The following is a 288358-nucleotide window of genomic DNA, read 5'->3' on the forward strand; positions in this document are numbered from 1 at the left end:
ACCAGGTCTCCGTTATTCCTGTAAGGTCCAGCTCCCCCTCCGAGATCAACTCATTGATGAGGGGGGCCTTGTTGACAGCCAACCTTGCATTGCAGAGCATCAGCCTCAGGCCCTGGCTCTGTAGGTCCTGGCCACCTAGACTGCGGGGGTTGGTACAGGCGACCGGGTGTGTCCAACATCCACGGTCTCCCAACCGACTATGAGATTTTCTTCTGTCCTCGCACCCACCCCTCCCCACGACCGTTGGAATAAAACAACCCTCTATTGGAATATCCTTCTCCCTTCCCCCCCCACTCCGCTCACTCCCACCTTGACCTCACCTGTTCGCCTGGCATAAGTCCCCCTCCTGGCCTGATTATCCCTCCCACCCACCCTGGAACCCCCTAAAATGGATAAAAAACTTTTGGTTAAAAAACCCCTGAGTTTTCGCTTCCTCCACCTCTCTGGTCCCATTCCCTTCCTTCCTTCCCCTTCGGTGGCAGGGGACAGATACTGAAAAAATCCCCATTCCCTCCCCATTCCTGAGGGAAGAATATTGCAAAATCCCCATTCCCTCCCTACTCCTGGGGGAAGGTTACTTCAAAATCCCCATTCCCTCCCTACTCCTGGGGGAAGGTTACTTCAAAATCCCCATTCCCTCCCTACTCCTGGGGGAAGGTTACTTCAAAATCCCCATTCCCTCCCTACTCCTGGGGGAAGGATATTGCAAAATCTACATTCCCTCCCCCCTAACCTGCTTTCCAGCTCTGTTCTCCTGTGCAGGGCAACAGAAGAAAACCCAGCTGATCGGCTGGGACTTGGGAGGCAGCAAATAGATGAGGGCAGGGCCAGTCAGAGATGATATTTACTGGTTCTCTGAACTACTCAAAATTTCCACTAGAATTGGTGAGAATTGGTGAGAACCGGCTGAATACCACCTCTGATTCTAGCTGGTCTGCCATTTAAAACGTCCCAGATTCGTTGCTACTTTCCTGGTTCTGTGGCTAAGCACCAAGGTGATCTCTGGAAGTTTCAGAAATATTTCCATCTTGGATGACCAGAGAGAATGTAGGAAGGAAATCAAACCTTCCGTGATTCAGCCTTTTCCTATCTGTCTTTCTCTGACTTTTCAGTCACGTTGCAGCAAAATATTAGAGATTATATTTAAACAGATTTGATACCAAGTTTCAAAAGGAGGTTGAAATTAGTAAAACACATTTAACACCGAGGCTGAAATTAGCAAAAGGCACCAGTCTTCTCAAAGTCAGAGACTTCCCCTTTCCACAGATTTCCTCATTAACAAAAGGTTCCTGAGGTCATCACCTTGCTTCCTAACACAAAGACCACAAGCTCAACAGGGTGCCTAACCACCAAGTGCCCCCTTTTGGCTGGCCAAATAATTGTGGTCTTCAAGAATTTGCAGAGAGCAAGCTTTGTTTGCATGCTTTCAAGGAAGGATAGGGGGACTTTTCTATAAAAGAAACCACCCGAGGACATTAACATGTGGCCACTTTTAAACAGCTGATCTTTGTTTGTTTGTACTGTGCTGTCAGAAATAAACTTCCTCTTCTTCAAGCAACTGCCTTGTGTATTTTCAATCCCTGCTTGGAACGAACTGGATTTCCTTCTAATAGGAGAATTCTGATCCTTCCATTTTCCCTGTAGGCTTAAACCAGGGGTGTCCAAACTTGGGCTGGCTGGGGAATTCTGGGAGTTGAAGTCCACAAGTCTTTTTTTTTTTTTTCAAAAAGTTTTATTGGTTTTTTTAAAAACATTTATGTGGAAAAGGGTAGGTGGAATTACAAATTTTGGCAGTTGCAAATGTGGCAGACGCCCCCTCCCTCCAAACTCCTAGGTTACATCAAAATATCAAATCTTAATACATAATCATAAAAAGTCAGCATCTTAATTCTAGAAAGAATAATTTTCAATCAATTTATATAATTATAATATATAGTCTAGTTATAAATTCATTTTTACTTTCGGTCTGTTTATAACATTGTGATTTTCTTATTTATTTTTGTGATCTGAGCTTTCTTGGTGTTGACCCTTCACCCCCCGCTGGCAGAGCTCCGGCCCCTCCCGTGTCCTGTATGACCGTTGTGGTGTCTTCTGTTTTTTCTAGGTTGGCTTTATTTTTTTCCATAAAGGCCTGTGCCTCTATGGGTGTATTAATTCTGATTCTTGTCTCCTCCCAGAATATCAGCATACCTTCAGGCATCAACCATCTAAACCACACCCCCTTCTGGTATAATTTATTCGCCAATTGCGAATAATTTTTCCTTTTTTCCCTAATTTTTTTGGGAATCTGCTTTAGAATGGTTATCTCCCTGTCACAGTATGTCAATGTTTGCCCCCTTTGCACACCCAGAATTTCATCTCTTGTGGTTTTCCTAAGGAATTTAATGTGAACCTCCCTGGGTACATTATGTGTTCTGGCATATGCTGAATTCACTCTATAAGCTAGGTCTATCTCCCATTCCATCTGCTGTTTATCTTTGTGTATGTATTCAGCTAAAATATTAGTCATAATGTCCCTTATGTTTTCCCCATCTGCTTCTATTACATTTTGAAATCTAAGATAAAAGGACATTCTCTCAAACTCTATTTTCATTTGTTGGATGTCAAGTTCTTTGTTCCCCTTCTGTAAAGCCTCTACCCCCCCCTCGCCTCCGCCACCCCACCCTCCACAAGGTCCAGTCTCTGTGAGTTCTTAAAGATTTGAGCTTGGTTCTGTTTAATTTCATCTTTCATTTCCCTTAACTGTTTCTTAATTTCCTCCTGGCCCTGTAGAATTTGTTGAAGCATTTGTTGAAAGTCTATCTCTGTAGTCTTGGGTTGCATCAGTTCTGTTATCTTTGACTGTGTAGCTGGGCTAGACGTTGCAGACGTTGGGGCAGAAGTAGCAAATCCAGGCTTTCCAGGAGGTGGTCTTTTTGGAGACATGGTTTTTAAAGCAAGGAAATCAGTCAAAATAGAGACTGGGCAGCTGGAGAAGTAGAGCAGGCAGGCGAATCCAGAAGGCAGAGGATCCAAACAGATGGGGATTTCTTTAGTCAGTCTAGCAATAGATGAAAATTTTTTCCCCAAAGAGTTCAGAAAAGAACAATCCACAAGAGATTCCTCTGGGTGACTCGGAGACAAAGACCGGAAGCCTGAATTTTAAAGGTGGAGTCAGGTTTCACAGTTCATGAAGACAACGGAAGTGTGCCATCTTGCCCTGCCAGCTTTGGGCTCAGAGGCATAATAAAGTTTTAAAAGTTCAAAAAGTTCTCAGTTCACCCATAGGTTCTGGAACTAAGTCCAATGAAAGTCACTTTTATGAGGGTGAGGCATCATTAGTTGGCTCTCCCCCCTCCTCCTTCCCCTGAGGGCGAAAGCAAAATCTTCTCAAGCCGCTTGTCCAAGAGAGGGGGGGAAATCCCCCTCCCTCTAGCAGCACCTCTAGCAGAAGTCCGAAAGTTTAACTTTTTTTTTAAAAAAAATGCTGAAAGGTCCATAAATTCAAGATAGAGGGAATGGAGAAGGGAAGCCTCTCACCGCATTGCCGCTGCTTCGTTCAATAGCGCGTTCTCCGATCGGCATGGGGCGAGGCGCGCGCACACGGGCGCCCTCCGAGACTGCTCCCCGGTGCCTAGAACGAAGCGGAGAAGCCCCCGCCAGCCGCCGCCGACGCCAGGACCCTCCGCGAGCCGTTCCCTCGGCAGGACACCTCTCCGGGGCGTCCTGTGCCCCCCCAGAAGCGGGGGAAGCCCACCGGGAGAGCGGGAGCAGGCAAAGGCTTGCCTGTCGCCGTAGCCGCCGGAACCGGAAGTCCAAGTCCACAAGTCTTAAAGTTCCCAAGTTTGGACACCCCTGGCTTAAACGTTCCTGATCCATTCCTGGAAGTTCTCTGTTTTCTTTCCTAATTTTATTTTTTGGTGATCAGGATACAAATCTGTTCCTTTCTCCTTTATGGAACATCTTTGGATATTGTAGGCGGGAGCCTACAATTCTGCTGTATCTTGGATATTCAAATGTGCATTCCTGACAATGGGAATCTGCTCTGAGATGGATTAATGCAGTAAAGAAGTTATATAATTATAACAGAAGAAAGATGGATTTACAGGAAACATCTTACAGCCGGGGTGTCAAACTCAATGCCCAGGAGCTGGATTTGGCCCATAGGGTGCTTAGATCTGGCGCACGGGGCCACCCTTGAAACAGCAAAGGACTGCAGTGCCTCTGCCGGTGAAAATGGAGCTTGGGAGGGCTGTGCAGCCCTCTCGAGCTCCATTTTCACTGGCAGAGGGTTGCAAGAGACTGTCACAGCCGAAAACAGAGCTTGGGAGCTCCTTTTTTTGCCAGAGTGCTTGGGCCACCACAGGTGTCCATGACACAAGTGATGTTGAGCTGGCCATGCTCCCCCCCTGTCCCCTCCAAGGTCAAACACAACCCAGATGTGGCCCTCAATGAAATCGAGTTTGACAACCCTGTCTTCTAGCAATAGGCAGAAAGGCCACCACATAATTCTATCCAGAAGGATAGAAAGAGGGTTGGGCTGCTACAGGTTTGCCCGGATTCAGGAGAACCCATAGCTAACATTATGGCCAGTTCAGAGAACCTCCAAATCCCACCCCTCCCACCCTGCCCCTCCCCTCCTAGGAGTCTCCACATGGCCCATTTTGGATGCGAGGTAAGTGCAGGGCCTGCCCAGAAACTCAGGGAGGAGGGGAAAACAGGCCTCCCAGAAAGCCTCCAGAGCCCAAGGGAGACAGTTTTCACTTTCCCAGAGGCTTGAGGAAAGCCTCCAGAGCCTGGGGAAGGTTGCCACCCCGCCGTGGTGCAGGAGGCTGACTAGGCCACACCCACCATGGCCACACTCACCCAGCAACCAGACAGAGAACCTGTTGCTGAAATTTTTGAAGTGCACCTCTGGATAGAAACACGCCCATTGAAAGAATGGTGGAAAGAAGTCACCTATGGTGAGACGGGCAGCAAATAAATTTAAAGAAACAAACAAACAAATAAAAGTCAAGTAGCAGAGTGAGTGATACATTAAGAGGGAACATAAAAGGATACCCTCAGTTCTCCTTTTATAGCATTCTGCTCCATTGGGGTCAGTAGATATGAGGTGTCAAAGAGTCATGCATATTACAAGCTTATTAGAGGAAAGATATACACTATAAATGCTGTATAATTGGAGTTTGAGTCCTAATGACTTCATGGACCTATTACTTTTACTATTTAATGTGGAAGTCATTTGCTCTTACCTACTGGGATTTTTCTTCTTTCATTTCTCAGACTAGCCTACTGTCCTTGGGTTCCCTGGCTGCCTCTCACTAATGGGCCAAACTCATACCTCCTTATCCCCAAATTCTAGTTTTAGAAAAGCAATCTCTTAAAAAAGCAATCTCTTAAAAAAGGGAGAGAAAAAAAAACACCCGTCATACGTTATAGCTTTGTTAACTATTCCTCTCAATTCTTTGGAAAACTTTCATTCCTCACTGGTCTCTAGCATGCTGGCACAAAGGATCTATGACCAATTTTGCACCCATTTCCAAGGTTGGACTGCCACAGGTTTGCCCAGGTTTGCGAGAACTCTTAGCTATCATTATGGCTGGTTCGGGGAACCTCCAAATCCCACCTGTATCTGGCCCCTCCCACCCTTGGACCTTGGATACAAGGTCATTGCAGGGCCCTCACGGAGGCTTGGGGAGGGGGAAAACCAGGCCTCCTGGAAGTTCCAGAAGGCCAGAAACGGGGAAGCAGTTTTTGCCGTCTCAGAGGCTCGAGGAAAGCCTCCAGAGCCTGGGGAAGGCCATGCCAACCATGACCACATCCACCCCTGGGTACCCCTGGGTACCAACCAGGCAGAGAACCTATTACTGAATTTTTTGAAGCCTATTCCTGCCCATTACAGTTTAAAGCTAGAGGGAGGGAGGGAGGGAGGGAGGGAGTGAGGGAGGGAGGGAGGGAGGAAGGAAGGAAGGAAGGAAGGAAAGAAGGAGGGAGGGAGGGAGAGAGGAAGGATTAAAATCCTAAAGTCAAAGTTGTGAAGATCCTGAGAGTTGAGATCACTGAACAGATTAACTTGTCTTTGAGGGAGATGGGCAGTTTAGAAACATGAAATATAACCAAGCAAACAAATACAAATGCTTAAACATTTCCATATGATAGTATTTGATGTGCTTCTCTCTTGAGGTCAAAGTTATTTATTTAATATTTAGACCACCTGGTTGCTAAATAATTCTGGGTGGCTTACAACTAAAACCAACATATAAAAGAATACATCCGATTGGAAAAGCAAAATATGAAGCAAAGCAGGCTAAAAAGAATAAAAAACATGGCTTAGTTCTTTTGGAATGAACAGTTATAAACTGAGGAACAATAGTAAAAAAAGAAAGAATAGGTAGAAGTGCATGTTTCAAGAAGTGTATATTCAAGAAGATTGCTATTGCCTGCTTTCTATAGTTGAGAGAGAGTGACTGGTCTGAGATGACTTTGCACTTAAGGTAAAATTAGAACTCAGTTCTGGGTCCCTAGCCTTGTCCCCTAACTACTACACCAAACTATCTTTATATTTTGTAGGAAGTAAGCACCCACCCCTCCTTCTCCTAGAAAAATGAAATATTTTAGAAATTAAAAAGGCAGAATATTATATTTCCCTGGATGAGAAAAGGAAAAACATGTTTTAAAGGCAAAGCAGCTCCCTGAAACTCCCTGCCCCTCCTTCTCAATGGACCATTAAGGCCTGAGGTATTCTATTCTACATAACAAAGATCTACCTACTAAAGAGCCATAATAGGAATTCCAAAGCCCTTTCATTACATCATCACCCAGCAAGAGCTCAACAAGCTTGGGACTCAAAAGACAGACAGCCTACAAAGTTAGCTAAGACCCTCACCCTTTGGGAGTCTGACAGCCAATGGGATACATTTCTTGTACAGGAACAGGAAACTCTAAGGTGGGGCCCAGCGAGGGCATAAAATTCAGGCTCTCTCAGCATCCCACCCCTTTTTATTCAAGTGCTTCAAGGCATGTGATACTGTCCACCATTAAACCATCTTTCCACACAGCCTCCATGTTTCCAGTGTCTTTTTCCCCACTTGGAACTGAACCCAGATGGACATTTCTTCCAATAATATAGTTATTACTATTTGCCATAAATAGAAAGAGAGTACATAACTTTATAGAGAGACTTGAGCAGATGCTTCAGTTGTTCCTGCTTGAATCTGCTGTGGAAGCATCATTGATGAACAACTTTGTGATTCTTGCTGTTGCTCTTCAAAGATTACTATCTTTAAAATGGGAACTCATATTTTAACACAAGGCATCAACCAATGGTCCTCAGTAGTGTGCTATGCATGGCTATCTTGTTCCTATTTTCTATTCTGACCTCGAGTGATTCTCCAGGGTTTGAGGCAGGCAAACTGGCCTTTCACCTTATTGGCTAACTGAGCTTTTTAACTGGAAATGACAGCAATGGACCATATGTTCTCTCAGTGGAGTAAGGGGTTGCAAGTGGTACGCCCTGGTACAGGCGTACCAGAACCTGCCCGGAGCACCGGATACCATTCCGGTACTGTGCCCTGGAGGGCCCACCTGCCCGCACGAGCTCCTTACCGGTCTTTTAAGTCTTCGGAGCTTCTGCTTCTGCGCATGGTGCGTACAGCACCTGCATGATGCTCCGCTGAGCAGCTGGAGCGTCGTGGAGGCTCGTGGAGGCTCGTGGAGGCACTAAGATGCATGCATGTGGATGCCACCAGGCCCGTTCAAACTGTACCGATTGGAACAGGATCCAGAACCCACCACTGGATTGCTATGATAATTTCCAATTCTCTAATTGGATATCATTGATTATAGGCTTTATTTGGGCAACTATTGATATCAAAGTGAGCTAAAACCTATACTACTATGCCTCCTAGGTATTTCCTAAGAGAGAGTTGTTATGGCTACATGGTTGTGAATTGAATGTATTCATCTTTAAATAAGGTGAGGAAGAACAAAGACGGAAAGGATAGTGGAAATGTATTAAAACTTGCAGACATGTATCTTTCCTCAATTTAAAATAATCAATTTATCTCAACTCCTTTTTTTGCATACTATGAATGGCAGAAGGCCTCTGTCCTCTTCAGAATAATGGACAAGAAGAATCAGAGCCTATTATTTCTATGTTTTCATCAGGCCCATTTTAACAAATCAAGTTCTTTCTCCATTTCCTCCAGGTCAACTGTGCAGTGGAACACTTAATTTTCGCAGCTCATAACCCCGTATTGAAAAATGAGCTTTAAGTGTCTTGCATAATATGGGTCACTCACAATGCAAGCTTATATGTTTTAATTCAATTTTTTTTAAAGCAGTTAGCTGGCTTTTGGAAAGAGGAAGTGTTCTTTCCCCTGTACAAACTATTGCTAAGTTGCAGAAGCATACAATAAAATGTTCTGCCTTAGTTTGAACTTTCTGGCAAGGTCAAGTTTCTCCATCACCATAATGATGCCTAGTTAGGAAATTTAGAGCACCGGAATTGAGCTCTTTTCTCTTGATCGTTCTTTCTTTTAAGACATAGGTAGGCAGAAGGTAGCAGTGCAAGTTAAAAGTTGAGAAGAATAAAGAAAAATCTTGAAGCGAGCGATATTTCCTATCTGCCTTCCGTGCTCAAAATGTTAGATAAAAAGATCAGGAGGAGGAGAAACTCAAGGAACAAAAAAATAAAAGACCTTTTACTGACAAACTTTTATTTTACTTTGTTACAGGCTAACTTGAGGTTCAGGTGCTGTGAAGCAAGAGGTCTGCAGCACAGGGGGGGAGGGGGAAGGCTGCTATCTCCAATTATAACAACAATAAATATTTGTTTAGTGGCATTTGAATTAAAGGAATATGGATCAGCTACAAGCCCTTTTCTGTTTGATATAGGAATATGCGTCCACATTGTTAAGGTGAACTAAAACCAGGTAGCTTGCCAGGAGCTATTTGAAAGGCAACCAAGAGTTTTCTAAAGTCAAAAATATCAATTCCAGCTTAAACCGAAGCATGATAAATAGAGGTGCTATAAAGCTAATACTACAATAACTGCTCTCAAAAACAGGAGCCAGTATAAAAGGTTTGTGGTTTGGCTCCTATTATAGGTCCACATCCAGGCTTTTGACCATGGCTTTTCGCATGTTAGAAGGAAAAAAAAAAGAATGGGAGAAATCTTAAGGCAGGTATTGTCCTAGTTCTGGGAAAGATGGCTCATTAAAACTTATGCTGAGTTTATTGTACTTAGCAGCAACGACTTCTATTATAAGAAATCTGAGCTTCAGAAACAGAGATACTGCAGGTCAGAGTGTGAGTGAAAAATGGAAGATAAAGAAGTCCATTTCTTAGACCATTGCCTCTGTCTTCTAAGGATGCCCCATTCATGGAGGGAAATGACTTCCCTATTTTTGTGTCTATGTTTAATATATTTTTGCTCTACATGTGATGATTTGAGAAAAGCTAGAGTGGAACATAGATGAGTGGAAATCCGCACCTTTCCTTTTTCAGCTGCTAAAAACAAACTTTACAAAGGTGTACAGGCATCCTATTTTCTTGTCTTTGGTCTGCCCCTATGACCTAGTAATAGGGATAGCGGCATACTTTTTTTCTCCAGAGCAAACGGTAAAACAGGAGTGCAGTTACAGAAATACCTTTATAGGAATTCTCAAGCCTTCAAGTATGAGGTCCCAACTGAAATGTGTGAAAAAATAACTGAATCCAGTTATTCCCCAAATGGTAGCAAGTGGAAGCAAAAGTGAATATAAAGGCGTTATTGCTGAAAGAAAATAGAACAGAGCTGGAAGGGACTTTGGAGATCTTCTAGTCCAGCCCCCTGCTCAAGCAGGAGAACCTATAATATTTCAGATAAGTGGTGGTCTATTTGTTTCCTAAAAAACTCCAGTAATGGAGCGTGCACGATTTCTGAAGGCAAGCTATTCCACTGGTTAATTATCCTCTCGGTTAGGAAATTTCTTCTTAATTCCAGATTGCTTCTTTCTTTGCTTAATTTCCAACCATTGTTTCCTGTCCTGCCCTCTGGTTCATTGTAGAATAATTTGACCCCCTCCTATTTGTGGCAGCCCCTCAAATACTGGAATACTGCTATCATGTCACCCCTAGTTCTTCTTTTCTTTAGACTAGCCAAATTCAAATCCTGCAGCCGTTCTTCATATGTTTTAGTCTTTATGAAGAGTAGATCAATTACAATATGAAAGATAATCCATTATTATTATGTCAAGAATAAACATTTTAATTTTCATGTTAGTTCCTTCAGCCCATCTAAGCAGGAGAAAGGAAGGTCTAAGACTTGCCTGGAACCATTTGAAACCCAAGTGTGGAGTCCAGGTCCAGATTTGAAAGACAAAATCACAAGTGAAGAAAGTGGCTCTTATTGACCCCACCACATTTTTGTTGGAAGCAATAGAACCCCCCCCCCCTCTTTTCTGTTTGAATAGGCTTTTTATGTTGTTGCTCGGTTTGTTTTGCTGTGGTGGAGGAATTTAATTGCATATTATTATAATTTCTGCAAACTGCCACTTTAAAAAGAAGGGTGGTACAAATGCATCCAACAAATATTGCTTACAATTTTATGAGGATGTTCCTGTAATGTTGACTAAGGCCTCTCCCAACTGCAATGGAGGATTGCAGCAACTACCAATATGTTCCCAGTGTAAATTCACTAGAGCCATTTCCCTGGCAGGATAGCCTTCCCCTGCAGTTGCCAGGGGTTGAAACTTTTTATATGCAGAGCATGTTCTTGGAATGAAGCAACGGCCTTTCCCCTTTGGGGCATACACATCTGTTGCTGAAAATTAGCAGGTAGAAAAAGACACGCATTAGACTGGAAAGGAGGGGCAAATGAATCTCTTCCATATGCTTCAGCTAATGAGAGGTAGGGACCAATATTAGCCCAGAATATTCCAAACTCCACTGCAAGGCGTGTTAATACTTTTCTAAGCTATACAATAAAGTTACCAGTGCTTGTATATGGTTGCATGGTGATTACAATTTCAGAAGGATTCTAATGATCAACATCCATGATCAACATGGAAAAAAAGGCCCCCTGAATACAACCATATTATATCTCAGTCAAAACATGTCCAGCTGCAGTAATTACTGTGTATTAAACAAAACAGCTATTGGTTATTGGTTAATTTAAATGCTCTAATGAATATCTTGGTGTGAATCTCATGGTATTTAATTAACATGCAGTAGCTGTCCCTGTGTGACACTTTTCTGCATTTATGTGTTAATTTGTGCTTCCTTTTTTCTTTTTCCTTTTGGTGAACTGCCAGCCATATTGGAGAGAACTGTGAATTAAATATAAGTGAGGGAAATAATTCAAAGAGGAACTAATAAAATTAAGGATGGGTAGGTGACTAGAAATAGGCATTGCTTAGGGCAAGATTATAACCAGCATCTCTGAAATAGTGTAATTGCATATACCATGGTCCAATCAGGAACAACCTTACTTAATGATAACATGACAGAGATTGTTCATTGATATGCATGGCCTAGTTATCAGAGAAGGCCTAGCAGAGAGCTGCCGATCATTACAGTAGTTTCCTATGTCTGGTGTAGCTGGTCATTTAATATCCACCTTTTTATATAAACGTGGACTGATGCTTCTGTACAAGGGTTGCAAATTTTATATGCTTATGGTTGTCATAGATACAACAGGATGAGGCTCATTTGGTGCTTATGTGACAAATTGAAGGCCTATTTGTAATTGAGTACTATGGGTGTATGAGTTGGGGCAATAATGCAATTTTGGTGAGAAATTACTGCTGCCATTTGCCCACTGAGTTTAATCTCTGTCTATAATACAGTACATGAACTGTGGCAATATTTGAACTGACCATCTAACCAAAGGAAAACATGCAGAGTATTTTCCTGGAACAAATGGCTGTGCTTTTACAGAGGCAAGCACCATCAACTTTTTATTGTCATAATTACCCAGTCTTGTTCATGGAGTTTAATGAAGTCTAGAAATCATCCTATTCTTAAGCATTTTCCTATCCCTTCATCCAATTGCATTTTGTAAAACTGCCATTAAAGAGGGAAAACAGCGTAATTATTGGGTAGCAATTTTGTGGGAAAACTGTGTTTCTTCTGATGAACTCAGTCGATGGGAGCAATATTTATTTTAAATGAAAAACGGAACTGAGTGTATTGCATCCACTTTACCACTTAAGATATAAAATGCTCCAAGGGCAATGTATTTATCCTGCTGTTAATTATTTTGAATGTCCTAGATGATGACATAGCTTAATAAAATTTGAAGATGCCAAAAACCTAAAGAGGTAAACTGAAATTATGGAAGACAGAATCTGGATTCAAAAGGATTTTGATGGGCTGAAATACTGAACTAAACAAGACAAAATTAATTTCAACAGAGATAAATGTAGACAAGCATTTAGCTAAAGATATCAGAAACATAACCACAAGATAGCAAAGATTGGGATTGAAATCAGAACTTGTGAAAAGGCTCTTAAATAGGTCATAAACTGAAAATGAACCAGTATTAAAGCATCTGAAAAATGTTAATCATGTTTAAGCAGATGTAGTAACTATACATGGGAAAAGTAATTCTGTTTTAGTAGCTAGCTGACTATGACTGATCCGCAAAACCTAAGAAGGGTTAGTTCTACTTAGTACTTGAATGGGAGACAACATAGACTTGGGAATGATAAAAACATCTTGGATGTTTTAAATCTAGCATGTAACTCAGGAGTTATATGAATTGCAAATGAAAAACATTTGGAGAACCCCACATAATATACCCTGTAAAACAAGGCTCCAAGATATGTTCCTATGCTACTTATTTTTTATTAAATTGATTGACTCCCCATCTTACCATATGGCACACTGGACAGCTCACAATTACAGATACAATTAAAACATAAAAAGTTTAAACCACACATTAAAACCAAGGAAAGGCAAGAGTGGGGAGGGCAAGGGTGGAGGGGAGGGGAGGGGAGATTTGTTATTGCTCAAATAACCATCTCCATTGCACTGTTCCTCCACCAAGCTGACTGGCACAGCCATATCTTTATGCTCATGAAAAAATAGGACGGTTGGGACCAACCTCACATCAGAGGGCAAGATATTCCAGAGGGCAGGGGCAACAGCAGAGAAGGCCCTCCTCCTGGATGCCGTCAGCCGGAACAATTGGGCTGACTCCTCTGTCAGCAAGTAACCAGGACCAATTTTAACTTTTAACTTTTATTTGATTTCTAAACCGCGCCCTCTCCCAGAAGGGACTCGGGGCGGTGTACAGTCATAATGTCTTTAATGTCTTTAAAGTGCTTTAAAGTGCTTTAAACCAACACCTTGAATTGTACTCAGAAGCAGATTGGTAACCAATGTACTTGTGGAGCACTGGTGTTACAAGGACCATACTTATAAGCAGTTCAAACAAACATCTCCCTAATTCCAAATTAGTCTTGTGGTCACTGTCAATAAAAGTAGTTGTAGCCTTCCGGTGGAAAAGATTCTGACTATATATTGAAAAATGTTTGAGGAAATCAAGCAAGTATCATTTCTGTAATTGTCATAGATTATGAAGATGATTGCACTAAACTATTTAAAAATCAATTAGAGACATCATTCCATTTTTGCTCAGTTAGCACATGTTATTTTTACATTCAGCTTCTATATTCTGTGACATACAGTTTTAGTGTGGCTCGGAGTTGTGCTGACTATACAGACTTTCCCTTTCTTTTTGTTGTTTTCCATATGCTGGAACTATAAACTTCATAATCTAAGTAGACCAGCTCAATTTAATAATGAATTATAAACTTAAGGATCACATTGTCTGGGAAGATGAAGATCTGGTCATGGATTAAGAAACCTGAACCAAATAGATTTAGAAATAGAACTTGAATGACTGGATTAAATCAATTTGCCTCACCTAAAGGGCAAAACTACCATTCAAATGCATACAGTGGAGAAGAGCAAGAGCTCCCATTACTGTCCACCTAAATGGTAGACGAGACATTCAAAAGTGCAAGCTGACCTTTTCTAGTAAAAGTTCTTAAGTTCTCATTTGACCCTCTGTCTGTTTCCTTTATTGCCTTTCTCTGTACCCACCTCCCATAGTTCCATCAGTATTTTTAGGCTCTTGAATTAATGATGCTACCTAAGAGGCAATCCATTTTTAGACAAAAAAAGGTCAGATCCTGTACATAATTAGCGACTTCTGCTATGAAAGCCAAATACATTCTTGAAAAGCTGATGTGAGAAAACGAAGGGTGGGAGCAAGGGAGCAGCATGATAGTCATACATTAGAGGGCTGTTTTGTGACTTTCAATAATGTTTAAAAAGAAGAGTGGGGTGGGTGGAATTTCTACAATTTCTCTGACAGCTGAGCAAAAGTGGAGCTTCTCAGTTAGAGCTTCCAAGCTGTGTGCAACACATGTGGTTTTCTGCATTATGGATGACGGTGGACTTAAGAACCAGGGAAGTTCAAAGGACACACACTGAATTTGCACCAGGCTAATTGTTAGGCTTTCTCAAAAGCATAGTTTACAAAATAAAATTTCACAGTAGACTGTGAGATTTGTGATTTTTCAATAACAAACTGTCTTCATATTTATCTGCAGTTCCCTCGCTGAATGAAATTTAAGAAGAAGATTGCCATTGGATCAAAATCAGTGGTGGAATTCAAAAAAAATCACTACTAGTTCTGTGGGTGTGGCTTGGTGGGTGTGGTATGGCTTGGTGGGCATGGCAGGGGAAGGATACCATAAAATCTCCATTCCCTCCCCACTCCAGTGGAAGGATACTGCAAAATCTCCATTCCTTCCCTATCAGCTGGGACTCAGGAGGCAAAGAATAGATGGGGGCAGTGCCAATCAGAGGTGGTATTTACCGGTTCTCTGAACTACTCAAAATTTCTGCTACCAGTTCTCCAGAACTGGTGAGAACCTGCTGAATACCACCTCTGATCAAAGTATAAAGTGAAAAAGAGGGAAGGGAACTTCAACATGTGGCTGCTTGTCTGCTTTTATATATATGGAACAGTTTATTTAAAGGATCAGAAATAGGATTATATGCTCCAAGTGGAAGCTATCTGCCTAGGATTTCATCAGCATCCAGGGCTTGAAGTTTCAAAGGAGCACTATCTGGGGACATTGTCATTCCATAGGTGACTTCGCAATTCCTTTGTTCAGAACTGTTCAGAGAGGCAATGGGACAGAAGGTGCTCCAGTTTTATCTTTATAGTTTAATGTGGATACTGGAGGAAGGTAATGGAGCAGAAGATAGAATCTGAATGCTTGGTATTCAGAGAGATCAGGGATAACAGAGTTAGAATGGACCTTGGAGTTTTTCTAGTCCACCTCCCTGCTCAAGCAGCAGACCCTATTCTATTTTAGATAGGAAAATTAGGATGATTTGGAAATAAAACATCCTCTAAAAGTGAATAGTGAGGTATGGGTGGGATGGGCATTGTTCATCCATCTTCTCCCTATATCATATCTTAGCAGCTTTTGATACCATGGTATCCAATGGTGGTATCTTTCTTAGAAGATTAGAAGTAGGTGGCATGGTTATGTACTGGTTTACCTCCTTTCTGCTTCTGGTATTAATTGCACTCTTGATGTGATTTTAAATCCTCCTTGAGGATTTTCCAATAAATTCTAGGACATCAACTATTTATCTTGCTATTTTTATTTTTAGGCAAACACAAAACAGTGAAACAAAAAACATAAAGCCATCTTTTGTTACAAACAGTGTGCTGGTTGGTTACGAGGTTTCTGTGCATCCCTTCCATAATCATCACTAACAATTCATATGAAATCACATATTATCAAATCAAATATATTTATACACATTACTTTTATCATACCTCATATATTTGACTATTAGCATTATTCTTCATTTTCCACAAGGTATATTAAGTATTGGGATTTTTTGCACTATAGCAGTTCAATACATCATCTCAAATATCTCCAAAAATAAAATATGTTTGTATTATATTCTATATCATTCAATATTCTTATACTTACAACATTCTATAGTAGCTTTCATTTCCATATTTTTTTTTATCTAACCATGAATGAAATAAATCCCATATCCTATAAAATTGTTTATCTTCTTGTTCTCTAATTTCAAATGTCAATTTAATCATTTCAGCACATTCCATTATTTTATAAATAACTTCCTCCTGCACTGGGATTTTCTCATTTCTCCAATTTTTAGCAAATACAATTCTAGCTGCTGTTAGCACATTTACAATTAAATATTTAAGTTCTCTGTTGTATGTTTCTGGTTAGAGTCCCAATAAAAAGATCTCTGGTTTAAAGTCTATGTGTTTTTGTATCATTTTCTCCAACCAAGTGTGGATTTTAGTCCAGTATCTTTTAGCTTCTATGCAAGTACAGCACATATGGTAATATGAACCCAGTGTCTGCTGACATTTCCAACACTTTTCCAATTTGTTCTTGAACATTCTTGCTATTCTCATCGGGGGTAGATGCCACCTGTAAAACATCTACAAATTTTCTTTATATGCTGTTGACATTGTCATTTTATAATTTTGAGACCACAATTTCTGCCACTTCTCTAATTCGATCCCATGTCCAAAGTTTTTCCCCCCAAACTATAATAGATCCTTTAACTTGTTCTTCTTCTAGTTTAACCTCTAACAAGTATCCATATACTTTTTAAATTACCTCTTCCTCTGTACCTGTCAGAATTTTATCTAACTCAGCCATTTTATCATGGAAACCTTCTGTTTTAAAATCTTTATCGCATCTAGACTTTATTTGCAAGTATGAAAACCAGTTCATCTTTATTCCTTCCTGTTCCAGTTCTTGCATAGATTTAAGTTCACCCTCTGCATTCAATATTTCACCATATCTAACTGTATGTTCCTTTTTATATATTATTGGATATGAAAAGGCTTCAATAGTTGATAACCAGACTGGAATTTTTAAGTAATGTTGCCTTTTAATCTTCTCCCAACTTAATAACAAAGCCTCCCGTACATAATGTCTTCTGAAATACCTCTGCGTTTTAGTTCCCTTGTACCATGCCATCCCAGCAACAGATGTCCTTCAACAGTCAGTAATCTAGAATTTCGTAATGTTATCCACTCCCTGACCCATATTAGGCTTGCTGCCTGATAATATAATTCACAATTGGGCAGACCAAATCCTCCTCTTATTCTAGCATCTTGTAACAATTTTAATTTTATTCTCGCTTTCTTTCCCTGCCAAATATATTTCAAACTATTTTATTTAAGTCGTCGAAATAATCTTTCCTTAATCTGATTGGGATTGTCTGGAACAAATATAAAATTCTGGGCAATATATTCATTTTGATTGTAGATATTCTCCCTATCATTGATAATTGTAAATTTTCCCACTTTGTCAAGTCTGTTGCGATCTGCTGGTTCAGCTTATAGTAATTGTTCTCTTTTAGTGTACTACATCTTGCTGTGAAGTATATCCCCAAATACATGACCTTATTCATAAATTGGATCTTCAAGGTTTCTGCCAATTCTTCTTTTTGTCTTGATATTATATTCTTTGTCAAAATCTTCGTTTTTTCTTTGTTTATTTTCAAACCTGCTACTTTTCCATATTCCTCTATTTTTTCTATCAATTTAGGTGCAGTTTCTAGTGGATCCTCTAATATGAAGACCAGTTCATCTGCGAATGCTTGCAGTTTGTATTCTTCCTTTCTAATTTTCATTCCTTTCATGTCTTTTCCTTCTCTAATATTTCTGTTTAAGACTTCTAATGTTAAGACGAATAACAAAGGGATAGTGGGCAGCCTTGTCTTGTCCCTTTACTTATTTCAATAGAATCTTCAATTAATACAATACAATACAATAGTAGAGTTGGAAGGGACCTTGGAGGTCTAGTCCAACCCCCTGCCTAGGCAGGAAACCCTATACCGTTTCAGACAAATAGCTATCCAATATTTTCTTAAAGACTTCCAGTGTTGGGGCATTCACAACTTCTGGAGGCAAGCTGTTCCACTGATTAATTGTTCTAACTGTCAGGAAATTTCTCCTCAGTTCTCTGTTAATCATTATCTTTGCTGTTTGTTTATAGTATATAGTTTGTATGACTTGAGTAAATTTCTTACCAAAGCCCATCTGTTCCAGCTGTAATGACATAAATCGCCAATTCACATTATCAAAGGCTTTCTGTTCATCTAAAAACATCAAAGCCATTTGTTTTTCAGGATGTGCCTCATAGTATTCCAAAGTTTCTAGAATTATTCTCATATTATCTTTAATTTGTCTCTTTGGTAGAAACCCATTTTGATCAGGATGAATAAAGTTATTTAGATATTTTTATGCCAATATTGAAGCGAATAGTTTATAGTCTGAATTTAGCAGAGAGATACTGTCTATAGTTCTTAATTTGAAGTGGGCCAGTCTCTTCCTTTGGCACAAGAGTAATATATGCTTCTGACCATGACTTGGGTATATAATGTGCTTCTTGAGCTGAGATCCATAAAGTTGTTTTCAGGCACAGCCTGGGTTTGCATCTATTCTATATTCTTTTTTAAAAAAATATTTTATTAACAAACATATAAAATACACACACACAAAACTTAGACGTAGAACACATTTACACAGTACAATACAAACATGAGCTTCCTGTTCTTTCCAGTAGCAATTGTCAATCGATAGCATTCACCTTATATTATTTCCCATTCAATTGTATTTTATTTGGGTTTCACCATTCTTAACTTTCTTATTTTACTCATAACTATTATTTTGAGTTTTGTTACATTACTTCATTGATTCTTGTTTCTTTCCTCCATCCACCTATACCATTTATCCCATATCTGGTAGAATTCTGATTCTTCTTTTCCCTGAATTTCTTTAGTTAGTTTGTCCATTTCAGCACAGTCCATAACCTTTCTTATTATTTCATCTTCACTTGGAGTTAGTTTGTTTTTCCAATTCTGGGCAATCCTTTTCGTCATAGTTATATGTAGTATTAAATACTGGATTTCTTTTTTGTATTTCACAGACATTATTCCTAATAAAAAGATTTCCAGTTTCCATTCTATTTTAACTCCTGTTATTGCCTCCAGCCAATTTTTGATCTTTTTCCAAAAAAATTTAGCCTCCTCAGATGTCCACCATAAATGGTAATACGTTCCGTGTATCGATTCGCATTTCCAACATTTTGGGGAGGTATTTGTTGATATTTTAGCTAACCTTGTTGGTGCCAGGTGCCATCTATAAAACATTTTGTACTGGTTTTCCTTGTATGCAACTGAGAGTGTCATTTTTAAGTTTGTTTCCTCAAAATTTTCCCATTTGTCTAATTCAATATTATATCCAAAGTTCTGCGCCCATTTTATCATTTGTTCTTTCACAATTTCCTCTTCCATTTTATACTTCAGGAGAAATTTATATATTCTCCCTATCATTTTTCTATATTCTTAGTATGACATAGCCAACAGAATTATTTTTGAAGTCTGCATTAATTTTATCATACCATAAGTACCCATGCCATTCTTACTGCGTGCAGATCATTATCTTCTAACTGTAAAAGTCTCTTAATTCTCGGCAACAATCACTCTTATGTCCAGCTCAAACAATAAGCAGTAAAATGCAATTTTAAATCCAGTAAACCCAATCCTCCTCTTTCCTTTGCATCTTGTAAAACTTGTATTTAATCCTTGTTTTTTCCCTTGCCATATAAATTTAGATATAACCTTTTGCTATTGTTTAAATGGTACATCAGTAGTCAAAACAGTTATTGTCTGAAACAAAAAACATCATTGTTGGTAAAACATTCCATTTTTTTAATTGCAGAAATTCTACCCAACAGTGATAGTTTTAAATTCTCCCATCTTAATTTTTTTTCTCATCATGTCTTTCTTAATTTTGATCTATGACTTAATGTAATTATTTTGAAATAACATGCAATACATATTTGTTGTAGCAATACCCAAATATTTTACTTTTTTCTCTATCTTAAAACTAATTTTCTCCATTATTTCCAGTTATTCTAGTTTCATGCTTCTTGTCTTCCTGAAATCTGCTAATATGAAAAATTCCTTTCATTTTCCTATTGGTATTACTACTCTCTCAAGTGGATCTTCTAAAATTAACATAATTCACCTACAAATGCCCTTAACTTATACATTTTTTAAAAAAATTCACACCCATAATTGTTTGATCTTGTCTTATATACCTTATTAAAATGAACAAAAATTGAGACAGCAGACATCCTTGCCTTACCTCTTTTTAAATCTCATAAGCTTTTTTTAGTTGTTCAGCTTTCTGAGACATATAAACGAACAACTATTTAACAAAATTATTTGCAAAGTTGATGTATTCCAGAATTCTAAACAAAAAAAAAAATCTAATTCAAATTGTCCAAGGCCGTCTCTGCATCTAAGAATATAAATACAGCTTGCTTTCCTTTATGTTGCTCCCAATGTTCCAGAATATGCAAACAATTTCTAATATCATCTCACAGTTGACTTTTAGATAGAAACTGACATTGATCCTAATGAATAAAATCCTGTAAATTTATTTTCAACCTTTCACCAAAATTTTAGTAAACAATTTATAATCATTATTCAATAAAGATTTTAGTCGATAAGGTAAAGGTAAAGGTTCCCCTCGCACAAATGTGCTAGTCTTTTCTGACTCTAGGACAGTGATGGCGAACCTATGGCACGCGTGCCACAGGTGGCACGCGGAGCCATTTGTCAGGGCACACGAGGCGCTGCCCTGTCAGCTGGCCAGTGCGCATGCGCATGCTGGCCAGCTGAGTTCACCGTTTTTAAAAGCCATTTTTCGCCTTCCCCAGGCTCCAGAGGTTTTATAGGAGCCTGGGGAGGGCGAAAAGAGCCTCGCCCCCCCCCCCCCCCCCGAGGCTCTCCGGAGGCTTCAGGGACCGTCCGGAGGCTTCCCTGAAGCCTTCGGAACGCTTAAAACCACCCTCCGAGCAAACCGGAAGTGACTGAAAGCCTCCGGAGGGCCTCCGGGGGGGCAGGGAAGGCTCTTTTCGCCCTCCCCAGGCTCCTATAAAGCCTCTGGAGCATGGGGAGGGCGAAAAAAGCATGTAAAAATGGGGGGGGGGGAGTGCCTGTTGTGCGTGCATGCCCACTTGTGGGTTGTGCATTGCATTATGGGTGCGGCACTCCTGCACATGACCCCCCTGCACTCCCCCCACTTGTGGCACGCCAGCCAAAAAAGGTTCACCATCGCTGCTCTAGGAGGTGGTGCTCATCTCTGTTTCAAAGCTGAAGAGCCAGCACTATCCAAAGACGTCTCCATGGTCATGTGGCCGGCATGAAGGCACACGAAATGCTGTTACCTTCCCACCAAGGTGGTTCCTATCTTTCTGCTTGCATTTTTACATGGTTTTGAACTGCTAGGTTGGCAGAAGCTGGGACAAGAAACAGGAGCTCACTCAGTTTCGTGGTGCAAACTACTGAACTGCCAACCTTTCGAGCAACAAGGTCAATATCTTAGCCATTGAGCCACCACGTCCCATTTTTAGTCAATACTTCCTTGTAAAAGTCAAATCTTGCCCCTGTTTAGGTATTAGTGATATATTAGCTTCCTTCCAGGAATCAGGAGTCTTTCCATTTTGCAAAATAGTATTTGTTAGATCTGGGCAACGAGAGACAGACTGCGGACACGAAGTGACTTAACAGCTCTTTATTAGTAATAGTAGTGATCCAGCTTGCTATGTGGTCGGAGGGTTCCCCTTTTATAGGGATCGGGTACGCCCCTCGACCAATCAGAACGATACCTGTTTCCCGCTGTAGCAGCGGACCAGAGGGGAGACTTACTACGATATATGCTAATATCTAACACCCCTCCCCTCCTAGATGGAACGTTGCGGTAGGTAACATAGTCTTTTAGGTATGTGGGTGTTTGTCTTGCTCGGGAGGAGCGTCGTAGTTTGGGTTGGTTAGAAGTGGTTGCAGGATCGGGTGCTTTTCCTGTTTCGCGTTCGGGAGTTTTTGTGCCTTCGTTGCTAGGGCGTTCTGGAGTCTGCTCGGTTGCGTTGTCTGGGGTTTGCTCTGCTTCGTGCGTGTTTTCTTGTTCCAAGCTTGGTTCGCAGGTGTTGTAGTTTTCTATGATGGGGCTCTCGCGTGGCTGACTTTCTGTAGGCAGGAAAATCTCGTCTTCGTTTCGAAGGTCTGAGTGCGCTAGGCGACCCCGAAGTTGATCGATGTGCCTTTTCCAGTTTCGCCCATCTTCTAGTTCCAGCAGATACGATCGTGGACCCGTGATGCCAATGACCTTTGCCGGCATCCACAATGTTCCCCCCGCATAGTTGTGGGCGTATACTGAATCCCCTATGCTGAAAGACCGAATTTTGCTTGTGGAGTCTGGGGGAGCTGTGGCAGAGTAATTTGGGTGAAGACGGTCCAGGTGAGACCGTAGACGGCGGCCCATGAGTAGTTCAGCGGGACTCCTACCCGTCGTTGCGCTTGGGGTGATGTGCTGAATTAGGAGGTAATGGTCAATGCGTGTTTGCCAATCACCTGGACCCATCCTAGCGAGGGCCTCTTTTGCAAATCGCACCATTCTCTCCGCCTGTCCGTTTGATGCCGGATGGAATGGCGCGACGAGGGCATGCCGAATTCCCTGACCTGCTAAAAACGTTTTGAAATGCATGGCCGTGAATTGGGGCCCGTTATCAGAGACCAGGAGGTCGGGCAGGCCATGAGTGGCGAAAAGTCGCCGTAGAACCTTAATGACTGCCTCTGCCGTGGTTGAAGTCATTAGGACTACATCTAGCCATTTTGAGTATGCATCCACAACTATAAGGAAAGTCTGACCTTGGAATGGCCCTGCGAAGTCGATGTGTATTCGCGACCAGGGTGCTTTAGGTTTCTCCCATTCTGTGGCGGGCGCTTCCGGGGGTGCTGGTCTCGATTCCTGGCATGGGTCGCAAGTGGCCACCCACTCCTCTATTTCTTTGTCCATGTTTGGCCACCAAACGTAACTTCTTGCTAACGCCTTCATTCTAACAATCCCCGGATGACCCACATGTAAAGCATCTAATACATTCCTACATAAAACATACGGAATAACAACTCGATCCCCCCACAATAAACAACCTTGTAACACTGAGAGTTCGTCCCGTTTTGACCAAAACATTTTGAATTCCGGGCCCACGTTGCCCTTCGGCCACCCCCTCCAAACCCAAGTTTGAACTTGCTTTATTACATTGTCTTTAGATGAGAACCTTGCAACGTCGTATGAAGAAACCGGTCCAGAGTCCAAACAGTCAATGAGCAATACCGGTACTTCTGGAGTGGGGTCTGGCAGAATGTCAGGTAATGGGCAATGGCTGAGTGCGTCTGCGTGTCTGAGAGTGGAGCCCGGTCGATGAATCAATTTGTATGAGTACGCAGCCAGGAAAACAGTCCACCTGGTCATGCGTGGAGAAAGGGAGACCAGAGTGGGGCGGTTTCCCGCCAAAAGTCCCAACAACGGTTTGTGATCTGTAATTAGTTCAAAATCGCGGCCGTAGAGGTATTCGTGGAAACGCTTTACTCCAGCTACAGCAGCCAGCGCTTCCCTGTCCATTCGGCTGTAATTCCTTTCGGCCGATGAAAGAGTTCTGGAGTAGAAGGTGATGGGTGCTTCCTTTCCGTCGGGCATCCTGTGGCTGAGGACTGCTCCAACTCCGAAGGGTGATGCGTCGCAGGTCAATACCAGCGGTAGGGTCTGGCTGTATTGAACAAGCAGTGAGTCAGTGGTGAGCAGGCGCTTTACCCCGGCGAAAGCTGCAGCTTCGGATCGTCCCCATTTCCATGGTGCGTTCCTCTGGAGTAGACGGTGTAGTGGCTCAGCAACGGTCGCTTTCTGCCTCAGAAAAACGCTGTAGAAGTTAAGTAGTCCGAGGAAAGCCTGCAACTCGGTCTGATTTTGTGGTGTGGGGGCGTCCTGGATCGCCTTAATTTTCTTTGAAGTGGGGTGTATTCCCTGACCATCAATTCTATATCCCAGGAATTCTACGCTAGGCACGTTAATTTGGCATTTTTCCTTTTTAAGGCGGAGACCCTTTTCTCTGATTCTGGCCAAAACAGTTCTGACTCTTTTATTTAATTGCTCCTCATTTGCAGCGGACACCAAGATGTCGTCAAAATAGGGGACGACTCCCGGTATCCCTTGCAAAAGTTGTTCCATGACGCTCTGGAACAATCCTGGGGCAATACTCACATCGAATTGTAGCCGGTTGCATTTGAATGCTCCTCTATGCGTCACTATAGTTTGGGCCTCCGCTGTGGCGCTATCAACTGGCAGTTGCTGGTAAGCTTGTGCCATGTCTAACTTAGCAAATACCTTTCCTGGCCCCAACGAGTGCAATAAGTGCTGTACTACAGGCACAGGGTATGCGCTCTGTTGTAGAGCGACATTAATTGTGCATTTATAGTCCGCGCAGATGCGGACTGATCCGTCTGGTTTGACTGGGGTCACGATAGGTGTTTCCCAGCGCGCGTGATCTACCGGCTCAAGGATTCCTTGCTCCACTAACTTATCTATTTCCTTATCTATTTTTGGGTGGAGTGCAAAAGGCACTCGTCTCGGTTTAAGTCGGATTGGCGCCACTTTGGGGTCTAAATTGAATGATATTGGTTTACCCACATACTTACCAAGACCGGGGCTGAACACATCCTCGAACTCCTTAAAAATCTGTTCAGTGCTGCTGTTTCTCACGGCGTTGATTCCGGTGACTTCTAACCCCAGGGCTTCAAACCAATCAAGCCCCAGAAGGTTCTGTAATGGCGCGCTGGCGATGGTCACGGGCAGCTGGGCTTCGATGTCCTTGAAACGGATGTGGAATGTGCCTTGGCCCACGATGGGGACTTGGTTCCCCTGGTAGTCTCGTAGCAGGACGTCTGGGGCGCGTAGTTGGCTCTTTCTGAGGCTAGGGATAGCCTGTTTCATGGATGCCCATGAAATAATCGTCAGGGTCGATCCTGTGTCAACTTCTAGCTCGCAGGGTGAGCTCTCCAAGAGGACTGTGACTCTCAGCCTTTTTGGCCGCTTAGGGCGGACCTGATGTATTGTGGTGAGATACGTTCGCAACTCCTCTCTCTGGGTCAACTCTATCTCATCGTCTAAATCCTGAAAATACTCTCGTTGAGCGTCTTGATAGAATGCTCTTTCAGCTCTTTGTGTGTATTCTCTCTGGGGATACGCTCGCTCAGCTCCTTGTGAGTAATCTCTCTGGGGATACGCTCGTTCAGCTCTTTGGAAATTTTCTCTCTGGGTAAACACCTGTGGATTTCTCTCTGGGCGCCCTTTTTGATTTCGCCAAGCCCCTGGGTTGGGCTTCTGTTGGCGGTACATGGATGGCTGCCTTGAGGCAGGGACTCCGCTCCGGCACACTCGTGCGATGTGCCCAAGTTTGTTGCAGTGCGAACAAACAACGTTCCTGAACCTACAAGTAGACCTGGGGTGATTCCCTCCGAAGCTTGCGCAGGGCGGCAAACGGAATCCGGGTCTCCCCCCAGGCCTCAAGTGACTGCTCTGCATCAGGTGACTGTCCTCGAACTCGGGATTCTCGTAGTCGGGGCTTGTGTCCTCGTAGTGTACTCTGGTTTGTCTTGGTGCTGGCTGGTTTACGTTGGCCCCTCGTTGTATGGTCACCGATGATTTCTCCGCTGACTCTGACGCTCTTGCTTCATTTAGCGCTATCTGTAGGGTTAAATTCGGGTTTGCCAGCAGCTTTTTTTGTAGCGAAATGTCTCTTAACCCACAGATGAGCTGCGCTAAGATGTGCTCGTCCAGATCCCTGAACTCGCAGTGAGTTGCTGCTTTTCGTAGGGCTGCAACATATTGATTTATGGATTCTCCCGCCTTCTGGTTCCTCGTGTTGAATTCCTTGCGGCAGACATGGCGGGAAGGTTTTGGCGCGTAATGAGTTTGCTTAGCCTGTTGCAACGCCGTCCACGATACTGCCTGTATTGGAGTAGGCGCGGTGAGGTCTCTGGCCGTATTGAAGACTTCCTTTCCGCAGTAGCCGAGGAAGATGTTTTTCTTCCTCGCGTCGGTGATCCCCGTGTATTCGTTCGCTTCGAGGAAACACTCGAAATGAATCATGAAGGCTTCCCATTCGTCGTTTGCTGGGTCGAAAGGAGCAGGGGGAGCATGCATCGCCATCTTCTCTGTTTGAATTTGCCGCGCTGCGGTGATCTGAGATGGCTGCCGGAATTTCTGCCGAATTCCTGGGCTGGATCAAATCCGGAGATTCTGGAGGTAGCGTTCTTCGTCCTATCTGCCTCTCGATCCCACCTTCGTCGCCAATGTTAGATCTGGGCAACGAGAGACAGACTGCGGACACGAAGTGACTTAACAGCTCTTTATTAGTAATAGTAGTGATCCAGCTTGCTATGTGGTCGGAGGGTTCCCCTTTTATAGGGATCGGGTACGCCCCTCGACCAATCAAAACGATACCTGTTTCCCGCTGTAGCAGCGGATCAGAGGGGAGACTTACTACGATATATGCTAATATCTAACAGTATTCATTATTGTAAAGGTTGTAAAAGCTTATTTTCAAGACATTTGTAATAAGCTGGAAGCCCATCTGGTCCACATACTTTTCCTGAACTGTTATTAGGAAATTGATGTAACATTTGAAATTAAACAGATTCTGCCTCTAAAAAATTAAAGGTATTTAAAAATGAATGCAGAACTGCTGCATGGGTGGACATTTTAAAATCAATCAAACAAACAAACAAACAATAAATAAAGCTAACACTGGAAAGCTTTTTTTCCACTAGTACATTTTTTTTCTCTTGTAGAAATTAAGAATGTCTGTTTTCCATCTGTGCATATCCATGCCAAAAATGCCATTTTTACCGTTGTATTTCCCATAGAAATGTCACATTGTTTTCAGCTGGCATTTTCAAGATATTTTTAGGGAAAAAAAGAAAAAAATATAACATGCAGTTAAAGTAAATGGTAAATCAAAATCAGCACGAACCATAAAGACAACTTCTTAACAGCTAGATAGCAATTACTTCGGGCTGAAATTGAGCCTAAAAGATTAAGGAAACAAACAAAATTAGTATTCATTTATGAAATGATAGCAGAGTAAGTGAAAATGTATTTTACATGCAACTAGAATAGGAACTCTATGTAGAAAAGAAAGAAGTTGAGACTGATTTGATTGATTGATTGATTGATTGATTGATTGATTGATCGACGAATTATATGCCATCAAGTCAAAATTGACTCTTATTGACACATAGATAGATTTTCGCTAGGAAAATTTGTTCCCAAAATAGTCCTTCAGGTCTTCTGAAGGGGCATCTGTTGTCCTATTATGGAGTTCGTCCACCTTTTTGTTGGTCATCCTCTTCTTTTCCTTTCCACTTTTCCCACCATTACAAACTTTTCTAGAGAGCTAGAACTTCACATAATCTGTCTAAAGTATGATAAATTATTCAGTAGTCCATATATTGGTTATCCATGGTATTGTCATGAATCTTCTCCAGCACCAAAATTCTAAAACATTGTTACTCTTTTTGATTTCTTCAAAATTCAACTTTCACGTCCAACTATGGACATAGGGAAAATATGAATGATTTTATCTTTGTAGGTATGGTCATATAATAGCATTGGAATATCATTTCCAAGGCCTTTATTGCTACCTTATAAAATATAAGAGCCGTGGTGGTGCAGTGGTTAAAGTGCAGTACTGCAGGATACTTTTGCTGATCAGCGGCTGCCAGCAGTTTGGCAGATCGAATCTCACCAGGCTCAAGGTTGAGTCAGCCTTCCATCCTTCCGAGTTGTAAAATGAGAACCCAGATTGTTGGGGGCAATATGCTGACTCTGTAAACTGCTTAGAGAGGGCTATAAAAGCACTATGAATCTATATATAAGTCTAAATTCTATTACAATTGCTACCTTACGAGGTTCCAATATGTGGCATCTTTTTTTGTTGCTGGATCCTTTTCCCTTGATGTTCACTATTAAAAACAGAAGCATCACCTCCCGATGGATTTGTAACTGGCTGACCAAACGCACTCAACGTGTAGTCCTCAATGGAACTGCATCTACATGGAGAGAAATATGTAGTGGAGTACCACAAGGCTCTGTTTTAGGCCCAGTACTCTTCAACATCTTCATCAATGATTTGGATGAGGGAATAAATGGGGAACTCATCAAATTTGCAGATGACACCAAGCTGGCAGGAATAGCCAACACTCCAGAAGATAGGCTTAAGACACAGAAGGATCTTGACAAACTTGAACATTGGGCACTATCTAATAAAATGAAATTCAATAGTGAAAAGAGTAAGGTTCTACATTTAGGGCAACAAAAACGAAATGCAGAGGTACAGTATAGATGGTACCTTGCTCAACAGTAGGAACTGTGAAAGGGATCTTGGAGTCCTAGTGGACAACCATTTAAATATGAGCCAGCAGTGTGCAGCAGCTGCCAAAAAGCCAACACAGTTCTTGGCTACATAAACAGAGGGATAGAATCAAGATCACATGAAGTGTTAATACCACTTTATAATGCCTTGGTAAGGCCACACTTGGAATACTGCATTCAGTTTTGGTCGCCACGATGTAGAAAAGATGTTGAGACTCTAGAAAGAGTGCAGAGAAGAGCAACAAAGATGATTAGGGGACTGGAGACTAAAACATATGAAGAACGGTTGCAGAAACTGGGTATGTCTAGTTTAATAGAAAGAAGGACTAGGGGAGACACGATAGCTGCATTCCAATATCTCAGGGGTTGCCACAAAGAAGAGGGAGTCAAACTATTTTCCAAGGCACCTGAGGGTAGAACAAGAAGCAATGGGTGGAAACTAATCAAGGAGAGAAGCAACTTAGAACTGAGGAGAAACTTCCTGACAGTTAGAACAATTAATCAGTGGAACAGCTTCCCTCCAGAAGTTGTGAATGCCCCAACACTGGAAGTCTTTAAGAAGATATTGGATAGCCATTTGTCTAAAACTGTATAAGGTTTTCTGCCTAGGCAGGGGGTTGGACTAGAAGACCTCCAAGATCCCTTCCAACTCTGCTATTGTATTGTATTGTATTGTATTGTATAATAATGCATTTATATACACTAGATTGATAATATGAAATTTTATATAAACTGTAAGGGAGGACTATGGAGATGATGTTGAAAAGTTTTATTATAAGAGATAAACAATTCTATATAGAATAGAATATAAAGATGTATTACCATTTGATGATTTCAGGATGATGTAATGAAATGCCATAATATAAATTTGCTTTAAATTTAGTATACTTCACATAAAAAAGGATGTAATAATAGTTATACTCAATGAATGCTTAATAATCATAATAATTATATACATATATATTAGATTGATGATATGAATAATGGAATGTGCTGAAATGAGTAAGTTGACATATGAAATTAGAGAACAAGAAGATAAACAATTTTACAGGATATGGGATTTATTTTATCAATGGTCAGATAAAAAATAAAATAAAATATGGAATTGAAAATTATTAGAGAATGTTACCAATACTAAAATAATAGAATGATTTAGAATAGGATACAAAAATACTTTATTATTGGATATATCGAAGATGATGTAATGAATTACTATAATATAAATGAACCCATATTTAGAATACCTCATTTAAAATGAAGAAATAATAGTGATAGTCAAAGAAATGAAGCTCTATAATAATAATGTATATAAATATATTTGATTGAAAATATGTGACTTTATGTAAAGTTTAAGTAATGACTATGGAAAGGATGTACAAAAACCTTGTAACCAATCGACACACTGTATGCAATGGAAGATGTCTTGTTTGTCCATGTTTGTTTAAAAATAAAAACAAACTTTAATAAAAAATAATATACTCTCTTCTGCCTCCTGAAGTCAGTATGTTCCACCATGTCCTTTCTATATTGTGATTTCCTACTCTGTGTGTATGTTTCACATGAGGATGAGATGTTCAGGGATTCACATTTTCTAATCACATTCCACAGCTTGACGTGATCAATACAATCAAATGAAGCACACACCGACTTCTTTTTTGGTTTTTTTTATTCTTTTATTTTTTTGACACGTTCACTTTTGAAGCATGCATCAACTTTTTCTAAAGCCAGCTTGAATTTCAGGCATCTCTCTTTCCATAAAGGACTTTAATCTGTGTTGGATAGTTCTAAGCAGTATTTTGCTAGCATGTGAAATTATTGATTAATTTGTTAAATTTATTTGCTGTCTGACTTGCAGTGGAGCAACTCTAGGTGGCGAGAATTAAGGGTAATGCTGGATAGTTTGAACATGATGTTAAGTTTCCTTTCTAAGTTTATAAATGAACCTCTTCCAAACTATTGATCACTGTGTTTTTCTTTGGATTTTAAGGCTTAGCTTGGTTTGAATCTTTACTGATCCTCTTCTGTTGCTTACCATATTTCTGTAGGTATTTAATCAATTCCTGTAGCCTTTTGACTTGATATCAAGGTTGAAATTCAACAGGTTCTGACCAGTTCTGGAGAACCAGTAGTGGAAATTTTGAATAGTTCGGAGAAACAGCAAATACCACCTCTGGTTGGCCCCAGAGTGGGGTGAGAATGGAGATTTTGCAATATCCCCCCCCCCCCGAATGGGAGGGGAATGGAGATTTTGCAGTATCCTTCCCCTGGAGTGTGATGGGAATGGAGATTTTACAGCTAGATGTCCTGAAGGCTCTACTCTAGCTGCATCATAAAGACTATTGGGAGACATGAAAAGAGCCTCCCCAAAGATTGCATCACTTTTGGCAAGTGGGCATCCCCTGGGAAATGGTGCTATCACAGAAACATCCTTTCAATTCAGAAGCAACCTTCTGTTAGCTTTGTAGGTGCTTCTGACATGAATGCAGACAGATAAAGAACATTGGTTCTCTGAGGGATCTCATCTCTTCCTCCATCCAACATAAGGGGCATCATAACATCAAACATTTTTATACTTTATATCCAGTGGTGTGATTCAGATTTTTTTTTACTACCGATTCTATGGGCATGTCTTTGTGGGTGTGGCTTTGTGGGCATGGCTGGAGAAGGATACTGTAAAATCCCCATTCCCTCCCCACTCCTGGGGAAAGGTTACTGCAAAACCCCCATTCCCTCCCTACTTCACTAACCTGCTTTCCAGCTCTGTTCTCCTGTTCAGGGCAACAAAGGAAGATCAGCTGGGAGGCTGGGAGGTAGCCTATTTGCTGGTTCTCTGAACTACTCAAAATTTCCACTACTGGTTCTCTAGAATCTGTCAGAATTGGATGAATACCACCTCTGTTTATATCCATGTGACTTTCTTGGTAAGAAGTGGTTTCTCCTGTGCAGTATGAATTTATGCCTTTACTGTTATCACTAAAGTGACCTTCTACCTTCTTATTATAGCAGGTAAGAGCAGGTGGCAGTCATGGCCAGGAAGGCCTTTGCACAGCTGTGGATTGTGTGCCTGTTATGCCCTTTCCTGGACCAACAATCCCTACTCACCCATGCCCTAGTCACTTCCCATCTTGACTATTGCAGTCTGCTGTACATGGGGTTGCCCTTGAAGTGCATCCGGAAGCTCCAGTTGGTGCAAAATGCAGCGGCCCACATGGTTTTGTGCAGACCTCGGTGTGCAGATGTATCACCTCTCCTGCAGGAGCTGCATTGGTTGCCGATTTGCTTCCGGGTACAATTCAAGATGCTGGTTGTCACCTTTAAAGCCCTTCATGGCTTGGGACCAGGTTATCTGAGGGACCATCTCTTGCCGGCCACATCTACCTGACCCACCAGAGCGGGAAGGCAGGGAATATTGCGGGTCCCATCCCCAAGGGAGATACACCTGGTGGGACCCAGAAGAAGGGCCTTCCCTGTGGTGGCTCCCTCTCTCTGGAACATCATCCCTCCAGAGATTAGAATTGGTCCCACTATAGCACTCTTCCGGAAGCCACTGAAGAACTGGTTCTGCCAGCAGACCTGGGGAACATGGAGTGGGATGGAGCCCATTAAATGGCTCGTATGATGTGTTGTAACTGGAACAAGGGGTGGGGCGTTATTTTATTTTATTATTTTATTATATATGATTCTTTCATTAGTTTTATTGGGTTTTTATATGATGTTTTTATATTTTTTGTAAGCTGCCTTGAGTCGCTATATGCAAAAAGGTGGCAATATAAATCTCCTAAAACAAATCAATTTCCAGAATTAAACCCAAAAGCTGACATTAAATAGGGTAATAGAGGATTAGAAGAAAGGCAGCATCTAAAGAGATGGGTATATAGTTGAAACTGTCCCCTTAAGATTTTAAATCCGAAGCCTGAATTCTATGAATACTTGAGACTAGGTTCTTTGAATTTAGTGGAAGGTACTTCTCAGTCAAGATCAGAAATCAGAATCAGAAACAGTATATTGTGTTCCTTTCTGTTTTACATTGGAACTAGACGCTATTGGTGCTGAATTTATATTTAAAAAGTAGCAACAAATGTTAAAATTGGAGTTGTAGTGAAGAGAGGGGAAAACTAATCTGTCTTTTAGGCAATTTCTTCTGGGCATTTAGTTTAATGTCTATTTCAGGTATTCATAAGCCATTTACTCTGTCAAATGACATTCAAAGCAATGTGCAATAAAGAGCAAACAAAATAGCTTCGAAACATTCATAAAACGTTCAGTCAGACAGGTTTGAAATACCAAGATAAAGAAGTATACCTAGGTGTATTGCGTAGCAGTTGTTTTGTGGATGATTGATATGCTACATTTGTCACATGTAACCTATCTGTAGTTTCTCCTGCTGTGTTAGTTACACATGTGTGTTTGAGCCCATGCTGGGAAACCTAGCAAATTGCAAATAGATTCCAATCAGTGCTGGTCAAAAGTTGGTGCAAATTTAATAATGCAATGCAAGGCTTCTGTTTATTAATGGTAATTAATCAGTAATTTCCATCTGCAGAGAAGATGTATAGCTTCTGGCTTTCAATCTGGGATGAATAGGAGAGCTCAGCTGCAATTTCAGAATGAAAACTAAAAGTAACGGAGACTTTGCCAGAGGATCAAGCTGTTCCTAGATGCCCGGTCTGACTCCAACATTGTTCCACCTATAAACCCTTCATCCTCTCACTCCTCCACCCACCCCACACAGAGCTGGGAATCTGGAGGTTAGTCAAGGTAGGAGTATTCCCCAAGATATCTTGCACAGAGGTAATTAAAACCTTATCTGTCTGTCACTGAACATATGGGACATGTTCACAGAGTAATTAAATTTTGTGAAGTGAGCCTTCCTCTTGAAAAGCTGGAGGGTGAGGTGGTGGAAGGCAGAGGATCAGTGTCACTGCTGCCTGCCCACCTTTCGGAGGGAGCACACAGTATGATTCATCAGCATGGGCCTGAAATTCTAATTACTCTTTGCATGACAAACAGGAAAAAGAATGAAACACGGACTCATCTGCATTATTTATTGCTTTTGTGGATTAAATATACTTGGGAGAGAAGGGGAAGGCATAATGAATGAAGTTGGTCAGAATGCAGAGCAACACAAATAGGAAGCAATGGGCCCTGTCCTTTGATCAGTTGGTTTTGCTATGATTTTTGGTAACTGTGCCCTAGAATGATCATGGGGCTTATTACTGCTGCTGCTGTTTCTCTTCTCCTCTTCAATTACGCATCATCATCATCAATGTAATCTTTTTCATTCTTAGGTTATAGGCAATTTTGAATTTGTGTATACATTAAGGGTGTTTGCCAATGGAAAAATATATTACCTTATGAGGAGCATAATAAATTCATGTACTTAAGAAAGAATAGGTGACCGGAGAATAGACTATTATTTTAGAGATGACAATAGTGGGGCACTGACATATCTAAGTATCCCCTCTGGGTTTTTTGTTACTGTGAAAATACGTAGTGTAAAGCATGATCCTTGAAAAACTTTATGGATACAAGGCCATAAGGAGCAATGGACATAGTAAATCTATATAAATAATAAACATAATAGTCCAAATCCATTATATAAAAAAATTAGGACCCTGTGATACCACCGATTTCACTGAGATTAAACCCACAATTTTACTTTGATTAGTGTCCAATGTAACAAGTTGTGTGAGTGTGTGGGTGGGAATAATAACCACCTGAAATTTTTTTAATTTGCATCCATTAAAGAACTTGGAGACACTTAATTTATCTTTTCTTATCACTGTGACACCAGGAATAGAAACAGGAAAGAATCTTTGGTGCCATGTGATGAGTGTAGGATCTTAGGCTTCGATGTGTCAAAATACAGTAGAGAATACACTTCTTCACAGTAGCAGAAAAACGATGAGTTGTGAAATATAACTCAATAATACTCCCAAAGGCTAAGAACTTAGTATAAGGCTGACTACATATTTTGGAGTTTTGGGCAGGATAATTGTCATTAGTCTTCCTTGCCCAGAGAATATTGATAATTGGACAACAAGGAAGAGCCTTGGAGAGTTGATAATCCAACTTTTGGTTCCAAATTGTAGAAGATGGCCAGCAAGCTTCTGGATCCCTTCATAGTTTGATGTTTGACCGAACACATTGCCAAACATGAGGAGAAATGAAAATGCAGATAAAGAGGACAGAATATATATAACATGGACACATAATAGTTTGTACACATAGGTTTTGTTTAAGATATAATTTCTAATATTTACAGAGAAATACGTGTATTTCCATAGCTGATAAATACTATACCTAGATTCAGTGACGTGCGGTGAGGTTTACGCCTGGTGAGGCTGGTGATGTCATCAGGAAGGCGGGGAATGGGACCATGTGTGCTGGAGGCTGAGGCTGCCTCAGTCTCCAGCACACATGATCCCATTCCCCGCCTTTCTGAGCGCGCTCCGCCGGCTCACGCTCCCCAACAGCAGCTGCTTTTTAGTGCTTTTCTGTGCGTCTGGCGTTTAGGACATCCGGCTATCTACCTAAATGCCAGACGCACAGAAAAGCACTGAAAAGCACTTCGCCTCCAAGCCACTTTGTCTTGATGATGTTGCCAACATCGCTGCTGGGCGCGGCCAGCCGGAGGTAACCAGAGTGGTGCCGAGGGGTCTGGGCAAACGAAAGAGCGAGCGATGGAGGATCAGGTAGCCTGATCCTCGGTCGCTCGTCCACCGGACTGCCTTGGCGCCACTCTGGCTACCTCCGTCCGTCTGTCCGTGCATGGCAGCTGCGGTGATGTCATGAAGCCCCTGCCACTTCTGGACATTGATTGCAGTCATGAGGAGCGCGCAAAGTACAGCAAAGGCAGGAAGGTTATTGGCACTTCCGACAACCTTCCTGCCTCCGCCGGTTGCCCAGCTGGCACCACCCCGCACACGCTCCTCCTCCTCCCTCCTCTTCCTCTTATATATATGAAACTCCCTCGTGGATATTATTATTTTATATATTATTATTTCATGATGAGAGGTGAGGCTCTGCCTCCCCTGCCTCCAATGACCGCACGTCCCTGCCTAGATTCCACTTATGATTGCTTCTTCTACTATATCCTGAAGGAGCAATGAACAGTGATTGTTTTAGTATATTTTATCTAGATTTAATCTAAATAGCTTTTCAAACGAAGGAGTTTCTTTTATAAAATAGGACACAAAGGGGCCCTGCTCTGGGTTTGGCTTCTCAGCAAATACCAAGACTGGAAACATCCTTTATAAAGATGAGACAAAGTTGTTCAGATGCCATATTGTTTGTCTGGTATCAAGAACCCATGAGTATAAAATGGGAGTTGTTGTTATTATTATTATTATTATTATTATTATTATTATTATTATTATTATTATTATTATTAGCGTTTATATACCGCCCCCTCTCCCGAAAGGGACTCGGGGCGGTGTACAGTCCGCATTAAAATGCAACAGATTAAAACATAGAAATAACTACAGAAATACATGTATATGAGGAGGATAAAATATGCCAAACTGTACTGCTAATAAATAAGTCAATACAAAAGTTTAAAATATCAGATTAAATTTAAAACACTATCCCTCTAAAAACCAGTAAGAATGTGTATGCCAGGAGGTAGACGTTATAAATTATGCCAAACCAGCCAGTCGGAACAGGTGTGTCTTCAGTTTCTGTCGGAAGGAGCGGAGGTCAGTAGTGGTTCTAATGTCGGGGGGGAGGTCGTTCCAGAGGGTTGGGCCCATCACAGAGAAGGCCCTACTCCTCGGTGTCGCCCGTTGGCATTGCCTCGTGGACGGCACCAGGAGAAGGCCCTCCCTGTGAGAGCGGATTGGCCGCAGGGATGTATGTGGGAGGATGCGATCCCGCAGGTAACTAGGCCCGATGCCATGGAGCGCTTTAAAAATGGTGATCAGAACCTTGAAACGCACCCGAAAGACCACAGGTAGCCAGTGCAGCTCGCGCAGGAGAGGTGTTACGTGGGAGTACCTAGTACTCCCCATGACTACCCGCGCGGCTGCATTCTGGACTAGCTGCAGTCTTCAGGCGCGTCCCAAGGGAAGCCCCATGTAGAGAGCGTTACAGTAGTCCAGGCGAGACGTCACCAGTGCGTGAGTGACTGTGCGTAGGGCATCACGGTCCAGAAGGGGGCGCAATTGGCGCACCAGGCGAACCTGGTGGAACGCCCCCCTTGCCACGGCTGCCACATGATCATCCATTGACAGCCGGGCGTCTAGGAGGACGCCCAAATTGCGCGCCCGTTCCACAGGGGGCAATTGTTCGCCCCCTATGGCCAGTGATGGAATCAGCTGGCTGAACCGAGGTGCCGGTAGCCACAGCCACTCGGTCTTGGAGGGGTTGAGCTTGAGTCTGTTGTCCCCCATCCAGACCCCGACAGCTTCCAAACACCGGGACATCACTTCGACAGCCTCGTTGGGGTGGCTTGGGGTTGAGATGTACAACTGAGTATCATCAGCGTACAGATGGTACTCAACCCCAAAACCACGGATGATCTCACCCAGCGGCTTCACATATGCGTTGAACAAAAGGGGCGAGAGGACCGACCCCTGCGGCACCCCACAAGAGAGTGGCCTCAGGGTCGACCTCTGCCCCCCAGTCAACACATATTGCATCCGGCCGGAGAGGTAGGAGCCGAACCACCGTAAAACGGTGCCTCCGACTCCCATCCCCTCCAGCCGGCGCAATAGGATACCATGGTCGATGGTATCAAAAGCCGCTGAGAGGTCTAATAGGACCAGGATAGAGGAGCAACCTCTATCTCTGGCCCTCCAGAGATCATCCACCAACGCGACCAAGGCTGTCTCGGTGCTGTACCCGGGTCGGAAGCCGGACTGGCGTGGGTCTAGATATACGGATTCGTCAAGGTGACGTGGAAATTGCTGCGCCACCACATTCTCAACAACCTTCGCTAAAAAGGGGAGGTTGGAGACTGGACGATAACTAGCTAGCTCCGTTGGGTCAAGTGAAGGCCTCTTGAGCAGGGGCCTCACCACCGCCTCTTTCAAGGCAGTCGGTAAGGAACCCTCGCTCAATGAGGCGTTCACCAGGCCCAGAAGCCAGCCTCGCGTCACCTCCCAGGATGCCAGTACCAACCAGGAGGGGCACGGGTCCATTGAACATGTGGTGGGTCACAGCCGTCCACGCAACCCGTCTAAATCCTCGGGGGCAACAGAGTCAAACTCCTCCCAGAGTGGGCTCACAAGACTCACTGATGTCGGCTCGTCCGGTCCACTGGGGGGGGCCCATCCGCTCCGGATCTGAGCGACTTTGTCTTGCAGATATTCCCCAAACTCCTCTGCTCTTCCCTGCAAGGGTGCCTCTCGTGTCTCCTGCAACAGGAGAGAGCGGGTCACCCTAAACAGGGCGGCAGGGCGGTTATCCGCAGACGCAATGAGAGCGGCACAATGTCTACGTTTAGCCGCTCTCAATGCCACAAGGTAGGTCCGTAAATAGGCTCTTACCTGCGTTCGGTCAGATTCGGAGCGTGAGGACCTCCACCTGCTCTCTAGACGTCTCCTATGGTGCTTCATCACCCTAAGCTCCTCGGTGTACCAGGGAGCCCGGGTGGATCGTTGCCGTAGGAGAGGTCGCAGAGGCGCAACCCGGTCCAAGGCCCCCGCCGTCGCCCTATTCCAGGCGTCGACTAGGTCCTCCGACCGAGCGCGGGTCAGGGCTACAGGTAAAGGCCCAAGCTCCGTCTGGAACCTGTCCGGTTCCATCAAGTGCTTGGGGCGGTACCAGTTTGAACAAACTGGCTCCGCCTCCTCACGGTGGAGGGTAGCGCCAGGGAAGTCCAGCCGGAGACATGAGTGATCTGACCATGACAGGGGCGTAATCTCTAAATCCCCTATTCCCAGATCACTCGTCCACTGCTCAGATACAAAGACAAGGTCCAGTGTGTGGCCGCCTTCGTGTGTGGGGCCCTGAATTAGTTGGGTCAGGCCCATGGCTGTCATGGAAGCCATGAACTCCCGAGCCACCTCGGACGCTGCTCCCGTCGACGGCAGGTTGAAATCCCCCATAACCAGAAGTTTGGGAATCTTAACCGCCGTCTCCGAGACCAGCTCGAGGAGCTCGGGCAGGGCCGCTGACGTATAGCGAGGAGCCAAGTATACAATCAGCAGGCCCCACTGCCTCCCTGGGCCCCATTTCATACCCAGCGACTCACACCCGGGTATCTGAGGAACAGTGAACTCCCTCGGCTCTAGACAATCCCGTATAACTACCGCCACCCCACCACCCTTACCCAGGGCCCGAGGCTGATGGAATGCACGGAAACCCGGTGGGCACATTTCCACGAGGGGTAAACCACCCTCGTGACCCAACCAGGTCTCCGTTATCCCTGCAAGGTCCAGCTCCCCCTCCGAGATCAACTCGTTAATGAGGGGGGCCTTGTTGGTCACGGACCTTGCATTGCAGAGCATCAGCCTCAGGCCCTGGCTCTGTAGTTCCCGACCACCTAGGCTGCGGGAGTTGGTACAAACGACCGGGCGTAGCCAGCAGCCACGGTCTCCCAATTGACCTTGCGATCTTTTCTTGTCCTCGCATCCCCCCCTCCCCGCGACCGTTGTAATAAAACAACCCTCTACTGGAATAACTTGTTCCCTCTCCCCCCTCACCCCGCTCACTTCCTTCATAGACTCACCTGTTCGTCTGGCGTTGGCTTCCCTCCTGGCCTGGTTATCCCCCCTCCCCGTCCTAGAACCCCCTAAAAACACAATAAAACATTTTGATAAAAAGCCCCTCAGCTTCCTTTTCTTCCACCTCTCGGGGTTCACAAACCCGTCATCAAGGCTGGCCCTTGACAGGGCCAGGGGCCATACCTGCGAGAGACGGGCTTCTCGCAGGTGGAACAGGTCTAACCTCGAGTAAATTGATTGAATAATAAAAGTCCCAGTAGGGTAAGGTGCTGATAAAACAAAGTTAATAGGTAATAGCCGGCAGGGCTAGGGTCTCCATGAAGGACCAGAGTCTTAAAGTCTAGATGGTAAATAATGGTCTAGATGGTAACTTCAGAGGAAGATGGTAAGTAATAGATGGTAAATAGATGGTAAATAATGTCTAGATGGTGACTTCAGAGGAAGGGGGGGGGAAATGGGAGGCATTCAGGTGTCGCAAATAGTAGAGAGAGGCAAAGATGGTAAATGGGAGAAAGATGGTTCAAATAGTCCCAGGTGAGTATAAATTCCTTAATGGGTGGGGTGGGGTGGGGTGGGGGGCTTCTTGTCCTGATTGTTTTAGGCTGGGCAGCTGCTCAGGCCTGTCCATAGCCCCAAGTGCCTGCTCAGGCTGCTCAAGCCTGTCCACAGCCCCCAAGTCCAGATCTCCAGTGGCCTCAAGGCTCCAAGACATCCCCAGCCATTATTTTCCAGTGCCTCACCGGTCTTTGGTGCCTCTCCGGCGCTCTCCGGCACTCCGTTGTTCCTTCCTTGTGCCTCCCTGTGCCTCCATGCCTCCGATGCTGGTAGTGACCCTCCGGTGCCTCCGGTGACTCTCTGGGGGCTCTCCAGGGGGCTCTCCGGTGGTGCTCGCTCCTTCCCTTTTGTTTTCCGGCTTTTCGGCTTTTTGAATTTGCCGGCGTCAGCGCCGCCTGCGCAGCCGCACTGCGCCGTCGCCATATTCACAAGCTTCTTCCCAGCCGGTTGCCGCAAACGATCTTCCACTCCTTCCTGCCCTCCGATCTTCACCGACCACCCTGGAAGGCCAAAGCTGGCCCAAAGCAAGCCAGGGTGGTCGGGCTATCAACTCTCAGCCCCCTCTAATGTCATAGGGCCGGTTGCAGTCCTTTACCCGCTTGGGCGCTCCATCGTTCACTCGGGAGCTCAGGAGGCGACCGCCATCGTTGGAAGCTCCTCCTCTCCTCCTCATCAATGAATACAAGGATGGAAAACTGGTCGAATAAGTAACCCCACATACAGAAGTTTCTGCATATTTATTCAGAATTTGGGGAGGGGGAGATGATATTCTTATTCATCTTAAAATATTTCTCAAAACTCTGAAATTAGGCCCTTTTAGGCAATCTTAACTCTTAGTAAAAATGTAACAGTGCTATTTCTATGTCATTTTCTTTTCTTCTTTTAGAGGAACAGGCCAGATGTCTCTCCTATTTCATGACTCACCTTACTGAATTCTTCAAGGGATTCTCTGAATGATTAGTTTGGAGGGATCATAATGAAAGCAGAAGAAGGGAAACACAAGTAAAATAGTTTGACTGGCTCCAAAATATATGCAAGCCTAATATTACAAAGCTCTACATCTCCAGAGAGCTCTTCTGAAAATAAAAGTCATACTTTTGCTGTCTTTGTTCTTCTTTACATTACATATTTCTTTGGAAAATCTGCGGCATTACAGAGAAAAAACTTGTTTCTTGATGAAAGCTTGAAATAAATTAATAACCTTTCCGGAACTCTGTAATAACCTTTTCTTTTTTAAAAAAATGATTTTTTGGTGGTTTCAGCAAGATAGCTTTGGCGGTATATTACTAGATACTGCAGTTCCTCACTACAGACTAACATCCATTATGTGTATGTGTGCATGTGCATCAAAATCTGGCAGGTGCCACATCGCAGCAGATACCCATATACCACAGTGGAGCAGTGGTTAGAGTGGTGGGCTGGCTGCTAAAGGTAATGGCACACACTTGAAAGTAATTGTGGTGGTCTGTCTGGCAAGAACAAAGAATGCTCATCAACAGGAAATATGCATGTGTAAAGTTTGTGGCAATTATGGGTAGTTAGACAACTTGCAGACCTCAGCTAGAAGTTAGGGATGGCCTGCAGCAAATGAAATGTGTATTAGATAATTCCAGGGGCATTCATTAGCCAAGGCTTAGGGATAGGGACAGCTAGAGATCAATAGAAAAAAATGTAGAATTATTACTAAAATGTTTATTACATGACATTTCTTGTTATCTCACCTTGTCCTGCCTTCTTCTTTAGTGAAAATGTATAAAGCTTTCTTAATCCTTTGTTCTGGGTTCTTAGTCTTTTCACCAGGAACCCTTTTCAATACAATACAATACAATACAATACAATACAATACAATACAATACAATACAATACAATACAATACAATACAATACAATACTATAGCAGAGTTGGAAGGGACCTTAGAGATCGTCTAGTCCAACACCCTGCCTAGGCAGGAAACCTTATACCGTTTCAGATAAATGGCTATCCAACATCTTCTTAAAGACATCCAGTGTTGGGGCCTTTACAACTTCTGGAGGCAAGCTGTTCCACTGATTAATTGTTCTAACTGTCAGGAAATTTCTCCTCAGTTCTAAGTTGCTTCTCTCCTTGATTAGTTTCCACCCATAGCTTCTTGTCCTACCCTCAGGTGCCTTGGAGAATAGTTTGACTCCTTCTTCTTTGTGGCAATCCCTGAGATATTGGAACACTGCACTTTTTCTAGAGTCTCCACATCTTTTCTACATCGTGGCGACCAAAACTGAGTGCAATATTCCAAGTGTGGCCTTACCAAAGCATTATAAAGTGGTATTAACACTTCATGTGATCTTGATTCTATCCCTCTGTTTATGTAGCCTAGAACTGTGTTGGCTTTTTGGGCAGCTGCTGCACACTGCTGGCTCATATTTAAATGGTTGTCCACTAGGATTCCAAGATCCCTCTCACAATTACCTAAATGTAGAGCCTTACTCTTTTCACCATTGAATTTCATTTTATTTAGTGCCGAATGTTCAAGTTTGTCAAGATCCTTCAGTATCTTAAGCTTATCTTCTGGAGTGTTGGCTATTCCTGCCAGCTTGGTGTCATCTGCAAATTTGATGAGTTCTCCATTTATTACTTCATCTAAATCATTGATGAAGATGTTGAAGAACATTGGGCCTAAAACAGGGCCTTGGGATACTCCACTGCATACTTCCCTCCATGTAGATGCTGTTCCATTGAGGACTACACGTTGAATGTGGTTGCGAATCCATTGGGAGGTGATGCTGTCTACCCACTTTCTTCTACTTTATCTAGTAGTAGGTTATGGTCTACCTTATCAAATGCCTTACCAAGTAAACTATATCGATGGCATTCCTCTGGTCCACTACTTTTGTCACATTGTCAAAGAATGCAATAAGATTAGTCTGGCATGATCTATTTTTGACAAACCCATGTTGGCTTTTGGCTATTACTTTGTTTACTTCTTTTCCTTGGAATACTCCAATAAAAAGCAATCAGAAAACCTGCACCTCATGTCTGCCATCCATCATTGGCTTCGGCACCAGGCTCAGACCTGGATTGGGGACAACAAGAGTGCAGTACTGCAGGTCACTTTTGCTGACTACCAGCTGCCTGCAGTTTGGCAGTTCAAATCTCACCAGGCTCAGGGCTGACTCAGCCTTCCATCCTTCTGAGGTGGGTAAAATGAGAATCCAGATTGTTGGGGGCAATATGCTGACTATGTAAACTGCTTAGAGAGGGCTACAAAACACTGTGAAGCGGTATATAAGTCTAAGTGCTAGTGATAGTGCTATAACAGGGCAGGGCTTGGATTGCCATATCATTGGATTGTTTGTCACTTGCAGATTTTGACCCCACTCTGGAGGCATCATTACCTTAACAAAATAGCTTTTTAAAAATGAAGTGTTAATGATTTTATACAGTGGGTATCAGGATCTTTCTACCTAACAATAGACTTTTTTGGTGGCAGAAAGAATTCTTTTTCATCATAGGCACAAAGTCTTTCTTTTTCTGATATTGAACAAGAATAACAGAAAATTTATAAATGTCACCTTTAGAGCTAGCTAGCTATATAAAAGAAGTGTGTGTGTTTGTGTGTGCGTGCGCGCATTAAGGTGCACATGCACCTTTTTTGCATCCATTTTTGACTCCTGCTGACTGCCTGGACCAGTCCCTACATTTTTATTGGCAAATATTTTTGTGCCTTGCGATTGCTTCCTTCCCAACCATCCATCATGGCTAAGGTGGGATTAGAACTCAGTTTCATGGTTTCTAGCCTGGTGTCTTAACCATTACACCAAGCTGCCCCCCATGTCTCTTGAAATTCATACAGGGTATTACCATCATGAATTTTAAGGGACATGAAATGTTTTAATTTTTCTAATAAAAATTAAAGTCAGTAAAGTCACCTTTGATTTGAGATTGGCTTCTGGTGACTGCCATTCATCCAAATCTCTTGGTATACTATGGAAGTAGTTTGCTGCCTGAAATTTTGATTGATTTCCCAGTCTAGCTCACTGAAGACTCCCCATATAAATACTATCCAGGCCCTGTTGGGATTAGTTCTCTAGATCAGCCAAGGTCAGCTAGGAGCTGGCAATTAATTCAGTATTAACTATAACAGTCCCTAAATACACACTAGTTGTCCACCACAAGGATGAAGTACTTGGGACCCAAAGGGAGAGACCATTGAAATATAAAGATGAAGAAATCACCATTCTTAAGCAGATTCCAAAAAAGATAAGAGAGAAAAGGAGGAAGTATTCCTCCTTATCAAATAAATTATATAATAAAGGAGTCTGGTTTAAATGGTTATGGCCAGAAGGAATGTTGATCTTTTGGGAGGGAAATAGGATTAGAATCAATACAGTGCAGGAGGCGGAAGCCTTCACCAAAAAGAATTCTCTCCTCCTAGAGGACGAACATAGTGAAGGTAGTGGGAGGGGCAGCATGGTGCAGATAAGAAGGGGGGTGGGCTGAAGGCTCCTCTGGGGACAGGGAGGAAGAAGCAATATCGAAAAGGCTCAGATCACAAAAATAAAAAATATTTGAAATAAATAGCAATTGGTGATACTCTAGAAAGTGACAAAGGAAAATGAATGAACACGTGGTTAACATTATAGAATAAGATCTCGTTTTCTGCTTATCTTTTGTATTTGTTTTTAAGATTGTAAAAACTGTGAGTGCTGGATGGGTTACTAACACCAGTGTGGGAGCTGCCCAAAAATTTTTGTATACCCATTTACCTTTCCCCATATATGTATAAAAACCAATAAATTTTTTTGAAAAAAAAAATACACACTAGTTGTAGTTTAGCTCCTTTTACAGTTCTCACGTCATCTTCTTTGCATTCTTTTCCCCTTCTATTTTCTATCTTTACCTTTCTGCTTACCTGATTACAAACAGATGCCCAACATTTTTGCTCAAGCAGCATAATTAAAATATCTGAAACCTCATTTCTTCATGGTAATTATGCATTATCCATGAGAACAGTATATTTGTTTCTCAAAACATTCACGGTTGCTCTAATTTTAGTTATAATACTTCATTTCTGTTATTATTCATTGTTATTGTTACAAGTAATTAAAAAGTTACAATGTATTACTGATTTTCAAAAAGATGTGCTAACAATGATGTGCAGGTGTGCCTCATGTTTTAATTCATGTACATTTTATTTTTAATGTTTATTTTCTCTTATGTCTGATTCCTGGACATTTTGGCTGGGGGGGGGGATTCTTTATGCATAGAATTCAGAAATTCTGATCAAATACCACTTGATTCTTATGTTATTAGAATATATTTAAAATGAATTTGGATAATGGAATGTCCAGGTTTTAAATTCTATGAAAAAAAACCTGAATACAGAATTGCTTCCAATCTTTCCACTGATACAATTACACTCATTACTTCTTCCAACTTTTCTGTTTCTCCCTGAGATCCCCTTCTCAAGCCTGCTTAAAACTCAGGATTCCTGTAAAACAGATCTGGGGGATACAAACCGGTGGTTGAGGGAAGAGATAAAGGGAAATCTTAAGGTGCTGATAAAATCCATTGCAGATAATTTCCACTTCTCTGAATGTTTGTGTTTTAATGAGAGAAGTATAGATAATTTTTTTTATAAGGTGTGAACTTGTTCAGTGCAAGCTTCAAAGTGGAAAATTTATTTCTTGCTTTATTTGTCACCTACTTCAACAACTCTAGGCTGTACAACTTATTCACAGTACAACAATTCAACTTACCACCATAATTGAGTCTGCAGTTTCAGTTATAATTCATGATCATCATAAAACAACTGTCCATATGACCGTGACCAATTTTATGACCTTTTTTTTGCATTGGCCATTAAGTGAACGCTCCAGTTGTTCAGCCAGAAAATATCCGTTTCTGGCAAATCACGTCACAAGACCATGGGAGGCTGCAAACAGCTGTAAATGTGGGCTGGTTGTTGGTTGCCCAAAATGTGGTTATATGACATTGTTGAGGGAGGAGAAGCAGATGTTAGAACTTTGAATCCAGGTCATAAGTCCCATTTTGGAAGTTTATTGTAATGTAGAGTGGTTGCTAAGCATCCACTCGTAAATTGAGGACTACCTATAGATGATTTGATGTTATGTTTATTTAATGTAATCTAAGGATTGAGCACTCTGAGCCTCAGAATCAGTCCGTGTCCTGTGACAGAAATGACATCCAATAGAGAGAATAGTCGAAGTTGCCAGAAGAGCTGATTAGAGAAAGAAACAAAAACAACAACAAGCCTACTATCCAGGGGTGGGATTAAATTTTTTTAGCAACCGGTTCTCTGCTTGGTTGCTGGGTGGGCATGGCCATGGTGAGTGTGACCCACTCAGCCTCTTGCACCACAGCAGAGGGTGGGATATTTTCATCCTCCCTAGGCTCTGGAGGCTTTCCTCCTGATCCTCTGGGAGAGTGAAAATGGCCTTCCCTGGGCTCTGGAGGCCCTCCAGAAGCGGGAAACATGCCCGTTTCTAGACTTCCGGAACTGCCTGGAGGCCCATTTTTCACCCTCTCAGAGCCTCTGTATGGGCCCTGCACTTAGCTGGCATCCAAAACTCCCAGGAGGGGAGGGGAGGGGTGGGCGTGGCCAGCCAGTCCTTGAAACTTCTGGTTCAGTGAACCAGATATAAAATTAGCATAATCTGAACTGGCTGAATCCCACTGAATGCTACTATCTGGGTGTGAAAGTTAAGAAAAAGAGTCTCCCTTCTGTTTGACTAATGCTTTGCAGTCGAACAATCTTCCTTCTAGAGAAAGTCCCACCTTGGCCCTTGCAAGACAAGTAAAAGAGGTGGAGGCACTATAGCACCTTTCTTTTAGTAAAAATGGTTGGAGAGTAAAGTGAAGTGGAAAAATTGCAATTGGCTACCTGTTTTTCTTTTTTGCTTTCTCTCACTTAGGACTCAGTGCCAGATAGGAAGGTTAACTGGTTTGCTTACTTACTGGACTTAAAAAAAGCTTCTCTTCTCATAATAGACTCAGAGCAGCATTCATATCTGGCACTAATTGGTTTAAAAGCAGATATATAAAAAGTCATCTTGGTTGTTTTCTTGCCCATCAATTTTTTTAAAAAAAGAAAAGATGTAAACTCTCTACATTCTGCTTTGTGAAATATAAAGCAATCAGTTGCCTCCAGCGAAAACGTATACATGAAAATTTACAGTTCTATGCAGAAACACATTTTTATATATTCAGATAACTCTCACAGTATTTCCAAGAAGGGTGTGATTCTGTGAGTGTGAGTATGTGTATAAAACTTTAAATGTGTATATAATTTTTTTTAAAAAATCCAAAACTGGAACTAGAAGAAAGGATGTGTCAAAATCTTAAATGTCTGCATTGTCATCCTGCAGTAGAGTAGCCTTGAAACATGATGGACTTTGTTTGTAGGAAGAATAAAATAGAAATTAACAGTATTTATTATGGTTTATGACTGTTGTGTATATAATTTTTCACCATTACAATGCTAAATATCAGAGCTTTATTACAGGTAGTCCTCAACTTACAACCTCCAGATAATTGAGCCTGGAATTACTGTCATATATTGGGTTACCATAGGACTACATTTGATTTTATGATCTTTTTTGCAGTGGTTATTAAGTGAATACTGGAGTTATAAAGCAAATCCATTGTTGGCAATGGGTTTGGGTTTTTTTTGTTTTTTTTTTTTTGCCTGTAAGTAGAAGTGATTTCCAGAAAAATAATAATAATTGTAAAATGTGGTAAGGTGACCTCAGGGTGCTGCAAACAGTCATACAGGTAGACCAACTGCCAAGCGCCCCAAATGCAGTCATGTGACCAAGGGGGTAGCTGCCAGAATTTTGAATGGGGGTCATAAATTGCTCTTGGGAAGTCCATTGTAACTTTGAACAGTCCTAAGCAACCAATTATAAGTCAGGGACTATCTGCACTAGTAGTTTATTTTGCTTTCCCCAAATTCATCTGAAATTAGGCCTTTGATATGAGGCAGACAAGCGCCTTCAGGGGAAGGAATTTCCAAGCTGCCACTGATGTAATCAAGGCTCTGATGATGGCATTCAACCAATTTCATTCTGCAGATCAGGCCATTTCTCACGTTCAGCGGAATTATCTTTAGAACATGCCCAACTCCAAAAGACAAGCTGTAGAAAAAGCAAGAGTGATAGCCTTAGAGGCATGATCTCCTAGGAATTCCAGTGAAAGGGAGCAAAGATGTCCCAGTACTTTTAAAAGAGTTCCACTGATTTATAGCACTGTATATTACAACAAATAGTTTTGAGATACGGAAACAAATGGAATCAGAAAAACCTGCTGTGTGTACTTGATCCTGACACTAAATTTCATGGGACCCATCAGTAAAAAGTTCTGCCTCTTATGAATGTTTATATTGGCAAAGATAGAGCACTTCAATGGCAGGAAATGTATGGTAGGAATATGAACTAGTAGGAAGTGATAGTCCTTACATAAAATAGCATAAAATATACTTTTACTATATCCAGCATTGGCCTATTGCACAGAAACATCACATATGGCCAATATCGCTGATTGCTGTTTATTGCTTTGAACCAAGCTATATACAGCAAATAAGGGGAGGAATATCAACCACCCTGGCAAGCATTGTACTGGCATGCAGAGCAAGGGTGGGTTCTGGAAGTCAGTACTGCCAGGTTGCTTGTGGGCGCGCAGCGCACAGATGCATAGTGCAATAAATTTGCTCTGCACATGCGTAGAAGCAAAAAAACCAAGATGGTGGCACCTATGGTGCCACCCGGTGAACCGGTTTGGAGGTATGGCAGGCCTGGGTCTCTGGCGGTTCCAGCGACCCAGGTTGCCAAACTACTACTGGTTTGGCTGAACCAGGCTCAACTGGTAGGAACCCACCACTGGTGCAGGGCTTCAGATTTTCAGTTTGGGAAAAGGTAAAAAGATTTAACCACCTTAATTCTTTTTGTTCTAATAAGTTAAGCCGTTTTTTTTCTCTAGTGTGGGATGCATCATTTAAGGATTAATTCCTTATAAAGTGTCCCTTTTTTAGTGTGTGATGCATCATCTAAGGGTTAATTGCTTGCATTAATTGCTACCATGGAAGTGATTGGAGTATCTGCTCTACAATTGCTAGGCAACATCTGTATCTTCTTTCTTCTTTGTTTTCTGACCACTCATGGATTTCCTACTGGCATCGCAGTGGTAATGACCAGAGCTTAGCAGAAGTCCAATGTTTTGTTGTTTGAAGATCTCAGCTGATAAATAGGAGAAAGGAGCTATTTACAATGACACAATAGCCATCACTTAAATTTGAATATTTCAGCCATTCCTTAAAAGTGCTTGTTCTTTTATGGGCTATGCTGAGTTTGGGTCTCCAGGAAGATATTTCATCTTCCTTAAAAGCTTATCTTCCAGAGGATTGCAGCTCCCATAAAGGAAACACATTGCTGTTGCCCAAATGAATGTAATGAGGCAAGAAAAGTGGAGGTTAATACTAATTTTAGGTTGGGGGGGGCACCACAGTGAATTTCACAGGGTTTTTCTGCTAGAGGGCTGAGGCAACACTTAGCAGATAACAAATGGATGTTGCCTCTAATGAAGAATTGCTATGTTTGAAATGCATTAGATATAACAAGAGAAAATTGGGGTTTTATTGAAAGTTCGTTTGTATCATTTCTTCAGGGAGCCATAGTATGTAAGAGTTGGAAGGGATGTTGAGATCATTTAACCCAACTTTCTGTTTAATACAAACACCCACCACTAGACCTTCTGCAATAGATGGCTATCCAGCCATTATTTCTCTCAGCCATCCAGCCACTATACTCTCAGCAAAGGACTGAGCACTCTTCCTGGGCTAATCTGTTCCACTTTTGAAGAGTTCTTATGTTAGAGAATTCTTTCCAATGTCCAACTGAGATTTATTTATTTTTTAATTTAAACTCTAATTTCTTGTCTTTTGAAACAACACTACACAAGTCCATCCCGTCTCTTGTAAAAAAGCCCTTTGCATACTTGAAGACACTATCAAGTCATTCCACAATCTTCCTTTCCCCAGCCTAAGTATATCCAATACTTCTAAATGCTTCTCATAAGTATTTCCTTCCAGCTCCTTTATCGTCTTAGTTGCCATTGTCCGAATACACTTCTGTTTGTCAATGTCTTTTCTAAAACTTTTCCTGATCTTGACTTTATAATTTTGTTTGTATAGCTTAGGCCAACTATTTCCTAACTATACTATTTTTTCACTTGCTTTCAGTTGCCACTCCCTGCCTGCAGTAATTGTTCTGTTTATATCCTCACAATGCTTTGTGAAGTTCATTTGTGTGAGTGTTTCCCCTCTACTGAATAAGTTGTCTACTCATCTTTGGGATTGTAGAAAACTATATTGGCATGAAATTTGCTATCCCCACTGCAACCTTGCCTCTACCATTATTGCAATTCACCTGACTACCCTCCAAGGCAATAGACAACAAAGCTTACCAGATTTCATACATCTGTTCTTAGATAGTTTCAAATAAGAATGAAACTAGTGCTGGCTGACAATGGCTGAAGTCTGTCTGTCTCATACACTGGGAAGAAGAGCAAGACAGAATCATGAGGACACAACAGAAAAACAAAATGTTGCAAAGAGTTATTCTGTACCATAGTTTGGTACCAGTGATAAAGAAACCTTCCTCTCCTCCCTGCCCCTCTTCTCCTCTTCTCTCCCCTCCTCCTTTCTTTTTTCTTTTCTTTTTCTTTTGCATTTCAGGAAGCTGCAGTTTTAAGTAAAGGATGACAAACCATGCACTCATAAACTTTCCTCTAAGCATTTTCCAATCAAAATTTTCCCCAGATACTTCTTAGTATTGGCAATTTTTATTTAAAAGTGCAAATGTAATGGGTAGTTTTCCCTTTTACTTGACATCTACAGCAGGAAATCTCTATATAACTGGTTCTCAATGTAGGGTTTGTGGAACAATATTAAGCAGAAAAATAAGATGGTGGCATATGGGCAAAGTATTCCCTCCTAGCTGCAGCTGTTTTGTACAAAATTAGAGCATGCAAAGCTGCTGTTCATTTTTAATAGGTCACTTTTTAATAGATATTTATAATATTGTTGCAATACATTTCCCTGAGCCAGCACTTTGATAAAATTAAAGAAGTGCATTTTCTCCAGAATTACTTTGTTTGTCTTTATCCAAACTGTGCTTGCTTTTCCAGATGTTTTAAATAAGGCCACCCAAATTCTTCTTACCGCTTTGCTGTAGGTGACAATTAGGGGCAGATCTCCTGGAAATGTAGAGCCTGGAGTTCACGTAAGAAGATTGCCTTAATCAGCCTTGAACATGCTGTCAATAAAGTGTCATTAATACAATTGGGATGAAAGCAAAGAAAGATTGCACATATGGTCCATTAGCTAAGCAGCACACTAATTATGGGGAGGTGTCACATTACTCATTAAGGGCTAGTGTTCCTCACATTAAGCAATACCCTCTTCATTCAAAGCTACAGCATCCCTTACAGGCGCTACCTCCCCTCCGGATCAGTGGGTAAAAGGGGGGATGCATCAATTTGCATCAACCCCCTTCCTATATTCCTCTACCCTACCTCAGCTGTCAAGATGTACCGTGATTAAAAGAAACCCATTTTTCCACTCCGAGACATCGCTAGGATGATGAGTTATGAAGAGCAAGATAATTGGGAGGTGGGGGGACAGGTCAGATAGTTATATTCCTATTTCTATTTGATAAACAAAATCAGACAATTATGCCGAACAAAGGGATTTCTTGAGTTGCAGACACACTTATTATTTGCAAGCTGAAGGAGGTGGGAAGAAGAATAGCGAGGGGGTGGGGAAGTAGAGCAGCAACTAAAAAAGAAGAGAAAAGCATTTGCGGGGAATAATCTGAGCTCATCAGCCCAACTCTCCAGCAGTGCTGAAGACAGGAAAATGATGCCTTTTTATTAGCCTTATTGTCTTTAATTAAAGCATTCAGCAGTACCCTACGATAATGGACTGTGAGAGAGGTTGGTAGCATTTGTAATAACACAATGCAAGGTTCAATTAAGTTGTACTTTTGCAATTTTTCATCTCCAATTTAAACAAGCTAGTGATATACACAGAATGATTACCTTCCCGAGCTGAGCAGAAAAGGGGCAAGGAAAGTGAGAGCTGGGGTGGAGAAGCCATTCACGACTGGTATAAGTGATGCTCCAATTTGATCTGCTGATTGTCAGCATTGGAAGGGGCCTTTGGCCGGAATAGTATGCCTGTCACAGCCTGCACGTGGTAGTAAGGCTGGGCTGTAATTTATTGAATTCATTCCATCCTGCTCAGTATCTGATCAAAAAAAAAAAAAAAGCCTTCCCTTAATTCAATATCAGTTCCCCCTTCTGTTTTTTTTTAAATATGCTTAATGTATACCTTATCCTATTTTCCCCTCTGATTTGCTAAAATAATGCTGCTGGCAGCTGCAGAAAATAAAACAGGAAAAGGAGACTTTGGCCAGTGATGCTAAGTAATAAACATTTCGGTGGAAAGGCTTCAGAGGGCTCACAAGTAGATCTTCTTTGTGTTTTCTACTTTTTCTTTCTTTTGTTTGTTTGTTTGTTTTATTGGATTTATATGCCGCCCTTCTCCCAAAGGACTCAGAGCGGTGTACAACATTAAAAAACACATATCACAAAAGTTAAAAGGAAATTAGATACATATCCAAAAAAAAAACCCCAAAACCAATTAATAGGACAATAACATTTTAAAAATTAGATAAAATTAACAGGCCAGGCCGGCTTGCTGAAAAAGCCAACTTTTTAGGGTGCGTCGGAAGGACCGGAGGTCGGGAATTATGTGAAGCTCCGGGGGCAGCTCATTCCAAAGGGAAGGCGCTCCCACAGAGAAGGCTCTCCCCCTGGGGGTCACCAGCTGACACTGTCTGGCCAACGGCACCCTGAGGAGACCAACTCTGCGGGATCGTACTGGACGGTGGGAGGCTACTGGTGGCAGTAGGTGGTCTAGCAGGTACCCTGGGCCTAAGCCATGGAGCGCTTTAAAGGTCATAATTAATACCTTGAATCGCACCTGGAAAACAACCGGCAACCAGTACAGACCGCCTAAAATGGGTGTAACATGGGAGTACCTAGGTACCCCCATGATAACCCACGCGGCTGCATTCTGGACCAGCTGAAGCCACTGGGTGCTCTTCAATGGCAGCCCCATGTAGAGAGCATTGCAGTAGTCCAGGCGAGAAAGGACGAGGACATGAGTGACTGTGCACAGACCATCCCGATCCAGAAAGGGGCGCAACTGACGTACCAGGCGAACCTGGTAAAAGGACCCCTTGGTCACGGCCATCAGGTGTTCTTCTAAACTAAGCCGTGTATCCAGGAGGACTCCCAGATTGCAGGCCCTCTCTGAGGGGGCTAAAACTTCTCCCCCTATCATCAAAGATGGGACAAGATGCACAAATCGGGATGACGGAAACCACAGCCACTCAGTCTTGGAGGGATTGAGCTTGAGCCTGTTCCTCCCCATCCAGATCCGCACAGCCTCCAGGCATCGGGACATCACGTTGAGGGCATCGTTTGGGTGGTTTGGGGTAGAGATGAAAAGTTGGGTATCATCAGCATATTGATGATACCGTACCCCAAAACCACTGATGATCTCACCCAGAGATTTCATATATATGTTGAACAGGTGGGGTGAGAGAACCGACCCCTGGGGCACCCCACAAGTGACGCGCCAGAGGGTTCGATCCCTGCCCTCCAGTCAACACGAACTGCGACCGATTCGACAGGTAGGAGGAGAACCACCGTAAAACGGTGCCCCCCACTCCCAACCCCCTGAGTCATCGCAGTAGGATACCATGGCCAATGGTATTGAAAGCTGCCGAGAGGTCTAATAGGACCAGGACAGAGGAGCAGCCCCTATCCTGGGCCAGCCAGAGATCATCGACCAACGCGACCAATGCCGTCTCTGTGCATACCCGGGCCTGAAACCCGACTGAAACGGAGCCAGGTAGACAGCTTCATCCAGGTACTGGGGAAGCTGACATGCTACCACAATCTCGACAACCTTTGCTACAAAGCAAAGGTTGGAGACCAGACGATAGTTGGCTAAAGAAGCTGGGTCCAGGGAAGGCTTCTTAAGGAGGGGCCTCACCACCGCCTCCTTCAAGGCGGTGGGAAAGAACCCCTCTCTCAATGAAGCATTGGTAATCGCCTGGAGCTAGCCTCGTGTCACCTCCTGGGAAGCCGAAACTAACCAAGAGGGACACAGGTCCAACACACAAGTGGCAGCACTGAGTCTCCCCATAATCCTGTCCATGCTTTCAGGGGTCACAGGGTCAAACTCATCCCAGATTGTCTCCACAAGATTCATCCCCGTCGGATCGCCCGAATCTACCCAGTTAGAGTCCAAGCCTGTCCGGATCTGAGCGATTTTATCCTGCAGATACTGAACAAATTCTTCAGCCCTACCCTGCAAGGGGTCTTTCCCAGTTCCTTGGTTAAGTAAGGAGTGGGTCACCCTAAACAGGGCAGCTGGGCAGTTATCTGCGGACGCGATAAGAGCGGAAAAATGTTGCCATTTTGCCACTTTTATCGCCACTAAGTAGGATTTAATATGAATTCTTACTAGTGTTCGATCAGATTCGGACCGGCTGGCCCTATAGGCACTCTCTAGGCGTCTTTTCTGGCGTTTCATCTCCCAGAGCTCCTCGGTAAACCAGGGAGCCACCCAGGATTGACACCGGGTCAGAGGCCGCAAAGGCACAATGTGATCCATGGCCCCAGTGGCCGCCCTATCCCAGGCTTCCACTAGGGCTTCAGTAGAGTTGTGAGCAAGAGATTCAGGAAAAGTCCCAAGCTCCATCAGGAACCTTTCAGGATCCATCAGGCGCCTGGGGCAGAACCATCTAGTCAGTTCCACCTCCCTGTGGTGAGGGGTAGCAGTATGGAAGTCAAGCCTGATGAGGAAATGATCAGACCATGACAAGGGTTGAATAGAAATATCCGGGTGCCGTCCACTAAGCAGTGTCAATGGGCAGCGCCCAGGAGTAGAGCCTTCTCTGTGATGGGCCCAGCCCTCTGGAATGACCTCCCCCCGATATTAGAACTACTACCGACCTCCGCTCCTTCCGACAGAAACTTAAGACCCACCTGTTCCAATTAGCTGGCCTAGCTGATTTATAGTCCCACTTTCAACCTCCTGGCAAACATCTTATTCTGGGGTAGTTTTTAAGGGTAATTTTAATTTTTATTTGAATTTTAACCATTATTGTACAGTGTATATCCTACCTCCTCCGTATATCTATGTATATCTATATTTTTGTATCCACATGGTTGTTTTAATATGACTGTACACCACCCCAAGTCCTTTCTAGGAGAGGGCGCGGTCTATAAATCAAAGTATTATTATTATTATTATTATTATTATTATTATTATTATTATTATTATTATTATCCCCTAAATCTAGATCATTCATCCACTGCCCAGAGACAAAAATCAGGTCAAGCGTGTGTCCCCCATTATGGGTGGGGTCTTGAATTAACTGAGTTACGTCCATAGCCGTCATGGAAGCCATGAACTCCCGAGCTGACTCGGATGTCTCGCCAATGGAAGGCAGATTGAAATCCCCCAGGACCATGAGCCTGGGGAAATCAATCGCCAATCCAGCTGACATATCCAGCAGCTCTGGCAGGACCGATGAAACGTAGCAGGGAGACAGGTACATAACAAAAAGGCCCACCTGAGCTCCAAGGCTCTTGTGAGTCCCTTGACAAAAAGGGACTCACACCCACCTATCTGAGGCACAGTGACCTCCTGAGGTCTGAGACTTTCCCTAATAACCACCACCACCACCACCACCCCACCCCTGCCCTGGGCTCTTGGTGAAATGCCCGGAAGCCTGGTGGGCATAGTTCGCTAAGGGGAACACCCCCCCTCATGGCCCAACCAGGTCTCCGTAATGCACGCCAGGTCTGCTCTACCCTCTTGTATGAGGTGGTAAATGAGGGGAGCCTTATGTATCACAGACCTGGCGTTAAGCGCCACCAGCCAGAGACCAGGGTCCTGTAATCCTGAGCACCCTGGGGTGCAAGAAGGGCAATGAGGGTCGGAATGCGTGATCGCTCTTAAACAGCAAACCCATGTCCTCCGAACATAATTTGGCCCTCGGCCCCCACCATATCTGCCTCTCCCACAAACAGTAGAGTTGGTGAACCCCCCACCAATGGAATGGCTTAATGTCTCCCCCGGAATCCCAACCCTTCCCAGCACTCCCAACCCGCACCCATTAGTTAGCTCTGGCCTGTACCCTGGCAGACTCCCCACAAGCCTGTCTGAGCCATCTGAATCAACCCACCCCTCCCACCCCTTAAAATATGGTTTAAAAACCCCTATAAAAACCCCTAAGAAATCTCTTCTTTGCATGCTTTACTAGGCTTTTACATTATTTATTTATTTATTCAATTTCCATAGCACACCCCCCCCATCTCAATCAATGACTGTTCACTATAAAACTTTGCAATTCTGCTCTTCAGAAGAGCGTACTGGTCAGGAAAAAGAAAAACCAAACCCCCTGGCTAGTATTTAATTTTTCTCTTGCCTATTAAGGATCGCTAAATTATAACAAGGCCACTCAGAGAAAGGTGACAGTTCTATGAAAGCTAATATATATATTTGATGATTAGTACTACTAGCATCAATATTTCTGCAGAATTGATGACAAAGAAACATATAACCATGCACATTACTCATAACCACAGAGATAAAAGTGGAGCTAAATTTGGTTAGACTCAGAGGTGGGTTGCTTCTGGTTCAGCATGGATTGGGCAAACCAGTAGTGGTGGTGGCGGTAGGAGGCTCTGCCCACCCACCCAGACACTTCTGTACATGCACAGAATCATCGCACACGCACATGAGCAAACCAGTAATAAAGAAAATGGAAACCCACCACTGGTTAGACTTGTATATCTATTGGGATGGTGAGTGAGGAAGTAAAAACACTGAGTTGAAAGAAACAGGCTGAATTCTGTGCTCCATGATATAATAATACAATAATACAATAGCAGAGTTGGAAGGGATCTTGGAGAATGCTAAATATATGTATGATAACTGATTAATACATACAATACAATAGCAGAGTTGGAAGGGACCTTGGAGGTCTTCTGGACAACCTTGTCTTGTCCCTTTCTTTATTTCAATAGAATCAATTCTTATCATTATCTTTGCTGTTTGTTTATGGTATACAGTTTGTATGGCTTGGGTAAATTTCTTACCAAAGCCTATCTGTTCCAGCTGTATCAACATAAATCGCTAGTTCACATTGTCAAAGGTTTTCTGTGCATCTAAAAACATCAAATCCATTTGTTTTTCAGGATGTGCCTCATAATATTCCAGAGTGTGCAGAATTATTCTCATATTATTTTTAATTTGTCTCTGGTAAAAACCCATTTTGATCAGGGTGAATAAAATTATTTAAATATTTTTTTTATAATTCTCCCTTCTGCATTGCCTTCCTATTACTATAACCTTGTCCTATGATGTAACAAGCATAATATAAACACTTATAGTAATATTCATTATTTGTATCTCCATTTATTTGTATTCTCTATTTCCTGTTTTGGCTTCTGATTTCTAGCCACTTGTATATTTTATTCCATACATTATAGAAGTCCGATTCTTCTCTTTCTTTTAATTCTATTGTCATTTTGTCCATTTCTGCACATTCAAGTATTTTCCTGATTGTAGGTAGGAAAGCCGATATTGAAAGCTGTAAAATTACTCTATATTGTTATATAGGTTCCGTGTTTTGTTTAGTTTTATAGTGGATTTTTTCCTTGTTGTGTCTTTTTTACTGTTTTTAAAGATTAAAACATTCAATAAAAATTAATTAAAAATATTTAAATATTTTTAAGTCGTTCTGCCAATATTGAAGCGCATAGTTTATGGTATTCTCTTCTCATCTCTCTCACTCTTCTTGATATTTTTTTTTCAAAACTACAAAACTGCTTTACTTTAGGTACAGTTTTTACAGCCTCCTCTTTTAAGTATTTAGTATTTATTTATGTTTATATTTATTCCCATGTATTTATGTGTTTTAATTTGACTGTACACCGCCCCAAGTCCCTTTTGGGAGAGGGGGCGGTATAAAAGTTTGAAATAAAGTAAAGTAAAGTAAAGTACAATCTCCTTGTCTTTATATTCCAGTTTTTTGTCTCTTGACTTCTGTAATATTTGTGTCTTAATTGCTTTCTTAGTGAATCTTATATGAACTTCTCTTGGGAGATTGTTTCTCACTTCATATCTTGTATAGACTCAAAACACTTCATCTAAACCATCCATTATCTTCTCTTTGGTTATTTCCATGGTGTCTGCCAGAATTTCTATCATTATTTCTGCCAAGTTTTCTCCCTTTTTCTCTTCTATATTATGAAATCTAAGATAAAATTCTGATACATCAATCTCCTATCCCAGTATTCCACTGTTATCTTTTTCCACAATGTTCAACTGACTGTCAATATCTCCAATTTTCTTATCTCTTTGCTCATCTTTTTCTTTAATTTTTTGAAGTCATTCTTCATATTTCATCATCATTTGCTGAATATTCTCAATTTTTTCATCTGTTTTCCCTGTTTTTTGTTCAATGCTCTCTGTTCTTTGTTCTATGTTTTCTATTTTTTTCTCAATATTTTCTGTTCTCAGTTATATTTTTTGTATACCTGGCATAATCGTCTGGAGTGTCACTTCCTTGTCCTTGTCCTTTTCCTGTTGCAACATTGTTTGTATTGGTCTTTGTCCTCCAGATGGTGAAGAGGAAGTTGGTATTGCAGAACCAACAGTCAATATCTTTTTACTCATTTTCAAAAAGTTGATCTAGTTGAGAAGTACGAGGTCTTCCAGTTCTTCTATACCTTGATCCACTTGTATGGAAGGCAGTTGTAATCCCAAGTAACCCTAGAATGAGAAAAAGGGAGGGAGAGAAGAGGAAGAAAAAAGAAAGAAAGAAAGAAAGAAAGAAAGAAAAAGAAGAGAAAGGAAAAGAAGAGAAAGAGGAAAAAAGGAAAGAAGGAAAATAGGAAAAAGTTTTCAAGCTCTTATTTGGTTTTAATTCAATTCAGCAGAGTGGAATAACAAAGTCCAGCAGACAAAAAGAAAAAAGAAAAGAAAATAAGTGTCTATATATGCATCCCAAAAAATAGGAAGGAGAAGGCAAAAAGGAAACACTTCCTCTTTAAAAAGAGAAGAAGAAAAAAGAGCCAAACTTCTTTTGCAGCAAGCCTCAATAAGCTGGCAATAGCTAAATGAGAGGGAAAGTAAGTGAGTGGGAAAAAAGGGGCGTGAGAAAAACACTGCCACAACGTAGAATCCAAGACTCTTATGGTGATTCCAGATAAAATTAACAGTTCTCTTTTCAAGGTCACAACAGACTTCTTTCTTCAGATTCCAGACTTTCTTTCAAGTCCAAACTCCACGAGCTGATAATATCCCATAAGAGCACCTGAATAAACAAATATCCATGCTCATTCCACTATCATTTCATAAACAGACTCAAAGTCCTTGAAGTATAGCATCAGGTCTTAACTTTCCTCTAAACACTCATACATGAAAAAGAAAACAATGATTCCAGACTTCTAGGTGGCAGTGTTCTTTTTCACTTTCCCTTGCTTCTTTTATTCTCAAAATAAAAGAATAAAAAAAAATCCAAAAAGTTCAAAAAGGAAATATAGTTAAAACTTTGTAAACAAAAAATGGTAGGAATAAAGATTTTAGACAGTGGAAATTGTTATGTAAGTTATTTAAAAGGAAAAGACAGAGAAAGAAAGAAAAGAAAAAAACCAGTCCAGTTTAAAAATAAGAAATGTTTGTAGAAATCCAGTCAAATTCCAACAATAAAAAGGAAAAAAACTCAACTTGACTCTGGTTTAATTTCGCCGCTTAACCTCTTCAGTCTTCAATTTTAATTTTATTCTTGTAGGGTGTTCTTTCACATAATAGTGAATAAAAGTTCTCTCACCAAAACGACACACTTTCTCCTATCTTCTCTTCCGTACCAGAGCTGTCTGTGACTTCAGCAGCTTTAATGGCTGCCCTGCAACTGCTGGAAATAAAGGCTTTTCCTGGATCAACCAAGGACTTTGCGGTGTCCCTGGGATCGGCAGTATGTGCCCTTCACTATCACCATCTCTACAGGACGTTTAGGTCCAGAAGGACTGTCCAGCAGGAGAGATATCGATGACAATCTTGGAGCTGCAAGATCACATGTTGTATCGCCACAGCATCACCCCTGACTTAAATCTGTGCAAGAACTGGAACAGCAGGGTATAAAGATGAATTGGTTTTCATATGCGCAAATACATTCTAGATATGTTAAAGATCTTAAAATGGAAGGTTTCCATGATAAAGTTTTAGATAAAGTTTTGATAGATACTGATGAAAAGGTAATTAAAAATTATATTGATGCTTATTAGAAGTTAACTAGAAGAAGAACAAGTTAAAAAAATCTATGATTGCTTGGGGGGAAAACTTTGGACATGGGATTGACTTAGAGAATTGACAGAAATAGTGGTCTCAAAATTATAAAATTACAATGTCAACAGCATATAAAGAAAATTTGTAGATGTTTTACAGGTGGCATCTACCCCTGATGAGAATAGCAAGAATGTTCAAGAATAAATCGGAAAAGTGTTGGAAATGTCATCAGATATCGGGTTCATATCATCATATGTGGTGGACTTGTATAGAAGCAAAAAGATATTGGACTAAAATTCACACCTGGTTGGAAAAAATGATACAAAAACATATAAACTTTAAACCAGAAATCTTTTTATTGGGAATTATACTGGAAACATACAATAGAGAATTGAAATACTTGATTGTAAATGTATTAACGGCAGCTAGAATTGTATTTGCTAAAAATTGAAAAAATGAGAAAATACCAACGCAGGAGGAAGTTATTTACAAACTAATGGAATGTGCTGAAATGAGTAAATTGACATTTGAAATTAAAGAACAAGAAGATAAACAATTTCATAAGATATGAGATTTATTTTATCAATGGTTAGATAAAAAAACATGGAAATGAAAGATACTAGAGTATGTTATCAATACAAAAATAATAGAATGATATTGAATATAAATATAAAGATATATTATTATTGGATAGATTGAAGATGATGTAATGAATTGTTATAATATAAATGATTCCAATATTAAGTATAGCTCATTGAAAATGAAGGAATATTTAGTGATAGTCAAACAAATAACGTACAATGATAATAATGTATACAAACAGTTTGGATTTGATAAGGTGATTTTATATAAATTGCAAGTGATAACTATGGAAAGGATGCACAAAAACCTTGTAACCAATCGACACACTGTATATAATGAAAGATGGTTTTATGTTTTATGTCTTGTTTGTCAGTGTCTGTTTAAAAAAGAAAAAAAATACAAAAAAGAAAAAGTGAATATGAAAAATTAATATTAAAAGTTAACTGCAAAATATTTTGTATGGTTAATGTAATGTGTCTGATAGGAAAAAAAGTTCAGGCAAGATAAGAATCTGAATAAGGAATCAGTTTTTAATCTTTTGGAATAGATGATTTAATCAGAAAGCAACACTGGAAATATTAGCATTTTGATTGGAATAAAGAATCACATTTGAGAGACTGAGATGTATATATTCAATTAAGGTTTAAATGTTACTAATATTGACTTTGATAGGGATTTCTTTTCCTTGGTCCCCCTCCCACTTGTGAAAAAACCAAACAAAATAGATTAATCATTGCTAGAAAAAAACACTTTTTAAACAAAAAGAATGCTAAATGTATGTATGATAACTGATTAATACATACAATATAATAGCAGAGTTGGAAGGGACCTTGGAAGTCTTCTAGTCCAACCCCCTGCCTAGGCAGGAAACCCTATACATTTCAGACAAATGGCTATCCAACATCTTCTTAAAGACTTCCAGTGTTGGGGCATTCACAACTTCTGGAGGCAAGCTGTTCCACTGATTAATTGTTCTAACTGTTAGGAAATTTCTCCTCAGTTCTAAGTTGTTCTCTCCTTGATTAGTTTCCACACGTTGCTTCTTGTTCTGCACTCAGGTGCCTTGGAGAACAGTTTGACTCCCTCTTCTTTGTGGCAACCCCTGAGATATTGGAACACTGCTATCATGTCTCCCCTAGTCCTTCTTTCTCTTAAGCTAAACATACCCAGTTCCTGCAACTGTTTTTCATATGTTTTAGTCTCCAGTCCCCTAATCATCTTTGTTGCTCTTCTCTGCACTCTTTCTAGAGTCTCCACATCTTTTTTACATCGTTGCGACCAGAACTGAATGCAGTATTCCAAGTGTGGCCTTACCAAGGCATTATACAATGGCATTAACACCTCTTCTTATTAGATAGTGCCCAATGTTAAAGTATATCAAGATCCTTCTGTATCTTGAGCCTATCTTCTGGAGTGTTGGCTATATCTGCCAGCTTGGTGTCATCTGCAAATTTGATGAGTTCTCCATTTATTACCTCATCTAAATCATTGATGAAGATGTTGAAGAGTACTGGGCCTAAAACAGGGCCTTGGGATACTCCACTGCATACTTCCCTCCATGCAGATGCAGTTTCATTGAGGACTACACGTTGAGTGCAGTTGGTCAGCCAGTTACAAATCCATCTGGTGGTGATGCTGTCTAACCCACATTCTTCTACTTTATCTAGTAGTAGGTTATGGTCTACCTTATCAAATGCCTTACTGAAGTCCAAGTAAACTATATCAACGGTGTTCCTCTGGTCAACTAATTTTGTCACTTTGTCAAAGAATGCAATAAGATTTAGTCTGGCATGATCTGTTTTTGACAAACCCATGTTGGCTTTTGGCTATTACTTTGTTTATTTCTAGGTGTTCGCTAATTCGTTGCTTGATAATCTTTTCCAGAATCTTTCCTGGTATTGAGGAGGCCAGGCTGATAGGTCTATAGTTTCATGGATCTATTTTTTTTCCTTTTTTGAAGATGGGAACCACATCACCTCTTTTCTTGTACTCTGGTAGTTCCCCGGTGTTCCAGGATCTCTGAAAGATATAGTTCAGTGGTTCTGAGATCTCGTTTGCCAGTTCCTTCAGAACCCTGGGGTGTAATCCATCTGGTCCTGGTGATTTGAACTCGCCTAGGGTAGACAGGTGCTCACTTACCATTTTCTTCCCAATTTCAACTCGTGTTCCTAATCTGATTTTTGGGGTGCTGTTTTTAATAGGTTGGACTGTTTTATCCCTTTGTGTAAGGACAGATGCAAAAAAAATTGAGCTAAATAGTTTTGCTTTCTCCCTGTTGCTTGTCACCTTCTTGTCACTTTCTTCCAGCAATGGACCAATTGTTTCTTTAACTTTTTTCTTGTTTTAACATATTGGAAGAAGCTTTTTTTTGTTATTTTTTACTTTTGTGGCAAGCCTTTCTTCATTGTGAGCCTTAGCTTTCCTCACTTCATCTTTACAGGCTCGGGCTAATTGCTGATATTCTGCCTTAGTTATGTCCCCCTCTTCCCACTTTTTATCCTTATCTTTTTTGTCTTTCACTTTGTCAGAGAGTTCTTTATGCAGCCATGCTGGTTTCTTTTGGGAGCTGTTATTTTTCTTTTTCATTGGTATTGTGCTAGATTGGGCTTTTGGAACCTCATTTTTCAAAATTTCCCAAGCTTCTTGAGTTGTTTTCCCCTTGAGGATTCTCATCCATGAAATTCTTCCCAAACTCTAAATTTATTGAAATTAGCTCTCTTAAAGTCCAAGACTCTAGTTTGACTTTGTTCTACTACTTGTGTTTGCATAATGTTGAATTCCAATATTGCATGGTCACTTGCCCCCAGGGTTAATACTAATTGATGTAATTACTTGTATATAATTAGTATTAAAGTTTATTTGGATGTTATTGTATTTTGGTCATTGCAGAAATCCATAATACTCCTGGCCAAACTCTGGGAAAGCTAAAGTCTAGTGATAGAATTTGCTTTCATTATGCCATTTAAGCAATAATCAACATGTAATCCAGAGAAACAGTTAAACGGGGAACTGCTTAAAATATCACCTCACACATGCACATATTCAAAGTATTGATTATCCTTGTTCATGTTAGTGCAGATGATAGAGTCATTGTCATTCTTATTTTGTATATCAGAAATGCTTTCGAACAAAAATACTTGAAAGAACTAAATATAATAGAAATTATTCATCCCTTGTTACTGTGAATTTGCTTTCTTCCTTCCCGATTGTCTTTCCATATATAAGCATTTAGATCAGAGACAGGCAACTTTCTTTCTTTTCTTTTTCTTAGAAAAAAAAATTCAAATAGAATAAGGACATCATTTCTGGAGTGAAGCCAAGATTCTTAGACTGATTCCCCCCCCACACACACACTTTTGGGTTTGTGTGTGTGTTTTTTGTATGAGGACAATTTTATGACTGTGTTAAGAGTAATTCTTCTATTGTGTATGATTTTCTATCCAGGTTACATAGAATCAGAGAGCTGGAGAGAACCAAGGTGTAATCCAATCTTCTGCTCAGTGAAAAATCAATGAGAGATTCTGATAGATGATCATCAATCTCCGTTTGAAGACTTTTAAAAGAGAACACATCACATTATGTGGCAGCCTCTTCTTCCAGCTGAAAGTCTGTGTAGTTCCTCCTATTGTCTGAACCCCCTTTTGGTAATTTCAACCTATGTATTTTGGCATTGCCCTCTAGGGCAATAAAAATATGTAAATTCCCTTTTCTGTGTAATAGCCCTTCAGTTATTGAACACTGCTGTCATAACCCATCAGTTAGTCTTTTTTAAGCTGGGTTGCTTGAAACTGTTGTTCAGTTTACCATCCATTTTGAACAGCATAAGGAGCTCTGGGATCTCCAAAATAAGTAGAGGTGGAGAGAAGAAAGATATCTGTTTCTAGAAGGAGGAGATCAGTGGTGGGTTACTACCAGTTCGGACCGGTTCGACCAAACCAGTAGTGGTTTGGTGGCCTAGGTCGCTGGAACCGGCAGCGACCCAGGCCTGCCACACCCCTGAGCCAGTTCTCTGGGAGGCGCTGTAGGTGGCACCATCTTGTTTTTTGCTTCTGCGCATGAGCAGAGCAATTTTTATTGCAATGTGCATGCGCGCACAGCACACATCAAGCACACATCAAGCATGCATGCATGGGGTGCAGCCATGAGCGAACTGGCAGTAGCAACTACTGGAACCCACCCCTGGAGGAGACACATTTGTAGAAGTAGACCTGTTTCTGATAATGGCTACAAGTGGAATAAATAATCACAAAATCCTGACTGAAGGAAATATTCCAGTAGTGTATATAACAAGTTCATATTGTTCTGACCCAGCCTTCGCAAGTAATGATAAACCGCTTCCTCCTGAGTAAAACAACACCCTTTTCAAAACAGGGTAGGAATAATCTTTTATTCATGTGGATAAACAAAAACATTATTAGTCCCAACAAACCTGGTTCTGGCCAGGGAATCCAAATGGCTTGCTGTATACTAGAAAACAAACAGTTATCTGACCCAACCAGCCAGTCCCAAACCCCTGCTATTTATTTCCCAGCCAGGGATGGGCTGGCTAGCGTCTATGTCTGGTTTTCCCTGAGAGCTGGGCTTATTGCTTTCCTCTGCTCTCCTCTCCTTTCCTCTCTATGCATACACACATCTGGAATGGGCCCCATCCGTTCCTCCTCTCACTCAACTCAGACTCCAAAGGCAGCTGCCTCTCCACCTTGGAAAGGATGGAAGGCCCTGGCTCTGCCTCTGCCTCTGATGCTGTTTCCTTGTCAGAGCTTTCCAAAGCCTCCAAAGCTGACCCAGGCTTCCGCTCAACCCCCTCCTCATCTGTATCTGCTGCTAGCTCTGCTGGCAGTCGACGGGCCACAACACATATTTTAGTCAGGACTTGGAAGTCAATGGACTACCATAGATGACAACCAAGTACAGAGATAGTTTTGAAGAAAATATGCAGCAACAGTTACAGAAACAGATCACTTAAGCCTGTTAAGGCTAAAGTGATCTGTCTAAAATTAGGATTAGACTGCCTTGATTCTCTTGGGTATAAGAAAATGTCAGGCTTTCAAGAAGCTATGCACTATGCAAGCATATAATTGACTGCAGGGTCAAATCTGGGTTGGTCACCAGGACCAGAGGTTTTGTCTTCTGAGCTTTCAGACTCATGCTGGAGCCCATGTTCAGGGATCATCCCAAAGGTGCTTTTTTCAAGAGGCAACTGGACTTTCTGGTTTTTCTTTGAAGACGCTTCATTTCTCATCCAAGAAGCTTCTTCAGCTCTGACTGGATGGTGGGGAATGGAAGAGCTGAAGAAGCTTCTTGGATGAGAAGCAAAACATTTTCAAAGAAAAAACAGAAAGTCCAGTTGCCTGTTGAAAAAAGTACCTTTGGGACAACCATGACAGTGGTGGGTTGGCAATTTTGTTACTATTGGTTTGGGTGTGCTCACCCGCAATGTTTCGTGCATGTGCAGAAGCATCGGGGTGGGTGGCCGGAGCCTCCCACCTCTGCTACTACTGGTTCGCCTGATCTGGCCCAAACCGGCAGCAGCCCACCTCTGAACCATGATGTGAATGACTGAGAATCTTCATAGACAGGTTCAGGGATCTTTTCTCTAGCAGAGTGTAGTCTGTGTGTAGTATAATTGCCTCCCTGGATTAGTGCAATTCTTGAACTTGTCCTTGCCCACTGGTTTCTAATAAGGCTGAGTGAAGATTTTGATCCCTGCAATGCCTATTGGTGGGTACCTCGGCTAGGTAAACTATTTCCTCTACAAGGATGAATGTCCCCAAGCAAACAGTATCAGACTGTTCAATTTCTAATACCCAGAGAAAGGGCATAGCAGTTAGATAATGAGCCTATTAAGAGCTGCACAGTGCTAATTGCTGTAATATGATGTAATCTGAAGAAGTAGCTTTGTAATATATCTTGTCTTCTTCTTTTGCTTCTAAAGGCCACCTCAGATAATGGCTTTACCTCAGCTTAACCAATCATGATTCAACTGTCCTGCCTTTAGTCAAGAGTGGAAAGGCCCCCCCTTCCAAATTAACCATTATGCCTTGAGAAGGTATGAAAGTGCCTGTTCCAAGTTACACCCCCAGTGAAAGAAGACTCCAAGACTTGAGTTTCCTCAAAGTTCCATTTTATTAGAGATGCCATATTGGCACATCTGGGAAAACCCAAATCTGAAAGTTTCCAGGTTTTCCCCACCCAAAATAAAGTTCAAGTCCCTGCCCAGCACCCACATGTCCATCACATGACCCAATCAGGCCCCATCCAAAACTGGAAATGCCTCCCAGTCACCTCATCGCAGCTGCAGGGCAAGGTGACTCTCTGAATCTCTGAGAAAAGAATGTTATTTTGACTATATATCACCCATACTTCATATAATCCCCCCTCCCATTTTCCCACAGTAGAAAATGTGGCAGGCCTGTAGACCCAAATATAAAAAATGGTGTCCAGGTCTGACAGTGGCAACATAATCAGACACTGTCCAAGCCTCCTTTTGTAGCCCTCTTCCAATGCTCCAATTCCCCCCCCCCATTTTTTAAAGGAGCTATTATTTTGATTCATTGTCTCACATTTGAATACACAAGAGCTGTGTTCTCATACCGAATTCCTTTCATACTTGGTGTTATGCTGTGCACAGTTGTACAGGCAGTCCCTCTTTAGTGATGAAAAAAAATAACTTTATGTTCAAACATAACATTTATGATTTGCACAGTTCTCTAAAGCAAAAGAAAGCTGAAGTATGATTATCAGCACAAGGATTTTTCTCGGGGACTGCTTCACATAACAACCAAGTTGCCAGTTCCAACTGAGGTCACTAAATGAGGAGCTACTGTACAATTAATCCAATTTCTGGGGAAGTACATGATGAATCAAGAGATGACTATGGCTGTGCCTCTAACATTATACCCAATCAATTCAGTTACTGCTATGGGTGAGAAAAAGAGGTAAGGATGGGAGGAATCAATTCAGTAATAAACCCTTGGGCCTCTTCCAGAGAGCTGAGTCTTTGCATAATGCAGGGGTGTCAAATTTGGGTCATCACGTCATTGTCTCGTGATGTAGTATGACCTTTTCCCCCTTTGCTAAACCGCGCATGGGCGTAGCCAATTTGACAACCCTGGCATAATGTGTCTAAGTAGGGTAACTTGAAACCTGGTCATTTGTGCCTTGTTTGACAATGAAACAAGTTTGACAAATGTGTTATCTTGGCTGTACACAGTATTCTCAGGGGAGTCTTCTCCAAAAATAAACTTCAAAGATGTCAATAACTTTCCTATTCTGCTTCTTCAAAGTCCCTGTAATATCATATTTTCTGTCAAAATTCCATTCTACAATCTCACTTTCTCACAAAACCCGTGTCAGCTGTCCCCCCCACTTCAGTGAGATTTCTAACTAGCTTCTGCTGATTTCCTTGCATTGGTGCAAGGCCAAATCTTATTTCCTGTGGGGAGATGGAGGTTTATGCTGCTCAGTAGGTGTACATCAGGGGTGAAGTTCAGCAGGTGGATCTGACAGGTTCTGGAGAAGCGATAGCAGAAATCTTGAACAGTTCAGAGAACCAGCAAATACCACCTCTGGCTGGCCCCAGAATGGGGTGGGAATGGGGATTTTGCAGTATCCTTCCCCTGCCACACCCACCAAGCCACGCCCACCGAACCGGTAGTAAAAAAAAATGAATTTCACCAGTGGTGTACAAATAAAATATAGGCTTGCACTCTTAAAGATTGAATAAGTAATCAGGACCTTGCTAATTTAGCCCTTTCCTTTATCTCAGCTTTCTTCCTTGCAATATAAATATAATTACATCTACCTGAGTAGGTTGTTGTGAAGGCTGACATGCAGGAAGTTTCTGTATAGCTGTATAAATGCAGAATTGTCTCTATTTATGAAATAAACATTCTCTTCCTATTCCCCCACTCCTCCAATCTTATTACATTCTAATCATTTGGCTGCATTGGAATGTGAGAATGCTAATCACACCTATTTTACATCACATGTCATGGCTAATTAGAAATTTTTAAGACACGCAATTTGAATGTTTCCAATTAGTTCAATTGTGGACCAAGACCAAAGCTTTTATTTGCTTTGTCCACAGAAAGTCAAATAAACAAATACTTGTATCTTCCCACTGTCTTCTCTGTCCCTTTAGCACAGCTGTGTGACAAAATAATAATAATTTCATTGTCTGCTTTCCAAAAATCCCTCTACAGTTAGAAAGGATCGTTTAAAAAAAATGAAATGTAGTTTATTTGGTCTAATTATTTGAAAATCAGTCTGCATGTCCCAGAAGAAATAACATGCAGCTTACTTAAAGAAAAATGATACCAAATGAGGCATACACAATGGCATGGTGCGCGTGTCCTGTTTTCTGATTAAGTGTTTATTGTTTGGGTTGGGAATTTTTGAATCAGGAATTAGGCATTCAGATCCAATGGGATGTGGTCATGGGATGTAGAGATTCAGATCTTTTTTTTTGATGGATCTAAATATTTGATAGTCTTCATAGAAAAGCCAACTGCTTAACTGGTTAAAATGGGGTTTTAGATTGTTGAATTGATCCTTGGTGTAGAGCAGTGGTGGGATTCATTTTTTTTTTACTACCGGTTCTGTGGGTGTGGCTTTGTGGGCGTGGCATGATTTTGTGGGCATGACATGGCTTTCTGGGTGTGGCTTTGTGGGTGTGGCAGGGGAAGGATACTGAAAAATCCCCACTCTCTCCCCACTCCTGGGGGAAGGTTACTGCAAAATCCCCATTTCCTCCCTAACACAGTAACCTGTTTTTCCAGCTCCATTCTCCTGTTCAGGGCAACAAAAGAAGAACAGCTGGAAAGCAGCAAGGGCGGGGCCAGCCTATTTGTTGGTTCTCCGAACTACTCAAAATTTCCACTACCGATTCTCCACAACCTGTCAGAACTGGCTGAATACCACCTCTGGTGTAGAGTTAGGAGCAAGAGTGGAGTAGGGATTTTCCTATGCTATAGGTATGTAATGATGCTCTAATATAGAAGGGCACAACCAGGGACCTCAGGTCTACCTTATTTTCAATAATGTTGAATGTACTAGCATCCATAAATGTCCATCATGCTATTCCTTTCAGTATAAACAAGTGCAGAAAAAGGAGTAATAATTACTAAGCCAAAGATGTAGAACAATAAAAATAAAAGGAAAGCTTGCTAATCTGTTGAATGCTCAAACCACTCATTATAATTCTCCATTTCTTTTTGATTCCTGCAAACCACTCTTGATTTTATTATATCATTTTAAAGTCCTGTGTTGCTTTCTGTTCTTCTCACCTATGTATTGCCCAACAGCTTTTAAATATTTTCACATTTTAAAACCTCTCCGTCTATTTTCCTATTTTTAGAAAATATTCCTGCAAAGTGCACACGTTAATCAGGTTGCTTAATTTTTTTTATGCTATAGCAGTGATGGCGAAACTTTTTTGGCCCGCATGCCAAAAGCAAGAGGAGTGAAGGGGGTCATGCGTGGCATGCCACACCCATAATGCTATGCACATGACTCCAGCATGCATGTGCAAATGACCAGCACTCCCCCCATTTTTGGCATGCTTTTTTCGCCCTCCCCAGGCTCCAGAGGCTTTATGAAAACAGCCTCCCCCATCCCCCTGGAGACCCTCTGGAGGCTTCAGGATCTTTCCTGAAGCCCCCGGAGTGCAAAAAACCCAGCCCTACAGGCAAACCAGACGTTCGGGAACCGACTTCCGGTTTGTTCGTAGGGCTGGTTTTAGCCCTACAGAGCCTTCAGGAAGCTGCCCTGAAAGCTCCAGAGGGCAAAAAATGACCTTACGAGCAAACCGGAAGTGACTTCCAGTTTTCTCGTAGGGTCATTTTTTTGCCCTCTGGAGCCCTCAGGGAGCCTCCGGAAGGCCCCCAAAGGCTCCGGAGGGGTAAAACCGGCCCTACGAGCAAACCGGAAGCACATTCCTGAACTTCCGGTTTGCCCATAGGGCTGTTTTTTTGCACTCCAGAGGCTTCAAGGAAGCCTCCGGAGGGCAAAAAATGGCCTCAAAAGAAGGCTGAAGTCAGCTGGCCAGTGCACACATGCGTGCTGGCCAGCTGACAGGGCAACACCTCGCATGCCCTGACAAATGGCTCCACATGCCATCTGTGGCACGCGTGCTATAGGTTCACCATCATGGTGCCATTTTTCCATGTTAAGTGTAACTGTCTTAGTCTTTTGATACATTACTTTTCTGCAGTTTTTGTACAACCATGCAAACCACCTAGCATTTGTTGCAAATCATTTAGTCTCTACGCTGGTGAATAGCATCGTCTGCTTATTGCACTAAAGAACATTTGTCTCCACAACCAAAACACCTCTAATATCTCTGCAAGCATCCCTGATACATTGATTCATAAATACCTTAAACAACTAAAGGGACATCACATATCTTACCTGACTCCCTACTGAGGGCTGAACCATTAGAATTCCATTCATTTTTGGCATATTTCCATCATATCCCACTGTTGCTTTACTCAGCAATCAACTTTCAACTCCATATTTGTACAAAACATTGCATAATTGATGTCTATTCACTTTATCACACACTTTTTCTAAATCAACAAGCATACATTAAGTTTTTTTTTTCATATTCATACATTTCTCAGCTACTTGCTGAAGAACAAAGAGCTGTTCTGCACACTGTCAGGGACATCACAATGCTACCCAACATCTTCCCAGCTACCTTTAACAAGCAAATCCACATGTAGTTTTTGCATTCACTCTTGCTGCCTTTTCCTTTTATAGGAAAGGAAAATGGCAGCAATCTTCCAATTCTCAGCAAAGATGCAAACTGAATGTTTGCACAATTTGAAATTGTTGCACACTTCTCTGGCATTCCATAACACAATTGTTTTTACTTTGTTGCAAGCATCTTCCACAAGTACTCAATGTATTTATTTAATTTATTTTTTAAACAATTTTTATTTATTTTTGAACAAGGACAAACAAACACAAAAATAAAAATAAAAAAACCATCTTCCATTACAAATTGTAGAAAGTGTGTCAGTTGGTTCGAGTATTTCCATGCATCTCTTCCATAGTCATCACCTGCTTTTCATATCAAATCGCATATTTTAAATTCACCTATATTCATGTATATCACGATTATATCTCAAACTTAATTTGACTATAATTGTTTTTACATCCTTTTTATATATAATATTCAAAATCTAGAATAGGATTATATGATAACATTCTATTAAATCATCCTAAAATCATCCAATCACAATACATCTGTATAACATATTCTTGATAAAGCTTTTAAACCTCCTCTCATAATCTGCATGTGTTGTTTATATAAAATTTCATATTATCAAACTAATATATCTATATGTATTGTTATCATTATTATTCATTATTTAACTATAGCTATTGTCACTTCATTTTATACATACTACTACTAAACTAAATTTAGCTTAGTTTCTATTATACATTTTCATTGCATCATATTTCCAATAATAGTACGGTCTTATATCTCTTGCCATTTGTAGCATTAATGTTCTAGTTATTTTCTTAATAAATCTTTTATAAACTTCTCTTCGCAACATGTTGTTCCTTTCGTATCTCATAAAAGCTTGAAACCCAGAATCTGTTCTTTCCATCAGCTTATCTTTGGTTATAACTAGTGCTTCTGTCAAGATTTCTCTCCTTATCTCTGTCAATTTTTCTCTCTTTTCTTCTTCTGTGCTTTGAAGTCTGGGGTAGAGTTCCAATGCATCTATCTCCCTTTCCATATTCAGCTCTTGCCATTACCAACCACACTCACTTTGTTGTCAGTATCCACAGTTTTCTTATCTCTTTGCTCATTTTTTTCTTCCATCTTTTGAACTCTGTCCTCCACTTTCTTCATTTGGTAAACATCCGTAGTTTCTCCATCAAATTTTTCTGTTTTGTTTTCCATATTCTCCAATCTCTTTTCAATTCTCTCTGTCACAACTAATAGATTTTGAATTTCAATCATAATCATTTGCAATGTTACAGTTTCTTTTTCCTGCTAAGCCATTCTTTCAATTTTGCAGACACTGCCACTATAGGGTTCAAGGCTATTTTAATAAACTTCAAACAGGTTCATTTATTATCTTTCAAGTCAAAATGTTATCTTCCCTCCAATAGCTAGTGATAGAACTCCCAAAAGGCACCTGTATAAACAACTTGTGCTCTTCTTACTATCACTCTCAATAAACAAACTGAAAGAACTTTGAATCTCAAGTGATCAAAGAGAAAGAAGAAAAAACAATGTATCCAGCCTCCAGCCTCTAAGTGGCAGTGTAACTGCTTTTCCTCCTGTTGTTACAACACTCTTTATAATTCTTCTTATTATCTTCTTTATATTCCAAGCTTAAGAAAGAAAGAAAAACCATTAAATGGAGATCAAAAACAATCCAATCAATCCAATCAAGCATTATACATACATACATACATACATACATACATACATACATACATACATACATACATGTATACATACATATATATATATGTATGTATGTATGTATGTATGTGTGTGTGTGTGTGTGTTGTATTTTTGCTGATAAATAAATAATACCAGGGGTTGTAACACAAATGCACACACACACACACACACACACACACACACACACACACATATGGATAATTGTAATCCATAGGTGCAGGAACGTGCGGTCAGGGGAGGCAAGGGAGGCAGAGCCTCACCTCTCTTCATAATAGTATATAATATTATATATATATAATACGTCTTTGGTTCGGGTTTTCTCCCGCGTAGAATTGGAAGTATCTTCACGACGTTTCGATGAAGTCTCATTCATCATCTTCAGGCTGGTGCTTCTGGCTTGGTGCTTCCTGGAATCACGTGTGCTGGAGGCTGAAGCAGCCTGAGCCTCCAGCACACGTGGTCCCCTTCCCCGCCTTCCTGATGACGTCACCAGCCTCACCAGCCATAAACCTCACTGCAAGTCACTGCATAGGTGTAAGCAAAGGTGAAAAAAGAAGAAAAATCAATCCATTCAGTTTAAAGAATAGAGAGCCTTTGCAAAAGTTCCATCCGTGAAAAAATATTAGAAACAGGATAACACACTAAGTTTAATGTAGATTAAATTTGCTGATTAGATTAATTTTTTCAGTCTTCTGTCTTCAATTTTAATTTAACTTAATTTTTTTTGGGGGGGTAGTCTCTTTTTCTAATAATAAAATTTCCTCACCAATTCGACACACATTCTCTTTCCTGTTTCTTCCCATTCCGGAGCTATGCAAACTTCAGCAGCTTCATTAGCTGCATTTCTGTCACTGAAAAAAAAAAGGATATTCCTGGATCTTTCAGGGACTTTGCAGTGGTTGACACTGGGTAGCCTACAGAGATTAAAAACCCAACAATTGGCCACCATCCTTCTGCACACTCCACCCAAACCACAGCACCTTTCACACATCCCCAGGCACCCTTGCCAACCCATGCAGCATTTCTCATGCATCCTTGTATATTAATTGTGACTTGCACTCCCCACAACTCCTTTGCTCCCACCTCCACCCAGCATCAGCCACTAACCTGCTTGCTGGCCTTGGACTTGCAACTTCCTGCTGGCTTCCCCATTGATTTTTTCTCTGCAATCTCCATACGAATGAAATAAATGGGGACAGCCATCAGGAATTGAAGGGAGGGAGGGAGGGAGGAAGGATTTCTGATGTTCCTTGCCAGCTCCCCACAAGGAAACTCAATGGGGAAATTGAAAATTGCTTCAGCTTGCATTTCTTGTTTACTAATCCGTGGTCATTCTATTTCTCTGTTTAGGGTAGGAAACACCTCTGAAACAATGACCCAATGAGGCATTGTTTGTCTAGTATTAATTAAATACATAGAAGACAATAAAAAGAATGCACACAATTATAAAAAGGAAAACTAAAAAAGAAACAAAACATATAGGGCATATATTCAAGGGGTGGGGGAGAGGGAGGGAGGGAGGGAGGGAGAGGGAGAGAGAGAGAGAGAGAGAGAGAGAGAGAGAGAGAGAGAGAGAGAAAGAGAGAGAGAGAGTTATGCAGTAAACATTTCAATGAATGGAAGTCATAATTAGTTACAACTATCCAAAGCTAATGTTTATTGATATGTTATTGATTTGTAAATTGTTGGTAACATCAATTCTGCTGACGGCTGAATTGCTGGAGCTATATGTTTGTCTTTTCAATGCTGAACAATAAATCTTTTAGCTGTAAGTAAGATGCAGAAAATTCATTTTCTTTGTCCAGAAGTCAACTTCCATGTAATAGGAATTAACTTCAAAAGGATAGATCTGTTTGAAAATACTGCATCTCAAAGCTCAGTTAATGAATGCAATAACCTCTTTCCCAAATGGGACAATTACTGGACACTGTAGAAACATATAGGCATTTAAATAAAGCATTTATTTTACTTCATCTTCAACAACATAGCCATTTACTTCATCCTCTTCTACCTTTTCTCTTTTTATTTAAGTAAAATATACAAAACAAAAAAAAAGAAAAAAAGAAAAAGGATGCATATATAAATGATAGTTGTAAAAAATATGTTTTTAAAAGTTTTTAAAAAAAGCAAAACAAGCAAACAAAATATCTGATAGCCTCTTTTTATTTCTCTGTCTCTAATCTCCCCCCTCCCCCAGGCACGAACTGCTGTTTGTATCCTTTTTACTTTAATTTGGACAATATTACTAATTCCTGTTTGTATCATTTTGATTGTTATTCCTTTAAAACAGTTTAAGTTCTTATTCAAAAATTATATTCCAAATGGAAGCAAGACAGCCTCCCTTAATGACCTCCCCATCCCCTGCTCTCACCACAGGACAACTCTGGGTGGCTTACGTTAAAAGTAATAAAACTATACAAATATATGTCCCAATGCTCTTGGGTGAGAAGTGAAACATCTTCAAAGAAAAACCAGAAAGCCCAGTGGCCTCTTGAAAAAGCATCTTTGGAACAACCATAACCTGGATGACTGAGAATCTCCATAGACTTATACAGATGTATGGGTGTGCAGATGGTGAGGTGGGATCTTCTATTGGTTCCATCAACTACCTCCAACATGACAATGTCCCCATTGGGGCCCCAACCCAACTGGCAGGGCCATCTTCAGGCTCTTACGGAAGGTCAGGAAGGTGGGAGCAGATCTCACCCCCAAAAGTCATGAGCATAATGATAATGTTCCAAAAGACATGAGCATAATGATAATACTGCATTCCACACTGATGTATGACTTTGGCCAGTGGATTTGTCTTGATGTTGCTTATCATTTGTTTCTCATTCATACGGGTGAACACTGATCTGACTTTTAATATTGGTTTTTTTTCATGCAGGGCTTTTAATTTATCTTCCTACAGTCATTCTGCTTTCTAACTTTTCCCTTTTTTTTCTATATTCACTTTTTCCCAAGATCCACCTTGACTATATCTAATGTTGTCCCCCCCTCCCCATATTTAACTTTGTATTACCTTTTTATCCTTCACTGATTTCATCACTGTTTCCCTTATAAACTTTCAGATCAATCAGGCTTTTAGGTTTCTATTCATTCCTTCACCATATTAAAGTATGTATTTCAAAGAAACTTGGCCCAATTACATTTTTTTTACATTCCCTTGCTTTGTTTTTACCCATCAATTCACAACACTTACTTTGCATTCAGAATGTTGTACAATATTTCCTCAAACCCATCTCTGTTCCTTCCATTATTAGAAGTCAAGGTGGTGCTGTGGTCAGAATGCAGCATTGCAAACTGACTCTGCCCATTGCCAGGAGTTCAATCCTGACTGGCTCAAGGTTGACTCAGTCTCCATCCTTTCCAGCTCAGTAAAATGAGGACCCAGATATTTGGGGGCAATATGCTGACTCTGTAAACCACTTAGAGAGGTGTTCTGACCCCCCCTTCCTCCTTCGCCCACACAGAACACGCTCCGGAACAATACAAATGAACAGGGTTTATTGTACAAACAGACAGAAAGTTCCGTGGCAGTAAACCACCATGACAAAGCTCACAAATACAAGACACGAAAGCAGCTATCCAGCCTGCTACGTTTCAAGACCAAAACTTCTTGCAGGAGCCCTTTGTTGACTGCTGCAAAGGGCATATCCACAGTCAACCCTTTTATAGCCTGAAGAGGAGTCTCCTGATCAACAGCTGAGAGCCCTTACCGCCGATAATTACGCCCACGCTCCTTGTGTCTATGGGCGCGGTGATAACGGGCATCCAGGAACTCCCTGTTAATCTCTGACTCACTGTCTCGTGACTCCTCCCCACTGCTCCAAGGCTTGACATCAGGAGCCCCCCTCCTCTGGCTCTCACCGCTGCTCCATGCCTCAGGCTCCTCCTGGTGGCCAACCAGACTCTCTGATCCCTGCTCAGAGTCAGAACCCTGTCCAGGGTCCTCCACATCCTCCTGAGCCGACTCATAGGGACCCTCACTCTCAGAGTCTGGTGGCAGCTGCAACGGCTCCTGCTGGGCCACAACAGAGAGGGCTGTAAGTTGGTATATAAATCCAAGTGCCATTGCTATTGCTGTTATCTCTTTGAAAGGCTGGGTTGAAAAGGTGCTCAAGAGCCCAACTTTCACAAACATCATTCACTAAAGCGTAATATTATTAATTCATATTTTCTGACATAATTTTTATCCCTATAACTAAACCTACTCTTTCACATGCATGCATGCATTTATTAAAGTCATTCCACATACAGGATCAACTCATCTTCATTCAGATCTGTTATTTCCTTCCCATTCCTCTTAGTTTCAAAGCCACACATTTTTATTTTGTTTTAGTTCATTTGTTAATTCATGCTCTTCTCATGTGTTTTCTCTTGCATTCCAAGTCACAGTCTTCTGTATGCTCTGTTGTCACCAGATGGACTTCTACTGCCCATAATGGCTTTAATCAATCAAGGTTTTTACAGAATGCTTTTTAATAACCCAGTGAAAATGTAACCTCATTTAATAGCCTTAACTGTACTAGTGCCACATAAAGCAGTTCCTGCTAAAAATAAGAATAGTACTAATCAATTTGGGCACAGTTTGGCTAGCATGCCAGAAGCGCAATCAAAGCTCAATATTTCTCCAGGAATACTCAGGTAATTCTATGCAAAGGAAAATCTCTGGTTTAGAAACCACTTTGCAAGCCAACTAATTGTCTGCATCCTGTTACCAACTATATGGTAATATAGTATACTCTTTATTACATGTATGTTTTAGAAAGGAAAAAAAATCATGGGACTTAATCTATATTCAGTCTGAATTAAAGTTCAATGTCATTTTAAATGAAATTGAGGGATGCAGTGGCTCAGTGGCTAAGATGCTGAGCTTGTTGACCAGAAAGGTCGGCAATTCGGTGGTTCGAATCCCTAGCAACGCGTAATGGAGTGAGTTCCCATTACTTGTCCCAGCTTCTGCCAGCCTAGCACTTCGAAAACATGTAAAAATGCAAGTAGAAAAATAGGAACCACCTTTGGTGGGAAGGTAACAGCATTCTGTGCGCCTTCGGAATTGAGTCATGCTGGCCATATGACCACGGAGACGTCTGCGGACAGCGCTAGCTCTTTGGCTTTGAAAAGGAGATGAGCACCACCCCCTTGAGTTGGGAACAACTAGCACATATGTGTGAGGAGAACCTTTACCTTTTTAAATAAAATTGAGTCTCATTTGGATTTTACATTGGCCCTATCAAAATACTTTTTGTGGAGCAGCCACCACCATACAATTCAATGGCTAAACATGACCATGCTCTCCAATTGTTATATATCCCACCTTGTATTTGTGGTGGCATCTGCGTGGAGGTGTATATATATATAATGCTTGATTGGATTGATTGGATTGTTTTTGATCTCCATTTAATGGTTTTTCTTTCTTTCTTAAGCTTGGAATATAAAGAAGATAATAAGAAAGATTATAAAGAGTGTTGTAACAATAGGAGGAAAAGCAGTTACACTGCCACTTAGAGGCTGGAGCTGGATACATTGCTTTTCTTCTTTCTCTTTGATCACTTGAGATTCAAAGTTCTTTCAGTTTGTTTATTGAGAGTGATAGAAGGAAGAGCACAAGTTGTTTATACAGGTGCCTTTTGGGAGTTCTATCACTAGCTATTGGAGGGAAGATAACATTTTGACTTGAAAGATAATAAATGAACCTGTTTGAAGTTTATTAAAATAGCCTTGAACCCTATAGTGGCAGTGTCTGCAAAATTGAAAGAATGGCTTAGCAGGAAAAAGAAACTGTAACATTGCAAATGATTATGATTGAAATTCAAAATCTATTAGTTGTGACAGAGAGAATTGAAAAGAGACTGGAGAATATGGAATACAAAACAGAAAAATTTGATGGAGAAACTAAGGATGTTTACCAAATGGAGAAAGTGGAGGACAGAGTTCAAAAGATGGAAGAAAAAAATGAGCAAAGAAATAAGAAAACTGTGGATACTGACAACAAAGTGAGTGTGGTTGGTAATGGCAAGAGCTGAATATGGAAAAGGGAGATAGATGCATTGGAACTCTACCCCAGACTTCAAAGCACAGAAGAAGAAAAGAGAGAATCTAAATCTATGGAAAGTGATACACAGATAGTCCAGAACAAAAGCATAGAACAGGAACTCTCCTAGTGTATACTCTACTTCAAATTTGAAGTAGATAAAGTTGGAGTACTGTCCATAAAATCACAATTATTATAAGTAGTGATAAAGGAAACTTACTCTATTTATGGAAAGCCTCATTTAGGAGATGTCTTATTATTGCACAAAATATATCTTGGGAAAATGTGCCTCCTGTGGCATATAATCTACCTCCTTCCTGTTTAGATATTTTCTGAACACCAGTTCAGAGGCAACAGCATCATTTCGACACATATTTTCTCTGTGGCAGCTTTTTTTCCCTCTAATGATTGAGTTTTCCTCTTCTCCATTTCACTTTCTTTCTTTGTTGCATTTTTCATTTTTATTGCATTGCCTTGAGGCCAATCTCTGCCGCCTTGGGATATATAGCTTCAAAAGTTTTTTTTTCTTAGCCAAGTGTTTTAACCTACAGCAGTAAAACTACCCAAAGTGATGGATGTTTTCAGTTTTGTGGAAGATGACATGTCTTGCAGTCTTGCAACACTGCCAGACAATCACCAACCCAAACCAGCAGCATTTATATTTGAAAGGAGATATTCATACTGACCCTCAAGGAGTGACATGTATGTCTCATTTTCACTTGTTTGCCCCAGGCTGGTTCTACTTAGGACTTTTCTGACCTTGGCCTAAATCCTAAAATGCCACAAGATTACCATAGTGTGAGGCCAATCTGAAAGTCCACCCTTGAGGGTCTTCTGGATCCTACTCTAAGAGCCTCGGTGGCACAGTGGTTAGAGCACAGTACTGCAGGCTACTTCTGCTGACTGCCAGCTACCTGCAATTTGGCAGTTCAAAGCCCACCAGACTCAAGGTTGACTCAGCCTTCCATCCTTCCAAGGTGGGTAAAATGAGGACCCAGATTGTTGGGAGCAATATGCTGACTCTATAAAACACTTAGAGAGAGCTGTAAAGCACTGTAAAGCGGTATATAAGTCCAAGTGCTATTGCTACTCATCATAGCTTCTCATACTGAACTGAGCTTTCAATAAAATCTTGATTTTTGCAAATCATTTCGGAGTGGGATGTCTGTTCATTTGAAATGTCCATTGTAACCAAAACATATGTTTGCATATTTGTAATAAGGCCTATGTTTGAGAACTAGTTTAGTATAAGGTATCAGGCTAGAAACTGGGAGAATATTAGTTCTAGCCCTACCTTGAGCATAACACGAACTGGGTGGCATACAATATTTCTCTATATTATCCCTTTTCCATTGTCAGGTTACACTTGCTTTTAGGACACGAGATACAATCACCTAATTACAATACTAGGTATATTTTGGTGTAGCACAATAATGCCTTCAAAATAAGTTGATAAATTATGCTGAAATTCTTGAATAGATGAAATTCAGATTTTATTTCCCTGAAGAACCTCTTATTTAAATAAGGACAGAACTGGTTAAAAACTAGACTGAGTATTTATAATTCCATCATGGTTGATTAAGAAAGTGGGTTTAACACATAGATAATTTCTTATTTTCAGGTTAGACTCAGGACTTCAAAGACGGAGCCTTTTTCTTGACTGGGTAATACAACTATCAATCTTCAGAAAGAAGCTGAGTTTCACTTACCAACTATTACATTGATAAGAATGAAAAGAAAAGTACAAGGGAACAGAAAAGAAAACAAAACTGTCTGACTTTCAGGAGACCAAGATGATCTCTCTCCAACTATCTACTCTGCAATGAACATGTGCTGAAGCTTGAGAGTTTATTTAAGAAGATAATATGCAAGCAAGTTGTTAAATTGATTTTATTTGGAATTCTGTCAGTGTGATTTTTATCTCTGCTTGTTCTTTAATTTCCCTTTTGTCAATAAACTTGGCTTTATGTTTGGCTGAGCTTGTTTTGTATGAGACTTATTAAAACCTGGCCCACATGCATGACTGTACAACTGTATAACTGTCCTAGTGTTTCAAACTAGCCCAATATCAATAAAGTTCAGTATTTTTAAAAAAATTTGGGGCAGTAAGAGCCCAAAGCACTTTGTTTCTATTTTTGGGAGAAGCCTTGGGTAGAAGGACTTAGAAATTTGTTTGTGTGTGAAAAGGTTCAGCCTGTCTGGTGGCACCAGGGGTGGGTTCCTGCCAGTTCTAACCTCTTCTATAGAAAAGGTTCCACAAATCTACAGTGCTGTTTAGAACCGGTTCCAGCTCCCTCCCCCCACCCATCCACACATCATCAAGATGAAGAGCGAGAGGAGGAATTCTGGGAGTTGAAGTCCACAAGTCTTAAAGCTGTCAAGTTTGAATACCTCTGGGGGCTTTTTTTCTAAAGGGTTAGGGGTGCAAGGGTCTTGTAACTTGACAGCTTTAAGACTTGCATGCTTCAAATGCCAGTTTGTGAGCCAACATTTTGGTTGCTAAGCAAGACTATTGTTAGGTGAGTTTCACCACATTTTACAAGTTGGCCACGCCCACCCAGTCACATGACTGCCAAGCCACTCCCACTCGGTCACATGGCTGGAAAGCCACTCCCACAAAGCAGGCCACACCTACAGAAGAGGTTGTAAAATAATTTGAAACCCACCACTGGGTGGCACCTACAGTATAATACAATGACTATGTTTTATTGATACATCTTTAAAAGACAGAATCTGCCAGAGAAATTGCTAAAGTATCCCATATCTCCCAGATTTTAAGACCATGATAATGATACCATCAGAGCCTTGAAATGTCTACACCTACTTAACCATGACTGTGGTTCTTCCAGAATTGGTTGTCTTAAGAACTCCTCTTATGGGCCACTACATAGCTATAGACCTGCAAAGTTATATACTTGCAAAGCTCTGCAGGTAATTCAGTCAATGTCATTCCTTGATACTAATTGTGTCAGTGAATGTATAGCTACTAGCCAATGACTCCTATTCGGGAGCCCAATAATGTTGCCTAGGAATTTGGGGAGCTCTTGATCCCATCCCTCTGTGAGGGATCAAGAAGGAGAACGTTTAGCTAACTAAGTACTGTCTATCATCATTGTCAGCAGCTCTTTAAGGATTCAGACAGCAATTTTCTCCCAGCCTGCATGACCCTCTCATAATATAAAGTATACTAAAAGTATTTGATGTAAATGAGCAGAGCTGTAGATAATACACCACACTTTCTTACTTATGTTTGTATTCTACTTTATGGAATATAAGTTTCATTCTTAATTGCCTGATGTAAGGGATATGTTCTATTACTTTACAACAACAACTTCTTTCCCATACCAGTTGTAAACATTCATCATAAAACCTGCAGCCAATGAAGAAGTAGACTTCTCTCAGTTTAAGAGGCCCTTGCTTTCAGAGACTTTTAACATTTAATTAGCTGAAAATTGTCCCTATTCATGATGGATATTACAAGCAAATTGCTGTTTTTCAAGGTGGCACAAAAGGCCAGGTGGAGGAGAAAAATTAAATATGTATTTCCTATAAAATTGTAATTGCTACCAAATTTTATCACCAGAACGATATGCGTATTCTCTCCATTGCTGTCATATTACCATATTTTTGCTTATTGCCCTGTAGGATAAACACTCCCCAGTGTTGTTAGAGATATCTGTGCTTGAGTGTATGTGCATACAGAAGTGTATGTGCCTCCAGATGTTTGAAATCTTAGGTGTTTCTATGTCTTGCTTCTCTTTTCCCCTCAGAAAAGAATATTCAATATTCTTTGTTTCCCTTGCATTTGTCCCTGCAACAAGACTGTCTGTTGCAGTGGTGGGTTTCAATATTTTTAGAACCTATTCTGTAGGTGTGGACTGTTTGTGGGAGTGGTTCAGCAGTCATGTGACCGGGTGGGTGTGGCCAACTTGGAAAATATGGTGTAACTCACTTAATGATGCTCTTGCTTAGCAACTAAATTTTTGGGCTCAATTGTGGTAAGTTCTCTCTCTCTCTCTCTCTCTCTCTCTCTCTCTCTCTCTCTCTCTCTCTCTCTCTCTCTCTTTCTTTCTTTCTGGCCTCCTGCTCGTCCCCTCGCATTCCTCGTCTTCTGAAGAGGACCTGTCCCTGAAGAGGGCAGATGTGATGGCATTGGTCTTGGGATGTTCTGTGGAGCCCCCCATGGAAAAACGCCACAGAGGATGGCTTTTTAACCAGGTGGCTGTCAGAGAAAAGTGGGCAGTGTGCGTCCGTGGACTTGTGCAACAGCCGAATCCTCACCTCCAGTTCCTTCTTTGCACAAGCCCACATGTCATGTGCTGCCCTCTTCTCTTTGACAGCTGCCTCGTTTCCAATGGAGGGGGTGGGGAATGCATGCATTTTCCTCCCTCTGCATGGATTTTCCACCCCTATTGGTAATGAGTCAGCTGTTGGTGGGGCAAGCCTGATGTGGACAGCCGAGGCAAGCGAGCGGCGACTGGGCAGGTGGGGGAGCAACCAAGGGGGCAGGCAATGGGAGGGAGCATTCCAGTACGTGGCCTCCGGAAGAACGGGTACTGGAAGACACGCTGATGAATAGGTACATGCGTACCGGGTTGTACCCCCTGAAACTCACCCCTGGTCTATTGGACATAAAGGGTCTGAGTTCCACCAGTGGTGAAATTCAATTAATTTTACTATAGTTTCTGTGGGCGTGACTTGGTGGGCTTGGCAGGGGAAGAATACTGAAAAATCTCCATTCCCACCCCACTCCAGGGGAAGGATATTGCAAATCTCCATTCCCACTCAACTCCAGGGGAAGGATAGTGTGAAATCTCCATTCCCAGCCCAATCTGAGGCCAGCCAGAAGGTGGTATTTGCCAGTTCTCTGAACTACTCAAAATTTTCACTAGCGGTTCTCTAGAACCTGTCAGAGCCTGCTGAATTTCACCCCTGCTTCTATCTTTTTCTTATTCAGGAGTCAAAACAACAATGAGTCTTGAAGCGTAATAGATTCCCATTTGTGACGGGAAGTTCTAGGAAAGAGAGGATACTAGAGATTCAGAGCAGCGTAAAAATGGAGCAGGTGTTATGTTTTGCCTGTTTGTATGCATGTGTGCACAGGAACAAATCCAAAGTAAACAGAAGCAGATTCAAAGCAATGTCGTTCTGGCCAGGAACAGCAGCATTTGGTGCAGATGCTCAGCTCTAATACTAAAGCTGTTTCCTGAGGCAAACCAATCTCTCACTCCTTTTTTCGAAACTTCAGATAAGCATACACTGATTGTTCAATTGCAGAGTGACTTTGCTTGTCTGTTAATTGGATTTAATTGTTAAACAACTGCTTTGAACAACAGAGCAGCTCGCTAACTACACAGGCTACACAGTGCGGTCCAAAGTGGGGCAATGGCAGTTATCCAATAGCCCTGCTGATTTGGTCTGAGTAGGGCCCATATGATGTTCATCTCTTAAGTGGCCTTTACAGAAGGTGTTTCTCTTTCTAAGGCAGGTCTGGCTGGGGAATTCTGGGAGTTGAAGTCCACAAGTCTTAAAGTTCCCAGGTTTGGACACCCCTGCTCTAAGGAGTCGTAAATCTGCCAGAGAAGAAAACAGGATGGGTTAGTTGCCCCTCAAGCAGAAAATGAAGGGCAGACTAAGGAGGGATACAAACTGCTTGGGCTTTGTCTTGGTTTTCTGCCCCGAGTTGCTTTGTATTTCTATTTACAAATTTCTATTTTCTGCAGTGAGTTGCTTTGTATTTCTATTTAAATCAATTTACTTTCAAAATTTGCATTCTTTCTTTAAGTTAACATATGCCCTCAGTGGGCAAATAAGCATCTTTTTTAATCGGACTTTATGGAAAATTTCCTTCCTTCCTTCCTTCCTTCCTTTTTTTCTTCTTTCTTTCTTTCCTTACTTCCCTCCCCTCCCTCCCCTCCCCTCCCCTCCCCTCCTCTCCCCTCCCCTACCTCCCCTACCTTCCTTCCTTCCCTTCCCTTCTCTTTCCTTCCTTCCTCTTAATAAGCCTCTGAATAATTACTTTTTTGCAAGTTAGTGGGGCTGCTAAGATTGGCTGCTTGGTTGCTACCATAGAGTCTTCAGGATTTAGCACAAAGTATTTTTAAATGAAGAGGAATTATGGAGGAGGGAACAAGAGGAAAGGGGAAGAAAAAGTGAGCTGCGTGTTACAATTCCTAAGAGCATCTGTTCCCGAGTTTCCAGAAGAAATCTTGCTCAGGATCCCTTCATACCTCGCAACACTGCTACTGAAAAATAATATTTTAACAAAGTTGTAAAGATATGTGCTATAACAAATAAATCATAAAGATCTGGTTTCTTTTATTTGCAAGCCAAATCTGTCACATAGGGCAGATATATCTACCTGATCCAGAGATTCTATGCTGCTTCTTTGTGTCTTTCCATGCCATCTCATGATTGCTTGAGATTGCTCTTTTGTCCTGTCATTGCTCCAGATGTGTTGGGCTTCAAGGTCCATATTGCTAGAGTATAGGGAAAATAAACTCAACACATCTGGAAGGTACCACATTGTGCAAGGCTGCTGAAATCTCTAAAGTACGTACAATTATTTCAAAATTACCGCTGGACGTAATCCAAAGAACTTGATTAACATGGTTTTCTTTTTTCCAGCCGCTGCCTGCATTTGGAGAAACAGTTTGCTCCCATATGTTGCTGACATCCAGCTGAATGTGGTATGGTGGAAGAGCTCTTCATGGGAATTTACATTTCAAGTTGCTTCCTCCCTCGTTGTTTCTTTTGTCACAGGAACTAGCCAAACAGCAGGCTCTTCATCACCGTCATTTGCTCTCTCTCCTTGCATCTGCAAAATGACTGTCAGTGTCTCTTCAGACAGCTCATTAGGCCTCCAAAATGCTGGCCTTGGGCCACTGCATAGCTATAGACTGGCAGTGCTGACATAGTGTCATGTGGCTTATTTCTAGCCAAGCCTTCTCCCTCTAGGTTATGAGGAAGCTGTAGAGGAAAGTATTTGGCAGGTGACAGATTCATTTCTTATTGCCTTAGGTACATTGTAGGATTCTTGATGATGATCTTGTGGCCTTGTTCTAAGTTTTACTTATCAATTTCAGGAAAGATATGGGATAGGAACCCATTAATGTATATACAATATATAGTAATCCTTAAACTTCATTTCCGTTTCACCTATTAAAGTCAATTCAAGGTCAGACGCCTTATAAGAGAAATACTACTGTAGATACGTAGCATTTCTAGCTACAGTAACTAAAGCAGAAGCAGTATGCTCCATCCCATATTTGGGTGGAACAGGTTTCCCAGATAGACCGGTCTCACCGGAAAAAAACACGTAATCTTTCCCTTGGTAGAGACGACAAAGCAAAAAGAGCCTGTGGCTTAGAGGTTAATACATCTGCCTAATATGTAAGTAGCCCGGGTTCAAATCCCAGAAGGGTATGGCTAGCTGACGAGAACTAAATAGCTTGAAATAGATTTATACTAGTCTCCCTTTATTTCTTTGTTGGTAAATATAAATTCAACACAAGAATAGTTTGTCACGAAAGCAACTGCCTGTGAAGATTCCTGGATTTGGGCTGAAAGGTGAAAGCAGAAGCAGTATACTCTATCCCATATATGGTTGGAGCAGGTTGCCCTGATAGACCAGTGTCACTGGAAAGAACACTTACTACTGTAGCTATTCATGCTGTTGCTTGGGTGGCTGTCTCCTAGTGGTGGATCCCCAAAATGCAGTGATAATTTAGGGTGTAGCATTTTTGGGATATGCGCATGTGGGGATTGAGTTTCATCTTTTCATCTGGAAAGTTATAATTTCTCAGATGCAGAATTTTTCAACTGTAAGTTTCGATAAAAATAACAATATTTTTTCATTATACCAAGAGCCAAAAGTGGGACAGTGGTTAGAATGCACTGTTGCAGACTAATTCTGGCGACTACCAGCAGTTTGATTCTGACCGGCTCAAGATTGACTCAGCCTTCCATCCTTCCAAGGTCGGTAAAATAAGGAACTAGATTGTTGGGGGCAATATGCTGAGTCTCTAAACTACTTAGAGAGTGCTTTATACCATTGCGAGAAGTATATAAGTCTAAGTGCTATTGCCAAGATAATAACAACAAATTTAGTATTGTGTGGTGCAGTAGGTGCTAGCAACATCAGAAGGTTGAAAGTATCTTATTCCGATGGAACAGATGCTTCCTGCCTTGACATATTGCACTAGCAGCATCAATCTAAGCAGTAAAACATTTTATCCAGTCCACTTATACTTGTACATTATGCATGAATAGATGACATGCTATATCTGTGGGCACCCCATCACATATATAATGAAAAGAAACAATATTGGCATTCAAATGCACAGCTGCATTAGCATAGTTGTTAATAGGGCTACATAGCTAGGCTTAATTAAGATAGAAAATGCATGCTAACAAGATTTATTGAATTAGTGTAAGCTTTTCTTTTATGAAGGATAATATACTTCCCTCAGCTCCATGAGGCCTTCCAGGATCTTCCTTCTGATTTCCCAGATAGATGCCCATGAACTAAGGGGTGGGGGGGGGGGAATTGATATATCCTTTGGTTATGGAAAGCATCAGGATAAGTCTAGATATTTTTCCTGGTCTCATACTCCCCCCCCCAATGGGCAGCTCTCCAAAAATCAACACATAAAAAGTTAGATCGCCCTGCAATTGAACCCAGAGTCAAAGACTTCATGAATTTTCTTGGCAATGCTATGGAACAGTATTGCTTATTTATTTATTTAGAACATTTGTATAGTTGCTCCTCTTAAATACATAATTCTGGGCTGCTAACAACCAATTTACATAATAATTAAATAGATGAATAGAACCCCCGTGACCATAGAAATTTAAAATAGCCTAATACAACAAAGGAAAATACTTCCAGATACCATAGAATAAATTCACAAAACAAATACAGCAGAGGTGATATTCAACAGGTTCTGACCAGTTCTGGAGAACTGGTAGCGGAAATTTTGAGTAGTTCAGAGAACCAGTAAATACCACCTCTGACTGGCCCCGCCCCCATCTATTCTCTGCCTCTCGAGTCCCAGCTGATCGGGAGGAAATGGGGGGGGTGTTGCAGTATCCTTCCCCTGAAGTGGGGAGGGAATGGAGATTTTACAGTATCCTTCCCCTGCCATGCCCACCAAGCCACTCCCGCCAAGCCAAGCCCACCAAGCCATGCCCACAGAACTGGTAGTAAAAAAATTTGAATCCTACCACTGAAACACAGGTATATTGGACTCCTCTAATGCTCTTAATGCTTGGAACAAAGGCTAGATCTTAATTACTATTTGGAAGGCCAAGAGAATCAGGCCCTTTGAATTTCAGGGTGCTCTATAGGGCAAATGCCACCACAAAGAAGCCATGCTTCCTCAGTCTTTCAATATAACAATGTTTAATAGAGAGGACCTGGAACCCACCCACATTTTCAGACCTGCTGGAAAGGTAAACTCCTCAGATCTTGACAATCCCACAAGCAAACTGGGTCAATGCCAGTTATCAAGGATGATAACCACTATCACTATATTTCATTCAGAAGCATACTAGGTGTCAAGTATTGCTTGGATGAATACACCATCCTTCCAAAGGTCATCCATATATGTAACCAATACTATCTTTACCAATTTATCAGTACCAATACTGTCAATACTATAACCTAGACTGAAACCTAATTGGAAAGGATCCAGCTATTTGCTTCTTCCAGGGCCCCTGAAACTGTGAACTATCTATATAATATTTCTTAAAAAGTGAAGGTTAGAGATTGGATGCACATTATTTTGCCATTGTTTTCTTCCAAGAATATGCCTACATAGACTTACACAGTCAAGTTTTCTTCCAAGAATATTCTTATGTTTCCAAATGGGCTTTAAGAATATACTCTGACAATCTCTTGATTTGGTCAATAAATTCCTTTTCTGTCATTGAACATCCCACACTACATCATATGAACAAATTGGGGAATAAATACCCAAAATCATTTATTTTCTTTAGTCATCCACTTATAAACATATGGATAGTGCGTTTCAAGGTATTGATCACCATCTTTAAAGCGCTCCATGGCAGAGGACCTAGTTATCTGCAGGATCGCATCCTACCACACACGTCCCTGCGACCTATCCGCTCACACAGGGAGGGGCTCCTCCTGGTGCCGTCTGCTAGGCAATGCCAGCGGGCGACACCTAGGAGTAGATCCTTCTCTGTGATGGGCCCAACCCTCTGGAATGACCTCCCCCCAGACATTCGAACTACCACCGACCTCCGTTCCTTCCGGCAAAAGTTAAAGACTCACCTATTTCAATCAGCTGGCCTGGCACTTTCTTAGTTTTACCTCCCGGGGATTTATTCATTTTAATTGGGTTTGGGGTTTTAATAAGCTTTTAATGTACTATATTTATTATTCTATTACAGTCTTACAACCTCCTTCACCTACGTATTTAATTATTTAACTGTTTTATGTATGTATTTTATAACGCATTTTAATGACTGTACACCGCCCCGAGTCCTTTCCGGGAGAGGGGGCGGTCTATAAATGTGAATAATAAATAAATAAATAAAAATAAATGATTGATCATTTCTCATTAGAGGCAATGACCAGAAGTTTAATTCCCTAGATATGTCTCTTGTGTGTGTTCTTTGAATATATAATAAGCAATGCATAATAATCTGAAAGGGTATCTTCTGTTATTATAAAACCACCTACCCAACTCTGATGTCCTTAGGTATGTGGGCATCTTGGTTCTAGAAGCTACTTTTGTAACAATATCCACTGTGTTTTAATTAAAGATATTGTTTTTGGAACACTAGTTTTAAAGGTGGTTGTACAGGAGAAATCTTCCTTTGCTCAATACATGTGATAAGACAATAGTGTGGTTGTTGGTGGACGGACAACAGAAAGGAGCATGAAAAAGCATTTTTAGTTAGCCATATCTCTTGTATTAGGGTGGCTCAGTGCTAAGATGCTGAGCTTGTCGATCAGAAAGTTCGGTGGTTCAAATCCTAGCACCATGTAATGAAATGAGCTCCTGTTACTTGTCCCAGCTTCTGCCAACCTAGCAGTTCAAAAGCGTGTAAAAATACAAGTAGAAAAATAGGGACCACCTTGGTGGGAAGGTAACAGCGTTCCATGCGCCTTCAGATTTAGTCATGCCGGCCACATGACCACGGAAAACGTCTTCAGACAGCGCTGGCTCTTTGACTTTGAAACGGAGATCAGCACTGCCCCCTAGACATGAAACGACTAGCACATATGTGTGAGGGGAACCTTTACCTTTACTTTACCTTTTGTATTAAAGTAGTTACTGTACTAAGAGGAGCTATCATTTGGTTAAGTGATATACAGTATTTCCATTCAGTAGTTTTGATGATATATTTAATTTCATTTCTGTTTTCTTATGATTATTCACCATGAATATTACTTTTGGGAAGAACAATGGGATATGTAAAAGCTCCTTCAGCTCTGAAGAAGATCCTTGGATGAGAAGCAAAATGTCTTCAATGAAAAACCAAACTCCAGTTGCCTTTTGAAAAAGCACTTTTGGGACAACCATGACCTGGATGACTGAGAATCTCCATAGACAGCCAAATGAGAAATTGCAGAACTCTTGTATCCTGTGCTTAACATATCTCTGGTAGGTAGGTAAAGTAAACATAAATGTAAGAGTAAGTAGTAGGCGACATGACATAAAGATGTCCATCAGGAACCAGTGCTAATCGCTTCAGGCCAGCCTTCCCCAAATTTAGTGTCCCGCAGTTGGGTGGATTTCCATTCTTAGAATTTTTACAGGGAAATGCTAAGTGGGGGATTTAGGGAAATCCCTGGCACTCAGACTGATCTCAGATTGGGCAGCTGTCTATGTTCCAATTTATAGGTTGATGCAAGATTGCATGTCCTTGCTAGTGATACAAATAATAATAATAATAATAATAATAATAATAATAATAATAATAATAATAATAATAATAATAATAATAATATATTTATTTATTTCTTAGCCGCACCCTCTCCCGAAGGACTCGGGGCGGCGTACAATGAAACATATGAAATAAATATGTGGACAAAACAAACATATAACAGAGACATATATTGAGACACACACAAGGAGGAGGTCGGCTGATAAATAAAAACAATTAAAATACAGTATTTAAAAACCCCTAGAAATTAAATATAATTAAAATACCCAATTAAAAACCCGTCAGGAGCGATATGGTTAGATCAAAGTTGAGCCAGGCCAGCTGCTTGGAATAGGTGGGTCTTAAGCTTAATACGAAAGGAGCGGAGGTCAGAGGTATTCCTAATATCCGGAGGGAGGTCATTCCACAGGGCTGGGCCCGCCACAGAGAAGGCTCTACTCCTAGGCGCCGCCCCACGACACTGTCTAGTGGACGGCACCTGGAGGAGGCCCTCTCTGTGCGAGCGAATTGGTCGCAGGGATGTATGGGGCAGAATACGATCCCGCAAGTAACTAGGTCCTAAGCCATGGAGCGCTTTAAAGATAGTTATCAAAACCTTGAAACGCACCCGATAGACCACAGGAAGCCAGTGCAGCTCGCGCAGGAACGGTGTCACATGGGAGTACCTAGTACTCCCCATAATTACCCGCGCGGCTGCGTTCTGGACCAACTGTAGCCTCCGGGTGCATTTCAAGGGAAGCCCCATGTAGAGAGCGTTACAGTAGTCCAAGCGAGACGTCACCAGCGCATGAGTGACTGTGCGTAAGGCGTCCCGGTCCAGTAGGGGGCGCAATTGGCGCACCAGGCGAACCTGGTGGAACACCCCCCTTGCCACGGCTGTCACATGATCATCCATGGACAGCCGGGCATCCAGGAGGACGCCCAAATTGCGCGCCCGCTCCACGGAGGCAAGATGAATGCCCCCAATGGCCAATGAAGGAATTAATTGGCTGAACCGGGGAGCTGGTACCCACAGCCACTCCGTCTTGGAGGGGTTGAGCTTGAGTCGGTTGTCATAACGATCAGTGTTCCAATATTAAAATATCACAGCTTGGGACAGAATATTAAAACCGCCACATAAAACCTAATAAAGCAATCAATACTATGTCAATAAGCAAAATGAATACATATTGCCATGGTATAAATCCAGAGCCTAATACACAACCGACTAATTTAGTATTAGTCCTTAGAGCTAACAAATCTTAAGTATTGGGGGGAGGGAGAGAAAGAGACATTGAATGCTCTGCCCAACCTCTTTTCTTTGATGTGGAAAGTCTGATGTGTAAACTTAAAATGAGTTACCTCTCAATTGGACTACTATAATGCACTGTACATGTGACTGCTGCTGAAAAGCATTTAGAAGCTGCAAGTGGGCAGTGCATAATATGCCTACATGAAACTTTTGGTCCACAAGCTCACAGGCTCCCATTGGCTTACTGGGTACAATTCAAGATACTGGTTATCACCAATAAAACCCTACATGTCATAGAAACGAGGAATGTGCAGGACAACCCATCTCCAATTGTTTCGTTTGTCCCATCAGAACCAGCAGACTCTGGATCAGAGGTGGGATTTACTCACCTTCCCAACCGGTTTGCAAATGTGAGAGTGTGCTTGCTTCGCTCATGTGTGCCTCATCTGTGCATGCACACCACCTTCTGTGCATGTGCAGTGCTCACGCATTACATTGGGGTGGGTGGGTGAAGCCTCCCACAGCTGCCGCTAGTGGTTTCCCCAAACCAGAGATCACCGGCTGAATCCCACCTCTGCTCTGGATCCCTTCTACATGGAAATGTTACCTTGTGGGACTAAAAGTTGTGGCTTCTCTAGATCAGCAGTCTATAATCTTTGTGGCTTGGCAGCCCGGCTGGTGGGGGGAGAGGGAACTGTGCCATATGAATGGCAGGCCATCATGCTTGAACATGCAGCAGTTGTGCAATGGTGGATCGGTGCATGAGCACATAGTTTGACTTGCACATTCCCCTGCCAGCCCACTGCTCACTCAAGTTGAGCTGTGCACATGCTCACTGTGGCCAGCCACTCCCGTGGCCCAATTCTGAATGGGCCGTGGCTTGGTAGTGGGCTGTAGTGCAGAGATTGGCCTAGATGGCCCTGTCAGGGGAAATTTCACCCTGAGCTAATGAGGTGTAGACTGTCAGCTTTTCCAAACAGCATATCTTCAAGGAAGCGAAAAGTAAGATCCAGTAACAAGTTCTAATTAAAACAAACTTTAATATGAAAATAAGAAAATAAACAAATCTATCTAATTGTTACATTTTGGCAAGAGCACTTTGTCGCCCACCTTCTTGGCAGACGAACAGAAGATCAAAAGTAAAGAAGTCTCTGGAATGTGTGTGAGCAGGCGCAGTACATCACTTGCTGATAAGGCCTATGACCTGCCTATGACCTGCACAGTAACTTTTCAGTTCAGCTAGCAAACAATTAACACAGTGACAGGCCCTGACCCTATTGATCTTTAAGAAGGTATTAAAGACCAAGGACCTGGATGTTCCCTCAGCTTTTGGAACAGAACATTTTGGGACAGTTCTGTTAGTAAATTTGTCTGTTCTGGTCTTTATCAATTGAATGCTATGGAATCCACCAGAGTCACTGCTGTGAGATGGGCAGATATATAATTCATTTAACTAAAGCTAAAGTAAACCAAAAGCGTTTGTTTGAATGTAGCTGCAATGTCCTGGTTTCATGGCCTATTAGATTAGGACACTTATTTGCCATTTTATTTCAGATACTTTTCTTCAATTGGGCACACTCATGAGGAGAAGTGGCAGCAATTGAAGTGCAATAGCATGTACACAAGAAGCCTCCTTGGAATTTGGCTTCTTCAGAATTCCCAGAATTGAGAATATAGTTTCTACTTACCTTAAAGGCACAGGAGTCTTGTGAAGCACGCACATTTTCCCAAACAACTTCGCTATTTTATAGGCCTTTTGCATAAGTGAATGCATGTTATATGTATATGTTTTGCTAAAGGTGTAGAAGTATTTTAAAAGGTATATGGTGATTGCACAACCCAAGGGGAGCAATTTAATGCATGAACATCTGCATTCCAGTTTCTAGCTCACTTAAGTGCAGGTGTATGTGAGAAGCACAGGTGTGTGTTAAGAGTGTAGGGGCATGGAGCAAAATTGCATCATGCTCTTCCACATATCCATTGTCTTGTCAAGCACAAAGGACTTTTTAACACAGTGAATTTTAAATCCCCCCTAATGTAATTATAATTTGACAGCCCAGCCACCCAACGTGCTTGCACAAAAGAAAATAGAAAGTAAGAAATTCTAAAAATAAAATAATTTTAAGGAATAAGACAGGAGCTGTTTTATGAGCAGTTGAACCAGTCTCTCTTAGGTGGCACTTCCTCTGATATTTAGGGAACATTATTTAACTTTCCCCATCAACTTCCTAACTTTTCTAAGTTAGCCATTACTGTTTCTTAAATATATTTATACTCCCCCACTGCATCTTTTTTAGTCTTTCAAAAATTGCCTTTCGCAGTATTCTCCCAACTATTTCAGTTTCACAGCTAGTTGCATCTAAAACTTCCCTTCCTAATTAACTCAGAATAGGGTTTGAAGAAGCTCTAGCCCCTGAGAATATCAAATTTAGCTCCTAGCCTGAAGCCAAGCTCTGGGCAAAAGAACACATGTCACATTAGGAAATCATGAGATATATGCCTTGACATCTTGGGTTTATTATGTCCCTTGCACAGCTCGCATACACTCTTTTCTCTCTTCCTGGTGAATGCTAGTTGGTACTGTGGATGAAATAGATGAAATCAATATGGTTCCCATTATGAGTAATTTCTTATCGGCTTGTTGGCCTTAGTGTAAAGGTTAATTGTAAACACTATTTTAAAATTACAAGTAATTTTCCAGCAATATTCCAGAAAGAATTTTAATCCTCGTTTGTTGATATATAAATGTTATGTAACTCCTCTTTTTCTCCTTCAGCACTTTCTATTTTCAGATTCTAACTTCCTTAAGAATTAACATTTCTTGATTTGGATATGTGGCTTCTGCCAAGTTATGTTATGCTGGTGGTAATGAGAATAACAACTTGACCACCCAAATTGGAATTTGAGGTATACTGTTTTTAACATATCAAGGTTAAAGATGGAATATCCTTCAAACCAGGTGGCTCTAATATCCACAGCTATTCAGTCTATGGAGAAGTAAGTTGGAAAGAGTTCCTCCCCTTTCAGGCTTATAGTTTTTACGCAGTGGCATAAGACATTGGCAGCCTTGCTTCACTTGCCTGAAGTTGAAAGATATAATTGGATATTATGAGCATTCTTTGATGATATTGAACCCCAAGCCAGTGGATGACCTCACCTAGCAATTTCATGTTGACCCCCCCCCCCTTGTCCTCAGACAAAGACCTCTGCAATCCCATCAAAGCAAAGAATAGAAACCTCCTGACCAGTTAATGGTAAAGCCCAAGGGCAACTCTTACAAAAAAACTTGCAACACAGAGAAACTGCAACTCTTCTGTCCTTCATCAACTGATGACTTCAAGATTCCATCGAATACTGAAATTTACATTTCACTATCTGGAACAAGAATAACAATAAATAATGGAAGCTAAGCAAGACTGTCGAAGTCCTATGCCACTCCTTAACTATTATAGACCTGGAAGGGCAGGAACTGTACAAAAATAAAAGCAGTAGAGATACCCGATAGGTAATCCAACCAAAATTAATATGCCTGTGATAGGATTCAGAAGATGAATAGCAGAAATGGAGTTACAAGAGTTAGAAGAAGGAAGTTCTACACCAAGCAGGCCACTTGTGCAGATTAGAGAATTTACACAGCAGACTCATCTCCCTGTTGAATGACATTATCCAGTTCAATATATCATGCAAACAGTGCTTATAAGTTGATTTGCAAGTCAGTCACATGCTGAACTCAATGACTGCAGCTTCCGAGACGGCACGTTCAAACATGATGTTTCTAAAGACATTGTGGGAAGAATTTCTAACTAATAAAGTTTCCAAACAATTGCTTTGCTACACAGCCAGCCTTAATAGAATGGATGTGACCTTCTAGTCAGTAGAAGACAAAGCACTGGCCCTAAAGAAAAGATAACTATATCTTGTGCATCTTAAAACTTCTCTTTTCTGAAAGCAGAATATTAGATCAGATACCTCTTGCCTACTTTGTGAGCATATTCCAAACACTTACAAGAAACTATGTGAATAGCAATCTATAGATCCAAGATTTTCTTTCCATAGAAAATGTTTGGCAGATTATTCAAGATCTCAGTAGCTTTGAGAAAATTATGAACAGGTGGCAGATAACTTGTGAACAGAAAAATTTGGACCATGAAATAATTTGTTCCAACTATTTGCTCAGCTATAATAATTATGCTACTCTGCCTTTTTTCTTCCTCTCCAAGGAAGTCAATATGCCAAAAGAAAAAATAATTTCCCTATGGGATAAATACAGGAATTTGTAAAGTTTCACAGTTTTTTTAAAGTGAAATATGTTCTTTCCTTAAGAACATATTTGTAAAGTAGGATAGCTATATTTTAGCAAGGGCAGGATGGTCAATAAAGTCAAGATAATTAATAATAATTTAATAATAATTTATTAAACTTCTAGATCGCCCCCTCTCCCCGAAGGGACTCGGGGCGGTGTACAGGTACAAATTTAAAAAACCATACACTCGAAATATACATAACTAGAATTGAATTAAATATCCCGTGTACAAATTTATAAAAATTAAAAACTTAAACCTTAAAACCAAATCATAAAATTTAAAAATACAAACTGAGGTGGGAAAGCTGGAATTAGGCCAGGCCAGCTATGTGAAACAGGTGGGTTTTGAGTTTCCGGTGGAAGGAGCGGAGGTCCGTAGTCGTTCTAATGTCAGGGGGAAGGTCATTCCAGAGGGTCGGGCCCATCACAGAGAAGGCCCTTCCCCTGGGCATCGCCCGCTGGCACAGCCTAGTGTACGGCACCCGGAGGAGTCCCTCTCTGTGTGAGCAAATCGGCCGAAGGGATGTATGGGGCAGGATACGATCCCGCAAATAGCTAGGTCCCGTGCCATGGAGCGCTTTGAAGATGATAATCAACACCTTGAAACGCACCCAAAAAGCCACAGGCAACCAGTGTAGCCCACGCAGGAGAGGTGTTACGTGGGAGTAGCCAAAGACTCCTGAGACTGCCCGCGCGGCCGCATTCTGAACCAGCTGCAGCCTTCGGGTGCATCTCAAGGGGAGCCCCATGTAGAGAGCGTTGCAGTAGTCTAGCCGGGACGTCACAAGTGCATGAGTGACTGTGCGAAGGTCGCTCCGGTTCAATAGGGGACGCAATTGGCGCACCAGGTGAACCTGGTGAAACGCCCCCCTGGCCACGGCTGTCACATGGTCATCCATTGACAGCTGGGTATCCAGAAGGACGCCCAAATTGCGTACCCGATCCACGGGGGCCAGATGTTCGCCCCAATGGCCAGTACTGGAATAAGCTGGTTGAACCAGGGCGCCGGTAGCCACAGCCACTCAGTCTTGGACGGGTTGAGCTTGAGTCTGTTACTTCCCATCCAGATCCGTACGGCTTCCAGACACCGGGACATCACTTCGATGGCATCATTGGGGTGGTTTGGGGTAGAGATGTACAGCTGGGTGTCATCCACGTACAGATGGTAATCTACCCCAAACCCACGAATGATCTCGCCCAGCGGCTTCATATATGCATTGAACAGGAGAAGTGAGAGGACAGACCCTTGTGGCACCCCACAAGTGAGCGGCCTCGAGGTCGACCTCTGCCCCCCTGCAAATACAAATTGCGCTTGGCCAGAGAGGTAGGAGGAGAACCACCGCAAAACGGTGCCCCTCACCCCCAAACCCTCCAGTCGATGCAATAGGATGAAGACTCTACGTATTGTAGTTGTGTTGAACTTTAAAAAAAAGATGTAGGCTACAGGCATATGGCTGCAGCTGCCATTTTATCTTATTTCATTCTTTATTTTATTCATTACATTTATATGCTGCCCATCTCATTATCAAATGACTCTGGGTAGCTTAAATCTTGAAATTGTATCCACAAATGGAAGCTTTCCAGTTTTTATGAAGATTAGAAAGAAGAGTATATTTCATGAGTGTTGAGATTTGATTTTCAATATGTGATATGTAAGTGAAAAACTTTATACTTTGGCTTTTAAATGAAAAAAAATGATTAAAAAAAAAGAATTAGAGTGTGAAATCAGTTTTCCAAGCCTATAACTTTTCAGGAGTTCTTAATGTGACTATCCTGAAGATGTTTTCTCTGTAAATAGTGGATTTTGATAATACACTGAATAAATACTCTTAATTTTTTACATATATCATGTATTCATCTACATTTAAAAAAACTTTTTAAAATATCACATATTTATCGCTACAACCTCCAACTTATCTGTTTTTCAAAGTCTGAACACTCCCTAGCTGCTTTGTGGATCTTGGATATTTTCCTTCTGCACAAACAGGCATTGTATTAGTTGGAAGATAGAACCTATATTGCCGGTTAGCATATAACAACAATTCTTTAAAATAAAAACCACAGTTTCTTTGAAGTATAGAATATGATAATGTGATTCCTCTATACAATACAATACAATACAATACAATACAATACAATACAATACAATACAATGGTAGAGTTGGAAGGGACCTTGGAGGTCTTCTAGTCCAACCCCCTGCCTAGGCAGGAAACTCTATACCGTTTCAGTCAAATAGCTATCCACCATCTTCTTAAAGACTTCCAGTGTTGGGGCATTCACAACTTCTGGAGGCAAGCTGTTCCTCTGATTAATTGTTCTAACTGTCAGGAAGTTTCTCCTCAGTTCTAAGTTGCTTCTCTCCTTGATTAGTTTCCACCCGTTGTTTCTTGTTCTACCCTCAGATGCCTTGGAGAATAGTTTAACTCCCTCTTCTTTGTGGCAACCCCTGAGATATTGGAACACTGCTATCATGTCTCCCCTAGTCCTTCTTTCTCTTAAGCTAAACATACCCAGTTCCTGCAACCGGTCTTCATATGTTTTAGTCTCCAGTCCCCTAATCATCTTTGTTGCTCTTCTCTGCACTCTTTCTAGAGTCTCCACATCTTTTCTACATCGTGGCGACCAGAACTGAATGCAGTATTCCAAGTGTGGCCTTACCAAGGCATTATAAAGTGGTATTAACACTTCACGTGATCTTGATTCTATCCCTCTGTTGATGCAGCCTAGGACTGTGTGGGCTTTTTTGGCAGCTGCTGCACACTGCTGGCTCATATTTAAATGGTTGTCCACTAGGACTCCAAGATCCCTTTCACAGTTACTACTGTTGAGCAAGGTATCACCTATACTGTACCTGTGCATTCCGTTTTTCTTGCCTAAATGTAGAACCTTACTCTTTGCATCTATTTTATATCATTGCATCTATTTTATAGAAGAAGAATCAAAGTAATATGGGACTTTTTTCACTAATAAATATCATAATTGTGGCTGTCCCGAATGTATGGATATTATCTAGCAGAGAACACTCGATATACTTCAGAATTGTGGAACTCAAATCTGACAGACAGTGGTTAATACTGGGTTCAGCTATCAGATGCAGTGGCTTGGCGGAATGCTAGCCCAATTGTGTTTCTTACAATTTAAATACTATGGAAAACAACATACTCTTTTACTGTTACACTGTTTGGTTGAAGATGGATATAGAGGATGTATAGAGTTTGGGGAGATGCATAAAGATTCATTTTTCTTCACTCTGTGTTATTCCAAATTATTATTCTTTGTGCACCTTTACTGAAATTACAGTAATATATAGCTACACATACAATGCTGAGAAAACATTTTTAATGGCATATTATTTTCTCACTTTATTTTCACTTGCTTCATTTTGACACGGCTTCTGGGTGACTATTTTTTAGAAAAATTGTACCATGTAAGTCCCTCATGATTTGCAGTCCTATATAGATATTTTTGCACATACATAAGGCAATAACACTGATTTTATAATTTTTATTAATGTGATGTGCGAGTTTTCATGTCTTGAAGAACTGTTTCTTGGAATGGAAATGAAAAGAAAAATCAGAGCTAAGTTGATCCTATTCAAACAGTTTTCATGGCAAACTTCTAAAACAGAGTGGGTTTATAACTCTTTGATGTGGTTTGAAGAACTGCTGCTAAAATGCTATATTTTGCTTTTTTAATTTGTTTGGGCCTTCAGCCAATGCAAAAAGAATAGCTTGAAAAGGTAAAAAGACTACAAAAACAGTATGTGTCAGAAAGATGAAAGGAAAATAGTGTATTACCGTATTGCAAGAATTTATCAGAATTGCCCAATCATAAAATGTAAAGTTTTTTTTTAATTGCAACAACAAATTGCATTGACTAATACTTAAAAAGCATGGTACCAAAATTATGTAGCAAGCCCATCCAATTAGTAATTGTTCACATCATTTCAAAATTTTCTACTTGTATAGCCGAAAAGTCAGTATTTCCCTTTTAAATGGCACATGGACCCGAGTCCACTTACAAAATAAGAAGTACTGCTTCGAAGTCCACATGGTTTCCTGTATGATTAAACAGTCCCAAACATATTTGTTTGGAAAGACAAGGGAATCAAATGAAGGGATGATGTGATACCCAGAAGAACTTTCACAATTTGCCTCTTAGGGGGGAGGAGAATTGAATCTAATTGAGGTTTTGGTGTCTGATTTGGCATAATTGAGAGTCAATCTGCATATGACGATATCATGTGGCCGTGGTTCAGCAAGAAAGTACACTTCAGGAATGGAAGAACTGCCTCAGAGTAAGGCAATTTGTCCAACTTTAGTCTAAGAACTTATTCCGTTGATTGAGCAGAGCTGCAATTGAAGCAAACCTAGGAGTTAATTAGGAGCGTTTGCTATGTTTTTAATGCAGTTTGGTGCTCAAACTTGTGAGGGTCACCAGCACTTTCTTCCTCCCTATTCTGATTGGTAAGCACACACCATAAAAGCCTTATTTTAATCAGAGCAATTATTAATCTGTGTTTTTTAGAGAATGACAAACATATTATATCCACCCACCTGCACACACATTCTCTCTGTCTGATGTGTGAACCCTGTCTAAACGCTGAACACATGGGGCCAGCTCAGTGAATGAAAAGGATTGCTTTGCAAGCTCATTACTGCTTTGAAGTCTCTCATTAGGAATGAATTCCATTGGTGCTATCTTACTGCAACACCCTTCATTATAATGACTTTTCTGGGTATTAGTGCGGGTGCTGCAACTAGCAGCTCCCCCACTGGGCACTAACTAGGGGCTCCCATGGGGCACAGCTACTCTGCCTTTGGAAATGCACAAAGCGGATAGCATGCTGGAATTAATTGGGGTGTAACTTAGGAAAGAGAAAAGTGTGCAGGGAAGTGGTCCTTCCAGGCTAGGGGCAGGAGGCTTCTTCTGAATTTGATTTTAGGGACCTTTAGCAACCAAACAGGATGGTTTGTTGTCTTTACAAGAGCCACCATTAATAGAGGAATGGAATGGAACATCAACAGGAAATCAAAGATCTTTCCTGATGCTAGGAAGTTGTATTATTATTATTTTTTTTTGCTGTAAAGCAGTGTGGGGTGTTATATAAATCTTAGTGCTATTGCTATTTTTCTTTCTTTGAGGGGTAATTCAATTGATTCAGTTTGTTACTTCTGTTGTCTCCCAAAAAAAGAATTATTGGAGCTAGGTTGTTTCAATATAACCAACTATTTCCTAACACATTCAAAGGGTTTTTCTTTTTTTAGAGGGATCCTTCAGAAAATGATTAATTATCAGAAGAAGTAATGAGGCTGTTTCACTATTATTATGACTCCTTTGCTCATAACAAACTTAGCCAAATCTGCAAAGTTTTCTGTCCTCCTTTTTTTTAAAAATGGCCACTGACAGCTATTGTTAAATTAAAAGTTTCTTTCCCCTCCTGTGTTTAAATTTCCCTCAGGCACTTAAAGAGTCAGAAGAGCAGGTTGCTTCAGCCAAAGGCCTGTCATGAGTATTCTGTGTCATACAATGGCCAGAAAGCTGTGGTCTGACATTCAGGAGATACTGTAATGTATAACCATTAAAACTAGTAGCTGTTCTTAGCCTTGTCCCCTATGAATCAGTTTTGTTCTCTCACAATTTACCTTACTTGGGGGGCCATTTGCTTTGTGTAAAGAAATACGTCTGATTCTGAATATTCCTCATATTTAGTTTTAAAAGTTGTAGTACACAAAATAGGTAGATAACAAAGGCGAGTTTTAATTTTAATTTCATTCCTAATGATTCCTGTTTTTATGTAACAGCAAATATTGATTATATATTGACAGGCAGTAGGGTGTGATGGTTAAGGCACCAGGCTAGAAATGGGAGACTATGAGTTCTAACTCCACCTTAGGCAAAAAGTCACTTTTTCTTAGTCCTGGGAAGGATGCAATGGCAGAGAGGGGGGAGAGAGGGAGAGAGAGAGGGAAACACACATAGAGAGAAAGAGTTCTTCATCATGATTTCTTGTTGGTTACTTCCCGTTTCGGCTATATTGATTGATAGATAAAGTTCATATTATTGTAACATGCATCACTTTGCAGTTTCTTACATTGAACTGCATTTCAATGAACTTTAAAGTCCATTTGTGAGATATGAAGATAAGGTGTTTGTTTCAGTGCCTGGATGTGTTTTTCTTTAACTGATGCTTGTTTTATATTCTATTTTTTCCCCGCTGTCCAGAGTTCTAGCAGAGAACTAGGTAGTCATATAACTGCTAAACCACCAAATAAATAAATAAATACATTTATATAAGGAGTGGAATGATGCTTTTGGAGTTTTTCTCAATTGTTTTTTTCAATATTCATGTTCTGGACATCTTGATCAGAAAGATGAATATGCCTTTGTGTTAAAGATTCTGTTGGAGCCCTGATATTCACATCTGCAGGAACATAATGAAGATACCTTTCCCATTGGTGAGAACAATCAACCAATGGAATAGTTTGCCTTCAGAAGTTGTGGGTGCCCTATCACTGGAGGCTTTCAAAGGAGACAGGACAACCATTTGTCTGAAATGGCATGTGGTCTCCTGCTCGAACTGGGGGATGGACTGGAAGACCTCCAAGGTCCCTTTCAACGCTGTTATTCTGTGTTCTAGGTAAGACTGGTTGGATTATATATCCATGGATGGGGATGGCAACAGTACTTCAGGAGCAGAGAATATGCCTGTAAATACAACCATAGCTTCTTGGTCATTCTCTTCTTGATCTTCTCCAGCCTTAAACATTTCAACTGCCTCATTTTTGCTTGAATATTGGATGTGCAGTGGTTAAAGTGCAGTATTGAAGGCAAACTCTGCCCACAGTCTGGAGTTCAACCCTGACTGGCTCAAGATTGATTCAGCCATCCATCCTTCTGAGGTCAGTAAAATGAGGACCCAGATTGCTGAGAGCAATATGCTGACACTGTAAACCGCTTAGAGAGGGCTGCAAAGCATAATGAAATGGTATATAAGTCTAAGCGCTATTGCTATATTTATGGTTTCATTTGCATAAAACCATCCATATTTAGTACACCACACCAAATGCCTCTATCCTGTACCTTTTTCCTTTGTATCCCTGTGTGTTTGATGGCTCTCACCTTATGATTTCTTAGTTCTACACTATTCCCATTTGAACAATCACAATAATTTCTATCCTCATCATTGTGGGATGATTCTCCCCAAACTGGATGCTCCTTAGCCCCTATGAACTTTCCCCAGGATCATGTCAAAAGCTTCTCTGCCACCTGTTTGTTTTTAACACCAGCAAGGTTTCACCCTGGATCTCAGTCTTTCTGATTCTGCATATGCAAAAAGTATCATTTGAGGAAAGCGTACATTGGTGGTCCTGACTTTCAACCTCTTACCCAGAAAGTTTAGGTTGGCTTTGATGTGTCTGCATTGATATCCTTTTGCCTGAATCTTCTCCAATATTGCTTATGCAGCTATCTGGAAAATAGTACCAGAAACCTTCATAATAAAGGAGTTCATAATACCCACAACCTCTCACCATAAAGATAGCTATGCATATGACACTCTATAAATATATATTTATATTTGGTGGACAAAGCATTTTTCCATCATTGGACCACCCAACTGAATGGTCTCCTGCAGAAAGAGTATTTGGACCCAACTATAGTTTCCTTCTAGAAACAGATAAAAACAGAGGGGTTTTTTTTGAAACCATATGCTATCTGCGATATATATTTTGTACTTTTAATTTTAGACTTGCCTATTTTTTAAACTTTTATCTTAATTTCTTCATGTTGCGGACTGTGGATTGTCTGCTTACAATTGCAGTGGGACATAAATGTGATATATTGTTTATTTATTTATTTATTTTTAGATTTGTGTGCTGCCCATTTCATCTAGCGGCCACTATATATATTATAATATATATCATATATGTCCTGGCTAACTATCTGGATAACTATTTCCACCTGTGTATTTATTTGATCTATAAATTATGAGGTTGAGTTACTTAGAGAGCTGTTTGTTTGTTTTTTAATTGTTGAACTTCAGCCAGGCCTGGCAATATATCTTAAATCCATATTCAGGATCTTGGATGCAACAAAAATGTACAGGCATCTAGATGAGTTGCTTTACTCAGTCAGGAAACAAAATATATGAATGCAGGAGATCTACTTATTGCAAAAAACAAAAACAAAAGACAAGTTTTATATATGCATGTCTGTTCCAGTGTTTAAATCCTAGCCCTTTTTCTTCTATCCCTTTGGGGAAGCACCAATTTGGCTATTCTCTCCCATTCCTTGAATAAGGGCATCATCTGCTCAAAGTTTACATAAAATTCTATCTAGCCTTAGATACATTGTTCTCACCTTGCCAGCTTCAGCCCTTACAGGTATTATCAAGAGAATGGAGAACTGCCCTGACCGCTTCACTGGGCTGCCAAAATTGCACAGATGCTTCACTTGTCACATTGCTTAACTCCTATTTATCTTGATGCCAGATACCCTCACAAGGCTGCCAGGTTTATATACCCCTGGCTGGCTTTTTTGATATTCTGCTGCAGAATATAAACAGGAACTGTTGCATGAATGAATGTGATGGATGAGAGACTAAGTAAGGAATGAAGAGAGGAACAAGAATAAAACATGATCCTCTTATTGTCTCAAGAAAATCAACAATCGGAGCCTCTAAGGATTTGTATGCTGGACAATGGTTTAATTTATCCACAAGAACTGATTTTGAGTCAGTGGTGAGTGTCAAGATTGGCCAGTCACCTAAATTTATGCAGGCTGTGAGAAATTGCTAAAGGATCTTTTTTTCAACTTTGGCCAAGAAGGGAAAGGAAGACTGAATTCAGTTTCACTTGTGTACAAAGAAAAGGCAATATGCTGTACATATTTGCAATGGAGGAAACAAATATATAATCTAAGAAAGAGATTATAGAATTGAAATAATCTTGTGCCAGAAGCAAAGGGTGTGTGTTTGTGTTTGTATTTGTTCTTCATTCATTTATAGAAGATTTACAAATTGGAACAAGGAGGGGAGGAATTCACTATCTTCCAGTATTTCCTTCCCTAATCATCCATAGTTGAAACTAAAGTCATTTCCCCTTTACTGACTTAATAGCATCTTCTAGAGTCATCAAACCATCTTTGCTCCACAATAACCATAATGAAGCCAGGCTTTATATCATTTCAACAATGTTTGAGTGACGCTGTAAAGATGCTATAAATCACTATTGGAGAAATGGGCTAAGCTTATTTAAAAACCTGGCCCTATTGGTTTTAAGCTACTTTTTGTCAAGCAACTTGGGGATATCACAGAGTTTATTGCTCTAAATCTAATTTCCTATCTGTTCTTGCCAGAAAGAATCAATGCAAAGAAATTATTTGCAGGAATTGAACCCCACCTCTGTTTTACCACTGTCTTTAAGTAAAAGGGTTCTATAACACATTGTCGATGTTTTTCAGTACTAGTTAGTTACACTGGTGATCAGCCCATGAAAATACTGTAAATCAATACTGTTTTTTGTGATTTACTGCATCAGGGTACATTTCTAGGAATCACTTATTTTACTAGAAAGAACAGAGTTGCATGGCCTACAATAAGAATACAAAGGTTATTATTATTTAATCTTCCCAGGGCATTTCATCAGATACACGGAATATGCTTATTCTCACAGTAATTCCAATCCTGCTCAAATGATCTGTATCCCTTTCACAGCAGAAGATGTATCTCCAAATTGAATTGGCTCAAATAAGCATTGCCCACAGAAGCCCTATTTTGTGCACAGGTCTCTTCTGCTGGGTTAGGAACAATTGAATTCCTGTAGTGTGAACATGAGTTCATTCCTCTTATTGAGAAATAAAACCCTCTGAAGCCCTAGAGATGGAATCAGTTATTAATCTGGCTACTTTGCTTCCAGCCTGAGGCCATTCAGAAATGTCCTGCTGTTGAAACATGATTTGAAGTGATACTGTTAATTACACAAGTACCCTGCGCTTTCTGCCAGTCAGATTAACATTCTCATCTCACAGCAAAGAGTTATTTGCTGGTGTACAGGGTTACATATGAGTTTATAATTATGATGATTTGGGATCGTTAATTTTATCTTTGGGTTGAAGCTGAAGATATGGCTCAATGAAAAGGTGCTATATTCTGATCACTGCCTCATGGTGTGGCACGCAGCGAACTCACAGCAGGTCTTTTAAAAAGAAAATAAAGAATATAAATAATGGAACAAGTGGACAAGTAACAAATAAGCTGAGACACATCAAAAAAGAAGATAGGGGAGGGTTTTTCTCTCTTCCTTTCTTCACCAAGTTAAGTAATGGGTGTGGAGAAGAATGAAGTTTGCTTAAACAGTGAATGTAATACAATTATTACAATCCAATAAGGATTGTAATAATTGCAATACATTTGTTTATGCCTGCTGAGATCTTGAACAGACTTGGCTTGAACGAACTTTGTTGGGTTAAAACACTTTTTTTTTCAGGACTCTGTTTAAATCAGGGACTGCCCAGGTGTGATTTAACGAGTCTGTTGAGTTGTCTTTTAGCAAGGGAATTCAAGCTGCTGTACAGTGTATTTGGCACTGACAGTCACTCTGTGCCTTTTGAAGATGTGTTTGCTAAACTTTATGTAATTGTCCATGTGGGTCTTTCATTATGATGAAAGATCCGCTATAATTTATTTTAATAAAATAAAATACATTTATAAATTAATAAATAAGTTCCATCATTATAGGTTTTGCAGCATGTAAGAAGCCTCCATCTTTGCATTAAAAGAAGCAGGTGGGTTGGAAGTTATGGAATTAGTCAGGAATGGGAGCTATGTAGGAGGACACATGGACTAGAAGAATAGCATTGCAAGTCATAGATGTATTAATAGAATTGCGTAGTTACACTTATCATTATTGTGCATGCCACCTGTTTAGTCTAGATTTCACTGACATTTATTTATTTACTTACTTGCTTATATAATTTGCACCCTTCCCCCTTCTACAGATCTTTGATGTGCTCCTGGATGTATACTTGCTTATGGATGTGTAACAAGCAGTTCATTATGAATCTGTTGGGAATGGCTGTGTCAGAAGAAAATAGTCGTTTAAAAACCAGATAGTCTAATGAATGTTCTCCACTGACGTGGTTTTTTTTTCCTGGTAAAATGGCATGAGATGCAATATATAAATAAAATTTAACAAGCTTTTTTTTCTAACTTAGAAGATATTGACTAAATCTGATTTTCATCTATGTTTGATGGCCATTCTATTCATGAAGGGGAATAAGAATACTGGCAGAGAATGCTCATTTCATTGTAACTAGGTATTTAAATCCCACTTCCTTTGGTACATCAATGAAGAGGAAGAATTATTTCCAAACCCTGTTTGTAGGTTTCCTGGAATCAAGAAACTGGACTTCAGCATTTATTTATTTTTTGCTAGTACATGCATAATAAAATAGACTGCAACAAACTGCTTACTCTTATTTTATGTAGATTCTTCTTCTTTAAAGTCTTGGCTCTATCTGTACTGATGTCAGACTATTCTAAATCAGCTTAGCTAAAGAGAAGACATTCTATTTTATGTTCCTAATTTCATATATTCTGTTGCTTCTAATGTGATATGATAGTATTAGTATTATATTGACTGTAGATATTGCTATCATGGGAGTTGTGCTTATTGAGTATCTAAAAAGAGAAAGCAAAGAAAATTACTAATAGTTGTTTAATACCATGCATGTTTGCTAAGCTTTTGATAATAGGTTAAATGTCATTAGCTTATTAAAATACATTTATTGCCCAAATGTTACCTCCTTGCAAGCACTGATTATGTTACCTAGTTTGGTAATGAAACATCGGCAAGAAAGCAACCACGCTCAGAGACTTCCAAGGACCCTGCAATTACATTCTTATCACCACATTAAAAGTAAATATTTGCAAAAAGAACATTGTTAGATACTAGCACCTGTCATAATGGTTTCCATCAAGGTCCTCTGTTCCGGCAGGAACAGAGATTCAATCTCATTGGTCGAAGGGTCTGACAGTTCCCTATAAAAGGGCTGCTGTCAGACTGAACTTTCGCTGGATTGTACATAGTTGTTCTGTTACAATAAAGAGCTGTGGTTGCCTTTAGCCTGAGTGTGCCTTTCCTTTACCCAATCTAACAAACATAACAATGAATCTGTAGTCTAGTTACCACAGAAGTATCTTTTAATGATCTTGCTGTCAATCAGAAGGCTTTATGTTTAACAAATACCTTACAATTATTAAAAATGTACTTATTCCAGTTTAATAAGTACAAAGAAGCTACTGATCTGAATAACTAAAAATTGATAAACTTACATATTAATAAATTCTAGGTTTAAACAAAATAACTATCTAACTTAATCTAAATGAAATGGATTTGAGAGCGCCTTATAGGTACATAGCCATAATCTACTTGTTTATAAAACATATCTTTCATGGTTTCGCAACCCTCTGTCTAAAATAAATTACATTTTAAAGAGGCACACTCAAATTATGCCTGTTGTAAGGAAAATCTGTTCTGTAAGAATGCTTTGGAGGATGAGGAGCTCTCATCCAATCAGCAGGTCCAAAGTGGTCTTTTATAAATATGAGAGCAGGTTTTGGCTCATTATGAATCAGTGAATATACCTATTCATAGAGAGGAAGTGCTATTGTCTTACTATTAATAATCAGTCAGAAGTGAGTGGAATGGTAGATTTCTAGGGGTCTTCGGAACTGAAAATCTGTAAACTAGGGATATGGAAAATCTGGAAACCATCTTTTTAATAAACTCACAGGATGGAAAAACCTTCCTGGTCCATTATAATTTATAATCTATCCATACACCCTAGTGCATCCTCCCTGAGTCTTACTATGCTTGCATCATGCTCTCTGACCACTTGTGAAACATTGTGCATCATCCCCCATCTGGCAGCAGCCCCCCAAAGCCCTGCTTTATTCTGGCTGCATCTCTCACTCACCTGGACACACACACACACACACCATCCCCGAATCTCACTGTACTTGTGCTGTGTCTTCCCAGCCACTTATTTATGCTTTTCAGCCACTCACTTACTTTCTCTGGCTACTTACACATCCTCTGTTGTGGCCTGCCAGGTGCCATTGGAGTTGGCAGCATAGTCAGACAGTGAGGACGCTGGAGAGGAACATGGGCCAGTCCTGGAGGCTGGGGAAGGCTTGGATTAGGGCTCTGCATCGAAGGCAGAAATGGGGCCAAGGCCATCAGCTGCCTTTGGAGCTCGACAGCAGTGAGGCAGATGAACAGCTGGAGCCTGTTCCAGTGTGTGCATGTGCAGAGCTGCCAGAAGAAAAGAACAGCTAAGAAATCAGGGTCAACTTGGGAGTAAAGCCACAGGTGGATGGTGAATGGCCCCTTCCATAGGAAATGAAAGAGGAGCAAAAGGAAAGTGGGCTTTTGCAGGAAACAATTCATTTGTTTGTTCATTCATTTGTTTCAGGAATGTGAAGATCTGTCCGTGAATCTCAGCGACTCTATGCCAAGTCTTTCATTGCACAGCACTGCATTTGGAAAATATTTACATGGCAGCTTTCCAAGCTAGATAAGGTCTGTAGTCATAAGTTCACATTTGAAAGGCTGTTAAAAATACAATAGCAGAGTTGGAAGGGACCTTGGAGGTCTTCTAGTCCAACCCCCTACTTAGGCAGGAAACACTATACCATTTCAGACAAATGGCTATCCGACATCTTCTTAAAGACTTCCAGTGTTGGGGCATTCACAACTTCTGGAGGCAAGCTGTTCCTCTGATTAATTGTTCTAACTGTCAGGAAGTTTCTCCTCAGTTCTAAGTTGCTTCTCTCCTTAATTAGTTTCCACCCATTGCTTCTTGTTCTCCCCTCAGGTGCCTTGGAAAATTGTTTGACTCCCTCTTCTTTGTGGCAACCCCTGAGATATTGGAACACTGCTATCATGTCTCCCCTAGTCCTTCTTTCTCTTAAACTAGACATACCTAGTTCCTGCAACCGTTCTTCATATGTTTTAGTCTCCAGTCCCCTAATCATCTTTGTTGCTCTTCTCTGCACTCTTTCTAGAGTCTCCACATCTTTTCTACATCGTGGCAACCAAAACTGAATGCAGTATTCCAAGTGTGGCCTTACCAAGGCATTATAAAGTGGTGTTAACACTTCACGTGATCTTGATTCTATCCCTCTGTTTATGCAGCCTAGAACTACGTTGGCTTTTTTGGCAGCTGCTGCACACTGCTGGCTCATATTTAAATGGTTGTCCACTAGGACTCCAAGATCCCTTTCACAGTTACTACTGTTGAGCAAGGTACCACCTATACTGTACCTGTACATTTCGTTTTTGTTGCCTAAATGTAGAACCTTACTCTTTTCACCATTGAATTTCATTATAGTGCCCAATGTTCAATGCTTACCAGGCCTTTGCTGAATGTGAATGAGAGGAATTCACATTTGTTTAATAAAAAGGGTTTTGTTGGGACCAGGAATCTGCCTCATGTTTTTTGGGGAAGCCTAGGTCAGAACATCCCCACACATCCTCTCCGACCTGGCAGCAGTGATCCCAAGCCTTTCTGCACTGATGCCACACCTGCCTCACCACTTGCTCACTCTTGTGCATCCTCTCCCATCCAACAATAGCCACTTACCTGCCTGCCAACTTGTTTGCAAGTCACCTGGTACTTGCAACTTCCTGCTGGCTTCCCCACTGACTATGATTGTTGGAAATCTGTGAGCATGTGTTTGTTTAACAACCCTCAATCCTTGCTTCATGACAGCAATAATGATTGCAAGGATTGCCATTGCAAGGTGATGTAGTCATGTGAATTATGCCTTAGAACCATATTGTTTAGTAACAGAAATCCCCATCCCAGTTGCTGTTGTAACTCAAGGACTGCTGGTGCTTGGTGTTGAAGGGTGCTTTAATATTTTAGCAGTCTTTATTTACAGTGTGCCTAATTTACTTAGACACTTTAATGTATACAGCTTTTTAGTCAACACTCAAAAGTGGTTTTACGTGACCTTCCTTAGCATTCTCCTCTTTTAAATATAACAAAGGAGATTTAAAGAGGAATTCGTAAGATTTCAGAAAACATATTATTTAACTGTCAACAACGTCTGCCTATACAGGGTGATGATACAATGGCATACATATTTTTCATTCTTAGCAGTAATGCTTGGAATACATTTTAATTGATTTTGTGAAGTGATTCAGGGCAATTAATTCAGATAAAGGTCACACATTGCATTCAAGGAAAGTTTTCATAAAAAGCAAGCTAGAAGTTGAAAGAACCTGTTATAGGAAGAGATGCCAAATATAGGACTAAAATGAGAATATAGTGCGATATACTATATTTTTAAAGAATTATTATACTATTTATAGTCAGTCTTCTCTGCAAGTTCAAGGTAAATCTCATAGATTTTTCCTCATATTTTCCTCATAACAGCCTGGTGGTATGCTAAACTGAGAGAAATACTGATTGATCCAACTGAGCTTTGTTCATACATGAGGTTTTGAATCTAGATATTCTCCATAGTCCAATATTATATTCCCAAATATACCACACATTTGTATAATGTTGAGGTTGATATTATTAGGTGCTGTAATAATATAACCTAAATATGTGAATGAAGAGAATTGATATCTAGGTTTGTGACATACATATGTCTAAATCCAGGTTGTTTTGCATGCAATTAGTAAGGAGGCAATTCTCTGCTTACCATTCTGCATATTCCTTTTAAAGAAAATCCTCCTCCTCCTCCTCCTCCTCCTCCTCCTCCTCCTCCTCCTCCTCCTCCTCCTCCTCCTCCTCCTCCTAGATCAAACATCCTGAAATATGAATCTAAAAAAACTACAATCAGATTTGCATAGTAATCTGAGAAGGGTAAATTAATTTAGAGAACTAATTTGATAGAATGATTGAAGTACCAGGTGAGAAAGTAGAGGGCATGAGTTCTAGTCCCACCTTAGGTACAAAGCCAGCTGGTTGACCTTAACCAGCCACCCTTGCTTAGCTTTAGGAAGCAGGAAATACTTCCAAAATCTTGTCAAAAACTGCAGACTTGTCCAGACCAGTCAACTTTGTCTTGAAAGTACCAAAAAACCCAACAATCCAAAACCTCAAAAACCCAAACCCAAACCCCCTTAACTTAGTTTGCTTTAAAACTGTAAACCAAGAGTTCTCCAATATTTCTGATTGATCTTTGTTCTGTTGCATGGAAGCATGAGGTAATGCAGTGGCCAATTAATTTTGAACAGAAATTGCTTCTTGCTTATATGTGCATTGTGCAACTGCATCAAACTGTGCAAAAAGAACTCCTGCTTCATGGACTGTTTTAGGTTGCTTGGGTTGATGATAGACTGATGGCCAGGTGTAACTTCAGAAATTTATATTCTCTATGGATCAGGATGACACAGCTTTTCTAGAGGGAATATCTGGAAAGGCATGATGAAAGTTCTTTCTCCAATGCTTTGTGTGCCTTTATCATATACTGTATATACACAACTATTTGTCTTGTATGTGGAAAGAGGGAGAAAGAGAATAATAGAATAAGAGTGAGGGAGAGAAGGAACTAGGGAATGAGGGAGGGAGGGAGGGAGGGAGGGAGGGAGAGAAAGAGGTATTCAAAATAAAATTCTACAAATTGAATGACATGATTTCTGTCTGCTAAGATTAATTAATTGATTAAAGAATAATTATTTGGTTTGTTAAGGCATCATTGTGCTATTTTTGCTGCAGCAGACTAATATGTCTGTCAACCTCTAAGGAAGGAGAAGAAAACAAGGGTAAAAAAAACAATTGTTGATTCTTGCTATTATGTTGCTTTGGAACACATAGGCAGATGAAAGCAAGCAAATTTTCACCTTTTATACTTTGCAAAGAATAACTTCCATTAAATATCAGCTATTCTCAATGGCCATAATCTTTCATATGGCATGGTTTTCTTTTATTCTTTCAATGTTCAGGTATAGTGAAATGTTGGCCCAACTAAATCCCTACTAATAAGGGGTGTCTGCCATGCTGAAGTTCACTACATTATCCTATCACCAACAGACAATTTTATTTGTATCTCATCAGATTGATGGTGATCAAAATGGCTACTTCAAGCTGGTTTCAATCTCAGGACAGAACTTTAGCTGGAGGATTTCTTAAAGTACCAATACAAGGAGAAGCCATTTCCCCTCCATGTCAAAATGTCCATATTCCTTGAAGGCTGCAGGACTGGAGCCAAAACAGATCTCCCTCCTACACACCATGTGCAGAGCACGTTGTTGAGGGAAGGAGAAGTTCTTGCCAGATATGTAAAGTAATTGGTTGCAGAAGATTTACCATTCCTTTTTTTTCCATCTATTTCAGCTTATCCCATCCCCCCCTCCCCCCTTGGATGCCAGAGATTTGAACCCCTTGGTTCTTCCATTGTTTAATCTGGTTTGGGCTCCTTCTCCATTTCCCCCTCTTCCTTGGTGCTCTCCCCACTTCCATGAAATTAGCCTTGGCCTAGGCAGGACTGTTTTTCCCTTGACAGTGAATACAGTTGCTTGTCCCACATACTTGTGTTCCGAGACACAGTCTTTGCTATAGCAGCTGTTTCTCTCTTGCTCTCATTCTCGCATGCTCTCTCTCTCTTTCCTCACCCTCCCTCTCTCTATTTTTGACTCAAAGCCTTGCCTCTCTGCATTACCTTCCGTTCTCCCTCCCTCCCACTTTTTCTCCTGTGCCGAATTTGAGTCTCTGTTTGTTGCGTAGCATAATCCATCCTGATGAAAAGCCAATTGCCAGCCTGCATCTGGGGAGCTTTTCCAGTTTAGCAGAGGGGTGCAATTATAGAGGTGACCAGAGACAAAGGAAAGCCGGCACGCGCGGCTGCCTTTAATGGAATGCAATGATTCTGCTAGGCTCCGGAGTAATACAAGAGATCTGGTTTTAATAAATTAACAGCCTACGAGTAACAATCTCAAGCAATTAAACTTTGGGACGAAGGCGAACACCATGAAATGTATTCAGCACTTGGTGGGTAGTAGCGAAGGCAAAAGAAAATACAGTAAGCTGTTTAGATGGCTGTGGTATAGATGATCCAAAAGCTCACCACTCCTTTCTCCTTCGCATTTGGTATTACAGTAAATCCTTGACCACATTCCAGCCATTTCTTCTACCCACAGTGCTACTTGTTGACATTCATGAGTTGGTTGATTGGAATTGTTCGTTGTTTCTTTTTTTTCCCTTCCCTCTTTTCCCTTATCGTCTAATTCTCATGAAATTCAGTCTACAAGCAAGGAAACGGCAATCAGGGAAGAAAACAATAAACCAAATTGCAACCCCTCCTGTCTTTCCAGATCTTGTTTCTGAATTTTTGTTTAGTTGGGGACTAATAACGTGATGCAGTTGTGTGAAACTGGGAAGCAAAACATCAGGGACTGTCAAACATTGCAAAAGGAAAAGAACACACACACACACACACACACACACACACACTCACTCACCCTCAGCGGAGCTAAGCCTCTCTGACTTGCATTAACAGCCTGTGTGGAATCTCTTTGCCATAGAATTCAATTTATTTTCATTTAAAGTCTGTTCTTCTCAATCAATGCAGCTAATAAATAGCTGCTGATGGCTGTGACCCCTAGTCTGAGGAAGGAATTTATCTTCTCAGCTAATTAAATGGCTTGAACAATTTCTTTTAATAATGTTGTGGGATTTTAATACTAAAAAACATTAAAAATGAAAAGGAAGTCTTCTTTGTGCCTGGCAGAAAGGGTCAAGCAGGCTCTGAAGGGATTAGGATGAGGTGTTTCTAACATCCTTTTGTGTTTCTCAGAATATTGTGGGGGAGAAGGAAAAAAAACCCTTCTTATGTAAAGGCTGGTTCACATCTGTCCTCAGCAACCCTTGAAGAAGAAGAAAATGACAGGGCAATGATTTATGCCTCATTGTTTCACACAGAATCGCCTGGAGAGGCTTGCAAAGGTTTTATAGCGATTAACACACCTTTTTAAAAGGCAGGGCAGTGGCAAGCAAGCCAGAGTTACATTCATATCTCGGCTGGTCTGCCTGCTCTTGTGGAAATGAAAAATATTTAGCTAAATTAATGCAGGTGAAAAAGGGGGCAAGGGGAAGTGGAAAATCAGTAGGGAATATTAAAGTGGAGAGTATTCCAGACACAGAATTAATTGGGGGCAGTATGGATTTCTAAAGGGATGGTGCAAATGTGCATGTTTGACTAGACATGAAACTAAAAGATGCTTTCATCATAAAGGTAGACACATCCAAAACATCTGGGGGAACTTCGATTGGAGCCTGACAGGAAACCTCTGCCTTTGTTCTTGTATTTTTGTGCCTTGTAGTTGCAGGCCAGCAATATTGAAAAAAGCCAAGTCCCCTTATATTATTTCGTTTCACAAGTCTGTTGAGAAGCAACAGTGGTGGTTTTGTACTTACCGGATCACTTGTGCGCAGGCCCCTGACCTCTTAAACTTTGCTTTCTTTTGCATTATGGGACCGAGGAATATGCCATTTTTACCCTTCATAATTTAAAGGTGATATCTTGCAGTCAGATATATTAATTTTTTAAAAAATCTAAATCCAAACAAAAGAATTCTTTTGAATTCTTTCTCATTCTCTAGAAAAGGAGGAGGAGCTTCCGGCGATGGCGGTCGCCTCCTGAGCTCCTAAGAACGCCATGGAGCTCCCGACCGGGTAAGGGATTGCTGCCGGCCCTCATGTCATCGGAGGGCCGAGAGTTGGACAGCTCGACCACCCTGGCTTGTTTTGGGCTCGTTTTGGCCCGCCAGGGTGGTCGGGGGAGATTGGAGGAAAAGGAGGAACGGAAGGCTGTAAACGGCCGGGGAAACAGCTGGGAAGCAATGGCGGCGGCGCGCGCAGCGCAGCGCGGCGTGAGGATTGCGCTGGCGGCGAAAAAAGGCACCGGGGAGAAGAACGAGGCACCGGGGAGGAGAACAAGGCTGGGAGGCAATTGGGAGAGGCAGTTGGAGACGGCTGCGGCAGCGGGACGAGTGGAAAGAGTGGCGCCGCTGCCAGGGACTCCTCTGTGGTATTCTGCCGTATCCTGGCTGCTCCCATGCCCCCCCCCCAGGTCTTGCCGGCGCCAGCAGAGGACGCCGAATGGTTATTACGATCTTGGAGAATTTTGGAGAACTTTATCCTAAACCGTGGAGAACTTTGGAGCGCCGGGTGGGGGGCCAAGGTGGAGTGTGCCCACCTGGGCGTTCTGGATGGAAACCAGGAGTGAGGGCGAAGGTATAAAACAACGGTTGGGGGTGGCCTGGAACACCGGAGGCCACTGGAGGCCCTGTTTCAGGGCCATGGATAGGCCTGAACAACTGGGCCAAGAACGCCCCCCCCCATCTGGAACCACCTTGGACTGTCTCCCACCTTTCTGTCATCTCTGCCATCTTTCACCACTTGGGGATATTCGATCATTTCCCGCCCCCCCCCCCCCTCATCCAAGTACTAACTGGACATTGAAGCCTCCTACTTCCTATTGAGACTCTAACCCCCCTTTACCAACTTTTCAGTACCAGCACCCTTACCCCACTGGGTTTTTAACAATCTACTCGAGGTCAGACCTGCTCCGCCTGCGGGAGGCCCCTCTCTCGCAGGCATGGCCCTTGGCTCTCTCAAGGGCCTGCCTTGATGACGGGTTCGTGGACCCCGAGAGGTGCAGGAACCGGAAGCTAAGGGGATTTTTAGTAAAATGTTTTTTATCTTTTTTAGGGGGTCCCAGGGTGGGGGGGAGGGTTAATCAGACCGGGAGGAGGGCCAGAGCCGGACAGACAGGTGAGTCCAGGAAGGACGGGGATGCGGTGGAGGGGGGGAATATAAAGGTCACTAAAGCAGAGGGTTGTCCTATTACAACGGTCGCGGGGAGGAGGGGATGCGAGGACAGGATAAGATCCCAAGGTCGGTTGGGAGACCGCGGCTGTTGGTTACGCCCGGTCGCTTGTACCAACCCCTGCAGTCTAGGTGGACAGGTCCTACAGAGCCAGGGCCTGCGGCTGATGCTTTGCAACGCAAGGTCTGTCACCAACAAGGCCCCCCTCATTAATGAGTTGATCTCAGAGGGGGAGCTAGACCTTGCAGGGATAACGGAGACCTGGTTGGGCCACGAGGGTGGTTTACCCCTCGTGGAAATGTGCCCACCGGGTTTCCGTGCATTCCATCAGCCTCGGGCCCTGGGTAAGGGTGGAGGGGTGGCGGTGGTTATGCGGGAATGTTTAGAGCCGAGGGAGTTCACTGTCCCTCAGATACCCGGGTGTGAGTCCCTTGGTGTGAACTGGGGCCCAGGGAGGCAGTGGGGCTTGCTGATTGTATACTTGGCTCCTCGCTATGCATCAGCAGCCCTGCCCGAGCTCCTCGAGCTAATCTCAGCGACGGCAGTTGAGACTCCCAGACTTTTGGTCATGGGGGACTTCAACTTGCCGTCAACGGGAGCGGCTTCTGAGGTGGCTCGGGAGTTCATGGCTTCCATGACGGCCATGGACCTGACCCAATTAGTGCAGGGCCCCACTCACGAAGGGGGCCACACACTGGACCTCATTTTTGTATCTGAACAGTGGACGAGTGATCTGGGAATAGGGGATTTAGTCATCACGCCCCTGTCATGGTCAGACCACTCATCCCTCCGGCTGGACTTCCCTGGCGCTATCCCCCACCGCGAGGAGGCGGAACCAGACTCTATAAACTGGTACCGCCCCAAGCACCTGATGGAATCTGATAGATTCCAGACGGAGCTTGGGCCAATTCCTGTAGCCTTGTCCCGCTCCCGCTCCGAGGACCTAGTGACTGCCTGGAATAGGGCGACGACTGGGGCCTTGGACCGGGTTGCGCCTTTGCGACCTCTCCTGCGGCATCGACCCACCCGGGCTCCTTGGTTTACTGAGGAGCTTAGGGTGATGAAGCGCCACAGGAGACGTCTAGAGAGCAGGTGGAGGTCCTCACGCTCCGAATCTGACCGAACACAGGTAAGAGCCTATTTGCGGACTTACCTTGTGGCAATAAGAGCGGCCAAACGTAGACATTGTGCTGCTCTTATTGCGTCCGCGGATAACCGCCCTGCCGCCCTGTTTAGGGTGACCCGCTCCCTTTTATCGCAGGGGGCGCGGGAGACACCCTTACAGGGTAGAGCAGAGGAGTTTGGAGAATATCTTCAGGACAAAATCGATCAGATCCGGAGCGGGTGGGCCTCCGTCAGTGGACCAGACGAGCTGCCAACAGCGAGTCTTGAGAGACCATTCTGGGAGGAGTTTGACTCTGTTGCCCCCGAGGATTTGGACAGGTTGTGTGGACGGCTGCGACCTACCACATGTTTAACGGACCCGTGCCCCTCCTGGCTGGTACTGGCAGCCTGGGAGGTGACACGAGGCTGGCTCCTGGGCCTGGTGAACGCCTCATTGGGTGAGGGATACTTACCTACCTCCTTGAAAGAGGCGGTGGTGAGACCCTTGCTCAAGAGACCTTCGCTCGACCCAATGGAGCTAGCTAATTATCGTCCAGTCTCCAACCTCCCCTTCTTGGCGAAGGTTGTTGAGAATGTGGTGGCGCAGCAATTTCCACGACACCTAGACGAATCCGACTATCTAGACTCACGCCAGTCCGGCTTCCGACCCGGGCACAGCACTGAGACAGCCTTGGTCGCGTTGGTTGATGATCTCTGGAGGGCCAGAGATAGGGGTTGTTCCTCTATCCTGGTCCTATTAGACCTCTCGGCGGCTTTTGATACCATCGACCATGGTATCCTATTGCGCCGGTTGGAGGGGATGGGAGTCGGAGGCACCGTTTTGCGGTGGTTCGGCTCCTACCTCTCCGACCGGAAGCAATGTGTGTTGACAGGGGGGCAGAGGTCGTCCCTGAGGCCACTCACTTGTGGGGTGCCACAGGGGTCGGTCCTCTCGCCTCTCCTGTTCAACGCATATGTGAAGCCGCTGGGCGAGATCATCCGTGGTTTTGGGGTTGAGTACCATCTTTACGCTGATGATACTCAGCTGTATATTTCAACCCCAAACCACCCCAACGAGGCTGTCGAAGTGATGTCCTGGTGTTTGGAAGCCGTCGGGGTCTGGATGGGGGACAACAGACTCAAACTCAACCCCTCCAAGACTGAGTGGCTGTGGGTACCGGCGCCTCGGTTCAGCCAGCTGACCCCATCGCTGGCCATAGGGGGCGAACAGCTGTCCCCTGTGGAGCGGGCGCGCAATTTGGGCGTCCTCCTCGATGCCCGGCTGTCAATGGAGGACCATGTGGCAGCCGTGGCAAGGGGGGCGTTCCACCAGGTTCGCCTGGTGCGCCAATTGCGCCCCCTACTGGACCGGAGTGCCCTGCGCACGGTCACTCATGCGCTGGTGACGTCTCGCCTGGACTACTGCAATGCTCTCTACATGGGGCTTCCCTTGGGACGCATCCGGAGACTGCAGCTAGTTCAGAACGCAGCCACGCGGGTTATTATGGGAAGTACTCATTACTCCCACGTAACACCTCTCCTGCGCGAGCTGCACTGGCTACCTGTGGCCTTTCGGGTGCGTTTCAAGGTACTGATTACCATCTTTAAAGCGCTCCATGGCATAGGACCTAGGTATCTGCAGGATCGCATCCTACCACACACGTCCCTGCGACCTATCCGCTCACACAGAGAGGGGCTCCTCCTGGTGCCGTCTGCTAGGCAATGCCAGCGGGCGACACCTAGGAGTAGATCCTTCTCTGTGATGGGCCCAACCCTCTGGAATGACCTCCCCCCAGACATTCGAACTACCACCGACCTCCGTTCCTTCCGGCAAAAGTTAAAGACTCACCTATTTCAATCAGCTGGCCTGGCACTTTCTTAGTTTTACCTCCCGGGGATTTATTCATTTTAATTGGGTTTCGGGTTTTAATAAGCTTTTAATGTACTATATTTATTATTCTATATACAGTCTTGCAACCTCCTCCACCTACGTATTTAATTATTTAACTGTTTTATGTATGTATTTTATAACGCATTTTAGTGACTGTACACCGCCCCGAGTCCCTTTCGGGAGAAGGGGCGGTCTATAAATACGAATAATAAAAATAATAATAATAAATAATAATAAAAATGAGATTTGGTTCTCAGAAACAGCCCTGATAGGGCATCATTTTTAGATTCAATTTATTTACTTATTTCAAATACAGTTGTATCTCCTGTTCAAAATAAGAAATGCATTAAACATAATAATAATAATAATAATAATAATAATAATAATAATAATAATAATAATAACAACAACAACAACAACAACAACAACAGCAGCAGCAGCAACAACAACAACAACAACTAAATAGTTTGTATCCAGTAGAACAAAAAGGAAATTATAAAAAAATCAAGAGGAACAAAAGATCAGCTGCTCATAGACAAAATGGTACTAAAAATGCAAAAAAAAAAAACAAATTTAAATGTGGTGTGGATTGATTACAAGGCATTTGATTCATTACCCCTCATTACCCTCATTACTGGATTAACACCTGTCTGGAAAACTTTGGAATCAGCAAAAATATCTGTACATTTTTTAAAGCAAATATGCAAAAATGGAAAACAGTTCTAAGAACAAATGGGGAGAACATTGGTGAAGTCAATCAGACGAGGAATCTTCCAAGGGGATTCACTTTCAGCACTACTGTTCAACATTGCATTAATTCCACTGAGAATAATCCTATGAAACACAAAACTGGGATACCAAATCTCAAGCCAACATGGCAAGATAAACCATCTACTATACATGGATGACTTAAAAATGTATGCAAAAAGCCCCACTGGTTAAATCAATACTCAACACAGTTCAACTGTTCAGCAGTGACATCAAAATGAACTTTGGACTTGAAAAATGTGCTATATTATCCATGTGGTGAGGAAAATGGAAAAAACAGAAGGAATAGAACTGGGAAATGGAAATATAGTGAAAGCATTAGGAAAGGATGATTGTTACAAGTAACTAGGCATATTGGAAGCAGATAACATCTTGAATGGAAAAGTCAAAGAGTCAACGCAAAAGGAATACATAAGTAGGGTCCACAAAATATTAAAATCAAAGCTGAATGCTGGAAACATAATTAAAGCCATTAATACATGGGCGGTTCCAGTGATACGCTACTCAGCTGGAATTATCATCTGGACTCTGGCTGAACTGGAAAACTTGGACTGGAAAACCCGCAAACTTTTGAATATGTGCCACGCTTTACATCACGAAGTGACATCAACAGGTTGTACCTGCCAAGAAAAATAGGGGGCAGGGGGCTATTGCAAATCCATCAAACTGTAGAAGAAGAAAAATGAAGTTTGAATGATTATGTGAACCAAAGTACAGAAAAATTGCTGCAGGCTGTGAAAACGGAGAGCATCATAAAAACAACAGAAACAAAGGCAGAATATAAGGAAAAACAGCTGGATGACAGATTAAATAGATGGAAAATCAAAGCTTTGCATAGACAGCACTTTAAAAACTTTGAAGGAAAATGTGATGACAACTTGACATGGACATGGCTTAAGATGGGAACAATCAAGAAAGAAACGGAAGGTTTAATATTGGCTGCTCAAGAACAAGCATTGCAAACTAATGCCATGAAAGTGAAGATACAAAAATCCACTGACAACCCAAACTGCCGACTTTGCAATAACAAAGTCGAAACTGTTTCACATTTAATATGTGAATGCAGCAAAATCGCACAAACTGATTACAAAGCTAGACATGATCGAGTTGCAAAATTAATCCAGTAGTCATTATGTAAAAAATATGATTTACCTGTATCCATAAAGTCATGGGAACATAAAGTGGAAAAAGTTATTGAAAATGAGAAGGTGAAGATCTTGTGGGACTTTCGAATACAAATGGATCATCATTTGGAGCACAACACGCCAGATATCACGGTTGTAGAGGGCCAAAGTGTACAGTTTATTGATATCGCTGTTCCTGGAGATGCCAGAGTTGAAGAAAAAGAACTAGAAAAAATAATGAAATATCACGGCCTGGACATCGAAACTACACAGCTATGGATGAAACATGTAGCAGTGATATCCATTGTCATCGGGGCACTTGGCACCATGTCCAAGAATTTTACAAGATACATCAACAAATTGGAACCTCTCTGCAGTAACACCAGCAAAACTGCAAAAAACTGCGCTACTCGGAACATCTTATATTTTAAGAAGGTACTTGGTTGATACCGAGGATGCTGGCAGCAAACCATATCAACCATTAGCACCAGTCACAGGTATTTGTAATGCATTTTTGAATGTTCAGTTGGCTGAGTTTCATGTTTAATGAATAAAGTGTGTAATAACAACAACTACTACTACTACTACTACTACTACTACTACTACTACTACTACTACTACTACTAAGAATAAGAAAGGACTAGGTTACCAACCAGCCCCAAAGGCTGTGAATCTCACCAAAGATTAACCACCACATAATAATAATAATGATGATGATGATGATGATGATGATGATGATGATGATGATGCATAATAAACAGACAATAGTAATGCCAGCAAATAAAAACATTAGAAAGTGATATATGGAGATTCTCAGTCATCCAGGTCATGGTTTTCCCAAAGGTGCTTTTTCAAGAGGCAACTGGATTTTTCTAGTTTTTCTTTGAAGATGTTTTACTTCCCATCCAAGGAGCTTCTTCAGTAAAAGTTGATACTTAAGAAATAACAGAAACATAATCTCCATTCAACTAGCAAAACACCTCCTATTTTCTGAAGAACAGACTTAACTGGAAAAAAATATATTCTTTTTTTCATTTGTTTTTACTTTCAAAGTTTCATCCATTTAAGTTACATTAATTTCATTTTTGTTGAGCATTTGTTACATTTTCTAGTTCTTTCCATTTTTCCACTGGCACGTAGCCAACTTCCTGCTGCCTGCTGTTTAGTAGTTAATAAATATAAATAGCATGACATTTTTTATTGTTCTATTAACCACCTTCCCCAGGTAGCAGCCCTGCTATATTTGGACAGAACTCCTGTTGTACAGGTGATTTTAAAAGGGCTTCAGTGCAATGGCTTACATATCTGCTTCATATTTCATAGTGTGCCGAGAAGTTTTTTACATTTTTTTTTAATTTGTGGAGTTTTCATTGGTTTGCTAATCCTTCCATTCCTTGTGTTGATTTTCTGTTCCCCAAACTCTTTTTCAGTTTTTCTCTTACCCATACAGGTAGATCTAAAATGAACTTGAAATTAGGAAACTATCAAACACATTATTGATTTCGCTATTCATATCTCCCCCACCCCTTTCTCTTCCCTGTCATCTCTTTTTATCATGTGGCAAATGCTTTCCAGGTTAGGTAACCCATGCAAACCAATTCAACAATTAAAATAGAATCGGTTGCTCCTTTTTTGAAATAGAAAACCATGGCATGATGGAGAATAACATTCAAAGTCAATTTTATTTTATAAGGAATTTTGGGATATGGAAGCTCTTGAAAAACAAAACAAAATGAAATGAAACAGAAGTGTTAAAATGAGCCATATTATCTTTGGAATGTATTCTAGAAGCTGAAAAAAAGATGCCAGTAAGATAAAGGGATATTTTTCTTCCTCTGAGGATCAATTCCTTTGGGGACAATTTGTTAGGACTTCTAGCCTGGCAGTGGGTGGAGATATTCCTCCTTCTGCCGCTTTCAATTTCTTTCAGTGACATCAGCATGCTCTCCAATTTCCTCTCTATTCAGTGGGGAAAGACAGATGACTGTTACTAGAAGTCTGAGCTGGGGCTTTGTAAATTGGGCAGAGAGCCATCAGTTTGCACATTGCCCATCCCTCCATGAAAGTATTGCCTGTTTTCCCTCTTGTTATCATTTGGGCACTGATTGAATGTTTATGGAACAGCAAGTTCTGCCAACAGCAATGGAACTCACTTCCATGTAAGGCTGCCAGTCCCTTGGCTCTTAAGGAAATTGATTTTGAGAAACTAAGCTGTTTCTCAGAAGGAGCACCACCAAGTCTTATTCCTTACGCATCCATCACACCATTCCTTTTTTTGGACAGAATGAGGAATGTTATGCACCGTACAGAGAATGAATGACAAATATTAAATGGATAAAAGAAAAATTCCAAGACCTGAAATAAGAAAAGGAAATGTAGCTAAAGTATTATTCACTTTATCTTTCTCTACCTTTCTATCTTTGCAAACTATCCTTGCTTCCCACATGTCATGTACCAATTTATGCAATGCCTTTTATACTTTAAAACTTCTCACCTCTCTCTTTTGAGGTCAAATCAACCAAGCCCTGCCATAGATTTCTGGGCCTTCTCCTTTCTCTTTATCCCTCACACACTGCCTACATACATTTATATTGCAATGTGGCCGTTCTTTTTACTGTATTAGAGAGCAATGTCCTTTTCCTCCCACCCCCTTTTGTGTTCTATTTACCTTAAATCAAAATCCTTCTTCTTCACCCCATTTCTCCTTTTTTGACTCACCCCCTTCTTAAGTACTCCCTTTCCACCATATTTTATGTTTACCCACATATCAGCTTTCACATCCATAAAGAAACAGGGGCAGAACAGTCTGACATGCAGCCATTTAAGCTTCTTTCAACAAGCATTCATTTCTCACAACAGACTAGCCTGGCTGCTACCTTTCTACTGTTATTTGCACATTTTATTTTTCTCCCCATGCATCTCTCTATTTTTAGTCAAGGTACACACATTTATCTACTTGCTTTAGATATTCAGCTTTTATGTACAACTTTAAATAGCTCGTTCTATTTTCCTTGTCAAACACAATTACTTTGTTCTTTGATATGTTAATTTTCGGATACATACACATCGCATCATACAGGAATCTAATATTTACCACAAGTCATTTGTGTTCTTAGCCAAAAGCACACCTCAAACTTCACCACATATGTTCCTTATTGCATCTACCCATAGATACATGAAAAAGCCAAGGGGACATCACACATCTTTCCCTTATTCTCTGCTCAGTAATGAACCATTTGTTTAGCATTCTGTTTATTCTCGCACATGCTTTATTTCCATCCCTGCATTCAACAACCAATTCAGTTCCTTATCAATGCAAAACATTGTATAAAAGAAGCCTATTTTGTGTGTTTTGCACTTTATACTAATAAATATAAAAATTAAACTTCCCAGACATTTTCCAGAGACTCGTTGAAGAGGAAAACTCTGTTCTGCACTCCTCAGCCTTGCATAAAACCACTCTGTACTTCCCAAATTTTGCTTATTAACATCACTTTTGTGCCCTTTCAATCAGAATGCTGCCAATTCCCTTTCCAGGTACGCTTAACAATAACCCTTGCAGTTTTTATATGCTCTCTTACAATCTTTTCCTTTGTTTAGGGGAACAATTATCGCATTCTCCTAGTCCTCAGGCACAGGTCCCATTTACATTTATATTTTAACTTTTCCCCAGTTGCATAGTGATGTCTGCAGACTTGCCATTATATTGTCCTATGATTTCCTTTCATCTATGTTTGCTTAGATATTAACATTCAAAAGAGTTGCTTCAGTTCCACTCTTCAAAATATTGCTGACATTCTCATAAAAATCTGCAAAATATTTTCCAACATTCCTTTATTTGAGTTTTATCCCAAATAATTGCATACAATCCATTTACTCTGCTACAGTTTTTTTTGTTAGCCTCTTTTACCCATTTTCAAAAAGATTTATTTATTTTCTTTGCTTCTTTTAACCTTAACTATTCCTTGCACTCATTGATTACATTCTTTATAACTACATTTTTCCCTCTCAAAATGCACTTTCTTTCTTCCCTTGTGTGTCCGTCCAATCACACTTGGCCAATAAAGAATATAACTTCTATGTTATTGTTATTGTTATTGCTATTGTTATTGCTATTGTTATTGCTATTACCTATTCTATTCTATTCTATTCTATTCTATTCCAATGGTATCCTTGTCTCATCATTTTGTGCTTTGTCTAATATGCATTTTCCCCTCATACACAGCTTCTTTCAGTACAACTTTCAATCAAACATTCTTTTTAGTGCTTCCCACCAAATATATAACTCCACACATTTCGGTTATAATTTGTAACATGGTTCTTTGCATATTGTTCCAAGGATTTTTCAGATCTTATTTCTGTTTGTCCACTTTCATTTCATTTTGATAAGCAATTAATCAATCTTCTAATGCTATTCATTTGCTTGAATGTTTGCTTGCTCATATTCTTTCAAATCAGAATCAACTCTCAGCATCTTATAGAGCTAAACATAGTACAACAGTATTGAAACCCAAATAATCAAATAATCAAAAAATACAAAAACCAAACAAAAAAAAACAACAACAAATCCAAGTCTCAAGGAACAAGTCAGATTCAAACACTTCCCCTACAGGAAGATATAATTTCAAAAAAATCAAATCTTGAAGGCTTATGTAGTATATGCTATTTCTTTCTCTTAGCTTCACAGACATACCACATACATATCTTTCTTTCATTTTATTAATTCATGTTCCTTACCATTTAATCCTCTAATATTTCAAGTTATGATGTTCCATGTTTGATGTTCATTACCAGATGGGCCCATAAAAAATGATCTATTCTACCCTTTGGTCAATTTTATTCATTTGACAGATTTATACAGATACCCAATTAACAAAAAGCAACTCTGGGAGGTTTATGATTTATTGAAGCATAAAAGCAAAGACATAGAAATAAAATGCAATAAACATCTGGAAGCAAAAAGAGATCAACAGAGAAAAAGAGTAACCAAATTTTTAAAAAGAGCAGAAGTACATGAGGCCAACCAATACAATTCTCATTCAAGATATTTCATGTTGGACTGACTTATCTTGTGTTCTTCGAGGCTTTCACATACCACCTTTATAGTAAGATAGAGAACTAAATTAGGTTACTATCCTTAGTTTATATCCATTCCCCCCTGTAGCTTCTCCTTTAATAGTAAGTGTTGTATCCTTTGATTGGTTACCGCGTCCGTGCCGGCTCGAAGAAAGAGCTTAGTCTTCCTATTGGTTGTCCGTCTGACAGATCGGGTATAAAGAGTTGTCAGACGGGAGGGTTCATTGATTCCGTTACTTGTTTCAGTTGGGCTAATAAATAGTTACAGTTACCTCGTCTCCTCAGTTCATTGCACTGTTAAGGAACAGACATAAAACTGGCGATGAAAGTGTTTTTAACTGACCCACCTACATTATCAATGCCTGCAGTATCAACAATGGCTACCGCAAACATTTTTGCAGAATTCAGACCAGAGAAGGAATCGTGGGAGGCTTTCCTTGAATGATTTGAATGCTTTATTCAGGCTAACGACTTAACTGGTATTTCCCTTGAAAGGAAGAGAGGGCTTTTTCTAAGTTACTGTGGCCCAGACATGTTCACAACAGCCCGCAACGGCCCAGGTCGTAGACCTATTGTCTGGTAGCCAAGCCTGGCAAACACTAGCCAGGTGGCCTTGCAGCGGCACACGGCTGATTTGAATTTGCACTGAGATCTCAGGTGTTTGCCACTGCAGCTTAAACACCCTTTCCAATCTCCTTTAGGTGCGGTTCCCCGGTTGTTGACTAGTTTGAGGCGACTGACATTGATGTCTGCTTCAGGGTCATCCTCTAAGCTCTCATTCTGGTGGTGGCCTGACGATGCTTGAGAAGTGATGTTGGCAGCCAAATGGTATCGCTGAAACTCTGAGGTTGATTTTTCAGCCATTTTGGTCGCTTGCGCTTCATCAACTGCAATTTTCAGTGTTAATTCAACTCCCGCACTTTATCAAAGGCTGAACGTAATTATAGTCAGCTGGATAAAGAGGCTATACCAGCCGTTGCGGGATAAAAAGTTTCCATCACTATCTGTATGGACACCCATTTCATTTAGTGACAGATCATAAACCACTGCTAGGTATTTTAGCAGGAGATCGTCCAACTCCGCAAATCATATCACCCCACATGTCACATTGGGCGGAGTTTCTAGCCACTTACACTCTACAACATAGGCCAGGTAAGCAAATGGGTCATGCAGATGCTCTGAGCTATTGGCCATTGCTCACTTTAGTAACTGACCTGGCTCCCATACACAGTGTGTGTGTACTAAACAAATTTAAATTGCCCCTGTCGGCAACTGATATTGCCCGCCATTCACAGAAGGAACCTATTCTTCTTCAAGTGATAGATTGGGCACGCTGTGGTTGGCCATCAACCCCGGTGGGGGCAGAATTCCTTCCTTTTCATTGTGGAAGGGAGGAATTATCAGTGCTGCAAGGATGTTTGTTGTGGGGCTGTTGAGTAGTAATTCCAAAAACACTGCGAGAGGTCGTGCTGCCCCGGCTCCATGAGGGGCACCCAGGCATAGTAAGAATGAAGGGTCTCAGTTGAAGCTACGTTTGGTGGCCCTCCATGGACAGTGACATCACAGACTGGGTACAGCACTGCCAACCGTGTCAGCAGGTCTGACCGGCACCTACTGCCGTTCCTGTAAGGGAATGGGACAAGCTCTCCGCTCCATGGAGTAGAATCCACGTTGATTTCATGGGTCCTTGGTCAGGGCAAACTATTTTTCTAGTCATCAACACGCTGTCAAAGTGGGTGGAGTTATTCCCCATGCGCAGCACTACTGCAGACACAACTATAGCCGTCCTAGACAAGTTGTTCATCACACATGGATTGCCAGACACATTAGTGTCCGACAACAGACTGCAATTCACAGCAACCAATTTTCAAGCATACCTAGCAGGGTTGGGAATACGACATGCACAGGTAGCACCATATCACCCTACTGGAAATGGATTAGCAGAACGCGCTGTACATTCAGCGAAAGAGGCATTAAGCCGACTGGGAAACACACTGTGGTCGGAGAGAATAGCCACATATTTATTAGCGCAGCACACAACACCATGTCCCACTACTGGGAAAAGCCCGGCTGAGATTCTAATGGGACATAGGTTACGCACTACTCTGGATAGACTTCATCCCATGTACTCACCTCGCTGCCCCTTAGATGTAGACACACCTAGAGTATTTAATAGGGGGGAGTTGCGCCACCGGGAGATGAGGACCATGCCTGACATGAGCTCACATGAGGCCAGGGCTAAACACTGAGACAAAGCCACAGAAGATGTTCATGTTCCGTTCTTGGCTGAGGGTTTACCATTTGAAGAGGCCGCGGCTTCGAATGGACAATTGTCCGTACTGATAGTGCCACCGGCATGATTACCAGAGAGGGACAACTCCTCCGGTCGCTCAGGATGCCGAACTGCGCCGGTCCCAGCGCAGGTGGAGAATACCTGCATATCTGCAAGATTATGTATGTGCAGTCCAGGGGGAAGGAGTGTTGTGTCCTTAGATTGGTTACCGCATCCGTGCCGGCTCGAGGAAAGAGCTGAGTCTTCCTAATGGTTGTCCATCTGACAGATCGGGTATAAAGAGCTGTCAGACAGGAGAGTTTGTTGATTCTGTTACTTGTTTCAGTTGGGCTAATAAATAGTTACAGTTACCTCGTCTCTTCAGTTCATTGCACTCTTAAGGAAGAGACATAAAAGTAAGGGCAATAGTAAACCACTTGGCACAAAGCCCATTTTACCTCAAGCACACGTATGCTGCCCTACTAAAAATAAGATCTCTAGTCCAGATATTATCACTGATATATTCTTGCCAGTATCCCTCCAACTACAGCATATATGCAGCTATACTGGCCCACACTCAGGACACAAAGCTTAACTTACTTAAATATATACAGCACTCACCAAGCCTTCTGAGTGATGGTATAAAATGCCTAATAAATAGGTATTTTGATCTGCTTTTTAAAAGAAAGGAATGGAGTGAAGGCAATGGAAGTTGAAGAAGTCTGATAACATCTTTGCTTTGTGCAAAATCAACTCTTTGTCTTGGGAAGCACTGTTTATGTTTTAAAGATCTTCCTAACAAAATTGTGGTATTCCTCAGACCTAATAGTGAGTTATACATGCTGTAGAAGTGCAGTATTAGCAAAGATAAATAGGGAAAGATGGATTTCCTCTGGTTTAAGTTAAGTGAGAACACAGAAGCTGTGGAATAACCCCTCTCGGATCACAAACGTCCAGAGCTGTTTTGGAAAGGCTGCAAAGAGTTCATGGCAAGTCCTCCAAGAATTAATTGAGCTGGCTTGAGTTGCTATTGGACGAGTTCTGAACAGCTACAAGCTGCCTCTGAGACCATGGCTAGGACTGCTTATTCTAAATTATTATCTTAGGGAGAACTTGAAAAAGCATTAAAGGGCTACCATGATAAGTGAGATCCGTTCTAAAACACCCATTTATCAGGAGATAAACTGATGAGACAGCTTCTGAATGTGCTACTTTGGTTGTCAGGATGCCTCCTATAGCTTTCCTTTATATTTGTTATAAACAGATAGGTGTAGTTCTGAATGAAGCATGAAGCTACAAGCACCCGCTGTTTTTTATCCTTTAAGAAAGCACATGGACAGTCTTGGAAATGCTTATTCCTTTGCAACATGCAAAGCATTCTTTCTAAGTTTATAAAAAAAATAGATTGCATATTTTATTTTGTTTTATATGTCTGTTAATGTGTAAAAAGAAACTTCGATAAGATAGTATAATGTGGGAAATATCATGTGTTGTAAATGCCCTGCATTGGACATGTAGGAAGAGAATGAGGTTACTTGAATCAGGACAAGGTTACTGGGTATTTATTTAGGTTTAAATTCTCAGTGGACTCAGTTGGATTTCTTCTAAGCAGAGGCATCTTCTGCACAACCTGCACAATTTTGAAAATTATTTCCATTGAATCCATAGGGCTCACTATCAGATAAAAACAAGTAGATTTGGGATTGTTGTTTCTCAGTTTTGGAGAAAATAGCTTAAGAGGCAGAGGGAAATTGCTACCTTGCAAGTCATGAGAAACTTTTCAATAGAATGGATAACTTCTAAGGTCAGGGTTTACATATAACCATCTTGTCAAAGTGAGAGATCAGTTTCCAGTTTGAATAGAACAAAACTTTTGAGTGGTGGAACACTAAGAAATCCACATCAGCCTCAAGCAATTCATAAGTAACAGCTAACAAGTGTGCGTAGATGTATGTGTGATTCTATTGAGAAATGAGAACATTTCCACTCTGGTGCTTCTCAATTTGGAAGTGAGAAAAGATAGGGTAGAATTGCCACCCTTGCTGTGGATGGAGAATAGGTTTGAAGAGAACTGCAGCTACAGCTCCACCTTTTGCAATTTGCAGCCTTTTTGTGACAAAGTGATTCTTTAATATTCATCTCTTATTAATTAATGGGTGAGAATTCTTCAGAACATTTTTTTTTACATTTTTAAGTACATGAGTGGAAAGAATAAAGAACAATAAAAGAAGATTGGTTTTGAAAATTGAGGCTAGTAGTTCCTGGTAACATGCTCTGCATATGTATGTATTTGTCCCACTGAGCAAAGACATTATCAGGAGTTAGTTCTGAAAGCTGTTTCTTAATACAATTTCAAAATACAGGACTGCACAGTTCCTACTTCTACATTTTCTTTTATGGATGGTGACATCTTGCATAGAATGAGTTGAGCTGAAATGTACTCAAGTTTTCCACCCATCTACGTGAATATTGAACCTGTTCAAGTTTGTGGAAACCACATTTTCCTGTTAAATCTGAATCAGCACTAAAAATTGTTTCATTTTATAAGTCATAGAATTTATTAATTATAATGTTTGGTGCAGTTCATAAGGCACCAGTCTAGAAACCAGGAAATTGTAACGTGTTGTTACAGTTGTAGTTGTGGTTCCACAAAAAGCCATCTGGGTGACCTTGGGCCAGTCACTCTCAGTTCTAAGGAGGCAAAAGCAAATCACTCCCCACCCCCCCCCAAAAAAACACCTTTGCCAAGAATTTTGCACGGCTAGTTGAGGTGGTTGCCAAAAGTCAGCATGACTCAAAGATGTCAAGAAAAAAAAATCAAAATGAGTGATATTATTGTATATACCAGCTTTCCTCAATTTAACACTCCCAGGATTAGAATTTTAAGTTCCAGATTTTCTCTTGAATCTCAATTCAGGTTAGCTGAGACTTTTGGGATGGGCACTTTTATCACCAATATTTTTTTCATGTGTTAAAAATGAATTATTTCCCTTATCTGGAGCTGCTGTTAAATTGGAATATTTTGCATGGAAAACATGACTGCTCCTATGAATGCTCTGCTTGCATGAAGTTGAGGCACTCATGCAAAACAACATTCAGTTCTGTAAATTTTGCAGTTCATAGACTAGAAGACATGAGTTCACAATCTCAGTATTCTACTACTTGCAAGAATGGAACATTTCGCCCAAGAGATGTAAGAGATAATGTCAGATCCTGCGTTCAAGCTGCAGTCTTGAATACACTTACTACATCCTAAACACAATGGCACTTACTTTTAAATAAATATGTATAGGACTATATTGTCTCTGTTTAAATGCTTGGCAATCATTAACGGGGGTTATATTTAGATATTATTTCCAAGATGTTGAATGTAAACATTCCCATTCTGAGCCCCACCTCCAGCGATTCTACCTACTGTACAGGTAGGAATGGTAAACAATTTTCATTTTGGTTCATTTTGTAAAGATAGGAACATAGCAAAGTTTAGAAATCACCTCTAAAAATGAAATGTGTTTGAACAGGTATGTTTAGCAGAAAGTAAGAGCATGATCAAACGATGTTAAATAGTTCAAAGTTCCATTCATTTTAGCAGTCGCACAAGATGTCATGGCTTAACTTTAATTGAGCTCAGGATTACTTGACGTGCTCAATTTTTGTATGTTTACAGTACAACAGACATTGTGGTTTTCTGTCTCAAGCCAGAAATAACATGGCTATCCTCTGTACAGTGTTTAGCAGCCATGCTCCACTAGCATCCAAGTTGACTTTTCTTTTTTCTTTCTACTTTAAAAAAAAAAACGTGGAATGAAAATATTAAGTCTGGCCAAAAATGCCATCTGTTTGTTCAATAGGACCTAATTTTCAAACATACTCCATAACCATTATTTGCTCTGAATTTCAGCAAAGCCACTTGTTCCTTTTCACTAAGGTTCCTCAACTATTTTTAAAAATTGGCAAGCAAGCAAAAAAAAAAAAAAACCCATGGAGAGCTCTTCAGTTTTGCAAAGCCTTCCTTCAGTAGGGTGGCCAAAGAACAGGAGGAGACCCATTTAAAAAAAGTAGTTTTTGGCTCAGCCATCGGTGTACCATGAGCCAAGAAGCAATTGACTTCCAACATAGAGGATATTCTTGCTTAAACTAATTTCAAGTGCATCTATAATTATACTGAAGGTCTCTACTCAGGTATTTGCATTGTGGTAGCACTTTATTATATGTCAGATCCCATGTTGTTTTACAACATAGTTTCTATGGTTACACGCCACCTTCGGTAACCTGCAGAGCCTACGGATATAGGGGATTGAGTTTCACAGAGGCAAGAGCTATTGTGTATAAAGCACTTCAGGAAGTGATGCAAAGTGCAAGCCTCACTGTGGAGGTCCCCGCTGCAAGATGTTGACTCAGAAACCACAGAAGAGCAGGCAAAAGGAGCAAGGCATAGTTGGATACTAGAAGGTTATATCTGAGCTATCCAGCCAATCAACTTTTAACCATGTTTGTCAGTAAAGTTCATACCCAGCCAATGAACGATGGATGATAATAGGGAAAGAAAGGGAGTGGTCTGACTTTGTGCCTCTCACTTGGCTGAGTCAAAAGAAATAAAAACAAAAATAAAAGATACCCCCCCCCGCCCCCAACAAAATTGAAACTCTAGTGTTGAAGCAGTTTGGGAAGAAGGCTGGTACTCATCCAAGTCTAGTCTTAAGGAGTGCTGTGTGTTCTGAGATAACAGCCTGTCATTCCCCTGCTTTAAATATGATTCTAGATCAGGTGCTGAAACCACCCTGTTTAAAACACGACATAGGCAATACTGTCTTCCATTTCTACTGTAGATATCAAATCTTATCAAAGTCCTTACTATAGTCATAGGATAATTGTTCCTATATAGCAGTGATGGCAAACCCTTTTCTTAAGGCGTGCCAAAATTGTTTGTGCAGGTGCTATCACATGCGCACGCGTGCCCACACCAATTTAATCCTCCCCGCCCACCTGCACATGCACATGTGACCAACCCCCCCCCCCACATACATGCCATATCCCAGCTATATAGTCTCACTTTCTTGCTTACCAAAGGGGGTTTGTAGATTAGCTTCTAGCAATCCAAACTGAAAGGGGAGAAAGGCAATCTGACCTTGGTAGGGCACATATTGCAGCTGTTGGTTCCTTCTTAAATGAAACGTGTCTTTCTGCATGAGCCAAGGAAAGCTGAAGCTTCTTAAGGATTAAGGACAAGTGTGACCTGTATTGTATACCTGTATACAATAGTAGTAACTGTGAAAGGGATCTTTTAGTCCTATTGGACAATCACTTAAATATGAGCCGGCAATGTGCTGCAGCTGCCAAAAAAAGCTAACACAATCCTAGGCTGCATTAACAGAAGAAGAGAGTAACGATCATGTAAAGTATTAGTACGACTTCCTAATACCTCACTGTAAGATCACACTTGGAATATTGCATCCATTTTTGGTTGCCACAATTTAAAAAAAAGATGTTGAGAATTTACAAAGAGTGCAGAGAAGAGCAACAAAGATGATTCGGGGACTAGAGGATAAAACATATGAAGAACATAGTTGCAGGAATTGGGTACATCCAATGTAATGAAAAGATGAACAAGGGGGGGGGGGTTTGACATGATAATGGTGTTCCAAGATCTAAGGGGTTGCCACAAAAAAGAGGGAGGCAAAGCATCTGAAGGCAGGACAGAAGCAATGGATGGAAACTAAGTAAGGGGCAAACCAACCTAGAAAGAAAGAGAAATTCCCTAACAGAACAATTAATCAGTGGAACAGCTTGCTTTGAGAAGTTATAAGTGCTCCATCACTGGAGGTTTTTAAGAGGATATTTTGACAACCATTTGTCTGAAATAATATAAAGTTTCCTGCTTGAATAGGGGGTTTGACTGGAAGATCTCTAAGGTCCCTTCCTGTTATTCTGTTATATCCACATGTTCTCCAAATATATATTTTACCCTTTGAATCTGAATTGCCACACCATGCCTTTTGACTGGGGTCTAGGCACCATCTGTTTGGAAGCAATGCTTGTTGCCCAAAGATTAAAACTTTCCAATCATGTGCTAAAATACTCCTTCCATTCTTGGCACATCGTACCGGATACAACAAATAATATTTGAAAGGAGGACCTGTGTTGTCCTAGTCAGCCTTCATTTCCCAACCATTAACGTTTATTGGTACCCAAAATACTAAATGGTGTAGCATGGCCTATAATGAGTTTAAAGGAAGAAAAGAATTATAATTATTAACCAAATTGCAGCAAGAGATGAGCAGTATATATTATTTTTTTGGATTCATATCTTCAAAAGTTGATTCCAACAGGCATAGCACAATGTATTTAATAGACATTCACCACCTGGAGGTCCAGCTGAATTACTGCTCCCCCTTAGTTCAGCAAGAAGAGATCTAATTCCAGGAGATATCTGAAGATTCAGATGTCTTTCTAGCAAAATTTCCTTTTCAAAACAAAATGATAGTGAATACCATATAGCAGAGATGGGGAACCAGATGTTGGATTCCAATTTCCATCAGCACCAGTCAGAAATGTTTAAATATGTTGTCCAGGTCTATCTGGAAAACTCCAGGTCTGCATTCATGGAAGAGAATATTGGAATAGATCCCAAGGAGGCATCTTAGTTCCTGTGGTTAGAAGTTTTTAATTACTAGCGCTGATGGGAAATGTGCTTCAATATATTCAGCTTCAAAAGGGGAAGGGAAGCAAAGAACAGTGATGAAAGAGAGTGTGCCAGGAGAAGACGAAGGTGCTGAAGACAGTGATCTGTGGGAAATCAAGCATCTATCTGTGTCTGTGCAAAAGATAACAACGTGTCCATATTTGTGGCAATGTGATAACGCAGAAAAGAATTATACAGATGGTGCAAATTTGAAGAAGGGAGAGAGAAATAATGGGAATTCTCTAAGGGATTAATGTATTTCATCAAAAGAAGATTCCAGTAAAGATGCAGGGATTTTTATGGAAACTACCTTTTAGCTTTATTTTTCTTTTAAAGAAAGCAGTCAGATAATTAACTGGATCTATCCATTTTCCTTCATAAGCCACTAATCTGTTTCCTGCTACAATTCAATATAGTAGCAATGACATTAAACACAAAATATGGCATGGTGTTAGGACAGTCAAGTTCACAAAGGAGAGCTCTTTAGGGGCCATTAGTCTTAATAGCTTGACTACAACTTCCTGAATCTAGTTTGATCTTGCCGTTATTTCATGACAAAACAATCAGTTTTTCATACAGTTTTTTTTTGTGGAGTTTGGCCCTCATCACATAAACCACTAAGACCTGAAAATACAAAATGTAGGACTCAGTAACCATTTCCAGAGAGATGATTAATTGGTTCCCAGGAGTGAATGTCCTCCATATCTAGTCCCAGCTATTGTAGTCTCAGGATTCATGCAGGCTTTCTAAATATTAAAGGCATCTGCTACCAGTTGGATTTGCAATTAACAACTTTACCCAACATGTGCTACCTAAAGGAAATAAGTCTACATGGTGGGAGTTATGTAGCAGGAAACCTTAGGGTTCTGCCCTGGTCCAATGTTTTTCCGTGTGTATATAAATGATGTGATAGAAGAGATAGGAATGCCCAACAAATATGCAGATGACATAAAATTGGGGTGGGTGAGAATTGCTCACATCTCAAAAGACAGGTTCAGAATCCCAGAAATCCAGCTTCCCTTTTAATGTTTTTAGAAAGAGACAAGAAAGTCTTTAAATGTACTATTAAAAATGTGACCTTATGATTTCACAGGATTTGTTAGCATTTTCTTCATAATGTATGCATTGCTAGCTACATATTCTTTGTTACACATTTCATGGCATTTGTTCCTAAAGCCAAATCTTGCTTTCAGAATAATGACCTGTAGTTGGAACACATATTTTTGATCAATTGTAATCTTTATAGCCTTATAGCTGATAGAAAAAAATCTGGAAGCCCATTTTAATTTAATACTGTTATCATTCCATAATTATAGAAACTGAAGAAAAAGGGGAAAAAAAGAATGGTACATTTTGGCTCAGTCACAAAAGTGTTTACTATTTTATCAATTGTCAATTCATCAAAAACATTGTATGCACATGTCTATTCATGAAAGTATATGTTGAATGCACAGTTCAGTATTTTAACATAAGTAGAGTGCTTGGAAATAAAATGCATGAGATTCAGACGGGTCTTTGTGTACAGATACTATAGTTGCTGTTTTCATCTAAAGCTCATATGCCTGGACCACAAGAGTTCTTTATCAATTACAGAGATTGTTCCCATTGTGTAAAATTCTCAGGCTGCAGGAGACCTAACATTTGTTGCACTTTGTTCAGCAGATCTATTGCAATGTGCCCTTTTCAAGTTACAGCCAACTGTATCAAAATCTTGACTGGCACATCTTATCTGATAGGAATGGCTTTCTCACTACCTGCTTTTTAGAGTGATAAATGTCAGAAGTTTTGGAGTTTTGTGTATCAAAGTGTTCCATCTGAAGCTTGGAGACAGGCAATTATCCCAGGATCCACAGGACTTTGTGATGCATTCCGGGGCCACACTTGTTCTGCTGAAGCTTCAAAAACTTGCAGGGTCAAGCATCAAGGGAAACTCTGAACAGTACTCAGAACTGAATAATGACCTACCACAATTAAAATATGGATTCTCCATTCTGATTTTTAGCGAGGTTAATAATATAAAATGGGATGGTGTGATTGTGAAAAGAATAACCTTCATGGTCTGAATTGGAGACATACAACTTTAAATGTAGTGTTGGCTTTTGTGCCCATATCCATCAGAGCAGAGCAGATGCTCATATATCAGTATGTTGTTTGTGTAAGTATTCATGCTGGAGTTCTAAAAAAATAATAATGACTGCATAGATTGAATGCTGATGCACATCTGGATGTGTGTTCACATTGTGAATCACATTTGAATGTGAATTGCCCACTGCAAACATGGTTGCTCTTTCCCATCTGTTTTACAAGACGGATGTAAGTACACATGCCCATCATTGGAGAAGGCTTTTTAATTTTGTTATGTGACCAAACAAGCACATCATGTATCTCTAGTCCATGGCTAAGATGGCTCAAGATGGTTTCAGAACAGTAGGTAATGTTTAGCAGAAAAAATGTCTGGCTGTCCAACAGTTTCACATAATTGATCCAATGTGGCCTTTGCAGTCTGCACAGCTGTTTTTCTTCTTCTTCTTTACATCTTGAGTGTAAATGAATTTCTCAAGGGTGTTATCTCTGCTTCTGGTCATCCCAAAGGTGATTTTTCAGGAGGCAACTGGACTTTCTTGTTTTTTTCACTGAAGACATTTTGCTTCTCATCCAAAAAGCTTCTTCAGCTCTGACTGGATGGTGGGGAATGGAATCCAGTCAACTTCTGAGTATCAACTTCTACTGAAGAATGGATGAGAAGTGAAATGTCTTCAAAGAAAAACAAGAAAATCCAGTTGCCTCCTGAAAAAGCATCTTTGGGATAACCATGACCTGGATGACTGAGAATCACTACAGGCTCTGCTTCTGGTCATGTGCGGTTGTGGTCAATTTGAAAACAAGCAGTTGTTATCTGGATAGAATGAAATTTAGTAACTAGAAAGATTCTTATTCAACTGGGTTTAGCAAGTTTTCATTTCAGCCGATTTCCATTCTGGCTGGCAACAGAACATTTCATAATTGACTAGACAAATTGGGCTTTATTTCAAGACTGAAGATACTTTTAAAAATTGACTAAGCCACACAATTCCACCTGATCTTGTTGAATGCTACTGGTTGAAGCATGGAATGTCATAGAGGCTAAGTGTCTTCTTTTGGGTCCAATATCCTGGATTTTTAACTAGACGAGTTTTGCCATGTCAGTCATGGAGGCCATCTTTTGCTTTGGATCTTCAGGGTTGCCACACTTAGTGCTGTGGGAAACTGGGAGGGGGATTGCATGGAGTGGTAGAGATATTTAGCCATAACAACATTCTTTTCCCTGGGAGTCAAAAACGTTCAGTCTTCACCTGGAGTGGCATGAGTGTGAAGCATCTCCAGTTGGAGGTGGATTGATTAGACCATGTGATGGACATGTGGGTGCAGGGGAAGGGACTTTGACTTTCTTTTGTGTGAGGAAAACCCAGAAGCTTTCAGATTTGAGTTTTCCCAGATGTGCCAATATGACATCTCTAATAAAGTGGACCTTTGAGGAACTTCCAGCTTTGGAGTCTTCTTTCGTTGGGGGTATTACTTGGATATTAACCCGAATCTGACAGACAAGTGTAGTGATAGCATCATGAAATTGCCATCCTTTCAAACTTAAGTTCCAATGTCTGATCATTGTTCATCATTTGTTCTTTCACTTGCCATGGATATATTTTGTTTAGATTTTATTTTTTTAAACTGCATGAGCATGGATCCATCTAGCTCAAATTTATATCTTACACTGAGGTGCAGTTGGGCTTAAAGATTTCAACCAAGAGATTTTTATTCCGCTAACGTTTGATATTACTAGGGACCTTATCTCAAAGTGTTGGTTTGCAAATCATGTGCTTAACCTTGTGTGTGGATCTTCACAAATGGCACAGTTCTGTTTTTGTGGTTTAGTGCCTCCAAGTCAGTTTTTGACTCCTGGCAACTGTCGAGACAGAATCTATGGTTTCCTTGCTAAGAGTTTGGAAGAGTTTGACTTTGTTTTCTTCCTCAAACTGATCTGAGAAATTATCTCTCTTTTTTTTGCCTTTTGTATCTTTGGATTTCCCTCCTGGGTTTATGGGTACTTTAATTCAAAATATTTGGAAACTTTTTTGTTGGACAAGGCTGGTGTACGGGCACAGGTTTTTGTGACTCTGATATCTGTTTCTAAAATTTAGAAATTGGGGGCATTACTAGAGAAAATAGTTGCTTTAAAACCATAGATTGATTTCATATGCCTTGTTTCCCTGAAAATAAGACCTCCCCGGATAATAAGCCCAATCAGGCTTTTGAGTGCATGCACTGAAATAAGCCCTCCCCGGAAAATAAGCCATCCCGAAAATATTACAACAAAGCAGCAGACATGAGGTGACCACACTCACCGCCTCCTGTACCTCAAAAATAATAAGGCCTCCCCAAAAATAAGGCCAACTCCTTATTTTGGGGGGTCAAAAGAAAATACGACCCTGTCTTATATTCAGGGAAACACAGTATGTAGCAGGTGCTTTTATTCAGTCTGCTTTCTTCAAAGCCCAACTCAGCTCAAATCTAAGTATATGGACCAGAATGTGGTGCTAGAATGCTGAACTAATATAATGAACTATATAGAAGAGCTTTATAATTTTCAATCTGATTTGAATTTCCCCTGCCAATGGAAAGGTAGTATTTCAGATTAAACAACAACAAAAAAAAACCTAGTCCAGAAAAGCAAGAAGGCAAGGTTATTTTTCTTCATTTCTTCATTATTTTAAATTGTACATTTCAAAGAAGCCAGCAAGTTTTGCGCTGTGCTCACTTTGCACATGTTCTAAGGAACTGCATTTTTTTCCCTATTAATATGGAACAATTGAAAATGTGATCACCCACCTTTGCTATCAAATGTGATGCCGTTCACCACACTGGTACTTTATTCTATTGCACTTGTAACTAGGGCAAGAACATTACAAGTGCTGATTCTGCTGCTGCAGACCAGCATGTGGTTCATCCATATTATAATTGGAAATGATGAATGACTGAATTAGCCCCTTGGATGTTGCTGTATGTTTTTCATTGCACAACAAAGGTTAATGGAGAGATACATGTCCTCTTCTGAAATCAACAAACATTTCTTACATGGGTAGCACCTACCCAGGAAAAAGAAAAGTGGCCTGGCTGCCTTTTTTTTCTGCTTTTTTTTTAAAAAAAAAAAGGCAAAGGGAACATTAGTTTTTCCAACCATTTTTTAAAAGAAGGCCGAATGACAGATATTTCTTTTTAAAGAATTTTATTGGTTTTTAAAAACATTTATGGGGAAAGGGTACAAAGGTACATAGAAAATTTTGGCAGCTCCCGTCCTAGTGGTAGAAATCCCTCCAAATCTCACAATTTTTACAATGTTAAAGACAACGTATAAAAGGTAAGCAAAAACAGAATCTTGTTCTACATTATATCAACCATGTGTTCAATCATCTCTTTTTTTGTCACTTTCTACTATATCAACAATTACCATAATATTTCAAATACATTTATTTTTGTGACCTGAGCCTTTTCGATATTGCTCCCTCCCCCCTGTCCCCAGATGGAGCCACAGCCCCTCCCTCCTTCATATCTTGTACATTGCTACCTTTTTCACTACCTCCCATATTTTCGTCCTCTAGAAGAGAACTGTGTTTTTTAATGAAGGCTTCTGCCTCCTCCACTGTATTAATTCTAATTCTGTTTCCCTCCCAAAAAATCAGCATTCCCTCTGGCAATAGCAATCTAAACCAAACTCCTTTATTATATAATTTCTTTGATAAGGAGGAGTACTTCCTCCTTTTTTGTCTTATTTTTTTCGGAATTTGCTTAAGAATGGTAATTTCTTTGTCTTTATATTTTAGTGGCCCCCCCTTTGGGCCCCTAGCACTTCATCCCACGTGGTCCTCCTAAGAAATTTAACATGTACCTCCCTTGGAACATTATGTGTTCTAGCATATGCTGAATTAATCCTGTAAACCAGATCCATATCCCACCACAACTGTTCTTTGTCTCTCAATATATTCTGCTAAAATTGTACTCATAATATCCTTAAGGTCTTCATTTTCTGTCTCTGGTAGATTCTGGAATCTGAGAAAAAAGGACATTCTTTCAAGTTCTATCTTTGCCATAAAATTTTCCAATTCTAAATTCCCCTTCTGGACTGCCTTAACCTCCTCCCCCAACCCAACACATTAATTCTTTGCTTGTTTTCTGTTATATGGTGTTGTACACCTCTGAGTTCTTCTTTGAGGCCTGTCACCTCTTTTTTCAACTCATTTTGATCCCTCATAATTTCCTGAAACATTTGGGTAACAGATAAGTCTTTTGAGCTCTCTCCAGTCCCTTCTTGTTGTAACAATGAAGTAATTTTCGTCTGATGCATAATTGGGCTGGAGGTGGCAGAAGTGGGAGCCGAAAATGACTTGCCCATTGGTGGTTTTTTGGGCCCCATTATCTGAGTTCAGAGATGGTATAAATCTTTTACAAAAGAAATGGCGTCAGTGGAGTGCGCAGCTGTGCCAATCCAAAGAGGCAGGCAAATCCAAAAGTGAAAAGTTAGTTCTCCATCACAGTTCAAAGGCACAGAGGCACACCAGAAAGGGGAAAATCAAATAATCAAAATCCAGGAAGACCACATAACAGGAGAGGTCCAGGGGTCCTTCAGAGGGGGTAATAATACAATGCCAGAGATTTTTTCAAAGGTAGTTTCAAAAGGCAGACGTCATTTGTAAGTACAAAAACAAAGACGGAGGGGAGCCATCTTGGCTCCTCCTTTCACAAGGAGAAGAACAAAGATTTCCATAAAGTTTTTTTTCCTTTAAGAAAACAGCTCAGCAATCACCTCTTGCAGTTGTGATATAAATCTTTCTCACATAGTTAATACAGGTGACAAGTTAGCCTTTATTCTCTCTCCATTCCGATATAGAGAGAGATAATTCAAATGCCGCTTTATCTGAGGGAGGTAAAGAGAAAGACCCCACCTCCTCTAATCTTCCAGTTTCAAATAGATTGAACACGAATTTACAATAGTCTGCTGCTTATCTGTTAACGATAATTAAGGAGATTAGGACGGATCTCTCGCCACCCGCATTCCAGCCACTCCTCCTTAATTAACTCCTTCCTCCTGGCCCATTCAGCGAAAGGGCAGACAGCCAAATGCTGTTCCATGCCCCCCCCCTCCGCTCCCCGGCTCCTGGGGCAAGGCTGGAAACATCCCCGCCGGCTGCCGCCGAATTCGGGGGGTTCCAGCAAGCAGCTCTGCAGCAGGTGGTCCTTCCGAGACCCCCTGTGCTCCTAAAAGGAGCCCACCAGAGAGACGAACAGCGGACAACAACGCCTGTCGCCTTCAGTGACTGGAAGTGATCCTCCCTGAATGACAGATATTGTGATTGACCTGTGTTTCCAAACTTTTTGAAAGCAATTAATTCTTGTTCAGAGTTTATGACCTCCATCTTTTAACCCAGAAATGATTGGTTAGGATTAAGGTCCTATGAGAATTGTCATGCCCTCCCCTTGGCATAATACAATAACTTCAGATTTCATACTCTGTACTATGAAGAAAGTCTTAGAAAGCTGTAACATATACATGGTTGCAGTGAAAAGCCATGATTATAAAACTGAAATCTAATTTGGATTAACAGGGTGAAGTAGAAGGGGCTGCCACAAAAAAGAGGGGAAGGGGTCAACCAATTCACCAGAGTTCCTGAAGTATAGTATAGTCTTTATTGTCATTGTACAAAATAAATACAACGAAATTGCAGAACAGGAAGCAATGGATGGAAAGTAATCAAGGAATGGACCAACCTAGCAGTAAGAAGTTAAGAACAATTCATCAGTGGAAGTTGTGGGTGCTCCATCACTGGAGGTTTTTGAGAAAAGATTGGACAACCACTTGTTTGAAATGGCATAGCGTCTCCCGCTTGAACAGGGGGTTGGACTAGAACAGGGGTGTCCAAACTTGGGAACTTTAAGACTTGTGGATTTCAACTCCCAGAATTCCCCAGCCAGGCTGGCTGGGGAATTCTGGGAGTTGAAGTCCACAAGTCTTAAAGTTCTCAAGTTTGGACACCCCTGGACTAGAAGAACTCCAAGACCTTTTTCAACTCTGTTATTCTCTTATTCTGCTCTTCTGTATTGCTTTTAGGAAGAAGAATTATATAAAATGGCAATCAATGGCTTGGAAACTGGAAAAGGACTTGTGAATGGTCATTGACAACAAACCAAGGATGAATCAGCAGTGTGAGACAACAACTAGAAGCTTCTGAAGTTCTGGGCCTCATCAGAAAAAGAAGCATCACATAAACAGTCCCTTATTCTTCTCTGTCCCATGCTGGTGGGATCACCTGGGGGTACTGTATACAATTCCAGAAGGACTGATAGGTCAGAACAGGTTCAGAGAGTGAAAAAGAAGATACAAAGGCTTGAACTGGGTATTTCAGTCTGGAAATTGAAAGAAGATTTGAGAGACATGGTGTCATTAAAAAGGTGCCAGAGATAAGATGTCAGATGTTTTCTGTCACCACAGAGACTAGGACCAAAATGGGTACACTGAGATTTTGTTTAAATCCGAGAGATAAAAAAATAATATCTGTATAAAAAATGCAACAGATGAATTACAAGGTTGTGTGTTTCCCATCTATGAAAGTTTTTAAGAGGTTGAAGAGCCACCTCTTGAAGATGATTTAAGGAGAGCGGAAGGTGACTTGATAAGTATTCCCAAGGTTTGTCTGCGTCGTGAAGGGGAATTTCCCTTTCTGAAATTAGCTGGGTTTGGAGTGTGGCATCAGTCTGGAGTCCAGGGCAGGGGTTGGGTACCATATTTTTCAGAGTATAAGATGCACCGGAGTATAAGACGCAGCAAGATTTTGAAGAGACAAATTAAAAAAAAAGTTTTTGCACTTTGCAGACCTCCCAAAAATGGCCTCTTTTTCACAAAAACAGGTCTGTTTTCTGTCAAAAAAAGGACATGCATAGGCTTTAGGAGGCTTATAGAGTGCTCCTGGGGACTGGGGAGGTTGAGGGGGGGGCAAAATGAGCAAAGAACATTCCATTTTTGCCCTCCCCAGCCCCCTGGAGCACTCCGGAAGCCTCCTAAAGGCTATGCATAGCATCTTTCAAAGGGGGTGGTGTTTTGGGAGGCCAAAAATGCTGTATTCAGTGTATAAGATGCTCCCAGATTTTCACTCTCTTTCTTGAGGGAAAAAGGTGCATCTTACACTCTGAAAAATACAGAAATTGGCATCAGAATCTCTTATGGCTTTCAGGGGCCCTGCTCCAAAAAGGTCTCTGGTTATGAAACCCTATTCATTAAGCTAGAGATTAGTTGGAATTGCTGCTGTTGTACCAACCTCTCTGCTGCATAGCCATTTCCCTACCCGAGGAGGCTACATGTTCCTCGTGGGTCATTCCAACCCTACCATTCTCTGACTCCAGGTTTCAAAAAGTGTTTTCAAATGAGGCTTTTCTATGTAATCATCATGGGAATTTTTCTATGTGCAATTTTTGGGTGCCAGGCTTCCCATTTATGATGCTCATTTTTTAAAACTTATCTTTAATCAGGAGGAAAGGGTGAAATGGTTGCATAGTGACTTTCTATTGGTAATTCTAAAAAAGCATCTCTCTGATAGCACCCAAACAAGATTTTTTTTCCTACTGTACTGTCATCCATTGCTCACATACCCAATAAAAAAAGACCTAATCTGTTTGTAGCCTGAGGGCCTGCAGAGAGCCCAGCTGCCTGTCTTTATGAAAGGAGCTCACCAGTGTTTGGGCCAGTTCTCAACCTGAAATCAGTAGTAAATAAAGATGCTTTAGATGTTACTATTATACTTGAAACAAGCAAACCTGCAAGGCTTAATAGTACTATACAAACTATGCTATTATGTCAATTGTATCATTTTGTACCCGTTGCATTGTTTTGTTATACTATCACAAAATTGATCTACGATGGATTACATATTATGATCTTTAAAACAGAGGTGGGTTGCTCCCAATTCAGCCCAGATCGAAAGAACCCGTAGTAGCGGCAGTGGGAGGCTCCGCCCACCTGCCCGGATGCTTCTGTGCATGCGCAAAAGGATCTGCACATGCACAGGAGCATAACAACAACCTAGGGTTAAACCAAAGTTGTCCACTGGATTCAATGCTTTTCTGAAAATATTGCAAGCAGCATTGTGCCATCACCGCAAGCTTCATCCCTGTTTGGATGTGAATGCGGTGCCATGGCACACAAAGAAAAACAGCAAAACTGGCACTGCAATGGTGCAACACTTTTGTAATTTTCACCTGTTCTTGCCCTCCCCTCAGCTCCCCACCCCATGGATGCCTGTGTTGAATCAAGCCTATAAGAGCTAAGTTTTTTTGCATTTCAGGAAAAAAAAACCCATACATTGCTTATGAGACTTCACTCTTATCTTCAGTGATGATTCTAATGCAGTTAAGTTACATCACAGAGCTTCTGCCAAGTTAAACCAATTGCTGAATAAGGAATTAAGAGTCTAGAGAGCTGAGATTTATTGCTGTGTCCTGGTGCGATCCCTGACAGCAACAGGAATATAGATTTGCAGAGCTGTTGTGCTTTTGGTACTGAGGGATGAACTGAAAAAAATAATAATTAAGTACATAGTTGTATACAGTTTAATGAGGGACCTTGCTGTAATATACTGGCACAAATGTTGCTCGCTATGATGCAAACATTTTGGAGTTTTCAGACCTCTTGGAGTCTGCAGCAGAATGCCTATTTCGTTCCCTTCATTTGATCTCTTCCCAGTTGAAGAAAACATAAGAGCATTTTGAAATTTTGGCAATTGGTCTGAAATTTTGCATAATGTACCCCGATGGGTAAGTGGAGGAGGGTGGCAGGACCAGATGGAAATGCCTTTGCTTCTGTCTCTTGCTAAATAACCTTTTGATCTTTTAGAATAACATCACCTCCAGCCTGATGACCCTACTCATCAGGAACAATAATAATTGTAATCCAAAATATCTAAATAATATTTAGATATAGAAGGCTGATGTAAGTTCATTGATAAATTCACTGTCCTATGGTTGACCTATATTTGTCACTTAGTACTTGGAAGATTGGCTACTTAGACAGCTAACTCTTTCTATTTACTCTTGCAAGTTATGAGATGATGAACCGTTAGCTCTAACCCCAATCAGGTAATGATTTCCCTCTTTAGGCATAGCAGGGCTCTAGACGCTTAAGTATTCTGGTATACACTTGATTCTCATTAAGATTTGGTCACCACATTACAAAAAAGATGTTGAGGCTTTGCAAAAAAAATGCAAAGAAGAGCAACTAAGATGATTAAAGACCTGCAGACTAAAACATATGAAGAACAGTTGCAGGATTTGGTTTTGGCTAGTCTAGAGAAAAGAACATGAGAGCAGTATTCCAGTGTTTGAGGGGCTGCCACAAAGAAGAGGGGGTCAATTTATTTCCCAAAGCATCAAATGGCAGGACAAGAAACAATGGATGGAAACCAATCAAGGAGAAAAGCAACCTGAAATTGAGGAGAAACTTCCTAATAGTGAGGACAATTAACCAATGGACCATTAACCAGCTTGCCTTCAGACATTGTGGGTGCATCATCACTGGAGGCTTTTGAGAAGACACTGGGCAGTCATTTGTCTGAAATGGTATAGGATCTCCTGTTTGAGTAGGGGGCTCAAGACCCCCTCCAAGGTCTCTTCCAGTTGTATTCTGATTCTGATCTAACTTTCCTTTGCTGATGCCTAAATTAAGCAATTCTGGGTATGGCAGGGGGAAGGAAAGGTTTCTGGGAGAGAAGGAGTGGCAGAAAGTGGGGGCAGGATGAAAAGAGGTGTCAGCCATGTGTCCCTATGTAGCCACAAGTGAATTAAGTCCAACCCTTCTTGAGTTCATTGACCCTTATCTAGCTCTAAATTAGTTGAGACAATCCTTGTGCTATAGGAATAAATCAGTTTCATTGAGCCTTGGTGTGGGGACTTGGTCCTTCATGCCTGACAATTCAGGGCTGTAAAATGTGCCCAATGAAAGTAACTCTTTTATAAGTCAAATACAGAAGACTGTCTTTGCCACTTGGACTGACTATGGCATAGGGAGGAGGAAACAATGGTGTTGCAAGCAATTAAATGGGGACAATCTAAATAAAAATGATCATTGTTTTGGTCTTGATACTTGAGAATCACATGATTGTGACAGCAGTGCTGAACAATAGCAGTGCAGTAGTGCTGAAATCTGGCAAAAACTTTCCAAAATTCCATTCCTATGGGAATAAGAGTGTGTGGGTGCTGGCATATTGCAAATTAATCCATTTGAGGTACCTTGGCCAAAAATATTTTATCCTATGATATACCATTTTGTCCAGTTAAATGGTAAGGTATCAGAATTTTAGTAGTATATAGATTTTCCTGATCCCACTCCCTAGGTTGTCTGCATTCAGCCAAATATATGAATTTAGGGACATTTTCCATACTTATAGACAGACTGTACATATATCCTTCTTTTCTGAACTTCTGCTGTATTTTGAAAATGAGTTTATTATTGGCATCCTTTAGTCTCAAAAGACTATGGTATCATGCTCTGAAAAGTTGTACTTAAAGCAGCATCTCGTGTGGCTAAAAAGGCCAATTCGGAAGTGGCAATCCCTTCCACACTGAGGGCAGATACATTCTGTCCCCTACCCAGCCCCCAGATTTTGCTGGTTCCGGGACTGCCTCTTTGCCTCAACCTGCCGAATTGGAGAAAGCCATGCTGCGTCTTTAGCCTCCAAGTTGAATGATCAGAGGTCAAGGTTTCCCAGCTGTTAATGTCCATTCCCAAGGCCTTTAGATCCTTCTTGCAGATATCCTTGTATCGCAGGTGTGGTCTCCCTCTGGGGTGCTTTCCCTGCACTAATTCTCCATACAGGAGATCTTTTTGGAATCCAACTATTGAAAATGAGCCTATGAAGATATTCACACTGGAAAAAGAACCACATCTCCATGTAAGTGAACACCTGGAAGAAATAGCTGGAAAAAGATCCAAGACTAGTTGTGGATTAGCTGGCTTGAATGTCAGTCATCCCAGATTGAGACAATGTTTGGCCATTGTTTTTCTGCTATTGATTTCTTTGAGAAAATGTAGTGATGCACATGGGAAGAACCAGGTGGACATTTGACGCTCAAGGATTTGGCTTCTAAATGGAAAATCTTTCTCCCCTTCCATATTTATGTCATATCCAAATCTGCCCTCTCCAAGTATCTGCTACATTTATAGACATCTTACAAATATTTAAATAGAAACTGATCTTGATTGAAAATCTGTTTCGCAGTGCCTTAAAATATTCTGGTACACTGGGAACAGGTGGACTGGGTTCCCTTTGAACCTCAGCAGCAGCAGCAGCAGCAGCAGCAGCAGCAGCAGCAGCAGCAGCATCAGCAGTGTTTCCAACAAAGGCAACCCATCTGCCTTGCCTTACTTTCCATGTCTCTCAAGTGATGCCAACACGGATTCTTTTTTGGTTCTCCAGTATCCTCTTCCTAATCAGACTCTGCAAAAATGAAAGACGTTTTTAAGTTAAGAACAAAGAGCACTTCTTGACTTTTCAAACTCCTTAGATCACCAAGGAGCCTTGGGGTTTCATCTGTGTGTTTTCCTATTCCTTAACACACCCTTTGTGTTGTTCTTTAATTGAAGTAAATACAATAGCTGCTACTTTAGTGTGCTTTTCCCATTTTCCCTAGTGTGCCATACATTTCTTTCCTTAATGTTTCTATCTGCTATCATCCTGTCCTAAGCTGCTGGTGCTTCTGAAGTTCCCGCCTGTGTTCTTTCAAGTCATAGAAATTAATTTCTTTTCCTCTAGTTCTTCTTAATTATTTTCATTAGCTCCATTAACCACAATAGACACTAAATAAAGCAAGACCTTAAGTAGAAAAAGCATCCAGGCCATGGGGGAGGGGAGGCAGAAACCAGTGCAGTGATCCCAACTGGATGCCACAGAGATAGTATAATTGAAAGCAGCAGTCAAAGTGGGCTAGAAATAGGGCAAGGACAGGGATGGGAGGACAACAGGAAAAGCCATTGATTTATACTGTGATTGTCATGAGACTTGAAAATATGTTCTTCAGGTTTACAAGGCACAGTTTCATGTAATTGGCCTTTTGCTTTTATGTTTCCCCTGTAGTGAATGGGCCATTAATTCCTTATAGAATAGAATAGACTAACAGAGTTGAAAGGGACCTTGGAGGTCTTCTAGTCCAATTCCCTGCTTAGGCAGGAAACCCTACAACACTTCAGACAAATGGTTATCCAACATCTTCTTAACAACTTCTAGTGTTGGAGCATCCACAACTTCTAGAGGCAAGATGTTCCACTGATTAATTGTTCCAACTGTCAGGAAATTTCTCCTTAGTTCTAAGCTGCTTCTCTCCTTGATTAGTTCCACTCATTGCTTCTTGTTCTACCCTCAGGTGCTTTGGAGAATACCATGATCCCCTCTTCTTTGTGGAAGCCCCTGAGATATTGGACCACTGCTATCATGTCTCCCCTAGTCCTTTTTTTCATTAAACTAGACATACCCAGTTCCTGCAACCGTTTTTCATATGTTTTAGCCTCCAGTCCCCTAATAATCTTTGTTGCTCTTCTCTGCACTCTTTCTAGAGTCTCCACATCTTTTTTACATCATGGCGACCAAAACTGAATGCAGTATTCCAAGTGTGGCCTTACCATGGCATTATAAAGTAGTGTTAACACTTCACGTGATCTTGATTCTATCCCTCTGTTTATGCAGCCTAGAACTGTGTTGGCTTTTTTTGGCAGCTGCTGCACACTGCTGGCTCATATTTAAATGGTTGTCCACTAGGATTCCAAGTTCCCTCTCACAGTTACTATTATTGAGCAAGGTACCATCTATACTGTACTTGTGCATTTCGTTTTTCTTGCCTAAATGTAGAACCTTACTCTTTTCACCATTGAATTTCATTTTGTTAGCTAGTGCCCAATGTTCAACTCTGTCAAGATCATTCTGTATCTTCAGCCTATCTTCTGGAGTGTTTGCTATTCCTGCCAGCTTGGTGTCATCTGCAAATTTGATGAGTTCCCCATTTATCCCCTCATCCAAGTCATTGATGAAGATGTTATCATCATCCTTATTTGAGGGTAAGTTGGTCTGGCTAAGAAATCTCCCTCTTACTCACAAACTGGGTTGAAGGCAGTAAGAAGAGCCTGGTCAAGGTGTTTTCCTCTTCCAAAAAGATGGCTGATAACACTGGAAAAGTACAACATACCTTAAACAGAAACTACATTGAACCTGGGAAGGAAGGAAATGAAGGCATCAGTTCTCCCTCCTTAACCTATATCTTTTCCTAACAGTTTTCCTAACTGATAGTAAATCAGGGGCAATGGAAAGGGTAGAGCTTGTTTTGGGTTATTGCAAATCCTGCTTTAAAGCTCCTCGAACATTCAAACATACCAAGTATGGATTCCACTGCTTAACCAACCTGGCTCTGGATTTAATTCATGATGAACTAGAGGGTAGACAGAACCCCAGATAGATATCGGTGAAGCTGTACATTTCTTCTTGCCATTCCCTTTTCCTGTTTTTGTTTCATTCTTGCTGTTCTGAACTTCATGGTCTTAAATAATCCTTATCTCATGATTTAAGACAGGCAAGGGCAAACCTCAGCATGCTGACAACCTTATGTCTTCTTCTTTGCGTTATTATGTTTTCCACCCTTGAGAAAAGAATGCTAACACAAACACTGTGAGGAAAATAAATTTACATGCGGGTCAACGTTGCTACATTTAGTCCTGTTGATCTGTGTCAATCTTTTTCTGTCACTCTGATCCTATCTTATAAACAAAACAATATATACAGGCTCCCTTTTGGCTGTGTCTCAGTGTGGGGTAGAGGGATAGGCTCATGGACCAGGCTTTTGTGAATGCACATATAGCCAGTTTAATTCTCTTTGTCTGTAATCACGTATTACTGCTAACATCTGAGAGGATATTGCAGAAGTTTGCCAAAACAGACTTCTAGTCTCATTGATAAGTTTTAAAAATGTTGCGATTATTATGTTTGCAAACACTTTATTATTTTTAAAATATCTCTGTTTCATTGCACATAAGTCACATGAAACAGTTTTTTGTTCCATGAGAATGCTTAAAAACACTTTTTAAAACTCTATGACAGAACCTTTAGAATACATGTTATAGGTTGTCCTACAATGTTTTCTTGTTTGACGTTCCTTTGGTACTGAGTCCAGGATTCACATCCATATAGAAGAGAAGAGATAACCATAGAAATTTCACGTGAACTCACACTGCTCCATCCTTGTTATTCATTGGCAAGTGTCTTCAATCTGGAGATCTTGGATCATGTGGAGTTGAATCCCTGATTATCAGAGCCAGATTAAACGGGTGGGACACGTCATCAGAATGGATGACTGCCATTCTGCATTCTCACCAGTTGCTTTATAGTATATTGGAATCTGGGAAGAAGCCTCAAGGTCAACCATGCAAATGCTACCATGACACTGTGAAATAAACCCTAGTCGAGCCAAGGGAACTACTGTAGAGTTTGGCATCTTTTCTGGTATCTCCCAAGCATGTTGGAGCTACAGCTTCCACAATTTCTAGGCAGCACCCATTGGCTATAGGGTGAAAGTTGTTGGAATTGTAAAGCACCAAATGGAAAAGGCTACTTTAAATATTTTTAAAGTTAAATCTCAAGAAAATAGCATGGCAGCTAAAATAAAGAGAGCTTACTGATACCTTAAATGCTAATAGAAATGCATTGTAGCAGGATGATTCAATTTTAAGGTGGTATTGCAAGACTGAATTGTTTTAGGAAGAGGTACATGTTGTATGGTTATGTTTATTTACATTTGACACATTATGGGGCAAATCAAATCAGCAGAATTCTTCAATTTCTTTGCAACATTACAACCTTTTCATGGCTGTGGATCACAGCATCCTTGTTCAATAGTTGTGTCACAAACAATTGGCATCCAGGTCAGCGGGGGTCCAGGAATTGTAAGAAAGAAAGAAAAGAAAAGGGGTTCCATATACTACAAATAGATGCCTCAGGGCCAGGGATTACTCATCCTGCTCTTGAGCATCTTACATCTCTTTAATATAATAGGGAAAATGTAGAGCTAAGTAAAAGAACTGATTATCCTTTGTCCCCGGAAAAGATGTAAGAGAGACCTGATAGGAATGTATAAATTAAGTGAGAAAGTTGTAAGAGAAACTTCTATTTTTGGCACACTCTTAGTATGAATATTAAGACTAAGAGGCTACCATCAGTTGACTGAAATATGACTTTGGGGGTTATTGCTATGAATCAAGCTATTTAAACCTGTGCAGTTCAGTGGAAATATAGAAATGGAAATGAAAAATTTCCAATATGAATGGGAGACGCTGAATATATTTGAACTGTGGATTGGTCCTTAAGGAAATAGATATCGGAAAATTAAAGATGAAAGGGAATGAGAGACACAAATAGAGAAGAGGGAGGACACTTTTTCTTAAACTGGTGTAAAGACGGGGCACTAATGGTTGGCCTTCAAACTTGGATGGGGTCTCAGCAAGTTTACCAAACCATTAATTTTAGATGCAATAGCAGATTGGCACCTTTCTGAAAGTGCCTATGCTTCTTGTTTTTTTAAGTAATAGAAATTTCAACCCTAATGAGGGGAAAAAAAACTTTGACATCTAATTGATTTTCCTTGCTTCTCTGGAAATATTTTTTTTTGAAGAATCAGTGTCTAGTTCTGATTCTTATAAATGGTTGTGTTATCAACAGAAGGCAGGCTGTCCATCCCCAGAGGAATTGTTGTCTTGGTTTCTAATTGCTACAAGCTTTTTTCTTAGGAAAGAAACAAAAAAAAGTTCCAAGCAAACAACAGATAGAACATTTCCTTTGGTTTGAGACCCCCTGTAGATGTCTGCTCACCACCACAGAAATAAGTCTGTCTGCTAAGGAGAAACAAGCCTTTGGAATTCAAACTGGACTGACATTTTTAACAAGACTCTAGCAACAAGTGAACCTATTATAAATCTTCACTTCTTTTGAAATTATTGATTTTGATTTTTAAAAAATATAAATTGCCATTCACACCTACAACACTTCTATAAAATGCATACATAAAATGTTCCCAGGCTTGGGCCTCCCAAATATGTACACATATTTGTTTTTTTTTATTATTATTAGTGATTATGTCATGGATTTCTTTCATTGTGAAATTATATAGTTTGCTCTGGTGGATTCTGCTACACCACAGGCAGCATAAAGCGTCTGCTTCTATCCATCGGTTTGCTAAAAAAAATTGGCAGAAATTGGGAAAGTTGTGTAGAACATGTTACCACTAAGTCACATTTACTGAAATTAAATAATGGAGGAGTTTGTGAGCAGTTTTTTCCACTGACACAAACTGGTGTTTCCCTAATGCATCCATCTCTAGAGATCAGTGTGCAATTATCAGATTTTACTCTAAAAGCTTACTCCTTCCTTCCACAATTTATAGCTCATCTTTCTGCCTTCAGTGCTTTCTTAAGACTCCATTCTTTCTCTCTTTCATAGACACATACACATTGTATTTGACAGGGTTTAAAGTTTCTTTAGCATGCTACTGGAGATTGTGAGAATGAACCAATAATGTGGTTAGATTACTCATTTGAGTCATTTGCATCAATCGGTTCTATACCCTCTTCAGTAGTAGAAAATGTATGGTAATGGAACATGAATACATAGTTGCTATTCTGTAAATAAGTTGACAATGTTTTCCCAATCTACGTACTGTAGCTGTGGGATGATTCCCATTCTCTAGTATGGTGGAACAGACATTCTGGAGGTCTAACTTTCTTTGAACTTGGATTGACTAACATGGGAGTTTGGAGCTACTTGGTTATGGCAACACAAACAAAGTCACCAACACAAAACAAAGAATAACATCAACAAAATGAACAACCTCATTTGAATAAAGACCCAATTTGCCTTTACTGTTGTCTCACTGCCCTTTATTGCTATGTAGTGGGAGAACACTTATCTAATATACAGTTTCAGACTGTTTTAGAGAGGCAGGTAAGGCTCATAGGATGGACTATCAGAATAAATTCATGCTAGCTGGTGTTACAAATCACATTCCAATTCTAGCCAATTTTGAGCTTTTCAATATTTGATGTTCTTCTCAATAGAACTATTTTTCAGTCAATGTTTTTCTGCTCATCATTTTTCTCTCAAATTTTCTCTCCTTTTTTATACACTTAACAGTCAAAGGGGAAGTGGAAGAGTAAAGCAGCATATCACCAATATCAAGGATATTATAAATTGAGAATTTTTAAGCAGCCCCAGTCTCATGTTTACCAGTTTGACGTCCTCTGAATAGATTGATATTAATTATTGTTCCCATAAACCCAGGAACTGTGGCCAGTGGGATTTAGGAGAGTAATATAATTGTTCAGAAAGCTATAGAGGATATCAACTGAAGATGCAGTTCTCCTGAATTGGCTATCCCCGACAGAAAGGACGACACACCCAAATTTTACAGATATGAATAAAGATACAGAGACTTAATTAACAGATAGGGAAATTTAAAAACAATTGAAGAATTGGCAGAACAAAACATGAAAGTGGACTCACTAACCTACTTGCAAATCAAAACTAAACACAATAATGATACTAAATTATACGGCATCAAAATGGAACCACATGAATTAGATAAAATAATCTAAAGCTCAGAAAGAAAGATGATAGGGAGAATATATAAATTTCTTCTGAAATATAAAATGAAAGAAGAAATTGTGAAAAAACAAATGGTAAAATGGGCACAGAACTTTGGCTACAATATTGAATTAGATAAATGGGAAAAATTTGGGGGGACAAATTTAAAAATGACACTATTGGTTGCATACAAGAAAAACCAGTACAAAATGTTTTATAGATGGCACCTGGCACCAGTAAGGTTAGTAAAAATCTCAGCAAATACCTCTCCAAAATGTTGGAAATGTGAATCAACACATGGAGCATATTATCACGTATGGTGGACATGTGAAGAGGCTAAAAAGTATTGGAAAGGATTAAAAATTGGCTAGAGTCAATAACAGGAGTCAAAATAGATTGGAAACCAGAAATTTTTCTACTAGGAATAATGAGTGTGAAATATAAAAAAGAAATCCAGTATTTAATTTTACACATAATTACGGGGCGAGGATTGCCTTCGCTTAGAAATGGAAAAATAAATTAATACCAAGCGAAAATGAAATAATAAGAAAGGTTATGGACTATGCCAAAATGGACAAATTAACAAAAGAAATCCAGGGAAAAGAAGAAACAGAATATTACCAGATATGGGAAAAATGGCATAGGTAGATGGAGGAAAGAAACAAGGATCAATGAAAGAAGTCAATAAAGTCCAAAAGTAGAAGTTAAGGAGAATTAACACATATATATACACACAAGAGAGTCTAAATTTATTAGAGGTAATCACTCAATATAGCAGATAGATGAGTAAAATAAGAGGGTTAAAAATGGTGAAACGCAAATGAAATATACTAGAAGGGGAAATAACATAAGAAGAATTGTGTCAATTTGAAATTGCTATTAGAAAGAACAGAAAGTTCCTGTTTGTACTGTATTGTGTAAACATAGTGTATGTCTAAGTTTTGTGTGTGTGTATTTTGTATGTTTGTATGCGTGTATATATATATATACTTAGTGGTTAAGTGGTTAAGACTCCTGCCTAAGATATATACAGCCCGGGTTCTAATCCCAGTAAGGGTATGGCTAGCTGATGAGAGCTAATTAGCTCGAAATAGATCTATCCTAGTCTCCCTTTATTTATTTATCAGTACAATTACAACACAAATATAAAAAGGCAACAGTAAAAATAAAAATATGGTTTTCTGCCTGCATGGTCTTTGTGATAAGCCGAAGGACAGAAAGAGGGAGTAGTGATCTTCCTCCCATATTTAGTCATACCAGGGGTTGTAACATAAATACATACCTATTTCCCTGGCTCAACTGATAAGGAAGAGAACCCATGGCTTAGTGGTTAAGACTCCTGCCTAAGATATATACAGCCCGGGTTCTAATCCCAGTAAGGGTATGGCTAGCTGATGAGAGCTAATTAGCTCGAAATAGATCTATCCTAGTCTCCCTTTATTTATTTATCAGTACAATTACAACACACACACACACACACACACACACACACACACACACACACACACACATATATATATATATATATATATATATATATATATATATATATATATATATATATATATATATATATATATATAAAGATGCAGTTCACAGAAATATCATTTAAATTACAGGATTTAAATACATAAAACTCTATTAAATCTCTGAAGAAATTATGGTTCACCAATTAAAATATTCCCCATCTATGGGGATATTCTATCCTATCAGCTCAAAAACAGTTGAGATTCAATCTAGAACTGTATATAAGATAAGGGTTTATAATCATAAACCTACAAAAGTATTTGCTGAGAATTTATAGTAATCAATTGTGTGCCATCTAGTCATTTTTTAAACTCCTAGCAACCACATAGATGCATTTTCTCCATAATGATCTATCCCTAACTTGGTCTTTCAAGTCTCCCAATGGTGCCCTCAACACCACTGTAACTGCGTTCATCTCCCTTGCTGCTGTTTGTCCTCTTCTTCTCTTTCCTTTCATCTTTCTCAGCATTGAAGCCTTTTCCAGAGAGCCAGGTCTTTCCATAATGTGTTTGAAGAACCATAATTGAGTCTGTCCATTTGAGTTTCAAGTGAGAGCTCTGGGTTGATTTACTCAATGATTCGCTGGTTGTTTTCTTGACTGTATATCATATTCTTAGGAGTCTCCTCCGATATCATAGTTCAAAGGACTTTTCTGATCCTGCTTCTTTAAAGTCCATGTTTTGCTTCTGTAGAGTGGTATGGGGAATACCATGCACGATTCTGATCTTTGTAGGAATGGACAGATAGGGCAAAATAAATAAGCAGAAATGCCAGCATGACTTCATTTTACATTCTCCTATCTATTAACTGTCTCCAAGCAAAAAAAAATAAAGCCTCCTCTATCAGAAATCTGTTATTAATCTGTTAAATTTGTTGAAATGTATTTTAGGAAATTTTTTACTACATCTTAATAAAGATACACTGAAACCTCTTTGTTATTTCACATAAGAAAGCTATCAATAGATAAAATCTGGGGGCATGCTGTAGAACTGTATCTTTAAATATGTGTGTCAGACTCTTGTCTGGGCTTAATGGATTGCTTTCAGTATCTGAGAGAATTTCTGATGTTTAATACCAGCCAATCAAATAAAATTAAACTGGGCATCTCGCTCTTCATGTTCCCCTTTCCCTTGCTGCTTTATCAACTGGGAATAAAGTGGGGCCGAAAGAATCATTCAGGGTAAAACAGTAATCTTATTAGGTGATGATATTCTATTCTATACTCGATCCTAAGGAATTGAGAAGACTTCCAGGGTCCAATCTCTAAAATATTAGATCCAGAATTATTTTTTCTGCTGTTGCTTTCATAGGGTTTTCTGTTTCCTGATTTCAGGTCTCAGGAAAGAGTGGTTTACAATAATGTTGTAACTGTACATTAATAGAAGTGTATGTGTCTCTGTGTGTGCATATGTGCATGCACATGGGAGAGACAAGATAAATATGTTTGGCAGTGCCAATCTGGCACTTGTGGCTTCACACATTCCACGAACCTCCAGTTCTGATCAAAGCATATTAATTGTTTGCTGAGTCAAATTGGTAGCTTAGAATTTAAGATCTTGTTTTCTGATATTCCTCAAGCTTAACTAATTTATTTTCAGCTAGAAAATGAAAAATCCTTATTGTGTAAACATACTTTAAATACATTTGAATAAATACAACTTTCAAAATCTACTTTGCACCATGTGATCTATTATGTGATTCTAAGGATGTTTATTCAATAATATGCCAGGAGCTTTGCTCCCATTCTTTCTATGATCTCCCTGGAAGTAATCTGTGCCTTTGAGGTCAGGATTCAGCCCTGTCTTCAATAGCAACCTTATGGCCATTTGCTCAAAACCCAGTCGTGTTGTACATTAGCACAGCAGAAGAGATGGGTTTTTTTCTTTTATCAATGACTTAGGAGGCTACTAAAGTGAAAGTGCAATACCAATTGATTTGGTATTGATGCCAAACTTTGGATGTTTTGATACAAATCTATAACATCTTTACTATTTACCTGCAGAGCGCCATCCATGTCCCTCTTTTCTGTCTCCTTTTCACACTGAAAAGATAGCCTTTTGTATGTCTCAGGCATTAATCGCTCACTGCTGGGGTGTGTAAATTAAACAATAATAGAACTGCAGAGACATAAGCTCACAATGATGGGGAATGTGTTTGTCTGCTAAGAAGCAATTTCAGTGAAAATTAACTCAATTCCACCTCAAATAGAGAAGACTGGCAGATCCTTGAGGACAGTAAAATTACTTCAACAAAGTTCTGCTTGCTAAAATTAATCAAGCAAGCTCTCCACGTTATTGGTGAGGTGCTGGTGGTAACTAGGCTTTAATGAATGCATGTTAGTTTATCAAAAGTAAGTAAGTAAATAAATAAATACAGTGGAAAATATGTTTGCCATTGTGTTGAGGCTTGAAACTCTTGAGTTCTGGAGGGCTGGATCTTCCATGTTCCAATATTCATTCCAGCATTTTCAGAGCTGATGTAGTCACGCTAAGGATATTATTGATCATTAAAAGGATAGGATTACCATATTTTTCAGAATATATATTGCCCTGGAGTATAAGACGCACCTTAGTTTTTGGGGAGGAAAACAAGAAAAAATATTCTGCCTCTGCCTACCAGCATCCATTGGTATTCATCTGGCTAGCATCCTTCGCAAACAGCTTGATAAGCTTCAGCACATTATTGCAGCCTGATTCAGCATGAGCAGCTGATTGGTGGGTGGATCAGTCTCCCGGAATACCCCCAACCAGCTGTTTCAGGCTGCAGGGATTGCCACAGATCATTGCCACCTCTGTGCCTCATGTTTTTGGCCTCTGTGCCTTGTGTTTTCGGCCTCTGAAAGCTCCATTTCAGACTGTTCAAGGCTGTGGGGATTGCCACTGATCACCACCAATCACCGCCAATCACTGCCGATCACCACCTCCGTGCATTGCATTTTCAACCTCTGCACATCATGTTTTTGGCCTCTGCACACCCCATTTTTGGCCTCTGTGCATCATGTTCCAGGCAGTGGGAGTGGCAGTGGTGATTTTTCTTCCATGTTTCTGCAAAACTGACCCACAGTGAACCATTGTTTCACTTAATGACTGCAATGTTAGCTAAATGATCATAGTGATTGTTTTATGACTGTGGCATTATCTTAGCAATCACCACAGATTGGTGATTGCTAAGATAAGATAGGGTTTCTCACAAGGATGATCATTTATGACCTTACAACTTACAACCATGATGGGCAGGCTCCATTATAGTCCTAAACTGAGGACTATCTGTATTGTCTTGTTATATTTTCGTATAAATGTTGCAGGGCAGGGGCATACAGAAGGATGATCAAAGGTAGCAAAATGAGGTATGAAGCTAGGAGGAAGGGGCATGTATAATTATAGTTTAAATGTTACATTGGCTAGTTTGGCACTATATTTGACTTCCTGATGCACCTTGAGATCAGACTTGTCTGTATAGTATAACAGAAATCAGAATAACAGAGTTGGAAGGTGCCTTGTAGGTCTTCCAATCCAATCCCTTATTCAGGCAAGAAACCCTATAACATTTCAGACAAATGGTTGTCTCTTCTTATAAACTTTCAATGTTGGGGCACCCACAACTTCTGAAGGCAAGTCAGTGTGGTTTTTTTGTAAAAGGAGATCAAGTGTATGCAATTTCCTTTCTTTGCAAGAGAGTTACTCAACTAGACTCCTGCCAAGCATACAGTAGTTAAGTGAAGCAAAGACACATCAAATATTTGAACAGATTGTTTCTATGGACATAGGGTGAACCACTGGTTGTTACCTTTTTCCGTCTAGCATACTTGGTCTAACCTGAAGAGTACTTAGTTTCATAGGTATGATATCTTTCTGGTTGACTATTCCAAACTTGTAAGTTGAGTTTTGACAGTTTGAAAGTGTGTTTGTGTGCGTGCATCCTCATGAATGCAATATTTCACCTTAGCAATTAACATTAAATTGTTCATCATTAATAACACCTACATGAAATGTCAGGATTATTATAATTGTATTTTGAGCACGGAAAGAAAAAAAAAGACTGACAAACTAGAACAGGGTGCAGAAGAGAGAGTCACAAATTCAGAAGATTACCTGTATGTCATAAAGCTTGAAAATGTAAGACTGGAATTCCTGGAAAAGGGGATTGATCTAAGGTCAGTTTTCAATTATTATGTTCAGTATGACCATGAACCAGGCATGCTGGCTGGGGAATTCTGAGGCCTGAAGTCCACACAGCTTAAGCTTGAGAAACTGGTGTTACTGATGAAGAATTGCTTGGAAAAGATGGAAATACCCTGTTTCCCTGAAAATAACACACACACACACATACACACACACACACACACACACACACACACACACGGGAATAATATACCCAATCGGGCTTTTGAGCACAGTTCTCCCCAAAAATATTGTAACACAGCAGCAGCCTTAAGGTGACCATGCTCACCACCTCCTGCACCTCAAAAATAATATGACCTCCCCAAAAATAAGGCCAAGTGTTTATTTCGGGGGTCAAAAGAAAAATGAGACACTTTCTTATTTTCTGGGAAACATGATAGCCGTCAGGTAAAGTCAAGGAAAGACTATGACTGCAAAGCTATATAGTGATAGTGGATGGACATGTTCAGAACAATACAAGTGCTTCTCCACTTGTCTACAACCAAATAAAAATTGAGGCTCTATCCTCTTGATCTGGCTCCACCCTATTATTAGAGTGTCTTCTTCTCTGTCATTATTGACCACTCTATTCTTACTGTGTGAGAAATACCTGTTGTCCTAAAATGTTTTTTGAGCACATAGGGATTAGTCATAGCCCCCAGGAACAAATGCAGTCACTGTGTGTTTTCCCATACTTATGAACATATTATATACATAGAAATATATTTTGTTTCCTTGATTTCTTCAAACTCAGAAGTTGGAATCTATGTGGGGAATCATAGACTCTTAGGGTCTTTAGTTCCCTTCGTTCATGATAAAGCTAAGAAATCTCCTTTTACTGTAATTTAGGACATACTGTCAGCCTTCTCTGGTTCATCATGAAATAAGGCAGGGGGAAAATAGAGGGTTTTACAGCAAGGTTGGATTTGTCATGGCTTACAGTTCACAAGTGCCTCAAGACTTTAACTTTAACTGGGTCTAAAATATATTTACCTCACATAAATTAAGACCCTGAACCAGCAGGATATGGTGTCACATTCAGTAACCCCAATGCATTCAAAAACATGCTCATGCATTTTTAGAGCTTCATTCATAAGCTCTATGCTACTCAAATGTTTCCTTTCTTCTTTCTATATACATGGTTATCGTGGTGAACAAAAAGGTAGAATGCACCACAGTACCGCAAATTACCCACACAAAGTTTGCCCAAGTTAAAAGCTTGTCTTAGAGCTGATCATCCTTCACCAGCTTTGGTACAATGTCATATGTTCAATTTGAGTTCTAGCATTAGAAATGTTCTTTTCCTTTTTTTCTTTGGGGTGGGGTGCTGGGCTGGACCAGATGTTGATGGATGTTTGTCACCATAGAAGCTACTACAGGAATGGAAGTAAATGGAAGGGAGGATGCATCACCCAAACACCTGCCAATATTAAATATATGAGTATAGAAAGAGGCTTTGGTGGGAAAATATTCAACCATCTCATGTAGGTCTTTTCTTTGCAATAATAGAATTGTGTATATGACTACCAATAACTCTGCCCTCACCATTCCCTTTCCATCCATAACTTACTCCCCCCCCCCTTCTTCTTTCAAATAGCTAGGACATACTCAAAAAGCAACAGCATCAGCCATCAGATCTGACCTGGTTGTATTCTACCTCCAAGTCAAATGTACCAGAGGGTTTTGATTCCTTGCACATCAGCTTAAGGGTTGAGCAGACGTCTCCAGAATCCATGTCAGTGAACGTAGGTGGCGTCTTTCATAGCTGTTGCATAGCTGTTGCATTTATACATCAGCAAATGTTTGTTCTGGCAATGGGGTGCTCAAACATCAAAGCACAGCACAGAAGTCAGCTCAACCAATCAGCAGACAGGACCATCTGCAGCTATCTACAATCTAGGCTTACCCATCAACCCCTTCGCAACATAGATATGTGAGCAACTCTAAATCAAGCTATATACTCCAGCTATTCTTGTAAATGCTGCATAATGATTACCATTTCAAGCTTTTTTATGGTAATGCTAAGATGTTTCAGTAAAGAATAATGCACAATTTTGCTATCTAGTATAGACTGATAATTTGGAACAAGAATAGGAAACTTGGAACCTTCAAAATGTTTTTTTCAGTATAACTCTCACAGGGTAACAGCCTGCAGATTAGATTGAAACTAGTGATCTTGGAATATTCTTGGCTTGCTTTGCCACATTCAATCCAGGCCATGTTAATGTCATTCTTTCATTCTTTTTCATTAATCATCAAGTAATGGTGCCATTAAAAAGCTTGCAAGCCAGGATGATGTGAGAAGATTTCTTTGATCTCTCTGCAAGGAAGATTTGGAACATTTTAATAAAGTGTATTATAAGGATTTGGGCACAAAAGCAACCTGTTTCCTTCACTCAAGAGCTTTAATCTTCTCTCTCAGCTGCCAAAAAAGAAGCCCCCACCTTTTCTTAAAGAAAGCCTACTTGCACAAAGGAAAATAGGAGAGAAAGAGAATAGACACATACAGAGGTGTGAGATGTTGAAAGGCGCCCATGAATTGAAACGTTTGGGTGATAATTGTGTCCTCTTTATCGGGGGCCTATTTCTCTGTTGCTTTTCCAAACCTGGATCAATAGTGGGTGCGAATGAGCCAAATAGAAAAAGGGAGATGCTTTGATTAGACAATACTAGTGGTGAAAAATGATATTGACTGAGAAAAGTGAGCCAATGCATTAATTAGAAGGTGAAACATTTATTTTTTTCTTTGAAAGCAAAAATGCTCAGCATAGCAGAAGATCACCTCTGGAGAACTGTCACCCAATTTTATTCTCAGTGTATTAATAGAAGAAAGTATGTGACCTAAAAAGGTGTTCTATTTTCATACTGCTGCCCAAATGCATGGAGCAACTATATAACTGAAGTGTTCATTTATAGGAAGAACAAACTTTTCACTCAGTGGTGGGTTCCAGATTCCATTCCAATCAGTATGGTTGGAACGGCCCCAGAGTCACCCACATGCACGCGTGCGGTGTGCACGCACATGCACGCATACGTTCTAGCATCAAATGATGCTTCCGCAAGCCTCCCTGATGCTCCAGCTGCTCCGCGGAGTGTCGCGCAGGTACCGTACACGCCATGTGCGTGCGTGGAAGCACCAACAGCATAAAGCACCGGTAAGGAGCAGGGGTGGGCGGATGGGCCCTCCGGAGCACCGTAATGGTATCCGGTGTGCCGGGCAGGATCCAGTACGCCCGTACCGGGGCATACCGCCTGCAACCCACCACTGTTCTGACTGAACCTTTCTAATTCACCTGGGAATGGTGCAGTTCCGCTAGGCCTTCGAGAGCAGAGATAGGTAAGCCCATTCTCCAAGATACATTGGATACCAATGTTAGCAATATGGGTAAAAGCAATGCTTATAGATCAAAATATTGGAGTGAGAGGAAACAGGTTTTCTATTCCTGATCTAAACTCTATTGTTATTTTCTGATAAAAAGGTAAAGGTTTTGTCAGACCTGGAAGCCATCTTTTACACTGGGCCTTCAGGCCTGCCACATTTTCTGATGTGGGAAAATGGGAGGGGGGGATTATATGGAGTATGGGTAATATATAGTCTAAATAACATTCCTTTCTCAGAGAGTCAAGAACACCTTGTCCTGCAGCTGTGATGGTGTGACTGGGAGGCATCTCCAGTTTTGGATGGTACCTGATTGGGCCATGTGATGGACATGTGGATGCTGGGCAGGGACTTGAACTTTCTTTGGGGTTGAGAAAACCTGGAAACATTCAGATTTGGGTTTTCCCAGATGTGCCAATGTGACATTTCTAATAAAGTGAGGAAACTCAAGCCTTCGGAGTCTTCTTTGGTTGGGGGTGTTACTTGGAAACCTGACATTAACCCAAATCTTCTTTAAAAAGTCTACCAGCTCTTCCGAACTCTGTGGCACTGTCCAGGGTCCTGAGCTCCAGCGACCCCAACCCAGGTGGCACGAAGACTCGGGGAAGATGGAGGAAGGACAGTTTTCCTTTGTTTAATAGTCTCCAACTATTTGTCCAAGGGGGCGGTGCTAATCTCTGTTTCCTAGTCAAGGGAACTAGTGTTGTCTGAAGATGCTTCTTTGGTTATGTGGCTGGCATGACTATATATGCGGGGGTGCATGGAATGCTGTTACCTTCCCATCAAAGTGATATCTATTTACCTACTTGCATTTACATGCTTTCAAACTGCTAGGTTGGCAGGAGCTGGGGCAAGAATAAGAGTTCATCCCATCATGCATTACTTGTGTCTCAATCTTTTGGTGGATAAACCCAGCATCTTTTATTCCATTTCCTTCAACACAACATAAGCCAGGTTTCTTGTGATAGGGAACCTTCCAAGATGTGCTGTTGAAAGGAGATCTGGATTTCTAAATCCTTTTTTAATTGTACAACTGTTAGCTCTCTTTGGAAGGAATTTTCAGGTGATCCCTGTGGAGGAGATGTTGATGACTTGCCTTATCTAAGTTTACTTCATTTCCTGGAGTAGGTAAAATAGGAAATCTCACGCAGAAAGATGGAAAGTAATCTGGATTATTTTTAGTGGTTTCAAAAGAGAAGATATTTTAAGATGCAGATTGGTTTTATCATTTGAACATCTTGTTGCCTAACAACTGAGAAGAGACCAGGAAGTTTGTTTTTTGATGTAGGCTTTTGTTATTTTCTTATTTAGTTTTTTGGTTGCATATGATGGCGAATTAAGGCTCACTGGTGCCCTAAGCACTGACAAATCTTGGTGCCCCTCCTTTGTACATACTGTACAAATCTTTATTGGTTTTCTTTTTCTTTCTCAACTTTGTGGTGCTCCCTTGGGCCTGGTGCCCTAAGCATGTGCTTAGTCTGCTTAATGGTTAATACACCACTGGTTGCATAGTCAACGGCCTTTCAAACTGTATTTTTTGTAAAAAAAATAAAATTATTATTCAAATGTTTAAACAAGAAGATAAAAGCTAATACAAAATAGTATAAAGTAAGACAGAAAAAAAAAAGAAACAAGAGACAAAGCAATGCAAGAAAAGAATGGAAAAGAAAAATAGAAAAGAAAGAAAAAAGTATACAGAAGTGGCTTCCTATATTCTTCACAGAAGTTATAAGTACAAATATATTTTGATCTTTTTCTATAAAGTTACATTGTTTTAATCTTTTTTTCTATTATCTATCTATAATCTACCTTCTTTCTATAATGATAATGAAATTATCAAAACCATAAGTCACAAGTTCAATTTTTTTTTCATTTTTGCGCAAGTCCATAAGTGACTCCCAGTCACTAATAAATGTAGCTAATACATTTTCTTTAATTATACGATTTAATTTATCAATTTCAGCAAAATCTGACGACTTCACCAACCATTCCTCCATAGTGGGTAGTGTCAAATGTTTCCATCTTTTTGCACACAGTTAATCTTGCTGCTGGGGTTGTATATTGAAACAATCTTGCAGGATCTAATCTGTGTTGGTCACTGGGACTAAAAGTTTACTCTTCCAAGTTAATACCACTTTATAATGCCTTGGTAAGGCCACACTTGGAATACTGCATTCAGTTTTGGTCGCCACGATGTAAAAAGGATGTGGAGACTCTGGAAAGGGTGCAGAGAAGAGCAACAAGGATGATTAGGGGACTGGAGACTAAAACATATGAAGAACGGTTGCAGGAACTGGGAATGTCTAATTTAATGAAAAGAAGGACTAGGGGAGACATGATAGCAGTGTTCCAATATCTCAGGGGTTGCCACAAAGAAGAGGGAGTCAAACTATTCTCCAATGCACCTGAGGGTAGAACAAGAAGCAATGGGTGGAAACTAATCAAGGAGAGAAGCAACTTAGAACTGAGGAAAAACTTCTTGCCAGTTAGAACAATTAATCAATGGAACAGCTTGACTCCAGAAGTTGTGAATGCTCCAACACTGGAAGTCTTTAAGAAGTTGTTGGATAGCCATTTGTCTGAAATGTTATAGGGTTTCCTGCCTAGGCAGGGGGTTGGACTAGAAGACCTCCAAGATCCCTTCCAACTCTGCTATTGTATTGTATTGTAAGCTTTCGAGCAAGTGCTGGATTGATGATTTAAAAATGAGAAACTTTATTTTGCAGAGGAAAAGGGATCTACTAAAGCATATCCTAAAATATTTGCTTGCTTTAAATATCAGATTATTTACTCCACGTTCATGATGAGTTCTAGGAGCAGACAAATAATTTAGTGACAAAATAGAGTGAATGTATATTTCAAAGTCATTGTCAAGATTTTTAAAAATCTTATTGCTATCAAATCTTCTATCTGCCTGTTGAGATGCTCCTCTTGCTGTCATATCTGAGTGCTTAACATTTACACAGTAGCACTTGAGAATATTGAAATTAAAAGTACATTAAAAATTAATTTACTTTTTGCCATTCAACCATAACAAAAGACTAGGAGCATTCAATGACAAAGAAGGTAGCAAGCTTACAACCAACAAATGGAAACCTTATCATGGTGTGTGAAGGTATAAGATATAGGGTTTTTTGGGAAAGGATTGAGGTCAAGAATATAGGTGGAAAGATTTGACAGCAATATAAATGCCCAGGCATCAAATTCCAAAGATTCTATAACTATCACTAGATGTCACACCCCATTTAATGAACATATTACTTCCCACTTTATTAAGTAATCAGTTGGGGAATAATCCATTTTCTAAATTTGGGCACCCCACCTTCCTTTGATTCAGGAATAATTTTGTATGCAAAAGCAGGTCACAGTTTGTGACAGAATGTCCCTGAATCCCAGAAAGAAGGGAAGGAGCAAAATGTCTCAACAGAGAGTTGGACTTTACAGATAGATTGTTTAGTCTGGGGCAGAGAGTAAATGTGAGAAAGAGACTCGGAAATTGTCCTGAAAAATGATGCCAGAAAAATAATCCAGACTGCATTAAAATACTTCAGGTGTATGATGAAAATGTAAACAAATACGGGAACCTTTTATCATGCTTGGTAGACATGAAAAAAATTAAAAAAAGATGCAAACAAAGGCATTGTCGCAGAGGACTTTAAAGATCAATATTCAATAGAAAGCCAGAACTTTTCGTTTTAGGAGTAATGGATAAACAGAAAAAAAGCCATGAACCCACCTCCATGGATACTCCCGGCAGAGAAATCAGACACAAAATAGCACCTTTCTAGCACCTTTAAAGTTTGTAGAAGAGTTTCTATCAAATGCAGTTATGTGACAAGTGCAAAATAAAATAAAATAACCCAACCTTGCTATGAATAAAGTGAGAAGAATCATTCTTTCTACCTAGTTATCCTATTCACTAGGGTTGTCTTTATTTCTTTCAAAACCAACAACTTTCCTGGCCATGGTGATGTTTCATATCATCCATTTTCAAGATTTGTTCCCATAATCATATGGCCATGAAAGAGGGACTCTTGTTATGGCTTAGAGCAGTGATGGTTAACCTCTTCAGCACCAAGTGTCGAAACTGGAGCATGCGCATGCGCTGAAACCCAGAAGAAAGCAGCTGGCCAGCATGCATACGCACACCAGAACCTGGGAGAGAGCAGTTGGCTGGTGCATATGCATGCTGGACCAGCTGTCCAGTGCAAATGCGCATGACAGAACCTGGAAGAGCAGCTGGTGATGGCACGCATGTCCACAGAGAGGGCTATGCATGCCACCTCTGGCATACATGCCATAGGTTTGCCATCACAGGCTTAGAGCTTCAATCAATCAATCAGAATAAAGCTGGAAGGGTCCTTGGAGGTCTTCTAGTCCAGCTCCCTGCTCAAGCAGGAGACTCTATACCATTTCAGACAAGTGGCTGCCTCTTCCTAAAAATATCCAGTGATGCAGCACCCACCCTTATGATATACCTTTGCTCTACTTGGGTCTAGCCACCCACCCACCCCAAATACATAGTAAATGTTTCTGTGAATAGCAGATTATTTAATAGCCGTATGTTCCATTTTCCCCTTGGAGCTTAAGGCAAAACGGCCTATTTGTTATAATAGCCTTGATTGGTAGATGTGAAAGAAACTAATTGTCCCTAAATCCACAGAACGATTTTGAACCTGGGCCTCTTAAGCTACTACTCTTAAGTCATTCCACAGAGTGGCCAAGAACAATTGTTGGGAGCAGACAGGCAGACTAGGAAGTGGTTAAGTTTCCTGCATGCTGCACTAAGCTGTATTCTACATTTCTCTTTCCTTTGTCCTTTTGTTATTGTTGTACGTCAATGCTTCACAAAGAAGTATGGATTGCTCAGGCCTGTCTTGTTTGTCTCCATTGGGAGATGGTGGGGGGGAACAGACATAAAAACCCCTGTTGGCTTCATAGTTTTGCTGTAAAAAGAGGACACAGGAGGAAATGGAGCAGGGACATTGTAAATAGAATGGGAAAAAGAAGTGATAATATTGTGCTCTCTGCTTTCCTGGCTCTTTTGCCTGTCTTCACTGGCCACCCTGGTACATCTTAATGTTCCTTTTCTTTGTTCATCTTGTAAATACTGTGCCACTTTTGTCTTGAGCTCTGTTACCAAGTGGGAATCTGCTTAGAGTGCCAACATGGAAGGAAAGAGAATAGGAGGTGACTGGCATATCCTTTAATGGAGTTGTATAGAGGCAGCAGGCTTTACTGCAGGCAACTTACAATGGCCATTTAGTGACCATTCACAGTTGTAACAGCACTGAAAAAATGACTTATGATTGATTTTCACATTTACAACTGTTGCAGCATACCTTATAGTCACGTGAACCAAATTAGGACATTTGGCAACTGGCATTTATTTATGATGGTTGCAGTGTCTTGGGGATACATATATATATAATCCCCTTTTGCAACCTTCTGACAAGCAAAATCGGTGGGCAAGCCAGATTCACTTAATCATGTCACTAACTTAACAATAGCAGTGATTCACTTAACAACAGTGGCAAGAATGGTCATAAAATGGAGCAAAACTCACTTAACAAATGTCTAGCTTAGCAACATAAATTTTGGACTCAGTTGTGATCATAAGTCAAGGATTTCCTATATTTTGTTCATCATTTTCTTTAGCATGGCACCCAGAGCAGTTTTCTCCAAGATACTCAGACATTCCAGAGTTCCAACATATTTGGGATGGTGCCAGTAGGAAAGAAAATAGAAACAGAGCATTATAGGAAAGGATGCAATTGCTTGTGATCTGTAAATGCATTTTCTAAAGTGCCTCTTGTAGTGTGTTTGTGAGAACTTTTTTTTCCACTGAGTTTCATATGTTTACTCAGACTATTAATTTTCATAAGATAAAGCCTTGAGGATCTAATTGCTTTATATTTTGCACATATATATTTACTAGAACAATGTACATTTTCACACATGTTTTGTATTTTATATCTAGTGAGTGCAAACCAGTAACTAAAAACCTACAGAAAGTCATTATGATATTTTGGAGACATTTTGAAAAAGATGCCTGGAACACAGGAATATAAAAGATGTTCTGTCTGCAACTTTTAAAGCAGCTGTATTTTTGTGTTGTTGTTATCATGCAGCCTGTAGCAGCTGCCATATGATTCTGGGAAATGGCACGGCAACTTTAAAGAGTTGCACACAAAACCTATGTTCACACCCATGCAAATTCTGAAGCATTATTTAGGACTCAGATCTAAAACATTGCACACTTCTGCTTGACCCTACCTGTATTTTCCCCAAAATAAGACCTCCTTTTATATGTTTTTGCCATCAAAAAAGGCACCAGGTCTTATTTTGGGGAGGGTAGTGTCATCCACTGACTTACCTCATTTGCGCATGTCGCCCCCAGCCTTCTTTTTATGTCAGAGGCCTTCAAAAACTTCTTCAGCCAGCTAGGCCAGCAACACTTTCCTGAAAGCCTCTGCAGCTCATACAGAGCTCCAAATCGATCTGGAGCTCTGTTATTGGCTACAGAAACCTTCAGGAAAGCCCTGCTGACTGCAGAAGAGATGGCCCAAGGTATGTGAGGCCTGGCTGCAACTATCCAAAGGTAAGTAGTAGGCAGAGGTGGGTGCCAGCAGGTTTGCTCATGTTTGCACAGCATGCGAGCTTTGTGCATGCATACTTAATGCGTGTTGTGTGCACATGCACAGTACTATAAAAATGCTTCTGTGCATGCGCAGAATTCAAAAACAAGATGGCGGCCCCTATGGCACCACTGGGAGAATCAGTTTGAGGGCGTGGCTGGCCTGGGTCACTGTCAGTTCCAGCAACCCAGGCTGCCAAACCACTACAGGTTCAGCCGAACCGATCTGAACTGGTAGGAACCCACCACTGGTAGAAGGGCAGCTCCACCCCACCCAATCCCCACCCTAGCTTAATTTTTACCCATGTACCCTGGAGTGGGCAGGGTCTTAATTTGGGCTTATTTTTGGGGGGGGGGGAGGACTTATATTCGTCACATATGTAAAAATCAAGCTAGGGTTTACTTTCTGAGTAGGTCGCATTTTCAAGAAAACATGAGTATTAGAAATATTCTTATTAATCTACCTCCCTCTGGATTATGGATAAACCTATTAGCCTCTGTTTGGCCCTTTCAATGACTATAGCTTATATTTTGGGAAAAAGATATCTCCAACACTTGAACATTCATGGTTTCATGTCTCAATCAAATTAGAAATGCTAATTGGCCAAAGTCTCTGAGTGCTTGGAAGATCCCTGTCAAAAGATAGTGTGTAACTGGTGAGCATCACCAAAAACTAAGTGCCAAAGTCCCTTTCCATTGTAATACTTAATGGGTAGTGTGGCTTGTGGGACAGGGCCAGTGAGTGAGTTATATCCCCATTATCCCTTCTCCCATTTGTTTAACCGGTTCATATAAGCATTCCTTAGGAGTTGCTATTTGCACATATAACAACATAATCATGAATTACATTAAAACATAAGGATGGAGTCAGGGAAATATTTTCTTAGATATTATTCCAGATGGGTTGGCCTTCCTGCAATTATGGCTCTCCTCACCAAGATCCTGGGGACTTCTTTCATATTTTTAGTGTGATTTTATCAATACAATTTCATTGATGCTACTTGTTAGTGCTTCAGAGGGCTTTGTATCTCAGATGTTGTGATCTAATTAATTGCAAGGAATGGCAAAGAAATAAAGGCTTGACAGACAGAAGCATCTACGTGTTTATCCCTTGACTTTGATATGCCTGTTTAAAGAACTTGAGCCAAGTAGAGCCAGATTGAGATGGAGCAACAACTAAAGAAGTTGACTGCCTTCACTGCAAGACAAGAACACAGACTGCTCAGATGCAGCTTGGCCTATCTTTGCAATTGGTGAAGCAAGGGCTGCAAACCTTGAGTGTAAAAACAGAACCAAGCAGATATAATCAGAATAATAGGGCATATAATAAATTTAATCAAACCTCTATTTGATTTGCATTGATCTCTGCTTTGATTGGCCCACTCACTGCTTTTAATAAGGACTAATTCGTTAATGTTGATGTCTTAATTGAGTCTCATCTATGAAATCTTTAGTAAGATTGGAGCTGTAGAAAACAGTTGTGTGAAAACAGTGAGTTCCCTATGCAGGTTTACCTGGCTCTTTTGCATGGTAGGAGGCACAAAGTGAAGCAATGAGTATGTTCAGACTTTCAGGACATTATATTTAATCATATATTTAACAAACACAGGATATTAACCGTCAATATTTAATATTTGCCTGACAAAAGATGCCTGTCTTTCAGAAACTTACAATTTAAGAATAATAGAAGATAAAATAATAAATAAGAGAAGGAGAAAGACAGGAAGGGAGAAGAAATGATGACTATCAGCAAATAATTTAGGTGTGGTTAGTTTCCAGTTTACTTTTCACCAGCACCTTCCTGGTCAATTCCTCTGTCTGGATCAGAATAGTTACACATGTCATTCAGAGATTGATAGATTTTGGTCCATCAAGTCTTGTTCTGATTCCTAGAGATCACTTGTGGTTTCCCTTATGATCTATCCCTAACCTACCGTGTTTTCCCGAAAATACGACATGTCCTCATAATATAGCCATGCCACATTTTTTCTGGTGGGCAAAAATATAAGCCCCCCCCGCATATAAGCCCCCACTTCTGGCCAGGCAGAGTGCCGCTCACCAACCTAGCAGTATCCCGAAGATGCCAAGCCGAGGGAACCTGGGGGGAGGCAAAGGTGATCGTGTTGCTTGGCGCCTTCGGGATACTGCTAGGTTGGTGAGCAGCACTGTGCCCAGCTGAAGAGGGGGGTTGCCAGGCGGCTGCTCTCTTTCAAGAGGGCTCCCAAAGAGGCGGGCACAGCCTCATGGGCGAATGGCTGTGTTGCGCTGTTCTACACTCTGCAGGCAGCTGGCCCACAACCATAGAGCGTGCGCCCAGAGCGGTCACTGCTGAAAGACTCGGGTTGGAAGCCACAGAAAAAGCCAGGCTGGGATGGCGGCAGCGGAGGTACCCTGGCTCTGTAATGAGAGCTAGGCCATGCATCGTGAGGCTGAGAGGTGGGTGAGCGAGAGTGGATCAGCCGCTAGTGCAACCCCCCTCTCCAGCCGTGCAGAGCGCCATTCACTGGCATTTGGAAGGCGCCAAGCCGCGGAAGCTGGGCGGCAGCAAACAGACCCTCATGTCACTTGGCGATACCCCTAGGTCAGTGAATGGCGCTGTGCCCGGCTACAAAGGGGGTTTGCTGGGTGGCTGCTCAGAGCGTGGTCACTTCATGGCTGTTGTGTTGCGCTGCTGCGACAGCACAACACAGCCATTTTCGCCCATGAGGTTATGCCCGGCTCTTTGGGAGCCCTCTTGCAAGAGAGCAGCCGCCCGGCGACCCAAAAACAATAAACCCTCCCCCCATAATAAAGCCCAAGCCATATTTTGTAGGTAAAAAAAAATAAGACCCAGTTGTATTTTCAGGGAAACACGGTATTCTTTCAAAACTCCCAATGGAGCAGTCATCATCTCATGGTACTGCTAGCAAAAAAATAGTTTGATGTTTATTTATTAAAATCAGCAAACATTAAAAAAAAATTAACTGGTAAGAATGGACAAAAGGAAGGCCAAAGCAGGAAAGGAAAGATACAAAACTGGTAATAGATTAAAAGGAAAAAGAACTATTAGTTATCTACATTCATTCATTCTATCATCTATCTATCTATCTATCTATCTATCTATCTATCTATCTATCTATCTATCATCTATCTATCAATCTATCATCATCATCATCATCATCATCATCATCATCATCATCATCATATTTAAAAAGGCACAGAATTTTAAGAGCTACTGTATGACAAGCAATGTTGTTGGTTATTAACATTAGCAATCCCAAAAGGAGTGGCCTTTGGTTATTTCAGATTTAACTTCATGGTGACCATAACAGCAGCCATATAGAAGTTTACTTTTCACCAACACCTTCCTGGTCTATTCCTCTGTCTGGGTCAGAGTAGTTACAAATGTCATTCAGAGATTGATAGATTTTGATCCATCAAGTCATGTTTTGATTTCTTGCAACTACTTGTGGTTTCCCTTATGACATCAGGTGTTCTCTCTATATATTCTGCACCATGAAGGAAAAGGTTTGGAGGACAGATATGATGTATTTGACAATTGTTGTTATATAGTTCTCTATTTAGTTGTTTTTGTAGAGTTATGCATTTCCAGGTGTCACTGTAGTCTTAAAATTTGGTCTGGCTTTCTGACTGGGACTTCCCTGAAGCCTTCTATCAAAAGACTCAACCCATTCCTACATGTTGTTTGAAGTGATTGCTTCCATGTTTATTCCTGTGGTGGCAGCAGCTGTCAACTTTACCTCAGAAGTAATAGTACAGTACAGTAGATGTAGCTAATGAAGTTGTGGGCTGTTTATATTCAGCTTGTTTTGGAAATTCTAGCTTTTATTCTCCAGTCTTTTATCTACTGCACTCAGGACTTCTACAACCAATTAACCTCATCATAGTCTGGTAGCAACTTTAAAAACTGAAAATCAACATCATTAGGCAAGCCAGTTTCCCATGAAACATTCTGACATTCGTAATACCGAACTGTAGGAAAGAGTAATGCACCCAGTATTTGTCAAGACTTTAATAATAATAAAATCATGAAGAGGGACAGAGACAATTCAGTTCAATTTGCAGCTCTCCAACTCATTTAGTTTACAGAGTTTGCTGTCACAAATATTTGCTGTTGATATAGGTGGCTGGTGATTTTGTTGCAGATGTTAATAGGCTTTGTACTTGTATGGAACAATGGATAATTATACCATGAATGTTTGCTGTAGTCAGATATCAGAGTTTGTATTTTGATTTTAATCAAATTGTATTATAATCTACATTATAATAAGAAACAAAATCTGTATTAAATGTATTGCCCACCCCTCTTACCAAAGTATAACTCTAAAAGTCCTTTGGGCATATGCAAACAGTAAGTGTGGTCAATAATGATAGACAATATGCATTTTTTCCTATCCATTTCTGACCTTTCAATAGTGATGAGGAAGTGATGATGAATAATGATGAGGAATCCTTCCATTCCCCACTATCCTGTCAGAACTGAAGAAGCTTCTTGGATAAGAAGTGAAACGTCTTCAAAAGAAAAGAAAAACAAGAAAGTCAAGTTGCCTCCTGAAAAAGCACCTTTGGGACAGTGATGAGGAAGGTTCTTACCAAGGAATAACCCATATTTGGCTGGAAGAAGTTACAACCTTCTGTGAAATTAGGGAGCTCTACCTTCTCCATCATGGTATCCTTTAAATGCAATGAGATAGCAAACCTTGCCCAATCTGGTTTGGAACTTTGGAGGGCCACAAATTCTACCAGCCTGGAGGGCCCCAAATTGTAGAAACTGCCACAGACCAGAACCAATATTGAAAGTGCATGGAAATTGATTCAGGTTAGGTATTAAGAATTTGTTTTAACTGTAAGAGTTGTCAACCAATTGAATAGGTTGCCGTATAATGTGGTGTGTTTCCTTTCACTGGAGGTCTTCAAAGGACACTGGATAGCCACCTGTCCAAGATTTGGTGGTGGTGGTTGTTTACTTCTGAGGTTTATTTTTTCCTTGTATAAAACTGTTCTAGAAACTCAGGTTTTTTTTTTTTCTAAGCACATATTTTGTTTTGATAAACTACAATGTTTTGTCTGCAGAAAAGTATTAACTGCTTACATATATTTTCTCAAAGACCATGCATGAATATTAAAAGGGATTTATACTTACAATGGCTTCGGGCAGTTGAGTCATCCATTATATTCTGTCATATCACACTGTGGTAATGTGAAAATCTGGGAGTCCCTCCAGTAATCTTGATTAGCAATATGAGGGCCTCCCCCCTATATTTTTCTTTCTTTTTTGCTGTAAACATATTTACTTTCTCTACATGCCATGTTCACATTAAAAATTATGTGATTCTTAATCCATTGCTTTGTTTTAATTACAATAATAAGAATAAAAATACTTTCCCCCTTTTTCTCTGTTTCACTTTAAAAAATAATTGCTAGCAAATGCTTTTCGTGCTGGTAAAAGGTGCTAAGTTATGTTTCATCAATCAATTTATTTATTTCAATGTATAATATGTGCCTTTCCTAAACAAGGTCATCCCTCTGGTTTTATCCTTAAGGTGGGACTAGAACTCATGGTCTCCTGGTATCTAGCCTGATGCTATAACTATTTTAACTACTAAATCAAACTAGATAGATTTAGGTAGTAAATTTAGAGCCTCAACAAGTGAAAGTATCAGGATGGCTTTGGTCTCAAAAACCAAGCAAGGTTGCACCTGATTAGTATATGGATAGGAGACCACAAGGAAATCCCAGGGCTGTAGTCTGGATAGAAATATCCCAGAAAAAGACAAGGTTCAACCATTGCTATATACTATTGCCAAGAAAATGTACATATACAGTAGATTCTATAGGTACATATAGTCCACCTGACGTTGATATAGACTAGAGTAGGTTGTTTTTTTTAAAAAAAAAAAACCTCCCTCACATTACCATCAGAAAGTGCTTATGTCAGGTGGTGTGCTGGTTCTTTACAAATACCTTAATTATGAGATAGCCAAGGAGACTGGGTGAGGCCAGTTCAATGACCAATCATATTCCTTCCTTTCCAAATTCCACTAACTCATGGGACTTTTTCACATCCAGAACATAGGAGTCTACGGGAGAGTGATCTGCATTATTATCACAAGAAACTGAGCTCAAAATCAGCACCACTTTAAACACAAAATCTAAAGCATCCTGAGAATGAGCTGAAAGAACAGAAGCCTATTTCCAGGGTCTGGGGGAGGGGCACTTGATAGATAGATTTACATCAGATATTCCCTGAATGCTACCTCTGCATGGTTTTAGTGTAATTCAGAAGGAGCAAAATGAGAGCCACGTATTGTGGTCTGCCCGTGGCCTGCGGAGCTCGCAGCAGTCGGACAGCAAAGTGGTTGGGGAGGAACATAGGCCAGTCTTGGAATCTGGGGAAGGCTCAGATAAGAGCTGTGCATCAGAAGCAGAGAGGAGGCAAGGGCCATCTGGGAATTATGTGCTGCCCCCGGAGCCGCCAGAGTCAGACAGCAACGAGACAGAGGAAGAGGCTCCCCCTGTTCCCAGTGCATGCATGCGCAGAGCTGCCAGAAGGCAAGAACAGTTAAAACAGAAGAGAGTAAGGTTTGAAGGTGATTGGCCCCTCCCATAGGACATAAAGGAGAAACAAAGGCACATGAGCCTTTGCAGGAAGCAACTTGGTCCATGCTGTTCAGTTTACCTTCTGAAACTCCATTTTGACTCTTTGCTCCATGTGGTCTTGCCAAGCTAATTGCCAATTAAGTCTTTGGCAGCATTTTCAAAGAAGATAAAGATGGGTGTTTATCAGCCTTATTCCGAAGGACTTTGGCAGCCTGCTGTAGAACTCTTTACTACTATTTGGAACTCATTACAGGCTGTGAATGAATATAATTCACTGTATCAGGAAGCCTAGGTCAGAGCACCACGGAGAGGATTCTGACAATGAGTAATCCGCAGCCCCACTCCCTATCCCAACTTTCCCAACACTCCTTCAATCATTCTCATAAAAACAGTGACCAAATGTACCTATTCAAAAAAAAAAAAACCCTCAGACTTTCCTTTTTTTTCATGAAGTCTCCTTCCATCTCCAGTACATAATATTATTAAAATATTCTAGAGGTGGGATAGCGTTCTTGTTTGGTTATTGATTTTTCTATCATTTATCCTGAGGAACTGGGATCTATTTTGACCGATGGGAAGAAAGTGCTAATTTAGTTTCCTTTCTCAAGTTGATGCTGTCTGGAAAATCAACTCTTCATATTTTCAGGAGAGGCTACATTGCTCTGTTTCATCCATTAAATGCTACTGGTCCATTTAGTACAACAGTGCATGTTCTTATCAGAGTCATGTTCAATGTCTTATATTTTCCACCTTGGATTTTTTTAAATAGTTGTTTGCAGAAGTCTGTGAGATGCTCTATGTCAGTGATGGTGAACCTTTTCAGCACCGAGTGCCCAAACTGGAACGTGTGTGCATGTGTGTGCATGTGTGTGCATGTGTGTGCATGTGTGTGCATGTGTGTGCATGTGTGTGTATGTGCCTGCGCCACAGTGCCAAAAACTCAAAGACCAGCTGGCCAGTGCAAGTTTCTGGCATGCGCATGTGAACTGGCCAGCTGGTCTTCACAAGCGCTAGAGTACCAAAAACCCAAAGACCAGCTGGATGGAACACACATGCCTGTTTTCAGGCTGTTTTGGGATCATTTTCAGGCCATTTTTCGGGCTGGTTTTGGCCAAAAAAATGGCCTGAAAACAACATGAAAAATGGCCTGGAAAATGGATCGAAACGCTGTTTTTTTGTTTTGTTTCGGGGACTGTTTTCAGGCCGTTTTCTGGTGCTCCGTTGCCCACGAAAATCAGCTGTGCATGTGTGCACCGGAATCCAGAAGAGCAGCTGGCGATGGTTTGCATGCCCACAGAGAGGGCTCTGTGTGCCACCTCTGGCACGCATGCCATAGGTTTGCCATCACAGCTCTGTGTTCTGTCCAAGGGTTCCCAAGAGCATGAAACAAACTCGTTGTCCTGGCAAAAGCTCCTTTTATTAATTTGCTGTGAATTCTGATCATTCATAGCCGGCAAAGTCTTTCAAAGGAGGATTTACAGTCACAGACCTTATCTGGCTTGGAGAGCTGATATCTGCAAAACTTGGCAAGTAGTCTTGGAGAGTCATGAACCAATTAAGCAAACTAATTGTCTCCTATAAACTCCACTCCCCTTTTGCTCCTCTTTTATTTTCCTCTGGGAGGGCCCATTTATCGTCTGACCTTACTCCCAAGTCGACCCCTGTTCTTTAGTTGTTCCCTTCATCTGGCAACTCTGCACATGCACACACTGGGAATAGGCTCCAGATGTTCATCTGCCTCTGAAGGCAGGTGATAGATGGCATACGGCTCTGGCCCCCTCTCTGCCTCCGACACAGAGCCCTCATCAGAGCCTTCCCCAGACTCCAGGATTGGCCCTTGTTCCTCCCCAACCTCCTCACTGTCCGAATCTGCTACCAGCTCTGCTGGCCACTGGTGGGACACAACATTCTAATTCTAAAATATGGAGTATAGTTACCATCAGATTCAGTTTAACTTCTTAGAAAAATGTGTAGTTTTTATACCGTACTTCAGGTTGATTATTTTCCATTATTGTTTTAATAAGCATATTTATTTATCAATTTTAAAAACCACCCATCTCCCTCTGTGACATTTCTTTAATCCGCATAAAATGAATACAGTACAATATAAAAGTGAAAGCAAATGTACTCATAGCCAAGGAGACCTTGGGGAAGGGAATGGGGGAGAAGCTTGTTTTAAAATAATTGAAGAATTGGGGCAGAACAGCCTTAGTCATGATCTGTGCCCCAGTCTCATCCATGGTTCATTATATGTGCCCTGTTTATTCTGGGCTGGCCCATCGTCCTCTTGGATTAGAGGTGATGGCTGATTAACAAGAAGCTCTTCAGGCCATGGCAGAGACAATCAGCTCAGCAGTCACTCTCGGCTGGAGAGGGCTGATTTGCAGCAGTCTGCTCTTTACACTGACTGCGCTGCTCAGGAATATAAATACTGTTAATCCCTCACATTAATATCAGCTTTGATCGTCCTTCCCCATTATCATCTCCTTGCTGTTAATGAAACAGAGAGCCATAGGGGACAGGAGAGAAGGAACTGGCCTAATCAGTATGTGCTGGTTGGAAATATTGGAACTAAATTGACAGGCTTGGGGGATTAAGGAGGTGAAGAAACCTGAAAGAGATGATGTGGAATCAGCCTAATTTTGTTTCTCTTGAAGTCAAGTTCATTTGGGCCGAAGATAGCTGTTTTTTTTTTTTTTAAGAAAAAAAGATCAGGTCCAGTCATAATAGTACACAATAATGGAAAGATCAAAGTTTAGTGGTTGAAGACAGTATGGCCTGCAGGATGCACTGGGATCCTAAAAAGAGGTCAGCCATTGTAGAGGATGCTACAGTATGTTAACTGGCCAGGGACTGACTGACTGCTTTGTTTTGTATCCAGTTCTGAAAATTTACATTCAAGAACATTGATTCATAAGTTATGTTATCATGCTGTTTGTTCTCACCGAAGCTTGTCCCAACAAAAAGCCCTTTTATTCATTTGCTGTGAATTCTGCTCATTCATATCCAGCAAAGTCTTTCAAGGGAGGATTTACAGTTACGGATCTTATCTGGCTTGGAGAGCTGACAGGCTGATATCTGCAAAACCTGGCAAGGAGTCTCGGAGAGTCACGAACCAATTGATCAAACTAATTGTCTCCTGCAAACTCCACTCCCCTTTTGCTCCTCTTTTATTTCCTCTGGGAGGGGACATTCATTGTCCATCTGTGGCCTTACTCCCAAGTCGACCCTGTTCTTTAGCTGTGCCCTTCATCTGGCAACTCCAATGTGCACACTGGAAACAGACTCCAGCAGTTCATCTGCCTCACTGATGTCTGACTCTGAAGGCAGCTGATAACTGGCATATGGCTCTGTCCCCCTCTCTGCCTCCAACACAGAGCCCTCATCAGAGCCTTCTCCAGACTCTAGGACTGGCCCCTGTTCCTCCCCAACCTATTTACTGTCTGAATCTGCTGCCAGCTCTTCTGGCTGCTGGCGGGTCACAACACTGCTGATGTTTTCATCACAACACATTCACTTGATTTTTAGTTTCTATTTAATCCTTGCTAATTTTAATCATTTTGTATTATCTTTTTAGCATTGTGAAAGCAGTCCAGAGTTGCTTCAAGAGTGACGGGGTGCATATAAATTTAATAAAGAAAATAAAAATACAATGTTTCTATACAATTTGACTATAGGAATAGCCATATCCTTGTTTCCCCTGCTCATTCTACTCAAAGAAGAGCTGTTGTGAGTTCTAGACCTTGAAAGGCCACTGCAAATGTGTACTGTAAACTATGATGGATGGACAAATAAGTCATAAAACTGACTTCAAAGAGTGATTAGATTTTCACACTACTCCATTTTATGCAAAGCAAGTAGGTCTGATTGCTCTTTCCTCCAAGGAATTGAAATTAATGTTGGGAATTCAATAAGACCATGTGAATGTTTAAAGTCTCCTTGACTTGCATTTATTTGGACAATTGCTCTTGGTTTTCTTCTTAAGGTGAACCCTTCCACTTGAAAATCCATGCTTTTTCTTCATATTCCTGGAAAAAATGGAGTAATCAATTCCATACCATCTCTTTCAGGTTTCTTCACCATCTTCTGAACATGATCAGTAACTTGAAAAAGCTCTGACAAGATATTAATCAGAATCAGAATACAACTGGAAGAGATCTTGAAGGTCTTCTAGTCCAGCACCCTGCTCAAGCAAGTGATCCTATACCATTTCAGACAAGTAACTGTCCAGTCTCTTCTTAAAAACCTCCAGTGATAAAGGACCCATATCATCTGAAGGCAAGCTGTTCCATTGGTTAATTGTCCTCACTGTTAGGAAGTTTCTCTTCAATTCCAGTTGCTTCTCTCCTTGATTAGTTTCCAGTCATTGTTTCTTGTCCTGCGCTCTGGTGCTTTGGAGAATAATTTGACCCCCTCTTCTTTGTGGCAGCCTCTCAAATACTGGAATACTGATATCATGTCCCCCTTAGTCCTTCTTTTCTCTAGACTAGCCAAACCCAAATCCTCCAACCATCCTTCTTATGTTTTAGCCTCCAGGCCTAAATAAAATGACATCTTCCTGTTATTGGTTTGCCTATTTTTATCTTTCAAAGGATGAAGTGTCTATGCCAAACTTCCCCAATCTTATGTCCTGCACAGGTGTTGAGACTACAACTCCCAGAATTCCTTGGCAGCTTATGCTTTTCTGTGGGTTCTGCCCATGGCTATTTACAAAACTGCTCAAGAAAGTTTTTTCTTCTTCATCATTCTAGACAAGAAAAGTTTGCAAAAACTAGGTGTTTATCGAATAAGCAGTTGGTATGTCCCCTCAGAAATGAAATAGGAAAGAAGGGCTGATTCTAAAAGCTGAGACTTAGTGGTCAGATGGATAGTTTACACCAGGGGTGTCCAAACTTGGGAACTTTAAGACTTGTGGACTTCAACTCCCAGAATTCCCCAGCCAGCATGGCTGGCTGGGGAATTCTGGGAGTTGAAGTCCACAAGTCTTAAAGTTCCCAAGTTTGGACACCCCTGGTTTACACCAAAGAAAATGACTTTACTTAACTGCTTTCAGAAATTGTTTGTATTCATGGGTGTAAATTGTTTTACTATTTCCCCACCATCCCTTCCTTTACTCTAAGCTTGTCCCTAGCTCAAAAGAAGGGAAGTTAACCCCCCATTTTATGATCTGCAGCTTGAGATTGTAAAAAAATAAATGGTGTAAACAATGAGAGAGAAATACTTCTGGGAAACATGTATATCTCCAACCATATCTCTATAATAGAATCAATTACAAATTTATCTCGCAGTAACACTCATCATCTTACAATACTGAGAAATTGATGTAATGTGCACAACAATCACACAAAATGGCCTCCCAAAACTCTGCCCTTGGAAAGATGGCTTTTCATTTATTGTTGCTTCATCTACACCTTCTTCTAACAGAAGCAGATGTGTTGCCAAACTGTTTTATCTGATGTCACGGCCTGGATTTCATTTGCACCTCTAGGAGGGAATGGTACACAATTTTGGTCATGGCTGGGTATGCCTTTTGCTCCACAGCAGCTCATCAAAGAGCAGGAAAGGGAACCAGATAGGCCTCCAGTCACCTGGTTCTGTGTTTTTGGAAGGCTGATTGGACAGAAGAATGAAAAGTGAAGCCAAGTGACTTTACATTTGCGTGGAGTCCAATGGGATCCAATAGGCAATTAGCCTCATCAGACTGGATTCCCTAATATTTGCAAACCCATCTAGATTCAGAAATGGGAAAAAAAATACTAGAGCTTTTTCCCCAGTATAATGATTGGAATTGATTTAATTATTAACAGCTTCTCATCAAGTCTCACAGAGATTTACAATAGCCATGAAATTGAAACAATTCTTTAAAAAAGAGCAGATATAAGGGGTGTTGATGGCGTGTGCATGTGTGTGTGTGTGTGTGTGTGTGTGTGTGTATGAATGAGTGTATAGATGATAGATAGATAGATTGATAGATAGATAGATAGATAGATGATAGATAGATAGATGATAGATAGATAGATAGATAGATGATAGATAGATAGATAGATGATAGATAGATAGATAGATAGATAGATAGATAGATAGATAGATAGATGATAGATAGATAGATAGATAGATAGATAGATGATAGATAGATAGATAGATAGATAGATAGATAGATAGATAGATAGATAGATAGGAATCAGTGGAATTATTTGGATAGTTTTTCAAGCCTGTAATGCTAAATATTATACAGCCATTGGTAAAATTGAGAAGGTTAAATATTATACAGCCATTGGTAGAACTGAGGCCCTTAGGCAGTTATGAACATTAGAAGGAACAATTAACAAATCATATGAAATAAAAGTGTTTGTATTTAACCCTCATTTAAATGTATAGAGTACACTTTAGAACTCTGAAATAGTAACTTGATTATCAAGAAAGTAGAGAGGCATGGGATCCAACCTCTTTGTTCAGTGCAGAAATACATATTCAGCATACAATATGTGAGAAATTTCTATTCAGCCTTTACCTGCAGTCAACTAGCCTTTAGTTACTATTGAAATGCTCTGTTAGAAAGTTTTCCTTAACTTTCAAGTTGGACTCTGCCTGCATACAACAAATCCATGACCTGCATTCTGGATGACATAGAACAGTTTATGGAATTTCCCCATGTAACATTTTTTCAGGAACTTGAAGACTGATGCTATCAGTGGTGGGCTGGAGCTTACTTGCTCTGACTTGTAAGAAGTGATTGTTAAATTTTCAGGAATTTTGGCCGAGAGCAGAACTGAGTCATAATTTATTTATTTATTTTATTTTTCAGGATTTATAGACCGCCCCCTCTCCCCGAAGGGACTCGGAGCGGTGTACAGGTGTCTCATTAAAACGAATACAAAAGACGAATATCCTATACCCTTAAAAACGATTTAAACCTCATACAACTGTACAAAAAGTAAAAATTAAAAACAACTAAAAGCATACCCCTAGAAAATTTAAAAAATGCAGGCTTGAGGAACTAAAATTGGAAATTAGGAATTAGGCCAGGCCGGCTAAATTGAACAGGTGGGTCTTTAGTTTCTTACGGAAGGAGCAGAGGTCGGTGGTGGTCCTGATATCCGGGGGGAGGTCATTCCAAAGGGTCGGGCCCATCACAGAGAAGGCCCTACTCCTACTGCATACAGCATTGCTCCTACTGCCCTACTCCTACTGCATACAGCATTGCTAAAATAGTGGTACAGCATGACAAGGCAATGGTAATGATGGCACCAGTTGCAATACATTTACTGGCAGGCAACTGGTTGTCATATACTCTGTCAGTTAACTTTTAAGACAAACAATGACAGAATATGATAGGAGAGAATATTTGTAGGTCAGGGCTGATGCTTGATGCTCTCTGAGCTTTCAGACATTAAATTGCCCAAATTAGGCAACATCGTCAGTGCTAGTAGGAAGTGGGATTTACTTTCATTTTATATTCTAATGGCTTGCCACTAGAGAATGAGAGAATAGCCCAGTCACTGAAACAGACATTCATAATTTAAAAATTTCTACTGGAAGGGACACAAGCCAAGAGTTAAATATAAAATCCTCCAAGATGCAAAGGGGCAAGAAGGATAGAGATTACCTGGTCTGAAACTATAGTTTGCAGCCAGTTGTTTGATTTGGATGACGGAGCAAGTGCTGCTGAGAAATAAGCGGATTTTGAAATTAGTTCATCATGACCTGAGGTTTGGATGGCATGGCTTTATGATAAAGTTAAGGTTAATTTAGCTTTTAAAGAACACTATATTAAAAGGGCCATATTGAGGATATGAAATACCCCTTTATTGACCACAGCACAAGACTTATTTTTTAAAAAGGCAAAGGGAAGTAGCTAACATATAGAGAGTTGTTACAACAAGAGCATGTAGAATACAAAATGAAATGTAGAAATCAATTGATTGCAGGGGGATTTAGTTTTCAATGATTTTCATATACATAGTTAAAAAAATAGGATTGATAATTTGGAATGTAACAGCCTAAGACAAGATTTGAAAATGAGCTATGTACAAATTATGAACATATAATTCCTAAAAGATATAAACCTTTGTTGAAATTTAAAATGGAAAAGCAAGTCAAAGAGTGTATGATAAAACAGGCTGATGTTTTTTGATATAATACATTGATGGAACAATGGAAAAATATGAAATTATTGAAAGGACTGAAAGTTACATTATGTTATAACTTAAAAGGCACTTCTGGATTGAAAGGATTAGCCAGTGACATCAATGTTGCCAAGGCAATGGTCAGTTGGGGGCTCCTTTCATGTCCCCGTTAATGTTCTCACCAAGTGGTACCTATTTATCTACTCATGTATGTATACTTTCAAACTTCTAGGTCTGCAGGAGCTCACCCCAACACATAGCAGAAGTAGGGTCTTGAACCTAGGATCCTTGTAGATCATCAGCCCAGCGTTCTAACCACATGAGCCACCACACTCTTTTTCTAGAATATATAAAGATACTTTAAATCTGCGATCGAAATATGGACAACATTTAGGATAATTTTATAATGCCTATGGACTTGTAAAAAGGTTAGGAAATATAGAGTGTTAACACAGTTTTATAACACAGTGTTATAAATAATTATAAAGATTAACTTTCAACAGAAAACAGATTTTTTCTTGCTTAAGACTAGTGGATAGATAATTAGAAAACAGTGATGGAACAATATTTTTGTATATAATAACTGCTGCAAGATTAGTATATGCAGAAAAATGAAAAGACTGAGAAATATCCACAATGGAGGGATGGTTGGAGAAGGTGACAGAATTAGCAGTGATGGCAACATTGACTTTTTTTGATTAGGGAATGGACAATAATTGCATTTAATAATGACTAAATTCCTCATGGACTTTTTGCTGAAAAAAGAAGAAAATGAACTTGTGATTTATGGATTTGATGATTACAAAGGATACACTATTGAAAGAAGGAAAATATGATGTAAACTTAGAGAGACTGTTGGTTATAAATGCATTTATCTGCTGTTAAGAAGATTGGAAACTACTTCTTTACAATCTTTTCTTCTCCTTTTATTGCCCTATTTTCTTTCTTCCTATTTTCTTCCTTGTTTATTCATTATTTTTCTCCATTTTCTTTATTTCTGTTCTAAATTGTTGCACTGTTTTTTATCTTATGAAAAAATCGCTGTAATAAAAAAATATTTTAAAAATTATAAAGGTTTCTACTGGAAATTGTGGCATGGTAACAAATGAACCCCTGAATCTGAAAGCGTGAATAGGATGTTTGTTACTTTGATTATGTTTGTGTAATATATGTTGCTATTTAATTAATAAATGCTGTTGCAAGCAGCAACCATAGTGAAATTTGTAGTAGATGGACTCTAATGATTCTTCCAGAATGTCCTGGGCTGAAGCGACACCAAGGCATAAGCATTTCATGGCTGCCTCAGAATGATCTACAGACAAGTGCCCATTAAATTACAACAAGAATACAACAAGACCAGCATGTGTGTGTGTGTGTGTGTGTGTGTGTGTGTATGTGTATGTGTATGTGTATGTGTATGTATGTATGTATTTGTGTTACAAGCCCTGGTATGCTCAAATATGGGAGGGAACTCACTACTCCCCCTTTCTGTCTATCGGCTCACTGCAGGAGACCATCCAGGCAGATAACCATATTTTTAATGTTGCCTTTTTATATTTGTGTTGTATTTGTGCTGATAAATAAATAAAGGGAGACTAGTATAGATCTATTTCAAGCTATTTAGCTCAAATCAGCTAGCCATACCCTTACTATATATATATATATATATATATGTATGTATGTATGTATGTATGTATGTATGTATGTATGCATGTATGTACGTATGTTGTATTTGTACTGATAAATAAATAAAGGGAGACTAGTATAGATCTATTTCGAGCTAATTAGCTCTCATCAGCTAGCCATACCCTTTCGTGCATATGCAAAAGTGTGCATGTGTGCACGAGTGAACTGGTTGTAAAATAAATTGAAGCCCACCATTGCTGTAATCCCTTGCATTGAAGTGGAGGTGAGGTGACTGATTGGAACTGAGCATTTACTGGCCGGATGCCTTTCCTGTCACCCATGCAGAGTGCAGAGCTTATAGTATATATTTTCTCTTTGCGAAAGAGAAATATCTGCCACTAGCTAGGATCGAACTCACATCCTCCTGATTGTGTGGCAAGAGCTCCACACTAGGCTACCACACTGCCCAAATAAAATAATAAAATAAATGATAAAAATTAATAAACATAATAAAAAAAAACAAATAAATAAAAAAAGAAAACAAAGAAACCCAAAGGAACCAAAACTCAAAGGGCAGACTCAATGAACCACTGGGTCTATTTCTGCTGTCAAATGTCTATGATTCTATTAAAAATGAAGGGAAAGACAAAGGCAGTAGATTCTTGGGACTGAAAATTAAACAAAACATGGAGGTTCAGCTGTGAATGAACATGACATAAAGGAGAGCAGGAACATGACAGCTTAGGTGGGCACTGACATTTTATGCCTTTTCATGCATGATTGAATTAAAAGCACCATAAAGATATAGTCTTAGGTTCCTGTCCTTGGGCTGTGGTAGGCAGCTAGAATCCAGAGCAAATGGCTTTTCCCTGGCATGTGTTTCAGAAAGAAGCTTTAATGTGGGACGAATCCTATCTTATCGAATTTTCCACTGCATCCAAATGGAAAACTACCACCAGCAATTCTCCTGTCAAGTGTTCATGAGTTTTCCATTTGCAAAGTGGCTTTAGGGCCAGTCAAAGCTAAAGTTGGATCATTTGTCCCAGTTCAGATCAATCACCTATGCCTGTGATGGCGAACGTATGACACACATGCCAGAAGTGGCATGCAGAGCCATCTCTCCAGGCACGCCAGCCATCACCCGTTGCTCTTCTGGGTTCCAGCATGCACATGAACACCGGCCAGCTGATCTTCGCACACGGGAGTGCAGGAAAATGGAAGAACAGCTCCCTGGCATGCATGGACGTGCTGGAAACCAGAAGCTCATCTTCCCAGTGCACGCATGCATGCCAGGGAACTTTCTGGTGCTCCCCCAAGCACATGCTTTTTGGCACTTGGTGCCAAAAAGGTTTGCCAACACTGACCTATGCCAAGCAGAAGCAGGCAGGCATGGGAAAAAGATTTCCATTTGGGACTAGCAGGAGAGACCTTGTAAGAAAAAAAAATCTTACTTTGCCAGGGAAGGAAGAAAAAAAAAGTCTCACTTGCTGACCGGGCCAGCATGACCCAGCTGAACCATGGCTGAAATAAAAATCAGCTTTATAATTTACCTCTGGCCACATGGAAGATTGCTTTATCACTCATCTCTCAAACCAAAGTTTATTAATCCGTGCGGTCCTAACAGAACTAACCAATCCAGCCTTGAAATTAAGGAAAAGCTTCTTTTCTGACATTCTTTCTCTTCTACTACAGGGCAGAATGTAGGTTTTATTTCAGAGTATCACCTATCACTGTTCATCTTAATCTGATTTAAATTCTGCCCATAACATGCTCAGGTTCGTTTTTGTAAAGCTTTATTCTTTTTTATAACCATTGCCTTCTTTGTCGGGAGAGGCAATCTCCTCTTCTATTTTTCCTTTGATGTACTTATAGTGTTGCACTGATATCTCTGCCAAATCTTTTCTTTTTCAAGAGAGAAATGTTTATCTTGCCCCTCCGTCTTTGTCTTCACAAGCTGCTTCTAAATTTCTTCTTGCGGGCGGGGATAGAATGCCACCATTTTATTTTTCTTGACAAGTCCCTGAACAAGCTAAAGCATAAAGAATGACCAGAAAACTCTGACCTTCACCAGCATGTTCCCTTGGCAACAGCCAATTTGCTATTATGGTATTGAAAGTGAAATTCTGATCTGTTCATAGCAAAATAAAAGCTCCCGTTTCAGACTAGGTCGTAAGGAATTTAGGAGTGAATCTGGTTCTTTGAAAATGAGAACAAATGCAATTCTTTTGGGAATGAATAGTCTTCGGTGGCGCTAGGTAGTGTGACCTGTGATGGATCCTCTATTTTTAATCTCGTGGCTAGGGAAGAATTAAAAATAGATTATAATCAGTCTCCAAGGTAATTATGAAGATGGGACGAAGCAGAAGGGGAAAAAAAGAACCATAGACATAGCAGTAAATACTGAGCTATAAAACTGTTCACAAATCTCTGCAGGCTTAATAAATTTTTATAACATATCTTTGGCCATGTACGTTACAAACTGTAAACTACAGACAGTATAGACTTACTTGTGGGCCAAGCCCTATAAATAAACTTTCTTTTGTAATAAGATATTTAAAACGAAACCTATTCATGTTTAAAAAGACTTCATTTCAAATAAATATGGATAGATGGTGATTTCAAGATATTTGGGGCTATTTGTAGAACGGGATTGTTAGACTTCAAAGTATAATACTTAACCTGCTTTCCATAGAGTGAATGGGGAAGCTGATTTATGGCTGTTTATCTATCTGAAATTGCAACTTTTCCCCCCATCAATATTTGATCTAGTTTTTTTTCCCAGGTTGAATAAAGATTTTCATTGCTTCCATCTTTTATTACAAAACAAAATATCCTCAACTTGGGGAAGATAAATAATCAAGGGTAGGGGTTGCAAGCCAAGGTAACAGTAAAGGAAAAGCATGAAAGCACCCACCCACTCCAAAATACACCACATATCCCAACTCCATTAGTTAATCTCTTTAAAGGTTTCTCAGGAACCTGGACATTACTCAGACTTTACTTCCCATGACCTCTCAGGGTGTCACAGCATTGGAGATGGAAACTTCCCCAGTCCAGAACCTTGGACAGTTTTTAAATTGTGGGTGTTTGAGCTCTGATAGGCTGAAAGGGAGCAATACAATAGATGTTGCTGAAATATTTCAGAATACAGTTTGGTTCATAGATTAAAATATTCACCAATCCATCACACAATTTTCCAGCATGGAGATGATTGTATCTCAGCTCTTGGGGCTGAGAGTTAAAAACTTCGTTCTGTCATGAGGTTATGAGTGAAAAGTAGAAAAAAAAAACCCTTCTGCCTGGTTGAACTCAGAGTTAAGATTGTTGAAAAATTGGAAGCCCTCGCCATATCGTACTCCAAGAGATAAAAATGCTGCTGAAACTCAATCAAAGCCTTTGTCTATGGTATTTGAGAATTATGGAAAAACAAATGAAGTTTCACAAATCTTGAAAAGAACAAATATTTCCATCTTTAAAAATAGGAGCATCCATTCAAATCCATTCATCATTCAGTAGGTGTGTGCATAAGCGCACCAGCGTGCCTAACATCCCTGTCCTACTGTCCCCATTTATTTGTACCCCATTCTCTGTGTTCTTATTCCTGTTTATTCTTATTCCTATTAACTTGTATATGAGTGACTAACTAACTAACTAACTAACTAAATAAATAAATAAATAAATTCAAGATTGTAACTTCTTCAAAATATCTTACAACTTAATCCAGTCACACTGACTATAGATTTATAAAACCACTTTATAATTAAATCACCTTAAATCACCTTAATCAAAACCAACCATGATCTCAAATATCTAAAAGTGTCACGTCCCATAAAGCCTTTGCAATTAAGTGCCAGAGAAAACAAGCATGCTTTGAAAAATCTTTTAAAAGCAACCACAGATGGAGCCAGATGGTGTGGAGGCTGAAGGCCATGTCCAATGTGGAAAGGTTGAAGTAGTTAGATTTGTTTAGACTGGAGAAGATATGATTAAGAAACAATACAATTGCCATCTTCACACGTTTAAAACAGACTGCCTTGTAGATGTTCACACATCCCCCCCCCCCCCGTTTATTCTGAAAATGTAGAATGGGGAGTAGAAAACATAGGAAGAAGTTCTTTGGGACATACGTCGTTTAATAGTGAAAGAAACTGCCCCGGAGCCTCCTTTGATACACTTTTTGAAGTAGTAGCTGGACAGCTATGGAATACACACACTTAAGTAGTGGCTAGATAATCTTAGAGAAACTTTCCACTCTATGATTCTGAATTACTGTAGCCCCATGTGGGAGTCATAAAGTGAAAAGGCTTTTATCCCTGGGCTTCATATCTATTTTTCTAGAGGTTAGGAACCTCAGCATGTGTGCAGTCAGCATTAGAGGGTCAAGTATATACAGTAGGACTCTGCTACACGATCAGAGGGGAAAGCATGATGAAATATATGCTAGGACAACATGATGTTGAAAGCAAGTGCATAGGTCAAAGGATTCACATTGTGATGTCATAAGATACATTTTGCCACTGCCCTCCCCCCACCACCACTGTCTATATGGACACTTCTGGCTGGGGGAAGAACCTGTCTCCAGTTATTGTGGTATCAAAGATATCTCTCTCTCCCCCTTTCTAAACCCCATCACAGTATCTATTTTTCAATGTTAGGCTGATTTGGGAACATGTCTGTTGAAAAGGACTATTGCAAAGCGTAGTTTGCTCCTTAAGCCTGGGGAACAACATAGAAATGGAACTGGAGAGAATCCGGAACAATTTTCAAAGTGGTCCCTTCAAGTTGTCATAAAGTTTTGGTGGAACACCAGTTAAATGAAAGTATTATGGCACTATAACTCAATAATACTACAAATCATTTTTAGGTACACACAGAGTTCATGTGAAGTCAAATCTATTATGCTCAGATTCTTTTTCCTTAATTTCTCGAATGTTTATTCTCTTCAAAAAGAACTTGAATAGTTACATGCATTTTCACTGCATTTCTACCAATGCCTGTATTTTGCACAATGTTTTCTATGTACATTTTCTAAGTATATGTGCCCTGCTTTACAATATTTTGTACACATTATTTCAAGTTTGTATGTATACATTTGATGCATACGTGTTTCTATTTTTCTTGCTTTGACTTGTGAACTGTGGTGTGAGGTTTGGAAAAATACAGATTCCAGAAAACACACATTCTGAATCTCATACACAATTGGAACAGCAATAACCTTTCCTACAGCCTCTCATTCCTTCTTGATGCATACACAGATACACAATTCAAGTCTCTGCTATTAACCATCTTGACAAAAACTACGCTGACCAGCTCCAAAGATGCTTTTTTCTTCAAGAGGCAATCAGACTTTCTGGTTTTTCTTTGAAGATGTTTCGCCTCTCATCCAAGAAGCTTCTTCAGCTCCAGAGCTTCTTCAAAGAAACATCTTCAAAGAAAAACCAGAAAGTCCAGTTGCCTCTTGAAGAAAAAAGCATCTTTGAGACAACCTTGATCTGGATGACTGAGAATCTCCATAGGCAATTAACGATACACTGACCAGAAAAGATTTCTACCAGTTAAAAATACCTACAAACTATATGATTTCATTTCTGTTATTATGTTTATGCTACACTACTGTATCTCTCAGAGAGCCTAAGACATTGTAACAATTCAAACCATCCAGTAGCACTGCAATATTCTTTCATTTAATTGGTATCTCACGAATATTATACTTTTTTAAAAAAAGCAACCTTCCATAGCTGAAAAATCATTTTAGCACTAATTAAAATTGCTACTAAAGTGCCAAATAGGGTGATAAAAAGATGCCATTGCAAAGGTTAGCATGAACATATATGAAACTTTAAAGGGTTGCTCAGGTGAAATGAACTTTCGCCACTCAAAGCAACAGCTGTCTAATGCCCAATAAAGTGGGTGGGGTTGAGTGGGATGAGCTTTCCTCATTTGGATGGAAAATAAATTGCAAATCCAGTGACAGAACGATTATTATTAGAGCCAGAAGTCTCACATAAAGCAGCCTTTATATGTGCTAACTAGAGATATGTAGACGGCAATAGAACAATTATAGATGCTATAGATAACATTCAGACTATTCTTCCTTTTTGGAAGATAGATTTCACTTTTAATTAGAACTGTACTGAAACTGCTGGCTCCTTTTTTTAAACCCCCCCCCCCTCCCAATTGCCAAAACATTCTTTGATTTGTTTTTCTCAACAGTTTTTTCTTTCTCCGGTTCAAAATTTTGCCAGCAGTCTTCAGATCACATGGCATGTTGCTATTGCATGGCAATCACGGCACGGTGGCAAACATTCTTAGCACATACAATGACACCATTATATTTTGATGAATGTGATCGCCTGATCTGTGTAATCTCATTTGACAAGGAGTTGGCAGTGGTGGGACAGCCAACAGCAATGGTGTTGGCAGCAGCTAGGCAAGTATCAAAGAGGTATGAAAAATAACACCGCAACCCAGTGCAGATGGAATGTCATATTTTCAGAAAATTATGTAAGCATTCTACTTTCTTGAATATTTTTTTTTAATTTGGAAAGTCTGTTTTACAACAAACTGCAAATTAATGTGCTAGATTTTACCAACCCATGCAAGATATGTATGAAAACTGACATCCACATTTATTTATCAGAGCATACATTTTTACTACTGATTGAAGGAGAGCTCTCTCAAAGCACTCTGAGGAATTATAGATACCTAGGCTGTTGTGGGAGCTCAGCTTGCAGAGGAATGGATAAGAATTCTGGGATCACAAATAACTCTCCAAGTCATGCACAGCTACTAACTATGCTGTTCCCTTTCAGGGTAATTGTGGTTATCCAAGGTGCAGAAACTGAGTAATTGAATAGTAAGCCAAAGAACAGACAGGCCTCAGATAAGAAAAAGAAAGAGAAATGACTTTACATTGATATTAGGTAAAGGTAAAGGTTCCCCTCACACTTGTGTGCTAGTCATTCCCAACTCTAGCAGCCGGTGCTCATCCCCATTATAAAGCTGAAGACCCAACACTGTCCAAAGACGTCTCGGTGATCATGTAGCTGACATGACTAAATGCCGAAGGCACACGGAACACTGTTACCTTCCCACCAAAGGTGGTTCCTATTTTGGTCTTAGCCATTGAGCCATCACATCCCTTACACCAATATTAGTCACTCCATTATGCACCATCAAGTCTATCCTTTCAAATTATCCTTGCTTTCCCCCATCTCTCCACATTTCTCCATACACTGCTTGTTATTCTTTGCGCTTTTATTTTCTCTCTTTTTTAAGAGCTCAAGTCTAATGCTGCATTTTATGTCAGAAACAATGAACTAGTGTCATCTAGATTGCTGAAAGTCAGAATAAATGAAAATGGGAATCTGTACATTTGTTATTATTGCATGTTATGCTTCGGTGGTAATAGCACAATTACTTCTTGGTAAAATAAAATATACTATGCACCTCAAATCGGGATACTTCTATTCAGCAGCAAGCCACAGAGGTTATAAAAGTATGATAGGGATCAGCAATTGATAAAGTTAATATTATGCTGCAAATTTAACCTGTCACCTTTAGGACAGGTAGATAACACTTTAACAGATTGAATGACTGATTATGAACCATCAAGTTGATGTCAAAGCAACAAAACAGGTTTTTTTTGGGAAGAACTGTTTCTGACTTGGTCCTTCTTGTCTTCCGAAAGGTGTACCCAATTTCCTGTACCTGAATCCATTCATCTTGCATCTTATCATACTGTTATTCCCTTTCCTTCCACTATTATGGGTGGATTTCTTGTATGATTCCTTTGCTTGTTTTCTTGGGTATCCATAGTATTTTCAGAAATCTTTGCCAATACCCATATTCAAATTCAACAGTCTTTTTATTCTGCTTCTGTAGAGTCCAATTCTAATTTCCATACAAAGTGATAAAGAACAAGGAGAGATTTAACCTAGAAACAAGGAGGAACTTTTTGACAGTGAGAAAAATCAAACAATGTAACAGCTTGCCTTTGGAGGTTGTGGGGGCTTCATCATTTGAGACTTTCAAGAAGAGATTGGAGTGCCATTTGCCAGAAATGGTATAGGGTGTCCTGCTTAAGCAGGGGTTGGACTAGATGACCTACAAGGTCCCTTCCAATTCTGTTAATCTGTTAAATCTGTTAAACAATCTTGGCTTGTATGATTCTGATCTTTATAGGCATAGACGGATTATAACATTTGGATAATGTCCAATGCTTTCAATTTTTCTCTATCAAGTACTAGTCTGTGGTATATTTCCTGATGGTTAGGGTTTTTTGTTATAGTTGATAGATGATCCTAGAAGGCAGAAACCATTCACTTCTTTAATACCTTTACTGTCAGTTTTAAGGCTAGTTGCCACTATTGTTATCATTAGTTTGGATTTTATATTTGATTTTAGTTTGCTTTTATTTTTCATTGTGCTTTCGGACTTTCATTCTGTGAGTTTTCAGATCATTTGCATTTTTATCTATCAGAATAGTAATCACCAGCATCACACAAGTTATCAATGTTTCTTTTTTCAATTTAAAAACCAAGGTTATTTCCTTCCAGTCTAGTTCCCTCAACACTTATTCAACAAATATGCTGAATAAAAATTGGGAAAGAATATATCCTTGTCTCAATCTTTGGTCAGCCTGAAGCCAGTCTCTTTTCCCATGTCCCCGTTTACCTGGACTGTGGCTTCCTGATCTTATAAAGGCTTTGCATGAAGAGAACACATAGATGCTCTGTAATCCCTGTTTTTCTAAGGACATATCATGATGAAATTACCTCACTGAGTAATGAAATGCCTGCAAGAAACAACAACACTAGTTCAACACTGAGCTACAAATATTCTTGTTTATTGGGAACGACAATAAGCTTGTCATAGTTGACCCATTTAAAGGCAGTTCTATAATCAATGAAACTCATATTGACTTGTTTTTTGGTAGTCTTGGCTTCCTCAATTATATAGCATGAATCAGCAACAATGTCTCATATTGATTTTGCTTATCAGAAGTTGGCTGAGAAGGTTGCAATTTGCAATCATGTGACCCCAAGATGCTGCAACCATCATGCAACCATCATGAATACAAGCAGTACTGGAATACAGTAAGAACTGGATTGCAGTTACATGACAACAGGGATGCTGCAATACTTAAAAAATATGAGGGGTGGTTGTAAGTTACTATTTTCAGCACCGTAGTAGCTTCAAATGGTCACTAAATGAATGATCATGTCAAGGACTACCTTTAATTCACTGAACTAGAGGGAGGAGGGGAGGAGGGGGAGGAGGAGGAGGAGAAGGAGGAGGAGGAATAGCAGGAATAGCCAACACTCCAGAAGATAGGCTTAAGATACAGAAGGATCTTGACAAACTTGAACATTGGGCACTATCTAATAAAATGAAATTCAATGGTGAAAAGAGTAAGGTTCTACATTTAGGCAACAAAAACGAAATGCACAGGTACAGTATAGGTGGTACCTTACTCAGTAGTAGTAACTGTGAAAGGGATCTTGGAGTCCTAGTGGACAACCATTTAAATATGAGCCAGCAGTGTGCAGCAGCTGCCAAAAAAGCCAACATAGTTCTAGGCTGCATCAACAGAGGGATAGAATCAAGATCACGTGAAGTGTTAATACCACTTTATAATGCCTTGGTAAGGCCACACTTGGAATACTGCATTCAGTTCTGGTCGCCACGATGTAAAAAAGATGTGGAGACTCTAGAAAGAGTGCAGAGAAGAGCAACAAAGATGATTAGGGGACTGGAGACTAAAACATATGAAGAACGGTTGCAGGAACTGGGTATGTTTAGCTTAAGAGAAAGAAGGACTAGGGGAGACATGATAGCATTATTCCAATATCTCAGAGGTTGCCACAAAGAAGAGGGAGTCAAACTATTCTCCAAAGCACCTGAGGGTAGAACAAGAAGCAATGGGTGGAAACTAATCAAGGAGAGAAGCAACTTAGAACTGAGGAGAAATTTCCTGACAGTGAGAACAATTAATCAGTGGAACAGCTTGCCTCCAGAAGTTGTGAATGCCCCAACACTGGAAGTCTTTAAGAAGATGTTGGATAGCTATTTGTCTGAAACGGTATAGGGTTTCCTGCCTAGGCAGGGGGTTGGACTAGAAGACCTCCAAGGTCCCTTCCAACTCTACTATTGTATTGTATTGTATTGAGGAGGAGGAGGAGGAGGAGGAGGAGGAGGAGGAGGAGGAGGAGGAGGAGGAGGAGGAGGCGGCTGCACAATACAATCAGACTTGCAAGGTTCTATTATTGAAATTTCTATGCAGTTGATTTCTTGGTTTGGCCTATCTCAGTGGGGCTAGAAATTGGAGCTGGAAAAAAGAAAAGATTTTAAGTACACTTTTTTCACCTGCTATCCCTCCATTCCCCCCTACCCCCCTGAATTCCCAAGACACTGGATTTTTGCTTGTAATATAAGTTTCTTCTTACAAATTACATTCTGAATGTGAACAATGCTGAGGAAATAAGGAAGGGGAGGGTGGAAAAAGGAAAGAGAGGGAAAAAAATTGAAAGGGAATTGCTTGTTGGGAGACAAGGCTGAAGACAACAGGAGCACTTTGTTTGAAAAGTAGTTCACTCTTTTCACAGCTCCTTAATAAGTTAATAACTTATTAGAGATTAACATAACACCTTGAGGCACAGAAGACATTGCCTAGTTCTTACATTACTGAGGCTCTATTGTAATTCCTTTATCACTCCCCCCCTTAACCCAGCCACTGCCTAACCACCTGGGGCCATACTAATCTAACAACATAAGATTCAATTACAAAAGACTACAATAGCAGTACAAACTACTTTTTCTACTACATCAAATTGGTACTCATCAGCATTAATTATTGAATGACCATCAGAAATCACATTTCTTAATATAGGCAGGGATAAAAAGCCATCAAAATGCCACCAACCATATTTCCTTATTAGTGAGTTCTTAATGAAGATGTCTGCTATGAAAGGAAACAAGAGATAAGGATGGAGAAACCCTGGGTGGTTTTGGTTTTATTTTGTTGTTAAATTTGTACATGCACATGTGTTCTTGTGATATATAAAAGTACACACACTAGGGAATTTGCAGTTATGACTGGGTCATTATATTGTAGAAACTTACTCAGCCTAATGCCTTCTAGATCTCTTGGTTCTATGACTCCCAAAATTCTTACTTAAAATATCGATTGACTATTTTGTTTTGAAATTCTGGAATCTTGGAGTCCAATATTTTAAATACTATGAACCTGGAATAAACAGCATCTTGAAATTGGATGTGTCTATGTTCATGTTTGTAGAGCTGACATTGAGGTTATTGAAGTGGGGGATGGTCTCTTCTGCCTTTTACGATCAACCTAAAAGATCAACAATGAAGAAACAAGCAGTCAAGAAGTACACTGCAGATTAGTACCCATTATCGCAGACATGAAGGCTTTGGGGAAAAAAATATTCAGATGCCTACAAGATCAGAATAATGGAAACCATGGCGTTCCTTGTGATACTCTATGGAAGCAATAATTCAACTTTAAAAAGGAAAGTTAGGAAGAATATTGACACTTTTAATCGTTGGTGTTGAAGAAGACTCCTGAAAATATAGTGGACAATCAAGAAAAAAAAATGTATCATTACATAAAACAACCCGAATAACCATATTTAAATAGAAATATCTAGTTCTCTGGAAAAGGCTTTAATGTTGAGAAAAGTGAGGAAAGAGACAATGAAGATGATCATTAGCAAGGTAGATAAACTCAGTGACCGCTGTGATCACTGCAGCATTGAAGGACAATTGGTTATGGATCATCTTGAAGGTGGTTATCTATCTGTCTGTCCTGTCCTGCCCTGTCCTGCCCTATCCTGCCCTATCCTATCCCGTCCTATCCTGCCCTGTCCTGCCCTGTCCTGTCCTGCCCTATCCTGCCCTATCCTGCCCTGCCCTATCCTATCCTATCCTGTCCTGTCCTGTCCTGTCCTGCCCTATCCTGCCCTATCCTGCCCTATCCTGCCCTATCCTGCCCTATCCTGCCCTATCCTATCCTGTCCTGTCCTGTCATTTAAAACTCCATCTGAGTTGCCAATGACTTACAATTAATAGAGTTTTAAATGACACAGAATTCTTTTTCACTTTGACTTTCCATGCAATATGAATAAGAATTATCTGTAAATCAAAAGTTAACATCATACATTTTGGACTATGTAAAATAGGGCTTCCCAATCCTGGTCCATGGCCTGGTACCAGTCCATGGGTACCAGGGATTTGGAACCAGGCCGTGCAAATGGTGGGATTTTGCAGTAACCTTCCCCCAGGAGTGGGGAGGGAATTGGGATTTTGCAGTATCCTTCCACAAAGCCACACCACGCCCACAAAGCCACGCTCACAGAACCGTTAGTAAACATTTTTGAATCCTACCACTGCTCTCCACTGATATTCAGCAGAAATCTTCTAAATAATTTGTAATTATAAGTATAATCTAATCCTGACCTTCCTGGATGGCATTTTAAAATTTTAAATTCTGGGGTATTTTAATTAGTTTTAATTGGTTTTAATTATCAGTTAGTTTATGGTTATTGTACAGACTGTGTGCTTAAGTTGTTTTGTCTGGGGTTTTGTGTTTTGTTTTGTTGTCTATTGTATATTTATTGTCTGTACACCGCCCCGAGTCCCTTCGGGGAGAGGGGGCGGTTTATAAATTTAATAAACTAAACAAACTAAACTAAACTAAACTAAATCTGGATTGCAAGAATCCAAATGATCAATAGATGGTAGAAAAGATATAAAGAAAATGCTGACTATTTCTCCTGTCTAGTGATCATCTGTTTTTTTTTTATTTCTATTTTTCTATTTCTAAGCTCTAAACCAGTGATTCAGAGATGAGGAGGGGAAAAACAAATGATTGCCCCAGCACCCAGCCATGGCAAAGGAGAAACCATGCATATTGGCTGGAAACAGCTGTAGTTTTAACACATCTACTGTAGACCTGAGAATTTGTTGTACCAGGCACGTTTGGATAAAATAAAATGGGTTATAATGACAATATTCAAACTTTGAAAGAACAGTCATAAAAGTGGCAGAGAACAATAATTTACCAAGCCCTTAATGGAAGGAGAAGAAACAATTGCAGCACAGCGGATTTAAACCCTTAATTTTAGAAACATTTCAGCGACGAACAACATAGCTGAAGAAAGTGATAGAATCCATAAAGGTGATAAAAAAGAACTCAGAGAAATATTTGGCACAAAGGGTTTAATTCTGAAATATTCTGCTTTTTTCGATTCAGTGGTCTTTATAGAACCATTCCAGTTCCATCTTTGTGTAATTACATGCAAAAAAAATCAATAATTTACATAACAAAGAATATTCCCAAACCTTACTTTTGTAGGCGATTTTTAAAATATTTCCAGGAGTCCCTGGAAGGATGTAATAGTGCAGAGGACATTGACATATAAGAACAGCCTTTAAAACCGACACTTTTCAGCCGATATCGCACACGTTAGTTTCTGTGGTGCACACACATCCGAGTTTCTGCCTCTGTGGAAAAATGAAATTAAAGCAAACTGGATGCACACAAAAGAATAAAGGATGAAGCTGACATTATCAGAAATGGTCCCCGATACTTCAATCCCCACAACAGAAGAATGGATGGAAAAAGTGATGAAACTAGCAGAAATGGCAAAATCGACTGTTTTAATTAGAGATAAGAACATATCAAAGTTTGTTCCTACTTGGGACCTGCGTTTAGTTCTTGTGCTCAGGATATTAAAAAAAGAATTTTTTTAATGGTAGGTTTTGTTGAATGATATAGCTTGTTGTTATAGAAATGACTAGTATTAGTTAGAAAAATAAAAAGTTGAGCTTGCAATTTTATTTGGTGTACTATTGTGCTGAAAAAAGGTGGAAGTTGATTTTTTCCCCTTTCCCCTTGTACCTCTACTCTTTTTTACCTTTCTTATTTTTCTATCATCTTTATTTTCATATATTATAGTAACATTAATAAAATTCTTTTTTTCCCTGAGAGAGAGAGAGATAGAGAGGGAGGGAGGGAGGGAGGGAGGGAGGGAGGGAGGGAGGGAGAAAGAAATGGTACCCTGTTTCCCTGAAAATAAGCCCTCCCCAAAAATATTGCAAAGCAGCAGCAGCCGTGAGGTAACCATGCTTGCCACCTCCAGCACCACAAAAATAATTAGACCTTCCCGAAAATAAGGCCAAGCACTTATTTCGGGGATCAAAAGAAAATAAGACCCTGTCTTATTTTGGGGGGAAACATGGTACTAGATGAGAAAAAGCTTTGCATATAAGTTAAAGCATCTATTCATAGTATCTAAGAAGTTGGCAAGGACTTTAAGGCCACTCCTGCACATTGCAAAAAAACTTTATGACTATCTAGCAACTCTCTGAACTGTTTCAGGGAAGGGAAACAGGCAATTTCTCTGGGTAATTACCGTATTTTTCAGAGTATAAGACGCACCAAGATTTTGAAGAGGCAACTTAAAAAAAAAGGTTTTTGCACTCTGCAGACCTCCCAAAAGCGGCCCGTTTTTCATGAAAACGGGCCCATTTTTGGTAAAAAAAATATGACACGCATAGCCTTTAGGAGGCTTACAGAGTGCTCCTTGGGAGTGTGGGGGGGCAAAAACAAGTGAAAAACGGTCCATTTTTTGCTAATTTCTGCCCTCCCCAGCCCCCAGGAGCACTCTGGAAGCCACCTAAAGGCTATGCACGGCCATTTTTGCAAAGGGGGTGGGGTTTCAAGAGGCTAAAAATGCTGTATTCAGTGTATAAGACACACCCAGATTTTCACCCTCTTTTTTTGGGGAAAAGGTGCGTCTTATACTCAGAAAAATACGGTAATTCTACTGTCAAAACTGTTGTTAGGATTTTCCCCTTCTAATACTCAATCAGAACTTTTCTTGTTGTGACTTAAATCCACTATTAGCGTGCCTCAAACTCTGGAATGGTAAAGAGCTAGTCCAGAACTTAACCTCATACTTTTCAGAAGAGTATTGTTAAGTGATAGGACATGCATGGGAAAAAAAAAATTATGTCAGAATGCTGGTTATTATCTTGGGGAAACAAAAGGAAAATGATTTGCTCCCCAAATACGAAAGTGAATTAGGGATGAGTAAATCAGTCTAAATATAATTTGTTACATTTTATGTTTTGCCTGGGTTCAATCACAAATCTGTTCCACCTGCAACCTTTTGCAATTCTCAAAAAAATAAAAAGCATCTATTCCCTAAAATCTACACTTTCAATTTTATGCACATGTTTTGAGTTAAGAACTGCAGTGCAAAATACAGACTCCAAAACATCATCCTTACCTGGATCCTGCTAACAATATGGACAATAAAGACTGGATTAATCAATTGAAAAATGCAAGCCAATAAAATTCCCCAGCATTCCTACTTCTTAGACTATGCTTAATACTTTCTTGTAGCTGTCTATAGAAAGGATTGGGAGCAGTGGGCAGATTGTGAAATCTATTAGTCTTCGTTAACAGTGGGATTAACACCTGAGGTTTTTCCCAACCTGGATGCCTCGATTCATCTCCCAGAATCTCCCAGCCAGTATGTCTATTGCTGAGAATTTTAAAGGCCAAAGATCATAAACTGGAAAGGTGTCAAAATTAGAGGTGGAATTGTCTCTCCAAGGAAAGAAATTTAAACTGGTATAGTAATAAAGCAAAAAACACAGAGATCAGGAAAAGGGGCCACTCAGTGATGATCCTTTGGCTACAGAATACTTCTAGAAAGAGGAGCATGATTTCTCTCTCTCTCTCTCTCTCTCTCTCTCTCTCTCTCTCTCTCTCTCTCTCTCTCTCTCTCTCTCACACACACACACACACACACGTTACTTCCTCTAACCCCCATAGCTTTAACCTTAAGCTGGATCTCACCCCATTCCTAAGAGGTCTGTAAGGGGGCATTCATAAGTGCACCAAAGCACCTACCATCCCTGTCCTACTATCCCCATTTATTTCTACTCATTTCATGTGCTCAGGTCCATGTTTATACTTATACCTGCTATCTTGTACATGTTTGATAAACTAGTATGTATGTATGCATGTGTGTATGTATGTATGTATGTATGTATGTATGTATTTATGTATCAAAGTCTTTGTCAGTTTGTTTTGAGTTGTTATTAATTTTTTTCTGCCATTTTTGATATTTTTATATGCACCTGGAATAAGGTTTCTGGTTGCATCAGGAAAAAGCAAGGCATTTGCCATCAGACCCTAAAAGGGAAGTTCAAGGTACAGCTTTGACAAGACAACCTCAAGTGAGATTAGTGCAGGGCAACAGAAGCAAGGGAGATTGGCACTCAACCTAATGTAAACAGTTTTCCTGAAGGGTTTGAGGAAAGAACAACCAATGAGAGAAGTTAAAGGCAAGACAGTCCAAGGGCTGTCCCTGAATGGTGCCTCCTTCAGGCAGACTGAATGAAGCCAGGAAGGAATGCTTCAAGGAAATGATTCCTTTCGTGATCAAATCAGATTCTCTCCTCGGTACCAGCATCACTTGCTCCAGCCAAGCCAAGATTCATCTTTGTGGGCTAGAAGATAAATGTGAGACACATCATTCCCACAATTTCCTGTTGTCTCTTTTTTCTGAATGGTCTTTTTCTTTCACCTCTACAAATTGAAATTTAACACAGGGACCTTGCAGAATTCTCGCTAAGGCAACAGGAAGGGTTTCTTAGGACTTTTTCTCCTCCCCACATTCAATGAGATGAAATTTTTAAAAAGGTTTTCTTTAAAGGTAATAAGTAACAGTCACTTCACATTGCTCATTGCAGAGTTTCCCTGAATCAGATGCAGCCTTCAGAAGCTGGGAGGGTTACAAATGAGCAACAGTAACAATACAATACTATGCATGTTTTCTCAGACCTAAGTGCCATTGTATTCAATTAAGCAACATGCACCCCTGGGACCCCAAGCAGTCCCTAAGTCCCTTTTCATGGCTTTCAGAACCTACTTAATGCTTAAAACTCATAGCATATGCCTTGCCATTTTGAAGTGAGAAGAAAGTAGTGTAGTGTAGTGTAGTACAGTAAAGTACAGTACAGTGTCAGAATATGTTCATAGACTGGAATAGACATGGCAACAAGGTCAGCCAATGGTGGCTGTTTGCTGATTTAGACAGCAAGGGGCAGTGGTGGGTACCTACCGGTTCAGACTGGTTCGGTTGCACTGGTAGTGGTTAGGCAGCCTGGGATGCTGGAACTAGCAGCGACCCAGGCCTGCCACACTCCCGAACGTGGTTGGCACCATCGGTGCTGCCATCTTGTTTTTCAGTTGCGCGTGCACCAAAGCATGCACATGAGTGAACCGGTAGTAGTGTCGGCCGGAACCCACCCTGGCAAGGAGACTGGGCGTAGCTTAGTTCAACTGTTCTGCAAGTCTGTGCTAAGTTCAAAACTAGTCTGCTGCATGATCACATTGGAAAACCTGCTTTTTGGTGTTGTATATTTGCTTCATGTTTATATTATGTATATAAAGAAGTTAATGAATCCTGCTGAATCAGTTACCTATGTATGCTTTCTGAATGTGATTGCTGGAACAAACTCTGATGTATAGTATAGTATAGTATAGTATAGTATAGTATAGTATAGTATAGTATAGTATAGTATAGTATAGTATAGGTATAGGTATAGGTATAGGTATAGGTATAGGTATAGGTATAGGTATAGCATAGTCTAAATTTGGCATGCAATAGGTAAAAAATAAAGAAAACCCTAAAAGGAAATTGGGAGGCGAAGAAGAGTAAGAGGACCAGGCCTGTTCCACTCACAAGTGACATATTTTGTTGATCCTCCCTAAATGTTACAGGTGGCCGGCAAAAACCTGTCAACCCTTAAATTAAACTTACTCTAAAATATCTGTACATAAGATTGAACCAGAAATAATGCTGAAGCAACAAGAAAGTTGCACAGAGATCTAAGGCAGAACGCATAGACAGGCATATATCCCTTTCCATCTCTGGCAGCAGAAAGCTTAATTAAATATACATTATCTTGAGTTCAGAGCAGGAATTCTCCATTTACTTTCTCTCTCTTTCTCCCTATCATCATAATTATCATCATCAATCACCTATTTACTGAATAAAGGTTGAATGAATATAAACAGGATGAGGAATATTTCTGAAATGGGCTTAAGTAAGGTTGTAATCCTATTCAGGATTATTTGGGAGCAGTTCCCACAGACTGAAACTTACCTCTAACTATTCAAATGTGGGATTTCATCTGAAATTTGTACTTAAATTATTTCATAGGCATTGCCATAAAAATTAATAGATTAATTTCACGCTATTTTTATAATGCAATATTTTAATATTTATTTATTTATTAAATTTGTGTGGCTGCCATTTCACAGAAAAGGTAGGGGATGAACAGACAGAGATGGAAGTCATCCGTTTGGAATTGTTCCACAGCCACAAGACCCCCTGGTCCAGCCTCTGGGAATTCTGTTGACCCTTAAAGGTAAAGGTTCCCCTGCACATGTGTGCTACTCGTTTCTGGCTTTAGGGGGCAGTGCTCATCTCCTTTTCAAAACTGAAGACCCAGCGCTGTCCGAAGACGTCTCCGTGGTCATGTGGTCGGTATGACTAAACGCTGAAGGCACACAGAACGCTATTACCTTCCCACCAAAGCGGTCCCTATTTGTCTACTTGCATTTTTTACATGCTTTCGAACTGCTAGGTTGGCAGAAGCTGGGACAAGTAACGGGAGCTCACTCCATTATGTGGTGCTAGGGATTCGAACCGCTGAACTGCTGACCTTCTGATTGACAAGCTCAGTGTCTTAACCACTGAGCCACCGCTTCCCTTCTGTTGACCCTTATCTAATGCCAGTTTAACTGCACATTGGTTGGTCAGATTCTCGTGCATAGGTAGCAATAATATACTCTTTTGTGCCTTAAACTCAGCAAATGTTCCTGGATCTTTGCACCTGACAGAAAGTGACTCTGGGTGGAGTTCAACAATCTAGTAAAAACAGTAAATTTCACCCCCTTGGCTGACAAACATGATTCTCTTGTGTAAGTCGAAATATAAGCTTGTACTTATCTGCCATATTTTTTTTTCTATCTGCTGCAGAGAGGGCATGGAGTTGCCACCTGCCACAGTATCTTTAATGTCACATGATCCACCTGTAAAGGAAAAATGCACTTGTCACTGCAAGCCCATTGCTGAAACAATGTCACCTTTCTCCTGGGTTTCTTCTGATTCATCTCTTCTGGAATGTCTATTACATGCTTTGTATCTAATTAAGACACATTGTCCAGCCAATTGGGAAGAAGGAACTAGCAGAAGCTGTTTTACAAATAGAAACAATTCTTGTTCATTATGCCTTAATTGAGGCAACAAAAAGGTGGTGGAAAACATCCATCAGAGATATATTCATGCACATAGTTGGAGGGGGATTGGATTTAGAAACTCACAAAAGGAACATCAAATGTTCCAATCAAGAGTTATACAGGCAATAGTGAAACAAAGACTTGGAGACACAAATACAGCAGAATTAGCCCAATTACAGATTATATGTTTCCTGGAAAACACATTCCTTGGCTTTCATCCAAGATTTTTAAAGCATACTTTCTTCCTTTTATAGTCATAGCACAAAAAGTTGATTCTATTTGTTTCTCCTTCATTACCTCCAGATGTGTTTTCATTGGGGAAAGATATGTAAACCAGGCCCAGAGATAGCTAAGAATAAGGTAATGTTGAAATGAATGCCAGCCAAAACTCTTACTTAGATCTGAATTAAGACTATATTGAGTAGTGGAAAAATTATCAATTTATTTTTTCTTTCTTGTTGTTTTGGTGGAGTCTTAATTTTTTCCCTCCCAAGCATATTTAAGTATCAGCAAAAAAACCCCACTATTATAATGGGTTTTGTGGGGAATTTTGAGCAATATAGTATAGGAAGAACCGAGTCCAGCATGAAATGAAACAAATGCTTCTTGATTGTGAATTTTCCTTTTCTTCATCCTGGGCTGATTATACTAATTTTTATCTTTTAGTTAATTAAAGAAGAAAAGTGTTCCTATATGTGTGAAGAAAGAAGAAGAAACATGCTGGGTTAGATAACAAACTGACTAACACCTAGTGCAGAACCAGATATACTAACTTTATAAGCTGTTCCCATGTCCCTGTTCTCTATCTAGGCTTCCCAAGAGCCTGAAGCAAACTCCTTGTCTTGACAACTTCCCCTTTTATTAATTTACTGTGAATTCTGCTCATTCACATCCAACAAAGTCTTTCAAGGGAGGATTTACAGTCACAGACCTTATCTGGCTTGGAGAGCTGACAGGCCAATATCTGCAAAACTTGGCAAGGAGTCTTGAAGTGTCCCGAACCAATTGATCAAACTAATTGTCTCCTGCAAATTCCACTTCCCCTTTGCTCCTCTTTTATTTCCTCTGGGAGGGGGCATTTATCATCTACCCAGGGCCTAACTCCCAACCCTAACCCTAACCCTAACCCTGTTCTTTAGCTGATTCCTTCATCTGGCAACTCTGCGTATTCACACACTGGGAACAGACTCCAGCTATTCGTCTGCCTCACTGATGTCTGACTCTGAAGGCAGCTAATGACTGGCATATGACTCTGTCCCCCTCTCTGCCTCCAACACAGAGCTCTCATCAGAGCCTCCCCCAGACTCCAGGACTGGCCCCTGCCCCCCCCCCCCCGAATGCTAGCGGGCCACAACAGTCCCAGGTTCTCCATCAATTGATATTCAGACACATGCTTGTATTGAGGAATTCGGTCATTAGGTAGAATTCCTACAATTGCACTATGTAATTATTTCCACTTTTCAGTCCTTTAATAAAGGTATCTTCGGGGCATTCATGTGCTTTTACCTAAATGGACACCAGGTACAGGTAACCTGGTGCCCACTAGATAATGTGGACCTTTGTTATTCTAACCTACATTCCTATAGTTTCATGACATTGGCTGCTGATGAGACTTGAACTCCAAAACATATGGACGTGCCAAGTAGAGATACAGGTAGTTCTGAACTTATGACCACAGTTGGGACCATAATTTTGGTTGTTAGGTGATGTGGTGGTTAAGTGAGTCATCACATGATGTGGCCCAATTTCACAATCATTTTGCTTTAGTTTTTAAGTGAATCATATGGTTGTTAAGTGAAGCAGACTTCCCTAATTAATTTTTGCTTATCAGAAGCTGGCTGAGCTCACAAAATTGTGATCACTTGACCACAAAATGCTGCAACTCTTGTAAATGCCAGCCAATTGCCTAGCTTCCGAATTGCAATCATGTGACAGTTGTAATTTTGAGGGTGAGTCATAAGTCACTTTTTGTGTGTGTCTGCCATTACTTCAATCTGTTGTTAAATGAACAGCCATAGATCAAGGACTTTGTGTTAACCCTGTGGTCTCCCTATTTCAAGGTTCCCCAGTAAAAAAAGCTGCAAGGGATGCAGAATGAGAGGAAAACTGGTAAAGGAGAACTTGAAGTCTGATTACTAGAGGCAACCAGAAAAAATTAAAAATTATAATTAAGATCACTAGTACAGAATGGAGTAAAGCATTTTAACTCCGGGTAAATTCAAGGATATTTGGCAACAATATAATATAATTTTCTTTCTCTTTAGACTGTCAGACAATAAAAAATGGACTTAAAAGAAAAGATAGAAAAGGATATAATGGGAAATCAGATTGTTTTGGATATGGATTTAAAATAGTCAGGATACAAGAATGATACTGACAAACACCATCTATAAATCAAACCAGCTGAAGTTTTAATAGTTAAAAGCAACACACCAATAATTAGTTAGATCTTTTTTAATAGTTAAAAGCAACACACCAATAATTAGTTAGATCTTTTATTCGTCTTTTAATTAGACCTTTTATTCGTCTTTTAAGGGGTTCCAGGGCGGGGGGTGGGACTAGTGCCAGGCAGACAGGTGGGTTTAACAAGGGAGTGAGCGGAGCGATTAAGAGAAGGGGGAGTGGTGGTGTTCCAGAAGAAGGTCTTCCCATTCTAACGGTCATGGGGAGGGGTAGGTGCGAGGGTAGGCCAAGATCTTTTAACCGGTTGGGAGACCGTGGCCATTGGATACGGCCGGTCATTTGTCCCAACCCCCGCAATCTAGGTGGTCAGGATCTACAGAGCCGGGGCCTGAGACTGATGCTATGCAACGCCAGGTCCGTTACCAACAAAGCCCCCCTCATTAATGACTTGATCTTGGAGGGGGAGCTGGACCTGGCAGGGATAATGGAGACCTGGCTGGGCAACAAGGGAGGTCTCCCCCTCGTGGAAATGTGCCCGCCAGGCTACCGTGTATTTCATCAGCCGCGGGCCCAGGGTAGGGGTGGCGGGGTAGCGGTTATCGTAAGGGAAGGCCTTGAGCCAAGAGAGTCCACTGTGCCATAGATAACCGGTTGTGAGTCCCTATGTGTGAAATGGGGCCCAGGGAGACAGTTGGGCTTGCTGATTGTATACCTGGCTCCTCGCTATGCATCAGCGGCCCTGCCCGAGCTCCTCGAGGTGATCGCCGAGATGGCGGTTGAGACCCCCAGGCTGCTAGTCATGGGGGACTTTAACCTGCCATCGGTAGAGGAAACATCCGAGGCGGCTCGGGAGTTCATGGCTTCCATGACAGCCATGGACCTGACCCAGGTAATTCAGGGCCCCACACACGAGGGAGGTCACACACTGGACCTTATTTTTGTCTCTGGCCAGTGGAGGAGTGATCTGGGAGTAGGGGATTTAGCTATCACGCCCCTGTCATGGTCAGATCACTCACTTCTCTGGCTCTACTTTCCAACCGCTACCCCCCATCGCGGGGAGGCGGAACCGGAATGTCCTAGATGGTTCCGCCCCAGGCGCTTGGTGGAACCGGATAGGTTCCAGACGGAGCTTGGGCCATTCCCTGTAGTCCTGACCCGCACCTGGATGGAGGACCTAGTGGCCGCATGGAATAGTGTGGCCGCTGGGGCCTTGGACCGGGTTGCGCCTTTGCGGCCTCTCCTGCGGCATTGAACCACCCAGGCCCCTTGGTTTACTGAGGATCTGGGGGTGATGAAGCGCCGCAAGAGACGCCTAGAGAGCAGATGGAGATCGTCATGCTCCGAGTCTGACCGAGCACAGGTGAGAGCCTATTTACGGACTTACCTTGTGGCATTAAGAGTGGCCAAACGACAATATTGTGCCACTCTTATTGCATCCGCAGATAACCGCCCTGCCACCCTGTTTAGGGTTACCCTCTCCCTCCTTTCACAGAGGCCGCGGGAAGCCCCCTTGCAGGGTAGAGCAGAGGAATTTGGGGAATATCTGCAGGACAAAATCGCTCAGATTCGCAGCGAGTGTGTCTCCGTTAGCGGTCTAGAAGAGACGTCGGAGGTGGATCTTGAGGTGCCATCCTGGGAGGAGTTTGAGTCTGTTGCTTCTGACGATATGGACAAGTTACATGGATGACTGCGAGCCACCACATGTTTACTGGACCTGTGTCCCTCCTGGCTTGTACTGGCATCCTGGGAGGTCACACAAGGCTGGCTCCAGGAACTAGTGAACGCTTCACTGAGAGAGGGGTTCTTGCCGGCCATCTTGAAAGAGGCGGTGGTGAGGCCCCTACTCAAGAAGCCTTCTCTGGACCCAGCTGAGTTAGCAAATTACCGTCCCATCTCCAACCTTCCCTTTTTGGCGAAGGTTGTAGAGAGTGTGGTGGCGCAACAGTTCCCACGGCACTTGGAGGAAATTAATTATCTGGACCCACGCCAGTCCAGCTTCCGGCCCGGTCACAGCACGGAGACGGCTTTGGTCGCGCTGGTGGATGATCTCTGAAGGGCCAGAGATGGGGGTTGTTCCTCCATCTGGGTCCTATTAGATCTCTCGGCGGCTTTCAATACCATCGACCATGGTATCCTACTGTGTCGCCTGGAGGGGTTGGGGGTGAGGGGCACCGTTCTGCGGTGGTTCTCCTCCTACCTCTCTGGTCGGGCGCAATGTGTGTTGACAGGGGGGCAGAGGTCGAGCCTGAGGCCGCTCACCTGCGGCGTGCCGCAGGGGTCGGTCCTCTCGCCTCTCCTGTTCAACACATACATGAAGCCGCTGGGCGAGGTTATTCGTGGGTTCGGGGTAGATTACCACCTGTACGCTGATGACACTCAGCTGTACATCTCTACCCCGGACCACCCCAGTGATGCCGTCGAAGTGATGTCCCGATGTCTGGAAGCCGGATCTGGATGGGAAATAACAGACTCAAGCTCAACCCGTCCAAGACGGAGTGGCTGTGGCTACCGGCACCCTGGTTCAACCAGTTGCACCCATCACTGGCCATTGGGGGCGAACAGCTGGCCCCGGTGGATCGGGCACGCAATTTGGGCGTCCTCCTGGATGCCCGGCTGTCAATGGATGACCATGTGACAGCCGTGGCAAGGGGGGCGTTTCACCAGGTTCGCCTGGGGCCCTAATTGCATCCCCTATTGGACTGGAACGCCCTCTGCACAGTCACCCATGCCCTTGTGACGTCCCGACTGGACTACTGTAATGCTCTCTACATGGGGCTCCCCTTGAGATGCACCCGAAGGCTGCAGCTGGTTCAGAATGTGGCCGCGCGGACAATTGTGGGAGCTACTAGATACTCCCACGTAACACCTCTGCTGCGCGGGCTGCACTGGCTACCTGTGGTTTTCCGGGTGTGTTTCAAGGTGTTGGTTATCATCTTTAAAGCGCTCCATGGCACAGGACCTAGGTATTTGCGGGATCGTATCCTGCCCCACACATCCCTTTGGCCGATTCGCTCTCACAGGGAGGGACTCCTCCGGGTGCCGTCCACTAGGCAATGCCAGCGGGCGACGCTCGGGAGTAGGGCCTTCTCTGTGATGGGCCCGACCCTCTGGAATGACCTCCCCCCGGATATCAGAACTACCACCGACCTCCGCTCCTTCCGTAAGAAGCTTAAAACCCACCTGTTCAATTTAGCTGGCCTGGCCTAATACCAATTTTAGTCCCTCAAGTCTGTATTTTTAAATTTTTAGGGGTATGCGTTTTAGTTTTTAACTTTTATTATTCTGTACAGTTGAATTCAGGTTTAATTCGCTTTTAAGGGAATATATTTAAGGGTATTTATCTTTTGTACCTGTTTTTAATGAGATGCCTGTACACCGCCCAGAGTCCCTTCAGGGAGAGGGGGCGGTCTATAAATTTTGAAAAATAAATAAATAAATAAATAATAAATTGGGTAAAATGATTTGAATATGTGGATTTAGTTAAAAGTGACTTGGACAATTTTCTTACTCTAGATTTTACAAAAGAGATGTGCTATAATTATGAAGGAATTCTTGGGAAAAAGAAGAAGAGAAAAAAGAGAGAAATAAAAGAAAACAGTTTTGGGGACATTACCTAAAAAGAATAAACATCAATACTTTTAAAGATTTAAAAATGAAGATTTACAAAGTTGGCTTATTCAACCAAGGTTAAAATGTATATGATTCTTTTTTTTTTTCCTAGAAGTTTTAATGGTTTTTGTTGACTAAGACTGAATGATGAGGCTTTAAGGATTTTTAATAGATGAGATATGGGAGGAAGAGAGTTTTTGTTGCATTTTTAGAGAATGTGATAAGCTACGCTATTAAAATTGAGAGGAGATGAAGAGAAGATGATAAGAAATTAATTTATGGGAAATTATTTGAAGGGATTAAATATTAAAATTTTTAATATGTTGTTGTTTCTGGTAACTCCTAATGGAATTTTTCTTAGCTAAGTTTGAATGATGAGGTTTTAAAAGATTTGTTTATAGATATAAGACATGGACAGACAATGTTTTCTCCTTTTCATCTTTAGAGAAATGGCAAGGTACTATGAAGGAAAGAAATAAGAAATTATTTTACTTATTTAATCTCTCTCTCTCCATATACATACACACAGATACACACACACACACACACACACACACACACACACGTGTGTGTGTGTGTGTGTGTGTGTGTGTGTGTGTTGTATTTGTGCTGATAAATAAAAATATGGTTTTCTGCCTGGATGGTCTTCTGTAATGAGCCGAAGGACAGAAAGGTGGAGTAGTGAGCGCCCTCCCATATTTGGGCATACCAGGGGTTGTAACACAAATATGTATGTATGTATGTGTGTGTGTGTGTTACAACCCCTGGTATGCCCAAATATGGGAGGGAGCTCACTACTCCCTCTTTCTGTCCTTTGGCTCATTACAGAACACCATCCAGGCAGAAAACCATATTTTTATTTTTAATGTTGCCTTTTTATATTTGTGTTGTATTTGTGCTGATAAATAAATAAAGGGAGACTAGTATAGATCTATTTCAAACTATTTAGCTCTCATCAGCTAGCCATACCCTTACTGGGATTCGAACCAGGGCTGCATTACATATTAGGCAGTTGTATTAGCCACTAAGCCACTAAGCCATATTTGGGTATACCAGGGGTTGTAACACAAATACATACCTATTTCCCTGGCTCAGCTGTTAAGGAGGAGAGCCTGTGGCTTAGTGGCTAATACAACTACAGTAGCAACATAGCAGTGACGTGGGGTGAGGTTTATGGCTGGTGAGGCTGGTGACGTCATCAGGAAGGAGGAAATCCCATTCCCTGCCTTCCTGAGTGCACTCCGCCGGCTCACGCTCCATAATCCCCAACAGCAGCTGCTTTTCAGTGCTTTTCTGAGCGTCTGGCTTTTAGGACATCCAGCTATCAACCTAAATGCCAGACGCACAGAAAATCACTGAAAAGCACTGAAAAGCACTTCGCCTCCAAGCCACTTCGTCTTGATGATGTCGCCGCAGCGGCTGGGCATGGCCAGACCTCCAGAGTGGCACCAAGGCGGTTCAGGCGGATGAAAGAGCGAGCGAGCGAGTGAGCAATGGAGGATCAGGGAGCCTGATCCTCGTTCGCTCGCCCGCCGGACTGTCTTGGTGCCACTCTGGCTACCTCCGTCCATCTGTGGCGACATCATCAAGATGAAGTCCAGCGGAGGCAGAAATGTTTTCGGCACTCCCGGACTTCGTCTTGATGACGAAGCCATGAAAGCGACTGGGGAACAAGGAGAACCTTCCTGCCTCTGCTGGACTTCGCATGCTCCTCACGACTGCAATATACATCCAGAAGTGGCTTTTGTGGCTAATGGGGTTTGGGCTTCCAGCCCAACAGCCCCTGCCACTTCTGGATGTCTATTGCAGTCGCGAGGAGCGCGCGAAATCCAGCAGAGGAAGGAAGGTTCTCGTCGTTCCCCAGTCGCTTTCGTGGCTTCGTCATCAAGACGAAGTCTCCCATCCCTTTTAAACGGTTCCCGCTAAGCCCCGGTAAGGAGAAGAGCTTTTGGGGAGTGAAGAGGAAGAGGAGGGAGGAGGAGGAGGAGGTGCGCGCGCGGGGTGGTGCCAGCTGGGCAAAGTACAGCGGAGGCAGGAAGGTTATTGGTGCTTCCGAGAACCCTACTGCCTCCGCCGGTTGCCCAGCGTTTGCCCTCCTCCTCCTCCTCCCTCCTCTTCCTCTTCACTCCCCAAAAGCTCTTCTCCTTACTGGAGCTTAGTGGGAACCGGGTAAAAGGGATGGGAGGAAATATGTATTATAATTTATTATTATATATATATTTCATGATGAGAGGTGAGGCTCTGCCTCCCCTGCCTCCCCTGACCGCAAGTCCCTGCAACATAGCAACATACATACATACATATCAGTGGTGGGTTCCTACTGGTTTGGATTGGTAGTGGTTTGGCGGCCTGGGTCGCTGGAACGGGCAGTGACCCAGACCTGCCACACCCCAAAACCTGTTCTCTGGGCAGTGCCATAGGCGGCACCATCTAGTTTTCTGCTTCTGCGCATGCACATTTTAATTGCACTGCGAAATGTGAAGTGCACACAAAGCGCACAAGTAGTGTCTGCCAGAAGCACTCCTGATATATATTATATACATATTATACATGTACATATACATGGTAGCTTCTAATGGACTTTTATAGAATAAGATTGAATGAGGAGGCTCTATTGTTTGTTAATAGATAAAAGATGAGATAGAGTATGAAGAGATTTCTGGTTGAAATATTAGAAAAATGTTAAGCTATTGAAAAGGGTTCGTGATTGGGATATGAGAATATTCATAAGGAGGTTTTCCACTGGTCAGTGGTAAGATATGGGATTAGAGATCAATTGGGTAATTGATCACTGAATAATAGCAATAGCACTTAGACTTTTATATTGCTTCACAATGTTTTTACAGCCCTCTCCAAGCGGTGTATAGAGTCAGCATATTTTCCCCAACAATCTGGGTCCTCATTTTACCCACCTCAGAAAAAATGAAGGCTGAACCAGCCTGGTGAGATTCAGCAAATGGCACTCCGCTTCTACACTTCAACAGAAAACAGTTCATTATATATAAAACAACATTCGTTTCCTAATGAAAAATACCATCATTAACAGTTCTCAGCCGAAGCACAGCAATAATGCTGTCCTAAATTGTAAGTTTTTTTTTGTGCTATTGTTGTTTCATATTTAAGGGCTACACATATTTAAAAATAACACATTACATACTGTATGTGAGAAAAGCCAGAGGGATGCTTTTCTTATGAAAACAAAATTGTCTTAGTTTAAGAAAGGACAAGTAAAGTAAGAAAACATGATGGAACTATCATCAACCTATGAATTTCTACATTCATAAATACCAGAACAACTGAAATGTCACAAATGTGTACTTTCTGATGTATAATTTAGCTCCTTTCTTTGTAATTAAACCTACACCTTCATCTTCTCCAGGTATTCATCAAATTTATTCTACAAGATCAAACCACCTTTGTTCAGATACATTACCTTCTTAGTCTTTCACAGACACAGATCTATTTTTATACTAGGTGTAAATTCATGCTCTTTATCATTTGCTCTTCTTCTTATATTCCAAGTTTAATATGTGAAGGTTATCACCAGATAAGCCCACAGATATCATAGATCATAATTTGGTCAATCAAATATTTCACATATTTCCTAGTAACATACGGAAAGTTACACATCTCTGTTCCCATGTAACAGCTGGTTGGGCCCTTAACTTCCCTTCGCTTCATGGTCTATTGTTTTATGCTTATTAAAAGGATTTCCTACCCACATGGAACAGTCCATGGCAAAGCACAGTAGGGTTTTTTAACCTGGGTCACTCTCAGATAGACATAATAGCTGCCCTGTGCCATATTACTGGGGATCTCTTTTATGAAGCAATGTGAAGAAACTCTGTGTAGATTCTCCGAAGGACAAATTAAAAACCACAGCACAGATTGTGAGGCTAAACTAGTATTTAAATTGGCTAATAAAAGAATAATATGAATTGCCTGCAGCCTTAAGTCACCTAAAAAAAAAATCAACCATCTCTCATATACAGAAATTCTCTGAAGGATTTCAAAGGCAGTGGCAGCTGTTTGAGGTAGTCCAGGCCAAAATTACAAACTATGAGTACTACCCTGTTTGCCCGAAAATAAGACTTCCCTGGATAATAAGCCCAATAGGGCTTTTGAGCTCATGTGCTAAAATAAGTTCTTCCCCTCTCTGGATCAGCTGACATGTGGACTGTGGGCCGAGGTTAAGGGGCCTCCTGCACCTCAAAAATAGTAAGACCTTCTCGGAAACAAGGCCAAGCACTTATTTCAGGGATCAAAAGAAAATAAGACCCTGTCTTATTTTGGGGGGAAATATGGTAATAGCAACTTTACCATAAGGTTACAGTAACAGATCCTTGCAACTCTGAAAGCATTTTTCTCCTTTTTCAAGAATAGTAGGGAGGGTCCCTCTTGAGATGCTTCCCAGGCTCCATTTCCTTCTGTAGGCTGAGACACTTTTTCCAGTTCTCTCGGCTGTTTTCCTTCTGTCTTCCAAGGTCCCACAGATCATTGGAGGCAGACATGATGGGTTCTGAAACACAGAACCATGGTGGGGATGATGGAGTAAGGTAAGAAAGGACAAACTTATAACAGTGGTATGAGTGGCTGAGGCATGCCTTGAAATGATACATCCAAAGCAACCTAAGCCAATGCAATTTTAAAGAGTGTAGGAAGGAATTACTCATCACAGCTTCCTTACACATTTTTTAAGAAAAATGCATATGCCTAAACCAAGTGGAACTGACTGGTACTTATCTGGAGATTATTTGACTTCTGAAGACACAGTTGGAAATCCAGTATTGTTATAACATTATTTTTTAATGACCCTAGGGCAAGTGGGGAACTTTATTTTTACATTTAGTTAATCTAAATAATTCAAGCATGGATTTATTCAGCCATATTAAAGAACATTGGTTGGTTACATCTTTACCTTGCAGGTGGCTAATTGCTTTGAGAGCTGTAAAATATGAGCCATATTCAAATGACAGTTGCATGAACTTGACCTCGTAGAAGGTGAGAGTGAAATTGTACTTGCCTCCCAACCTCACACATTCAGCGAGAGACTGATGTGTGTTTATAACCTACACACATATAAACTTTTGCATGAACAGTTTCTGTATCCCCTTTCTTATATATGCACAACAGAGATAAGTAGATATAGATATTCACAACCTGCACATGCATACACTCTATTTACACCAGTGATGGACATGTTTTCCTCTGTCCCATTCTTGTAATCCCTAGGGTTCTTTCCTACCGTATGGAGTGCTGAAATTCATTGGCACATCACTGATATTTGATTAAATTTTTGTTTTCACTGCATATACCTTCTAGTCAGTGTGATATAAATAACAGCATGTTCACCTCCATAGTCAGCTCGAGATTAGAGATTCTACCTTAAATGAAGTGATCATATTTGGATAAAAGTGGGCTTTGTATCTGTGACACACTTGCAAAATATGCCCAAATGAACTGCTACTTACTATCAGCAGGGAATGCTGCATGCAGCATGATACAAGTCTGGAAACCTAATTATGCTTTCTCCAACTTACTTAAAAGCAATATATGAAAGTGCCCTGCCTCTTATTTCAAATACATATTCATACACACAGTTGCTACAGAAATTAGCACAATAATCCTCAAGGTCAAAGAAATAAAAGCAGTCCAGGAATGCAAACCAAAACAGAGTCTGAAAATAGAAGCTTGACTGAGTGGTTTTGTTTTTAGAAGAACTTGCAGAGCAATAGTCAAAATCCAGTCCAAATTTCCAAGATCCAAGCCAATCCAGAATTTAAAATTTCACAAATATCACACAAGAGTTGGAGATGGCTAATTCCAACACATGATCTTGGGTCAGGGACCTCTCTTGAAACAGACAACTCTCTATAATCTCCAGGTACCAGGATTTGGAGACCTTAGATCATCATTATCTGATTGCTCCAGATTTTTAGGTGGAACCTATGTTTGGACAGGCTCAGGTGATTTATATTTTGAGTCAGTATCTGAATCCTGGGCCATGACAGAAAAGACTGATTGACCAAAGTAGAATGAGCAACACAAGTGAATGCATATGGGACCAAGAAACATATTTAAAACAACAAAAACATTGATCAGGTAATAGGGCATGGATGGTGACTTCATTTGTTTGTTTAAAGAAACTTTTGAAGAAGTGTATAAGAAATAATTATGATGAAAATGTTGGTTGTAGATATGAATATACAAGTATTTTTGGATGTAGATAACACTTCATTTTTGGCTAAGAATTGAAGGATCTGGGGCAAATGTTGGATAGAATGTATGATGCAACGCAGAACATGGACTTGAAAAGCAGTGTATCAGATACCAAGACAGTTATGCTAGCAGGGAACATTGAGTGAATGATGACAAGTTGTATATGTTAAACATGGTAAAAATAAAGAAATCTAGGTCAAGTACAAGAATAGCATATTTTGATGGAATGTTTATGTAACATGAGAAAACTCTGACACTTAAGACAAGTAAAATCATGGGTAGTGCAAGATGCATAATACTGTTATGGAACACCTGCTGGCTCTATTGCCTCAACATATACTTCAAGTTCAATGGGAAAATCTATAAGCAAGTAAAAGGTACCCTGATATCAGGCCTGACAGCAGAAGCAGTCACACAATGACTTAAATCCATAGCTCTACCCACCATCCAACCAAAATTCTGGTCACACTACCTCGATGACATCATCATCAAATGCTCCCAAATTGAAGAAACACACTACTTACTAAATAACATATGTCCTGGGATCAAATTCTCACATGAAGAGGAAACAGGCAACTAACTCTCGTTCCTCGATGTCAATATAAGGAGAACTAGAAACCCATGTCTACTGCAAACCCATGCACATGGACCAAATCCTCAGCTTCACAAGGAACCACCCCACTACACACAAAAGAAGTTGTATCCATACCCTGTGCAAAAGGGCCAGTACACACTGCAGCACCACAATACTAAGAAAATCAGAAGAGAAACATCTGCACAATGTCTTTCTCTGTAATGGCTATCCAAAAAAACTTCATATCCTGCAAAGATTTGTAAGCTCCCTATTCTTTAGGCATTTTGGTTTTGTACCAAATTTTGGCATTTAAGCTGGAGAGAGTTTAACAGTACTTGTCCATGTTCAAGGGAGAGTGTGATAGGCAACAGATTCAGATCTTGCACTTCTATGAATAGGTAAGGCAAATGTCCAGAATGACCATGAGCCATAGGATGCTTACAGCGAGACATGGCATTTAAAGGGGTATGTTCTATTAATTTCTTCCCACTTGCCTTCCAAAAGTAAGTGAACAAAAGGCCTTCTGGGTCAGCCTCTATAACATCAACAACCTTCTTGAAAGCTCTTAAGACTTTGCAGTTTTCATGGGCATGAGGGGAAAGCATCAGGAGAGCAGTTAGCCTGCTAATCCTATGATAGACCAATTTGGAAAACTGTTAAGGAACCATGCTAGAAACTAGGAGCTGTGAGTTATAGTCCCTCCCCTGAGGCAAAAAGCCAGCTGGGCCATTTACCATATCTCAGCTCTAGGATGAAGGCAAGGGCAAACTCCTTCTGAAAATCCTGACAAGAATACTGCTGGGACTTGTCCAGGAGTCAGCGCTGACATGAAGGCCCTTAAAAAAAAAACCTAGGCAAAAGTTGCAGAAATATTTAAATCCAGGACAGCAATACAACATTCAGAAGCAGCCAGGCAGGCACCTTCCTAATTCCCCAAGCTATAAGTAGGTAGAGGAAGTACAGCACAACCAGGTTTGCAAGATTATGCTATTATAACTAATTTCAAGAGAACTAGTTTGGGCTGATAGTCAGCCATTTAATTTTGTTTTTATTTTTATTTATTGTATTTGTTTTTGGTCTTTATTTATTGTATTTGTTTAACATGCCCAAAGTCAGGTTAAACAAGATGGATGGTCATATAACCCATGCATATAAGTAAGAAACATTTGATATGCCTAAAAGTGTCTGAGAAGGAAAATCCAAATAATAGTGGCTTTCTTTTTTTATACATATTGCGGGCACAAAGTGGGTAAAGAATCTGAACTGGGATCTCAGGGTGAAGAAGTTTAACCCCCTTCCTTTTGCTAGTGTTATAAAATTTCCCTATATAAAAAACAAAGAGAAACCACAAACAACCACAGGCAATAAATCTTAGACCAGAGGTTTATTGTTTCATGAACAATTTTTGAACATGAATAATAACCATAGCATTATTTAAATTAGCATCTCATTGTAATAAGATCCACTGTCATAGCTGAATCCAGCAAGAATTAGCCATGGCCATCCCCTGAACTCTTCCCAAGACAATCTTTTTATACTTTTCTGCACACATTTCACAACTTACTTCCTTGTTCTGCCTTACTGACCATCACTCTCTGCAAACACCCGTGTACATTTGAAGTTCTCAGACACTTGTTACTTTCAGTTCCTCATTTCCCACCATCTCACTCTTCCTGCTCTAAATATATCCATATCAAGTGCAAACTTTGCAGAAAATGCAGCACATTTGGAAATATAGTCTGGTACATTTTGCAATTATGCTAGTTTAAAACTTTGGTACAGTGAAGCCTGCAAGCTCACTTCTAGGCCTATTACCTGCAACTTTCCAATGAATAGTTTCTCCCCTCACACTAATGCCCCCCCATGCTTATGTTTGAGTAAAAGGTGTGTGTGTGTGTGTGTGTGTGTGTGTGTGTGTGTGAGAGAGAGAGAGAGAGAGAGAGAGAGAGAGAGAGAGAGAGAGAGAGAGAGAGAGAGAGAGAGATGGAGATGTAACAGCCCTCTATATTCACTGTCTTTATGATAATTACAGTATATATCTAAAAAGAACCAAGGTTCTGATATAACTAAATGGTGCCATTTCTTTACAGACTTCATGGTCTCTTTTAGCTATCACATTAGAACACTTTGCACTTGGTGTCTGGTTTAGATTTATTTTTAAAACACAACTTCTCCATGTGGGACCTGTGCTTTTGGATGGGAAATTCACTGTGGCTTTGTTTAACAGTTTCTACCCAGCCTCCAGCCTTCACTAAAAACAAAAGGTGGTTGAGAAAGTGGCAGAGATCCAAGATAATATAGTTTGCACCAATGTAGAAGGAATTGGGGGGAGGGGAGGCATTTCCCCAGTTCCAATTTACATTTCACCCTACTTGCTGTGCAATTTATTGGCATTTTGAGGAGATGCAAATCAGAGGCCAATCTGCTACTCTTTTTAGCATTTGTCTTTTTCTCTGGAAATCATCCAGTTAAGCAGAGAGATGTTTCCACAAATCAAACCACCTTCAGTTCTACCCATGAAATTCAGCTCCATCTATTAACTGTTCTTCTATGTGAATTGTTCTGAGTAATTCACAGTTAAATATGCATTTTCCCTGTTTTTCACTTCTAAGAGCTGTGTCCAATTTCTGTATCTTTATCTGTCTTATCTCTTAAATAAACCCTTTAACTGAAGTTAATTAAATTTCTTTACATAGCTACTGGCCTCCTCTCACTTACGGTGTCTTTGCCATTTTATTCATGCTGAAGGTTCTAAGGTGTTTTTTTTTAAAAAAAAAAGAAGTCTGGGAAGAACTTTATGAAGAAAAATGAAAGAAAACAGAGTGACTGTATAAGAAATTTTCTAATGAGCTCAGATATAAAAGGAACATGTATAGGAAATCGAAGGAAGGATAAATTATTTCTAGCAAATACAATCAAGGAACTGAAAAATGTAAGGAAAGTACCAGAAGATCCATGTTAAAATGAATTTGCTGCAGGTTTGTGGAGATTGCTAAAAATAATAAAAAAGGACAGGATTGGCTATACCTGGAACAAGAAAAAGTAAGTAAATAGCAATTCTGCTGAATGAAGAAAATGGAACAATGTTAACTGAAATTGTTCAAATCTTGTTCTAGATCCCACAAAGGAAACAGTGTGTTTCATTAAATGCAATGATGAATTGGAGCTCAAGAGAATAAAGAAAGAGATGGTAATGGATGGTAATTTCTTTTGTTAAGTAAAGAAAGCCTTCGAGCCTTGTCTAGGGAAATTCTCAGTCATTCAGGTCATGGTGTTTTCTCAGTCATCCAGGTCACCTTGTCTCAAAGGTGTTTTTTTCAAAAGGCAACCGGACTAAGTTTTTCCCACGGGGAAGAAGAAATTTTCTTTCACATGAAGCTTCTTGGATGAGAACTGAAACATCTTCTTCTTCCCCAAGGTTAAAAACATAGTCCCGTTACCTTTTGAAAAAGACCTTTGAGTCTTCAAGCTTAACATCATTGCATAGTAAAATAACGTATAGCTATAATCACAGACCTCCCTCTTTTTTTAATCCTTGGAGAACAGGGTAAATGCAATGAGATTAAATGCAAGCCAATTCTTGAAAAACAGACCCAGTGTCAGGCCTGCAGCCAGTTCCTTTTGGGAACTTTGGCCTGCCACCCTAATATTCTATTATACTAAGATGTTTCATTAGTGGGGAATTGGGAGAGGGAATAGTAAGGAGTAGAATGTGATGTTGCCAAAATAAAATTCCTTTCTAGAATCCAAGGTCATCCTTTGTCTCTACACCTCTGCACCTGACTGGAACTAGATGGGTGGAACTGCCAGCATGGCAGTGGAAGATTGGACCATGTGATGGGCTTGTGGGTGTCGGGCAAGATCATGAACTCTCAACTAGGTGGGGAAACCCAGGAAGCTCAGATTCGGGTTTCCCCAGATGTGCCAACATGACTCTCTTAATAAATTGGAACTTTGAGCAATACTTTGCCTTGGACTCTGATTTAATTTTTGATGTTATTTGGAACTCTGACACCAGTATATCCAAATAATTATAGACTTTTTAACTTGACAATGACACTTAGAAAGCTTCTAGAATAGAGAAATTAATTTTATAAACATTTAGAGTGGAAACATCCTGTTGTAATCCTAAAGAATTAATGCACATTTCTTGAGGATGACTTTTGCCAGACTAATCTTATCTCCTTTGTTGGTTGAATTCTTCTTTGTTTGTAAAGTTAACCAGAATAATGGAGCTCAGTTTCAGTAGATTTTTGACAGGTGCCCCTTTATATTCTTGTTCCTTAGCTGGTAAGATGTACTATGGACTCTACTTCTCTTAGGTGAATTTGTGATAAGACTGTACCCAAAGAACATTAATGGCTGTTCATTAATCTGAAAAATGATAATTTGGTTTCATAGACTTTGCCCCGTGCCCAGTGTGGTTATATAGCTTGATCAATGTATTTGTATCTTGTAGGAATGAGAGGAGGGCTGCACCTGGTCTTTTAAAACTCTTTTTCCCACAGGGCGAAAGGAAGAATGACAATAACAGGGTGATATCTGTTTGTAGCCTCAAATGTTCACTGCCAGTAATTTTTTAAACAATCTTTAGGTGCTTGTTGTTATTGCAAATATCACTAAAAGAGATATATTAAACCTACCAAAGATTTAATATATGGATGGATGGAAGGGACGGAGGTAAGGAGGGAGGGAGGGAGGAAGGAAGGAAGGAGCTATGGAAATCAACTATTCTGCAACCTAAACTATGGATTCCTCTCCCTTTTACGGTAGAAAGAGTAGCTCAGAGATAACAATTCCAATATCACCACAAGTCCTTCCAGAACAAGTGGAGCCAACATTTGTGCCCATTATACACTGAGGTTCCCCATGGATGCCATAACTGTGAAGATACAATATGTAAGGTGTAATTTTATCTCTTAAACTTTTGAAGGTCCAAACTTGGCTTTGGCCTCACCAACTTTGAAGGTGTTCCTTTCACACAATTTTTCATAAAACGTTTGAGCTAACCAAAGTTGAACAACCTTGTTTTATAATAATGTTGATCAGATGGAAAATTGAGTTCAGACAACTAATTTATTTTTCCTAGGTTAGTGTAAAGTTCTTATTTGGTGAAAAAATAATAGTAATAAGATAAAGATAAAAGATACAAGCACAATGAAGTGAAGAGTCTCACTCTCCCTTGCCAAAAGAATGATAGATTTTTACTGAGTAGAAACTAAAGTTGAACACGAGTTTATGAATTTAAATGAGTAACATGGGGTTCACTCCCAAGAAAGACCATTATACTGTTCTGCTTTTATACAGAACTTCTGACCATTTCTTTTTAAAGAATATGACAAATATAGAATACATCCAGATGCTGGGGAAAATCATGAGGAGCTTCAAGAACAATCCTTTTGAGGAGAGGAAAATAACTGCCTTGGTTCAGAAGAAGTGATGATTAATAAGCAATATAAAAACCGCCCTCATATCTTTGAATGACTGTTGCTTTGAAGATGAAGTCCCACAAAGGCAGCCTGAACATTGTTATTATAAATAACTAAAGCAATAAATAGCTCCAGTAAATAAGTTCAATATCAGCGTATTCATATGACAAGAATACGATTTCAGCTGAACAATGGGGACTGAATTAGCATGACTTGGTTGGACTACTGCAAAGTGGAGCTGCCTTTAAAGACTATCTGGACAGCTTAATGGCTTGGATTGCCTCCTCTGATCAGAATTTATCTGCCCAGTATGATCACTCTGGAAGAAACTGCTTGGGATCCCTCACTTCTATGAAAGGAGAAAGAGGAGGAAGCCTTCAGTTGGTGAGGTTGGCACCCATTCTCTTGCAGAACTTTCCATATGAGGTTTGGTTGGCCACCTCTTAGAGTGTTTTCAGAATTAGATAATTTAATCAATGCAGACTATTGCCCATTTCTACATTTTAGCATATTTTTTTTGTTTTGCTTGGATAATTTTAATGATGTAAACTATTGGGATTGCCAATGCAACAGACTCCAAATCAGACAGAAAGAAGGAAAGGTAGAAAGGAAGATAGAAAGTTGGAAAGATTGATTCTTGGTTCTCTGAAGGCATTCATTGCCTTTGAGCCAATCTGAATAAAAAGCTTTGGGGCTTTGATTAAACATTTATCCCTCTTCATGAGAACACATAAAGTTGGGATAATCAAGGCCAAGCAATCAATTTCTGGGCATGTATTAAAGACTGAGAACCTTGGCTGGCTGCATACCCTAAAAGGAAACAAAAACCTGGACTTTAACCATCTGTGATACCCTGTGGGACTTTAACCATCCATCCTTCCAGAACATGCTTTAAAGTCCAATAAACATTTGCTCTCCGTTAAGTGGGTGATAGTTATCTGGAAGCTGCATGTGTGCTGATGCTTGTTAATTAATATACTAGGGTAAGCTGAGACATGGCCTGCATGGCAATTGAGCAAGATAACAGACTGCAGGAATTCTCCTGCCTTGGGCAGTGAAAACATAGTGATGACACTGGGATGCATGCGTTTGGAGAATAGAGGATGGAGACTTTTCTAAAAAGTAGACTTTTTTGACTGTACTATTGTGGGGTGGGATACTGTCTAAGTTAGGAGGGAGAAAATGTGCAAAAAGAGAACCAGTTTTGCATTTGGGGGTTGCATTTGGGGCAAGAGGCTTTAAGAAGCAAGCCCAAGTTTACTTTCAAAAACTATCCAAAATGTGCTCCAGCCTTGTTTGAATACATTGTTCTAAAAATGCCATGCAAACTCAAACTCAGGAAAGAAAGAAAGAGATAGGAAGTTCCCAGTCCTGGCCTGAGAAGCTGTATAAGATCCATATTGTACTTCTGAGCCAGAAAACTTGATGATCATTTAAATGTATACAGAACTGTTGTGGGCCAGCAGGAGCTGTTGGAGCTGCAACCAGACTCCGACAGTGAGGGGCCTTATCAGTCAGCTCTGGAAGATGTGGAGGACCCTGGACCCTCCAAGCAGGGATCAGAGAGGCTAGTTGTCACCAGGAGGTGCCTGAGGCATGGAGCAGTGGAGAAAGCCAAAGGGTGTGTGCTCCTAAAGTCATGCCTTGGAGCAGTGGGGAGGAGACAAGGGAGGTGGTTCTGGATGCCTGGCCACAAAGGGCTAATAGACGTAAAGAACAGCTACGCAGTTACAGGAGATAATTGAACTCAAGTGGTTGTAATTAGGCTCCTCTGAAGACTGTATTTAAGGAGGGACTTTCCGCAAGTTGTTTGCAGGAATCAACATATTTACCAGAGCTGGAGAAGCTATCGGGTCTTGTCCTCTTGGCAGGCTGGATTGCTGCCAAGGTCTAGTCTGTGCTGGATTGCTGCCAAGGTCTCATCTGTGCTGGATTGCTTCCAAGGTCTCGTCTGTGCTGAATTGCTGCCAAGGTCTCGTCTGTGCTGGATTGCTGCCAAGGTCTCGTCTGTGCTGGATTGCTTCCAAGGTCTCGTCTGTGCTGGATTGCTGCCAAGGTCTCGTCTGTGCTGGATTGCTTCCAAGGTCTCATCTGTGCTGAATTGCTGCCAAGGTCTAGTCTCTGTGTTAATAAATCATCATGCAGTATCTTTGTCTGGGCATGTTTTGGTATATGAAGGGGGGGGGGTCAGAACACAGAACATAGTAAAGTTAGGCAAAAAACATAGAGGAAACCAACTTGCCAAACCTTAGCTATGAGGTCACAAAAGTGATTATTGCTGATATCTGAAGCAATGAGAAGTAGATACAAGGAAGTCAGATTTAGATTCATAGGAGACTGATAACCAGAACCTCCAACACTGGAGAAGTGTTGGCATGGAGCCTGCACCCAAAATATGATATGTTTATGGATTATGGTTGCTGACACTTCATTAGGCTGCTGATCAGCTTTTAAACTAAACCCTCAGAGGAAAATGAGAAAAACTGGTGGCATCCAGATTAAGATGAATTATTCTAAAATGAGGTTGGGAAGAGGGTACATATTCCTCTGCATGTATTTCTACCCACTCTAGTATTGAAGACAGCAGTCAGGAATCAGAACCAAGGGCCACCGATAGCTTTTAAGTGAAGGAATTTCCCATTCATTTCGCCAGGTTCTCACCTTTGAAAATTAGAATGGTTCATGCTGATTTTTATGCCGGGACATTTTGATTACTTGCTTTCCTCGTCGCACCATGAAAGTTTAGGAAAACTCAAGAAAAAGGAAATTGTGAGAGTGTTGTGCTGCAGAAAAAAGATGGCAACCAATGGAAAAGTGCAGACCACCTCCAACAAATTCTCACATCATGAAAAACATGTCATCAATGACCCGCGCTACACATGGTTCAGTGTCCACATTCTTCCAATCTCCTCAAATTTTATTTTTTTCATGACTGATGAATAGCTACAGGGAGAACAATGATTTAGTAGATGATGATAGACCATGAAAAGTAAGAAGACAAATCAAGTTTGTTCCTTAATAATGGAAAAGGAAATTATCATCTATCGGACTCATACTGCTCATTTGAAATGGTTGCAGCCAAATATTAGACAGCAGAATTGAAGCAAGGACCTCCTACCAATTCCTTTCACCTAGCGATCCTAAGAATTGAACCTGAAGGCTTCTGCTAGGAAACCTTAGGTTAAACACTGAAATGAACATGCATGGAATTATGCTATAGTGTGGTTTATAGAACCCTTACAGAGAATTTAGTAGGTTTCTTGCTCTAATTCAGACCTGGGAATTTCACAGGTTCCAGGCTGTATCCAACCATTGGCTGGCCCTGTCCATCCACCACGAGGTCCATTGGAAATTAGAAAATAAAATCCAAATAAGTACAGCATAGGGAATGAGAGAAGAAGCTGAGTGTGCTTCTTTAGTTGGCAGGTGAGAGAAGCTTTTCTGTGTCTATGGCAGAAGAGTAGCAGCCAGGCTGAGGGGAGGGCACTGTGGGCTCTGGTGGCAGAATTAAGTTCAGCCAATTGGTTTGGCCCTCCATAATAGTTCCAGTTTTCATATGGCCCCTTAGGAAAATTAATAGCCCACCCCTGCTGTAAGTAGACATAGGCATATATGAACCCAAATAAGCCAAATTTCTCCTGGAATTTTTATTCATGATAAACTATGTTCAGGAACCTATTAAGCATGCTTCTGCCTTATTTCTTCTGTTTATTTAGATCAAGATCTAAACTCAAGGCCCGGTGGCTGGATCTTGACTGCTCCCCTGGAAACAGGGAAAGATCGACCCGCAGTGCCTCTGCCAGCAAAATGGACCTCAGGAGGGCAGCCTTCCCAAACTCTGCATTTGCTGGCAGAGAGTTGGAGAAGGCCATTTTTGCTGGCAGAGCACTCGGACCGCCACATGTGCCCCCCCCAACATGAGTGATGTTCAGCTGGCCACCCCCAACTTGGCCACCCCATTTCAACCCCACAAGGTCAAACACAATCCTGCTGCAGCCCTCAATAAAATCAAGTTTGACACCCCTGATCTACCCTGTTTCTCCAAAAGTGAGACCTCCCCGGATAATAAGCCCAATTGGGCTTTTGAACGCATGCCTTTCCTTGAAAATAAGGAATAAAATCCCAGACGATACTGCAACACAAAATAAGCCTTTCCTTGAAAATAAGGAATAAAATCCCAGACGATATTGCAACACAGCAGCAGCCATGAAGTGACCATACTCGCTGCCTCCTGCACCTCAAAAATAATAAGGCCTCCTCGAAAATAAGGCCAAGTGTTTATTTCATGGGGGAGTAAAAAAAAAATAAGGCCCTTATTTTCAGGGAAAAACGGTAGATAGTTCTAGTTTTCTTCACATAGTAAAACTTACAATTGTTAGGAGATTGTGGCGGACAATGCTACAAACCCCATCAAGTCGAGGTCACATTTAAGAGGAATAGAAATATCAAGGTACTTCAAAGCAGCCCTCTTAGAGGCTAATTGAAACTTTTTGCAAACAACTGATCACAAAGCCTTCTTCATCACATAGCGGACATTTAAACATTCTTAGTGCTAGGAATCTGTTGTGTTCATGCCCCGTCTGATCCTCTTCAACTGGTAGTTCCACTTCATGCAGTGTCTGTTGGAGAAGCTCTTCTTTTCAGAACCGGAATCACTTAAGGAAAAGGGTTAATTGCTGGGTCCTTGTTTATGTGCTAGTATGCTAGAAATGCTGGTAGTTGCTATGCCATACAATCTAGACGATGTCTATTCAACTTTGGAATAAGACCTGGCATCCACTCTGCCAAATTAATGAAATATGTGTAGCTATTTAAGAAGCATGCCACGGCGGCCACTTGCCAGAAAAAGAAAATGAAGGAAAGGCGCTTCTACGGCCTTAAATAAACAGAAGGCATCTTTTGCGCGGAGCAAAAAAAAAAAAAGAATGGAGATTTTGCAGGATTAACTAGAGGACAGAGTAGGTCTGTCACAGGTATGAACCTCTGAGGACATTTGGATATCTTTTGTTTCTGAAATGCACTTGGCACTTGGTATCAACGATGCAGCTATCAGATGCTATACAGCAGAACATTTAACAGCTGTTATATATTTAATGATTCAGGCAGAAAGGTTGCCTTGCTCAAGAGATTCACATCGTATAAGGAAATTGATGTGAAGCTCCCGAGATTCAAGTTTTGTGAATCTCTCTCTCTCTCTCTCTCTCTCTCTCTCTCTCTCTCTCTCTCTCTCTCTCTCTCTCTCTCTCTCTCTCTCTGTGTGTGTGTGTGTGTGAGAGAGAGAGAGAGAGAGAGAAAGAATCTTGCCTGCTGAAGCCAAGTCCAAGCAGAAGATAAATGCCACCTTCCCTGAGTAGCATCAGTCGGGCACAGCTCCCAAGCTTTTTGAAGCATAGCCCAGTGGACTAATTGCAAAACATGTCTCTCATTGTAGCCCAAAGCTACAATTCCTCTGGAGCTTCATATATTTCATCTACAGCAGCAGATTTGCTGTTCATTAAAAGCAGATAATATCTTTCTTGAGTAAATGCTGTTCATGGAAGTGCTGCTTCACCTTCCCTTTAATAGAGCTCCCAGTGATAAATGCAACTTGTAAGGATGATTAAAACATTTCATTATGTTTTAATGTGTCTTTAGGCATGTAACTGCTAGTAACAACAATCATTCTGCTTTTCTTCCCCAAAATTGCCTGATGATACATTACTTACAGGACAGACTTTAGGGGCATCGAGCCATAGATGAGCTTTTCTGTAGACATTAGCATACACTAAGAAGCTTTTTTGCAATTACAGCACAAAGGGCAATTTGAAGATCCATCCAGCTGCAGGGGGTGTTGATCTTTTAAAAGTCTGGCACTCTTAAAATGGTGTGAAATCTCTCCCAGACTATTGAAAAGGGGAAAAGCAAATTGACCGCAGGATAACCAGGTCAACACAAAGCTTCACTATTATGGCCACATTGCTTGATATTTTTTAATCCATAAATTATTTCATTTTCATAGGCACTTTGCACTTTACTTTTCACAAAACCACAAGTAAGATATACTGATCTTCAAACATGCCTATGAAACAGACAATATTGCTCATGCATAGATAGTGTCAAAAACAAGAATTAGTTACTGTGCTGCAATAGCTTATGGAAGAATTACAAATAACAGAAAGAAAGGCTTAAAAAACAGATAGCGAAGAATTCACCACATTCTGAGATTTTCAGTGCAGGACTTCATAATCTGAATCAATAAATCAATCACAATTTTTCGCTCTAACTAAATTACAGCAATTTTCACCATAGACACATAATTTCTCTTCATTTCTGTAATTATCATAAATAATTAACAATATTCAACAAGAGTTTAACAAAATAATGTTAATAAAAATTCCTAACATCAAATAATTATTATTTGTATAATTAACCCTAATTTACATAATTAAACTGGGCTACCTGAGGGGCTGTCTCCCCCCAATTGCATTAGCTCATCCCATTAGATCCGTCAGGAAGTATGCTGCGGGTACCATCCGTTAGGGACTTACATTTGGTGGGTCCCAGGAGATGTATCTTCTCTGCCATGGCATCTGCCTTTTGAAACATTCTACATCCCACCCCCGCTTCCAAAATTAGATTGGCTTCATCCCTTTTGATATTCCAGAGGTCCCTCAACACATGGTTATGTTAGCGTGCCTGAGGTTGTTAGGGAGCTGGAGACACGCTAATAGGTCTCCATTGCTGAGCTGGCTGTTTTTATTCTCTCTTTGATTTGTATCTCTGTTTCATAATGTTTACTGTTAATGAGATTTTAATATTTTCTTACATCTGTGCTTTTATATGTAGCTTACCTGTTTGCTGTGCCCCCTTCCTCCTCAGTGGCCTTTGGTGAGATGGACAGTTATATAAATTGGATTATAGGTAGGTAGGGATGCAGTGGCTCAGTGGCTAAGACACTGAGCTTGTCGATCAGAAAGGTCAACAGTTTGGCGGTTCGAATCCCTAGCGCTGCATAATGGAGTGAGCTCCCGTTACTTGTCCCAGCTTCTGCCAACCTAGCAGTTCGAAAGTATGTAAAAATGCAAGTAGAAAAATAGGGACCACTTTGGTGGGAAGGTAACAGTGTTCCATGCACCTTTGGTGTTTAGTCATGCTGGCCACATGACCACGGAGACATCTTTGCAAAGTGCTGGCTCTTCGGCTTTGAAATGGAGATGAGCACGCCCCCTAGAGTTGGGAACGACTAGCACACATGTGTGAGGAGTACCTTTACCTTTAACTTTTTAGAGAAGGATGGAAAGAGGGAGGGAGAAAGAGAGAGAGAGAGACAGAGATAAGACATTACATAATTTATTCCAAACTAGAAAGGGGCAAACATCTACATAGGAGTAGGAGTATGCTGAATCTCTGGCATTGTCTTGTTGACTGCTTCTTTGAGGCATATCTTATATTCACCCCCCTTTTTTAAAAAAAAAACATGTGAAATAAGAAATTTCAGAAACTGAGTTCTTTGCCCAATAATTCATTCATTGTGGTAGTTTGACATTGATGTTACAAACATAGCCCAAGCATCCATCTGCCTGTTCTGCTGTGACTTGTTTCAGTGACTTCTGCCCATTGTTAAGAAGCGAAACAAACTTTAAAAAAAAAACTCTAAACTATTTTAAGTTTCTTCTTTTTTTCCCCTTAATGAATATGGAAGTTTCTGGCAGGTAACACCCAGATAACAAGCCAGCAGCAATGCGGTTAGGAGGAATCAGCTTGAGCTTTCAGCTGTGCTCACGATAAGCCCCAAATAAGATTGTTCATGCTGTGAGCATACCTTTTTTATGTGCTTTGCCATGGAATCATGCAATCAGATCATCTTATCTTGTGGCATGCTCACTCTTAATTTTTGAGGAAGATTTTATGATTATATTCTCAGGATGCTGGACTGTAAAATACTCTAATGAATTCGTGGGCATTTGCAAGATTTCCATCTTTCCTTTAAAAAAAAGACAACTGGGATGAATTCCTAGTTTCATATGGGACTATAGTGCCCTCTGATAAATTTACCTTATGCTGGGAGACCTGCATAGATGGATATAACTTTTATTTCCCCAAAAGATGCTTCTTTCATTTATATGGAGGCAGACCCAGTTAAAATGAGATTGTGACATTTTAATTCCATCTAGGGTCAGCAGCTGTTAAAATATTTTTGATTTATTGGCTAGGCTCAGAATATTTACGTAGGCGTTTTCTTGAAATTGACAAAAGAATAGCCTCTTCAAAAGGGTTGCTTTTCATTTATCCTCTCTATTAAATAAAACTGGGGGTGGGAATGCTCAGAAGAAGGTAAAAATAATAATGGAGGAGGAGGGGGAGGAGGAAGAAAACCAGCCACCTGTATGAAATGGTATAAAGTCTCCTGCTTGAGCACAGGGTTGGACTAGAGACCTCTAAGATCCCTTCCAATTCTGATATTCTATGATATCCAAGTAAGATCCCCAAAGATATCTCTCCATTAGGATGATCTTGATTTTATTTGGAATTATCCTTGTGTGTTCTTGCTTTATCTGTTCTACCTATATATACTGTTCCTGAAGAAATTCCTGTTTGTTTCTGGCTGCATTGGCTTTTTAGAATTTCTCATTAAAAACTTCCATATGTATCTTCATAGCCACATCACTATCTCTTGTATTTCAGGATTGCACATGTTTTGCTAAACTCCATGTCCCTGGGCAATGAGCGCCAACCTTTCTATCTTAGGGTGAAGAGAGAAGTCCATGGTAGAAGCCCCATGGACCACCCATAGTCCTTTCAGAAGCTGAGGTAAAAAGCAAATCATGTACTGCTTCTTCTGCCCATTTTAAAAGAAAAAAAATGGCTCCTGATTTTCATTTCACTGAGCTGTTGTGGTCCACTGGTTAGAAAGCAGTATTGCGGGTTAACTCACTGCTCACTGCCAGGAGTTCGATTCTGACTGGCTCAAGGTTGACTCAGTCTTCCATTCTTCCAAGGTTTGCAAAACAGGGACTCAGATTGTTGGGGGGAATATGCTGAGTCTCTAAACTGCTTAGCCTTAGAGCAGGCTGTAAAGCACTATGAAGTGGTATATAAGTTCTATTGCTATTGCTATTTTTAACCAATGAATGAATGGTGCTAGCAGTGATTGATATATGCTGTATGAAGAAGGGCTGTTTTTCTTTAATAAAAATAAAAATTAAAAAAGTTGAACAAATCACTATCTTTTTTTAAAGAAAAGCAATTCAGGAATTCAAGCTTTTGGTAGAGTTGCAAGAAAAAAAAAACACACACAGGAGGATTTTGTTAAAAATATTTCTTCTGAGGTTCTAAGCATTTGAAAAATGCTATCCTGCCAGTGTATGCAAGTAAAGATCATAATTCTTAGAGATATGCTGAAAAAATCTGAAGGTCCATTTGCAGGCCCCTCGTACAGGTACTCCTTGATTTACCACAGTTCATTTAGTGACTGTTCAAAGGTACAGCAGCAGAGGTGGGTGGCTCCCGGTTCAGCCTGGATCAGACGAACCGGTAGTAGTGGCAGGGAGAGGCTCTGCCCATCTGCCCGGATGCTTCTGCACACACACAGAAGTGTCACATGCACCCCCCCCCAAACCGGCAGTAAAAAAATAGGCAACCCACCACTGTACAAAGCACTGAAAAAAGTGACATGATTGTTTTTCACACTTACGACCATTGCAGTATCTCCATGGTCATGTGAGCAAAATTCAGATGCTTGGCAACTGACTCATATTTACGACAGTTGCAGGGTCCCGAGGTCGTGTGCTTAGTTTTTGCGATGACAAGCAAAGTAAATGGGGGAAACCAGGTTCACTTAACAACCATTTTACTAACTTAACTGCAGCAATTCACTTAACAACTGTGGTATGAAAGATCATAAAATGGGGCAAAATTCGCTGAACGACTGCCTCGCTTAGCAGCATTAATGTTGTGCTCAGTTGCAGTCGTAAGTAAAGGACTACCTGTATATGGGAACCCTGAGAAGAAGTGCGGTGCCCACTATCCAGTCTCCGGGGCATCAAAAACAAACCACAAAAACAGTCAAACAATAAAAAGTCCATAAATAAGATCACTAATAATATATTTGTGTTACAATTTATTTATTTATTTATTCGATTTCTATAGCCACCCATTTCAGTCAATGACTGTGGTTAGCAAACAACTCAAGAATATATATTACACTTAAAAATACTGAAAAGGTATTTTTAAAAAATCAAATAAAAACAAAAATACAGAATATTTAACATATGCATGCCAATCATGGCATTTGCTTGATTATGTTACCACATGCTGTCATTCCCTTTCTATCCCATAGGCCTGTCCATTCCAATCTCTTGAAATTTTGTTTATTTATCTTAGGGAAACTGCTTTTAGTAGCAAAACAATTTATGAAGCACTGTGTATGTACTGGGTTAACAGGTTTTTCCTTTTCTAGGTGCAAATTGGTGTCTCCTCCTGGAAAGTAAATAATTCAATTGTAAATATATTTTAATCTAATGATGGACTACAAACTACATCAAACTGATATTATATACTAGAGAAGTTAGGAAACACATTCATTTGTTTGTTTATAAGATTTACTTCTTGGTTTTCTTTAGCTCGGAATGACATTTAAGGTAACAAGCAACTCCCTCATTGGTTTTTTTACTGACCTCTATCTAATTTAAATTAAGTGTGAACTTGTTTTACTTCATCTAGTCCCCAGCAGATTCAAATACTAATTTAGGACTTATATATATTGTTCCCTTGACAAGATATTGCCTGCATCCCATGTTTATCTAGGTTTCTTTTTTGAAGTTTAATATATCAATTTAGCAACAGCAGACCTATTGTGGGAGCTTTGTCACCCAAATTACGAAGCACCAGAAATGCTAGAATAGTGATATTATAAGATCTGAAGCTACATGAACAAATTGTTAAAATGAGTTCCAAAATCTGGCTGTGAATATCTATTTTTCCCATTCCCTCATGCTGCCTGCAAATGAGAGCCAGCTTTGTATAGGGGTGAAGGCATATTGACCTAGAAACCAGGAGACTGTGAGTTCTAGTCCTGCCTTAGGCTGGGTGACTTTGGGCCAGTGTCTCAGGCTTACACATATGCAAGGGTTATTATTGTGGGGAAAGTAGGAGCAGATAGGAGTATTAGATGTTGGCTACCTTGATTTACTTATAAAATAACTAGCTGGATACCCATGCTCCGCTATGGAACTATGTGATTGGGCTTGATAATCAATACTTACAGCTTGAAAATTAATAAGTAGTTATAATCGGTTTCTCCTCTCTCCTTCCCTCCCTCAGGCTTGCCCCACAGAAACCTCTCCTCTCTCCTTCTCTTCCTCAGGCTGGCCCCATTGATCCTATCCTATGCCCTTCTTTCCCTAAGGCTTGCCCCACAGAGGCTTCTCCTATCTTATCCCTTTCTCTCCCTCAGTGTAACTCCTTAGCATCAGAGCATGATGATGATGATAATAATAATAATAATAATAATAATAATAATAATAATAATAATAATAATAATAATAATAATAATAATAATAATAATAATAATAATAATAATATAAGAAATACTAATGATCTGATGGTCATTTCAAAAAATTCTTTCTTAGTGAGCACCTAGAAGCCAAGAGGAACATACATGCCAAATTTCAAGTTTGTAGGCTTTATGGTTCTGGAAATTTCTGATGCTGTGTGAGTGGTATTTCACTTTTTTATATATAGATAGATAAAGGAAGGACAAAAATCTAAAATTGAATGAATGAATGCATGAATGAATGAATGGTCACTCCCTATTCCCATCCTGAATAGATTTCTTATCGCTATTCCAAAAAGAAGGTAAGGGCAGTGACTCAATGGTAGAATATCTTTTTATATGCAGGAAAAATTAGATTAATTCCCAGCCTCTCCAAATATGACTGGGCAGGGTTCTGGTTTGAAAGCTTAAAGAGCTTATGTCAGTCAGTATAAACAGGATTGACAGATTGGGGTCTGTTTTGGTATAAAGAAATTTCCCATTTTCTTGTTCTACCACTTGGGATCTTTTCCCTATAAAATTACTCTTTTCAGGAAAGTTAGAAATTTATTTTAAACAGCCCTCTCACATGAAACGTGATCTGATGCATTGCAGCTTACATTTTCAACCCACATTTCAGTCTGTGAAATATTCAGATGTCCATGAATAAGTCTTCTTGCAAATTAAAGTTTTATACTCATTAGCTCTTCCTGCAAGTTTTATAAAAACTGCATGCTAATGAACAAAAAGCCTGTAGATCAGAAGCAGTTTTGCTATTTTTTTCTCCTTTGTACTGCCTTCCATCTCCATTCAGAGAGATTTCTAGTGTTTAGGAAGCACATGTAGTCACCAGGAACAAGCCACAAAAACCTGAAAGTATGTCATGATGACACAAATGATGGAGATAATGGCCAATGATGCCATGAGGCATTCCCTGATGCCCCTGGAACCACATTTTCTGTTGTCTCCCAGGTGAGCTACCTTAACAGAATAGTACTCAGACAAAGACGTCTAGAGAATATTTAAAAGTATATCCAGTCACTGAGATCTATTTGAAAATAAATGTGTGCAAAGCTAAACGTGTTAATGGAAACCTAACGGGAAATTGAATGGAAAATGATATAATTCCAGGGGGATAATTGTTATTATGATGTTAATGATAATGAAATGCTTGATAATAATGAGTACTAATTTTAATGTAATAAAAATACATAAAATGCATATGCTATGAACTTATTAATGATAATTAATACATAAAATACTTAATAACAACGAATGTTAACATTAACTAATATATTCAAAGCTGATTACTAATGTTGAAATAATTATAAAATCCTACTAAGTAATGAAACAATTACAAAATTATATTGAGACAGGCATTGCTCAATGACATTCTTTTTATCCCATACATTTTTCATCCAGGCCTCCCTTATCCTTCTTTGGAAACCCACCATTTCTCTAGTTTGAGAAACTGTGCTGTTTCTTTAAAACGGAGGCTAAATGTTGATGTTGACTACATCCCAATTGCAGCATTCTGTATTAGCTGCAGCCGCCATGTTATCTTGAAGGGAAGACCCCTATCATGTCAATACTCTAAAGGGGAAGTTATGTATCTATAGACTCTGGTAGCCATTGTGGGAATATATCAGCTGGGTTGGTCTTGTGGATAATAACTGGCCAAACTGAAACAGGTCAAAAAAACTCTTGACAACTAAAACTATGTGTCCCTCTGCTGAAAAGATGAGTTTAGGCATTAGGGAAATGGGAGCTGTTTCTATCTCAAGGACCTCCAACACCAGTGGTGGGTTTCAAATTTTTTTAGAACCTGTTCTGTAGATGTGGCCTGTTTTGTGGGAGTGGCTTGCCAGCCATGTGACCAAGTGGGAATGGCTTGGCAGTCGTGTGACTGGGTGAGCATGGCTAACTTGTAAAATGTGGTGAAACTCACTTAACAATGCTCACTTAGCAACGAAAGTGTTGGCTCAGAAACTCTGGCATTTGAAGCATGCAAGTCTTAAAGTTGTCAAGTTAAAAGACCCTTGCACCCCTAACCATTTAGGAAAAAAAAACCCAGGGGTGTTCAAACTTGACAGCTTTAAGACTTGTGAACTTCAACTCCCAGAATTCCTCCTCTCGCTCTTCATCTTGATGATGTGCGGACGGGCGGGGGGAGGGAGCTGGAACCGGTTTTAAATGGCACTGTAGATTTGTGGAACTGGCAGGAACCCACCCCTGTCCAACACCAATTCTTATCATTAATTTTAAAAAAGTAAACAAATAATAAACAATGATGCTAGGTTCTAAAAATCACATGGTTATATGGAATTTCAGGTTTTATTATTTGCATTTTAATAATGGTGATGCAAGCCTATTAGCATGATATCAGTGCCTCCTTTTGAAGTTTAGGAAACCATGTATTTTTTCTTTAGCCAAAAAAAAAATCATTTGATGAGCAAAAACTAGCCTATTCAGAAACTAAACAATAGGTTCTAATGAGGAGTCATTGGTGCTCTCTTAGCTTGGTTAGAGAAAGAGCACCAAGACCCTTGTTTGAAGTCTGAGCTACAAATATTCTCCTCTAGGAAGGAATAAAATGCATTTTAAGAGTGTGTATTTTTTCATATCTAACTAATGTTTTATTGTTTTATTTATTGCTTTCTAACACATCAGTTATACTGAATATATGTATAATTTGTTTCTATAGCCTATATAAAGACTTGACCACATTTAATAAAATCCTTTTCGTTTTGCCTGAAGTTCTTGTGCTTCGTATTGTCAGGTATGTGCATGAAGGCAAGGAACCACTTTGCAAGGATATGTAGTGTTTGTCTGTTAAATTCAGGGACTAAATTCTTTCCAATTACACACCCATCAAGTGCCTGAGTTTTATAGGCAACAATTTGAGAGCTCATCCAGGATCACAACGGGGCATCCTTTAGGGCTTAGATCAGAGTGCCTCAATCATGACAGCCAGCACAGATGAGTTTACCCCTTGCATCTTTGGAGGAGATGGGCAGCTAAGGAGCAGGAGTGAGAAAGTGGTAGCTGGTAGCCCCTTGGAAGAGAACACAAGATAAGAAAACGGGACAGGGAAGCAGCATATCAAGATCATGACCCAATTGTGGGACCAGGGAACCTATCTGTCCAGCAGATCAACACAAAGAATGGTCATACTGTGCAAAGGAAAATGGATAAGATATGCTGTACACCTTTTATGGAAGAAGATAAAGCCAACAGGGGCTCTTTTGACTTGTGATACCAGAAGCATTTCGAGTGTATATTGAGCTGACCCATTTCTGCCAAATGAATTTTTGAGACCTATATGAATCACCCAGATTATGGTACAAAAGACTGTGGCCTCCACCCTTCCCTTTCAGCTGCCATCCCCATTCTATTTCCAAAAAGGATGAAGGTGATCTGACTCCAGTCTTGTGTCCTCCAGGAAGAAACTCTGGGGGAGCAGAGTGGGAATGTGGGATCCACAATTGTATCAGTGCTTTCACTTATAAAACTGTACCCTGTTGGAGACAGAGCTGTAATCTGATGAAGCAGATCGGGTATTTGAAGAGGAATGTATGCGGGGAAAGCCTCAGGCTACTCACATTGTGGGAAAATCAACCAGACTGCAAAACAATGGAATCACAAAAAATAACATGAAAAGCTAGCCCAACTGAAAGCAGCCAACACCACGATAGGAGCAGCTGTCCTGTTCCCTCTCAGAATTGCATGACAAGCTTATTTAGAAAAATTTCTTCAAGCTTGGATGCTAGAAAACTCCTGGGTAAAATTGGAATGAGTAAAAAAATAAGCTATTTTTCTAAACAGAAATTGGAAAAGATTCTTGGATAATAAGCAGCAAGCAGAATTGGCCAATTGAAATTTTTCGAAACTTTTTTTGGTGAGGAGAAGAAGAAAAATAAAATAAAATTATACTATAAAACTATAAAACAATAAAATATTGTTGGGTACATCAGAAATAGGTAGAAGTTGATTGTAATGCTGCCTATAGGCTTCTTCCTTATAACTCAGCCCGGAAGCAAAATTAACCCTATTTATTTTATTATTCGTTAATCAATTTTATACAATACTCATCTGACTGTCTAAGTGACTCTGGGTGGTTTACAGTTAAAAAATTATATCCACATAAACAAATTCCAAAAGACAGAGAGGATACCCCCAACCAAGGATTATCCCACACTTGGATTACCATGCTAATAGGCAGAACCAGTCTAGGAGAAAGAGTGGCAGAACTTGGAGGTGGAATTAAGTGAGGGATCAGTCTAGAATCCCTAGGTAACGACAAGTGGTCTAAGTCAAACCTCCCCTTGAATTTTGTTGACCATTATTTAACTCCAAGCAGGTGAAAAACATTGAGAATATTCCTGTGCACAAGCATGAATAAATATATCAATTTAACTGGACCACGTGTGGACTTGACAGCCAGGTCTTAATGCTCTTCTGGAAAGCCAGCAGGGTGCGAAACAATTTCACCTCAGGGCAAGATGTTTCATAGGGTGGGGGCTACGGCAGAGAAGGCTTTCTTCATAGACTCCACATATCAAAGTCTTTAACTGACAGCATTCACAACATGCCTCTCTGATTTGATCAAGTGGGATGGGTTGATATGACTGAAATGACACAGTTCCCAGGTAATCTGTACAGACACCATGAAGGGCTTTAAAGATAATAACCAACCCTATTAATAATACCCACCAAAATACAAGGAAACCAATTCACACACACACACACACACACACACACACACACACCGACATCGCTGAAAACACTTATGAAACTCATGCTGTGTTTTATACCAAATAATGCAAAAAAGCTTTTAAGCATGCATAATTTAGTACTAAAAATGGGGAAAAAAGATCTTAAACCTATAGCAGTTTTTTTAAAAAAATAATTTGCCACTGACATTGTATTTTTTTTAATTAAATATTGCTCAGGGTAAAGTACAAAACCAATTGGAAAGATTAGGACAATTATTGCAAGACTTTAATTTGAAACTATCAAAGCTAATGGAACATTTATTGAGTCCTGGTGGCACAGCGGTTAGAATGCAGTATTGCAGGCTAATTCAGCCCACATCAAGGAGTTTGAATCTCACCAGGCTCAAGGCTGACTCAGCCTTCCATCCTTCTGTGGTCAGTAAAATGAGGACCCAGATTGTTGGGGGCAATATGCTGATTCTCTAAACCACTTAGAGAGCACTAAGCTTAAAACAGTATATACGTCTAAGTGCTATTGCTATTCTATTGCTATTTGGTACCTAGACAACTGCTACTACTATGCCATTACAATGAGAATTATAAGCCTTTGCTTTATTTAAGAACATAAAGCCTACAAATATGACCACAAATCATGAAGGTCTTTAAGCAGATTGTCACATGAGTGTGACTGATTTTATGACTTTTTCTGTAGTGGTGGTAAAGTGAATGTGGTAGTCATTAAGCAAACACCACAGCCATTAAATGAACCCAATACTTGCTATGGGTGTCGTAAATCGTGGATCATTTGACTGCAGGACACTGCAAACAGCTGTAAATGCAAGCAACCCAAATGAGGTCACATGAACAATGGGTGGGGAAGAGCAACATCAGAACTTCAAAACTGGATTGTCAGTAGCCATCATAAGTTCAAATGACTGCTAAGCAAGCAATTTACAAAATGTAAGTAATAGAACAATAGACATTTACCTGTCTCTCCATTGAATAGTTTGATTGAATTCCACATGAACCTTCCCATCTGTGTACTAGGATCAGGCATCCTTTTCTCCCTCTTGAGAAGCAGGGAGGAAGAATTCCTGTGCACTTACAGAAGTGTGATAGATACTACATAAGAACAAGCAACAATTCAGCAGGTTCTGACCAGTTCTGGAGAACTGGAGAGCAGAAATCTTGATTAGTTCAGAGAACCAGTAAATGCCACCTCTGACTGTATTCTCTGCCTCCCAAGTCCCAGCTGAATGGGAGGGAATGAGGATTTTGCAGTAACCTTCCCTTTCCATGCCCACCAAGCCATGTCACACCCACCAAGCCATGCCCACAGAACCAATAGTTAAAAAAAATTAACTCTCACCACTGACAAGCAAGAAGGTGGGGTTGTTTTGATAGAAGTAAACACCAGTATTTTCCATTTGTAAACATTTTCTTGATAGATCTCGGTGTGCATTTTATATAAAAAAGGGTCAGGTTGAGAAATGATTTTGAGTTGTGGAAACATTTTTTTAAAAAAAAATATCACGTGAGTCTGTCCGTTTTAAAGCCGGATCTCTCTGTAGCAGTAAAAAATGTTCAATAATTGAATGCAGATTCTGGTATCCACCATTTATTCTGTTTTATGTAAGTATTGTGCATATTTTATGCATTGTGATTTGTGTATGTTGAGTGCACAGTAAAAGAAATTAAGAGGTTTCTGATGTTTATGGTCTGCCATTTATTCTGCATTGTTTGAAGTATGTATGCATTTCTCTTATTTCCTACAGCTTCCCACAGGCTCAAGCCTTGCTTCTTCAGACTATGCAAGACGAGAATATTTGTAGCTGAGGGTTGAACTATGGTGTTCTTGTTGCTCTCTGAGCTTGGTTGTTTTCTTGCTAGCCCTGATGATGTTATTTAGTTTGGTAATGAAACATCCAAGCTCAGAGAGCAACAAGGACCCCACAGACCATACAAGATTTGCTCTCGTCATGCTAGAACAGGAGGGTTAAACTTGTGGCCCATGGGCTGGATGTGTCATGCACAGCTCCGTGAATGGGAAAAAGTCATGAAACATCATGTGATGGCAACGTGACATGGCGAGTTTGACCCATATGGTAGAAGGCCAAAATAAATGGGGGAGGAGGAGGAGGAATAATAATAATAAGAGGGGGGGATACAATGCTTCGATAGAAAACTGAAGGGATCTGAATTCCCCCCACCCCCTATTTCAGGAATTTTTGCAAAGCTTTTACACACAGAACCCCTGGGACAAAGAAAAGCAACAACTGAATAGCAATAGCAATGGCACTTAGATTTACTGTATATACCACTTCACAGTGCTTTACAGTTCTTTGTAAACTGTTTAGGAGAGTCATCATATTGCCCCCAACAATCTGCATCCTCGTTTTACTGACCTCAAAAGAATGGAAGGCTGAGTCAAACTTGAACCAGTCAGAATCAAACTGCCCACATGAATAGTCTCTTTTGTATTGAATATGGTACAAAGAAACTTCCTTAGAGTACGGAATGTTCGTTGTTGGAGGACTCAGCTTCAACGAGCCATGGTGTCACATTGGCTAAAATACCTCATTGCAGGATAATTCTGCCAACTGCTAGAAGTTCGATTCTCACCGCTTGAGGTTGACTCAGCCTTCCATCCTTCTGAGGTTGTTAAAATGAGGGCCCAGAATGTTTGGGGGCACATGTGAAGCTTAGTTGCTCCTAAACAAGTGTAAAGAGGGAGGGCTCAATTCTATGCAATCCCAAGCAGTGGGATTGAAGGGCCACGAGTGGGAGCGTCTATGTTGTTGTATACTAAATTATTAAAGGTTGAATTGGCAGGAAGTTATTTTCACACATATGTATTTTTTGTACTTCACATTGCCTCATGGGAAGGGATATGCTCTGCTTGCTTGAGGCAACTTTAATCTGCTTTCCTATTGGGATGGACTTGATTCACCAGAGGTTAATGGCTGGCATGGGCCCCTTCTTTTCCTAGAGCCTTCACTCACCAAGATTTAATGTTCACAAGTTCACTAGTTTGTACTAAATTCACAATAGGGAAGGGAGGAAGGAGATGTTGGACTTTTGCTTTCTGCAGACTCAGTCAAGATTCAAGTAAAACCCAACCTGTGCCTCCCACAGTGTTGCATTTCCCTGTTTCACCAGAAGCCAAAGAAGGCATCTATCCAATGTTAATTTATTTTATGGACAAAGGAACAATTGTAGTTCTTCATTCCCTCTGCAATGCACCACTGACACCAGTTAAAAAGAAAATAAAAGAGCAGTTAACCAGTTCAATTTAGGGTGCAGAAATGGTTCCTGGTGATAGACCAGAAATCATCATTTTCTCCATTCCTCTGAACCCTGACTCTCAATATCTATTTGCTTTCACATGGGAGGATCAGAAATGAGGTTGAGCTAGAACGCCTCAAGGATACGGTAACTCACCATTTTTTTTTCAAAATCAAAATCCTTCAGACCTTTTCTCTAAACAGAAATCAAAGCTTGCATTTCATATTGATGCCATACAGATGACAAATGTGGTCACGAACCCTTAGAAATGGATGGAAAACAGCTACTACTATATCTACATTTGCAAGACTATAAAATTAACCCTGGAAAGATCCAATGGTATTCCCAAGTAGTCTAGTATCTGAGTTTGAAATGACACCTCAATTGACTGGTCTCAGACACAAGTAATCACAGCAAGCCTTATACTGAAATGAAGCTCCATGGTTTCCTAAGGATTATCAACTTTTGTCACCCATAGATTACTGATGTGATCTGTGATCTTACATACAATGACTGCTAAGAACTTCCTAGACTCTCTTCCATGTTTAGAATAGACATGCTAAAACAGGAGAACCTATTCCATTTCAGATAGGTGATTGTCTAGACTTCTTAAAAACATCCATAATAATAATAATAATAAATTTGAATTTATTAGCCGCTCCCTTTCCAAACAGGACTCGGGGCGGCGTACAATGGAGCATATAGAACATAAAACATGTGTACGAACACATAAACATACATATATACAAAGACACACATGCACGGAGGAGGTAACAAATTACATCACATTTAGACAGTTAAAAATCACCATTAAAATACCCCAATTGTAAGAAACACAATGTAAAATTAAAATTTAAAATTTAAAAAAGACAGTCAGGAGGAGTAAGAAAAATTACGGTTGAGCCAGGCCAGATAATTGAAGGAGGTGGGTCTTCAGCTGTACACGGAAGGAGCGGAGATCGGAAGTAATCCTGATGTCACGGGGGAGGTCATTCCACAGGGCTGGGCCCATCACAGAGAAGGCTCTGCTCCTGGGTGTCGCCCCCCGACACTGTTTGGCGGACGGCACCCGGAGAAGTCCCTCTCTGTGTGAGCGAATTGGTCGTAGGGATGTGTGGGGCAGGATGTGATCCTACATGTAACTAGGTCCTGTGCCATGAAGCGCTTTAAAGATCATAATCAAAACCTTGAAACGCACTCGGTAGACCACAGGAAGCCAGTGCAGCTCGCGCAGGAGAGGTGTTACAGGGGAGTATCTAGTCCGCCCCATAATCACCCGCGCGGCCGCGTTCTGGACCAACTGTAGTCTCCGAGTGCATCTCAAGGGAAGCCCCATGTAGAGAGCATTGCAGTAGTCCAGGCGAGACGTCACTAGCGCATGGGTTACTGTTCGTATGGCATCCCGGTCCAATAAGGGGCGCAATTGGCGCATCAGGCGAACCTGATGGAACGCCCCCCTTGCCACGGCTGTTACATGGTCATCCATGGACAGCTGGGCATCTAGGAGGACGCCCAAATTGCGCACCTGTTCCATGGGGGCTAGTTGTACGTCCCCGATGGCCAGAGATGGAAGCAACTGGTTGAACCGGGAGGCCGGAAGCCACAGCCACTCCGTCTTGGAAGGGTTGAGTTTTAGTCGGTTGCCATCCATCCAGACCCGTACGGCCTCCAAACACCGGGACATCATTTTGACGGCCTCATTGGGGTGGTTCGGGGTGGAAATGTATAGCTGAGTATCATCAGCATACAGATGATATCCCACCCCAAAACCACGGATGATCTCGCCCAGCGGTTTCATGTATGTGTTGAACAGGAGAGGCGAGAGCACCGATCCCTGTGGCACTCCACATGTGAGTGGCCTCCGGGTCGATCTCTGCTCCCCTGCCAACACACGTTGCGTCCGGTCAGAGAGGTAGGAGCCAAACCACCGTAAAACGGTGCCCCTGACTCCCAGCCCCTCTAGCCGGTGCAACAGGATACCATGGTCGATGGTATCGAACGCCGCCGAGAGATCTAATAGGACCAGGATAGAGGAACAACCCCTATCTCTGGCCCTCCAGAGATCATCAACCAATGCGACCAAGGCCGTCTCCGTGCTGTGCCCGGGTCGGAAGCCGGACTGGCGCGGGTCTAGATAATCATTTTCCTCCAGGTGACGTGGGAACTGTTGTGCCACCACACTCTCTACAACCTTCGCTAAAAAAGGAAGGTTGGAGACTGGACGATAATTGACTAGGTCCGTTGGGTCCAGGGAAGGCTTCTTGAGCAGGGGCCTCACCACCGCCTCTTTCAAGGCGGCCGGTAGAAACCCCTCACCCAACGAAGCGTTCACTAGGCCCAGGAGCCAGTCGCGCGTAACCTCCCAGGATGCCAGTACAAGCCAGGAGGGACACGGGTCCAATAAACATGTGGTAGGTCGCAGACGTCCATGCAACCTGTCCAAATCCTCGATGGCAACCGAGTCAAACTCCTCCCAAAGCGGTCCCTCAAGACTCGCCACGGGCGTCTCTACTGGACCGCTGAAAGGGGCCCATCCCATCCGGATTTGAGCGACTTTGTCCTGTAGATATTTCCCAAACTCCTCTGCTCTGCCCTGTAAAGGGGCTTCCCGCGGTCTCTCAAACAAGAGGGAGCGAGTCACCCGAAACAGGGCGGCAGGGCGGTTATCTGCGGACACAATAAGAGCGGCACAATGTTGACGTTTGGCCGCTCTTAATGCCACAAGGTACGTCCTCAAGTAGGCTCGTTCCTGTGCTTGGTCAAATTCGGAACGGGAGGATCTCCAACGACTCTCTAGGCGTCTCTTGTGGCGTTTCATCACCCTTAGCTCCTCGGTGAACCAAGGGGCCAGGGTGGTTCGTCGCCGCAGGAGAGGCCGCAAAGGCGCCACCCGGTCTAGGGCCCCGGTAGTCGCACTATTCCATGCGTCTACCAGGTCCTCCACTCGGGGGCGGGTCAGGTCCACAGGAGGTGGCCCAAGCTCCGTCTGGAACCTGTCTGGTTCCATCAGGCGCTTGGGGCGGAACCATCTAATACCTTCCGGTTCCGCCTCCTTGCAGCGGGGGGTAGCACCAGGGAAGTCAAGCCGGAGAAGTGAGTGATCCGACCATGACAGGGGAATAATAGCTGGATCCCCTATTCCCAGATCACTCGTCCACTGGCCAGAGACAAAGACAAGGTCCAGCGTGTGGCCTCCCTCGTGAGTAGGGCCCTGAATTAACTGGGTCAGGTCCATGGCTGTCATGGAAGCCATGAACTCCCGAACCCCCTCAGACGCTTCTCCCATCGACGGCAGATTAAAATCCCCCATCACTAACAGTTTGGGGGTCTCAACCGCCACCGATGAGATCAGCTCAAGGAGTTCAGGCAGGGCCGCTGATGTATAGCGAGGAGCCAGGTATACTATCAGCAGGCCCAACTGCCTCCCTGGGCCCCATCTCACGACAAGAGACTCACACCCGGATGTCTGTGGCACGGTGAACTCTCTCGGCTCCAAGTCTTCCCGGATAATCACTGCTACCCCGCCGCCCCTTCCCTGGGCCCGAGGCTGATGAAATGCTTGATAACCTGGCGGGCACATTTCCACGAGGGGTAAACCTCCCTCGTGGCCCAACCAGGTCTCGGTTATTCCTGCGAGGTCCGGCTCCCCCTCCAAAATTAGATCGTGAATGAGGGGGGCCTTATTAACAACGGACCTCGCGTTGCATAACAGCAGTCTCAGGCCTTGGGTCTGTAGATCCTGACCACCTAGTATGCAGGGGTTGGTACAGACGACCGGGAATGACCAAAAACCCCGGTCTCCCAACCGACTACGTGCTCTTAATCTGTCCTCGCACCTGCCCCTCCCCACGACCGTTGGTATCAAAGAGCCCTGTACAGGAATGCTATCTTCCCTCTCCTCCCCCACTCCGCTCCCTCCTCCTTCGACCACATCAAGGTGCCTGGCTCTCCCATCCCTCCTGTCTTGTTCCCCCCCCCCATCCCTGTAACCCCTTACAATTTTTAAAAAACAATTAATTAAAAAACCCCTCAACGAGCGCTTCCTCCACCTCTCTGGGTTAATGAACCCGTCCTCAAGGTGGGCCCTCGAAAGGGCAGGAGGCCATAACTACGAGAGGGGGGACTCTCGTAGCTGTAGCAGGTCTAGCCTCGTGTATAACATAATTGGACAGGGCCAAGTTCATCAAGTGGGTGCTGTAGATGTTAATATGCATCAGCAGCCGCAATTCCCACTAAGGGGATGGTCCTGGCAAGAGGATAGTCCAGGCAACGGGATAGGCTGCTGAAAATAGTCCGCATCAGAATGGAAATGATGGTTGATGGAAATAAGATAAAATAGCCAGTTGATGGATAAAAGATTGCAGCTAAGAAATAGTTCGTAATAGATGGTAGGTCATAATAGGCGGTGGGGCGGATAGCCCATAGTAAGTAGGTGGTAAATGAGTGGGTGGGGTAGTGGTGAGCACAGCAAAGCACTGGGTCTGACCTTCTGCATGGGCCTCTGATGTTCCAAGCCTCCGTTCCATGGCCTGCCATGGTTGTGAATGGTCCTCCGTCCATTTGGCAACCCACATTTGTTGTTATTGGGCCCGGGAGGGCTGCATCGGCCTCCCTGCGGCCTCCCTGCAGCCCTTCCACCGTTCTTTCCGTTCTTTCCGTTCTCTACTTCCTCCGGCGCCTCAGGCCTCACTCTCCTTCCCTTCTTCCCTTCGGCGCCTCGGATCTCACAGGCCTCCCTCGGGCCTTGCACTCCTTCCCAGGGCCCTCTCACCAGTCTAAAAGCACAATCGCCGGCTAGCTTGGAGCTCAGCGATCCATAGATTATAATTTGGGCCGCTCGGCTCTCCTGGGTTGCCACCATCTTTCTAAGGATCCCAAGCCAAAATCCGCCCAGTCACACAGTCACACAGACCCCCGCCGCCGTCCTCCACCTCCTCCATCCTTCTCCGCCCTCTCCACTCAGGTCTTTACCGCTGCGCTGCTCCGCTGGCGCTGGCGCTCCGTTTCTCTGCCGCTCCGACTCAAAAAACGCCAGCCGCCATGCTGGCTTAAAACGCCAGCCGCCCTGCCGCACCGACTGGCGTGCTATCTTCCTCCTGTCCGGCTGCCCGGCCGACCCAACGGGCCAGCTTGGAGCCGGGCAGGGTGCCAGGATCTTCGGCGCCCGAAATCCCCGACCCTCAAGGTGGAAATGAGGGTCGGCAGCATCCCGCCCGTCAAAGAGCCCTCCGCATTTAGCGGAGCTCAGAAGCAGTCCTCCATTCCCTCCGGAAGCTCCTCCTCCTCCAATGATGGAGTGCCCATGATTTCTGGGGGCAAGCTGTTGCACTGGTTAACTATCCTCACTGTTGAGAAGTTTCTCCTTAATTCCAAGTTGCTTCTGTCTGGAGAGACACTCCAACAGTCTAACTTATTGAAAAATGGAATCTTTGAAAAATGCAGTCTTAACTTCTGTTCCTCTGCTCATCATATGAATAGGCTTTGCTTGTTTGTACATGAGAATAGGGAGAGTTGCATGTGGGATCTTAATGAACATGAGTGGACCAACACACTGCCCAATAGTCTTTATTCCATCCAAATAGACCAGGCAGCACAGGAGACATTGATATGCACACATACATTGGTAGCAGCATCAAGCCAAACGTTTGACTCCAGGACAGCACACTATTCTATGGGCCTCTTGTGAGCTTTCTGCCCTGTTAAAGCAGAACACACAAGCATTTTCTGGCCTTTGATATTAATAATAATAATAATAATAATAATAATAATAATAATAATAATAATAATAATAAGCTTTTATTTCTAGACCGCACCCTTTCCTAAGCAGGACTCGGGGCGGTGTACAGTCATTATTAAAACCATATACAAATACATAGACATAGACATAGACGTAGACGGAGGAGGTAGAAAATATACTGTACAATATTTAGTTAAAATACAAATAAAATTAAAATTCCCTTAAAAAATTCCCAATAAAATGTTTGCCAGGAGGTGGAAGATGGAGCTATAAATCGGCTAAGCCAGCTAATTGGAACAGGTGGGTCTTGAGCTTCTGTCGGAAGGAGCGGAGGTCGTTAGTAGTTCTAATATCGGGGGGGAGGTCATTCCAGAGGGTCGGGCCCATCACAGAGGAGGCTCTACTTCTAGGCGTCACCCGATGGCACTGCTTGGCGGATGGCACCTGGAGGAGTCCCTCCCTGTGAGAGCGGATAGGTCGTAGAGATGTGTGAGGTGAGATGCGGTCCCGCAGGTAACTAGGTCCCATGCCATGGAGCGCTTTGAAGATAGTAACCAACACCTTGAAACGCACCCGAAAAACCACAGGCAGCCAGTGCAGCTCGCGCAGGAATATTAGAAGCAAAACTAATATCTTCCCTATCTTAAGGTGTGGCTCCTTAAACTCAGCAACCCCATGGGTTCTAAGATACTATTGTGTGGAAGAGAACTGGGTTTAAGTCAGCTGGAGGGAAACACATCCAGCATTTTCAGCTTGTTGAAAGTCTTTAACAGGCACTCCAAGCTCCAAAAGAATTAGCTATCCTGCACTGCCAAATGACTAAAGAGGCACAAAAGAAAACAACCTGGCTGATCAAACAGCAAAGCAGGCTGCCTTCAATCTACTTATCTTTGAGGGGTTGGCAAGTATTCCCATAGAGTTTGTTCCAACTATGGAGACTCTTAAGTATAAGGAGAACGAAACCAGCAACTTGAAAGCGATATGAAGCAGTGTAGGAAGTTCAAGTTATGGGGAAAATTCCAGATGGAAGGACATGCCTACCCAGAGCTATTGAACCCCATAGCAACTGAATGGGTCAACTTTCAGGACATTATGGGAAAGAGGAATTGAAAGATTTTATTACAAAAGCTGGTTTGCTTCCGGGATTGGAGACAATTGCCAAAGGGCTGAAGAGGCTTGTGATATTTGCCAGCAAAACTCCCCCTGTCCCAGAAAGCCCCAACTGGCACTGTGGAGATGGGTGGGGGTTGATGAGTGATCAATGTCTACAGTCGCCATGCAACATTTGCAGCTGGATTTTGCATAGTTCATGCTAATAAGTGGTAGTAGTCAGTAGTGGGAATCAATTTTTTTTACTACCGGTTTTGTGAGCGTGACTTGGTGGGCATGGCTTGGTGGGCGTAGCAGGGGAAGGATACTGTAAAATCCCCCTTCCTACCCCACTCCAGGGGAAAGTTACTGCAAAGTCCCCATTTCCTCCTAATCAGCTGGGACTCGGGAGATAGAGAAAAGATGGGGGCGAGGCCAGCCAGAGGTGGTATTTACCAGTTCTCTGAACTACTCAAAATTTCTGCTACCGGTTCTCCAGAACTGGTCAGAACCTGCTGAATATCACCTCTGGTGGTGGTAGTAAACCACCACTGTTTTCTGGATTGAGGCTTTTGTCACCTAAAATTGCAGTTCTATGATAGTTGCAAAGAAATCAAGGAGATGGTCCTGTGGCTCTAGATACCCTTCTAGCCCCATCTTTGTCTCCAGTTGATTGCAAAACCTGGAAAATGCCTGAGGATGAGCCATCATCTCCATAAGGGTGATAAAAAAAGGCAGGAAAACAGGTTTGGAGTTTCAGTTAACCAAACTACAGTTTGGTAGTTAATAAAACTTTACTGTTTTATTATTTAGGACCAGTTCAATATCATATTAAGTCTACCTTATTTTGTATTGTTATATGGGCATCCACAAAGGGGAGGGGGCCTCTCTCCCATTTCAATCCACCTATGGCTGGGGATGAGGGCAATGAACTAACTGCTAAACAGTTTCTGTCCTTATGGAAGCAGCAGAGAGAGTTCTGGAAGGCAATGACAGTGGGAGCCGTGGTTTCTCTCAGTGACCAGATTCATCCATTCCAACTAGGAGATTTCATGTGGCTTAAAAAAAAGTTATATTGCAAGACTCTCCCTCCAACCTGGGATACTCCATTCCAGATTTTTCTGACTACTCAAGCCACTATTCTTATGGAAGAAAAAAAAGTTTGTGGATTCCTCACAGGTGAAGATTGGATTGTAGCTGACTTTGCAGAGTCTTGGAACTTGCCTAATGAACTCTTTTGTAAATATTTGGGAACATTTTACTTTTAAAACAACTATGACTTCTATGGGACTTTTGCTTCCTCCTTGCCATCTCCCACAGAGGTAAGGGATATCCTCATTATCCTAGGTACTGATTGTTGGATAACTCACGTTGCATTTGAGAAGTCCCCTTTATTTGGTAGATGGGATTTCACTATTATGTAGGAACACTCCAATGTCCCAATCTGTTTTCAAAGGATATGTGACACTTGGTCTGTGGGAAGATGGGAAAACTTCCCTCACATTAATATCCCAAATAGACAAATTATTGTTGGGTTGATCCAGGTTGGGATGTTAGAATGCAAACCTACACAAGGCACAAAACTACACAAGGGCACTTCCCCTTTAGACTATTGCTCAGACTTTGGCATATATAATAATAGTGAAGACACCAGATTATCTGATGGATAGTGGTGGACTTATGGCATTCATGGTTTTAAAACTCTACCAAAGTCCTAGCAAGGAATTTGTGGAATATCTTGGCTATGGACAGAGCAGATTTATCTGGTACTCCAAAAGAAATTAAACAGTCATTTAGACATAACTATAGAATACAGAGGGCAATTACCTCCGGCATAGAGTTTCGCAGGGGAAACCAAATTGAGAGGGCAAAATATCCAGCTGTTGGAGTTACTATGAACTATAAAGACATTCATGATTTGGCTGAATTTGTTGCAAATCTGTCTATAATTTTTTTAAGTCTGTATTAATGACACCTCAAGGAGCCATGAACTACTTCAAGATGAAACAATTTATCTGAAAGATGTACTATTGTAGAATAGGCTGGCCTTAGATCAGTTACTAGGGGAACTGGGGGGAGGTGGGGGGAGGTATGCATGTAAGGCTTAATTACCCAGCAACAGAAGTTAGCTAAAATAGTTTCTACCCTGACAAGAAACAAGGAACTCTTTCAAGAAAATCAAAACACTTGGGATGTGGATGACAGATTGGGGCGGTTGAAACATTTACTGCTTGTGGGAATGGCTTTGATTGCCCTTGCCCTACTTGGATGTTGTCTTCTTCAATGTGCCCCCTGAATATCTGTAACCCAGTATTGCCATTATTCTCTTAGTTCTGCCTCAGAGAATACTCCATCGATTCCATGCAATTTCAGATGTTAACTGCTCACTTGCTTAAGAAATAATAGCAAACTATTAATAGTTTGAGGACCAAATGGGGAATTTGCTACCTGGAATTTTAAGCTTTATTATTAGCATTTAATAAAGGCAACACTAGCATTTTAGCATGGTGTTCCCTACTTCCTTTTGAAGGTTAATAAACCATATATTTTTTTCCTTTATCCAAAACCATTTCTTTGGATGTGTAAAAACTAGCCTATTCAGAAATTAAACAATAGAGTTGTATTCTGAAGTCCTTGAGTATTGCAAGTGTTCAAGAAACAAGACAGGATAACAAAGGATGAATAAAACATATTTTTAGGGTATCAGTCTTTTCTCACATCTAACCAATGGCTTTTATTATTTGATTTGTTGCTTTCTGACACATTACATATATTGAATGTATGTATCACTTGTTTCTGAATTCTGTATAAAGACTTGATCTCTCTTAATATAATACTTTTTTGCTTTACCTGAAATTCTCTTGGTTCGAAATGTTGCTGTGTGTGCACACTTGAAAGAGCCACTTTGCTAAGATATGGAGTGCTTCTCTATGTGTATAGAAGAACTTTTATATACAGCTGTGTACTATGTCAAATAACACTAAGGTGTCCCCTGGAGGCAATATACATCAACCTGACCTGACCACCATAATAAATGAATAAACACTACTGGATCAATGGTGTAAGCAGCTAAAAAAAATCTAGTTCAAATACCACAATTACACATTGTCACACTGAACATCATCACCTGACTGGATACAGCTATGAACTTGCAGAAATATTAGAGTGACACAGGTAGATATGTATGAATGTATGTATGTATGTATGTATGTATGTATGTATGTATGTATGTATGCATGCAAGATATGTGTTGAAAAGGCTAGAAATCTCACATTGGTGAAAGATATAAACTAATTTACCTCAATGAATCTAACAACAAAGGTGTGGCCAGCAGAGTAAGTGCTGACTGACCACTGTAACCAGGTTGCTGAGGTCCATTGACAATCCTATTGCCTCATATCATGACATATTGATTCAGTGGTGGGATTCAAAACATTTTACTACTGGTTCTGTGGGCATGACTTGGTGGGCGTGGCTTGACTTGGTTGGCATAGCACAGAAGGATACTGCAAAATCTCCATTTCCACCACACTCCAGGGCAACGATACTGTAAAATCCCCATTCCCTCCCCACCCCACTAACCTGCTTCTCAGCTCCGTTGTCTGTGCAGGGCAACAGAAGAAGACCCAGACGATCAGCTGAGACTCGGGAGGCAGCGAATAGATGTGAATGGGGCCAGTCAGAGATGGTATTTACCGGTTCTCAGAACTATTCAAATGTCTGCTACTGGTTCACCGGAACTGGTCAGAACTGGCTGAATGCTACCTCTGCTGTCATTGGTGCTGCTGCCCTATTGTCTCATCCTGCAATGCAAGATGCTGATTGCTGATGTGAAGATCAGCAAGTATGCAATGAATGCAGGAAAATGCTAGGACAAAAAAGGACAAAAATAAGAATAAGCATTTCTTCCTCATATTCAGGGAACTAGATTCTTTCCAGTTCCATGCCACATGAGTGCCTGAGTTTTATAGGTAAACAACTGCACCCAAAATTGGCCATTTTGTTGGTAATGTGATGTGTTGATACAGCTTTAGGACAATGGTAGCTTAAAAACCAAGGTGCTAAATAGAGCTGCTACTTTTAGAACAACTACAGATGAGGACAGCACCTGTATAATATCATGAATTCAATGTCATCCCTTAGAACTAGTAGGATACTAGTGTTTATGGTATCAAAAGTTATTGAAGTATCCAGGTTAATCATCAGTGACCTACCCATATGTCTTTTTTAAAAAAAATCTGGAGCAGATCACCTATCAAAATAAGTACAGTTTTGGGGTATTAAATCCTGACCTGAAACTCAATTGAAATGGGTGAGGAGATCTCCTTTCCTTGGATTACGAACATTTATGGTTTTTTTGATATATACCTAATAGACATAGAATGGCCATCTTTTAACTATATTGCTCTTTTGGGAACTGATGCTTAATTTTATTTCCCAGCTTGATTGACAATACTTGTACAGGAGACAATGTCTTTAGCTCTGTCAGAGATAGATGAATGACATGCCCACTATCTACCGTACCTAGCAAGGCTCATTCCATTGGCAATGACCTTGAATCAGGAGAGTTTGTAATTCTGTGTAGCTATTGCCAGCCATATGGCTTTCTCCATAAAGATGTTTTGTAATGGTAGTGCTCAATCTGCCAAGGTTCAAAGGCCAGGCATGAGAAAGAAGCAGGTAAAAATCACAATATGGTAGGTGCATGAGTTCAATGGGATGTATTGCTCCAAGGGAGGAGGCAATTCACCTTCTCTCTGGTCCTTGAAGTCCTATGTCAGCTTTTTCTGTATCATTCTTTCTACTGTGTTATAAATGAGTGAACCCCAGGTGTGTGTGAAATGAGGGCAAGTTTGGGGGGGGGGGGAAGGGACACTGAATACAATGATGAACTATTTCAAATATTTTTTGTGCCAAGCCCTCTAATATTATTTCCATTGCCTCCCCTATTATCCTTAGTATACCGCAGGAAAAGAGTAAAAATTGTATGTTTGAAGGTGCCTTTCTTTTGTAGGAGAATAAGCAATTACTTAAACATGACTGATTTTTGTTAGCCAAGAATGGTTAAAAATGCAGTCCTTTATCCTGCTCTTTTTCATGTCATTTTATATTCAGGTGTTTTCTACATATCTAGCTTGTGGGAGAGTAAAAAGAAAAGAAAAGAGGAACCAATTTCCCATCCCAGAGAGACGTTTGCATAATGAGGCAAACTGAAGGGGAATATTCTGATTTCTTCCTGTAGACAAGTGAGAAGAACTTCCTCAGTGATGGCAGGAGGAGACAGCATGTCGGTCATAGGAGAGAAAGATAGTTACATGTTCGTCAGGTAAACTTGGGCATCAGTGGAAAGATGTGAAACTGATTTGGAGTTCCATTAGTGATACTGTTATCAGTTAAAGCATTAAATAACCCAGAACCATTAAAACAATACTCTCACACATGACCTTAATTAAGTACATCATGTCTTTCCTTGTTCTATCTTGTCTTTGGGGTAAAGGTAAAGGTTACCCTCAACATATGTGCTAGTCGTTGCTGACTCTAGGGAGTGGTGCTCATCTCTGTTTCAAAGCCGAAGAGCCAGCACTGTCTGAAGACGTCTCCATGATCATGTGGCCAGCATGACTAAATGCCAAAAGCGCACGGAATGGTGTTATCTTCCCACCAAAGGTGGTTCCTATTTTTCTACTTGCATTTTTACGTGACTTTGAACTGCTAGGTTGGCAAAAGCTGGTACAAGTAATGGGAGCTCACTCTGTTATTGGTGTTAGGGATTTGAACCACTGAACTGCTGACCTTCTGATTGACAAACTCAGCGTCTTAGCCACTGAGCCACCGCATCCCACTATCCTTGGGGTAGATGTGGGCAACAACTCAAGATGTAGCATAGCCCTTGGAATCCTCTGCAGAAAAAAAAATCTATCTTCTTCTCCTGATTTCTTTTTATCACAAAAAAGACATTTTAATTCACCCAGGCCTTTTAGCTTCTTATGTATTTGCTTTGTTGCTATAATTGTTTTTAACAAGATGCATTTTATTCTTGCTTTATTGTGCTGTTAATTTTGGGTAGCTGCTCTAGAAGGAGGATAAGAAATGTTGCCAAATAAATAAGTGAATTGTGGGGTTTTTTTTTCAGTTATTGGAATATGCCCAGTTTTTCTCCCATATTTTCTACATCTCTAGCTTGTGATCCCTTGTAGTTTGCTTGGAAAGAAATGGGAAGTCTGCGATTCTCCAAACGTTGCTGCTCTATAAACTGTCAGTATTCCTGATCCTTACTATTCAGAGATGATGTTAGGCAACATCTGGAGAGTCACAGATTGCTCTTTTATGTTTAGGAGATGATACCAAAATGGATAATAATCCATGCAGATTTCTATAAACATTCACAGATTCCACATGCCAAAAGGCAACTTGTGTTTGCTTCAGAGATTTGTGTATGATGGTGAGCAGGAATTGAGAAAAGCCAATGATTTCTGGATGGCTACTGGACTTCATTATTATCAACCATAGCATAACATGGTTCAATACAATTGCAGCTCCTGACACAACCATAATTCAAGCTCCTAGTCCTGATTGAGCTTAATAGAATTGATCAGGCCACCTGCAGACTCTCTAATATGGCTCTTGTGATTCATTAGGATTGGATTCTTAAGGTAAAAGCCAACACACATTCAAATATGGTGAAACAGTTTGACAAACATTTAGAGCACTCAAAGAAATTAGTTTCCAGGGCAAACAATGATTATTTTCAAACAATCTCTCGGGATGCATAAAATGTGTATTGGTTTCATCTCTGAATTAACTGGAAAATAAAATGGAGAGGGCACCTTTTATACTGAGACTGTTGAAAGAGAGTTTTTAAGATACATTGAGCTAAGAATAAGCGATTCAGTTAATTTTATTTCCATTCATGTATTATTCTAGTGATCATATTTTTTTTACCTTCATTTAAATGTTCAGCTAAACCTTCAAATGATTTATGCACATTTATTTTTTCTACTAATGCAGACATTGTTCTGTGTACCTTTCTAGTAGGCGCACTTTTTACAAGTTTTTTTCTATAATAAAATATCTTTTTGTTTGTACGTTTCATGAGTATTTTCATTTATGTGCACATATTCCTTCTTAGATATATTTAGTGTGGGTCTTTTGTGAATCTATCACAAAATTCTGTGAAAATATTTGCATAAATGTACATTGCATATTCTTCTATGTATTTGAGATACCAAATGTACAGTTGTTTAAAGAAATTAATGACCTGAATTTTTAATCTACTCCTATACCAAGCTCTTCTTTACATCCTCGTAAGTCATGATTAAATGGTAGATGTGTGAAGTAATATTAAAACTTATTGATAGTTATTATGAGTCAGCCATGCAATTTGCTGCAATGAAGCCAAATATAATTGCGGGCTAAATTTGCAAAAGTGTGTTCTCACCTATGCTTCACAAGAGCATGAAGTAAATTCTTTGTCCCGACAAAAAAACCTTTTATTAATTTACTGTTAATTCTGCTCATTCACATCCAGAAAATTCTTTCAAGGGATGATTTACAGTCACAGACCGTATCTAGCTTGGAGAGCTGACAGGCCAATATCTGCAAATCTTGACAAGGAGTCTCAGAGAGTCACAAACCAATTAAGCGAACTAATTGTCTCCTGCAAACTCCACTCCCCTTTTGCTCCTCTTTTATTTCCTTTAAGAGGGGGCATTCCTCGTCCACCTGTGGCCTTACTCCCAAGTCGACACCTGTTCTTTAGCTGTTCCCTTTATCTGGCAACAGCGTATGCGCACTCTGGGAACAGGCTCCAGCTGTTCATCTGCCTCACTGATGTCTGACTCTGCAACTGATAACTGGCATGCTGCTCTGTTCCCCTCTTTACCTCCAACACAGAGCCCTCATCAGAGCCTTCCCCAGACTACAAGACTGGCCCATGTTCTCCCCCAACCTCCTCACTGTCTGAATCTGCTGGCAGCTCCACTGGTTGCTGGCGGGCCACAACAAAGTATAGTTTCAAATCACAGGAGTAATTCTTCTGCTCTATTCTATATGTTTTGAATTAAATTACACACAGCAATCAGTTTTGGGTATGACAAGTGAAAAGACATTTGGGTAATACACAGATTAAAAAAGCAACAAAGAAATGTAGGGGATTAGAAATCAAGGCTTCTGAAAACAGATTGAGGATCGTGGGTATCCTTAAATGAAACAGAAACTGAGGAGTGACAAGATAGATTTCTTCCCCATCATCCTTCGTACAGGACATGGATTAATGGTCTTGTAATAAAAAGGAAGATTCTGATGGAACTTTAAGGAAAAATATATTAGCAGTGACAGCACTTTGGCAGGACAACCAATCACTAAAGGGGTTAGTGAGGTCCCTTCACAAGGTGTGCTGACTGCTGAGTCTATCTCTATGGATATTTCAGTTTGGAGTTTTGCACTGAAGACCTGTGGGTTGGTGGTCTATATGAAACTTCCAATTATTTGGTGATTAGAGTATTTACTTGTTTCACTACATCCTTATCAGAATATTCTGTCCTCAGAATAAGGATAGAAGAAAATTCAAGAGAGCCATTTGCTCAATACGGAAAGCCAGCTTTTGTTGGTAAAATTATAAGTTATCTCACATCACTTCCTTAAGTACCTGAAAAACACATCTATATTAAGGTGTTGGTAAGATGGAAATGTATTTAAATTTCATCAGTTAATTAACCAATTAATTGGTTTAAAAGCATATGATTAATCAACTAAAAATATTTAATCAGTTGACAGCCCTAAAATAAAATGTTAAAAGCTATTATACAGCAGAGACACTTTGCACATATTTGAGCGAGGAAAATAAGGAGGGACAAATTTTATTTCCGTGTGTATGTGGAGGGGAGATTGTTTTTAAGTTTAAGCAATATTTTAAAAAGTGACAAGGATATATAAGTTTTAAATGTGGAGCTAAGATATTCCTACCCTCTTGTATTTTTATGAAGTTACAACATGGCATGCTGGATTGGGTTGAATAGGAACTATATTAATTGAATGACAACACAGCTTAACCTTGTTAGAGGAACTGAGAGAATCTGAACATCACTAAATGTCTCATTGTAGACCAGGGGTGTCAAAATTGTTACTCATGGGCCAGATGTGTCATGCGCTGGCCATGCCCATGCCTGGTTTAGCAAAGGAGAAAAAGTCACATGATGGTTCCGAGTTTGACACCCCTGTTGTAGACCATTAGAACTGGGGACGACTAGACAATATACATATATTTATTACTGATTGGAAACGTCTGATGGATTTTACACATGAAACACTGCTGATTTATAGTTTTGATGACTAGACAGAATACTTATAGACAAAAGAGAGACATGTTGTAACTTTATAGGAAGGGGTAAATTTATAAATGTACCATATTTTTCAGAGTATAAGACACACTGGAGTATAAGACGTACCAAGGTTTTGAAGAGGCAAATTTTAAAAAAAGTTTTTGTACTCTGTAGACCTCCCCAAAATGGCCCATTTTTCATGAAAATGGGCCCATTTTATTTAAAAAAAAAAGGGCATGAATAGCCTTTAGGAGGCTTGTAGAGTGCTCCTGGGGGATGCTCCCCCCAAACAAGCAAAGAACGGCCTGTTTTTCGTGAAAATGGGTCTGTTTTTGGTCAAAGAAAAGGGCATGAATAGCCTTTAAGAGGCTTATAGAGTGCTCCAAGGGGCTGGAGTTTCAGAACTGAGCAAAAAGTGGCCCATTTTTCACTCATTTCTACCCTCCCCAGCCCCCAGGAGCACTCTGCAAGGCTCCTAAAGGCTATGCATGGCCATTTTGTTGAAGAGGGCAGGGTTTTGGGAGGCAAAAAATGCTGTATTCAGTGTATAAGACGCACCCAGATTTTCAGCCTCTTTTTTGAGGGAAAAAGGTGCATCTTATACTCCAAAAAATGCGGGTACTTCTAACTGCTATAAAGAAGATCAGAAGCCACTTTTTTCTATTCCTTCTTTTCTGTTTTTCTTTTACTCTTGCACTTTTAAGTTTCTCTTTGATTTCTTTCTTTTTCATTTTCTTACTCTATATTAGTTTGTATTTGTCTTAAACTTTAAAAAAAGACAGATAGAGAGATTGGTAGGTACTGTATATAACTAGCTAGGTAGATAGGAGATAGAATTGGAGACAAATACCCCAGAATCTAGATCTGGATAATATGTTATCTTGTATTACATCTAGGTTTATTTCAGCTTCATACTTACATCTTGTTTCTATATTTGTATGCTCAGGTCCATAATAAAGTTATTATAGTAGTTTGGAAGGCAGTTAATTTAGAGGTCAATATAACCAGCATGTTTCGCTCAAAAACAAATTGCATAGCTATACCTATGAGATCATTATTCTACATAGTTTTCTCAGTTTTATTTTAACAATTACTGGGGTTTTTTCATCCATTAATATGTGTAAAAATCATCCTGGATGCCAAGCTTTATTCAGAATGCTTAATAAAACAGTATCTCTCCATATTCTTTGATTTCTTTACTGCTGTCTTCCCTAGTTGTTGTTCTCAAATGTTATGTCATAAGTGTCTGTCTTTCTCCACTGGTATATCATGCAATTATTCCTTTGTCTTTTCCCCCAACCCCACCCCACACTTCACATGTGAATTGATTCCCCTAGGAAAGCCTATCTAAGCTAGGAGAATAATGCATGGAGGGCAATTCCAGGATATGCGAAGGGAGCATCTTGATATTTCCTTTATTGCAGAAATATTTTATGTTGTTTTATATTTTTTTAAAAAATGGGGAAAGTCAACATAGTGTACGTGTGTGTGTGTGTGTATTTTCACGTACCTAATTTACCATGGTTTAAATTTAATAGTAATAATAGTTTAATGATTTTGAAACGACTCTATTCTCTATCTATCATCTATCTATCGTCATCTGTCTGTCTCTCTACCTATCATTTCCATGTTGCAGAATAGCTCATTAACAATGTATGCTTGAAAAAAGGTGGGGAGGAATTCTATAGCTGAAATTGATAATACATCCCTCACTCAAAACATTGTCTCCCAATCACCATGGTTACTGCTAGGTTTTCTGCAATGGTATTCATCTATCAAATATGCTAATAGAGAATGGACCCTGTCGCAAAAAGGGGCAGGCTATTCAAACATACATGGCAAATAATTGTACATGTCAAAAGAAAGATGCTTGTTATTTGCCTAATATTATCCCCCAGAAGTGGGAAATAGTTCAGCTCTCAATGTAAAATGACTTGCCCTTATCAAAGAGGTAATTTGCTGATAATTTAGGCTATTAGGTATCTTGGGGTGGCCAAGCAAATAGGGGGGGGAGGGGCTAGGCATAATCAGTGGTCCTTTATGATTTTACTGAAAAGCAAACAGTGAAGAATGTTGTAACAAGGAGCATCATGGGACATGCTGCCAGCCAATCAGTAGCACTGCTAATGGAACCCCATTTCACCTCTGTCAGGTAGCTCTTGATGGGTGGTTAATTATAATTTAGTAGAAACAGTTTTCCAAACTGCATTTCTATTGCTATTTGTCTTCATGATGGGCCAATTTTCAATTTGTCTATTTCAGTAATTAAACTCAAGAAAAATGTTTGTGCTAAATTTCTCTACGTTTTTAAGCACTTGGTGCTAACAGCTCGAGATGCCAGAAATGGTCAGGTGGCTGGCTGGCTGGCTTTCTTTCTTCTTTCCTCCCTTGTGTTATTTGCATACTAGGTGGTAGAGCAACCTCATTTTCTACCATTTTCTCTTCTAAATATTTGTTTAAAATTTCATTGTATTTGGGAAGAAAACATTTACCACTACATTATAAAAAGTCAGGAACTTTGTAGTGCTCTTACTAAGGTCCCTTATTTTCCAACATGATGTGTTTGACCCTTGCAGGCGGCACCTCTTGTTATAAAATTTCTGTGAAATAAAAATTGCCCTTTCATGGATTGGTGTGAATGTTTGCAATGAACATTATCAGAGATTCATGAGGGTCCTATTGATGTACAAAAAGTGTCTGACTGAATAGATAACTTCTAAGACAGAGCTGTCAAACTCACAGCTGCAGGCTGGATGCATCATGCACTGACCATGCCCCCACCTGGTTTAGCAAAGGGGGGAAAAGTCATGATACATCACATGATGATACCGTGACAAGACAAGTTTGACAGCCCTATGTTCTAACACATGATGCTCATATCATTTATTTAATTTAAAAAGTGTCAACAAAAAACAAACATAAACATTCATAAAATCCAAAAGTATTTTTTTCCTCAGAGCAGCTTTTTCAGTCTGTCAAGTTTACTCAATCTTTCCTTAAAGCTCTATTTGTTCTTCTCTGACCCATGATTCTGCTGAGACATCTTACTCTCAGCATAAAGTACGGTAACCTGGAGTGATTTGGATATCTTCATTCACAGGAAATCCATCCCAAGGATTTAATCTCAATTAGCCCCTGTTGCATTGAACTTCTTCCTCTATTTCGATCAGCTTTGTATCTTCTAATCCAAATTTCAGTTTGAAATATAAACTTCTTGATAGAAAAAAAACTGTACATGCATGGTAAGGAAAGGCAATATTAATAAGAAAGATGGCCAATTCATTCCAGAGATGACAGGGATATACCTTAAGTATCTCTTCTGGATAAAGTTTTTAATTTTTTGTGAAACGGGGAGTAGAGATGGGAGAAAAACAACAATGAGGTGAGATGGTGACAGAATGGCCCATCTTGTCATGTGATTTCCTCTCATTCATGCTGCATTGTAGCAGATCACCTGAAACTGAAGATCAGTTGGGAGCAAACAGTCCTGCCTCTCCCCCCCCAAAAAAACATATAGAGTTGAAATGAGCTGATATGAAAGGAGGTATTTCTGGATTTTGCTAGCAAAGTTGCACTTAGGTAGTTTCAGATTGGTGATGATAAGCAAGCTCCTGATTGATGGGTGATTATTGAAGACATGCCAAAATTTGCATTGGTATACATGGAGGAAGAGATGATACTTTGAGGAGACATGTCTACAGTAAAACTAGCTCAGATTAAACCAGTATTTCAGGCAGAAGAACATGAGAAGAAACCAGCTGTACTTGGGGAGGAAGTCAGACAGACCATACATTACCTGGAAAATAGGAAAGTCCAAGAGGTGGATGGATCAATTGCCATGGAGCTCTGAATGCACCACTCAATAACCTTTTGTGTTATGATGCAAAATACGAGGGATGGACTTTGCACAAGTGTAAGAGGAAAAAGATTACCACCTTCGAACTATGTTGCTGGAGGAATCTGCTTATTATTCTTGAACAACCCAAAGAAATAAGCATTAAGTAGTAGAGGACATCTGAATGATCACTGGAATCATGAAACCATTTTTTTTCATATTTTGAATAGATCATAAGGTCTGATGCATATATCGCAATGATGATAACGCTGAACAAGGCGGGTGGAAGAAGAGATTGACAGCACGTACAGAGTACTGGAAGCAAAATATGTCAGAATAATGCAATATTGTGAAATAAATTCAAACAAGAGAGCCAGGTCTGGTGTAGTGGTTAAGGTACCAGGCTAGAAATCAGGAGACTATGAGTTCTAATCCCATTTGAGACACAATGCCAGTTGAACTTGAATCAGTCACTCTCTCTGTCAGCTCTAAGGAGCAATTGCAAATCCCTTCTAAGAAAAACTTACCAAGAAAACTGCAGGGACCCATTTGAGAAGCCAGCGGGACCAAAAACTGATTTGAAGGCACACAAACAGAACGGAACAGAACAAAAGGAATGGAAAGGAAACAAAGATCTAAACAAGGCTGTGGTTTCTTCATTGAGCCTTTAAATGTTATTTCTTTATATTTTAAGTCTTTTGTTCTCTATTGCTACAGTGAATCTTATTTACGTTACTCTTGAACTCTCAGACACAGATTTGTATAGAAACTTAGTTTAGTGTAGTATATATAGCAACTCCTAGCAAGTTGCTAGGCTAGGAACCGGGAGACTGTGAGTTCTAGTCCTACTCACAAAGCCACCTGGGTGAACTCTCAGCCCTAGAAAACAGGCAACGTAATCCCCCTCCAAAATCTTGCCAAGAAAACTGCAGGTATTTATATCTAGATAGTTGCCAGGAGTCATTACAGGTGAAAGAAAGGAAAATCTTACCTATATAGCCTCTCCTAAATTTTTATTGTTTCCTTACTCTGAATTATATTATATTTCATATATTCTTATTTTTATCTGACTTATGCTGCTACATTCCATTTCTCTTTTTCTACTTCTATTGTCTATTCTTTATTATATTTTATCCATTATGATAAGTTTATTTCTCTGGTCAGCTTGGGACCTTTAATCTCTCTCTCTCTCTCTCTCTCTCTCTCTCTCTCTCTCTCTCTCTCTCTCTCTCTCTCTCTCTCTCTCTCTCTCCTCCCTCTCCCTCTCTCTCTCTCTCTCTCTCTCTCTCTCTCTCTCTCTCTCTCTCTCCCTCCCTCCCTCCCTCCCTGTCTCTGTCTCTGTCTCTGTCTCTCTCCTTCTCATGTTCTCATTAACAACTTTCTCTGCCCAAACTTTCTCTGGCATTTGATAAGCTACTTTTCTGTTTGACTGCTTGACTTCACTCTTAAGGTAAATCACTTTATCATCTCTCCCCCCCCCCCTTTCCAATGTCACTATTACCTAGTGTATTCCTATTTGGATACTCTGGGTTGCCAACAACTCCTTTCAGATTCTCTTCAGACATTATGCCCTAATGCCTCTGTCTGAAGAGATGCTGCATCTTCCTCTTAGCCTTCAAATTTCTCTCAAAAGCTTCCACAGAAATTGTCTTCTTCAGTATCTGGTACCTGATTTCTGAAAAGTACAGCCACAGAATGAGTGCAGGGTTCTCTTGTTCCATGTCTTCTGTCAGTTTTTTATAGAATTACCTCACTAAATCTCAGCTCTTCCTTCCTTCACTAGTCTCCTGACAGTCATTTACATTATGAACACATAACAAAAGAAAGCAGGGAGATGGGTGGAGAAAAAAATGCTCCTATTTTTCTTCAACCACCTCTTATCCCCAGGTTATTCTCTATCTGGGAACCTTCCGAGTGTAGCTTGCTAAATTGCTGATCTTGGATTCTAGTTTTTGACATCAATGCATCCACACAGCTCTCAACTAGGACCATTTATCTCTGGACTCACCTACTCCTCCTTATCTTGACTGATATTGCCTTTATATCCCATTATTCTGATTCATATACACACACATTGACTTTCCTATTTCATGCAAAAGTAGAGTTCTGAGTCCCGTATTTCTGATTCAGTGTGTGATAAATACAGTTGCTGCTCTTGTTAGAGACCTGCATTTCTAATGCCTTGCTGCCTCCAGCATCTCTTTGGCCCTAAGGTTTCTGTATGTCAGCCAGTTTCTCCTTACCCCATTTCTATGAGGTGTCTGTTCTCCCTTGACCTGGATGCCTCCTTTCTCATTGCTATGTCCACTCTAACCTGGCTATTCAAGCACTGGATGTCTTTTGAGCTATTTATCCCTCCCCTTCAATCATTGTCAGTCAGCCATTCTGAACCCTGACTGCTCTTTAGAAGGCCAGATCCTGAGGATGAAACTTATATACTTTGGCCACCTAATGAGAAGGAAGGACTCACTGGAGAACATCCTAAAGCTGGGAATGATTGAGGGCAAACGAAGAAGGGGACAACAGAGAATGAAGTGGCTGGGTGGAGTAACCAAAGCAGTAGGCGTGAGCTTAAATGGACTCCAGAGGATGGTAGAGGACAGGAAGACCTGGAGGAATGTTGTCCATGGGGTCGCGATGAGTCAGACATGACTTCACAACTAACAACAATAACAAGCAGTTATCTCCTCCTAACTTTCTCAGGTCTTTTGTTAAAATGTATATATCCCACCTTTTACTTGTTAGGAAATAATTGTTTATATGCAACTGAATGTGCTCCACTAGTGAGGGATAGTAACAGATAGCTGATGACCTTCATGAGATATAGCTACAGGTGACCAGGTGGGCATTCCATTTCTCTAGTTAGAGTGCCAAACTGGGCAATCTGGCAATGTATCGTTTTATTAATTAAAATCCTTTTTAGGAGAACTTGTCATTTTGCTACCACAGAACCTATCTATTTAGTTGAGGCTTAATTCTCTATCCTTGTATGTGGGATGCTACACACATCTAAGCACAGCCAAGGGAATAGTTATTTCACCCTTTCTGTTGTATTATGCCTCTGTTTGATCCTGACTTAGAAAGGAATCCAAAAACATTGGGGACACTGTTTCTTCCTTTTACGTTTGCTTTTGTGTGAATACCATTATTGAATCAGTGTATCTGAAATGTGGTGAAAACCTAAAGGCATCATTAAAATGCTAACATTATTACTAAATCATGCAAAACAGACACTGATACATACACAAGGCAGAGATGGGCATGCTTTCATTTCCAACTCTTTTTGACTCTGCCACTGAATTTTGATTGTGTGATTGCCCCATATCAGCATTTTCTCACTATTTCAGGTGGAAAATATACAAAAGACCCCATTTTAGAGGCTTTGCAAAAATATGCTTTCAAAGCAAAGAAGTGCATCCACTCCAAATTTATAGCCAATAACTGGAAAATATGCAGGACATGGCTCTATTCATTTGAGGTCAGTGCCCTCTCCCAACATTTGATGTCATCATCTCAGCCCTCGGTCCCCTCTTTCCCACCAATTAAATACAGCTCTTGACCTCTTGATATTATGGTACTCTGGTGCTGCTTCTTGTATAAATTCGCCCTCTCTTGGATTTTCTAATGCAAGATCCCTCAAATGGAAAATATACTGCAGTGGTATACATAAGACAATGTTTTTTTAAATATGATACTACCAATTTCCACAGCTTTTCCAATCAGAGTAGTACATTATGGAATATTCTAAAGGTGTGTAGACTTCAATATATTGCCAGAATATTATTCCATTTTCATTTAGCAGTAGTACATTCCAAAGATCTGGAAAAAAATAATTTGATTCCCTTTTATGAAGTTACATTATAAAAATGAACAGGAAGATTGCTTTATAAGATAAGATAAAAACACCATGAGTAAAACTTCAGGTTTGGTTGATATTTAAAGTGATTTGAAATCTACCAGATAAACAGCAGCCACTAAGTGTTTGATGAAGGAACAGCTTTGAAGAGAAAAAAAAATGTGCTGGAATTGCAAGAATATTTAGTAAACAAAACTGGGTGTAGGAATAATAGTGAAGACATCATATGCATTACATTATGTTACTAAATTTATATATTTATTTTACAGGAAACAATCTTGCTGATAAAGCTTTATGGGTTCCTTCATTATAAAAAGTGTAATATGGAAATAAGATGAATAACAATATTGCACTATGTAAGTTGCTAAATGGATCATGCATCAAAAGGTACATTTTACAAAACAAGTCTGTAAGTTTATCATTTGAAAAATGCATTTATTTAAGTTTGCCATTTAAGGTGCACATGAATGGGAGATGATATACTGTTAAAAGATAAGATGCTTATGTCAGTATAACTATTAAAAAGCATATCTGTTTTGTATTAGACTTTGAAAGAAGAAAATAGGAATAGGCACAACATGGAAAATGCATTTTTATTCAAAGTGAAAACAAAACAGTCTCAGTCAAAAGGCAAGATGACTATGTTCTCAATGGAATAAAATTGGAAATAGCTTTAATGACTGCATTTTGTTAGAAGAAAACTTATTTTTTTAGTATTCTAGCCATTTAAAATGGGAGTTGGAGACTAGCTGTGCTCATGTGTGTATGTGTGTGTGTATGTGTGTGCATTTTTATTGCTGTCCCAATCTTTACACGCCTGGAAAAGGGACAGCAATTCAATATGCAACAATATCAGAGCAGTCAATAATAATATTAGTAACCAGATAATCTATGGCTTGTTAGGTCATTGTTTTGGAAACATTTATTTACCTAAAGAAAGAAACAGAATTGCCAAGGGCCAAAAAGCAGTGGGGAGTAGGCGAGACTTCCAATTAATTACCTGCCAACGTGACCATGTTTGACTGTTCTCCAGCAACTGATCATGATATCAGCCTACCTGGCCTCTGGAGAGTTAAAACTGGATTGGTCTAGCTGATCTCCGGCAGCTGAAACACGGGCAGGTTTACCTGGTGTCTGGAAGGCTGGAGTGCAACCAGTCTACTGAACCTGTAAGTGGTGGCACAGAAGCAAGGCAGCACTGACCTGCTCACAAATTCGTGGAATTTTAATCTTACAGAAGTCATGGGTCCCAAATTTTGGACACATTCTATAAGGTAGTCCATTTGAGGTACCATGCCTCAAATATTGCCTATGATGCACTGTTTTGCTCAGTTAAAGGTTACAGATACAAGAGTTCTATAAGTTATATTGATGAAGTTCTTGTTACGGTCATCTGAACATCAGTAAGGGATAGAGGGTCATTTGGAATAGTACTGATTTATTTTTGTTTTCAGAAAACAAACAAGATTGAGGCCATGCAATCTTTTAGGAATTACATCTTGGGTTCACTAGAAAAAAGTAGGCATTTTGTCTTACCCATGTTTCTTGTGAGGAAGTGGGTTCTCAACAGTTGCTATCTAGATTGTAGTTGGGTGTTGCCTTGTGTTATCTCTGGTGTCTAGAAACATCTTTGAAACTCATAACCAGCACTTTGAATTAGCTCTGAAATGTTCACCAATATAGAGATTTTAAACTGAGTATTTTTCTGGACTAATAGGTTTATCCCATCAGCAATCTGGCCACTATATTTTGTAGCATCTGTAGTTTCGAGGTAATCTCCAAAGGCAGTCCAATCTAGAGTGCATGATAGTAGTCTACAATTTTTCCCCAAGTGTCTCACTAGTGACGGTAGTCACTAATACAAACTAAATCTACCATGGGCATCTGCATCTGAGTAGGGGAGGGGGTGTGACATTTGCATGACCACATTGTCTAAAAGATACCATGACTTATATACTTGTATCAGACATGGGAATGTAAGGATATAATTTGCATGGTGATGTCTCTATGATGTTCCTATTGTCATTTTGGAATCATTGTACCTTGCTCTGAATACCTAGATGACTACCACATCTGTATAAAATGTGGTCAGAGGATAGTGTATATGAAACTAAATCCACACAGAAAGCAATATGAAAACTGTCTGTCTGTCCGTTCGTCTGTCCATCCATCCATCCATCCATCCATCCATCCATCCATCCATCCATCCATCCATCTATCTATCTATCTATCTATCTATCTATCTATCTATCTACCTTCTTACCTACATTGCATTCATTTGGCATATCTCCCAACTTGAAAATAAACAAGCCAAGCAGGTAGGCACAAATTGTACTTTTTTCCAGTCCTGTGAGGATTTCTTAATGTTTTGATTTTTTAATAAGTAATCTCCTTGGCTAATTTTTCTGTAGGCTTTGACACACTATTTATACAATCAAGCAGCGGAGTTAGAATGATTTTTTTTCCCTTTGGCAGCCTGCCTGCTGGGCATAAATCCAGCAAAGGCAATTGTATTATTCTTTTGCTGATGGTTTTACTTGCACATATGCTAGCTTCTAACGTTACAATAAAAAGGCATAAGGGCATAGATAAAAAGGCTATGCATACCAACATTTAGTAAATCAGCTCCAACCAACATGGAATCTTTGCCTTTCTAAATGTACCTTGAAGCAGAACATCAAACAACATTGTATTTTGTCAATCCACATTGTTTTTCTATACAGCAATGATGTATAAAAATACATAATAACATTTGTATGTAAAATCCAGTAATGTACTCAGGATGTTTCTGTCTATCTTCTAAGGTCTGTTATGGCTCACTCCAGATTCTACTTGTAGAAAACAATGTCTTAGTCCCGTGAACACGAACCTATGGCATGCGTGTTGGAAGTGGCACACAGAGCCATCTCTCTGGGAATGCCAGCCATCATCCATTGCTCTTCCAGGTTCCAGTGCACACATGCACCACAGCCAGCTGTTCTTCATGCATGGGGGAGTGCCAGAAACCAGAAGGTGGGTGACTGGAAATACATGTGCATGCCAGGAAACTGAGCTTCTGGTTTCTGGAGTGTGCATGCATGCTGGCCAGCTGGTCTTTGAGCAAGAGTGAGTGCTGGAAACTGGAAGACCAGGTGATTGGAAGCACATGTGCACACTGGGAAACTGAGCTTCTGGTTTGCAACGTGCACATGCGCACCGGCCAGCTGGTCTTCATGCGTGGGGGAGTGCTGAAAACTGAAAGACCAGGTGACTGGAAGCACATGTGCACACCAGGAAACTGTGCTGACCAGCTGGTCTTTGCATGCACATGTGTTTCTTAAAGAGTGGTCCAAAGATTTCTGGGACTCTTTCAAAATTATTTGGCAGACTATGTTGAAAAATAATACAATATTAAACTCCCATCAAACAATCACAAGAGGAAGTAGTGGCAGCAAATTCATCCATTTTAATGTTCATTATAGTAAATATTGATAAATGTAACCCATACAAAAACATTTTGGGAGGGGGTTGTCTTCTATCATTTTTAAATGTAGGAAGGGGTCCTGAGCAGTGGTGGGTTCAAATTTTTTTACTACCAGTTCTGTGGGCATGGCTTGGTGGGTGTGGCATGGCTTGGTGAGTGTGGCATGGCTTGGTGGGAGTGGCTTGGTGGGAGTGGCAAGGGAAGGATACGGTAAAAATTCCATTTCCTTCTGATCAGCTTGGACTTGGGAGGCAAATAATAGATGGGGGCGGGGCCAGTCGGAGGTGGTATTTACCAGTTCTCTGAACTACACAAAATTTCCTCTACTGGTTCTTCAGAACTGGTCAAAACCTGCTAAATACCACCTCTGGTCCTGAGAGAAAAATAAAAAAAAGAAACACTGGCTTGTGAAGTCAGTCTTTTTCATGGCAGTGCCCACCTGAGAATCATCCCAGAATTTTGTTTGCCTTTAGTCTTGTGTTTTCAGAAATCTTTAAAAAACACAAGCATTCCAACAGGTAGATCAGACTATGATCCATTCCCTGGATTTAAATTTATATTTTATTATTGTGCTGAGTCTTGTTACAGTCTCTCACTGGTGCACTGAGATTACTATCTATTTTTATTACTACATTGTTGTTTTTAACATTAATATGTTAAAAACAACAATGGGGGATCATTTTCTGGGATTTTCTGGGATCATTTTGTGACTGATTCCTCACATGCCATCATATTTTTGACTCCTAATGACCACTTAGATAGATGTTCTCCAGGACATTCTCTCACTAACAAGGTCTTTCAGATCTTTGTTTCTGAATCCATCACTCCAGCTTCTGGTCTTTTTCCTTCCACCTTCCCAGTGTGAGAGCTTAAAAACAACAACCCAGGTTTTCTCCCTCCCTCCTTCCCCCCACTCTCTCTCCCTCCCTCCATCCCTGAAAACTCCACATATTTAGGACGCACCACTTTGGAAAAGCTGGCACTTTTTCATCTTGCAACCATCTAATCTTTGAAGCTTTCTTTTTATATCTTAGATCAAAAGCATTACTTTAGTGAAAGAGGCAGTTTAGTGGTCAATCTTATACTTGGCATCTGCCATTTATTTACTTGAGTTTTTGCCCTCCAATTTTGTTCAATTCTGAATCAAAATCTTAACTTTGGTAAAATTGTATATTGTGTAAGGACAGTCAAACTGAAGAAAGAAACAGAGAGGTAATTCTAGCTGCACAAAACCAAGTCTTAAGACTAATACATATGAAGTCAGAATTGAGAAGACAGCAACAGACAGCAAATGTTGCCTCTGCAAAGAAGCTGAAGAAACAGTGGACAACTTAATTAGGAATTGCAAGAAGATTGCACAGACTGGCTACAAACAGCATTACGACAAAGTAGCAACAATGGTACTTCAAAATAGCTAAGAGAAAGACTTTACTTGCAAGCAAGACCTGGCAGAACCACAATATAGAGGAAAATACTGCAAATAAAGAAGCTAAAGTCTTTAGAACTCAGACAAGCACCTGCCACATAACACCCTAGACTTAACAATTGTTGATAATTAAGACAAAAGAAATCTGGATACTGGATGTAGAAGTACTTTGAGACAGCAGAATAGGAAAGAACTGGAGAAAAAACATAAAATAGAAAGTCATGCAAATAGATGAAGAACAGCGGTGGCAAAGGAAAACAAAGATAATACCAATAGGGATAGGCATCTTGGATGCAAATCCAGAACAAATGGAGCATCACTTGCACACCATTGGCATTTACAAAATCACCACCACTCATTTGCAAACAAACAAACAAAAAACAGCTTCACTTGGAACAGCTTACATTCTGTGACCATACCATTAACACCATCAAACAACATTTACCTATCCCCTGTTCTCTGAAAGGACTCCGTAGGTGATCAAAATATTAAATCCAGTTCAAACATCTAGCTAGTGCAAGCAACCATAATAAAAATATAATCTGTTTCATTGATGTTGCTATACAGGTAATGCTTGGATTGAATAAAAACAATCTGAAAAATTTGCAGAATACCTGATCGAAGTTGAATGCTTATAGAAAAAACAAATCCATTATTACAGTATACCAATTGTGACTGGATCTCTTGGAACATTGTCCCAAAGACTCCCTTAATATTTGGAAATTTTTGCAAAGCAAAGCAGTTGTTAAGTAAATTGTACCTGATTTTACCACCTGTTTTGCCGCAATTCTTAAGCAAATCAACATGGTCATTAAGTGAATTATGTGGCTGTTAAGTAAATCCAGCTTCCTTGGATACTGCAACCATTTTAAATACATTCCAGTTGCCAAGTACCCAAATTTTGATCATTTAACTATAGGGATGTTGAGATAGTGAAGTCCAAGAACCAGTTGTAAGTCACTTTTTTCAGTCCTCTTGTAACTTTGAATAGTTGATAAACAAATGCTTATAAGTTGTGGGCTACTTATACCAGTTGTCAACCCTGAAGTGAACCTGGATGAGGCCATCTTTACAGCTTCAGGGTTGTCACAAGAGAGGGAGGGGGAGAAAATAGTTAGCTGGGGTTGTGTTTTCCTGTGGGAACCAAGGACATTTCAACAGGTGGCAGGGGAAAGGAGGAATAGAGTAACCACGTAACTGACTGACACTTTCATTGGACAATATGACTGATGCCTGGGGAGGGGGAAATGGGAAACTTTCACTTTTTAACTAGGTGAAAACCACATGAACTTTCAGAGTTGGTTTTCACCAGTTGTGCTAATATGATGTGTCCAATAAACTGTTCTTTGAAGAATCTATCTGCCTCAGAGTTTTGCTTTCAGTAGGTACATTACTTGCGACACTGACATTGGTTCAGAAGAGGTTAAAAGTTTGACATCTGTGCTTTCCCTGTGATGCTGGCTGCTGTTGCAAAATGCCAATTACATCATGAGGTAGAGAAAAGCAAATGATCTAATTGGCTATTAAAACATTTCCAAATGGCAAAATTAGTACAATTCACTTCTCATAATTTACTTGCTTCTATACAAAAATTAACATAGATAAATTAATTTTAAAGAGGAAAGGAAATACATCTTCTATTAAAATGCAATAGTGATTGTAAGAAGAAGCTCCAGCATATAAATTTGTTTGTATTAAATCATCCAGTTATGTTTGGTTCACCCATTGAGCAACAAAGCAAACCAGGATTAACGTGGTGCTTCCAACTTATTAATTTCTTCTTTTTAAAAAGTATTACTTTCTTGTAGCCAGATGTTAAATTCTAAAGGAATTTGAAAATAATAGCCTAAGATCAAATCATTCAAGTACCCATCCAAATATATATCAGAAACATTTAAATAGGACACTTCTGCACTGCTACCCTCCAACTTGTATTTTTAACAAATGACACTGGGGGACATTTTCTCTTCTTGCGTCTATAGTCTTTTCCATTCAGATCTGCTCTATGGTATATATTCTAAATATAATGGCTGCTGGAGACATAGTTAGTGCATACTTCATATTGAGAACTTATATAACATAATAGTTAGGAAGGGAATAAACATGCATTTCTAATCCTGTTGATGCCAATATTATGAATAGTGACATCAAGCTACAATTCTGTCCTTTTATACTTGCACTGCAAAGTTGCAAGCAAATAAGAAAGAAGGTGTTTGTGTTGTTATGATGCAACTTATTTCTTCACTTAGCCTTCCTTGCAACTGTCTTTGGACCATAGAGCTATGCTCAGTGGGTAATAGCCACTACTATGCACTTTCATCTGCACTTTCCTTTTAAGATGTCCCTCTCCTATGACACCTTAAGTTTAAACCAAATTAAGAAAGACCTGTCTGGACAAAGATGTTTTGGGAAGATACCATGTCCTGCAACTGGCAATTTCTCTGTTGTTTTACTTTTCCTAAAGCTCTAGTCTGGGAAAGTTATGGCCAATTGCTTTTCTTCTTGTGGATGGTTATAACTGAAGTATTCTGTTGTTTTATCATTTCTCCCATCAGGAAATTATTTTAAATGTATTTCTGTCTCATCCACATTATTATTATTTTTAAATAAGGAAAGAGAGCATTATAGGTGAAATAGACAAAAATGTCTGAAGAGAAATTAGAGGGGGGAAAATATGTTTTGGCTGCAGCAAGGAAATGTGCCAAGTGGTCACATTTGTGATGGCAGGGAGTTGAGAATGCAGCCACTGTGGTTTGTAAATGTACTTTGTGGTTTAGTGTAATGTGTGAACAAACTATAGCTTAATGTGATGAATGAATTTGGCCAGAATGTACTGATGGGATGTCATGATAAAAAGTTGAATGTTAGATCATGGAGCTCCACTATAGCTTCAAAAATATTTTAAAGATTCCATAATGCAACTTCACAGAAATATCAACTTTTCAAAAAAATAACATAAAAACCTACAAAGCACATATTATAATCCCTAATTGAATTACAGTAGAATTGGAAGGAATCCCAGATGTCCAATCCTACACTCAGTGGAAGATCTGCTAAAGCATTTCTGAGAGGTGGCTATTTGAAAATAGTGAAGAACAAGGTATCATTTCAGGAGGTAACATACATTGCTGGTTAGGGAAATTCCCCAGTATCTCATGAATCTACTTGTAGTTTCATTGATTTTACTCCTGCCTTTAAAATCAACAGAGAGCAACTCCACTTCCCTCTGTATATATATAAAAAACCCTCCTTAGATATGTAAAAACTATCATATCCCCTCAAGTTTTCTCTTTTGCAGATTAAATATATAGTATTTAGTTCCTTGAACTATTCCTCCTGAGACTTGTCTCCTTTCTATAGGGAGAACTCTCCTTTGAGCCCATTCCAATTTATTTGGATACACAACTGAATACTATAAGGAAGGCTCAACCATGGCACGGTAGAATCATAGCACTGTTTCAATATATGAGGGGCTGACACAAATAAGAGGGGTTCAACTTTTTTTCTGAAGCAGCAAAAGGCAAAACAAGAAACAATGGGTGGAAACTAACCAAGAAGAGAAGGAGAGAACCTAGAACGAAGATGAAATTTCCTGACAGTGAGGACAATCAACCAATGCAATGTCTTGCCTCCAGAAGTTGTGTGTGCTCAATCACTGGAGGTTTTTAAGAAGAGATTGGGCATCCATTTGTCTGAAATGGTATAGAGTCTCCTGGTTGAGCAGGAGGTTGGAGTAGAAGACCTCCAACTCTGACAATGTTAATGAATTACGTTCTATAATCTAAACTATATATTCCTGCTTACCTATCCCAAAAGAGCGATTACCTTTTTAGCAGCTGCAACACAGGACTGGTTCATGTTCAAATTATCTTCTAGACTAGAACATTAAATCTTTTCCACCTGTATTATTGCCAAGTCAGATTTCTACCATCCTGTACTTGCCTCCTTCATTTTTACTCACAGATGCAAGATTTCACCATTTTTCCTGTTAAATTTCATCCTGTACCTTTCAGTCAACTGTTCAAGCCCATTTAGATCTTTTTGAATTTTCTGTTTTTTCTTCTAAAGAGTTAGCCACTCCTGATTTAGACATTTGATAACCATCCACTTAACCCCTAGATCTTTGTTTATTAATAGAAATTTTGATGAGCACAATGTTCATTAGAGAGAACATTCTAACTTGTTACCATTCTCCAAGCTGGTATGTAACTACTTAGGAGAACTCTTTGGGTGCACTCATTCAGCCAATGAATTAATATGGCAGTTGCATCACATAGCTCATATTTTACCACTTAATTACTGAAGATATAATGAGAGACTTTGATGAACTCTTTGCTGAGTAAAAAGGCTCATTATGCACACCTCTTGCTAATATCTGTTGCTATTTTACTCTTTATTTTCCTTGCCATAAACCTATTTACTTTTGTTTTTATGTGCCTCAAAAATCCTTAGTTAGAATAGAATAGAATAGAAAAAAGAGTTAGAAGGGACATTGGAGGTCTTCTAGTCCAACCCCATGCTTAGGTAGGAAACCCTACACCACGTCAGACAAATGGTTATCCAACATCTTCTTAAAAACTTCCAGTGTTGGAACATTCACAACTTCTGGAGGCAAGTTGTTCCACTGATTTTTTATTTAGGATACTTCTAAATAACAAGCTTCAAAATCATTCTGTGCTTTAGCCTTTCTGCCAGAATCCCCCCTCCTCACACACACACACACACATCTTTGTTTGTTTGTTCTGGGTATGGTTAAACATTCAGCATTTGTGGAGTAGATTGTGTGGTCTATCTTTGGTTCCATTCATTGGGAATGAAACCTTTTGCCTGAAGTCTTCACTCTCATTTTCTGTCTGATGTGAACCCAGGTTCAGAGAAACCACTTTGCCTTCCTTCCTGGGAGCCACTGAAGGAGAGAGATAAATGATAGAATCTAATGTCCCATTAAGAAATAGGGATGAATAGCAAGTCTTTGATCTTTGCATCCGATGAAGATCATCGTGGGCCTCTAAGTAGAACTATTGCAGTCATTTCTCAGTCATATAACAGGATATGACAACTGAGTGAATCTGCTGGGGCAGCTGATGAGCATATCTTTCTTTGCTAGTACAGCATTGTTGTGACATTGCTGGAAATTAGAACAGTGACATGCTCCAGATAGCTATTATGTTATTATTTTCCCTCAATCTTTTTGAAAAGATTGACAATTAAAAATATACATGGAAGAAAGCATTTAGAAATGATTGCTAGAAAATAGATGTCATTGTCAGCTCTGTCCCTGTTTACTTGTCTTATCCTATCATGGATGAAGACAATTGGGATTGAACCCAGGACTTTCTAAGCACAAAACCGTGTGCTCTGTCGCTGAGTCATACTCAAGAGCCATATTTATTTTTCACTTTGTAAAGCTCTACCTTGCATTTCCCAATCTGTAAGAAATCTCACAGCATCAGGTCATTTTCACTAACCTTCCTCAAAATGTTTCTGGGAATTAGAACATATTTTTTAGAGAAAAGTCTATGAGAAGTGGTCTGCACAAATAGTTCAGCTCTGGCCATCTTGTGCTTTCTATCATACTAGGAGTTGCATTCTTAATATAAAACTAAACCACATAAATAAATACACAGGTTTTGGCCAAACAGCAATTAATTAAATCTCTAGATTCCTTACACAACTGTTTCTTCAATGGCCATGCTCATGGCTGAGAATATCAACAAAGGCAGGTGTTAGCATCTTCTGCCCTAACTGAGTGGAAAAAAAGAGCTATTATTCAACAGACACACATCTCACCTTTCCCTTTTGTGACTTGCCTATCAAGGGTCTGCAGATGACTGCATCCTATTCTTTTGTAATTTCTCCCATTCCATCTAATAATAAATGCATGCAGCAGGATTTCTTTTATTGTGCCTTTTTCTTTTAAGCCGGGCTTTTTTAAAATGGCTGTAACATTACAAGGAAGCATTTTCCACACAAGCCAAGTGAATGCTACTAAAGCCACAAGCAACAGGGCCATTGCTGCAGGACACTTTTGCAGCCTGTCATTGTGACTGTATCCTTCCCATGTTACCTCTCCCAGTGAGCTCAGTGACAATGGGATAAATATCAATCCAATAAAATAAAAAAAACAGTTGGTCTGCCAACTCTTCCTATGTCTTCCGAGGCTTTACTGAAAAGACTGTTACACATGTAAAAGAAATATTATTTTCTTTCCCATATAATTTCAGGGACGATCTTCTTTTCCACTGATTTTAATTTTGCAATTTTCTTCCACAGAAGCAGTTGGATGGACAAGACTCTGGTCATTTGTCGGTTGCCTTCAGCTACAGCAGACCATTTGTTTCTAGGAGCAGTGAACTTCACTACTTCTCAGACAATGAGAGGAGGAACTATTATGGGTCCTGATGTTGGGAAAAGACCAGATAGGCAGGGAGAATGCAGGGAATTAGCTTTGCTGCTTGCACAGCTGCAACAGATTCAGAACTGACTCCTCTCCCTAAACTCCTTAGAGTCTTATTTATTCCTAGCCCATCCCTCTATAATCAATAATTATCCAGAAGATTTCAGTGTGGAGTACAGAAGATCATGTGATGGAGAAGAGTTCCTGTTTGTTTGTTTGTTTGTTTGTTTGCTTGCTTGCTCATTCATTCATTCATTCATTCATTCATTCATTCATTCATTCATTTGATTTCTATAGCCACCTATCTCAGCAAATGACCCTGGGTGGCTCACAGTTCAAAGCATACACTGCTGTTTTGAGCAGTGCAGATAATTGAGAATAAGCGTTAAGTTAGCTCCAATTTAGTACACTATGTAACAACCATGTTTGGCATCCCTTGGTAATTCTAGTCTCACTTGTTTGAAGGACAGCTCCATCTAAAGTGTATTACATTAATCAAAATGTAAGATTATGAAGACATGGCTCATTGTAATCAAGTTATCTCATTCCAGAAATGACTATAGCTAGAGAACCTGCTGGAGCTGAAAATAAACATTCTTAGCCACTGCAGGAACCTAGGCTTCAACTTACAGAAACTATTCTCTTGCATCCCAGAGCTGGAAACTACCCTCCCATGAGGATGTTTGGATACTTGTAAATGAACATTATATGCAAACCTTACTATATGATCTTTGGCTAGATGTGTAAATGCTTTTCTGTTAGATAATAAAGGAAAATCTGGAACTGCATCACCTGTGGTCGGACCTAAGCATAGTTCACAAAATTGTCTGCTACAATGTCTTACCTGTCAACAACTACTTCAGCTTCAGCAACAATTATACATGGGCAAACAATCAATACAAACTTAAGGTAAACCCCTCCAAACTCACACAGAAAACATGACTTCAGCAACAGAGTGGTCAACATCTGGAATGCTCTATATGACTCCATTGTTACATCCTGAAACCCACACAACTTCAACCTTAAACTGCCTACCAAGGACCTCACCCCATTCCTAAGAGATCTGTCAAGCGGGCATGAATAAATGCACCACCCTGCCTACCGTCCCTGTCTTACTGTCCCCATTTACCTGTATTCATTTCCTTTAGTCATGTCCATGTTTGTTTGTTTGTTTGTTTGTTTGTTTGTTTGTTTGTTTATTTATTTATTTATTTATTTATTTATTTATTTATTTATTTATTTATTTATTTATTTACTGCGCTTCTAGACTACCCCCTCTCCCAAAAGGGACTCGGGGCGGTGTACAGTCCATACAAAAATACATCATAATATAATTAAATAGCTGAACAATTAAAATTGTTAAATAGGTAGAGTTAAATATGGAGGAGGTTAAAAAGAAAGTTAAAAAGAACTGTACAGCTGAGTAAAGTATATATAAATATAATTTTAAAACCCCTAAAAATATCACACAAATTAAATTTAAAAGCAATTCCCCTAAAATAACCAGTTAAAAATATGTCTACCAGGAGGTAACAGTTATAATTATGCAAGGCCTGCTAATCGGAACAGGTGAGTCTTCAATTTTTGTCGGAAGGAGCGGAAGTCAGTGGTGGTTCTAATGTTGGGGGGGAGGTCATTCCAGAGGGTTGGGCCCATCACAGAGAAGGCCCTACTCCTTGGTGTCGCCCGTTGGCATTGCCTAGTGGATGGCACCAGGAGAAGCCCCTCCCTGTGAGAGCGAATTGGCTGCAGGGATGTGTGTGGGAGGATGCGATCCCGCAAGTAACTAGGTTTATGCTTATACCTACAATCCTGCACATGTTTGACAAACTAATAAACAAACAAACAAACAAATGAACAAATGTCACATACCAAATAGTTTCATGGCCCTGGCAACCCTTGAAACAGCTAAACTCTTTATTAGATCTCCATTTTTCAAACATCATGAATTGTAAAAGGAGCATTCCTATGTATTCTGTACAATTGGGGTCATAATCTCTGATCAAAAAACATGTTAAACCTAGCATGTATTTGTTTACCATATGTGTTTTCCTTACTTACTATGATAAATTCTACATTCCTGGATCATGACTACTTGAGCTTTAGCAATCTAACATATCAATGTAAACCCTGATGCAAACTAATCTTAGGGATAACCTTTGTACTTCATTTTCTTTTTGACATTTATCACATTAGTAATGGTCCAAGAAATTTTGGTTGTGCTATTAGTCTTTACTCTAGCCTTTGGCATAGGAAGAGAATGATTCCAATGGGTCAAAAGAGAAATATAATGGGCATGAGCAGAGGTATTTTTTTTTCTTTTTAAATTGGCATTATACAGGCAGGGCTCCACACACATTGATAAAAAGAATGAAGAATTCAGGACTGATAGAACAATCAAAGAAGAAAATAGAACTGTTTTTCAGGATAACCCTTTGAGGAACCTAGAAACTAATTTTGGAGCTAAAGTTGTGATCCACCAACATTTTGTTTGACAAAAATGGCACAAAAATTAATAGGAGGAATGCCAAATTAAAACATTTGCCTGAATAGCTTTATTAATATCAATCTGCTAATCACTAAGAATGAATTCAAAATGAATTATTTCAATATGTGAATATTTTTCCTACAAAAGTGAGATATAGATAAAACATATTTCAGGTTTGTTTTAATGTGCATAATCAACACTACTAAATGTCTGGTATTTAATAAATTTTAATATCAGTCTGTCCTTATTTGTTTAAAAGTGAACAAAAACAACACAGAAATATATCATCCAAGTGACATTTGGTACAACAAATTCAAGACACACATAACAAATTAGATTACAGATCAAAAACATTAATGTCATTTTTAATATGATAGCTCTATATCAAGGGATCACCTTGACAAAACGTTGCAATAGTTTTCACATGTTTGGGCTTAATTTTCTCAGCTGCCATCACATATAGAACAGTGTTATAAGTGACATATTTGTCAACATCATCCAGGAAGTCAGTAAATATTTCAGAATGTATGATCCAAAAACAATAAAAATAGCATAGCATCATATACTCTAAGACCTATCAAATGGACGGTGTAGCAAATGCTGGTACTGTAATATCTGTTTTAGGCTGGGGGCTCTAGTTTAGTTTGTGTTAATTCTGAGAGTATAAAGGCTTGACTAGTGGTGTAGGTACATAATAGAAATGGTTGAACACTTTTGGCTTAAGTTTCAGGCACTTTTAAGGTACAAAAAGAGTCCATTATGTGTTCCAATTTCCCCCCTTATTTTAATTTAAAAAATGAGAAAGATGTGATAGTGAAAATCTGATTTTTTTCTCCATTGAATTTCAGCAGCATGATAGCAGCTTACTTTGTAGCAGTGACGTGCAGTCAGGTGAGGCAAGTGAGGCACAGCCTCACCACTCTCATCATGAAAAAAAAAAGTAAAAGGAAAAAGCTGAGCTAGTTACTGCCTCACCGTGGATGACTCTGCTTAACAGTTAAAAAAAGCTGGAAAAGGTACGTGTGGGTTGGAGGGAGGGGGAAGAATTCAAACTTCATCCTCCTGGTGCTGTGCAGGGCTTTGGGCAAAGGCTGGAGGGAAGGACCCTGGCTCGCTTGTGCTCTCCCTCCCCAAGAGTAGTTTGATTGCAGGCAGAGCCACGTTGTGGGGCCGGTGTGTGTGCTACAGCATGGCTCTTTGCCTGGCTTCCTGCCTCCTCCTGTGGTCTCCTCACTGGTGCTCTCCCTCCCCAAGTGTAGTGACTTCCTCCCCAGGCCCCCATTCATTTCTCTCTCTCACACACACAGCTGGATAAAACTATATAAAAATCTAGCCCAGCTTCACTGATTACAAGTTTGAAAAGGCAACGTGGCTCCACCTGCAATCAAACTACACTTGGGGAGGGAGAGCACAAGCGAGCACTGAGGAGACCACAGGAGGAGGCAGGAAGCCAGGCAAAGAGCCATGCTGTGGTACACACACTTCCCCCCAGCCTCTTTCTTTTGGAAGGCTCGGATCGGCTCCCCTCCGGCTTCTCTGCCTCTCCTCTCACCTCAGCCTGCCAGCAGGAGGTGGTGGGTGGGCTTTATTGTGTTCCAGGCATTTCCCACCCAGACAGCAGGCTGCATTTGCAATGGTGGAGGTGTTTGGGAAAGGCAGCAGGGGAATGGGGGGGGGGATGGCAGAGGAGCTGCTTTCAAGCCACTGGAAAAGATATCCAATCCAACTTTTGTGTGTGTGTGGGGGGGGTTTGTTTGAGAGTGAGTGAGAGAGGGAAGGGGTAGGAGAGATAGTCCAATCCAACTTCTGTGTGTGTGTGTGTGTGTGTTTGAGAGAGGGGGAGGAAGGGAGACAGGGAGGAAGGAGGGGAAGGAGAAGAAAAAGAAAAAGAAAGAAGGAGCAAAGGAGAAAAACAAATGCTGTCGCTTTAAATTGGAACTGAGCATGCCTGGCTGTGGAATTGGCAGGCATAGTTCAGCCAGAGGCAGGGAGGCAGGCAGGCAGGCATAGTTCAGCCAGAGGCAGGCAGGCAGGCATAGTTCAGCCAGAGGCAGGCAGGCAGGCATAGTTCAGCCAGAGGCAGGCAGGCAGGCAGGCAGGCAGGCAGGCAGGCAGGCAGGCAGGCAGGCATAGTTCAGCCAGAAAGGCAGGTAGGCATAGTTCAGCCAGAGCATCTAAAGTGGCCAAGAGGGCTACCTCTATGTCTGCCTTCATGACCTGAAAGTTTCTTAACAAGAAAACTACTTTGTTGAACTTTATGGACATCATCACTCCATAAATAAAGAAGTGTCCTTTTATGGATGCTTGCTGGGATGTCTCCTCTGTGATTTCACCTGATTCTGAAATGGCCTCTTCCATTGAATTCATAAGCATTTGTTGTTACATCTTAGGCATTCTATTGAAAACATGAACACGAATACGAATAAATGGGGACAATAGGACAGGGACAGTAGGCACACTGGTGCGCTTATGCATGCCCCTTACAGACCTCTTAAGAATGGGGTGAGGTTCGTGGTAGACAGTTTAAGGTAAAAGTTATGGGGTTTTGAGGATGTAACAACAGAATCAGGTAGTGCATTCCAGGCATTGACCACTCTGTTGCTGAAGTCATATTTTCTGCAATTGAGTTTGGAGTGGTTTACCTTGAGTTTGTATCTATTGTTTGCTTGTGTATTATTGTTTTTTTTAATTATACAAAGTTTTATTGGTTTTTTTAGGGAAAAGAAAGGAAAGGGGTGGTGGAATGAATTACAAATTTTGGCAGTTACAATATGTAGAAGGTGTCCCCTCCCCCCGTACTCATGAAATTCATTTAAACATAAACTTTAATACTAAATAGCAATATTTTGTCAGCATATAGATTCAGGTAATAATTTTAATCAATTTTTATCAAGCAGATTTTCCTGTTCATTTTTGTGATCTGAGTTTTCTTGGTATTGCCCCTTCTCCCCCCGCCAGCAGCACTCCGGCCCCTCCTGTGTCCTGTAGATCTGGTGTAGGATCATCAGTTTTATCTAGGAGTGCTTTGTTTTTTTCCATAAAGGCCTGAGCCTCTGTGGTTGTGCTAATTCTAACTCTAGTATCCTCCCAGAAAATTAGCATACCTTCAGGCATCAACCATCTGAACCACACCCCCTTCTGGTAAAGCTTCTTCGCTAATTGCGAATAATTTTTCCTTTTCTCTCTCACTTTCTTGGGGATCTGTTTCAGAATGGTTATTTCTCTATCTTGATATTTCAGAGCTTGCCCCCTTTGTGCACTCAGAATCTCATCTCTTGTGGTCTTTCTAAGAAATGTAATGTGTACCTCCCTGGGTACATTATGTGTTCTAGCATATGCTGAGTTTACTCTATATACCAGATCCAGTTCCCACCCCATCTGTTGTTGTTGTTTTTTTGGATGTATTCAGCCAAAATGTTTGTCATGATGTCCCTTAAATCCTCATCATCTGCCTCAACCACATTTTGGAACCTAAGGAAAAAAGACATTTTTTCAAATTCTGTTTTCATCTGGTGGGACTCAAGATCTTGGTTCCCCTTCTGCACCCCTTTCATCTCCCCCCTCATCTCAGCCGTCCCCCCCTCCAAAAGATCCAGTCTCTGTGAATTTTTACTCGTCTGGTCCTGGTTCTCTTTAAGCTGCTCTTTCATCTCCTTTAATTGACTTTTTATGTCCTCCTGTCCCTTTAAGATTTGTTGAAACATCTGTTGAAAATCCATTTCTTGAGGCTTGGGCTGCATCAGAGATGTTAGAGTTTGTTGTCCACTAGGACTGGATACTGTAGATGTCGGGGCGGAGACAGCAAAGCCCGGCTTCCCCGGGGGTGGTCTTTTAGGTGGCATTATATTGAGCAGAAAGAGTTCAAAGTCAATACAGAATGGAAACAATTAGGGAGGGCAACCGCCAAGAGAGATCAGGAGACAAAGAGTCCAAGCAGCAGGGAGTTCTTTCTTTCTAATTGCAACTTCTGGCAATAGTGTAATAAAATCCTTTGTTCCAGGAGAGTCCAATAGAGACAAGAGATTTATCTGAGTGTCATGGAGACAAAGACAGTAAGCCTGAAGTTCTATGGGTGGAGTCAAATTTCAATGTTTATAAAGACAGCGGAAGCAAGCCATCTTGCCCTGCCAGCATCGGATTCAAGGGGCATAAAAAAAAGTTTTCAAAGTCCCCAAAGTTTCCAGATCATCACCTCATTTATAGAATAACACTCCAAAATCTGCCTTCGTTAAGAGCGTGAAATCATTGCATAGCTCTCTCCCTTCCTCCTCCCATGGGACCGAGAGCAGAGTTGTTTCTAGCCGCCTGTCTGAGGGGGGGGAAATCCCCCTCCCTCCAGTCACGCTTCTCCGAGCCGAATTGGAAACAGCTCTAAAAGCAGCTGGCAGTCTCTTTTTTTCTTTTTTTGACAAGCAAAGGAACGGAGGGAAGTTTCCACCTCACCACACAGCAACCGCGTCCTTCAGATAGTATGTTCTTCCAGCTGCCTCTTCACCAAGACGCCGCAGCACCTTCCCATTTTGCCTCCCGGTGCCTAGGGCGATGCGGGCCCCCCCGGCCACCGCCGATTCAGGGGATCCCCCACTATGCCGCCCCTTCGGCAGGGGCCTCAACAAGGCGTCATGTGCCCCCCAAACGGTGAGGGGCCCACCAGAATAGCGCAGGGCGAGCAGAGCCTGCCCGTCGTGGTAAGCAGCCGGAACCGGAAGTGTGTATTATTGTGATTGAAGCTGAATTAGTCGTTGGCAGGTAGGACGTTGTAGGAGATGATTTTGTGTACTATGCTTAGGTCAGACCGTAGGCAGCATAGTTCTAGGTTGTCCAAGCCCAAAATGTCAAGCCTGGTGGCATAAGGAATTCTATTGTGAGCAGAGGAGTGGAGGGCTCTTCTCGTGAAATACCTCTGGACTCGATCAATTGTATTAATGTCTGATATACAGTGTGGATTCCATGAAGACAAGCTCTTCATTCAGAGGTGTGTGTGTGTGTGTGTGTGTGTGTGAATGGTATAGAGAAGTGCTTCTCAACCTTGGAGAATGCAACTCTAACATGTGTAGACTGGGGAATTCTGACAATTGAAGTCCACATATCGTAGTGTTGCTTAGTTTGAGAAACAGTGGTATAAATGAATGGTTTTATTTTATTTTTCCTTTTCCTTTGCTTTTTGAGTGCCTATGTTTTATACTGTTTCAATTTACCATAATACATTTTAATCCCATTTATTTTTATTACAAATCACTTTAAAATTTCATGGCAATTAGTATAGAAATATATTATTGTAAATAATAGAGAAGGGCAGAAAACAGGGATATGTGCGTAGGGCGTGTCAAATGTTTCAGCGTTCAATTCCCAAACATTAGGGGTGCTCAAAAGTTGTAACAGTTGTGAAAAGTTGTGCTCAAAAGCCTTGGGGATTGTAAAGATATTTTGGTTACCTTAATATAATTTAGGTGTGCTTGGTATGTAACTACATAAATATCATAACTTTGTTTCATTTGCAGTGATCCTTTCAACCCCTCTGGTTTATAGCAACAAAGTCTGAAAGGATTTTTTTAGTTTGGGTTCTGTTGAAAGCAAGTAGATATTCCTCATGACTTTACTTGACCAGGAATTTCTATGTTAAGAAAGTTCTATTCGAATTCACAGTGACCTTTACTTAATATGT

This window comes from Natrix helvetica (assembly GCF_964273705.1).
Source record: "Natrix helvetica genome assembly, chromosome: 1".
Classification (NCBI taxonomy): domain Eukaryota; kingdom Metazoa; phylum Chordata; class Lepidosauria; order Squamata; family Natricidae; genus Natrix; species Natrix helvetica.